The 238,805-nt window shown below is 41.1% G+C and overlaps 2 protein-coding genes across 2 annotated transcripts; both read right to left on the minus strand.

Moving 5' to 3' along the window:
- Positions 1–3,110: 3,110 nt before the first annotated feature.
- LOC308138142 (chloride channel protein 2-like) lies at positions 3,111–142,074 on the minus strand (the record flags this gene model as incomplete). The annotated part of the gene is made up of 28 exons (XM_080507129.1): positions 3,111–3,305; positions 5,211–5,297; positions 10,849–10,953; positions 14,172–14,210; positions 22,026–22,058; positions 24,263–24,337; positions 24,712–24,782; positions 26,887–26,998; positions 28,600–28,790; positions 30,542–30,675; positions 34,999–35,212; positions 40,741–40,851; positions 42,299–42,368; positions 56,621–56,776; positions 60,108–60,192; positions 60,730–60,831; positions 63,351–63,435; positions 64,095–64,220; positions 64,361–64,439; positions 65,591–65,614; positions 66,334–66,357; positions 69,868–69,945; positions 71,740–71,873; positions 72,471–72,599; positions 74,049–74,180; positions 85,296–85,346; positions 102,443–102,593; positions 142,024–142,074. The coding sequence occupies 28 exons, from the start codon at positions 142,072–142,074 to the stop codon at positions 3,111–3,113; spliced, it is 2,844 nt and encodes a 947-aa protein (XP_080363255.1).
- A 41,174-nt stretch (positions 142,075–183,248) lies between these two features.
- On the minus strand, positions 183,249–208,261 carry chrd (chordin). Its single transcript, XM_080507116.1, has 21 exons — positions 207,845–208,261; positions 202,547–202,650; positions 202,344–202,470; positions 198,917–199,069; positions 197,373–197,475; positions 197,047–197,134; positions 196,109–196,250; positions 195,738–195,869; positions 194,183–194,265; positions 191,563–191,710; positions 190,227–190,333; positions 189,587–189,866; positions 189,277–189,518; positions 189,081–189,194; positions 187,854–188,045; positions 187,277–187,370; positions 187,073–187,129; positions 186,806–186,909; positions 186,349–186,612; positions 185,121–185,214; positions 183,249–184,090 (listed from the first exon to the last, which is right to left on the minus strand). Exons 1-21 carry the CDS (start codon positions 207,993–207,995, stop codon positions 184,026–184,028), a joined length of 2,844 nt encoding a protein of 947 aa, XP_080363242.1. The 5' UTR covers positions 207,996–208,261; the 3' UTR covers positions 183,249–184,025.
- Positions 208,262–238,805: the final 30,544 nt, after the last annotated feature.

Consider the following 238,805-nt stretch of genomic DNA (forward strand, 5'->3'; position numbering starts at 1 on the left):
TTCCCAATATCACTATTCACATCAGAAGGCCCTTGCAAGCCTGGCATATTCCATTAACCAACGTCCATAATCACAGAAATGTTTCAGTCAGCATGTTAAGATATTAAAAAAAATACACAAAATGACAGGAGAATCAACTTCTAAATAATCAAAATTACAACAAATAAACGAAACTCATATCTCAAGAAGAGAACAGTCAACAAAGGAAGAATTGGAAAAAACATGATTTCATATTATAGAAATGATATTAAATATATTAATATGTTAACCCATCTTCCCCAGGTCCAAATCAGCCAATGGATAAAGCTTGCTAGATAAGTGGAAGCGATATTAAATATGAAAAATACAGGCACGGTATGGTCTAACACAAGACGACGTCATTCACTCGTCTCGTACTTGTTCCCGCTGAGTGATTGTTTTTTTTGGTACATTGTGATCATACAAAACAAATCCTGCATGCGCTCTCTCTCTCATGCAAAGCCATGCTGGTTCTCTGGGCGCATCCCAAACCGTACGAAAACTGAATCCATGCAATGCGCCGCACACAGAAGAGAGGCCGGGAGTGCATATTTAAGGCATCCAAACTATGGAGATGTGCAGGAAGTGGTCGTCCCCAAAGCAAGATGGCAAGAGAACAAAAGGCAAAAGGACTGGTTCTTAAAAAAAAAAAAAAAAAAAAAAAAAAAGGATCATCCAATGAACTTAGTAGTCCACCCTGATCAAAACGAAACTATATAGGTTTGTGCTTAAGGACTAAGAAAATAAATGTTTCAATCGATAAACGAAAAAGTCACAAGTTAAAGGCAACATTCTAATTAGTTCAGTGGTTTTTGTTGGTTCCAGCTGTTTTCAAGAGTCTTTCTACGATATGTGCAACATCAGCCAACAACATGGGAGAGTCGTGATGATTTATGCACGTGGCAAGACACTTTATATTCGACTAGATTCTTCTGAAAGCTGAAGAGGACACGTCACGAGCTCCAGAGACGAGTTGGTGTCCGACAGTCACGGTTTACTTGCTACACAGTCGTTACTTAGTGTTTAGTAGTCCTTAAAAATGTGCTTAGAGAAAATAAACATTAGGAAACAAAGTGAATGAGAAATCAGGTGTGTTAAAACTAAAGTGGAGGTTGTGATGCAGAAAGCCACTCGTACCATGTTGCCCCTGGAGCTCAAGAGAAACATTTTAAGGTTGGAAACTCGACTCCACCTTGGTGAAAACACAGAACCAGAAGTTGTTACCAGTAAGCTTCTCCCAGTGATCCATTAGAGAGGATGACCAGCTTAGACATCAAATATGAGGTAAATATTATGCAATTTAGACTCTGGAAGTATCTGGAACATTTAAAATGCACACATTTTGAGGCCCGGTTGTTCGGGTTTTCTTTCTATTGTCAGAAGTTAGGATGCAGTGTGAAAGAAAAAAAGATGAGGACAAGATGAGCAGGTGGGCTGAAGAACAGAGAAAACAAATCAATGTTTCTCAGAGTGTGCCGACCAGCCTGCAGCATCTTCATCAATTATTAAAAAGAAAGTACTTTAAGTTATCTGTCATACCAGAAATCAGAAAGCATTAAAACATTAATGCCAGTTGCAGGTTAGATGTGAGCAGCTGGTCCCCTGTAACGTGAACTGAACGAGGTCCATCGGACTTATGGATTTCCTCTGGCGGATTTATTTACACCACGTACAACACGTCTTAGCTCTGCACGGTGACGATGACTGGTTCACGTGCAATCGCAGAGCGCTGCAAACCTTAGGAAACAGCATTAGGAAACAGCGTGCACCGCTCCCCGCCCCCCCGGGACCGTGACATCAACCGTCAGAGGTTGTGTCTCGCATGCAGCGGAGGGACGGAGGTTTGGGCGATCAAAGGCCGATTGATGAGAGGGCCCGGAGCAGCTGGTTAGGTAATGATGTCTTCATTCTTTCAGGCATCCATTTACTCCCCCCCCACCCCTCCGGCTTCCTGCCCTCTCCATCCGCCCCAACCTCCTCGGGAACACTTATTAGGAGCTATATTTAGATAAGCAGAAAGACCTCGACTGTGCATCGCTGTACTCTGTTTGTGTGCATCCTCATGAAGTAGGAATGGAGTGTGAGGTTGTGAAAATGGGCTACAGGTGCTTCCGTTGCTGCCAACTTGCATAGGATGGATCATTAACAGGCAGATGTAGAGAGGAGAAGAGGGGCGATGGAAAACTGGTGAATGCAGAGAACTAAAGCATCTCTTCCTGTGGGGTGGAGCATCTTCCAGCCAAGACAAACATTCCAGTCGAACAGATATGAAAGCAGGAACACAATTGATCCTATAAGAAATAGTCGTTGGCTAACACACACACGCGCGCGCGCGCACACACACACACGCACGCACGCACGCACGCACGCACGCACGCACGCACGCACGCACGCACGCACGCACGCACGCACGCACGCACGCACGCACGCACGCACGCACGCACGCACGCACGCACGCACACACACACACACACACACACACACACACACACACACACACACACACACACACACACACACACACACACACACACACACACACACACACACACACACACACACACTATTCTTCTAACTCATCGCTGCTGAATTCCTCTACTCGAGTGGAAGACATGTTTAAAAGAAAGCGCTCAAATTTGAAAACACACAAGCAAAACAAAATCTGCTAAAAAAAACAAAAACAAACAAAAGATCCCTTTTTTAAAACATTTGTACCCAGGCCCACACAGACAGCTGTCCTTTGTTTCCTGGTTGGCTCTGCTGTGGGGAAATGGAGAGTCGAGTGCAGGTAGAGAACCGTGTTCCTCTCGCCCTGTTGGAGTGTGTGGTTGGATCAGTGCAAGACTCCTGGAGAAAGAAAGCACTGTGGGAGGCCCGTGGAGCAAAATCATTGGCGGAGGAGGGGGAAGAGGAGCAGAGGAGGAGGAAGAGGAGCGGGAGGAGGAGGCTGGCGTAGCAGTAGATCTCTTTCCAGAATTAAATATTGATCCTGAGCCCTGAGGATTTTTGCACGTTTGTGGCTTTGGAAGATGAAAAACTTTCCCTTCTCTTCACCTTCCTCCACCTTTTCTTCTTCCCTCCTTGTCGACTCCTCACTGGGACTTCTCGTCGGACTCGGACGGAGTGTGCTCGCGAGGCAGCGACATGCTCTTGTGGCGGTCCCAAAGCTTGTGGAGCTCGGTGGCCTCGTTCTCGCTGCTGCTCGTGCCGCTGTCCCGGAAGCTGGCCAGAGGCGGACGCACCTTCACCCCTTTCACCGTCACGGAGCCCTCGATGGCTTTACGAAGCTACGAGGAAAAAGACGACAAAGACAGAAAGAGTCAAACACGGAACTGAAAATGAAAATAGATCATTTTTGAAAATGAAAATAGATCGTTTTTGAAAATGACGTTTGTTTACAAGGAAACAGTGCTGAAAACGATGTAGTTAGGACAAAAGGCAACGAGTTGGAGTTTTTGATTGTTTTTGTAATGAAACCACACACGGGCACGGAGAACAATACACTACGACATTCGTAGGCACAGAGCATTTTCGAAAAGTTCTACCTTGACAGCTGCATTTTCGGTGGCTCTGAGCACCGTTGTCATGTAAACAGAAGCCCAAAACGGAACACAAGGCTTCCATTTTCACTTGAAAATATTTGTTTAAATGAGTACATATGTGAGTGGTTTTACTACCAAATATACACAACCAATATGTGGCTTGCTGTGAAAACGACATTGGTGATCATTTTACCAATGGTTCTAAACGGACTCCAATAAAATGATGTTTTCAGTCATTGCTGCTCAGTGTTTTCATTTTTATGTTTTCATTACCTGAAGGGGGAAAAAAAAAAGTGTGTATGTAATCATCTTGAGTGTACACATTGAAGTTTGTGCTTCTCTTTCATAACTCTCTGTGAGATCGAGTTTGTGTTTGTCTGGCCAGGCCAAGTTAGTCATTTGGCTGATGGGGTGAAGGATTTGAGGGCTATGATCCTGTGGCTGCGCTTAGAAAGACAAACTGTGGCATTGGAGAAAATGCAGTACAAAAAAAAACAAAGAGAAAAAAAAAACAAAGCACACAAACAGCCCTGTGATTCCTCTTTCCAATACGGACCAGAGAGGCAGTGATATAACAGCGTGTCTCTGTGACAGACAGGCAGACTTTGCATGGCTGAGCTTTATCTGCTTTGGCTGGGTAATTTTTTTGTCTGCTGGTGGAACACAGAACAAAAAAGCCTAAATGCCAGGCAGTGCCGCACTTAGCAACAATCCTCTCCCCACTTCCTGGCGGATTCACAAAGAGCGGAGGGGCTTTCAGTTGTTTGTGAGGGAGGGGAGAGGGAAAGAAAATAGAACAAATCACGAGAGGAGAACAGACAGAGAGACAATGGACAGAGACGGCAATATTAAGCAGCCTTTTGTCTGTCACAGTGCATAACAGGCACAGAGAGGAGGAACCATTAATGACTGGTGTGTGTGTATGTGTGTGTGTCACGGTAAAAGCACTCCAGTTCATTCTGACAGTCACGACTCGTCACGCTCCGGTGTTGAAGAAACCGACAACAAGTTAATTAAAATCCACAAAACACCTACAAGCGATTAACGGTGTGGCATCATAGGGTTGGAGTCTTTTTATCGCCCCGTTTACATAACAGTGTTTCAGGTGAAAACACATCCTTTTAGTGTTTTTGGCTTCAGAAAAATTTATTTGCACGGATTGAAAATGTTTGTTTACACTGAAACAGTGGAATCGTGGAAAATCCTGTTGGCCTGCAGGGCCACTACTGGGTACTGTTGGTAGGTGAGGCCACCGTTGTTGCCATTGTTCCGGTACCCACGCATGTGCCGAAGAAGTATCTACTACGGCCGTGGTGTGCATTTCCAGTAGCACACCCCAAAATGTGGTTTTCCCCGTTTCCCCGTTTCCCCGTAGCCTGAATCAAAACATTTCCAAAAAGCTGCACTTGTCCCCGCTTACACAGAGACAAAGCCTGAATCTTCTTGAAAAGTTTCCTTTTGCCTCATTTATTGATCTTGGGAGTTGTTTTCAAAAAGTTGTACTTTCAGTGGATCCGAACACCGTTGCCATGTGAACAAATGCCCAAAAAAGCAGCAAAAGTTTTTCCATTTTCACTTGAAAACGTTGGAACGGTCATGTAAATAGGCCGAAAAAAATGTCAGTGCAGTGACCTGAAATGAGCCGCTTACCTCTTTGAGAGAAACTACCCCGATGAGGCGCCCGATGCTGGTGACGTAGGCGTGGTCGAGGCCCAGCAGGGAAAAGATGGTGTGGGTCTGTGGGAAAGTAGGTTGGAAATCATCAGTACCCCGCTGCAGTCTTCTGCTATTTGAACATAACACTGGAGAAACACACTTTCCTCAGCCGAAAAACCAACAACTTCATCAACGATTCTGCAAATCAAATATTTCGCTGAGGTGGAAATGAGTGCTTTGGGAAATGTGGCACAGGGTCATTCAGAGTGTAAGAGGATGACATAACAAGCTGTATTAAATATGTTCTGATTAAAGTCAGATAAAAGGAAATGGAGATTCTAGATCGAATTTCTGTGGTGCATTTCTATTTCCAATGTGTTATGGCCATCATCTAATCAGCTGGGCTCATTCACTGTGAATGCAGACAGTTAGAATGGTGCATTTCCTACAAAAAAAATGTACATATTTAGTTTAAACCAACTGGACCACATTGACATGTATGACAGGAAAGCACATAAAAATGATGAAGTTCTGTTACATCGTGCCGCTTTTCAACAAAGCTCCAGAATTTCCCCAGGAACAAGCGATGGTGTTATAAAAATGCAGCTCGAATCACGAGGAGCTTTTAGACAGAACAACAGAAGTCAGTGAAACATTGGAACTAAGCAACTCTTAAGTGTGCAGATGTTTTAGGGAAAACAGCAGAAGTACAAAAACGTTCAGCTAAAACATTAAAAGAATGAAAGAAAATGATGAAAACAGCTGAGGCTGCAGAAATTTCAATCACAACAATTTTAGGTAGGAGACATTTTAGTATAGATATCTGTAGGTAGTGGATAAAATACTGAAAGGTTGTGTATTGCTAAAAAAGACAAAACAAAATCACCCCAGTGTTAAACTCACCACGGTGCAGCAACAATTTAAGAAAATTAAAGCAGCAGATGTCAGGCGCTGACTCAAAACTCAAATCTCAAAACTGCATCTTCAAACTGTGTGAAACTCTATAAGGCCGTAAAGTAAAGACAATTGGAAAGTAGTCTGTGGTTTTGTGGTGTGCTTCCATTTTTAGCAGTAGACTGAATTCTCTAAACGGTGGTGACACAAATTAACCTGTGACAGCTGTCTCATCAATGGGCTCGGGCAGAAGGTTGTTGAAGCTAGAAGGGACAAGAATAACACTAATAATAGTAGAACTGTTGTTTAGTGACATTCTCAGCTATAACTTTGTAAAAAAACCCAAACTATTTTAAGATAACACATTTGAAATCCCTCATTGAGAAAACTTAAAAGACCAAAATCAAACAAGCTTCTGTGAGTGATATTAAAGTTACTCAACCCTTCATTGTTCAGTTTTCTACTTGAGTTATCAAATTTATACTGTTCGAAATATTGGTCCCATGTTTGTTCAGCACTCTTACAGTATTTACATTATATGCCCAATTAGAGCTCCTATCTACTCACGCAGGGGCTCAATGTCCCCACGGAGATCATTAAAGTTTAATTTAATATCACCTTGAGGTACAGCATTCCTGTGTGCAAGTAACAAAGAGTAAGAGGTCAAAAAACTTCAGTGGGTAAATGGGAATGATTGCAGCTTCACCTGACTGTTGGACCTGCTTTTTTTATTTGTAAGTCCTTTTAGTGTTTAATGGGACTCCCTCCTGGGCCTAAAATGGATGTTTGGGACGCATGAAATTGATCCGACGGCGCAAAGAAAACCCGAAACTGTGCCAAAGAGAAGACTATTATGGGGCTGCTGTGGGCTGTAATGCAATCTGTCAAAGAGTTTCCCCAGTGGAGGATGTTACAGGTTCACCAGGGACAGAATTATCTCACCTCCTCTGCTGAGCGTTCACATCTATCTGAAGCACTGTTCACGGATAAAAGCCACTGCGTGCAGCGTTTCACAATACAGAAAGGTCGCAACTGGTGATCATTGTTGTTGATCACAGAGTGTAACAACTGGCACAGACGGGGTGGAGGCATCATGGGAAACGTGGCATGGAAGTGGAGGAATGGTGCCAGTAAAAGAGCCAGTAAACATTTTTAAATATCCACCCATACCGATAAAAAAAGAAAAGAGGATTGAGTAAAAATTCTACTGTTGGTTAATTGTGTCGGGGATCACAAGAAAATAATTAATGTTGTGTGAAAGCTTTTCTACACTCCAGGCACAACTGTTGACAGAGAAACTGTCACATTTGTATTTTAGTAAGAAGCCGCCTTCGCCATGGTGCCTTGCCAATGTCAGCCCTGTTTACATGACAGCACTTTCAAATGAAAAGGAAAACTTTAATGTTTAATATTTTGATTTTTTAACGTGTGAACATTATAATTAAAATTTGTTGCCTGTTTAATTAACAAATACGCTAGTAAAACATGTATTTATTTTTAATTTTTTACTATAAAGCAGTCTGGTCTCATTCAGCCAATGAGTGCCTTTGGTTTGAACCACAACAACCGACGTATGGTTTCATCATGACATCCAATGGTAAGTGCATGACGATTGCCTATTTAGTGGTTGAGATCCAAATTCTGTCTGCTTCTGGTTATCTCTATGCAAGTGTTTATTAATCATCATTAGATCCTGCGAACTGAATATCTTTCTTTCAGTGCAGGTTTAGGTGACTGGCAGCAGGAGTTATTGTCTTTGTTTGAGGCCAACATTGAAACTTGCTGTGTGTTTCGCTTCCTGCTGCCGTTGAGGCTCCATCAGTAACATACTTGTGGAGAAGTTTACATTCAGTGGTGTGTGTAAGTTGCAGGATTTGTAAACCTTTCACCTTAATCCCTTTAGTTTATTTTCTACTCTTGCATCGACAATATGCACGTAAAAGCTCCACAATTTAGGATGTTATTATGCGACACTATTCGCAACATGTTTAGCCAGAGACTTCTAAATTCCCCAGCATCCTCACTGAAAGATCAATCTCCGCCATAGCACCAGTAAAACTGACAAAACTGTCACAGTTTTCAAAATGTTTAATATATTATTGAGAAAATGCATCTAGTTTTATGTTCCTTTCTATGCAAGAACTGAGGTAAAACATATACTGCTAAAAGTTAAGAGAAAATCTGTAATTTCATTATGTCACCCTGGACACTTTTTCAGAACTTTAACAGATGAAATACCAACAACCGAAAAAGTTTGACTGATCCCAAGAGCAGAAACAACCTTCACACAATAAAACATTCTCTGCATTCAATTTGTAGCCAAGAGTGGTCGTGAATTATCCAGTGTCAGGGAAAACTACTTCCAAGAAAGTTGGCTCAGACAGTCCCCTTTTAAAGTTTAATTTAAACTCTTTGTGGGGAAGAGTGCCAGGAAATTATACACACTGTGTTGACATCAAGGCAAAACAATACAGACATCAACTGCAGTGATTTGGATTTCTGTATCCAAGATGTGGACAAACCTTGGTCCAATCGCTGTGTTATTGTGGTTTGTTGTTGAAATGTAGGTTCCATTTAAACCAATGCATCCCAGTCAAATCATGAGAAACATAACCATAGTGTGAGGGTGGCTTCATGATAGCATGATGGTTGAAAAAGTTCCAATACAGTAAATCCTCAACATTAGAAACACTGATTACATATAAGTTAGAATACTATGCCATTAGTTAGCCATTAGTTGCTGTTTGTTTTTGTAACTTAAGAGAAGAGTATGCAATAAACATTAACAATGGGAGTACACTGATCTTTGAATGGACAGACGATGAAGTTGGATTGCTATTATGGTGAGCTTAACTAATCACCCTAAATTGCCTGTAGATATGACTGCGAGTGTGTGTGATTGTCCGTCTCTGTGTGTTTTCCCTGCTTTGATTGAGTCACGGTGGCATGAATTCTTCCCTGATCCATGCAAGCATATGTTGCTTTGATCCTTGTTTGCACGACTCGAAATAAATCAGGGAGCTCACGTGGGCCAAAACCCCAGACCGCAGTGATTCAAGCAACTTCATCATTTAGGAAAAAAATCTGAGGGAATTACTCTGCACACATACAGACTCATACCTGTGTGAAGGCAGGCGGTGTGTTTAATATGCTGAGGGAGATTGTGCGTGGTATTGGCTTTTGGCAGTGTGCGTTGAAAGGAGGGGAGCGAGATGGATTGGTGCAGGATCCTTCTCTTAAATGTTTAAAGAGTATTCGCAAAGAGCCTTGAGCACGAGGAAGAGGGGGATGAAGAGAGGAGGAAAGGGAGGTGTGGAGAAGGTAGGATTATGAATGGAGGACATTAGGTGCAGCCACAGGCAAGGTACAGTTTGTTTGTGTGTAGGAAGTGAGTGTTTCAACACTTTGGTTGTGTGGGTGTGCAGATGCTACACCAAGGTGTGTGTGTTGCAGACAGCCTGTTCCTGGCTGAATGAGGGTGCTGCAGTAAGAAAAGTAAATCAAGTTGTGAGGAACTAAAGCTCATTTCTTTAAGCTGCACTTTCACTCAGCAGGGAGGAAACTTGACTTAAGTGTGTCTGAGTGTTCTTGTTTCACGCTCACTGTTGGACCAGGGAACACTTTTGGGGTAAAATTGATCTTTTGAGAACCAAGATGCTGGAGCCCCAAGTTGTATTTGCATACTTAATCAGGGTTAAGATGTGGTACCAGGTCTGAAGTTACAGTGATGTTAAATCAGAGGTGTCGAGCACATTTGAGTTAAGGGACAGATACATTTTAACTTTCAAGTTTTTCTTTGACGTGGTACAGAGCATACGTGATGAAAATATCTAGATTTTCACAGAACTAAACAATTACTACAGAAAATGACTGCAATATCAACATAAAACCAATTTTAATGAAACCTTCTGGTGCAACATTCACGTAAGTTGTTGAATCGTGCATGTTTTTACAGACTCACACTGACATCATGGCTTTAAGGCTGGGAGGCTAGTTTGATTGTAACGAGGTGAGGAGCATTCATGGCAGCATCACTAATGTCTCAACTCAGGTCTCAGGGTATTGTTGTGTCTTCTACATTCATAAAATTACTTCAGTAAATACATGTTTTATTTGAAAATGTCCTTGGTAGATTGGAGGTTCTTGCAGGTCAGTTTTGGCCCACAGACCGTATGTTTGAAGGGCAATATTACTTTATGTCACGCAGGAAGACAATATATGAGTTTGTGGGTGGAAATGTCTGTGTATGGTCTTTAAATGTGTTATTCAGAGTTCATATTGGAGTGCTTATTTACCGTCAATCGTGCTTTTGTTTTTTTATGAGCAATAAAGTTTCCCTGAGATTGATTTCTCAATAACACCAAGCCTTGGTTATTGGTAACACCAAATCATTAGATGCTATTTCTGGCCTCCCAAGTGGCTCAACCCTTAGTTAATCTTTTACAAGCCACCCACTTGCCCAAAGGACACAAGGGGTCTGGTGTACTGATTCTACCAGCTGCTGATATAAAAATCCCACTTTTAGTGGTAAAATAAACAATAAAGCTATTTTGAATAAAAAGTCAAGCACAATGTTTATAATGTAGAAGTTTCATCTCTATGCATTCCCTCATCGCCGCTATGGTCTCGCAGCCCTGACAGATGTGCGCCTTGAACACTTCAGTAAGACATTCGTATTTCCGCTTCAGTGTGACGGACCCAATAAAGCTGAAACGGGCAGCTGTATTTGCAATCAGACCTTATGCAGTGACGTGCGCTCCACCAGCTGGAACGGGGCCGGGTCGATCTTGCAGTTGTTGAAGTTGACCTGCTCATCAAGCTGCTTCTCCTCCCACTCAGCAATCTGCAAATCACACACATTTCCTGAATTTACAGAAGATTCGCAGACAAAAGAGGCAAGATCTATAAGGTATTTCAAGCCTTGTAACAGCACTTGCACAAGACTGAGCAGATAATGAGTAAGTAATCATGAAATCCAGTTAAAACCTTGTATTAGAGCTTCCTTTTATCGCCTTAACTTGTTAATTTTGACCGTCGGAGACAAACACTCGGGTTTAACAGGAGATGCTGGTGACAGACGATGTCTTTATGTGCGGTGTCAGTCACTAAACAGGAGGCAAAGGCATCAAAGAAAGCCATACCTCCACCTGACAAATCACACCCCTCTGATAGACAATCAGTCTACCAGGCGCCGCTCTGAATGGCTCTATAAATCATACAAGACCCATGGATAGTGGGCGAGGTGAATGGGGAACAGGGGAGGAGAGACTCGGACAGAAGCGATGACACGGCAGATGTATGAGGGGTGAACCATGAGTGATTCTGATGGAAGGCGAAGTAAAGGTGGAGGGAAATGTGAGGCTGACAGAGAGGAAATGAAAGGTGCTGTTGATGGATGAATTATGAATGATGTCATATCCAAAAATATAAGACTCCGGGGTGATTGGCCTGTCCAGGGATATTGAGAAATCCGGAAAGCTGAAAAGATCCAAAAGAGCAAGCGAAAGAATCCACTTAGACGAATGGAGGTTTCTGAGAAATGATTTCATCTGATATATGTGTCAGCTTTACGAGTCTACTAAAATACTCTCTGCTTATCCAAAGCATGATATAACTTCTGTGTCGCAGAGCTTTGCTGGCAAAGAGATGATTATCAGCACATCAAGGCTCATCCATCCAGCCATCGCCTATTTTCACATTGTCCACCTACAGGCAAACTGGATTCACCGATGACGGACAGGCAAACTAAGTACTATATGCTATCAAACAAAAGTGGTTTATGCAAACTCCTAATGGCCTCTCTTGATTCTCATTTCATATAAATAACGCCAAAGTTACCCAAACAGTGTGGTGTAAACTTTTAAGCTCGCCTTTCTTCTTACTTCCAACATATAGAGGCTCTAAAAATGTGTTGCTAAATAAAGAAAGAAAAATGTTCCCCAAGTAATTACTTTTGATCTGTGACCATTCTGCCTACACTATTAGATGCCTTCATCTTTTAAAATAAATGGCATACAGTTGTACATTTGCCAAGTATGACGTGTACAAAAAATTACAAAAAGAAGCAATTACTTCACATTTTGGAGCTGTAATTTCTCACACTGAACCACAGCAGATATAAGAAATATTCACATTTCACCTTGAAGCTTTGGTACTTTGTGAGAAATGAGTCGCAGGCCTAAAAACCCAAAGAGCATTATAAATCAGAAAATAATTGCAGTCGCATTATAAGTACTTGTGGCTCATGCATGAACAGAGAGAACCAAACCTTTGGAAAGTAGCAAGTTCCATTGAGTAAAAACTAAAAATCTTAAGTTGGTCCCCTGAACCCAACATTGCCAAACAATAACAACTTTGAAGCAATAGAGGTGCTCTTTTCCATTCGTCATACATGAGATGTGCTGCTGTTGAGCCTTGTTTTCTGCCATCAAACTTTAAATGTCAAAATCATGTACTTATGTATCCGCTGTTGTTTTCACGTTTCTTTCTGAACCGGTCTGCCTAATAAGTAATTTATGTTTGTATTTGGAGAGTGCTGTTCAGGTTCATTGAGTTTCACAATGGTTGCTTGTTGGAAGGTGTTTGGATCGATGTGGTAACTGTAAATGGGATATGTCATATCAACAACAAGGATATTTTTTGTTGTTGTCTCTTCTCGTCTCTGAGCGCTTCCACACCGGTCTTGTTGCAAGAGTAAAAACTGTTGTGACACTGAAAGGCTCTCAATCATATATTATTGTCTGCCTTAGCTGCCAAACAGGACAAGGGCAAAAAAAAGTAAATAGAGGAGATTTTAATAGTTTTTGTAAGACCAACAAGCGATGCCTCTTTGACATCAAAAACAGACATGAACAACTAAGAATAAATACTAATACTAAATACTTTGAAGTTATTGAAGAAACCATTAAACTCTTGGAATCAGACTGGATAAAAAAACAACAACAAAAAAACGACTTTACCAACTGGACAAGAATAGATTTATAAGTGGTTATCAATTTTATAGTTTCTTGTGTAGAGGCTTTTTCGTATGTGAAGCTCAAAATCAACTATTTACTTTTGCATTCGTTCATGGACTCTGTAACAACCAATACTGCAATGATGGACAATAATGTAATGACTGTCAATAACATAATAATTTTGGAGAACTTAAATATTGTAATAATGTGCCAGGGTGTATTGAAATATTTGAGGTAGTTTATCATTGAAGAAGCATAAAAAAATTTCTTTAATAATTCCAGTCAATAACATTGAATTAATTTCTTGGAAAAATATTTTTTTTGCAGTTGTTGTACAGTTTGGTCATCAATACATGGTGTAGTAGTGGTGTTGAGATTTGAGTGGTGGTCTTCATAAATTGAGGATACATAATATGCAGCACTCTCAGTTATGGCAGATTAAAGTTTCTACAATTTTATGACAATATTAGCAAGTTTGCTATTTTATTGCTTTTAGTACATTTAAAATGGTAAACATTATGACATTGATGGCAAGTATTACAGTACATTATTGATAGGCATCTACATGGACCATGTATTTATTTATACTCATTCAAAACAATGGAAATAACAGTGATAACCGATGATGATTTTGGACTGTTACCATGGAAACTGTCAATTTCACCCATTTCCATATGATGACACACTGCAGAGTCCACAACAACTGAGCAGCACAGAAACTCAATTAAAAACATTGTCCACAAAAATTCCAATGACTTTCACCACATCTATTGGCGCGTTTGTTAGCGGAGGATACATTTACCTGCACCCCCTTTTGCTATTTACTTGTTGCTCTAGGCGTTAGGCAAACCTGCTTTATGGCACCATCTGTTCACCTCATCCTCCACCTGAGCCGATTCCATCAATATGAGATCATGGGACTTGTTGAAGCTCAGGCAGAAGACATGATCCTTCTGCTGTTGCAAGTTAAGTAGTACTCCCAAATGATAAGTGATCTTGACACTAGTAGAGTGCCTCCATTTTCAGACCACTTGTGCTGCACTCTCATTGGATGTAGCCTGCATGTTGATGGTACATCTGTGGTGCAGATGGCTGGAACTCTTACCTCCCTGATGGTCATGTCGTCCTCCACGTCCCCGTCATCCTGCAAAGCCACAAAGAGCAGTGAGCACAAAGAACAAAAGTCTTCGGTACACATTCATACGAGCTCCAAGAGGAAACCCCCACTGCGTACACTACAGGTAATGGTAAACACATGGCAGACAAGCAGAGACATCTAGCGGGCTATTAACTTGATAAACATTTAGTTGTACTTTTCAACTGCAGAGCTGTTCGTTATGCCTGTGCACAGAAGGCATAATGACAGATAATTGCCCATGCATCACATGAGAAGTGTTATATTGCGCCGTTGTCTCCAGACAGATGGACAGAGATGGGATGAGTGACTAAAGGAGCGACTACAGTACATTTAATGAGTGCGGGGGCTGTGATGTATGAGATGTCAGAGCAGATGATCATTATAATGATGGATCCGCGGCACGCTCCGAGTGCGCCAATTGTAACTGACAGGCTGATGTTGCCGGCGCTTTCCACGAGCAGGAGTTGAACCAGCACCCATCGCACTGCGAGTGCCAGACAGGCCCCCGAAAGATGGAAATGCAGAGTGGGCGAGAGCGTTGCCGCAGGGGTGTATTCGTCTGGGTAATGGACTGTGAAATACAATTTCAAAGTGTTTAGCCATGTGCTTGAGCACAGGTAGTTACTTTACCAGGGCTGGACGCCACAAAACGTACGTGTGTGTGAGTGACAGAGAACCAGAAAAGGCAGGGTGACAGTGACCCAGGGGCTGATGGGAGCCCTGAGCTCATTTATCCTCATCACTGCTGTGTACGACCTGTCGGTAACCCTGGAAACTGTGGCCGTGGGGCAGGGGAGAGGTGCCCTACTGTAGCATTATGCAAGCAAAGGCCAGAAGTGCCTGGAGTTTATGAGAGCAAACATGTAGACACTCACACAGGTACGGGTACACACCAAAACACACATCACTCTGCTTGTCACACAACAGAAGGACACTGTAAATGCCAGTTCTTTCAGGAATGAAATCAAAAATCAAGACAGAGAGAGTGAGAGCGAGAGCGAGAGCGAGAGCGAGAGCGAGAGCGAGAGCGAGAGCGAGAGCGAGAGCGAGAGCGAGAGCAAGAGAGAGAGAGATGGGACTGTGCATTCAAAATAGGTGTTTTGATAACGATTTTCTGCTTAATAGAGTAATCTCTGCTTTTGGAAATGCAAGTCCCACATAAATGGATAGGTGTGTGTGTGTGTGTGTGTGTGTGTGTGTGTGTGTGTGTGAGTGTGTGAGTGGTGACAGAACAAACTATGCGAGTCCGCATGCGACTGACAGTAAAATCAGAAAAACTGTGTTGGCATATTGAAATGAGACTTGAATGGGTACATAAGTGTGTGTGTGTGTGTGTGTGTGTGTGTGTGTGTAGCCGCATGTGACAGGCAGATTGCTGACAGTGGCCCGATGAAGCTGTACGACTTGCTCTGCAGCATTGTGAGACCAGACAAAGATTAGAAAAGGCCATTAGTTGTCCTGGCCCTCCCGGTCCTGCCACAGCCATCAGTCTGTAATCGCACCTCCTGATTAGAGTAAATCATCTCCTGCAGCAGTTCAGTGGAGGAATGAAACGGAGTGCATTTCCTCAAGAAGCACAGTTGGTCTCTCTCGGTCACAGATTTCTATCTGACAAGGTCTCCCCAAACAACAGACGCTGAAGGAGCGACTGAAAAGTTCTAGGATTGGCTCCCAAATGAGTCCTGACGGAGTTACAAGGATCCACCTGGAGCAATGGGAACTGTAATGAGTCGGTCTAATTTCAAACATACGACTTCATGGAAGTGGCAGTAATAGGACGTCGGTGTTAGGACTTGGTTGAACCACTTTCTGATCACACTTTAAATAGACCTAACCATCCTTATGGGCACTTTAAATTACCAGCAGTAAGATGCAATGTACTGAAAATAAGTTACATTACACCCAACCCAGGTCACAATCTCTCCACGTCTTTTACATGTACATCTATATACAACAGCATTTACTGTATATCCCTTCCTGAACCTGTGTTTGAATCCCTCTCCACAATGATCATGTAAATAGACACCCAAAAGGCAACGAAGGTCTTCAGCTGACACTTGAAAACGTGTAAACGGGGTCTTAGTATCATTTCTTAGTAATAATTCTCGCTTAAATGTCTCTAACCCATGCCTGTTATATTAAGTAAACTCATGGCACGAGCTTCTCTCTCTTTCTGTGTTTTCAGATTGTTCATCAGTTGACATCACCAACACTAAAGCACCTTTTAGGGAGACATTGCATCAATGATCACTTATCGCTTACATACATTCAATTAACTGCTTCCTTCTTGCCTTTAAATTCCATTACTGCATTCACAGTGCATCTGATTAAATGCACCGAGAGGCTTCAACGTAATTATCAGTGACACCGTTCATGACTTCATTGGGACTACAGTTGGTGTGACGCTGACCCAGAACTTTGGGTAAATTTGTCGCGTCGCTGATGAGCTGGGTCATGACCACTCTAACAGTTGGGGAAGTGCGCTCAGATTCTTCCTAATCAAATGATCTGATATCAAACCGCAAATTGGCCCATGCACAAAACACATTACAGCCAGAGTGTCACACTCATTGTCTCGAGATAATCTCGCCCTTGTCTCCTCTGTGTTGTCGGAAAATTTCCAGGAAATGAAAACTTTGTCTGATCCCTTGGCTATTCTTCCTCTCTGATACCTGAAGGACAACTTTAATGGAGACCCCTTCCTTTGTGATAGAACTCCGCATTTGCTTCTATTGAAGTTCTTCTGACCCTGATGGCATGAATAATTGCTGCCCCGTTTTGGTCGTCATAAAATGGCAACCCTAAATCTTAGTGCACTAAAAGTTTTCAAGACAGATTTTCTCCTGATTGTCAGACTGTCTGAGAGTCATTGTTACTTTTCTTGTTAGAACCAAGGAAGCGTTTAATATGCTGCTATTAATCACTCCATCTTCTTGAACCGTTTTTAAGATTTTGGCCTGTGGCCAATCAACAGGACTCCGAGACTTCTCTTTGGAAACTAAACTTCTCACTTTTTCCAATTGATAAAGTGAGTATCTTTCAATACAAAGTACATACATGACAAATTGTACGATTCACTTAATGATTCATTAAATTAATTAGCCTTAAAACCAAGAAAATATAGATCAAAATCCATTTGACAATCTAATCTGACACTTTCAGTCTAAAATTATTGCTCTAATGTTTGGTAGTTACGTTCAGGCAAGTATCAATTTATCAAGCGGACATTAGGCTTGTCTCAGCTACCAACAGTTGCCACGAAACATTCACTCAGCTCAAATAATTTTCTAAACTGCCTTAGTCTCTTGAATGGTCCTTCACATCATACCAGGTTTGTAATTGTACCATTGTATTTGTCCTATAAAACATTGCTTGCTCTATCTAAAGGGGTAATTTGACACCAGTATCATTGTCTTGTGTGTTTTGACGAGAGCTGATAACACTATCTAGAAGTTTATGATGAACTGCACAGTCCAGATTGAACATTAACAGCAGTTTGAAAACTGATTTACTTGTTTATGCCATTCATTTCTTAACTACAACATTTTGGCCGCTATACACACACAATAGAATATGTGGTATAACTGAGTTATGCTACAATTGTTTTACACAATTCTCCTCATAAAACTTTATGAGGAGTTCTCCTAAAATGTTTGTTGTTATGATCTGCTTACAGAATAGAAAGTCATTCATAGTTGATGAAGGCCCAAAGTTTAGCAACCTGGAAACTAATTCTGCGAGGAGTACTGAGCTTACTAGATCCCGATAGATTGCAATTTCACATCGTTCTGTTGTTGGCTGCCACTTCAGCGGGGGTTGATGACATTTTAAAGGCGTTCAGAGCATTCACAGATGTCTGAGGGCTGAGCTGCTCCCCACAACTTATTGACCGACTCCATAAAACTTTGATGAATTTCACATGGATTCCAAATACTATGAGCTATATTACATTAATTAGATGAATAAAAAACTACAATCTCATTAATGTCACATTTCTCACATCATAAACACAACAAAATCAAAAGAAATCTGAACTATTGAAGACCAATAGCTTACTATAATGAAGAACTTGTACACAAACAGCGTCAAGTGATATATTAAGAAAAGTAACTGGTACAACTGCTCGAACTGTGTTGGTGTGTGTGTGTGTGTGTGTGTGTGTGTGTGTGTGTGTGTGTGTGTGTGGGTGTGTGGTGGAGCCACAAACAGCAAGGTTTTCCAGATCGGCCTTAAGTTGGATGCATCTGGATGCCTGAAACACAACAGATGTGTATAACAGGCATCAACATTTGGAAGCTCATCATGTGTCTGATCATGAAATCTTGCTGTTATTTTTCATCTTAACATATAAACACGATAGCTGTTGTAAAACCCAGATTGATTTTTGTTTGTTTGTTTTTTTTCAGCCTGCTTACGTTTTCCTCATTATAATCATGAATTTTGCATTGCTACTGTAACCCGGTTCGACGACAGAAACAGAATGTCACATTATTAACCAGCAAAACATTTCAGACACTTTATCCATTTCTTTCCCGGGGCCTTGCTTTCTCGATCTCCCCTCACACTGACGCAGTGAAGTGGGAAGAACCAAACAGCTATTCAGAATTCAATTGAAGGTGGGCTTGGCTGGAGGGGGCTCATTACACACATGAATCAAGGCTGAGGAATGAAGCGGAGACGACTCATGTCTCTCTATCGACACCCACAGCGAAATGTAGGGTTTGATGGGCACACAAGTAAATTTATAATTTTACTGAGGGGTTGTCTTTTAATGTGCAATTTTTATTGCTAACTGAGACATTAGTTATTGAATGAAATCTGCCGTTATTTGATTGTTATCCACATCTGGTAGAAACCAAATTACATGGCCCAGCAGAAAGGTGTGCCTCAGGTTTCTGTATTGGAATCACCTCTTTTTTTTTCCCATCGACATTAACAATTTCCCACTTTGGTTTTTTTTAACATTATCTAATGATGATATAAATGATCTTCAAATTCAAGCCGACTTTCAATCTGGTTTTAACATTTTACAAAAAATAGTTGTTAAACAACTGATTAGAAAGTGCTTAATAAACAATAAAACCAATAAAAAAGCTACAATCTGAAAAAAAGGTGTGTGAGGTTTGTGGAAGTAATTACCCGATCTCGCTTCTGCAGCAAGGAACAAAGCAGTAAGAAAATGTGTCAGTCCCTATTTTTAAACGGCATGTAAAGCATGGCGGCACACAAAGTTTAGACATGGTTACACGTTGGTACCAACTCCTGAAGGCTGCAGATGCAAACCCACAGGCTGAATTTACTGTAAAAGCAACATTGCCTGTGTACGCTGGAGGGGTTCATTACTAATTAACTTACTGCAAGGCAATAATGACCAACATGCCTCCAGGCCCACTTAACACTTCCTAAAATTCTCAGTGCTAATAATGTACCATCTGTCTCAGCACTGACCAGACAATATGCTCCTCATGGGGACACTTAACAAATCACTATACTTTATTAAATCAGAAGCAGCAGTGGCAGATGAGGACCCACAGAGGAAATGTATAGATAGGGTTTATATATGAATGGTAAATGTGGAAACTTGTGATCAAACATCTTCCTTGAGTTTATTGTTGTATTTATTATTTACATAAATACATACCAAGACATACTAGCCTTATTTATTGATTTTTTGTAGAAACTCGGAACAAAAACTGATTGCAAGAAAACAATGGAGGTAAAGTATGAAGGACAAAACTTTCCGAGGCTCTTCAGACAGGGAACAAGTACATCAGCCATCAGCAACAGAGTCAATACTGGTATGGAAAGTATAATGGACACAACATACTTGATTGCAATCAGCACCCTCTGGGCTTCCTTAAGTTCCGTTTACACGGGAACCGTTGTTTTGGGTTTCTGTTTACACAGTGTCATGACTCCAAGCCCATATTCTTTTTAGATTTTTTTGACTGTTTTCATACCAAACTGAGCCATCTCTTATGTATGAGCATCCACTTTAAACAAAAGATCACCCTGTGTGAATCTGCGGTCTCCGGCCCGCCACACAGCTCAGCTTGGGCACTGCTGTGTCAAAATGTGAAATACACGCCTCGGGCTTCGCGCTTTACGCAGACGAATGAAGAAGAAGAATAAAAAAAAAAAAAACAGCCTCAGCACGTCTCACCTGTCGCTAATTTTGTATTTTTCATTAGACTCCCTAAGGCAAGTGAGACTTCTGCTGTGTGAATGTGCAGCAGGAACCGAAGCCTCGAAAATTTCCAATTTCTTTACAGATGACATTTCATCACTGAGAAAAATAATTTCAGTACCGCGCTGAATATTAGGAAATTTACTCCGGATGTGGCGCTCCACTCCAACGCCCCATGAGGGGGACCGGTGTATTTCGATGGGAAGCAGAGCATGATTCAAGAACACAACGCTGTCAGTGTTTGTCTCCTTACTCACTAACTAAACTGTTGGCAGTGTCATTCATCAGCTGTACGCCATGGGTTTACACACAGACCCCGCAGCTCCACATGAAAAATGATCCGACAACGCTCGCTGCTTTTGAATGATTGAAAATGTGTACCGACTTCGATAATTGTCACTGACATGTGAAACTAATGGCGGCCTTTCAGCACCTCAAGTCTAAATCATTAATAGTGCTAATAGAGTTACACTAACAGAGTAATGACACAGAGTCTGAAGAAAGAATAGATCAACCTTGTATTATAAACACAATTATATGACGCCAGTGACAAATCAAGAGTTCCGATAAATTCTTCAATTCGCTTGTATCGCTTTCAAGAGTAACCGTCTGTTAAGAAGCTTATTGTTCCCTTTAAAACCAAGATTCATAGTTCAGCCAATCATTTGCAACATGTATTCAGACAAAACGGGAGTACAGATCAAACGCCTTCCAGATCCAATCTAACAAACTTTCTCACTCAACTGTTGAATATGAAATGACTTCTTAATGACTTAAAACCCAAACTATCATTAAAATAAAGCCTAAAATAAATATGCCAAGCCGATTCAACTTATGTGAAAACCTGTAAATGATTTTCATTTTGTTATCACAAAGATTTATTAAAACATTTTTAACAAACCACCAGGGGGCAAATACTACATGTTAACATGCAATGACAGTACGTGCATGATATCGAGCAAACATGCAATATTCTTGTTAAATATTGCGATACAGATATGATGTATGTATGTTGCACAACTTGATATTGTGATAACAATAGACTTGCAGCCCAACTTAAGATATATTGATCCCATAAGGCTTAAGATTGTACAAAGATCTTCAGCTTGAAGTTGCTGCGTAGTTCAATTTACAAACATACTTGCAAACATGCATTGGTGGTTTCATTATATTGTTTAACTGTTGGATCAAGGTGATTTTATTGGATTCAGCATCTACATCGTTTTACTTTTGTGAAGGTGTCTCAAAAGTGAAGCAACTTTTTTTTTTTTTTTAAACACATGGCGTGACAGAAGTTACAATGCATTTTAATTAAGACCAGTTTCTGTAGAAAAACTAAATCTGTGAGGAAAGTCCACAAACTGTGCACAGGCTTGCAGAATTCAAATAATTTTTCAATTTGCCAATGTCAGACAGGTGAATTGTCACACAAAAACAGCTTATGCTTCAGAAACAGAGCATCCTCAAATTGTCACTGTCTTCAGTCTTCATGATTAAGTCGCATCAAATTATTAAAAAAAATCGGGACATTTACAAAAGGGAACATGACAAAACAACAGTGGAAATCTCAAATTTCTCAAAGGGACGAGAAGACAAAAATCTGATCAAAGGAAAAGTGTGGACAACATGCTCACCCCAAGTAAACTCTTTAGGTTGGGTGGTGGCTCCTGATGAATGAAATGACATCATATGTGATGAGTGAGAAACATTCGGCTGATTTATGTCATGTGGTCATGTCTGATCATCTGACATGCAGTGCTGGCGAATCCAGAATGATTTCCCTCCATTCATAATCAGACACTGTTCATTGATTGGCATGCATCGCTGCCGGAGAGGTCGGACACCTACATCCCGGTTAGCAGCAATATTCCTTTACACTTGCTGCGACGTCCCAATGCGTCATCATTTCCACCCGCACCGTGGCTGAGGTGCCATAGTAGATACCTGCCTGGTGTTAATGAAGAGCTATGACGCTTCTGCGCTGATTTTTCACGCTGCATGCACAGATGAATGCACACCAGCTCGATTCCTCTCACAAGCACGGAGGGGGAGGGGGGGGGGCTACGGCTACGGCTACGGCTACGGCTACGGCTACGGCGAATGAGACAGGATTTTGAGGTCACACCAGAAACGGGGCGCCTGGGGCCCGCTCTGGGAGGCGGTCACTGATTGGACGCCTCGGGTGACACAACTGATGATGGACAGCACAGCATGCTCGATTTGACAAGGTCGTGTTGGGAGAACGCTTGACCACAACTCCACCGCATCCGGGCTGTAATCTGAGACTGATGCGAGCAGTTTTCTTTCGGGAAAAGAAAAATCCACAATAGTAAACTCCATGACATTTCATGAGGATGTGGGGATACTCTTATTTAAATAAATAAATAAATGAATAAACAAATTTCAAACAGCCCAACGCTCAAATCTATGATTGCTTTTATGATTCGCTTAATTTAAGTGGTTTAAAATATCATAACAGAGTCAAATAGAAGTATTATGTGCACTGCATGATCGCAAGTGGCTTATTTTATCTTTTCGCTCTAAAAGTGCCTAAAAGTGAAATGACTTGAATTTAATTCAATCATATTTTCTGATCATGTGACGCATCCAAACAAGAAACGAGTCAAATTTGGCCGCAGTGGATAAAAACCGTTCTGTTTAACAACAAAAAAAAAACATTTGTTTACATAGGAAATGTATATTCATTTTAAAATGTATTTTCTTTTAAAACAGATTTGACATTTTCATCTTGAACGCTGCATATTAAAAGTAGCCAACTATTTAAACTCTTTCAGATGTTTCAAGTGAAAAATCTAGCTTTTACAACACCAGTTTCTAAATATTTGGGACACTGCGTTAAATGCAAATGAAAACATGTCATACATTTTACAGTAACACATTTGACCATTTATTGGAATTGGTGCGTCATTTTGAATGTGATGCCAGAAATATTTCAAAACTTAGGATGGGGAGGGCAAGGAATGAAAACCACTTAATAATATTATGAAGACTAATTCAGTTAATTGGCAACAGGATTATGAGATTATTGAAAATGAAAGAGGCATGGCTTTTTTTTGATAGATACATTCTTTATGTTCCACGAGTAAAGAATGTTTTTCCTTTAGATTTGGAACTTGTTTTTATTCACACATAACAGAGCCTCCCAGTTTTTTGGGATTATAATTTATGCAACATGGAGATTTTTGAGGTTGTAGGTTGCAGAGGCATTGAAATACTGGATGTCACATATTTAGAGGTGTTTGTAATGTTTTGGTGGGATCATTAAATTGTAAATGAAAAGTGCAGAACCTTCATAAAGGCAGAGCTGTTGTACTAGATTTAGAGTTCAGTACGTTTCTTAAGAGAGCTTACTGCCAACAAAAAAAAATTATTAAAAACATCAAGTCAAGAACATTTAAAGCTTGCTTGGAAACCCGAGGCTAGTTTGGTAAAACTGCAAGTCTTCAACTTTTTTATAGTTTGGAACATCTGAAAAAAATTGCTTTAACACTCTTATGAAAGCACACGTTGCGTCCAGCATTAGCAATCAGCAGCCAGTGTCTCGGTGGTCAAGTGTTCTACTTAATGACCGACAGAGCGATGGACTCTGGTTATACTGAATGTGGTTCATAACATCTAGAGGTGAAAGGCGAGGAGACGAGAGGCTACGGATCGACCACGAAAATGGATGAACGACACGCTTTAGGCACGATGGCACTGACGGGCTGGACCCAGATCACGGTCCATCGGCGGATGGGATTAGCCCTGGGATGAAATGGCGGGGGTGGAGGTTGACAGTCGGTCGATTGGCGAACGAACCGGATGCGGGCGGACTCCAGGCATGCGGGCAGCCCGCATCGGTGGCTCTTACCACAACGGATATCCGGACCCGTTTGGACGGCCTCCTGAGCTCAGGAGACGTGGGGCTCTCCACATTGTTGTTTTTCTTCCAGCGGCGACCAAGAACAAGCACACAGCGTTAACGACAACCTCAGGGAACAGAAGCTAAAACACCCTCCTCGTAACGGCACTTTGCAAAAGGAAAATAAACTCCTGCACAAAATGTGGTACAGGAATTGTTTTTAAGGCTTTGAAACAAAGTGAGGGAGGTTTTATTCTGAGGCTGCCAGTGTGTGTGTGTGTGTGTGTGTGTGTGTGTGTGTGGGAGGTACTGTAGAGCGTGAAGGACTGTATGTGAGAGATAGCATAGGACTGAGTGTGGGTGGACAGAAAGTGTGAGCGACAGGATGCGAGCCAGTGTGTGTGTCCGTGTGAGGCTGCTGGTGTTGCTGGGTGTATTCGAGGACATGCCTCTCTCACCTCCAGGCCCTCGGCGTCCGGACTGGCGCAGAACAGGTTCTTCAGTGCAATGCCGGAATTATCATTTGGGCCTGTAAGAGAGACGGAAACAGATTAAGAGCCAGACATGAATTCTGAATCCTGAATTGTGTCCATTTGTACAAAGTCAAACCTCAGTGGAGGAGAGTTTCGATCCAACATCCATCTACAACTTGCTCTCAGGCCCCATTCACACAACAACATTGTAGTGTTTTGGGGGGTCTGTATACATGGCAACAGTGCTCAGGACCACTTAAAACACAACTTTTTCAAAAGGCTCTGACTTAATCTCCATGGAAATGGGGGGATAATGCAAGTTACAGTGTTTTCAAAATGTTGCCATGGAAATGTAAAACATTTCTGAAACTATAATATGAAAACGATGCAATTTAATTTGAAAAATCATGTAAATAGAAACTGAAAGCTCTTCGTTAAATTCTTTGTTTAGAACTTTAGTGCAATACTTTCTTAAACCAAGGAAAGTACATAACAATCGTTCCACTATTGCCACGTGTAGAAATGTGATCTGGTCCCAAACAAAAAGTAAGCGTTCTACCAATGTGCCTGGTTACACCTTAAGACAGATGTGCACAAACAGCAGCTATTAAAACAGTTGCTCAATGGTTAAAGTGACTTTGCCCATTCAGGAAAGAGAACGACACTCCCTTTTATGTTGCTTTGGGCTACATGTAAGTTACAGCTTCTCATCTTCCTGGCGAGAACTGGAGGGAAGCTTTACCCACAATAACACAAAGCTGTCAACAGTCTGCAGTAAGAAAAGCCCCCGCACTATTTGTTTAACATATGCCGCAGTAAAAAGGCTTTGATGGGAAGAAATCAGCAGCATTCTGCTTCAAGTGACCTGGCTCCAAACATCGTAAAGCTGTGTTGGTGAGCAAACAAAAGCCCACAGCCAGCTGGCTGCATCTCTTCTCTTAGACTGTATGGCAAACTGCTATCTCAGCCTTTTTTTTTTTTTTACATTCCCTCTCTTTGGAGTATGTCCAGAAGCAAACTTTCCCACTGCTCAGGAGGTGACACTCAGCTTCTGCTGTGTTTTCAGGTGCTGACAGGAGTACTCCAGGAGAGAACCGTGTTCAAAGCTGAGCCACAGATACAAACCAAACAATGACCAGAAAACGGAGCTTCTGCGGGGAGAGGCCTATAAAACACATGAGCAGCAAACTTTCTTCTATTATTCCACAAACGATATAGCAAGAACATTTGAGGACATTACATTTTTCATTAGGGAAGAGTAATTTAGTTTAAGCATTTTGTCATTCATAGAGGTTTTTTTTTAATTTTTTTTTACCACCATTAAACTTAATAATGCATTCAGCAATCATGGACATGACTGTTTTCTGCAGTCAAATAAAGATACTGACACCTCAGATTCAAACAACTAAACAAAAATGTAACTTTCTGAACTTTTATAATGTTAATGCCACTAAACAATGCTGAGAAATATTACATGTAAATGTACATGTCAAGATACTTGTCAAAAAGGCAGAATTTAACATGTTGGATAACATCTGATTATACAAGTGTCTGGTGAAAGAATATTTTCACCTTTCATGTGTGTATGTGTTTGTATGTATATATCAAACCTCTTTTGGATATTTAAGTGATATAAAACAGCAGGAGTGACAGTCAGCCTGATCAGATGCATGAAAACAGCAACAGAACTGAGCGGTAATTCACAGGAGGTGGCAGCCGTCTTTGCAGAACCCCTCTAACGCCTCCATGAGGCCTCCATGAGAACATCATTTCCTGACAAAACCTGAGGATTCCCGTTACTGATTCACTCATTAAATGAACATCAACCCAAGTTTCAATCAGCAAATTGGAAACTAAAGAACAAACCTCAGAGGTTAAAAAAAATGGTGTGATGAGATGAAAGAGAGAGAGAGAGGGAACGAGCAAAAGAGAGAGAGAAAGAGAGCAAAGGAGACAAAGAGACCTGAGAGAGCAAGCAGGAGAGGGAGGGAAAGGATTGATAGAGAGATGAAGATGATCTCTTATTGTTATGAATTTAGAGGCAGAGAGGCCATTCCCCCCACTCCGTCCACATCTATTAAATCTCCTTTTCCTCCTCGTTTCGATAGCCTCGTCTATTCATCATGTGGAAACCGTGTGTGTGTTTCTCTCATCTCTTACTGGTGGGGAGCTCAGCGGGTCGCTCCATGACTGAGGGTCTCTTCAGAGCAGGTTTGAGGGGCTTCTGAGGGACGGTACGAGTTGGACTGAAGGAGGACTCCTCGGTAGATATCTGGGGAGAGAGGGGGGGGGGGGGGGGTATGTCACAGCTCTCCAAAATTCCAAATCCTCAGAAAGCTGCTCTTCCTTCAACTCATCATCATTTCTTTTTGTGCTGACTCATTAGACAAATGGATGCACTTCTACTGAGTGATGAGATGGGGACAAATCAAAAACCGGGGTGAGGAGGGGGGAGAAGAAGTATGCTAACAAAGAAAAAAAAAAAAGAATGACAAAAAAAAATCTTTAGGCCTTGGTGCAAAGTCTCATGACTTCAGATGCAGCAATTTCTGTGACCTAAAAAAAGCCTGCTTTATTATTCGCTTGCTTCTGTTTATGAGTTTGTGAAACGTGGAGGACAAAAAAAAAAACCAGGAGAGAAAACAACGGGCTGTGATTCTGTGTTTGTACAAATCATCTATATTCTTAATCCACTGAGCTGATATCAGGTCCTAATGTGACGGAGGAGTGCTTCTTTTGTTACTGTGTATTATTTCACAATGCTGTTTTTTTTGGAGCAATTATAGAGCATTTCTTACATTCTCACAAATGTGGATTTAATGTGGTGAGTCAATGCAATGAAAAATCCCTATTTTGTTTAAGAAATTGGCTCATTGACAAATCAAGAACAAACAAGGGCAAACAATTATTCATAGGACCAGATAAAGTCCATGACGACTTCACAATCAAAACACATGGTGCAACTCTGACCACAGGGCTGGATCAGGATTATAGATGCAGATTCCATTTAATAAACAACAAGAACAAAGCTATTAAATTAGGTCTTCAAATTAATCTGTTGGTTCCACTGCTGGTTGTTTATGTAATGAAACATGCACATAAAGAACAATATGCTGCAAACATTGACAATGAGTGTACACAGGCATCCGTAAGGATTATTATTAAAGGGGACTGTCAACTATAAAACTACAAAGTCCCTGGTGATTGTTGTTATTGTCCATCTATTTGTGCACGTGTAGTACTAATTCAGCTATGATGAACATGCACAACAGCAGCATTTCAGAAATCTTGGAAGCAATTTTCAAAAAGTTGTGTTTTCAGTGGCTGCCGGCAGTATTTTCGTGCAGCCGGACACTCCAAAAAAACCCACAAAAGTTTTCACTTGTTATGGGGCCTCAAATTTATGGTAATTTCTGGACTATTCTTGTTCATGAATCATATGTGGTAAAAAAAAAAACAACAACAAAAAAACTTGATTGATTTTTGACTTGCGGCTGTGAGTTTGTGCAACTTCAACCTTCAGCATGTTGCTCAGAGCTTAATTCAGGTTTGGATCGTCATCCGGCAGCTTCTGCACGTCTTTTTATTTGGGGGGGGGGGGGCAATTATAAAATTATAGAGGGAAGAGATCCCATATCTCTAAGACTTCTCAGTTGTCATTGAATGGTGCACACAATTTGAATGCCAGTTGCCAGAACCACAAATTTGTCATTTAATTTCACACAATATGTCACATCACGTGAACTTTGAACCAGGTTTTGCTGAAATATTTGATGGTTTCTTTTGTTTTTGACAACTTTGTCGCGTGTTGTTGCAGCCCGGTCGGATAAGAAGACCAGTCAGACTGCTCACAGGCTGTGGCAGTCCCCTCACCTGGAAGCGAACCTCCTGACTGGCCCGCTGGCTGCCATCGTCGCTGCCTGGGTTGGACACCACCGACAGGCGCTTCTTCTCGGCCATGGCACGCTCCTTGATGTACTCCATCCTGCGGGGCCGGCCGAGCTGCTGCGAGAGCAGCGACTGCAGCTGAGCGCGCTCGATAGAGCCCAGCAGGATCATCGACTCTGGGAGAGGAAGACACAGAAAAGGCGAGGGCGGGAGGGAGAATAATGGAAAATCAGTAGGTGGAGGGCAGTTTTTGTGGAGGAGAGAGAATGAATAACCAGCGGGGGAGAGGAGAAAGTACGAGAAAAGACAGTGGAATTTATTTTTGGGGAGGGGTGAGTGAGCAGACTGCAGGAGTTTCCAAACACATGTTGCAGTGCTGCAGAGCCCAGTTATGTAACAAAAGCCCAGAATGCAGTAAATGTATGAGACTGTGTGTGTGTGTGTGTGTGTGTGTGTGTGTGTGTGTGTGTGTGTGTGTGTGTGTGTGTGTGTGTGTGTGTGTGTGTGTGTGTGTGTGTGTGTGTGTGTGTGTGTGTGTGTGTGTGTGTGTGTGTGTGTGTGTGTGTGTGTGTGTGTGTGTGTGTGTCAGCTTGCTTGCTTTAAGTAATTGCCTTTGTGACAGTACGTGCTGATTATGTATTTGGTTAAATGCCGCAGCTAATTGCTCCTGCACGATTGCGTAATTGAGACAATGCTGGAATACCAAATCTGCACTTGACTGAGGCGGGAGCTGCAGCGGGACCACGGCTGTCAATCAGTCACTCTAATGAGCACATCAGCAAGGTCGCTGAACTTTGTTTTCCTCCTTTTATCTGGATGGAGTGGAGGGGATAGTCGGCCGTCCAGCTCAACTAATGTCCAGCAAGGATTTCAGAGAAGTATCAGATTTTGGGATTAGCACACTTGCATTCACACAGGATTTACAATGGTAAAAAACAGATTTAGTTTTTTGTCGTGTCTTCTCGCCAGTGGGCGTTCAGAACATCTCACTTTTGTGGGGGGGTTCCTCCCTCCACACTAACGCTTCAGTTTTAGGCACACAGTTGGCAGACAAAAAACAACTGTTGTGAATGACATTAAATATCAGATGGAACCTCAACTATGGGGGAAATCACTATTTATTAAAGCAGTGATTTCTGTAGCCAAGTTACTTTCTTATCCCAGATGCTATTGGGATCAGATACAGCATATGTGCAGCTTAAATGACAACCAGGACCTGTTTATATTTATGTGCTATATTGCTGTCATTTAAAGTGAGAGCGCTCTTTACAAGTTAAAATCAGGTCTTAGGTCAAACTGCTCGAAATACTAAAGAGATAATGCAAATGTAGATTCAAGAAAACTGAAGTAAATGAGTGTCTATGATGCATCACAGCTCTGTTGCATCTAACGTATTTATAATTTCTGCTTGAAAATGTTTGCCCTAAAGTTGCAGCAAATAAATAAAAAAAAAAATCATGTTAGCTGTGAAGTAGTGAGAGATGTCGAGAAGCAGTGTTGTTTACATCGTCTGCACCCAGCAGGCCATGCTTATGATGTCGGAGATGAATGAAACCAGTGATGAATTGTACAGGTTATGATGGATATGATAGTGATGGATGAAGCATTTGGGTACTAGTCATGTGAGGGAAGAGGCTGATTGGGTTGGATATAAGGTGCAGCAAATAAAGGTACAGTAATATGAGCACATCATAGGAATTTGTATTTCACACACACACACACACACACACACACACACACACACACACACACACACACACACACACACACACACACACACACACACACACACACACACACACACACACACACACACACACACACACACACACACACACACACACACACACACACACACACACACACACACACACACACACACACACACACCATGTACAGTATGTGGGTGAGTGTTCGGGTGACTCACCCGCTGATTCCACCAATGCCAGAGTCTTGAGGTGACCCGTCAGGAGCACGTTGTGCAGGTCTCGGTAGCAGCAGTTGAGTGTGATGTACCGCACGTCCCGAACCATGATGTCCTCCACACGGATGTTGTACTTCCTGCAATGAGGTCAGCAAAAACATTTACATCAGAGGAAATACGACAAGCAAAAATATTTCCCGAATAGAATAAACAACAATGCTTTAAAAAGCATTGGTTTCTGCCTGGTTAAAATTGAGACCATGAGAGGGCACAACATCACGACGAAAGGGAACTTTCCTGAAAGCTGAAGGGACACTGGTCCATATCCATGGAAGTTTTACGGACACTCTTTATATAAATAGTGTCTGCAATAATTGAAATATGTTAAGAATCTTCTTGTAGAGAACGATATTGTATTGATTACCTGTGATGCCTGCGTTATGGGGTTTAACAGATGACAACTTGTGTATCAATGAGATTATCTGCATATAAAGGAGTGGAAAATACGAAACCCACCCACCTACATACCCACCCCATACAGCAAAAAACTTATACAAGCATATTTTTTAAACACGTTTTCCTGTTTTGGGAGTATTTCTCAACATTGTCGGTGCATCGACAAGATTATTTTGAGAGTTTCTCGACATTGATCCCATCCAGACACGTGTGAGGACGTCTTTCAGCTGACCGCTCAATTCAACAATCTGTTACAATGACGGTGTGCCGTGCCGTTCGGATGTCAGCGTCAGCGACAGAACAACTGTGTGTATGGTGAAGGAGGGGGGGTGACATTGTGTGAGCAGGTCTTGCCTCAGCAGAATCACCCCCCTCCCCCCTCCCTTCTGACTCCGCTTCCTGCCCACGCTTGCCAAAACCTGCGAACACGACAGCTCTATAGCTTCCGCTGCCAAGCCCCCGTGAGCAGAGCCAGGACACGGGGTCCGGCCAAGGCTCCACGACAACTCAAAAAAGTGCCGACCTCGCTTCAGAGTCCAAGTTGAATTGATGGCCATCCTCCTCAAGCGCCATTTCAATACAATAATGCACTGAATTGATGCCATCTTCAGAGATGAATGACACCGATAGGCGGTAACAAATCACCGGATCAGGCGCTAAATCCTTCAGAGCTACCGGGTTGAAGGATTGGACCCTTAACGTCGTCGCAGGAGGGGAAACGGAGCAGCAAGTCATGTTGCAGCTTCCACTTGGGAACAATTCTAAAAGTTAGCATTTATTCACAAACCGTTGAAAATGCAGGAAACTCAATGATTATAACAGGGTTAGTGTTTTGTTTGGGGTTTTTTTCAAGATGCTTATTGACACACTTGGTTGACCTATCAGGAAGTTGCGCTGCAGTATTAATGAGGCTGAAGATGGTCCGACAGAGAGGAACAAGATGCTGTAATTATACATCTGTTGATAATGCCATGGCAAGATGTATCAGATATAGAGATGAGAGGCAACAGGTACTTTTTAAAGAACGCACATCTGATTATTAAAGTGTGCTGGCAATTTAATTTTACTTCAGTAGTGGATTCAAACTTCAAACTGCTCGATGTTTACAGGTGTATTTGTGTTTGAGGTATTTGTTTCCTGCACACCATAGAGGAAAACTGAGCCGTGGTTGTGGCGCTCTCAGCATTGAAAGAGGGGCAACAGCGTTAATATTTTAGTGGAATTACTTTTGACACAGGAAGTAGTTTCTATGTGGCGAGGTATGTGGGCTTCTCACTCTAACAAGAACCTGAGCTGAATATTTTCAACATCATTTTTGGATGTTGGGATAAAAAAATAAAAAACAAATCACTCAAAAGAACAATGTCATTATTGAGCCAAAGGTGTCACAGGGTCTGAAACTAAAAAGTTTCACTTCCCTCTACAAAAGAAACAAACTTTTATACATGTATGAAACATTTTGCTTTCTGAAGCGGCTCTGGTGAAATAACTCGCCTTAATATTCTCTCTTATTAAAATGCACTGCTATGAAAATGAAATATTTACATTTTGTAATAAACTCTGTGTTTAGTACACTTTCAGCAGCTGTTGAGAAATCATTAGTAGGTTCAGTTTATGACTCGAGGCACTGCAGATTTCATTTGCCAATAACTGCAGCTGAAATTGTACGTTTGTCACTTTACAATTTTAATTATACCATTTAGTTTGCGCTGATCCCTCAAAATAACTGCAATCTCATGGAACTAAGTAAATGCGAGAGCGCAAACACCCATTTTCTTCACATCTGTCGTAATTATTATTGACTATTATTAAATCATTGTTTATGCCAAAGAGGTATTTGCTACTAGTGCATTTTAAAGGTCACAAGAAACCATGGTTTCCTTAAAAAACTAAATGTGACAAATGTCAAAATATAATTGTTCACCTTAAAACCTTTATGTTAAATGCTCAGAACATGGACTCTGCTGTCAGAGAAATGTTATACGTTGTTATTGAACATTCACAATAACACATACCGTACCTATCAATTGCAGGACTTTCTTTTTTTAAAGTGGGGTGAAATTTAAAAAAAATACCCATAACTGGGGGAAAAAAAATACAATTGTTCACAAATTTTCTGTACTTTTAACAGAATAGAATAGAAATACTTGATTACAACCAGAGGGAAATTGTTCAACCTTATCCCAGCTCAGCTTTTGTTCCAATTTGGCTTTAAAGTTTAATTAACAGAATACCTGTCAAAAAGTGGTGACTAAAATACCTTAATAGGTATGAAAACAGTATTTTATTGATATATTTTTTCATGTTCTTACTAGAAAGTACATCATTTGTGAGGAAACATCAGCAAGGTTGCAGCAAACACATTTTTTTTCTAAGGTTGAATTGTGTGCTTTTTAATCTGCATAAAATGTACAAAAGTGAAAAAAAGCAAACAGACTTTACAAGAAGCAAGAAAATGTTCCTTCTTCTGGTAGATTTGTAGCCTTTTTTAAATTTGCTGGTGGATCTAAGGGAATATTCTAATGGCCGCCTCTGAACTGACTACAACCGCTGCCAACACCAATTCCTCTCGAGATATTAAAGGCAGCTGTTGAAATTTGATTGTTTTTCTCTTTCTCCTAATTGAACAGCCTCCTTTCCCGTGCATGGACTGGGTGTCTGATGAGTATGAGTTCTCGTCTGCTAATCCTGGGCTTATAGATTTTAACCAAGACAAACAGATTTATAAAGGTTGGAAATCCAGCCTTCATGGACCATACATCTTGTTTGGACTGGAGTGGAGAGGCTTTTCATGTGTGGATGTTCGGCAGGTGTGTGTGTGTGTGTGTGTGTGTTCAATATGTGAGAGGAAGGCGCGGGAGACGACGAAAGCAAGGCAGTAATGATCCGGAGAAAACATGATCATCTCCCGCAGACTCGCTTCCCGTCAGACGAGCACAGACAACAGTGGACCGTAGACAAAACTATAATTGGCCATTATGAAATGCTAAGAAACACAATGTGACAGATGGGAAACAAACGACTGCACGCACGCACACCCCCAGACGCACGCACGCACACACAAACACACACGAGAAGCAATGTTATGTAATTGTTCCCACACTTTTTGTTTCAAATGCCACTCCAGCAGCAGAGAGAAGATGTGGAAAAGGTTTTTTTATGAGCCACTGGGCATGATTAGAGAAGGTCCATTGCATCTAGAGTGGAAACATATCTGTGATCTGTGTGCGTGTGCGTGTGTGTGTGTGCGCGTGTGCGTGTGTCCATATCTGCAAAAGGTGTGCTGAAATAAAAGATAAGAAATCCAATTCTCTCCGTGTCTGTGTGGGTGTGAGCAAATGTGCATGGCATCATATGTGCATGTCGCACGGCAGGTGTTACACAAGTGTTCCTGCATAAGTGCGCAATCTGTGTGTGTGTGTGTGTGTGTGTGGGTGTGAGATGGCTAAGTTCCAGTGTAAATCAAAAACATGCTCAGATTGGAGGGGGCTGCTCTACCTGAAGAGATGTGCATACATGCACACACACGTATACGGAACAGTTACGTGGAAATGGAAGGAAGAAACTCCAATGTACATTTGATGCTCAGCTTCAGAGGAAATTATACCAGCCAATAAACCTCCAGAATTAACTATTTTAAAGGTGCAGCAAGTAAAGATTAAAAATGAGTTTAATGACTCATTGCACCATCTGGTGGTTCGAAGAGGTATTACAAGACTAAATCTGCAGAGGCGACTGGATTAGCTGGATAATTTAATAATTGCAGCAAAATACAAGGATAGATGAGATTATGTTGATCAATCCATCAGTTGCAGAGCACTGTACCCAATCACAACTATTTAAATTTGTAAACGTAAGCCAGCAATATTGTAAACTGTACCTTAAAAGTAAATGTGCAGATCTTGAGTCTCAGAATGTGTCCGATCTACTGTTAACATACACGACTGCAATTGTTTTGCGCAGCAGCGAAAGCCATCGTGTTTGTGTTTGAGTGTGTCACGTACTCATGGTGACCCCAGCCAAGCTCGGGTAGGTAGGGCAGCTTCTTGATCCTGATGATGGAGTCATAGAGAGAGGGCTGCAGGGACTGGGCCACGGCGTTGGCCAGGATCACCGCTATCATCACCGGCAGGATATGAGAGATCTGGCCAGTCAGCTCGAACACTATGACCGCTGTGGAAACCGTGTGGGTGACCGCTCCCGACAAGGCCGCAGCACCTATGGGTGGGGGAGAGGACGGGGAAGTGAACAAAAAAATTAAAAATAGAGAGTTCAGTACAGAGACTATCCAGATCAGTGGTTTACAAAATGGAGCCTTGGACGGTCAAGAAGGTCACTTTGGGAGACTCTGGGGATCGACATATCAAAATGAGAGGATATTCAATCAGATTTCAAAAAAGCTTTTTACTTTCTTCTGTATAAATACCACAATTCAAGCATTTGTAAACTGACTGGCACAGAATGAAAGCTGCTGCTGTTAGCAGTGCTGACCACACTCTATCATTTACCCAGAGACGCTCTAATCCTGGTCCACCTGTGAAGATAAAACAGCTCAATAACTTCACAAGGTGTTTTCCCATATAACTCAGCTGAAGGTAAAGTCTTTGTTAAGTTAATAGAATACATTTAGTCTGACTACACAGTGCTACATTATTTAGGACAGTGAAAAAGTGTTTGTGAAAGTAAGAAAAAAAAGTCAACATTTGTTTTATGAACTACCATGATGATGTAGCGCAGTTAGCATTGGGAATTCACCCTGCCTCTGAAGACATGTTTGAAATTAAATTTGTTCAGAGAAAAAAAAAAGATTCAATAATTGAACAGATGTTGGTCTAAAAAGAAAAAAAGACAATGTGGTAGAGAATGATTTAGACCTTGGACCCATCCAATGACTTCCCATTAAGCCATTCTGTAGAACCATTATGGCCGCGACACCACAATGGGCAATGATTATGTGCCTTCTTCACCATTGTGGCTCAATAATAATAGTTTTCATACTGGTCCCCTGAGCATTGTGGGAGGAGGAACTCTGTGGTACTTGGTTGGTAAAAACTACCCCATTATTGATTCTTCTGCTTTTCAGACGATTCGAACTTCTTCTTATCCATGGCTTGTAACGTACAAGTAAAACGGAGCACTTAGGTGCCGTTTACAAGAAACGTCACTGACAATGACAATACAACTTTTTGAAAATGGTTTCAAAAGGTGAAACTTCTTGAAAACACTTCTAACTCTGTATCAGTGGCAATGGGGGGGAAAAAAACAACTTTTTGAAAATAAATTGCTCGGGCTCCTATACGGCGGTATAGGAGACGGTAACAGTGTTGCTGTAGTGAATAGTTTTTCTGCACATGCATAACTACTGTCGATGGACAGTAACAGCGATGGCAGCCTCCAGAGTGTCATGACTCCCAATCCATATTCTTCCTGGACTTGGTAGTTTTATAACTGAGAGTCACTCATGATAGTCTGTCCATACAAATGCCTGAGTAATCGCCATTGTTAATGTTTAGAATGTACTGTTCTATGTGCATGTGTGTTATTATTAAAAAAACAAAACAGCACCCACTGCTGGCCGTGCATGAAAATGTAGTTTTTAGCATTTGTGTCGTTTGGATGCAAACAGACATCATTTTCAAAACCTTTCTGAAACAAAAATGATGCATTTTCAGTTGAAATGTTGAGTAAACAGGGCCTTAATCTACTAAAAGTTTGGCATTCTTTGTTGTAGGTACTTCTGACATTTTCTTACATTTCTATTGTGGTAATACGATGTGCTATGTAATTTGCAGCTGTGATTCTTAATGTGCACCAATTTAAAATGTTACATCAGAACAAACTCTTGTCCTCTTTATGAGCGTGCACGCTGCATGTGGTCATGCTGGTTTCAACGCACTGTAAACAAATGCAGGACATCAATATTACTGAAGCTGCATTCTAGAACATTTCTATTATCCCTATAGATGATAGGGATGACAGTCCAGTGTTATCGATCGAGTGTACAGGGCAAAACTTCGGGATTAGAGATGAATTTGCTCCAAGGGTCTGAGTCACGTTCCTCTTATCGTTTTTTTTTTATTTCTCTCGCTCTCCTTCGCACTCTCAACTTGCCAAACCAAATTCACACACTTCTCCACACATCTTCTCTCATATGTCCGTGAGGCAAGAAAAAAAAAATCCACTCATTCAACTAATTCAATACAAAAGGGAACTTCAATATTTTCTAATCTTCTTTCCCCCCTTTCTATAAAGGTGTTGTGAAAGTGATGTGATGTGACAGCAGACTAAAGCAGCATGAGAAGGAATGAGACTTCACACTAACGGGGAAAAACTGATGAGTCCAATCACACGGACGGGAGAAAGAAACAAAACAAACGAAAGCTGCAAAATAAAAGCAAAGGCGGTTCTGATGAAGTCTGTGTGCGCCATCAAAAATCTGACTCTCTGCCAATGCTAAAGTTTGCTTTCTACTGGCAGATCAAGGAGGCTCACAACAGTGTCAGGACTTTAAAAAAGGTTGAGTCATCTGCCCCAGTGTGGCAAAACATCATCATCATCCTCATCATCAGAAAAACAGCAGCAGCACAGACAGAATCAGCAGGGCCATCAACAGGTATCACTGTAACACCGTCACGAACGTCTCCACTGTCATCACGCGGGGCGTGTAATGAAAATGAAACAGTAGATCCAAGCAGAGCAATAAGTTTGAAGCTGAAAAGATACAAGTTATACAAAAATGTAAAATATTTAGAACTCTACTGTACAGCCAGTACATACCATATTTCATGAGCTAGAGCTTTTAGTTGCTTGGCTAGTCACGCAACCTAAATTAGGACGCAAAATATCATAATATAGTGGTACATAGCATCTTGGACCTCTAGAATCCTGATACTATGCCGTTATTACTGGTTTGTTTGACTGACAAGTATAGAAAATGTTGCCCAAACATAAATAATTTCACTAAAACTTAAATATGCAGCAGGAAATGGAAACAAAGTATTAAAAAACGACTTCAGCGTGTACAAGAACCTTGTGATAGAAAAAAATCGATTAGTGTTTTCTTGACTATAAGTTGCTCAGTTTCTCAAGTGTTTGAATGGCACAACTTATTTCAAGAAGTGACGTCTTCTGGAGGTATGGAAATAACATCTTAATTGAGATGAGGGCCACTGTGTCTCAGTGAGCTATGGTGTGGGAATACATGCAGCATTATGTACCTGAGTTGAAGAGGACCTTTCCTGAAGAAGACATGGTCTGAATTAGGGCTGTACAATATATTTCAAATTTACCATAATTGCAACATGTATTGCAAAAAACTAACCGAGATACATATAATCATGGTAGCTTATGTCAGAGCATATGTCAACTGATAACTTAAAAGGAAAAAAAAAAATGTTGTAAAAGGACAGGTTTGAAGCCATTTCCCAAAAAATATCACGCATTTCTATTTGCTTTCACACTTGTGAAGTGACCAATTTCATGTTTTGCTTGTTCAGCCAAGAAGAATTTGGCCAAACACAGATTTACCAACATTATCAAACACAGTTATTCATAATCCTCAATTACAAAAGAATTGGAAAAAAATGCAGACTTCATCCTGATTTACTCAGGTAACTAATAGGACTGATTCATTAAACATGTTGCCTGAAGAAAAACTGATCCCAATGAACAATTTTCATCCTTCGATGAACCTGCATGTACGGTACTTCTTCTCTCGGGTCAAAAGCTTCTTTTTTCCTCTGGTTTCCTGGCTGTCCATAAGCAACACTGAGCCAGTGTCCTTGGAGCTCATAAAACATTTCAGATTGTGTTTCTCTGACAATACAGCATTCAGGATGAAGTCTCAGAAACGTGGCGTTCGCAAACTACTAATGCTTTTGCGATTGGCTTTATCTGGAAGTGCAGTAGCTTGTATCTCACTTTACCTAACTACCAACAAGCTGCTCTTGTTTGAGCCTTGGTTTCCTGGCTGTTGTGTAAACACTCTCCAGCATGTAGTCAGTACAGAGTTTCTGGGTATTTATGGTATATTACAAATCAAAAATACAGGTTAATGCAGGTTTTTTTTGTCATTGCTGAAGTTAAGTATATATATATACGTATGTCATTTGAGGCAATTTTTTTTTGCTCTAAGTGACAAAAACCTGTATATCAGGATACCACCGAATACTTTTTTTTACTTTATTGTTTGCATAAAGTGATCCATTTATGCACTTTGTATATTAACAACCACGCAACATCCTATAGGGGTAAAAAAAAAGAAGAAAAACACTGAAATTCTCAGCGCCAGCTATATGCTGGTCTGAAAGTGTCTTCTGCTTGTGCTTGATTGTTGCACCCAGGCTGAATAGTTTCCCCACCTCCAATTTGTTCAAAACATGAGGAAACTGTTTTGCGAGCATTTTTTTTCCCTTTCTGTAATACCATTTTGTGTGTTCCTTGGACACTTTAGAAGCCCTTGCATATGCAACGACTTTTACTCAAGCTCTATTGGGTCGGAATAAATCTAACAACTTTTCAGAGAAAAATTTGGAGGAAAAAAAAAAACTAAAAAACAACCATCTGCAAATAAAGTGAAACTGTTATTACTGTGATCGTTAGCCTGCGAAAAACCGAACAGTGCCAGTTATGTAATTTTGTTGGTGAGAGGACCCCCGACGCCTCTTCGCACCATCTATTTTCGCAGAGGACTGCATGCCTCACATGGAAATCACACTCTACCCTGAACGTGTACAACAGAAGTACGAGATCCTGGTCCCGCAGGGTCAGTGCAGCGTTATTTCAATGTACTGTTGCTCCACAATACCTGAATCTAGTGGATGTGTCATCACCCATCTCTTCAGAAAGCCTGATAACAAACCGCAGATTACAATCAGGTGTGCTGAAGAAGATACGTCTTTAACACGTACTGCAGGATTGGATGAAGTGGAAACTTTCCAGACACATTTGCATTATATAAGTAGTTAGTGTTTCATCATCCTGATTCATAGGTTTTTACAACACGGTCAAAGTCGCTGATTTGGCTGTAGCATTATTATGATTTATATGTTTGAGAAGTTTTGAAACTGGAGTTGGAGAGATTCCTGATTCCAGATTGAGTAAAGAAGACAGGCCCTCGATTTGATCTGATTAGCGACAAGAGAAAGAGGCCGTGTAGGAAAATGGAAAATACATGAGTGGTGGATATAAAATGCAGCAGTGCAGTGAGTGAAAAACTGACTGATACAACATTCCAGGTCGTATTTAATGATCAGTTTAAAGATGATTACATAAGGAACATGAATCTGTGTGCATGTGAAAAGTTTTTTGTTTCATGAGGCAACAACACAATGTCCCTGTCTCAGCAGGAGTTACTGATTACACAACAACTGGCACTTTCAATTTCCAGACTTCTTCGGAGGACAACAGCACATAACAACGGCACCATGAGCTGTGAAAGTAGCCGGTTTTGTCAGCGGATGTCTGAACTGTGGTGAAGGCTTTTCTCATGCTCTGGAAATTTCTTCCCGTCTACAGTGTGAAGAGTCAGATTTCCTCAATTAATCCGTTCATAGGAAGTATTAACATGAACTCTTAGGAGACTGTGGAGAATACTCAATTTGACTCATTCGCTCTTGTAAGAACAGAGTAAAACGCACAGAAACCTGAAAATGTTTCACATCGAATGGCACATAGCGATTGGAAACACCTGAGCAATCAGGAGAATGATCAGTCAGTGGCTGAACAGAAACATGTCTTCAGCTTACCCACGACGGCGTAGCCTCCCGGTACAATGGGGTAAATGGTGCCATCTGTATTAATGCCATCTGGGAACCAGGCTGCCATGCTTTCTCCGACCAGACGACCAAAAGCTGCCCCTGAAATACACGCACAAACACCACCCAAGAAAACATTTTTAAATGGCTGGGAGCAGGAAATGTGTAACTTTTTTTAAAAGTGAATACTAAATACTTTTTACAGGCTTCAGTGTGACCGTTTTGACGACATGTAGGCTAACATGGCTTGAAAGTGACACCGTGACCACGAAATGACATGTTCAGCTTTGGTTCACAAAATAAATCCTTAGCTACTAAAACATTTGATGGTGGGCCAGTAGGTGGTGATACACGCTACACAGTGCTAAGTGATGCAATTAGAACTGCTATTGCTGACCAATCATACATAAACGTCAATCTATAATAATTGAATGTGGCACATTTCCATATAAACATGTGCACAAAAAGAAACAATAGGACTTTATATAGCAAATAACTTATATAGGATTTGCTTCTAAATGATTTTTTTGAATGATTTTACCATGCAAGTTGCATATTCCATCTACTGGGAGCAATCTGGGTTCTAATGTCTTGCTCAATTACACTTTAACACATGGAGAGATGGGGGATCAAACCTGCAACCTCAAATTCAGATACGACTACTCTACAAACCGAGCCAAAGCCACCGTGAGTTATTACATACTGGAAAAGTTATCCCCATAATCATTGAAAAAAATATGTATTTTGCTGAATATGTGCCGATTCTGACTTTAATCAAGCGTGCACGTGAAATACAGTCAGTCGGTCGAGCCCAGGAAGTAGTGTTGGGTACTTATGGGAATTCCATACTACAAAGTTGGACTTGTCTGTTCTGATCAATTCCGCGGCAACATTCATATTGCAGTTAAAAGTGAATCAAATTCAGCATTTTTGGCCATATGTAACCCGTATCTGATATTTGATAATGTACTAACCAAGAAAAACGGGATTTTTTCGGTTGTGACCCAGGGTTTCATTAGTGGTTGCTAAACTGGACACAAATCCAACATTTTCTGAATCCAAATGATTCAGCAGAAGACTTGTACATGTCACGAGAGAGAAGATCTCAAATTATAAGCTGGCTATTCCAGATTGGCCTCATTTTCCACTGGATGGAAATCGTCATGAGTCCCCATTCGTTGCAATGGTGGATAAAATATTGGCATATTTTGCTTCTCTCACCTTAACAAACATTTCTTATCAGGGACGGCAGAGGACCGTATACTAGATTTGGATAGATTGAGGAATGTTTTGTTTTCAGCTTTTTGCACATCGTTTTTCAGATGCTCCTCGACTCTTCAGAGATTCCGTTCAGGTATTATGATCCCAATGTAATCCCATTGAATCTGGCTTCAAGTCTTATAAAATACGTTTTTGGGTTTTTTTTTTTGTCTTTTTCCTCAAGCGGGCAGTGTAAGAATCTATTTTCTCTCTGGCAGACATTTCTTGCCTTGCTGCTCTGATACACACACACACAAATACACACAAACAAAGGCTATTTGTTCCTTACCGATGACAAATACTGGCATGAAGGCTCCGCAGGGCACCGGGATGGTGGTGGCCAGGGCAGACATCCAGAACTAGAACAGAAGAAAGAAGCAGATGAAGAAAGACAGCAAGATAAAAGAACAGGGTGGCATTTCAATTAGCTTCTGAGAGCCATCCCACATGCTCTCAGACGATAACCTGAATCTGCTACCAACGCCGCGGCGGTGGCCATGCAAGGCTTATTGCTCAGGTTAGATTGAGCTGTCACTTTCACTCTTCATTTGACAAAGACCCCGGAGAAAAAAAAAAAAACCAACCTCCGGCTAATGAGCACTCTCAACCGATTGGCCGACACCTTGCCCGGCAAGCCAATTAGGGAAAACGGAACAAAAAAAAGAAGGAAATGTCAGCGCTGACACTGTGCGAGTATTATAGTCAGGTGTGTGGTACAACCACGTTGGACGAGAGAAATCCAACAGATATTAAAATAATGGTGAGAATACATATAAGGAATAAAGTGGAGCTCTGACACCAGGCACAGAGTTAAAATGGCAATGATCAGAAATAACATCCGTGCTTACTTATCTGGACTCATAGTAGACACCTCATTAAAATAAAATTCCGGCTCAACACAACCAGTAAGTTTGATCAGATGTAAATTAAACAATAAAGAGCCATCTTTGGCCCAGTTTATAGGTTATAGAGGTTTTGAAAACAATATACAGCAGAAATGCCACAAACAATGTAGTTTTCCTATAGGCTTTTAGTTGATTAGGTAATAAAACCACACACACATGCATGCAGACAATACTTTATAAACATTAACAATGCTGAGTAGGCGGACATTCATGTGGACTGACACTGAAGTTTGAACTTCTGTTGCATTTTAGCATCCGTTTTACGTGAGCGCGGTGGTTGGAACAACTGAAAAACAACAAACGTTTTGAAAATGGCTCCCAAGATGGAACTTTTGAAAAACACCACTCATTATTCTCCTGGGACTTGGTAGTTTTCTAATGAAGAATCCAACCCAACCGGGTCTTCTGTCCATACAAATGGCAAAAATTATGCCTTTTCACCTGAAAGGTTGTAATGTATTCACCATTTTTTAATATCCAAGTCATTTAAAAGAAAAGACCAAAGAGTATCATTCAGCAGCTGAAAAGCCAATGATTCGTTGGATGTACTGGATGGATTGGATGACTTTTTTTTGAGAAAGTTTAGCTGAATGAGATTAAACACATCAAATAGATATACACGGTTTGATTTTGACTGGTTATTTTTCTTAATAAAGGTGGGCGCAGCCTTGGATGCAGTGTGAACACACAAAGCCGAAGACGTTACACAAACGCTGTAATAAACTCACGGTTTCAAATATACTTTTTAATTACTCTGATCATTGCGTTTCTCTATCGCTCTCTCTTTCTCCTTCTCTCTCTCACCCTCTGCTTTGTCTGTAGTTGGCTGTAATTAAGGCCGGTTGCCATGGTGACGTAACGGATCTCCTTCTGTAACCCTCTGCTGCCGCCGGCTTCACACTTCTGCACAAACACACATAATGTGCGGAGGTGTTCGCACACACCTCCGAACGCACAGCTAACACCCAATTGGTGAAGAGAATCAGAAGCCAGATATGCAACCTGTTGAATACGCAAAAAAAAAAAAAAGATTTTTTTTTTTTTTTTTTTACAATAAATAGGAGTAAGAACAATTCTCTACACTCCTCTTCCTCTGATGGTTTTTTCCTCCACCTCACCTTCATTAGAGTCATTAGTTGGGTTTTTTTTTTTCTTTTTACAGGATTTGGGAACTAACAAAATAGGGTTGACATTAATTGAGTCCATGAACTCTGGCTGGAGCTCTGCAGAAGCGTGCGAGTGGTTAACTGGGTGCATTTTCTCCTGAATAGAGGCCAAAGAAGAAAGAAACACCCTGAAATGTACAGGGAGCCGTTATTTAGTGAGTCGACCCAAGTGTAACATAAAGTAAAGACCCCAACAGCAGGGGTAAAAGTTAAAAGCAGAAAGTGGCATTTCAAGGTCAAGGTGGCTTTATTAATACCCTGAGATAGATTTGTTGTACAGTAGCAGGATCTGCACACACGCGGACATTAAAAAAGACAAGACGACTGCAGAGATGGCGAACAAAGACGTCGAACAAGAGTTCAGGGTTTCTCATCATTGGAGCGCACAAAGAGTGTGTGAGAAGCAGAGAAACCGTTAACGTGATGAAGAAAAAGAAGGGTAACCGTGGGCTAAAAGCATAATGGAGAGAGCCGAGGAACAAATCCACAGTAGGTGATTGACGATTATCAACGATGCAGTAGAAGAATAAACAGCTTATATTATGCACTAGTGCAACTTCTAGGTTTTCTTTACTCCTCATGATGCATTTTTGACTTTTTGTGACTTATATTTTGTGACATATAAATGAAAAAAATCTATTAAAAAAAATAGAAATACCATATTTTCTGAACTTTTCTGCACTATGAGTCACACACTGGTTATGTGACTTGTATTAAGAAGTGACTTGAAAATTTAAATATACTAGTAGATACCACCTGGGACCACATAATGTCAAAGTATGACAACAAATGCTATAGCATCACTGTAAAACCATACATTTGAGATGCATTTTAAACAATAGGGTGTGATCTATTCCCTGGAAAGTACTGTATATAAAAGATCCAAACATATGTCCTACATTTGGACAAGGAGTGGAAGACATTGGCTAAAAATTCAATAAACAATAAGCTGAAAACATTTAACTGTTTAAAAAAATATGATAAATGTAAAGATGCTTTGCAGGCAAAATAAGGTTTTAGATGCATCGGTTACAGAGACTAACCAAACCTATTACTTTAAAATCCTCGATTGGAACTTTGAGATCAGCTGTTGATATTGTTAAAATAACTTACTTTCATATTGTTGGCTCACTGACTCTGCAGATTGAACTCAACGAATATCCCATTACAGAACGCAGGAAACGCCTCAGCTTCGGAGGTGCTGCATTCGGTGATGGTAAAACAGGTTGTGTGAGTTCAATCATGAGAGCTAAGACGTGACCAAAAAATAGAAAAGGAAGTTATCCCTGGGAATAGCGTCAATATTTAGAAAACGGCAAAAGCGTAGATTGCCCGACAATTTGTCATGCTGCTTGACTTGCATGTAAAAATACATTAATTTGATGTTTTTGGCCTGTTTGCAGGTAAATAGATTTGATCGGTCATCAGCAGGAATAATTATTCAACAGATGCGAGTGGAGAGAGCCCACAGGTGGGGTTATATCATGTCTTCTCCTCACTGCTTACAGTCACAGTTCAAATGATGGCAGAACTGTTGTGTTAATCGGCTTATAGTCTTGCTCATGAGTGGAATCCACTAAACTCGACTTTCATCTTGATCCCACAAAGGCATTAACCCATGTGAGAGGAAACTGCAAGTATGCCCCAAAGTTCCAAATTCTTTTCAAGAAAACCAACATATCACAATTTCTATTATTTTCTTTTTTGTGCTGTTTTCCTGTGATACAATATTGCTCATAAGGATACGAGGGAATCATTTATTATATCACTTGTGGGAAACATAAGATATTTGCTCAGAGTTGACCAAATACATCGACTTTGATTTATTTTCACCTTCACATATAATCCAGGGAGCTCCATATTTCAGGCAGTGAAAGAAAATGAATGGGAACATACAGTCTGAAGCTCTCTCTCTCTCGCTCTCTCTCTCTCTCTCTCCACAGGAGACGAGCTTTAACCATGGAAACTGTGCTGATGAGGGCAAAGTTACAGTCGCCCCTTAAGGTGGCCTGTGGTTGCTACAGAGGTGGGCTAATGACACAGCCCCTTCCGGCTGTGAATCACTATACAGGACTATGAGCTGTGGAGAAGTACTCAGTGGTGAGGGAAGGATTTTACTGCAAGTTATGGTTAAAGGTTTGACATTTAGGAGCAAAATGTGGCAAAAATAAGAGAAGTTAGTCAACCTGTAGAAGTTAAATCAAAATGTGACCGAATTTTCGTTGAGGCAATCACAGATAAGTCACATTTATATGATGAAGCTGCACGTGAAGCCACTTCAATTTTCGAAAAATGGTGAGGAAAAATAAAAGTACTATAAATCAAGATGTCAGATACTACTTTAACTGTATACAATGACACAAGATCACTCAAACTCTACAAACTTACAGTGTAGCTTGGGCCTCCTCTTGTGGGCATTGCCTTTTCTCAAACTGCTGTGAATCACGCTTTAAATGTTGCAATCAATCATTCTCTTCTTTCCCATTGACGTCCCTTGGAATCGTTGCGTGTCTCACTACTACGACGATGCCTACATGTTTAGTCATTACTAAACTCCTGGTCTGTATCTGGGAATTCATATAAGAGAGCACATTCAACCTTCCAATTCATGAGATGACCAACAAAAGCCTGTCCGTTACACAATTTCATTCACTTCCATGCACTATACAACAGTCCACATCAAAATGAAGCTGAGACACTGTCACCTTGACACTGCTGCTTGCGGCATTCCAGGAAGTCTTCATTCATCGTCTATAAATAGATATGTAATATACATATATAACCATTTATTGCATAAGGGTCAGGCACAAATATGGTTTGGCCCGGAAGAAATCACTCCTTTTTTTTTTTTTTTTTATAAAAATGAAAACTGAGTCTATTTGTAAACATTACATGCGCAGCCTTGAAATCCAGAAGTACACAAAATACTTTTTCATCTTGCAGCACTCATTTGTTCTTTTTCAAAAAAAAAAAAAAAAAAGAAGTGGAGTGATTACTTTGACCTAATTGTAGTGACACATAAGACAACAAGTCTAATGTGTTAAGAAAACAGTGGGGTATACATGGCAATGGAAGACACGCTGAAAACAATATTGTTGGAATGACAGGCCACCAGTTCATGCTGTGGTTGCTTTTGTCATGAAACCACACAGAGAGAAAATTTTATATTAGAAACATTACAACAATGGCGAGTATACGGACATTCATGTAGACAGACAACCGATTTGAATTGCTATTACAGGTGACTCTCTACTATAAATATCCCAGGATGGTATGGACTGGAAGTAATGACACTGTTATTGTCCATCAACTCATACATGTGCAGAGGAACTATTTACGAAGTAGCAGAAATCTTTCACTTTGCTCCGTTTACATGGAGACGGAATATGCACATTTTTAAAAAGTCCCACTTTGGGAGTCATTTTTAAAAAGTTGCGTTCTCAGCGACTCCGAGTACCGTCGCTGTGTAAAAGGACCCTCAAAACACAATCTGAGTTTTCTGTCATCACTTGAAATCATTGTGGTGTAAACGGGGTCCACGGCAGTGACTCTCAACTGGTGGGTCACAAACAGTTTTGCAGGCCTGTTTTGTCCGTTCACCATTTGTAACAGGAATTATTTGTAGTGAGAAATGACAACTGCCGTTTAGAAGTTGGTTTACATATGCTAACAGCATGGAGATACGCAGGTAACAAGCAGTATATGGGATATCAATCCCTGGTTCTGTTTTGCCTAACAAACTTTTGGTACAGAAAAGTATGCAACTCGTTGAACTTAAGCAACACTTGGAACGAGATTTTAAATATACAATGAGATCTTTCATTGTTGGTGCTTGAGAACATGGTGAATTCCGTCATAGAAAGAGTTTTGTCTTGTTGATTTGGGTTGTAAATACAGACCAATGGTTTCATTACTTACAGTTGAAGAGGTTTCATGTAACGATCGGGAGGACTGGGTTCTTTCAAAATGTATAAGCTAAGCTCGTCCTCCAACAAATAAGTTTTATTCAGCAGATAAATAACATTTGTATGATGCTAATGCAAAGCCAACTCAGAGAAACAACAGCTCTACAGCTTCATATCTGATTTGAAGGGGTTTTTCCATCACCTATGTCATGACGTGCTGGATTAAAATAACCAGAAGCTACATCAGCATCACGTCATCTCAATCCCCTTGCCTGTTCCAATGTACAATTTAAGAGGCGTGTCGTTTTACAAGGTTACAACCCTTGTCCTGCCTGGAGCCACAGCCCGGGGCAGTTAAAACCCTATGAATGGCCTTCGTGTTTAATTCTTTAGGAGCCTTCCAAATTGACATAGTGCGACTGTATAATTGGGAGCTTATTGCTTTCGAGGAGACATATTACCATTTCCGAACACATTTCTTTGCCCTTTATTTGTTCTGTTGCTATTTATGTCCCGTTATCTATTGCTTTGTCTGCTTCTTTGCAGAAGCAGCGACTTGTCGCCCGGAGGGGGTCATTAATTTTTCATCTAATCTAATTGAATGTAATCTACTAAGTGTACCCCTCACAAAGGTGGTGCACGGCAATCAAATTTTATGAGGTTCTCTGACCTCGCACTGAAGTGAGGCTTTCGATAAACCGGTTTGATGGAGAAGCACCAAGGCAACAGAATCAAATTGGGAATTGATCGGACTGCTGGTCTTAAATGTTGGTAGTGCTTCTTAAAGTGATTTGAAGGAGAGAAGTAAGCAAAAATATACTCTTCTTGTGAATCCTCCTGCATGAAAATCTAATTAGAGAATTCTTAATGAAGCACATGACTTTTGACGGCGGCTGTAATGAGACTTATAAGTTATTAGGTGCTGCAGGGTGATGCTATTTTTGAAGAAGAGGTAATTAGTTAATGTATTTTACTCCCGTTTCATTATTGGGTCTGATTACTCATGTGTTTGTGCAACAAAAATGCTTACAGATGATTTTGTGGAAATTTGGCAATGCAGAAATGTAAGCATCAGAAATGAGTAACACAAGTCACACAAACAAGAAGCTTTTCCTAAAGACTGTGACCAGATATTTATAGAACTTCATTAATAGGAGAACTGAGGTCCAATGAGAGCCAACTTATTCAGCTAAAGGCACCCTTTCACATTTTGGCATTTGAAAACAATGCCCATGTAAACAGAAACAGGAGTAATCATGAAAACAATTTAAATTAGCATTAGCACGCATAAGTTCATTTCAAATTCAAAAAAGTTCTGCATTTACACAGCAATGTTTTGAAAACAATGGCATGTTAATAACCTGAACTTAAGTGCTCTGAACACTAAAAAAACTGGCACTTGAAGAACACTGTAGATGCAAAGAGGTTGAGCGCTTCGCATTCAAAGGAGAAGGCCGAGCCAACCAGTTGACCCTCAAAAAACACAAAACCTGTTCACAAGACTGGGGCTCCATCTACATGAGCCAAAACGATCTTTTTTGTACCCGGCATTCTCGGAAGAAAAAAAAAAAAAAATCCGTCCACACGTCTGTAACGAGGCACATGTACGAGCAGACAGAAAATTAGGACAATGATTCCTCGTCTATATTCTGGCCTAACTTTGTTTTGTTCATTGTTTGATTCCAGCTGAAGTGGCTTACAGCTTTTTCATTGCAAGTGATAGTAGAATGTCCAATTCTGGTAGGTTGTTTTAAATCCATTAAAGTCTGATTTATACGGTCAAAAACTTTGCAATGCGACGATACAACTGACTAAAATCGTTCGGAAAAAAACGTATAACTACTTATGATGCTGTTCAATCAAGCAACAATATGACAGTAATTTTATACATTTGCAAGGACCTGACAATCAAGCGAAAGCTGGACAATTTGTTTTTGAACTTCAGAATAATGGTTGGATTGGCAGTAGATGCAAGAATATTAGCAGATTGTTCAGCTCATAAGAGTGGTAAATTACAGTCACTCAAAGGGGTTTTTTGGTGTCTTGTACAATCAAATCAACTACAATTGTTCCCGTTCTATAGCCACACACATCTCATAGGACAATCTCGACGAGAGACTGGCAAATCATCCACTCCTTAAACACCGGTTTATTCATTGAAAATGTAAAATGAGCAGAAAAGGACTTTCCTCTGTTCAATCTTAGATCTTAACCAGTGCTTTATTCCCAGGGGCTTATCCGCAGTGTTTCATATGCAGAGAACAAGAACCGAATTAAATCTTCCTGAAAAAGAAGTACACTGCAACACCGGCATTATGAGATTTCTGTATATCGTCTACAGGTGAAGGAAACAACACCAGTTTCTCCAGAGTTTTGCAGTTGATTTTGTAATTTTAATATGCAATGACATGAACTGCACATTAGCAGAGAGCCGCTGCTAATGGCACCTTGAGAAATTGAGCGGTAAGCAGAGTTAAAGCTGCAGCTTTAGCTCAGGCGAGTATATAACAGAAAACAAGAAAATGTGCAATTGGTCCACCAGCATCATATAATTAATCAATATTCTACTGATTACACGGGAGAAGCCACGACTTAACATGCACTTTACCTCAAACGAGCCTCATCATGGCTCTGGGGAGTGATCGTCTTTCATATGGTGTTTTTTTCCCCTACAAAATATAAAGAAATACCTTTATTGTTTGATTTATCACTCACACTGGGGCAGACATTTTAGGAGTCTTTATTATAAGTCTAAGCTCTGTACAACTAATCTGGAGAATTTTTTATTTTTTTTTAAGCTGAATCACCTTACCTTCTTAATATTCTCTAAATTAAAGGTGTCAAACATAAGGGGCCGAAACCAGTCCGCAAGAGACTCAAATCTGGCCCGCCAAACCACCAAGTAAATTGTGAATATTTAAACCAATTATTTCAACCAATTTTCCAGCCATCAGTGAGTTTGACCCTCGTCAAACTTGCTCAAATCTTTATTCCTTTCCATTTTCCTGTTAACACATCAACATTCAGCCTAATAAAACCCTGAAGAGATCTGAAGCTCTGAGCTGAAGAGATTAACACTTCACACACCTCTGAATCATACACCCTATCACAATGGCATGGCTGATCACTTTGTGGTATATAGTTGTTTTCTTATTTTGGTTAACTGCTCTGTGAATTATTAAACAGAAATTGAGTTATGTGGCCAAGACCTGACCAATCTCTTGATTCAAGATTAAAATTAATAAAATAAATTATTCTACAAAACAAATTCTTCACCAATGTAATTGCGTTCCAACTTTATAAAGTACTATAGTTTTACTACTGGAGAGTTTGAGCGAAGTCCAGGCACTTTTTCTCTCTCTCATGCTTCCAGTAAAAAACTGGATTTCCAAATAAATATATAAACTTCCCAAGAAACCTCTGCCACCTTCTGTCATCATTCGTTGCACCTTATTTTTTAAGAGGGGGGAAAAACAGGAACCAAGAAGTGAAGCAGAAAGGAAGTGAACGGTACTCATGCCAGGGGTAGCAGTTATGACGCAGTATCCAGGACATATATATACTCTATTTAATTTGTCAGTCATCTGGGAGGCCGCTGTGCTTGTGTGTGTGTGTGTGTGTATGTGTCACATTCAGAGGACAGTCTATCACCCGGGGCCCTCAGGGGACCCTCGGGGGCCCTTCTCCTATTCCCACTCCAATTACAGTCCCGCCAGCTCCCTGTCACTTTGACGCACTCACAACATCCAACACACACACACACACACACACACACACACACATACATGCAGATAACACAAGGCTCAATCAGGTGGCTGGAGGACACGCATCCGCAAACACACACACACATACACCTGATTTCATAAAGCCGTTGATGTGCTTAATTGCACACCACCAAAAATAGCATTTAAGTCCAACGCCAAGGCAGTTTGCAGGGTTGTGCGTGTCCGTGTGTGCGTGCTGCAGAGCGACCCACAACTTTTACCCAAACTTACCAAAGGACAACATTTCACTCCTTTTAATTCTGCGTGTTTCAGTAAAAATAACTTTGCCAACTCGCCCGGTTTCTCGAGACGCCCCGCTCGCATCTTATCCCTCTTCGATAGTTCAGCAGCTGGGTCGAGACTCTACGCTGAAGGGGATTTGCTGGAAATGAGGAAGATGAAAAGATGGCTGCTGAAAAAGAGATGTTATGAAGCAGGAGAGGAAGGGAGAGAGAGAGAGAGAGAGCAGCCTTGTCTTTGAAAACCACCAGGCTGAGAACCCGGAAAAACCAAAGGCTGTAATTATACAGAGTCATTACAGCCTCACTTTGAATAGTGTGTGTGTGTGTGTGTGTGTGTGTGTGTGTGTGTGTGTGTGTGTGTGTGTGTGTGTGTGTGTGTGTGTGTGTGTGTGTGTGTGTGTGTGTGTGTGTGTGTGTGTGTGTGTGTGTGTGTGTGTGTGTGTGTGTGTGTACAAACATAATTTCCAATGAGGGTTAAAATATTTGATTGGCTTTACGGTGAAATTAAAGTAAAGTCTTTCAAACTTATCAAAATACAAGCTGTGTGTTTTAACTACATTGTGAGAACCTAAACCTGTGAACTGAACCACACATGTTTTTGTAGGTACGCAAGCAAGGCTCAGTGATGAAAATCATCAAACTTTAGGTTATGGTTTTTCCTTGAGGCTTTGAAGGTACAGTGAATGTAAAAAAGAAGAAGTTTATATTGGATGCAGTAGGGGATGAAGGGTCTTTGGAGGTCCAGGAGGATGGGGGTGAGGATGTAGTCATTACAATAGGTTTAGGTGAGGAGACGGGCAGCAGAGTTTTGAGCATATTGAAGCTTCCTCGAAGGTTCAGAGGTGGAACCAATGACAATGTTGTTACACTAGTAGAGGTAAGGAGGGACTGAGGTGTTGCAGCCGAGATGGAAGGGCAAAAACGGGCAGTGCTAGGGATGTGAAAGAAAGTTGGTTCATGTGGGGTGCAAAAGTGAAGTTGCTATTAAAGGTTGTGGATGAGTGGGCCAGAAGACCTGGATATTTGAACATTTCTAGGTGATGTTATGTGCCAAGTTTAGACGGAGGTCAAAAAGCTGGGCTAAAAGATAAACGCTGTGGATGTGTCATTCCTTTGGACTCATGTTTGTGTGGAGAAATTCAGGACCGAGTTGGAGTTAAGGTTATAGAAAGTCTGTAGGAAAGTATTGTAATCCCCTCCAAGGGTTGAGCGTGTGGAGAAATCAAGGTCTTCATCATGAAAATGACGAATTTTTAGGTGAAGACATGATTGACGGTCTGACTGGAGTCAGATTCAGGAAATCAATTTTATTGTATGATTGAAGCAATGTCCCTGGAAGGCATTAAAACGGAAGTGTGTGTGTGTGTGTGTGTGTGTGTGTGTGTGTGTGTGTGTGTGTGTGTGTGTGTGTGTGTGTGTGTGTGTGTGTGTGTGTGTGTGTGTGTGTGTGTGTGTGTGTGGAGAAGCAGACATGAGTCAGTGCATGCCCAAAGATAGAGAGAGAGAGGGAGAGGCTCTATCAAATTTGTGCAGATGGTTGATTCACATTGGGGGAAAAAAATAAGAGTGCTTTTGTGTGCCTGGCTTACTGTAAATGTCACTTAAAGAAAGATGCACACATGCACACAGTATGGACGTCACGGTATGACGCTGTAAAAGACACGAGGCTGGTTTGCTAAAAGGATAGGAGCACTTGTACAGAAATACCACACGTGGAAATGGTGGCTCAGGTAACGGATGCTCATTAAAAAAAAAAAAAAATAGTTGAATCAGCCAGATGGGCTTTGTGAAACAATCAGAGCTGGTCTCTGAGGGTGTGGAGAGGGACCGGCAGACAAAAGGTTGAGAGAGATGTTTTCTGTCTGTGGCGTACCGGTAGGAAGCAATGACACTGAGTCAGGTTCGGTCGTCACTGCAAGTACAGTGGCGTCAGTCGTCTGCTCGCTTACATAACTTTAACGCTGGAGCCGGTGGTCAGAGTTGGATACCTTTGTGATGATTGCTTGCTTCTGGTGACGACTTACACAGCATGCGTAGAGTGTATTCTGCTTCGGGCATAATGTAAGTTGGAGACAGATCCTACTCTGTGATCCTGTGCCTGAGATAAAATGGTTGTACACCTGCAGTTCCCAAACTTTTTTTTCTTTTAGCTCCTCAAATAAAAAACACTGTGGATCCCATCTACAATATTGCTACACAAACATTAGAGTGAAGCCACACTTTCCACCAGCGTACTCAGTCAATGTCGGCAGTACCACGGTTTGTTTATTTTCTTAAATCAGTCCAGTTCTTGTGCATTTCTAAAAGAGTATTGAGAGGCCAGCATTTTAGCAGGCTAACTTTAGTTTCTATATTCAGTAGGAGCTTAATAGAACGACAATCATGGTTGTTTTATTTCTTTAGCCTGTTTAAATGAAATAACAGCACTGACAATGTTTCTAAAACTCCATATTTTGCCCCCTGCTAATTGCCTGTGCATTCTCCAACACACACAAGTATATCACACAACCCAGCTCCACTCCATTCTGCACCCACTCGCACTTCTGCAGGACTTCACAAGCTCACACTCACTCAGCCCTCAGCACAGTAAGGGGAGATTTATAACCTCTATTTTTGTTGCATTGTTAAAGGACATTTCATTTCAGCTGAACAGTGCAGTGCAGAATGAATAAAGGTTACATAAAAAAAAGGCGATGTAATCACAACACAAGCAGCACAAACCTTTAACACAAAGCACAACAGCAGCAGAAGGATAGGACTGTGTACACAGGAACTGTTCGGCTTGTTTTTTCCACGGAGGTCAGGAGTGCAGAAATTAAAGTACTTTCTATCACGCGCTTCCCTCATTCATGCCATATCATCATGACTCCCACTGCAGCACAACAGCTGGAATGCAAAGATTATATACAGCAGCTGCATAACTGAACCTCACAGGTGCCAACATTCACATTTTTTTTTTATTCTTCCTGAGGTGAGCTGCGATGTCAAAGCACAGTCATACTTGTGTGTTGCGAGTGTCACTGACCAGCCATGATTCGCCTGGATGATTATTACTGCAGGAGGGCATAGAGCTTACATTCCGTGATTTGATTTTATATAGTCCACCATGATCGGACAAAACGCATCGGTCGAATAACTCCATCCATCCATCCATCCATCACTAGATTATTGGTTGTGTTAATTCTTGACTAAATATAGCTGTCTGTTCAATTGTTGACAGGTGAGAACTGTAACCTGCAACATTCATACAGAGCATTATTTTTCTAATTTGTCCGCAGGGCATTATTATAACATGTAAAACATGTTTTTACCCAAACAAGCTTAATTTTTTAAGAAAATACATGTTTTACAACCCATTGCTGTATTGACTGGTTTCCTTTCACTTTTACCTGGTACCAGTGATGTAGATACTTCGGTGCATTTTGGAAAAGTTCAACACCACAATTTTAGGTGGTTGCAGCATTTACAGGAGATTGTTTGTGACAATTCACAGAATCAAATGTTATGAGTGTTTGTGATCTTTATTTGTAAAGGACCTTAATAACCGGAGGTACCAAAAACATAAAAAAATATATATATATAAAGACAGAAGAAGCGGGCATGAAATGATCAGTAAGACTTAGTCCTGGAAGTGAAGCATGACTTTCAGGACTCTCACAGTGTTTGAAATAACAAGTTGATTCAGGCCCTTTAATCCAAAACTGTTCGAGCGACTTTTATAGACAGAACAAATAGAGCCGCAGTCTTTTCCTGATGTATGAAAATGGGCTCCGTTTCTGAAGTTTCACGGGGACCCCATCAGCTCCTCCACTCTGCGATACCACATCAAAGTGGACCTAAACTTTAAATGGCCTCCTGGGAGCAGGGCTTTGTAATGCAGTTGGGAGGAGATCAGCCACTTCCCGATGTGATTCTCCCTTTGTTCGGTCTCGGTGACGAGGAGAGATGGGCCGGGTGCCAAGAATTTCCCATTAGTTCAGGTCCAGTGCTGAATGAAAGGGGCAGAACCTCTCCCATCTATAACGCCACCCTGTTCAATTTGCAAACTCTTTTGTGACCTTCGTGTATCTTTAGCGCTACTTGAACCACAAGCCACCGCATTAGGAGGGCTTTATATTGCGACTGTAAATTACTCATTTTTCTTAATGATTTACACTTAAAATGATGACGGCACTTGCAAATAACAAGGGCATGAGTTTAAGATAAACACTTTTTACGTTTCATTGGTAATTGCTTTCTTTACCCTGGAATTATTGAGATAATAATTGTAATATGTGATGTGAAACAAAGCTTGAGTCAAAGTGCATCGATTTAATAAATCATCAAGTGCAGTTCCGAGAGAAACTAAGGGCAATTTAATAATATACCAGGAAAGAAAGATGATAATAAACGAGAATAGTTGGAAGATAAATTGTTGAAACACCTTTTACAATGCTAATCCAAATTTGTCTGGATTCATGTAAATGTGCCAAAAAAGATTTTTTTTTTTTTTAAACTACATTTGCAAATTTATTTTTAATTATGTACAACACAAGATCAATCACTACTTACTATGATAACTGGTATGCCTTTAGCAGCTTGAATAAGCCTTCAAGCGTACGGTAAACTTTTTTTGTTTTCCTTTCCTACCTTCATGACGATGAACAGAACCAGCGTGACGAAGACGTTGACTTGCGGGTGTTTCCAGGCTTGAGAGTGTCCGATGTAATCAAACTCCTCGGCGATCCCCTGTTTAGCCCACGTCCGGTTGTCCAATAACGTGACCAGAGACTCCTTCTGGGTTAGCTGCAAAACACACGGGGAGTGACATCATCACCATCTGCAGCATTAAACCTGGTTGTTCCCAAATAAACACACGTCAGTTTTTGCAGAAGTAAATAAGAAAGTTCAGCCAGGGTCTGCAAAAAGTTTGTTCTCTCTACATTTCGCCAGGTGATCTCTAAAGCCCGACTAGACCCTTGGCTCTGCTGGTTGCATGTTTGAAACCCCACAGATCATTTTACCAACAGTAGATGTGAAAAGAGAATATGTGCTTTGCAGTTTAGCAATACACCATGCACAATGGTACATTTGTGTTGAGAAATCGCCAATTCCAAGGTTTTCAGAGATGAAAGTAAAGGGTCTCATGTCACTTCATCTTGTACTGGAATGAAGAGACAGTCGGTGGCATAATCATTTTGTTCATCCTACAACTGTGACGATTTTCTTCAGATCATTTTTGGACTCATGGATTACATTTTTCAAACTTTCCTCTGACATTTGGCTCCATCCGGCAAGTGAGACCTAAGTTACCCTTCCTCCACAATTAGATGTTCAGTTGGATCTTCTGTGATTCTTTTTGGCCGTGTGTACATGTCTGGATGCATCCAGTTGCTGCATGTGATTAACCGCTTGATGTGGAAGTATAACGATAACAAGAATTGAAGAGACATTAAAAGGCACTCAATTCCAAGTGTATCGAAGAAAAAAGACGAACTGCAAGGCTGTTTCTGCTTCTGGTGGGATGTCAATCTTTTTTCAAACCTTCAGTGACTTCAAACCAAGCGTGCATCTGACCCCGGGCATGAATGTAAACGTTACAACCAACCACCCATTTCCCACAGCGTGTTAAGCAGGGGAGCTGACGCACTCTTAAGGCATAAGGATATTTACCAAGCAGGGAGCAGAGCAAGTCAAATTTATGTGCAGCTGTTTAAAGTGCAGGCTCTCTGCGGACCCGGGTCACGATAATGATGCCCGCTGCCAAAGAGATGAGTGAAGAGTGCATGATGCAGACACACAGAGGGATCCGAGATACAGGACTGCGGAAGTGCACTTCGAAGAGGAGGGGGGCTCGCGTGGGCAGATTCAGAGCTTCAGAAGCCTGAGTCACCCTCTCATTAGGAGCCAGGACCGAGCAAGCACATGTGTGTGTGTACGTGTGTCTGTGTACTGTATGTGCATAGAGACTCAAGATGTGCACACTTATCCCTCTTCTAATTCTCATAATTAGACGGATGAAGCGGGTGAAATTGAAAAAGAGCTTCATGCACATGCTGGCTTATGAGTCATACCGAGAACAAAAGGACAAAATGCTATGACTGGTTCACAGTGTACGCCGACAACTCGCACGCACACACGCGAACCTGCACCGTGATCAGGGAAGAAAAAAAACAAAAAAACAATTGCATTTTGACGTGATTAGCAATGAGATTGTTATGTTAACACCATAATGATCTGAAATGGCTCCGCTGCTCCCTGATGAAAGGACCTGGACAACTTCGTGCAACATGTACAACATGGAAATCCGACTCGGAAGCCCTGTCGTCAGGTTAATTAGTCACAGTCGAGATGCTAAAATGAGTCAGATGAACACGCTCAGTTGATGGGGAAGGTGTGAACTACAGTCATCTGGCCAGTGTGACAAATCAAGAAATCCCTTTTTTATTCTGTTCATTCAAATCCGTTTCAGATTTAGTTCAGAAAACGACAGCATAAGAATATTATATATATTATATTCTCTGCACTGGCTCCCCATCAAATTTCGAATTGATTTCAAGATTTTAGTTTTGACTTTTAGAGCGTTGCAAGGTCAGGCTCCTAAATATGTGTCTGACTTGTTGTGCCCCTACTCCCCCGGTCGCTCCCTTAGGTTCTCGGGCCAGAACCTCCTCACTGTTCCCCGGACCCACTTTTAAACCAGAGGAGACTTGGCCTTTGAAGCTGTTGCTCCTAGATTATGGAACGACCTTCCTTTGTCACTGCGTGTAGCCGACTCTGTTGATTCTTTTAAGAAGCAGCTGAAAACACGGCTGTTCAGACAAGCTTTTAGTTGACATGGCTGTGATTGGTTTTATCTTTATTCCATCCGTACTATTTTATTATGTCCATACTATTTTACTGTGTCCGTACTATTTTATTGTGAACGTGCTATTTTATTGTTGTCCGTACTATTTTTATTATTTTTATGCCTCTGTGAAGCACCTTGTGATTTTATCTGTGAAAAGTGCTATATAAATAAAGTTTCTTCTTCTTCTTCTAGAGACAAAAAAAGTAGAAATTTCTTGTTTTGTTAAGGTTTATTAGCTTTTGACTGTCATCTTTAAATTGACTTTGCACCGTAAAATCTCCTACTGCAGCAACAATACAGGACTAATTAGATTTGTGCATTTTGAAAAACGTTATTGATCAGATGTGATTTGAGTTAAAAGTTCAGGCCCCGTTTACGCAACACGGCTTTCAAGCGAAAACGCAATGCTTTCGTAGCATTTTGAGTATCCATTTATACTGATGCTCGCCATGAAAATGTGGCCATATAAACGAAAAACCTTTATAAAACAAAATCTGTGTGTTTACAATTGAAATGATGACATTTAAACAACAACTTAGAAGTTCAACAAACACGAGAGGAGGTGAGGAAACCATGGTTGTCTCAAAGATGCGAAACAAACTGGCCTTGTGACGTCTCGTCCCATAAGACCACATTATAACACAAGATGGCGGCCCTTAGGCATTACAGATATCCAAATTAGATTTTGGATAAAACATATAAATGCTTTTCAACCAATCCCCACAAATTGTTTTCCCCAAGAAAAAAAATCTTTAAAAACGCAACAATTTGTCTGGCATTCAGGCGTAAAAGTGTTGAAAATGGACCATTTTAATGAAAACTAAAAAGTACCCGTCATGTATATGTGTAGGGGTTTTGTAAAAACATTTTAATTGCCGTAAATAGAGTGCAACGTTTAAATGTCATTAACTTTTCCATTTAATGAGAGCACAAACTCTGCAGTTTGAATTACCGTCTGCATACTAACAGAAAGGTCATAAAACTCAAGTCTGCAAGTTTAGACTATAACCAGATTGGATATTTCTTCTGCAGAGGGAGCCAGATTTCCCAATTTCCATTAAAGGCAGCAACCTTTTTTGTGGATTTTTAAAACATTTTAAAAATCAAATGTGCTTTTCAGTAGCTTCCAAAGCATTTATCAAGTCAAGCAAGGTTCACAAACATACTGTAAAGAGCATAAAATATACTGTAAATACATTACATTGGCAGGATTTAATAAGCCACAGACTCTCTTTCACTTCCCCCTCCACCAGCAGTCGAGCGATGTGTATAAATAATAAATACTACCTTTCCAGCCATAAACTGTCCAAAACCAGGCGGAAACGTCAGGGTGGAAATGAGTAAAGTGACCAGTGCTGGATACAGTAACCGCCTGAGAGAGGAGAGGAACAATAATGAGGTAGGAAGAAGAAAAATAGAAGCAATCGATGGGAGTCTGACAGAGTTAAATGAGCTGACTGACAAAGAAGTGTTTTCTTCCTCATGAGACAACATCATTCAAGCCCATTGGATGAGGAGCATGTTAACATTGATGCAGAACGTGTAAATGAGTTCAGTGACAGAGTTCATTGTGGCAAATGGGACATGGGCAAAAGTGTTAAGTTGTTAATGTAGACTTTATTTCTGAACAGCGGACTGATTTAGACCAAAGAGCACGAGGATACACAGTTAAAACAATGTGCAATTGCAATGTGTTGGTACTGTGACCGCTACCTATGTGTGTAATTTAGCTCCGTCAATTTTTTAATTGGCTAAACACACATTTATTTTTCGGTATATTTCAACAATTTAGAGTCCAAAGTAAACCAGTTGTTTTAGTAAATGTATCAAAAGATAAAATCATGACAGTTCCATTGGCTGAGAACCTCTTATCTATCTAAACATACTTTCCACAGCTACTTTTACTTACTTTTTCATGAGGAATCTATTGATGGCCTTCTGTTTCCTGATGAACTGGACAATCAGTCGGTTCAGGTAGACAAACAAAGCCCCACCAAAACCACTGGCAATACTGTGGAGACAAACAGGGAAGAGGTCAAATATGTTGCTGTTCAAACAACTAAAAGAACTTTAAGTAGAAGTACTTTCATTTGAACTTCTGTTTTTTGGCTTTTAAGAGAACAAGACATTGAGCATCCACTAGTGTCAGGAGATGCAAAGTAAAATTCTCTCCAACTAACGATTTAAAGTCTAATAACTAACAACCCATGTCTTTTGACTGCACGGTCCCAATGTTGAGGATTCACTACCCCATCTCGCCTTGTATCTTTCAGAAAAGCACTGAACACCAAATCCTGCATGGCAATAATCATCATCAGTGTGTGAGTTTCCGCATGAGTGGATGAACGTGTTTAACAATGGAGATCAGCTAAGAATGAGGTTTGAGTGCGTGGAGGAATTTTCAAAGAAAAACAAAGCATCTTGTACCGGATATGGGACTACAAATCAAAGAAACAACTATAATGGCTTTTTGAACCATCTCCAAAAGCTCTGTCCTCTTGTGCGTTTGATGTCGGCGAGGTTATCAGCAACAGGTGCATGTGCAAAATGGCGAACTCACCAGCAAATTGCAGTAAAACGAAAAAAATGAGAATAGAAATGTAGGGGGAAAAAGAGATAGTTGCTGGAACATGTGGGCACAAAGTGTAGCTAGAAAGAAGACAAACAAAGGCACACACTTACAAGAGGAAACACACGAGAATGGAAAGAAAAAAAGAAGAAGAATGCCACGAAGATCAAAAGAAAGCGAGGGCCTTGTCTGATGAGGATGTGTGGGGGAGTCAGCGACAAATCAGGAGAAGAGGTTTATGTAAGCGTGCATTTAAAAGCTCTGTGGGAGTCCTCTTCGAAGCAGCAAGAGGGAAAGAAAGAGGAGAGAGAGAATAGCCTCAGACAGCTGCACAGACAACGTAATGCTTATAAATTTATCGTGCTGCAATATTAATTCCATCAAATATCTTTGAATAAATAATGAACCGGGTGATGAGGTAGTCTTGGCTCCTGCGGTGCTGCTGGGGATGTTCGGATTTCTTTGCAGTAGTAAACTAGAACAGGCACTTGGTAGAGGGTAATACCTTCACCAACGTCACATTGTTTTGCTGAAATGAGTTAGTTAACACTGCGAAAATGCTAACCAGTAACTCATATCAATGCTAACTGGCCTGTCAGGTATTAACATCACTGTGTGAAACACTGAGCTGTTAATATCCCAAAATTTAATCGATTGGTCCTTGGATGAAGACATCCCGTGAGGTTTCATGCAATTCAGCTGAATAGTGTTTGCAAAAAGTTGGTCAAATACAAACCAACAAAACAAACAAACAAATATATAAATAAATAAATACAGACAGACAAAACATAACATTCCCCCAGTTTTCATTGGTGAAGGTAAAAACACAAAGGCTGGGCCTGGAGTTCGGCTTTAAGGTGATCAACATAATGAAGGTTAGGTGGTCGTTATATATATATATATATATATATATATATATATAAATTCACAGGACACCTTTATGTTCAGTGATTTCAGCTGAATGCAACAGGATCTAATGAGAGGTTGATTTGAGTTGTATGAAGGCAATTGTAGACTGGCCGAGTCTGTAGAGAGGTTTAAAAGCTGGTGTAAACGTATTAGATCATCCCTTCTGTGTGTAATTATTGTACTCCATGCGTGTCGGAATCAGGTCGTATTCCTGCCTTCTCGTGTCCCACTGACGCTCTCGCTTCCGAAGCCCGAAGGTGAAAACAGTAAGCGAGATACTGTGCGACTCTTCAAAGACGTGCCCTTGGCAGCACGCAACACAGAACAAACTCGATCTGGCCTAGTTGACTGAGACGCTGACCGACTTTCCCTGCTTGACAGCTATTGGCAGGGGAAGATGGAAACTGCACGGACATGCTGGCCTGTTGTCTTCGACTGTGTGGACGCCTACACACAGGCACAACCCAAAACTGGGTCTGCTCCCTTCTGTGGAGGTGTTTGGTGTAATATATGACCAATGAGTGAGTGTATCGGTGGGCGCAACACCTCAGGACAAAGAGGGGAAAAAAAAGATAAAAAAAAAAAAAAAAAAGCCAAAAGATGACGATTTTCTTCTCTCTGGGAGCTGGTGCACTGCACAATGAACGCATGCCAACTTTCACAGAAGAGCCCTCAGGCTGCAGCGGGATAAAATAAGACAACTCTCAGTGCGCAAGCAACTGTTGCCGTCTGAATTATCTATGTTACTCATGCAGGCCACTTGGAGAGAGCATCCTCACCAGCTTTAGTGAACAGTGCTTTAAATTATAAATCCAGCCTGCCAATTATAATCGGAATCCATTAAAAGGTTTTTGACCGAGAGACACAGAGGAAAAGTAGATCAGTTTTGATCATTTTTCTGTCTGTTTGTTTGTTTCTTGACTACGTGTTATTTGGTGGATAATTTCTTTGTTTCCATGCACGTTGAGATCGACCATGGAGTGGACCATGAATTCAGTTGACCGATCCAGTTATATAACTTTCAAAACTTTACTCTTTCATTTAGAACTCACCCTATTACAGCAAAGGCAGGAAGCTCTTGGAGGTCGAAGGGAAAGTCGAGCCGGAAACGGGTTTTAAACAGAGCTGTGATGGTCTCTGACAAAAGGAAAGAACACATGTAGAAAACCATTAAAAAAAAATTGGTCAGTAAATTAGTGATTGCTGAACAAAATACTTTCACTGAGAAAGACAGCAGTAGATTGACGGCAGGAGAAATCAATGTCATGAAAAACAAGACACTGGAAGTCCCAAAGAAGCCATTCAATTTATGTCTTACTGTTGATAGTTTTCTGCTTCGAGGGGTCCAAATGTCTCTTGTGACCCCTGAAACAAGACTGATTACGAGTCATTGCTCTGAATCAAATGTTTTGAATGAGTAAGGGATCGAAAGCATTAAAAGCATTGACAAAAACAAAAAATGCATCCCTGGCTTTGAAGCAATGCAGTTCAATCAATAATTCATCCCATTAGCACTATGTAGCGGATATTGTGATGTTCCTTTTTCCACTTTTGAACCACAGGAACTCAATGTTGGGTTAAACTACCCGGTGCGAATCCCATGTCCCATCTACCAAAAGGTGCCATGACAGTCAACGTGCTTCACCTATCAGTGGTCATGTCATGACTGACTGGTTTATAAATTAGAAGACACCTCTACAAACTGATGCAACCAAATAAGGTAATCGTTATACTTATTAACTGATCTCGACAGAAATGTGCTTAATATTCAGTTGTGGCTCATCGACTCTCCTCACCTTCATCTTTGTTCCACACAGCAAGAACTCTGAAGATGAAGGCACTGAAGGTAGCGGCGAAGAAACCTCTCCAATAGTTCCTCACCGCAAAGAAGGTGGACGTTACCTCAATACTGAACAGCACACCTAACAAACACACAAGGTGGATTTCATCAACATGTAGTTCATGTTACATGATCTGAACTCATATCGTACTGCTTTTTTTTTTAAACAGAACATGACAAAATTTTCTTGAGGTCCCCCCCCCCCCCCTACTGGACACTCACCTCCTATGGGGGCAGCGAAGCAGCAGCCCACCCCAACAGCACAGGCTGCAGCCAGCATCTCAATGTTCCTCGACTCATTCTGAAATACACACAAGTAAACAATCCTGACAATTGATTACACAGTCTTGGTCTCACCTCCTTGGTATTTGTTTGGGATTCAACCAGGGTGCATTTAGAATTCAAAGGCAAAACCTTCAGTGTAACAGGTGGGTATATAAACATAATCACTTCCAGTTGTTAATTCAGCCCATTTTTTCATCTGCGAAAAAAGATCATTGCATTTCGAAAATTATACAAGTTACAACACCGAATAAATTACACTAGGCCGGAGCTTCACTCATGAAATGTGGGCATTTCTGCACATAAATGGTTTCTAACCAACTAAACTAATTATTTTATGAATTTATTATTGTGAACGTGTGTGAATGTGATTTATGATGGAAAGTGCCATATAAGTGAAATACATTTACCATTAATACTTTTGGCGAAATGTATCTGACCAAATTAACCCTTTCCATGAGCGACCACAGTGTGGTGCTGTGGGGAGATGGTGAGATGGTGAAACTACTAAAACAAAGATTCTTAGAAAAATATGAGAATAGCTTGTTTTTTTTGTTTGTTTTTCTGCAAATGAATTTCAAATATCTTTTAAATTGAACACACAAATAGGAACACAAAGTCTTTGTGGTGAATTTCTATTAAGTAAATTAATAAAAAAAATCAAAAATATGGCGGTCTTAGTTGGCTTTAGGCTTTGTAGGCATCTAAAATACAGAAGATCAGAGATTGGTCAAATAATTTAAAAAATTATACACACACAAGTTTATATAGTTTATAATAGAACACGTTCATTATTGCCATTTTCTCCTGAATCCATAGTGAAGGTCAAAATGTAACAAATTCCACTCCTTTGATTGCAGGAGGCCTTAAAAGTAAGCAACTAACCAATATAAGTTTTGAAAAACCAAGGTAAGCAAAGACTAAATCAAGTTAATTAAAGAATAAAATAAAATATTTTAGAATAAGCTGAGATAGAAAAAGCTAAGTTAAGATGCGAAGATATTTTAAGACAAGCCAGGATTAATTTTCCTACAATTCTGTCTCACATCAGATGTAACATGGTAACAAAATATAAACATGAAAAGTGAATGACAAGACTGCAAAGTCTGCATACAGATTGTGGTGCATAAAGGGGAGTTAGGCTTTTTTGGGGGGGGGTGCATTACTTACCTCCACTCCAATGAGACTGATGTCCTTCAAGCAGCATGCAGTGGTAAAGAGGGGTTAGTGTGCGTTTCCTTTACACTGTACAGTGTATTGCTTATTATAGAATAAATAAATAAATACATAAATAAATAAATACAAACCTGCAGTTCTAACAATTCATGAAGTTGCTACAGATGGATGTGAATCCCAATGCTAATTCAACAAAATTGGCTTGAGAAAAGAAACCAACTTTTTACTGAAAATTCAGCAAAGAAAGCCATCAAACTGATCCTACAGCAAATTCTATATTTCAACGGGTTGGTGAGAGTTGCACGTAGGAAATATGGTATTTGTGACACCATCAGACAATTGTCGCAAGCAGTCTGTCATCGCATGTGTCACTGTACAACCCAAGACCTCAGCCTTTAATCTACGGCGACAGACATCGTAACGATACTCTACGTTCAATCTGAGGTTACCTTATTACTTGGTGGAGGTTTGAGACATTGTCGCATATCGTTTGTGTATAGAGTTTAAACAGATATAACACCTGCTCATGTTTTGTTTAAGACAACTTAAATCAGAGTGTGTAGCCACGTCTATGCAGGCTTCCCTCTAACTCAATAAAACCATCCCTACACACACAGGTCGAAAAAGGAAGGAATGGTTAAAACCACGATTCTGAGACTCGATATTGTGGAGCGTCTGCAGTGTGGGAGACGGGACCTTTATAGAGCTGCATGCTGGGAATTGTGTAATTCAATTACCTTAATCCCTATAAGACCGGGATCCTTCGGGTGGCATGGGAGTAAGACAGAGTTAAGGAAAACACGGTGAAACAGTACCGCTCGTGCGCTGCACTGCAAGTCTCCCGCAACAACATTTATACTCGATCCACTCGACATTCAGAGAGCTGATGAAAAACATGCTCAGCAATTATATCTGATCCGATGTCAGTCCTCTTCAAAACAATGCCACGCTCTATGGACACGCAAAGTGCTCATCCGTGCTTTTTGAAACAAAGAGCTGTGGGTTGGTTTTTTTTGTTGTTTTTTTTATTCCTCTCCACACAGCTGACAGGCTACATAGTGTTCTGTACTTGAAACTCCAGAGAGGACCAGATACTGCTGCACAGGGACACTTCACACACTCCCCAACATTAATATGCCAGAAAATAAAGCCCAGCGGGTAGCAGTAGATGGGTTTACATGGAGACAATGTGCCGAGGACGACAATGGTAGGGTGGACTGGAAATGTAACTGGCACATTAAAGAGCGAGATGAGAGGAACAAATGGTGGAGGTGGAGGGCCAGGACACATTTGATGATAATTGTAAACTCATCATTCGTGCAGAATTTGTCGCAGTTTGATGTGAAAGCCAAAACCGGCCGAAACTATTTAGCACTTTTATGTGGTGCACAAAACACCGCAAGACTGAAGCAGGGTTCGGTATCCCGTCATCTCGTCACAGCCGAGTGAAATCCAGAGATGATGTGTGAATTTAAAATAGATATTTCATGCTTTCACATATGATGACCTTTTAACATGGACCTGGTTTCAAAAGGTTTTCATACATTGTTTTCTCTTTTGGGTGAGCGAACACTCAAACATCCAAAATTACGAATTGTTCAAGGTTCAACAATGTTTTCAAGTGAAAACTCTGGTTATTTACACAACAGCAGAGCTTGGAGCCACTTAAAAGGCAGTTTATTTGAAAACGCTCTGTGTCTCCATGGAAACGGGAGAAGCAGCAAGTTTTCTGAAATACTTTTGCTACTTTTGCTGTACCACAGTCATCGCAAATTGTTCTTCTGCACATGCACGAGCTGAAGGACAATAACAACAATGGCGGCCTCTAAAGTGTCATGACTCACATTTGCATTCTGTAAAATATGGAGCAGACAGAAAACTACTCATCGCTTATATTTTGAAGGCTCTTGCTTTTGTAGGTTGGCGAGGGTGTCCACCAGTTGGTCTTCACGGCTATGTAAAATTAAAGAATTGAAATTGAGCCTCTCTGTTAGACAATGTAGGGGTTTTCCAAGAACAAAAGGCTTCCAGGACCTATAACTGCTGTCAAGTGGTGTTCCAGATAGATTGATGGGCCATTAAAACATTTCATTACGTTAATAGATCCATTTTCTGTTAAAGTAATCTGGTATACCTAATAACTGTTGCATAAAGATCTCTGTTGGGATGTTGCGGTTGATAGCGTCAACGCAGGGCCATATTGTGGATGCGGTGAAGAGGCCCTTCAGTCGGTCCCACTGCCCTCTGTAGTCTCTTCAAACCCTGCCGTCTTCCCACCACTTCACCCCCTGGAGAGGAACTCGCATCTCATCATAAGAGATGAGAGTCAAGACTCTTCCTGCTTTCCTCTAGCTCCCGACAGGCAGATCGGATGAGAAGGGCAGCAAAAAGCAGAAGATGATGAAAAAGAAAAAAAAAAAATGTTTTTGCTTTCCCCTAATCGACTCAACATGCATCTTTTCTGTTTCATTTTCCTCTGCCCGAATCCTCACATGCTGCTCTGAAATGTGTTTCCGTCACGGCAAACGGGGGTAAAGTTAGAAGATAAGAACTCTTGTTGGTTGACAGTTGTTAGTAATGATCTGTTATTACAAATTGGTAATTTCCCTCGGGATGAAAGTGATCTCTTCTCAAGGCGAATAATATAAAAAAACTTGCGGTGGTTGAATAAATCAGAGGACAGATAGTGGGAAAGCCATTCTTGAAAAGAACAGAAAATGTCCCTGTTTGGAGATACTTCCTGCACTCATCTGTGTTTTCATGTTCTCGTTTTGTTCCTTTTCCTCCCCGCCTTCATTTTCTTAGGTCTTCCACTCTCTCTGCAGCACTTCACTCTCCAACAACTCCAAAAATGTCAGCCCCACTTTTCCAGCCCACCCCAACTGGCCTTTAAATTGAAAACAAACAAACAAAAAAAAAAACTATCACCACTCATTTGTTATAATAAATTTCCTCTACATTTCCGGTAAACTGATCAATTTGTGAGTGCAGAGGTAACATTTGTCGATGCAGATACTGGGATGTAACGATACTAACATAAGATGATTGGAAGTAGACAATATTTGCAGTACAAAACAAGCATTATTTGTATAATTTCTTCAGCTGTATGCATCCATTCTGCTGATACCTTTTAAGGGAACCACATTGCAACTTGCAGCAGATATAACTCAATTCTAGAGTGGAGTTATTTAGGATTACTTTTTTTTTTTTTTTTTTTTTTTTAAAGGATAGGTTCTACCATTTTTCGCTGGTAATGTGACTTACATTATTAAGCAATTTGTATATTAATATTTTGTGGTAAATACTGTCTGGGACCACTCGATGTCACTGTATGAAAACAGAATGCGAATACGCCATAGAAAAATGTTGCCAAAATGAAACAAAAAACATTTCAAAATATGACCGTACATACCACACATATCTGTGATCTGCATTTCTGAGTTCTCTCAAATTTAGGCTGAAGACCTTTCAATTTTTCTTACATTTTTTTTTTGGAGTAGGGACATGAAAGTTTCCCTGCTGATGGATGGATGAATAACAGACATATTTGCATGTTTACTGCAAATAACTTAAATCCAAGCCTCTGCCTGATGAACAATTATATGGGAAAACAAACTATCATGCATCTTTTTTGGCCCGCTGCCATTTTGGGTAGGATAATACCATCATCTACATCACTCGCCAATCAGCTCATTCACTGCAATTGATGCTTGATAGTCGCAGTAAAAGGAGTAGAGTTGGTTTGAATAAAATATTTAGATTCCACAGAAGAATGGTTATGGGGATTGTTACACAAACTCAGCGGTATGACAAGTGGAAAGAATTGCAGACGGTATATGTGAGGCATGGGTGGTGCCTGTGGTGATGGTGTTTATGTCCTCCAGTGTTTGTCTTTATGGAAAGTTTTGTGAATTTACAAATATGATAAGGAGGTCAGCAGACTTTTTCAGAGAGCCAGTGGGGATTTTTGAGGGATATAAGATTGAGAACAACTGGTGTTATATAAAGACAATTCAACCTCTTGACAAGCTGTAAAGGTAAAATGTCATTTTCTTATGAAGCTTTTTGCTTAAAACCGGCAGCCAGCGCAGTATCGAGTCACATTAAAGTGCCTTGATAGAGGTACAATTACATCTGAAAATGATGGCTGAAAATGAAACATGCGTAAGAATTATGGAAACACAAACAGCCTCCATTCACACGATCACCATGCAGCAGTAAAACAATTAAAGCAGGAAGAGAGAAAGAATAAAAGGCGACAGATGACTCACCTCGTAGATTCCCCCAAACAGAGACATGAACTTGCTGAGGAGAGCGGCGCACAGGCTGGCGATGTGAACAAACGGACCCTGACAGCGGGCAAAACATGAAGACACACAAGAAAGACAGGCGCAAATTACTACAAGGGGAGGGAGATGTCTGGCCTCGTGTTTGTTGTCAACCACAGCAGATAGAAACCCACAGAAAATACATCAAACTCTGCAGGATTATTAAAATTCTGAAGATTGGTGTTCAAAGCGGAACTAACACGATTAAAATGGGGGGGGGCAGCCAAACTGTGGCTGCTGCAGTGGTGCACGTCCAGGACAGCCTGTGTGTGTGTGTGTGTGTGTGTGTGTGTGTGTGTGTGTGTGTGTGTGTGTGTGTGTGTGTGTGTGTGTGTGTGTGTGTGTGTGTGTGTGTGTGTGTGTGTGTGCGTGTGTGTGAGTGAGACAATATTGTCCTGCAAGGCAGCCTTTAAGGGAATGCTGTCCTTACCTGAATTGTTTTTATTGTTCAAAAAATAAAAATAAGTTTTCTTCTGCAGCACTCGGAAAAACCGGACCAAACGATATGAACCTGCACGACGATGTCTGGAATCCCGAAAACTCCCCCCAAAAAACATTCCCGCCCCTCCCACCGGGATTAGAAAAAGCTCTAACGCTGCACATCCCTCCATTTTTTTGTTTTATATTTCTTTGCTTGAGATTTCTTCTGCTCTGCATGTGAACACGAGCACATTGGCCCCTAGTGCAATTATTTGTAATTGACACTGCAGGGGTTTAGGGGCGAGGAATGTGAGCGACTGTCATTCCATGTATAGAGTGGAATATTGAATCTCAACTAGTGCTCTTGTTTTTCTGACTGCTGATGGTGATATGAATGGAAGCTGATATTGTGCAAAGTTGGAGGAGGCTCGTTATGAAGGTTATGTAACCCGACAACAGCCTGTTACCAGTGTGACTGGCCTCTATCCTACCGGGCAGCAACAACATGTGACTGGTTGAAGAAAAAAAAAAAAACCTAAACAAAACTGAAATTAACAACAATTTTCAAATGGACTTTAACTGAATGCAACTTTCCATGTTATAACTATTGATAACAAAATAGAATTCTCTGCCGTACAGATACAGGATTTCTTCCGACTCCTCACATTTTACACTTGTTAAAAAAAAACCAAAACAAACAAGTCACGTACAAACTGCTGAATGAGAATCCCAACCTGGATTGAGACTAGAAAAACACGCTGCACAGTCATGGCAAGTTCGGCTCAAAACTCAAGCTGCACTTTAATGCAGACCTCAGGACACTCATACGAGACATTCACAAGTTAACTACAAGTTTGAAAATCTTAAAATCTACACGGCACAGATGTAGTATAGTACACATGTTGATCTGCACAGGCGCAAGTAGATGGACAACAACAACAATGGCGGCCTCCAAAGTGTCATGCCTCTCAGTCCATATTATATTAGTACTTAGTAGTCTGATAGTCGAGTCACCTGTCCATTGTCTCAATACAAAAACAAACAACACTGCCAAATCATGGCCCCAACATGCTTCGCTCCATCATTTATAGCATTTCTGCTGCTTCTGGATCAACATAATTTGTTTTCAAAGACATTGCTGTCCAAAATACGGAACTTTTCAGAAACGAAAATGCAAAAATGTTTGCTTTTCTGTGTAAACGGGTCCTAAACATGTAGCAACAAATAATGTTACACTGAACCATTCCAACTACTGTTAGTAAGTTGCATTTAATTTCAATCGGTTAAGTCCTGTATTAAAATGTGACCACCCTGACATCTCACCAGCTTGTTTAGTAGTAATATTAGTAGTAGTAGTAGTAGTAGTAGTAGCAATAGTGGTAGTGAGGCAATTACCTCCTTGCCCAGAGGCATGCCGCTGCCCAGAGCGCAGGTGAGGCCGATGACTTTGGCCACAAATGTTTTGAAGGTGAGGTACTCCTTCAGCACCACTCCTCGCAGAATGGTCTTCATCTCTGGGATTCCTGAACCTGTGAGGGGAGAACAGCCAATACATTATACCTGTCAAACTGTGAAACAGCATCACATCACTTGCTCATTCAGATAGATGTCTGGCTGGAAAATGTATGAAACAAAAGGAGGTATATGTAGACCAGAGGGTGGGCACCGTATATCCCACCGATGATTGCGGTATCTGTGATTATTCTTTGATTCCTTGTGTTTTACTCCCGCTGAAATTTTCAGTCCTTTTGCACAAGTTTGTCTGTGTTTTAACAGCCAGACCAGGAGAAATGTCTTAAGCATGCCTCCCTGCTGGTGTCCCATTTCTCTCTTTACCCTCCATCAGTGAGAGTCAGACCTCACCTTTCCTTAGATGTAAGTTTGTGTGTGTGGTTTTCTCTCTGTGTGTTTGTCCTGTGATGAACTGGAGACCTGTTCAAAATGTTTCCTGCCTTCGCCCATACTTAGCTGGGATTTGCTTCCTGCGAGTCCGTACAGGATTAAGTGGCATAGAAAATGGCTAAATGGAAATAGCAAAATTGTCTCTAAAAGGCCAATTTTAATCACATCAAAATTGTCTAACGCAACTAAGTGTGTATGTGTGTGCGTGTGTGTATTAGCCATACCAACAGCCTGCGGGGCAAGGATCTGGGTGAAGCCGGCTGAGAAGGTGATGAGGACCACAGGGTAGGTGACCCAGGCCAGATACTGCAGGAACACGTTACTGTCCAGACCTCCGTACATCCACTTCTGTGCTGTGGACACAGAAACAGACACAGACAGACACACACACACACAAGTCAGCAGCAGTTCATCACCTGGCTGATCCCATAATGTTGCTTCAACCAACAAGCTTTGCCGTCTCTAAGATACTGAAGCTGACAAAGCGGCCCAGATCGGAGGACACTTACTGTTGCAGATCCTGATGGCTCCACGTGCCAGCAGGGCAGCTGATATTAATCCTTCCACGCTGATACTTTTTAGAATATGTCACCCACAATTATGTTTCGTTCTGTTCATCGGGGTAACAGTGTCCTATCTTTTCACAAGTCCTTCAATAGCTTTTCACAAATGCTGCACTTCATCTTCTGCTTTGTATTCATTTACAAAATCTAGTTTAATTATGCTCGATACTTTTTCTCCTTGGCGATAATAAGCTTGCAGTGTCTGTGAAATACAGAAGTAATGAAAGGTTTTCAGTGGTTCTGCTGTCATACAGTGCCATCTAGTGGTTTCGGGTGGTATGAACACTTTTTAATACATATATAATAGCATATAAAGGTCACAACAACTCAACTAATTTACTGCACCATTTGTGGCAAAAAGTGGAATCACAAGACTTTTATAAGATAAACTGCGACTAGCTTGGTTGTCAAGTTTGGTAGATTTCCCTGCAACATTCTGAAAATCATAATTATTTGGTCTTTAGAACTTCAAATGTTACAAAATCTACCTAAATGTCCCGCTCACATAAATATTATATGCTACTCTAATGCAAGCTTTGTTGCTCTGATTTCATGACTTTTGATGTCTGTGATTACATTTTATAAATTTTCATATTTAGTAATGTAATAAATTGTTGCTTTTAGGCTTGAACACCATTATTAAACTCATCCGTCATCATGTGAAAACATGTGTTGGTGTGTTCTGAAAGGCTTTTTGATGCCTTGAAATTACAAGTGACTTAAAATCATGTTGCATTTGTGGTAAATTTTGCAATTACAGCACTATAGATCCTTCACATAGGTTTTAGAGTGACATCGTCCTACAATCTCTCTCTTATCTCTGCTTTCACATTTCTCCATAACCACAAGAAACACATTCTTATCTTTGGAGTGGATTTCAAACCGTTGTCTCTGGGGCTCAATCTGTATTACAATCTCCCTCTATTAGCTCGCTCCTTTTGGGCCAGATCAATCAAATATATATCCCAGTTAATTGCAGTGCTATGCAGACATCTTGATGAAGCTGAGTAAACAGTTTAAGTGCCCAGCAGAACCTTCACTCCATCCATCCGACCAACACTTTTCTCTTTCTATGCGTGCAAAAGGCCAGTTTCTTTGATATGCAGTCTCTATTTTTGCGTATCGTCCTTTGATATTTAGAGTTTTACAGTTCTCATGAGTATATCTTTGCCTCTGATTATTGCTCAACGGTCTCTGGCCTGCAGGTGCAATCCCTCCATCCCTCGTCCCCCCCCTCACCTTGTAGACAGATGGCGATGCAGAAGTCCACCACCCAGCTGACCAGGGCCATGACGAGTCCCAGCAGGATGAGGAAGATCCAGTCCTCCCCGACCCGCGAGATCAGGAACTTCTGGCAGCGGACCGTGCAAACTAGAGGGAAGGCAGGAGGACAACAACACACGTCAGACACTACAGAAACTACAGAATGCACTGAAAAATGGAAAATGTAAGCCGTATTGACTCTAAACTAAGTAGTGATGGCTGTGTTTCCATCTGAAAGCCTTAGAAATATTGAGTGGTGTCAGAAGTGTCTGCTACGTAATCTGCTCAATCCTTAACATTTTATAATGCATATTATACACAGTTGTATTTTCATGTGTGACATGTGCTTGTATTATTTCAAATGTTTCGTCTCGTATCACATCATTAACTTAATAATTTGAAGTTGGGAAATTATGGTGAAACAGAGACTGTGAAATTTGTTTCAATGGAATTAAATTGACAGTGAAGAAAATTTTAAATGCATTGAATCGATGATATAAAAACAGACTACAAGTACATTTATTTCATAAAACTTTAAGGCAGTTGAGGCTTCTCCTGTCCTGATGTGACAATATCTATAAATCTCTCAAACAGAAGAAAAATCAGACCAAATGATTCAAGAGAAATTGATTGTCTGTGGATATTAGTGTTTGTGGAAACTTAGAAATTATTTAAAATGACGTGTTAATAGAGTGGACATATCAAAAAAAGTACTTCACTTTTACAAAGTAATTTATTATGAACAGAAACTTGAGCATCATCAGCATGTAGGTTTAGAAGCTCATAAGCTTGGATGGAGTTCCCAATTGGTGGCATATCGGGTAAAGTCTTGATCTTGACTCGGATGGAAACTGAGCCAGATGCTCAATGCTGGCAACATTACATGAAAAACCATTGTGGTTACTTTGACCAGTGACGAGGGTATGCAGCAGAGGTTACGGCAACAACACAAGAGGAATAAGAGAAAGTGAAAGATTGCGACGAGGGTATCAACAAGAGGCTGAAGACAAAGCGCTGATCGATGAGGATTAGCTGCACAACCATCGCAGCAAAAGGATGCGCTACAAAGCGAAACACATAAACACACTACAAGGTCCATTAATACTCACCAAGAAGCAAAAGGAAAATCTAATACACGGCATAACACATATATGTACACATTACTGATAATGACTTTTCAGACAATGTCTGGAACAGAAAAATGGTTCTAATAGCGGTTGTTCATTAGAGCACACACGCACACGCACACGCACACACACACACACACACACACACACACACACACACACACACACACACACACACACACACACACACACACACACACACACACACACAGACACAGACACACACACACACGATGCCTCATGTTCACACAACAGGCTTGTCCTCAATTCCCCTTCTCTCCTCTGCAGGGAAAGAAATGACACTTGGGAGCAGCGGGGTGCCCCTCACACTGATGATACTCACACACTCAATTTGTTTCCGTCTCCCTGCTTCCCCTTTAATCTGCTGCGTGTGGAACAAATGTTTTCGTAACACTCCCAAGTACTTTGTAAAGCTCCGTGGCTGACTTTCATCCGATTGTGTTTCATGAACACCATTCATACTATTTTTTTTTTCCTTCTTTTGGTCCAAACTTGATGAGGAGTTTTTCTTCAAATGAACAGTTACACTCTGACACACAGCAAAAGAAGTGAATAACACCGATAGTATTGGGTGATGGAATGCAGAAATTAGTGAAGATTATCATGTTATGTTCATGTATCAGTCAGGCCCAGATCTAGCTTTTGACTGTAGGTGCAAACAGTTAATAATAATCATATAATCATCAATAATAATAATCACCTATAAATGTGTTCTGGACTTTTTGGTTATTTGAGCAAAATTGCCCAATCAATCTAAAAACATACCAGGTACACAAGTACTTTTTCTGGAGGGTCCGTTTCCCCAACATAATGAATCATGGTTGTATGTGGGGGGGGTTTTTTGTTTGTTTTTTTTAAGAATTAGTATGTGAATTTGCATCATTGTTAAAAAAAAAAAAAGAAAGAAAGAAAAAAGAAAAAGACTTTGGACAACAGGTTTTCCTGTGTTAAAACTCTGCCAAAGTATTTTTTTTTTCTAAATTTGTCCATTGATCAGCAACATGTCAAGCATTGTAGCTCATTAAAAAATTACTTTCAGTGTCTAAAAACAAACATGGCAAGATTTATTGGAATGACGAGTCCAGGGAGACTGAAAAAGCATTGTGAGAGTCAGGAGGTGAACCAGAGAAACCGTGATGACAGCAGGAAAAAGAAACGCACACCGAGACGAGGCACTGAGAAGGTGCACCCGTTCATCTAATCAACACCTTCGGAGGAGCCGTCTAACACACATGTGCTGGCAGAAAACTGTGACAAAGACACACACAAATCTAAAAATACACATGTACAAAGGCTGCATATTAGAATTGTCACATAGGTGTGTGTGTGTGTGTGTGTGTGTGTGTGTGTGTGTGTGTGTGTGTGTGTGTGTGTGTGTGTGTGTGTGTGTGTGTGTGTGTGTGTGTGTGTGTGTGTGTGTGTGTGTGTGTGTGTGTGTGTGTGTGTGTGTGGTCACCCACCAGCCGTCTGTGTTCTTAGAAACTTGTCAATGTAAAACTGTGTGTATTCTTACATTTCTGCAAAACTGGTATAACACCACACTTTGTAGGCTCCAAACTAACTTTAACGCGTCAAGATTTGATCTACAAGTAGGTTAAAGTTATGCAAGGCAAAAGTTAATAACTGTTTCTAATGGTTTAGGTGCTGGGAGATTTATTACCCCAATGGAAAAAGCCCCACAAGTTTCTGTGTGTGCTGACGTGGTTTCTCTGCAGTCCTAATCAGTGTGTGTGTGTGTGTGTGTGTGTGCGCGTGTGTGTGTGTGCGTGTGTGTGTGTGTGTGCCCTGCATTTGGCATATGTAATCCTGTCATTTTGGAAGTGTAATTTGGTTAGCGCCCGCTGCACTGGTATTGCCTGATAGCTTTTTTTTTTCTTCTCTAGTGCACATAAATCCTGCAGGCTGGTTGCTGACTTCATTCCTCGTGGCGCGCAATAAGCAGTATACTCACTCCCAATCACTCTTATTGTGCCCCTCCTAATCACATTCAACTTCTGCTTCTCATCTCCTCCTCTTGCTCGCAGGCCTCATCAACTGCCGTTGCACGCCTCCTTCCCAAGCACCTTCACCTCTCTCACTCTTTGCTTTTTGTTCTCGCTCGCTCCCTCTCTCCTCAGCGAGAGACGTAATGCCCACATACCTGCAGAGACTAATTGAGGTTGCCTTGGAGACATGGTGCATTCGCTTCCTTGGCATTAAGACCATGTACAAGTGTGCATGTGGATTCAAGCTTGATTAATACATTAAGGAGACTATTTTTGGACTGAAGAGATATTTACAGCTGAGGTCTTTCTAAACCATCTGTGACAATGACCTTGCATTCGGAGTCAAGCCCAGCTCACACGCTTAAGTTAAAACTGAAGACTTTTGTTGCAATTTGGATGTTTGTTCGCATAACGAAAATCGGAGCCACTGAAAATGAAACTTTCCGAAAACAGTCCACATGATGGCAATTTTCTGAAAATGCTTCAACTCCCATCTCCATGGAAACGGTGTAAAGCGCCAACTCGTGGTCTAGCACGGTCACTGCATTGTTCTCACTGGTTCTGCCGTTTCCATGGGAACAGACACCGTTTTCATAAATGTGAAACATTTATGAAACAGAAACATAAAAATAATGTGTATTCACATGAAACATTGTGGAATCGGAACCTTAGATTTGCTCTCAATGCATTTTCTCACCGAGTTCCACTTTGCTGTGCCACTTTCTCAGATTTAAGGTGGACTCTTTTTGCAGGTAATAAAAGTTTTCTTCCCACGTAGAGTACACAGCACCTTTTACTGAGTCGAACTCGAAGTAATGTGGGTATTTTCCAGCATTAAATGCTGCAGGCCCTGTTCTTTTCTGCACTCCATGTCTCCTGCTGAATTCTGTTGTTTACACTGTAATCCAATTACTGCTTTTGCAAAAGTAATCCCTTACTTTACTTGTCACTTGAAAAAAAGTAATTACTTACTGCCCACGAGTGCTGCAGAAGATTTCACATCGTAACTGTACTACGTGGACTTATTCTGATTAATGAGTTGAAAATGTGCCTTGCATCCTTTGCTGTTAGACGACCGACAGACTAACATCACATTTGTAATCAAATTTTGCACAGAAAGAATAAAGGACTTTTTGGAGGCGGGGCAGTTCACTTACACATGAAAGTATAATCAATCAAATCAAATCCATCATCTCAGCTGGAACCAAAGTGTTGGATACACATATATGTTTAACGATTATGTAACATTTAACGAGACGGCATTATCAGAAAACCAAGAGATTGGTTTAACTTGCGTGATTGTGCTGAAAATGAGGTCAGGAAGTAATGAACGTGTGAACACACACACACACGCACACGCACACGCACGCGCACACACACACACACACACACACACACACACACACACGCACGCACGCGCACACGCACACGCACATCACTGTGGGTGCAGATACGTAGCCACCGCTTCCACATAAAACCCAATTATTCAAATCACCCCCTCATTTGTTATGCAAGGTGACAGCTATATATGGGTGTAAAGGGTAAGAAGAGACTACCATTAAAGCCTTAATTTTGCACAGTCATGCCAATATAAGGCCTGTACTGGTTTTGGGTGGGTGTGCCGCCACATTCATTATGTAGCTTCGTGCATAACGGAGAGATTAGATTAGAAATGCCTGGCTGTGTTTAAGACCAGAGGCTTAATTAGATTAAAATTAACATAAGATAGACAATTCTGACCATTCAGCTCTTTTTCTTCTGCTGGGACGCAACTCTGGAAGACAGAGACCCCTTCCCATGTGCACAATAGAGAGTGAAAGAGTAACAACGTGCACTTGAACGGGTTAATTATGCAACCTTTACATCAAATGTATGACCCTATTGTTCAGAAATGTTTGTACCTTGCAATGAAATGTGAATACAAAAGAAACTCATATATCCTCCACTGTGGGCACTATTTGCCTTCAATTTGTTCACGAATCCGGATGCGGAAAAGCCACTCCATTAATATTTGACTACTTTTCAACAGTTCCTGTTGATTTTTCAGTCTCACCATTAGATCAACTGACTTCTCAGCAAAATTTTGAATCTGCTGTGAGTGTTCGAGAAGCTCCGAGACAAAGGTAGAATGGAGATGTTATATCACATCAGCAAAGTGAAATGAGCCCTTATTACCTGTTGCCATAGCAAGTGGTTTGAAATATGGGAACGAGCCAGAGGATATTTCTGCCAGGTCTCCACAGAGATGTTTTTAGTTGATATAACTTAACAGTAATGACAGTGACACTCAAACAGACCAGGAGAGGAAAGTGGTTTCATGCTGCGCCTGCTGCAGCACAGGTTGCTCATAACACAAACATCTAACTCTGTACATATTGACTTCTGCGAACCCTTTTGAATTCAGTTTGATTCACACAGTGCCAAACCACAAGTTACTGAAGGAAGCTTTGCAAAGTAAAAGCAGGACATCACTGAGAGATGCTCATGAATTGTTCACCTGAGCGGGCACTTGGTGACCACAGAGCAGAACAACTTCCTTTTAACATGATGAAAATCTTTGAGTAAAGGTCGACTTGACATCCATCAAACTCCATGAGACATGTAAATGTAGGAACAAAGGATATTTAAACCTTTAAGTTCTGGAGTGGCACTGACTGGAAGTGCTTTACCTTTGACATATCACCTCACCAATGGTCTCGAGTTGGGTGTACCAACTATAACTGCACTGTATTCCGGATGGAAATTCATCAGGAGGTTGGCTGCTTGACAGGTGAACATTTCCAATGGCAAGAGCTAAATCGATATGTTCAACCAAGTAAAACAAACAAACAAACAGAAAATCCAGTACGTTTCATGATCAGAAGTGGTTGGGTAATTGGATAATGGCAGTCTGTTGAGTGAGATCTCAGTCTCACTGGTGTTGCAAGTAAACATGACCACAGACCTCAGATATGTAAACATCACAGCCTTTATACTTGCATGCGTTTAACTGTAAGTGCAGCTTCAACCCACCAGAAGGCGATGATCTAAATCAACATACAGAGGAAATACAAGTATAGTTGTTGTTTTTTTACGAAGAGGATAAAGAAAGAAAACCATAGCTATGATGGTACAGGGAAGTGCTCACAATGATAATGAGTAGGGAGGCATGATCCGTAGTGGTGTTGAAGGTAGCAGGGTCTTTTTTTTTGAGGCTGTGAAGTCACAAAAATGCTCTTCGAACACTTCCACCATTTGGTATTCACATTCAATGGAAACACTACCACCACAGCTTTTAGTGGTCCTTCTCCATTGGCAGCTCTCAGTGCAACATCTTCATTCGAATCACTTGAAAGCTTCCAGGAGCTGGACAGCATACAGACAAACAGACCTGTGAAAACCCAACATGAAGCCGAAAAGGACAAGCTTTGGAGTTTTGATCGAGTTAAGTTAAAGCAAGAATACTCTACGAGTCCTGACACTCAAAAAACATTCAGGGGTTATATAAAGTTCTTTCCTCGACAGGTCTTAAAGCTTTTGCTTTTCAAAATATGGATCCTTTGGTGAAGTTCGTATTTCGGTTGGCCAGGCTCATAAATGGACAGATAATGAGATAGTTTCCTCTGTTTTTGGTCTCACAGGCTCTTAATTTCCTCAAAGCTCCCAGAGGAATCACTTTGCCTCGAGTAAATCAACTGATCTCTGCGAAACCAATGGAATTAACTGGTTTTGCAAATGAGCTGATTGTGCTGCAGCAGAATCAGGGAAAACAAAAAGCTGCACGGGGATGAAGGAAGCTAAGTGCGAAAAGGAAAAGAGCAAAGAATAACAACAAATTGGCCCCTCAAGACACAAAGGAAACATTGTTAGAGGAATAAAAACCAACATTGCATCTGTAAATGTTTCCTCTGGTACTTAATACGACCATCTTCTTCTGTCAGGGAACCCAGTGGAACATCTTTTTTTTTTGCTGCTCTCCACTCCTTTCCCACTTCTTTCCCCATTCATTAATCTATCTATCTACCCATCCCTTTGCCTCTCCCTTCTTCATGTTGATGTGTTTTCTATGCTAATGAGATGTAAAAAGAGGTGATGTTTATGTAAATGTTCTGCAACAGCCTCGGCGTCAGTCCCGGGCGAGCAGGCAAAGCGTCTCGTCTCGCACTCAATCACTCGCCGAGTAACGACGGTTGTGGCACCCGTCTTATGGCTGCAGTACAATGTCTCCTTAATGAGGTGTGATGGAGTGTCCACGCACACACACATCGACACACACGCAAACTGGCGCCAATCATCAAAGTTGTTTGGCAAAAACAGCTTTGGTATCCCCGTTTGTGAATTTCGGCGTTTCTCCGTCGACGACAAACTTTCTGGAAGCAATTCAAAGTTTGTGATGATGTTTTTCTTCATTTTGAAATCAGGAAAAATGTGGAATGTCATGAAACATCAGCGAGTGAGTTTGCTCTGAGATGTTACACTTACTTTCAAGGAATCAAAGAGGCCTTTGTTTAAAGGTCGCAATTCTTGGGGAGGACATGTGTTAAGACCAGTGAGGTGTAATCAAAAAGTTCAGTTCCAGCAGTGCACAAATTACCTTCAGCCAACAACTGTCGTTTCGAAAATGACCGTCAGAAACACTGAAAATAATAGAATTTTCATGTAGTGAGTGGTGTTGTTTGTTTTAGTAATGAAACCACACACGCATGTACACAAAGAACAATTTGCCATAAACATTAACAATGTTCGGACATTCGTGTCATCTGCAAGGAGACAGAGTGTTTTTATAAACTTCCGCCTTGGGAGCAATTTTCAAAAAGTTGCATTTTCAGTGAATCGTCATGTGAACGGAAACCCAAACCACCAAGGAAGTTTTGATTATTTACTTGAAAACGGTATTGTATAAACGGGACGGATTAGAATTTTCTACACCAACATTATATCACATCTGAGAGAAGAATTAGCCGGAACCTACCGAGACTTCAATGAGCGCCACACTATTTGGTTGGTCCATCATCTCGCAAGTCTGCTAAATTCTTTCTGACTTAACAATACCCTCATCTCAATAATAATAATAATAATAATAACAGTAGCTTTTTGATTTGGCTCTTTGTAATTTTGAAGTAAAGGCTGACAAATTTGAGTGACCTTCAGAATACTTGACTTCCAGTGTGTAAACGTTGCTGAGCAAAACAAAAACCCAATCGTTCTTCATGAACAACAGCGTATTAATCAGAGGTGACACTTCCATGCAATGTTATTCAGCCCACAGCTTTGCTTTATCCTCAGATGGCAACTATGAAAATACGGTGTCAGGTTTGTTTTTTTTAATGCTTGGCCTTTTCTTCAGAATTAAAAACTTGTCAATCAACAGCACTTTCCAACGTCAGTCCTAACATTCTCCTAATGAATGCAAAAGGTCCAATGTGGACCAAGTTTCTGTCTTTGTTTTCTTTCATTCCCGGGAAGTCGCTCCGATTCCACCCACTCAAAGGTTTAAGCTTCTCAAAAGCAGGGAGCTTCACCCTGCCCTCCTTGTTTCTCACACTGTGACCCTCGGCTTTGATGCTATGCTGATCTCCTGTCCTGAAGGCAAAGATTTGAAAAGAAACAATAATGGCAAAGGAAGTGAGAAGTCCAAACGGACAGAGTGCAATGCCCTCTGTGACGGCAGGCTTTTGATTAATACGTGTGCGTCTGCACTGACGCAATTCCAAAGTCTGGTGAGCTGCAGAGCCGTTTTAATATTAGATTTAACATCATTCAGAGAAGCGTCCTTTTTTTTTTTTTTGGTTCGTTTGTTATTGAAAAGGTTGAAAAGAAAGATTCACAGACTCAGTTTGTATCCAGATGCATCAAACCCCGATACAGCTTGAACTTTGCTGTTGATCACTGCTGTGGGTATTTATTTGATCCTGATCAGGAAGCTGGTCAACTTGTGCCTCCGCTCTCTCACACATGCCGCGATAAAGTCCAGCCCACCAAGACAACATCATCGTCAAATTTGATGACACAACCCAAGAAACATCAGCAACGGTGGGTACACAGACATTCGTAGGAATAGACGACCGAGTTAGTTTGCCGTTACGGGTGACTAAACTATAAAACCACATCTACCACGACATCTAACAAGTAGCTCACGGTTCTGTGTCGGTTTTCTATTAAATAAGACATGTCTCATCATTCTTAACTGAATTCTCCAGAAAATAGAAGCCTTGCTGCACCCTCATGTTTCGTACAAAGTATATTGTAAGCTATTTTGTTCTTGGTACAAGAATCTTGCCATCCAGACATTTCTTTTCCAGGGCCCCAGAAAATGCTCTTATTGGTCCAGCTTAGACTGCCAAAAGAATCATTGAATTTGTCTTGTGATACATTTATATTTATTTTTACATTTGGTTTTTGTTTAAGTGCAAGGCCAGTGAAACGTTTTTCTAAACATAAACTCCTACAACAAAGAAAAACTTTAAAGGTTTGAATTAATTAAGGTTAAAATAACTTTTTTACAAAATGAACCCCCCAAAAATGTCCGTTTATGGAACATCTGATTTCAAACAATCACCACACTTAAAAAGGAAGCCAACCAATGGAGAGAGCACAGGCGTGACTTCTCCAGAGGCGATGCACGCCTCGGAGGACGCTCACACACAGGGTGAAGACAGGTGTCACGCATGATCACGCCAACAGCCCGTCAACATGAGAGAGCATGAGTATGTTTGTGAGCGTGTGGGTTTAATGCGCTCACAGGGGGGTTGTGATGTGTAGTGGGATCACACGGGAGAGAAGTTGTTTCATTTCCTGGATGAAAGCCCAGCGAAAGCCAAAGCCAGAGGGACCGGCTGCTGAGTATCTACCTGTTCTTTCACTGTTATTCCTCCGTCCACCCTGCAAACCTTTGGCCACCAAGTCCTTCCCCTCCTGCATATTTTGGCAAATTTTTCTTCCCCCCTCCCTCTCCCACTTTACATCATCTCTTCTCTGCATTGCATCCATTCATTCCTTTTACGCTATAGTGTGCAACCCCCCCTGACACACACACACACACACACACACACACACACACACACACACACACACACACACACACACACACACACACACACACACACACACACACACACACACACACACACACACACACACACACACACACACACACACACACACACACACACACACACACACGCTGAATCAGCACTTCCGTTCTGCAGTCCTCTGCAGACTCACAAGCGCGCTCATTTACACATTTATGCCTCGCTGTAGCCAATTTTCGGCATTTCCCATGCATGCGCGGTACCTTTCACCATCTTTCTGACTTAACTGACATCAACACACACACGTGTATACGAATGTGTGAATTCATACATATGGAAGTGGGGTGAAAATGAAGCAAAAAGACCTTCAATTTCAGAGGTAAGTATTGAAATGTGTGTGCGTGTGTGTCTCCACACATCCGTCTGCTCCTAAGCAGCAGAAAGATGGGACACATTGATCATTGTGCTTGTCTGCAGCTTTGCGGTGCCTAATCAGAGCCATTCATCACACACACACGCACACGCGCACACGCACACACGCACACACACACACACATCGCTCGGCCGCATGCACTAAAACACACACACACACACTCACCCAAACCCAAACCGAGATGTTCACAGCTCTTTATTATTTTCCATTAGAGGGCTCCAGGCGAGCTGTAATGAGGGCCAAGCTGGGGGAGTTAGTCTTTTTTGGCAGAGACACACAGCCGAGTAGGAATAATGTGCGTACAGAGAGAGGTTCTTCATGTGGGCTGTTGAATAATATGAAGTCATAAGGTGAGGGGGTGTGATTTTATGTGTGTGTGTGTGTGTGTGTGTGTGTGGGGGGGGGGGGGGGTGAATACACACACAGAGAGACACACACACACACAGGGTGAGAGCTGGGGACTGCACCAAGCGAGTGTTTTTTCTTTTATTATTCATTTCTTTTAATGGATGGTTAATATGACTAAAAGCGACAGCCAGACTGGTCACAACACTTAATGGCCACTTATTAATGATGGAGGGGTAGTTGGTAGTCGAAGGGGCAGACTGGGAAGGATGCAACTTTATCTTTCCGTGTTGATTGTTTACCAGACATAAAGTCGTGAGCCGGGGCCTCCAGAACATACGGGTACCCTGACCCTAGGAGGAGGACAAACAGACCACAGCACAGTTAAATACAAGCAGTGTCCCATTTCAAACAGTTTTCCCCTTCTCTTCAGCGGTGAGGGGGAAAAAAAATGTCTCGCCTTATCCATTTTTCTGCATAACATCATTAGTTTGTGATTGATGTGGGCCCTGTGCAAACTCAGCAGCATGGCAAATGAACAAGCAGCCCAGGACTGGGGGGTGGGGGGTAGATGGCAGAGAGAAGAGGGGTGGGGAATGAGATGAGGAAGAGGAGATATAGATGCAAAGAAAGATGAAAAAGAAAGAAAAGTTAAAAGAGGCCAGTTCAATATGTAATGAGGGATTTTAGCTTCACGGGCTGGAACACATGTCACAAATAATGCATATATGAAGAATTACTATTAAAAACAACAAGTGTAATGATTACCTTATTCAATAATCCATATATTAAGATGTGTAATTTATCCATATACACTGTATGTAATGATAAATAACATAAAAAGCCCCTTAAAGTGAATTTATCTTAATCGCCCCCGTGTGGCTAATTATGATATATGCAATAAAGCCCCCCTCCTCCTCCAGCTCTGTTAAAAAAAAGAAAAAAAGTGCACAATAAATAAATCAGTAGAGACATAAAAAAAAAATACATGAAAGTGTAAATCAGACAATTAGCAGACTGGCTTTGTCAGCTAGCTATTTGTAACCTGCAAACTAATGAGGCTTGTTTTACTTTCTTGCCTCGATGACATTGTATGTGCTGAATACAGCTACAACTAAAAAGGAGGTCAATTACAACAAAAGCAAAACCATGTTAATGATGTGATCCAGTAACAAAATACCCAGCACTATTGGCGGGGGGGATGCCTGAGTTTCCACTAAACATTTTTTTGTGTAGGGTTTCATTCGAATACGTTTTAAAGGGCCCATGGCTTTATAAATGGGATTTAGTTCAATTGAAGAGACCAATGAATCTTTGACCACTTAAATGCTTATTTGTTTGAAGAATTGCTCGATAACATTAGATTTAAATTTGAAATATGAACTGATATATTACTTTTCATCAAACTACTGATCAGTTGGATTGAAGTCAGCAGTCGGTATCACATTCATCTTAACATCTCACTCGTTGCAAACTCATACTGTATACTTCTGGCGTAGTAAACTCAGAACTGGCAAAGACGAATAACAGTAACTGCATTTTTAAAAAGTTGATGCCATGAGGAACCCCCTACAGGAATCCCATCTTTCAATAAGATGATGAAATTATGAAGACAAAGTTTTGCACCGTCATCCAAGTATAGATCCAAACCTGCAATGTATGGAGAAAATATGGGCCTATTGTGGATTGAGTCTGGGCTCACCCATGATTAGAGGGTAATAACTCAGAGACCTGGGCACAGATGGATGGGGGAGAGCGGGGTAGACCAACACACACACTTGCACTTCAGATTATACCCAATAGTGCAGAAGGCGGAGGAGGTGATGGATTGCCGACAAAGAGGGAAGTGAAGACGGCTGAGTGGCAAGAAAGAATTAAGGAGAGGTCAGGGAAGAGGAGCGGGGATGAAGGATCGCAAGAGCGGGAAGGAGCTGTACAAAATATGGGATCAGAGGAGAGGAGAAGTCATGGGAAGAACAAGAAAGCAAGGGATGATGGATTAGACTATAACTGAGAAGTAAAGGAGAAAGGTTGGAGAAGGATGGGGAGGGTTCTTGAAACCAGCAGAGCCGAAAAGATCAAGCTGGATGGAATAACACAAAAAAGATGCAAAGTAACCAAAAAAATAGGACGCCTCCTTCTGTGTGGACTCTGGAGTCTTAACAACCATCGAGCCGCTTCTACAAATCAAATGCAAAGAAACTATTGAAGGCGTTAGTAAAACTTTGGCCTGCACCATGAGAGCTGCAGTAAAGCCCATCAACAACACACAGATGATTCATACACTTGTGCTCCAACAGTGTAGGTCCTACAAACAAATTATTCTCAAACTCCAGATAATTATGAAATACATTGGCTTTTACCCGGTCGAGATCAAGTGAAAGTTGTTAACCATTATTCATTACTTTCTTATAAAGCCAGATGAATAACCCATGTTCTACTCCCTTTATCCAGAATGAAACAGCCAACTTCTTCTCTTCTCTCTTGCTCCTTAACCATTCTTTAACCTCATCGTCTTGCATTTTTTTCTAAATCTTTCAGCAGGCTGAGGAGAACTCGAACTGGATACCACATTGTTCTTTAAAAGTGTTCCTCACAGATTTAGAAACTTGATGACTTTGGCAACCTTGTGAGTCCGTCAGTGGTAGCATCGTTGTTGGATGTGACAAGTTGCCAACTCTCAGGTTCATGTCTAAAGGAGAAGTGACACGCAGCTAGCATCATGGACAATGAATAATGTACCTAAAATAGGTTTCCTGTCACATAGATGGTGACATTTAATCTCTTAATGTTGTTGGCCACACTCACCAATGGCTCAAGCACTGTGACTGCAGTCAAGGATTATTTAGAGGGCCTGTGATGTGAGGAGTAGGGTTTTTTTTAGGGGTCCTGACATGATTAGAAAGAGTTTCAAAGGTTAGGGTTAGAATATATAGTGGAGGTCCAAGAAGTGGATATGGTTGGGCGTTGAGTTTAAGGTTTCTGACAGTCAGGAATACTTTCAATATTTTAGTTGAGATCAGAGGGTTGATGTTCACAGTTTACTTAAATACTTGGGAAAATGATGCCAGATAGCAGAGGTCATTAATGAGAGGATGTGTAAAAGGACCAGGCTGCTACACTGACAAATTTAGAAATAGATCCCAGAGTTGGCGGGCTTGTTTTGAGAACCATGAAGTAGGTTAGGAGTTGGAATGCCTCAAACCGTTTCTGCAATGACAAGAAATTGATTGCAGTTGTAATATAAGGTTGGTATTAAAGGCTCACCAAGTGGTTGAGGATTAGAAAGGGATTTTGGTTTGGTACAAGCAGCACAAGACTAAAAACAGGCAATTGAAGAAATTATTAAATAAAGAAAACTTTGACCGAATGAATTTAAAGCAAATACAAACTTCAAATCCAGCGCCATCTCACAAAGTGACCTCGAAAGCCCTTTTCTCCTTACACTGAATTCAACATCTCTGACTGGCAAAGTTCCCGTCGTGGCTGGATGCTAAAATTACTACTGGAGCCCGGCTGTAGATCTTTGGCCCCACGAGACAGGTTTATGAACATTGCCGATGATGTCACCATCTCACTGGACGCAGCCAATGGAGTTCTGGGTGCCATCTCGGCTCAACTTGCCGTGCCTGAGATGACTAAATCGATGCAAGCCGATGAACAGCGGCCATTCCTCCACTTCACTGCTTACAGAAATGTTGGACCTGTGCCACAACACCTATAGTAAGAAAAAACAACATTGGCAGTTTGGGATCAAAAAACTATGCACACAAATACTTTTGTATGCAAAACATAAATCATACAAATTCTTAGCCTAAAAGATTAGAACCTCCATATGAATGTTGAAGCCTGTATTCTGTTTCTATTGTGTGTGGGGCCCCCAAAACGACAAGGTATTCATGGCACTATATCCTTACTCTAAAATGTAAGTGTAACTTCAGCCCTAAAACCATAATCCAAACCTGCATTTACCAATTCACCAAAGGGGCCTCTATAAGTCTGGTGTGCTTTAGAGTATTATGCCTTACAATGATAGTAAGGACAGCATTACATATGGAGGTTAACATTACAAAACCTTGACCATCACAACCCAGTTCCCACCTCTTATGTGGAAGGATAGCTCTCAAAGCATAATCCTCCGAAAGACATAATCCGGAAAAGATATGTAAAACTTTCTGGGGTCCAAATTTTGGTTCTGACAAAAAAAAAAAAATAAGTTAATTAAAAAAAAGGCTGGAAACTACACCTGTGACATGCTTTCAGACTACTGACCCTACAAAGACGGTGAAATAAGGACCCACACACACACATTCAGCTCGAGTGACTCTGAATCAAATATTGATCAGTGGCCCAAGTCTCCTTGGTTACTTGATATATTGAAGTGAAAGTTGGATTGCTCCTTTTCGATTTACCACACACTTGGCCATCTAACACAGTGTATGTCCACTAGTGTACACATGTTTGTCAGTGGTGTTACTTTCAGGACTTGTCTTGTGGCTAAATCTGAGTGACGTCTGACCATCCCCAGAGTGCGTCACCATGGCAGCCGCACAAACTAATGAGACGGGAACTAGACTGGTGTTTACATTCTAAAAGCTTATGTTCCATGCATGCGTACATTCATCAGTGCGAATGGTGGGAAGGCATGTGTTCCGTAATCACTGTTCAAGCTAATGTCTCCCATTCAATGCACAAGCTGCTGATTTGATAAATGCAGCTAGCGCTGAAGTGAAGAGTATCTGAGACCATAATCCAATCACAGCCTGTCGGGTACATTACCTTGATCACATCTAGAATGGTGGAAACTTTCAAGTGTTTGAAGTGGCTCAAAAACTGTGAGAGAGTTATGAGATTATTGTGAATAGTTTTAATATTGGGCGAGTGTGTAAAGTGCACGTAAAGTGTGATCAGATGGAGCGAAAGGTCTTCACTCACAGGGTCATGTTGTGTGGCCAGCAAGCCTTTTGTGTCCTTGTGAAACAGATTGTGTGCAGGACTCACAAAAGCTGCACAATTTTACATGAGCGGGAAATGGCTTCTTTTTTTTTGGGTCGTTTTTGGAGCGAGCTCCAGTCCCCAGCAGCTCAACTGTGCATTGAGCACCATTGGAGAGGGATGAACTTTCCACCTGCATAACCATCAAAACAGGACGAGAGTTCATTCTGTCCATTTTTCTCTTTTTAAAGCTTAAAAAAAAATAACACAAGGGAAAAAAACTAAAACAATAGCAAACGCTATATGTCACTGATGACGGTTTTGTGTGTGTCACAAAATCCTGGTAAGTTTTGAATTTGTGATGGGTACATTAACTTGAAATACCCTATAAATTCAGTTACATGTTGAAAATACATTTTGTCTAAAGACAGGAGAACAATGTAAACTACTCAGAAAAAATGTTTTCGCAAGCAATTACAACAAATCATGAAAAAATTTATAAAAAGCAAAAATGTGTCTTTTATTGGAAGTGGTAAGGGTAATACTTCTGCTAGGGTACCCTTACCAATTGCTGTAAAAGTATCAAAATATTATATATATATATATATATATATATATATATATATATATATATATTGTTGAAACCCAATCCTTTTATTTCCATTCATTAATACTACTAATATGTTGGTGTTGATAATTCTCCTTCATCACAAGCTTTACTATACAATGAAGGAAACTCATATAACACCCAAGTGACACCATGTCGGAGAGCAATAACGCACAAGTAACTGTCTTTTCCAGAGTACAAATCGCTCGAGTATTAGATAACTTTAGTTCATCATGGATTAAGGGGTTTTTTTTCTCCACAAGTATTTTATCATTCTCCCAGGAAACTATGTGTTTAAAACCTACCTTTGGCAGGTTTCAACAACGCACATCACCAGATGACGTTTCCAATGAAGACGAAAGCATACCGATGAAACAAGTCAAAGGTGTGTTTTAAAAAAACCTACTTGCCTGAAAAGACGAGAGTGATAATACATATGCTCCTGAGTATAAGGTGCAGATGTTGCAAAAATAAGTCTTGTGGAGGAAAAACAAAAATATTGTTGATATTGTTTGCCGTCTGTAAAATACAGTCGTTACGGAGGCTTTTCTGTGGTAGTGTAGGAGCAGCCCGTTGACATACAGTGACACCTATTGGTCCCAGTTGGTATTGACCAGGTATATTTTGATATACAAGTTGCATCCTAAAATAAGTTGCATGAAAAGTCTGGAAAATATGGTAAGCCAGCATAGGCAACAATTCTACTTTGTTAGTGTGAGCCAAATTGATCGGAAGAGTCGACAGTAAATGTGTCTCTGATATGTACATGTGGAAAAAACAGAGTCTGCTTTATCAGGTGGCTTTTTTCTTTAATCTTCTCTGACAAAAAAAAAACAAAAACAAATTGTTCTGGCCCTAATGAAGGAAAAGATTGTAGGCATTGAGAGGAGAGAGGGCGAAGTGTAGAAAAGAAAGAGAAATAAGACGAAGAGCATATGAGAGCAACTGTTGGTCGCGAGGCGCCCGCCGGTCACCATAGCAACGTGTGGCGCCACGCTGAGTGCCTGCTGACATCACACCTGTTGGAGCGAAACGTGTGTGTGTGTGTGTGTGTGTGTGTGTGTGTGTGTGTGTGTGTGTTAGAACCAATTAAAAGACATAGGAGTACAGGTGGGCTGAGGGACAGAAACACAAGGATGGAGCAGGAGGAGGTGAAGAAGAAAAAAGAAAACGCGACAGCTGTGGAGATTTCATCATCTTGTGGACACAGCTGGTGAGACCGTGTGTGTGTGTGTCCCATGTGGGAGTCTGCGACATCAGCAATGAGGGTGGATGACAGTAGCCTGAGGATTGACAGTTCCTATAGACAAAAGATAAAGGTAACCACCCGCCTTTTCCGCCGCTTGCAGAGCGAAAGAAGCAGATTCAGAATGAGATCAAGAGATAAAAATAGATCCGTTATCACTTCATTGTTCAGCCACGTCTCCCTACTGCGGCAAGTAAACACAACCTGGCCTCCAGAAGATAACCATTGGCAATGGACAATTCCATGCATGGTGAAAAAGTTACACATTCCGTAAGTCTTTATAGTCCTTTATACAAAAATAATCCATAAGGGATTTCCTGATCAATAACCGCTGTTCCCGATATTATTTCAATCTGATACTTTATTTCCGAATTAGATCATCATGGAGGTCCTGAATGAGAGCTGAGAGTATGCTAATATGAAATCAAACATCTGAAAGCATGGATTGTTGTGCAGGTTTTCATAAAGTGTGGAGCATTTAAAGTCCCATCTGATCAGAACTGTTTAATTAGAATTAGAGACCAAAACCTCTTTATATTCCTGGGATGTAGGAGTAAACTACCCAATGACCCTAAGGACACAACATTTTCAAGTCAAAACGTTTTGGGGCCTGTTTACTCAACAATGGTGTTCAGAGCTACTGAAAACACTATTTTTTGAAAATGCTGTGATGCTGCCTCAGTGGAAACGGTGGGGTGTTGACTTTTCTGGAACACTGATACTGTGCAACAAAAATACACAACATAAAGAAGCTTGTTGACATCATATTGTATTGTTCTGTGCACATTTTCTTTGTGTTTTTGTTCACAGAAAAACAACATCCACTCATGGCCCCACAAGAAAACTACACCATTTTCAGCATTTACATGTAAACAGACATGATTTTCAAAACAATACCATGTAAACTAACAATTTTTTTCAAAACAGTGCCGTCCAAACAAGAAATCTTTCTGAAACAAAAATGCAAAAATTATGCGTTTTCACTTGAAACGCGTCTTTAGTTGCTAAAGGTTCAGGATCAAAATAGGTTTAGTTGAGGTTCGGTACCAAAACCCCTTCTGGAGGTTAAATAACAAGTTAGGCAACACGCCTACTCACGTTCAACAAAAAGGTCGAATTTGGCACCAAATATGTGCAAATATCATTTAGGCACCAAAACTACTCCACCTATAACAAAACAATAAAGTCCTAAGCAGTCCATATTATCGGTATGCCAAAATGTACCAAGCCAATAAAAGACAAAAATAAAATTAACTTTCATATAAGCATCTGCTCCATCCAGCCCCTTTTCAAACCATGACCTTGTTTATGTTAAGCTACGTTATGTAAGCTGTATTGTGTGCAGGTTTGAAATAGAATTATTTACTTACTTTACCAATACATAGAAAAGGCCCAAATATTGAGATTGATTCTATTAAAACAGGAAAAATTTAAATTAAAAAAATAGAGTGGGGGAATAAGGGCCAAAGAGAGGAAAAAGGAGACAATTGGGTTGATGTAGATTTGTTTTGTCAAGTCCCATCAGATCACCGCGCCACATCTGGTTGACTGGGATTTGGATCAGCACATCACTGCGAGTTACCTTCTACTGTTGTGTGTGTGTGTGTGTGTGTGTGTGTGTGTGTGTGTGTGTGTGTGTGTGTGTGTGTGTGTGTGTGTGTGTGTGTGTGTGTGTGTGTGTGTGTGTGTGTGTGTGTGTGTGTGCAACAGGCCAAGTTCCTCTTGTCAGCTGAATATTTCATGTCTGTTCTCATGGCTGAGCTCTTTTAACAGAAGAGCTCAGCCAGAGCTTCGTTTCTCCGCATACTGGTACAATACACACGCACGCACCCACACAGCCGCACACGCATAGAAATACTGTAATGTAATCACGCCGCTTGTGTAATCCTTACCTTTTAACCCCGCCTGCTGTGGGGATTCAATTTGAAATGGTCAGCCTCAAATTAGACGCAGTATCCTTATGCCATCAACCTTTAGAGCGAAATAAGACATGCTGAAAATCCAATTGTTGCACCCGCGATTATCAAATAAATCCACTTTGGTGGTTACATACAGAAATCAGATTGACCTCATGCTGATATTCGATTTGCAGGTGGAATTTGGAGGTATACAAGAAAAAGAACGAGTGAACAAACATGTAAAATAGGCTACGCACATTACCAAATGTTGCAGACGGAAATCGAAAAGATGCTTACGATTACACACCTGAGCACAAAAACACACACACACACACACACACACCCGCATAGGAAGTAAAGACTGCCAGGATTCCTTTCCGTTTTATGCTCCCATCCCTCTACTTCCCCATCACCAACACTGTATAGCTCAACGTTGCACCCTGCTGGTCAGTTGCCCCAACAACAGGCTGCTTCCACCACCTCCCCAGAGACTGCTCTGGCTGGTTGAACAGCCAACAGTCAGTGAAAACACCGTATGTTCACTCTTGTGGCACTTGTTTTCCACTTTGCAGTTTGATGGCGGGTCTGCGAACCAGTTGGCTTTGGGTGCTCTTGGTTGCCACTTTTCCTAATGATGGTTTTACTTCCAGTATTAACTTAAATAAACTGCTGTGAACCCATATGTACAGCAGGCTTTTATTAATTATGTGAAATTTAAAACCGAGACGATAAACCCTTTAACTTTTATTCACACTGATGAGGCACAATATAGACATGTAAAAACAACTTTGGTTTGAGAAAAACGACACATTTAAACAACTCCACCACTTCAGAGGAATAGTCAGTATTTTACTTTAACACTATTGTGAGACTATACTAAACAGAATATTTTCTTAACAGAAATCAATTTCTAAATCTGACAAATTGTAGAGGTCCAACGGATTTGACATTTTGGGCAAATTCAAAATCTCCGACATATTGTCAGGCTGTGATCAATTCTAGATCTATGACCCATTGATATTTCTAACAATTTTAAGATCATTTACAGACTCGATATCTTGGGACCAGCATAGAGCTCTGACAAAATCTGGATCTCTGACCCCTTGTAGAGTTTTAACAAATCGTGAAGAGGCGTTGTTGATGTCAGAACTCAGAGGACAATGACCAGACTGGTTGAGTTGATGGAGAGGAAATGGGAAAACCACTGGTTAGAACCAAAAGATCATCCAGAAAGTAAATATTAAAGGAGCTGAGGCTGAAAATCTAACAGACTCACCAAAATTGACAATTGGGGACAATGAGACATGGTAGGCTAAACATCTGGTATAAAAATAAGAGGACCACACTGAACCATCGTTTCATCAACCATCCAAAAATCCCAAAAAGTAACATATTATGATGTGGCAGGATTTTGTTTACCATCTCTCCTGTCCCAATAATTTTGTCAAGACTCAGCAAAAAAACAGCAATGCAGGGGCACAATAGACTCAACAACCTTTTACAGGGCATGCCTCCTCAGTGTAGTAACAAAGGTCACACTAATCAAGAGTGTATGAAGTAGTTTGGATATTAAAAGCCTAGTTTCCCTTTCCCATAATGTCAACTGCAACATCTTTACTTGTAATTTTTTTTTTTTTTTTAATGCGGCTACTTCTTCAACTGTTGACCTGACTCAGTAGGTCCCAAGTTTCCTCTTTCAAAGTATATTTTCCTGAAGAGTGGACATATTGACCACTTGAAATAGCTGGCAGACTTTTGATGAATTCGGGTTATTTTCAGCGTGAACACGGCGCTCTCCAGATCGTGGTGTCAAGTGGTCACTCACTCCGTCGGTCTGTTCAAACCACTTTGTTCTGACCCGGTGAAATGAGAAGCATAAGGGATGCCAAGATAAATTAATTACTCCTCAACACAGCAAACTACAGGGGGCCTGTATTAATAGCACTACACATTACGAGAGCCAGTGGATGCCATTGACGACCGGCTTTGAAGGATGAATTAATGCTGGCAAATTCCCCTTTCGACAACAAAAAGTAATTCAGCAAAAAGTTTGTCAACCTTCAGGAAATATTCCATCAGATTGTTGAAAAAAAAACAACAGTTCAATGTAAATAAATGTGAGATGGTAATAAAGACTGAAATATGAAGTCAATTAAACTTACTTTATTTTACTTAATTTAACTACCTTCAAATTCAATATAATTGTTGAAAGAGTCAAGAGTCAAAGATTGGTCACCGAAATACCATTTCTGAACAAGCAAAATTAGTTAGTTAGTATTAGAGTTGTGGATCACACGGAGATGCCACAAAGTGAACAACTGACGATGTGTCGTATTGGAGGCCGACCATCTGCAGGACACTGCCATCAACATCTGATTCATCAAGGTGATTCGTTTTCAGCATTTGTGTGTAAACGGACATCATTTTCAAAACGTTGCTGAGTAAACTGGCAAGGAAAACACAAAAGCCGGGCCTGACAGACAACAATGAAGACCCTGGGCTTTTAAACCGTATGGAAAATTGTCTAACAGCAGCGTGTGAGATAGTGTACGAAGGACTAAACATTGCACAGGTTTGACATATCTGTGGACATACAAACTAAGTTGCTATCAAAGACTTTTGGGCAAGGCCTGAATAGATAAAGGTGTTTGCGACTACAATCATTTGTGAATAGAACAGCAACATGCTTCATTGATTTGCCAGCAACGTCATACTAATGAAGACCATAATTGCATTAGTTATTTAGCTGTATAGCCTTAACCTCAGACTCTGGGAACCACATAAACCATTACACATATTGAAGCTCTTTTTTTAGATTTTAAGTGCTTTTTCTGTGGTGCAGGGAGGCATATATCTGTTTAAAAGCTGCACAGTCCAACTCTAATTTTTAAAAAAGAGAGAGAAATGACTTCATAACAGCCCATTTAAAACATAATAAGTCTACCAGAAACCCTATTTTCTTTAATAGTGATTAAGAGCATGTTCCTCTGATTGTTTAATCTTGAGCAAATGTACAGTTCTTCGAAAACGATCCACTCAGCTTTTTTCGCAGCCTCTGAAAGGGCAAGGGTGCCGCTGCTGATCATGCAAGAGCGATTTCTGTCTCATCAGGGAGTGATAGATGCAGTAGATTGTCGCTGGGGCAGAAGCAGTCGAGCCTTAAAAGTCACCGGCTACAGGGGAAGACTCAGACGAATACATTCTCAAAGTACTGCAAGTATTTAGTACCCTCACCATTTTTTCCCCCCTTTTTAAGGCAAACATTACCAAGTAACAGCTGAAGCTGTCCAAACTCTTGCTCTGCTCCATTGTGTTACACCGAGTGAGGATAGTCTCTCAGTTTCGATTCTGTGCATCTTCAAATCAATCATTTACTACCATGTTGAGAGCCTGAATTACATTAGAGATCCATGCCAAAACAAGGCACTGATACCACTTTTTTAACGGGTAAGTAAAAGTATGAGTACTAACCTTTAGTGACTTGCTGATACAGAGTACCGATACGAGTACTTAATAAATAACTAATTTATGATAAATGCCTAATTTCAACTCCCTAAGCAAACAATACTCGAAGGCAAATCACCTTTGCACAGCTTACAACAGGCTGGACTCAACTGAACTGGCAGCAGCAACTCTATCAAGCAGCATCATTTTATTATCATCATTATTATTATTATTCTTAGCCCCTTATTAGGCCCCAGAGGGGAAACCTGCTGAGCGATTGTACCGGCAGATCATATGAACACACACAAACACACACACCTGAAAAGATGGCAGCTCCTGCGGGGCCAAAGAATGCAGATGATGGGCCAGGGACTGCTGCTGCTGGCTGAACCATTCAGCATCATTAAAGAGCAGAAAATGAAGAGGAAGGTGTGTTTGTTGCAGTGTGGCCAACATAAATAATTAAACAGCCTCCCAAAGCAGCTGCAGTCATAATCCATTGCAATGTGTGCAGGTTTTATATTTGTATGCATCCCGAGCCAGTCATTTCTTTCATTTACGCCGTACCTCACAACAAATCTCAACCTCTGAACTACCTGTTGGGGTACTTTTGGGTCCAATCTTGGGGCCTTGATTTGGGGCTGTAAACAGCAACACCCATCACAGGCATGAGAGGAGAGGATGTACACACAAATCAGATGATTTGGGCACAAAACTGTTGTGCGTGTGTGAGATGGTCACTCAGTGTGATGACTGCCTCCCAACAGCAGAGGGCGATCCATTTACACTATAAGGATGTGCAGTGTGCGACAAGAAGTGGCATTCAAACAGAAGTGGCTCAGGATATTGCTGCAACATGATGCATGAGTGACAGACAAAGCAGATCCGGTGAACAGAAATTGCAAGGTAGAGATGAAAGCAAAGACAGTAACACGAGGAAAGAAAGAACAGATGATCAGAATGAGGGGAGGAAATAAAAGACAGAAAGTAGTAATGGATGGGAAAAAAACAAGTAAAAGAAGTTAAACAAGTCGAGGTAGTGAAGGGAAAAGTAGAAAAAGAAGTCAAAGTAGACAAGTAGTCAAAGAAAAAAGATAAACTAAAAAGATTAAGAACTAAAATAGTGAAATTAATATCATTAAAATAATTAGCAAAATCAAGATAAGATGTATTTGTATTCTGAAAATAAAAAGGTAGGAGGCAGACTGACCTTAAAAGCTACTCGAGATAACATAAATAAGCTATAAATATTTATACATGAAAACAGTTCAAGTAAAAACAGAGAATAATATGAAAAGTTCTTGTACATGAAAAAGTTAAGGAACTAAAAGTAGAAGGGGTGAAATAATTAAACGATACAATTAATTTTACAGGAGTCAAAGGAATAGAACAGATGTACTGAACAAGGTAAAAGAGGTAGAATGGTATAAGATAATTAAAAGAACAAAAAAAAAATTCAAGAAGTCAAAGGTGAAGTTACAGACTCCTGGTTTAAAACATTCGTTATGTTTCCATAGCAGAGCACTGGACTAAAACCTGACAGCTCATCAATCTACTGGATGTCTTCTTGTTTCCACATGTGCAGGGTTTTTAAGAGCAGATTTTATCACCTTGCAAAAACGATCAACAGCATTTGAATTCAGGAGAACAGCACGAGTGCAGCTATGTGACATAATTTGCTGATGATTCTGTTGCATTCATCTAACAGTGTCTCTTTAAATTTCTCCTACCCAGAATTTACAAGAACAGTTGATATCTTGAAGGCTGGCAGCAAAGAACGAGAACAGGTACTCCCAAGAGTGTTGGGGGGGGGGGGGGGGGGGGGTGAATGGATAAAGCTGAACTGGCTGTTTGTACAGGCCCCACATGCATTTCCACCACAGGAACTCTCCCCAGGGGAACATCTTAAAGAAATCTGTCCCCTCTAACCGTGAGGAATCACAGTCTAATTTAAGCTTTGGGGAGACACCGTCTATCTGCCAGAAAAGATCCCCCCCCCCACCGTCTCCCCCCTCAAAAAAAACATTTGTTAAATGTGGATATGTCCAAGCGATATACCAATAAGTCAAATGCTTTAACGGTATATGCTAACTCAAGAGCCTTCTCTGCTGCGTTCTTCAGTAGGTAGATTATCGTCACCTGCAGGGTAGAAAACTTAAACATCTGCATAAATCGACACTGCCAAAGCCTTGTAGCACCAATAGCATACTGGATTTTGTTTTCATCGACAGTAGGAGTGTAGTAAGGCTATTCTATATAAAATTGCATTCGCTCTGCAGCTAACTTTTCTTTTCTCGACCCTTTTCAGTTTTATAAATCGATATTCTTGAGTCATCGTCACCTAGTAGCTACGTATATAATTGTATTGCAAAGGGACTGAACCAGGTCGAAAACCAATTATAGACAATAAACAGTAAGCAATACAGAATATTATTGTGAGAGCGTCACTTCCAAAGCCACATTAACCTGGTTGGCCTCAAATTTAAAACCTGTGTTCTGGCTGGTTACAGTTGTTCACAGACCAATTAAAGTTTAATCATATAAGACAACTTGCCAGTGTTGACAAAAAGACAGCATTATCAGTCTGAACAACAGCCAAAAAGTCAAAAGTCAAAAAACAACAGAGTTTGAGCGCAGTCTAGGGGGAAATTCAACAGTGGAAATACTCTGACATTCAAGACCTTTGGACATATGAAGCTTCGCCAGGATCTGAACTGGCACAACCTGGAGTTGTGCTGTGTTGTATTGTATCTGTGTGTGCCTCAAAGGTAAGAGGGAACGGGAAGGTAGGATAAAAGAGAATGTGCGTGATGTGAAGTAAAATATCTTCCACAAGAATTTTAATAACATGCCACACTGCTGTTTACAACCCCTTATGCCGTGTCGAGTTCCATGCACAGTCTTATCTAATCTCATTACCATTTGAATTCTCACTCTCAAACACATATGTAATTGTTATCATTGCTAAAAGAACCAGAGAGACAGAGGGATGCTGACACGAATCCATCTGTGTATAATGATACTGCATACATTCGCACACCATCCACAACAAAGGCTTGTGATTGTGAAGATTGTCTGGTGCTCTTCTCTGATCTATTCTGCTGTCTGACATGATGAATGCCTCCCCAGCAAATAACACTGAGGCAACGAGTTTATTTTCCATCCATCACAGGGCCAACAGTTACACGTACATTCCTGACACTCAACTTACGTTGATATACATACACCAGGTCAACTGGATTTCTGCTGTATACGAGAGTCGGCATGAGCATCAACGGCTATGAACAGTGCAGAGCGGACCAGAATTGGAAGACACTATAGATGGTCAAACCTTTAGACCTCAACATCAGCAGTATCTAGACTTGGTGTGAGGGATGAGGAGCAAATAACTGCTGAGAACAAGCCAGGTCGTTAAAGGGTATCAAGCCTATGACTTCCAAACACGTCCTCTCCATGGCCTGGCTTCACAAATAAAGATCCCGAAGGTGATGATCTACGTTGACTGCAAGCATACTCGTGACCAACAGATCCCAATGTGGGATCGGCAAGAAGGTACGGTCAGTGTCTGTTGCGGCTGCGACACGATTCTTCCTTCTCCAACATTTTTTTTTTTTTTTTTGAGGATGGCCAAATACAGAAACAGCCCTGTTTGTAGTGTGTGGCCAGGTCTAACAGTCTCAGGGTAGACCACCGGCAATGGATGATATGATAGGCACTGAAGGACTTCTTGAGATAGTTCTTGAAATGCTTGGTGGGCGTGGATGCGGATGTGTCCTTCAGCCTTCTTAGGTGAAGCGCAGTGTGTACCAAACCCTTTACACACCGGGTTCGTCTGCCACGGCCTCGCAAGCTGGGACTGCGGCAGCAAGATCTGTGGCCAATTCTACACATGGCAGATATTTAGTGCTTGGCCTTCAACTGCTGAGGCAGCTGTTTGTCCGATTGCCGCGCTTATTTTGGCTGTCTGTTCATTTCTGAAATAAATTTGATGACTTTTTGGAGTTGTGCCATGTTTTATTTTGTTGCTGTTGTCTACCAACTCCAGATAAAGCTGCAAAGGATGTACCAGCACAAACAGCCAATAATTTGATTCTAAGTGAGATTATTTTGTCTATCATCCAAGTCCTTGACATGTCTAGACCTTTAATAATTCAGTGAAACCGCCAAACTGCCTTTGAAAGCCTCTCTGATCAAAGTGATTTAGTGGTAATGTCGCCAATGCACACCAGAACTTTCTGTAGTTTTTCAGTCCATTAGAAGCATTCTGAAGAGAGAGTCATAAACAGCTGCCCAATCAGCAGACTGATGGTCAGACTACAGTAATAAATAGTACTCAATGACCTTTTCCTCACCACAGAACACTCACCTCAAGCACAAAGCTTGTTACTGACCACTCAGAAATCTGACAGACAAGTCTGCTCTAGCATACTCTGAAGTTAAAGTGAACATGGTTGAATTGATGGTTTGTTTGTTTTTTTGTTTTTTTGATTTTGGACAAAACACAATTTAGTCCTTGTTTCACATTCATGCTTGTCAATTATGTGGTAGGAAGCCATTCTGAGTGGATTCTCAATTTGTTGAAATTTAACTTTCATTGTACCCAGTTATATAAACGTTATGTGATGCAATCGTTGTGGCTTTGCCTGAAGTGACACATTGATCTGCTTCAGATATCTGTGTGGCTAAAATATTACTGTATGTTACTGGAGTGGTACAACTGCATTTAGTGAGGGTCACTTGGTTTTTCTGAAGGCTGAGACTAAATATTCACTGTTTATTAGCTGCAGCTTATCCTACCTGGACAACTATCTTCAATGTAGACGAACAAATGCAGGACTCAGAGCTGCTGCTACAGTAAAAAAAACCATACATAAAGAATGGGAAAAAAACCCTCATTAAGATAATTTACAAATCAAAATCTACACTTTATCAACACATACTGGAAAAAAACTGCTCTATCCTGCTGCTACTATGCAAAAAAAGAAAATCGGAAAATACTCGTTTGCTAAAATTATCAACAAAGGAAGAAATTGGTTTGTCTGACGTTGTAGTCCAGTTAAGGTACTCAAAACGTTTCATAACATATTAGGATGCTACACACAATTCCCATCTACATTTTTTTTAAACAGCATTAGACAAGCATTTTCAGTCACTGCAGAACAATGTAGCCCATTATGAGACCTTTACCACAACAACATCATCAGCAGCACAGAAGTGGTGAACTGTAATCACCACAGAGGAACCCTGAATAGGGGAAAAAGGAAGCGTGATCGCAGCAGAGTCTGATTGTCTGTTAGATCCCTTGTGTCATGCACTTACTGCGACACTTGGCACAGCGCCCCTTGTCATACTCCAGTAGGTCAAGGGTCCGGCTTCGCTCGGCCGCTGATCTCCTCTGCCCGCTCTCCCTCAGCCGAGCGGCCTCCTCCTTGGCGTACACCCCGAGCTCCTGGGTGTAGCGCCCATACATCTGGAAACAAACACAAAAACACATTTAGAAGAGGAAGAGGAGCGAGATGATGGGTTTGATATGTGCAAGAGGCCAATGTCCAGTAAATTGGAAGTGATGGCCACGAACGTCTCAGGCACTCAGTCAGTATCACTGTTGGTGTACATAGATGCTATACAGAATGACGTCAACAGATGAAAAAATGCACCCAAGAAGAATTAAGCCGTAGTTTATTTGGCAGTGAACAATAAGACAAGGCGTATGTGGCCCCGCAATGCAAAACGCATTGCGGGGCCACATACGCCTTGCCTTATTGTTCTTATTGCCATCAAATGCTTTCTACCTCCACATTAAGTGCACCATTCCGCGCTGCATTTCTCTTGGTTGGTAAAAGCAGCGAGAAATGCCGTGTGATGCATTGAGTTGCACGTCAGGCTTCCTTTGGTTCATACACCCCGATAAAAGCTGTAAGTAAATCTCTCTGGCTGTGCCACAACAGAAGATATCTCCGCATCGTTCCTTTGGGACAGCCGAAAATCACATGTGTCCATCTTAAAGTGCAAGACTGAACTTCCTCCTTTGTGTCATCAGTTGTGGCTTTTTAATTTAGTGGGACAATTCAGGAATGGGACTTGTAAACATCCCAGAAATTTACCACAACCATAATGTTCTCTCTCAGAGGGGGCCGGTTGTTTTGGTTAATGGTTTTAACAAAATATTCAAAAGTCTTTCAACGAGGTGGCTGGTTTCCAATTTTAGACACTAAATTCAGAGGTCACTCAGAGTCACAAACACCTTGTATGATGTAAGTTTGAGGGGTTTAAACCAATGTTTCCTAACAAAATTGCATATATTCATCACTATTTCAACTTTCTTTTGGCTACACTTGCTTAAATGTGGCTGAGGACATTGGTTTAACCTGTGACATAACTCCATTATGTTCCTAGATTAAATTTAAGCTCCTGAACTATCTGGAGAAAAAAAGTTCTAATCTTGTAGTAGTTAAATAAAATGTTGGTGCAGCAAAAAATCTTTTGAAAATGTATATCTTTTAAAAATGACAGGTCTTATGACAGACTTTGTATGACCCTGTCTGGTAAAGTGACAGTAGGAAGTTTGCAGCCTCTTGATGTCCTGCTAACATCAGTGTTCTCTTCAAAACCTCCCTTGTGTAAATGCCTGAATCACAATCTCAGCAATAAACGGGCTCTCTTCTCAGCGGCTCCAAAGTGACCAAACCTCGGCCTTAAACTGTGACCCAAATATGTTCACACTGATACACGCAGGCACTTAAAAAATGCCAAGTCGGCAACATACAAGACAGGAAATGTTGATCCTCTAGCCCAGGCCCAGACAGCAGCCCCTACTTCCGCAATGCTGTCAGGTTGTGGGGAAGGAGAGCAAGGAAAAAAAAAAAAAAGGTAACACTTGCATCCACTCAAAAAGATCAATTTCGGCTGAAAACTGTAGCAGGATTTTTTTTATCAAATGACAAAAGTTACACATTAACAGTTTATCAAAAGTTAACAGCACTCATCAAAACTACACTCAATTTCTGCAGTAACAAGATTGAAATTTGCAGTCATTCAGAAACTGATTGGGTGCAAGATATCAAGCCTTTTTGAAAATCAGGCAACACAGACTATTAAAATCAGGGCAACAAAGACAATTTGTGACAAAATTCTGCACACTCTACCTTCATATATTACTGCTCGCCTGCATGTGCTTGCCATGGAGGTTCCCTTTCAGCTGGAGGCACGTCCCTTTTTTATGCAACTTGTGTTATCTTCAGATTTAAAACATCTTTGCATGATTTTCCGTATTTCCACAAACTGAGCCGGTTTTCAAAATACTAAAAATGACGTGACCGACTTTGGTATAAATCTGCAATATTCTTGTCAGTTTGTCAGACACATAAAAATTGCAGGCAGAGAAGTTTTTAGAAAGTAGTCAAGCTGGAAAAGTCTGGTTGTTCCAAAATGTGACAATAGACTAGAATCAGCTTGTTTAAAAAGATCGAACACATTTCCCTCCTCTGTGAATCCCACATAACCACAAATTGTCTTTCTACTCATCTCATTTGATCTGTTATCTGCTGTAAACCTTTAATAGCATGCATTATCAATCAAACGGTGCATTCCAATGTCAATCTCCCTGACTTTCTGGATCAAACCACAATTAGATCCAGGTTCACATTTACTGGCGTCGACCAGGTATAGACCATTGGGCTGAATGTGGCCCATGAACTGACCCTAACCCCCCTGGTTTAGATGATATACACACTGGTATGCACATACACAAGCACATTGCTGAAGCGTACCACACAGTACTCTTTGCACACACCTGAGGCCTGCTGCCTATGTTCGGAGAATTCTTGTGACAAGGTTTGTGAGCTATTAAGTCCAGACGGCATTTACTGCCAGTTTATTGGGGTCAATGATCACAGACTGCAGTACACATTGTTAAACTGAAGAATGAACAATCAAAGCATGTCATAATGTATTTAAAGTTAAATTAAACCCACAATTAAAACAAGGATGGTACATGTGAAGCCCTCGTCACACACTTATCCAAAGGAAAAGATACTTTGTGGCACTGTAGTCAGATGTTGAGTAAGACATATAAAAAGAATGTTTGGCATTTGTCAATTGTGTCAGTGAGGTCAATAAAACTCCTTCAGTTTCTGTTCCTGGTGTGAAAGCTGATAGCAGTACTTGTACTGACTTTGTGAAATGGATACTGTATTGACCAGACCGTATCGTTCTAGATTATTTTTGCAACGATATTGAGAAACAGTAAAACTGCAAAATCCTGCAACAATGTTACTGTGAATGTATTCAAGACGTGTCTTAATCTTCACAAATATTTCTTATTTGGGTGAGAAATGCTGTGTGCATTCTGACCAACAGTACAAAGTTTGAACATTGTTTCTAAACTCCACGTAACACAACGTCCGCTGCTTGTATCATCTTGGCTTAAAGCGATTTGATCCTTCTGAAAAGCAACCGTTCTGCTCCAGTAGTGTCGCCCTCCAGCGTTGGAACAAGTCGAAACATTTTGTTGATTAGTCACAGTTGAACAAACTGTTGCTGGGATTGTTTGACCTTAGACAACTGGTTCTAATCACCACGAGACAATTTAGATGACTGAGGAACAAAAAACAGGAAATTGGCACGTTCCTGCCAAACCAGATAAGTTACAAAGTGCTTTTGAAAATCTGACCTTAAGACTGGGAGTGACCCAACTCTTCTTTCTATTAGTTATTTTATGCTTTCTGCATTCAACAACATTCCAGACCCTCGAACAGCATGAAGCGTTGCATGCTTCTCTGTTCAGGAACAGTCAAAAACCAGTCAATGATGTCCTGATGTTTGCAAAAACACTGAGCCAAACAAATACTTTTATGGAGATAAACTCAGGTACTCATGCAGTTTTCCAGATGTAGAATCATTAACAAGCCCAATATGAGCCAATACTTTTTTGCTATTTTAAGTAATCTTATGGATATTTGATGAAGAAACCTTTGCATGGTTGCATTTGTACTGGCTGGGTGTTTCAGTTCAGTACTTTCATAGTCCTGCTCGAGCTCTAAATGATACAATTAGAGAATTGCCTTAACAAATCCAAATGAATTGATTCTTCCCATCTGCGACACTGAAGGAAATTGCCTTGCAGATCGCTACTACCTCACCTAAGGATCAATCCTTGAAAAAGCTGCCTGAACCCAACCAGGATGGTTAACCCTCGTGAAGTGTGCTGCAGTATCTTCTGGACCTTAAGAGAAAACAAGCGCTCGACACCAAAGAGATGGCAAATTATTTGGGTGTATGACAATTGAATTTTCAATAGATTCTGATTTCTAAAGGTCCGAGTAAATGAGTGAGTGAAAGATGTGTCAACATTATCTATTCAATTGAAGTCATCAACAGACCACCATTCTTGTTTCCATAAAATTAAAATGAAAAAGCATGCAACAATTCATCAAAGCATTTGTTGACATTTGTTCATGGGAGAACATGCTGCAGTGCAGCAAAGCTGAGCTTCATTTATGAGAGAGCAGATAAACATAAAGAAACAAATGTTTGTTAATGAATCCATTTGTGACCCATGTGGAGCTGGTTTCAATTCAAAACCACGTCTTAATAGCAAACCCTCCTCGGCAGAATGGATTAATAGACTGAGGAGCCTCAAAATACCTCATGAGGTCCATGAGAATGTCCAATCTTGGGAGTAAGAAAGGAATGTACACAAACAGTGGGAAATGCAGAAAAAAAAATTCAGGAAGGGAAACATTTGGGTAACGATTTGGGGTTTCCAACATCAAATGCCAACCACTGTTCAAACCAAGATGCCATTCTGCGTGGCATTCCCGGCCGCATTCATGATCGCCAACCCCTAAGTTTTAATTAAGTAAGGAAGCTTCAAACGCGACAGAAAGTCAAAGAAACCCGAAAACAAGAAGGCAGAAATAGACCTACTTAGATGTAACCCCTTGAAACTAGCATCTGACCATAGGAAGAAAACAAACAGACCCATCTAGAACAAAGGCATTACTGCTTGAAAGCCTATCATTATGTTTGCCATAGTTACAAACGGGCTCTTGGCAAGAGCCACCCTGGGTTAATTGATCCCAGATGAACGGGGTGCCCAGAACTCATTGTCTTGGTCCCAAAGGCAAAGGAAAGGGCACTGGTGAATAATCACACCGGCAATAGGTTTTTTGGTTGCACTTCAGCATCCTAGTACACTACAGAATAGGATCCTTGCATGTGCTGCACGGTTTTTAGCTCTTCTATAACTGAGAATTCTAAAAAGTTCAAAGAGTAAATGACAAACCAAATGGGCTTCGCCAAGATGAGAAACAAGCAAACAAACCAACAAACAAAAAAAACACCCTCAGGCTAATTGCCTTGTTCAATGACTCTCAAAACAGTTGAGATAACGGGTGAAATAGAGATGGGAGATAAGCTCTCAACTCCACCCTCAGTTTATATGATGCAGTGGAGGACAAGTTAAGGTAGAACATGTATGACCTCTTTCAGTTTCAAAAAATTCAGAAGTATCAGGTAATAAACTTTATTTGAATTGGAAAGGCCACTTCTATTAAGAATTTTGATGGACTCTTGAGAAAACATCAGTGAACCGTGACGATCGGCTATTGCATATATAACCATGAAAGAGTCCCCCCACACTCATGGGCCGTGAACTATAGGACTCTAAAAGATTTCAAGTACTGCAGCAGCCAAAACTGTCTCCATCAAAACCTTGGACATGGTTGTTCATAATGCAGGTGACAAGTGAAGCACAAGGACAAAAAAAACGATGGGGGTTAAAGAAGGGAGGTCATGTTTTATTGATCATGTAAGCAACGTCTAGAGAGGAGAAACCAGTCAAGGAAGCAACAACAATGTTTAAAAAAAAAAAAAAACCTGGGGGAAAAAAGATTTTGATTAATGATTAAAGATGAATTTTGATTCATTCTGAAACTTTGATTAATGCCAAAAGCCTACCAAGCTTGTACAGAGCTACTCAGGGGTTAATGAGTAAACAAGCCTCTGCAGTTTGATCGGTCTGATAAAACACTATGACACAAACAGGCAGACCGAGGAACCACACTGGTTTGGGAAAGTATAGGGAAAAGAAAAGGCGTGCATTCAAAGTACAATATTTTCCAGACTTTCTTTATGCCAAGATGTAACAACAACACTGACAATCTGCAAAACACAGTAGTTGTATGTACTCCCAACTTAGAATTTTTGATATGAAAATATAATGTTCTTGAATGCAAGGGTAGCTACTTACAATACTGAACCCGTCAGGTCCTCATCTAGCTTTGCCTGGACATTCATGACTTACAGCCAGAAAGCTAAACCCGCTTTTGTTTTACAAAGATGAAGTAAACCAAAATAGAGTTTACTGGAAGTGCAATATTACAACATGACCAACACTCCATTGATACTTCATGGCAATATTTCTCTTCCCAACCAGTAAAGAAGAAGCTGACGTCTGTCTCGTTTCAGACTTGGGGCCCCTTTTACACGGCAACATTTTCAAGAGAATACACAAAATATTTGTTCCATTTAGGGTGTCAGTTTACACGATACCACCGGTCCAATGTAAATGCAATTTTTTTTTAATGGCCCCCAAAGGAGGAACTTTTTGAAAATGCTCATTTTAAAAAATGCTGCTGTGTGCAAAGCTTTCGTGAAACAAAAATGTAAAAACAAGGATTTTTCACTTGAAAGGTTGTGTAAATGAGACCTGAGATAGTGTTGTGAAAAATAGTAACATGTAACATCTGATACATGGCGCTATTTCCTATACAATAGTAGTACAAAGGTCCATCTGACATTCTTCACTGAGAATGAGCATACGTCCCCCCACTAAAGTATTTGACAAAATTCAAGAAACATTTCATTTAAATATTTAAGTGTTATTTTGGGAGGAATCTATAGACATTAGGAAGCTACCAAATATGCCCACTTGCTCACGAAAGGGTTAACAAGACTTTATCAGGAGGCTGTAACATTCAACTGGAATTATTGGCCAACAATCTAGCCAGTTAATCTGCCTATGTCTTCAAGGCAGTTGTAAAAAAAAGAAAAGAAAAAAAAAGAAGCTGTATTTACCAGAATATCACATGAGATTATGACAGTTTGTGATAAATATGAGAACATTTCAGAGGGAAGCCAAATGAACTGAACTGATTGGAGGACAAATGCTGTGAGGCTTTAGTTAAAGTAATGCAATCACAATTATTGGACATCAAGTCGTAATTCTGATAGACACTCACCGATGTTCTATACATCTTTGCTTTATGTACCGATTGTGTTGTGACAATGCTTCCTCAGCTTTAGCGAATACGTCTTTAACACAAATCAACATGCATTCAATCCCTCATTCACAGGAATATTTTGCTGTTACAATCAGCTAAAATGAAAAAAACAATAAATAAGGACCTAAAAAATTCGCCATACTAAATCAAGAAATTTTCTTTTCATTTTCTTTGATAGGAATGCCTGCACTTGCTGCTGATAAGTAAAAGCAATACTAAGGAGATTCAGTAACACAAAGACGAGCAAAGTCAATATTTGTCGCAAGATAACATTGGGGCCATGGAGACACTGAAAAAGGCCGCAGCCTGCAGGAGTGTGAGTGCCCGTGTTGGCTACCTTGTGTGGCATTGCGTGTGGTACCATGCCAACTACACACAAGTAAGGGCCAGCATAGCGAGGGACCCTGAATGAGGACTGAAATATACATGAATGGGAGCTGGGAGAGCCGTGGAAACACAGCTGGCTTCGTTCCAAGCAGTCAACCCTAAATGACCAGGAACCTTCAATATTGGAACGCAGCATGCCACCACTTACTGCAGCTAATGAGCTCCTTGACAGAGTGTGTGCATGTGTGTCTACTCCTTGGAAGTGTGTGTGTGTGTGTGTGTGTGTGTGTGTGTGTGTGTGTGTGTGTGTGTGTGTGTGTGTGTGTGTGTGTGTGTGTGTGTGTGTGTGTGTGTGTGTGTGTGTGTGTGTGTGTGTGTGTGTGACGAGGGGGGTGGGGGGGCATCGCTTCAGCTCCCTCACAGTAAAAACAGATAAGCCCGTCCTCGTTCTTCTCGGGCAACCTTCCTTTTAAAAACATCTCACCATACAATAACAGGTAGAGGATCCATGGACGCACACACACACACCTTTTCCTGCTGTTGTCTGTGCACCACAGGGCAAGTGCACACTTTTTTTTGTGAGAAGGAAGGAAGGGGAGCATTCTGAAAGAATCATTGTGCAATTAATCTAGAGGAGGGACCGTGTGAAGGGACTGAAGGAAGAAAAGGGTGAGGAGTGCGAGTGTGTGGGAGAGGAGGAGGAATCCGACGGTTTTCGAGATTCTTCGCCCTGACCAGGATGAAACTGTGGGGCTAAACACTGCACCTTTGTGCCAGTTTAATGTTCACAGAGTGTTTTTCCAACACAGCGGCAGCTTTGTCTTGCATGACTGGCAGACTCTTCCACTTTGCATGTGGCGAAAGTTTGTGGTCGATATATTTTAACTTTACATCAACACTGATTTTCCAGGCTGCAAGTTGCACTTTATCAGCGGTTCTCTGTTCATAAAACTTAAACATATTACTTATTTACCAATATATACAGTTGTCAACCGTCTGGAACCAATAGATGTCACTGTATGACAAGAGAATGCTGCTACAGTACAAAAACCCTCCATTAGTATCACATAGGGCTGGGGGGGAAAAAAGCAAAATATTGGCAAAATCTGAACGCTATAGAGTAGAATGTAAACTAAAATATCAAAAATATATATCAATTAGAAAACAGAAAAAGAGCAGCATAAAGTGTGTGTTCCTCCACTTTTCTCTGGAATGTTTCCAAGACCAAAGAAGGGTAATGGTGATCTTAAAACATGATGGAAGGAGCTGCAGAACAAATTCACAGAAGGTTATGGAACAAAAACTGCTGGACCAGGTATATCAAATGGGCAGTTACATCTGCATATGGAAAAAACTAAATTGAGCATTTGTCTTTTTCTTCTACTGGATTATCATTTGGATAGAGAGGAGTTATAGTCCAGAAAATGTGGCTGTTATCCAGCCAAAATAAAGGGAAAACATTAAGAAAACAGAGTTTGGCATAACTTGTAGTCAAGTATTTCAAACATTTAACTCAACATTTAGTTGAGCCCTTTGAAGCCTATCAAACCATGGAACTATCGAACCACTATCCTCCAGAACTTCAGTCGGCAGATTAGCATTTGGCATCCCTGCATGATTTCCATTCTCAGTGTGTTCAATTAACATCTCAACTAATTTAAAACTAATTTAAACAGAATCAGATCATGTTAAATATTAGCTTGAACAATGTCACACTTTCTTGAGTACCGTTGACAGCAGGTTCTCTACTAATGGTTGGGTTTTTGTGGTTTTGCATTCCTCTAGTGGTGAAGTGACTTTATAGAGGTTTATGTCTTGTCACAGATTACATGTTTTTATCTTGATAGACATCAAGTCAAACATGAACCCCAACATCTCTACCAGTTAGAGGCATTGGCTGTGCACTGTTGTTGTAAATTAATTTATAATAATTAAAGTACTATATAATTTAATAGTAAATAGGCCCAGGACCTGGCAAGGAAAAGTGTAAAAATTTTAAAAATCTCATTGGTAAGTACCCCCATATCTCACCCATGTTGCTCCATGACTTCATAAGTTAAGGCACCATCACAACAAACCTCAAACTTTGGAACCCTAGTGTGACCATTTCCTAATACAAACTGTCCTACATGGTTTTGTTGGGTTCTAAAGTTCACATTATATTCCTCAAAAGGCAATTAAATAGTAACTATTTACATCTTTACTTCGGCAAGAAAAATTGGCTCTTAATTTTTGCAATGAGGTTCTTGCTTTCTGGTCTCTTCCAACTTGAGCCTTCGTGCAAGTAATTCCTACAAGTTTGATAGGAGGAAGGGATTTTACTGATTTAGTGAACAACAAACATCCCTTGTGGGGGCTTGGGGAGGGGGGGGGGGGCGTGCACGAAAGAAGGGGATGAAAAGGATTTACAGTAAATAAAGGCTTTCCAATCCTCCTGCGAGGAAACCCAAGGGCGGTGGGGCTACTAGGGAGTTTTGTATGCTTGTGCCAGGGTGCCATGCCAACCATCCGGGCCTCTCGCACACTGACCCCAGAGCTGGACAAACACGGGGAAGAAAAGAGGCAAGGCAATGGACAGACAGACAGATGGCAGCGAAATAAGAGGCAGGAAAAGCTGCAGGAGGTGGATGGCGGTGATGGACAGACTGCGACGAAAGGTAAAAGGAAAGTGAAAGAATGGGTTAATGTACATGTGTGAAGGGAGGTGAGTGGAGGGGGCTGCTTAGAAGTTTGGCCCCGTGTACAAAATCCATTCAAGAGTGTGAGTTGAATTTAGATGCTAAATGAGAGATGGAAGGAGGGGAGCGGGCAGGACGGATGAAAGAGTGCAGCTGTGAACACCAGAGGAACCACTGGTGATTAATGATGGGAGCTCTACACCTGTCCGAAGAAAAAGAGTCCACAGCAAACACACACAACTCGTATCTATCGTATGTATCAGTCAAAAGATGATTTCTACTCTTTTCTGCTCAATTATGCAGTTCAATCTAATATACACTGTCCCAGCATACAAATTAAAACACACACAAACTCTCTCGCTCTCCTCTCTATTAGTTGTGTGTAGACAGATGAGCACTGATGTCTCACTACAGAGGCACCGTCTCTTCTTCTGTCCGTTCATTCTCGTCTCAGTTATTCGGTTCCAAGATCAGCGTGGCAGCTGCACATTGATAGTAATTCCACGTCTTGAGTGCCGAAACGAGAATGAACGGTGGGTGCAGCAAAAGTGCCGACGCTCACCTGTGGACTTGAGTGCAGCAACAGCAGCAGGTGGATGCTCCGGTTGCCTCATTAGGAAAAAGGCAGTTTTGCTTGGGTGCATTCAGCACTGCTGCTGGTTTCAAACACTTCGCATCGGTTTTTATAGCACCCTTCAAGATTTAGAAAACAGATACCGAGTGAGTTTGAATTTGTTTTTTCAAACTTGACTTCCTCTGATAATTCAATAATAATATCCAATACTGCATAAATCTGTCTCCGTCTCTGAGTTTCTGGTGTCAATCGAGGAAAATCACTGAAAAGGCCTCGTTCATACGGATGAAACCCGCCCCGAAGACAGACTTACATTTATGTTCCTGGAGCTTTCCAGCCAATTATTTTGTTTTTCTCAAATGCCATTGACCACATATCCAGTATATAGGGATTCTGACGTTCTTTGGAATCAATCAAGTATATATTTACTTCCCATATGGAAGTCAAACAATGAACAAATTCAGAGAAGACTCCCTCTAAATCTGGTTTGCACCACCAAAAGGCAGGTTGAGAAATAAATAACACTTTGGGATCGATGTGAAATTTCTGCTCAGACATTTGATATCAAAATAAACAGCAGAGCCAAGTCGCTCGATAAGTGTGGTTCCTCACAGTGGAGACTTCTAAACATACACCGCCATGATCCTGTTCTTCACAGCATGTTCCCTTTCCTTCAACCATCCACCCATCCTTCCATCCATCCCCCCCACACACACAGACACAGACAGAAAGAGGCAGCGAGGCCGTTGCATCAGTGCAGAGGAAGTTCTGCTTGACAGATTCCCATTAGGCGAGTGCTTGCAGGTGACGAGAGACAGCAGAGCAAGAAATAAATGGGGAGGAAAAATCCTTCTCATGCACTTTCGCCTTCATTGGACATATAAAGCATTGTGTGAGCAATGCACAGACATTGAGGCATCATTAAAGATACACACTCCAACAGGAATATTCTAGGTGGTTGTGTGCAACAGGTGATCCCTCCAGCTCATCAGATGCTACCAGAGCATTTGTATTAAGCTGAGAACTGACAGCAAAAGATATTGTATTGTATGAATGGCAAATCTGCTTGCTTTCACCGCTTCAGCAACCAACGTAGGAGTTGCAGTAATTTATACACATTCCTAAATACCCGCTCATACCAAAGGTAAGAGCTGCAGGCCGAGGCGCTTGTCCCCCATTTAGATAACCTTTCTTAGGGACACTTCAACAATGGCCCCGCAACAGACAGAATAGAATGGAAACACTTTATCGATCCCAGAGGGAAATTCTTTTAACTAATGGATTGTTGCCATACAAGGCGTTCGATTCATCCACTGCAGTTGGGGGTTCAGTGTCTTGCTCAAGGACACTTCAATATGTGGACAGGGAGAGCTCATGAATGAAACCAAGAACACTCAGATTGACTTTGGGTTTTTTGGGGGGGCAAATTAATGGAATTGTTAGAAAGTGGTGAAAAGTCGTGAGACTTATTTTGCATTATGAATCAAATTATTAAGGTCATTTGGGTCATTTTGAGTATTGCGATAACGCCATGATTTACAATAAACACAAGCACTAAAGTAAACAACGCAAATGTCTTTATGCTTTTTTGTTATCCAAAATGGTATGAACAAATGACAACACTGCCACCTCGTGGCTGTTGGGAGAAAGCAGGTTGATGAAGGCAGACGATTTCCTTAGTTTTTGCAGCAAAACAATAACTAAATACTGTTTGGTGAGTGTCTCAATTTTGGAAAAAAATTGCTCATTTGTTGCTTTGAAATTCACACTTGGAACTACTTTTAACATAAGTATCATCAGTTGCAATAAAACATTGCACAATGCATTAATTTGTAAGAAGTTGTAGAATAATAAAATTATATTATCCCACTTGGCAGGTTTGTTTTTTATTAAAGCCAACTCTGGTGTGACTGCTTACACACACTTTAAATGTCAGTGATGCCACTGGGTTCCATTCGCACTATGTTCATAATTATGACACTGGGGTAATGCCGGCGGTGCAAATGATAATTTGCTAATTGAGTAAATTAACTTTGTAAACAAGCCAATGAATTTTTGTAAAATGGCATCAGATGAACGTGACATGAGAAATGACAGTAAGAGAAGGGACAATGCAGTCCCAGTGTGAGGCAGAGGGAGGAAAGACATGTACGCACAATGACTCCCTGTGTTCCTCGCTCGCCCCCCCCTTCTGTTTGTCACACGTGCTCCGACGGGACGTGGGAAGACACCACCGTGGCACTGCCCTGTACCGGCCTACTCTCTCTCTCACACACACACAACGGCTAGGGACGTACTGTCCAGCAAACTCATCAGTGACATCTGACTGGGAAAACACAGCTGTGACAATAACTGGCCCCAACCGGTGGGACTCAATAACACTGTTGAACAGACCCAAAGTAGAAAGAAAGTAATGAAATGGAGGGATGAGAAGAAGAAAAACGAAGGCAAGACTTTGTGCAACAATAGGTGAGAACCCTCCGGAGGTGGAGGTGGCTAGAGCCTGAGAAAACATTATGCAGCAATGGAGAGGTGGGGAGAGAGGCTGAGAGAGAGAACGAGAGAGGGGCCGAAATATGAGAGTCATAACAGCAACAACAGGAGTCCACAGAGTGTGAGAACTGAAGGGGGGGGGGGGGGGGGGGCAGAACGAAGTGCCAGGTTTTGTATCAATATCTGTAATGAAGTAAAGGCTGCCCAGGACAATAACCAATTAACCTGAGTGTGCTTTACTTGTGGCACTTTTTCTCCTTCCTGGCATCCTTTACCAGAGTAGCAACTCTCCGAGCAGGGTTCATCATACTTCATGGTTACACAAATGAAATATGCCTAATTTATAAAGGTTTTAAGGTCATGAAAAGAGGCTCATCAATGCAATTTGTCAATTGGTGGGCCCAAAACATGATGATGTTAAATTATGTGTGTGTGTGTTTGAGTGAAACCTGCAATAATTAGCATAGAGCCGCATTGCATACATGACAACCAAGCATCAGCTATATCTGATTACCAGTCATTTTCATAAGAGCCCTTTCTCATCATTTATTTAAAGTGAGTAATGTGATAAGATTGCAAGTATTAGATTAGTTTCCCCATTTGACCACAGTTATTGTATTTAATAAGCCAGTATTTCAATTTATTTATTTTTTTTTATAAATCAAGCCCTGTTCCTTGATTGAGAAGGACTTCATAACTTAGTCTGTCAGTAACGCTAACTATGGAGGAAAAGGAACAAAAAGCGAGAGCTCAGAAAGGGTGAAATAAAAAGACAAGAAAGAGGAGCAAGTGAAGAAAAGGAGAGGAAGGAAGCAGAATGCGATAACAGAAAGGAGAAGGCAAAGAAAGACAAAGGAGGAGGGGCTGGAGTTGAAAACGATGGCAAACTAGCAGTGGAAAAGAAGAATGGAGAGAACAATAAGGGAATAGAGGGAAGAAGGACAAAAAAATAAAAAGATGCAAGAAGACAATGCAAGAAAAACTAGATGGCCCAAGAACAAGAAAACACAAGAAGACAACGAAACAAGAGAGCAAAAGAGAACAAGAAGAGGATGAAGATGCAAGAAAGACATAATGAAAAGACGAGTGGACCCTAGATTGAAAAGATGGTGGTGGTAGTGAGAAAAGTAAAGCAAGAAGAAACAGGATGAGAGGAAGAAAAATAATGCAATGAAAAATAAGGAAGAGGCAGAGAAGATAAAACAGAAGCAAAGGAAAGTAAAAATAGAAAAAAAAGCATGAGAACAAAGTGTAAAACAAGAAACAGGAGGAGGAAAGAGAAGGAAGTCTTACAGGAAACAACAAGAAATACAGGCAGCAGAAAATAAAGCAAACCAAATCCAATTAAATGAGAATTGTTCCTTCAAGAAAAGATGGAAAACAAAGACAAGACACAAAACGCAAACACATGAACACAAGGAAAGGAGAGAAGGTGACGAGAAGGTAAACTACGTAGAAGAAACAAGCGAGCCGCACTCTCACTGTGAAAAATCACACAACTGTTTAATTGAATTTTAAATGAAGGTGGCTGCTTTAGTGATGAACAGCACAAACACTGGAAGCGCACGTGCACACATAAATGACTCTACCCCGTTTTAACGGATTAACTTCCTGAGCTTTATCACGCGAGCTCAGATTAGCTCGATCAAGTTTACATACGCGCACACACACAGGAAACAAAGGAAGCATTTACCAACACGAGCCTGGAACAAATGGAAGACTGGGGAAAGACCTGAGATGGTGCAGCAACTATTAGCACATCTGTTTGGTCTGTATTTCGCCTCCTGTAATTTCACATCCACTGAAGTCCCAAAACAAAACTCAAATAATCCCATTTCATAACCCGGCCAATCGGCACATATTGATTTGGCATCGGTATCCTTGTGGAAATCATTGCGGGAGTCTTCGTCTCCCAAGTAATCACTGAGCTGAAGCTCCTGGACAGGTGATGCCAATATTGCTCTGCATCGGCACTTCAGTAAATCCACTTAGCTGGCCGGTTACGTCAGATGACTATAAGAGATTAATGTAAAAAAGTTAGGACATTGTGTGTCTTAGTATTACATGGAACATCCCCAGTCGATGCCCAGTTAGGACATTGTGTGTCTTAGTATTACATGGAACATCCCCAGTCGATGCCCACAGTAAACAACAAAAAGCTCTTACTAAAAGGACAAAAGGGTAAGACCAGGATCCAAACATCCCTTTTCCACAACCTTTTCATCTGATGAGAATCGCAGGAAGTGGAACACTGTAGCAGTGTATCACACAAATCGGTGTAAACACTGGACCGGTCACTAGTCCATCACAGGAGTATATCTCACTCACTCGCTCGCTCACTCGCTCGCTCGCTCGCTCACTCACTCACTCACTCACTCACTCACTCACTCACTCACTCACTCACTCACTCACTCACTCACTCACTCACTCACTCACTCACTCACTCACTCACTCACTCACTCACTCACTCACTCACTCACTCACTCACTCACTCACTCACTCACTCACTCACTCACTCACTCACTCACTCACTCACTCACTCACTCACTCACTCACACACTCACACACTCACACACTCACACACTCACACACTCTCACACACACAACTCACTGCTCACTAACCGAGCAGGACTTGGTAAGACAATTGATATTTATATTGATAAGCACTATTAATAATCAAGAATTTCTGATAGATTACAATCCCTAGCGTATTCATCCCTAGTCTAGATGAATACGCGGGCTGATTCTGAAGAAATTATAATAATAATAATGATCCAAGTGTGTTATGGACTTCAATGAGAGTCATCCCCAACTGAGTCTTCACAACTGGATGCTGTGGAATGACTGATTTCACTTTCATATCATGTTCAGTCTTCAGTAGAAGTCAGCTTTCCCACGAGGTCACTGCAGAGTTGGGCCACTTCGGGAGGGGGGGGTACTCCTGCGATGGTGCAAGTGGAGTCAGAGACGTGACTGAACTGGTCCCGGACCACAGGCTGAGGTCGGCGGCTGCTTAAGTGAGAGGTCAGAGTGCTGCAGCTGTCTTTTGTCGAGGGGTGTGCAGGGACAATAACACAACCGCACACTTTGTTTTTGTGTAACAGAGTCACTCTGCATTCAGGGGTTCAACCCTTAAACCAACAGTGACCTCACTAAAATTCCCAAAAGCAACAAATACTTCTGAGAAGTACTTGCTGTAGTTATTTGTGAAACAAAAAGGTCTTGGTGTGAAACCTCGAGTGTTAAGCTAACGTTAGGGATGACTGCCAAAATATCACCTCAATCTCGATTAAAGCCATTTGGGGTTAATGGGGTCTGGCCCAGACACCCTTTCTCACATGTACAAACAATTACCAAATGTTAGGTTTGGTAAAGAATAAAGAGTTGATTCTGGCAAGGTACAGGTTTTGGGTGTTTATGGTGTCAAATAGATTTTTGATTGATGAATGTTGTATAAGTGTCACTGTAGATACGTGGGTATAATTATGTAATGATATTGAAGTTAAATCACGATGAACCAGAAGTGACCTTTTAAAATTCAATGCATCCAATGTCATATCCTGTTATTACCTTTGTTAACGAAAGCGAGAGCGAAGGATATGTTTTTGTCCACGTGTATGTATGTAACCAACTTTTTCGCAAAAATTATACCTTGAACACCTTGGCTGTGTATTCAACAAAGCTCCAACCATGATGACTTTTCCACAACAGTGGGCAAGCTGTTATCTTGAGGTTAATGTGTTAGCCTATGTTTTCATATCTATGTGTGGCTCAGATAAAGTGAAGCACTGTGTGTGCATACCATGAAGCCGTCTCCATGCTTACATAACAAAGTATATGCTCAAACATGCCCTTGACATACATGCAGATCACAAGCAGCCCAAGATTCTTTTTATTGCCATCGGCTTAGCTAAAAACTAACATGTTCACAGGTAGAGTGTCATCAGTCTAGAACTGAGGCATGTATTCACCTTCATAGACATCATGGTGATTAAAGGATCTTTGTATAATTTAGTGGCCGTCAATTAAAGGTTTTTCTCCTCCATCATACAAGAGAACCTATGGCATCCTTGGAAATCGTAAAAAAAGCTCTCCCCAGAGGCTTTGGTTTGTCTTTCCAGGTCACCAGGAGAAACACAGTAATACCACAGCATGTGCTCCAATACATTTAACGCACTCAAAGATTGTAAGGTGAATTGAGCTGAAATAAGACTGTGGATCTCAAAGTCAGGTGATCCTTCTCTCAGGAAATTGTCAGAAAGTGGATGAGATCCCATTTCTGCAAACACAAATACACTGAATCCTAAACAACCAACCATGGAAAATAGGAGACTGTTCTATGAATCTGACGTCTTATTGGAGTAATAACAGCAGCTTGCCAACGTTATTAAAAGTTGAAACACGGGAACTGAAACTGTTCTGACTTCATGTTTTGATGAAGACTGCAAAGCTTTCAAATCCTCACTAGTGCCAAACACAATGAAGGTATTTGATCTAAATGCAAGTGGATTGGAAGTCTTTCTTTTTTTCCTCCTTTCTATGAGGCCACAACCCTCCAACCTGTCTATCATCAGAACCAGGAGCTGCAAAGCTTCTCAAGACTCTTATCTGTTCGGCCTCAACCTGCTTTTCGCTGCCTTCCGACCTGAACTTGTTAACTTTAAAATGACTTCCTGCTGGAGCTTGGAAGGTAGCCTTCCACAACACACTATTCAAGTGTCTTTAAACGGCGTGTGGTTACCTCACAATACATCTTAACTAGAAAAAAAAAAAAAAAGAAAGCAGAGTGCTTTGGAGGGAGGTGTGTGTTGTAATTAATTTAAGGTTAATGATGCTCATCTATCTCAAGGCAATTGGGTGTCGGTGAGAAACGCTCAGACACACCAGACTGATTAAATCAATCTTGTTTGATTGAAGCGCAGTGACTTGTGCTCCTGATTATTACTGTTGATACCACTGATAAGTGTGTGCCAGAGAGACTCCTGCATCATGGAGAAGACTATAAATCAGGAATGTACTTAGAAAGAAAGGAAATTGTAACTGTCTCCGGCGTATTATGAATTTACCTTAAGTTGTACGTGCATGTGTCGTGGCCGCTGTGTGTTTGTGGTACAGACTCAGCCGCTCTAACAGGTGCAGGAGACGATTAATGAAATTAACAACTTGCAGCACACACCTTTGCATGTCTATTGTGGACACGGGGTCCATTTACATGACAACAGCGCTCAGAGCAACTGAAAATGGAAAACGGCTCACAAAGAAACCTTCTGAGAATGCTTCGACTCTCTGTTGAAATGAGTGAAAACACAACCTTTTCTGAGACGCCGTTACTGTGCAGTCACACAACAACCACAGAAAATAGTTCTTCTGCACGTGCGTCAGTTGGTTTCATCACTAAACCAAACACTCACATGTGGCCCTCCATGCCAACTGCATCACCGAACATTGTTTTCAAAATGTACCAAACACAAAATTTTTCTGAAATAAAAACACAAAAAACGTCACGTTTTCACTTGAAACATTATGTAAACGGGGCCTTCGATTTTCTTCATGGGTACTTCATATGTAGTAGCGAGGACATTTCACAGCTCGACTTATTTCCCGTGTTTTCGCATCAATTAACACGTCCACTTCAAATGTCACAACACACAGTCATCAACTATCTGCCTCTGGGCAATTTCACTGAGGTGACGAGATGTTTTGATCTCATCTAAACTCTCTCCGTCCTGCCAGCACATCAGTTCTCTCTCTGTGATCCGACTGCGGCGACCTGCAGATAGCCTGCTGGGCAAGTGGATTAACCGGCGTGTGTGCCAATATCAAATTTAACAGCTGCTTTGCCGATTAATAATCTGCGGGAAGTATGGTGCCACACGGACGTAGAGAAAGCCCTGCATGCTGGAGGTATAGGCTGCGTCCCCCAGCCTTCCTGTTCAGAGTGTGGACTGAGCTGCCGCATGATCAGTGGGGCCAATAAAAACGTGACTGTGGCTCTTCAGATGCGACTCTACAAACAGTTCACAACCCCTGGTTATTAATGATAAAAACAAACACTATAAAACACTCATCTATAATGAGATGCAATAAATATCCCAGCTTCAGGCTACTTAAGCATGCATATGGGAACCATAAAATAAATTAACACTGTGTTATTGTAATGCAAAGTGTCCTTGGGTATTGCAAAGCAGGGGCCACTATTAACATTTATCAGCATTATTATCATTAAAGACACATACCTGCAACTTTTAATGCCACAGAGGTTAGCAAAAACAATGGAGTGGTAATGATATGAGCTCAAAAACATTTCATAGCAACAACACTGTGTATTTCCCAATGAGCCAATTAAAATAAGAGTCAGCAGTGGTCATAACACAGTATTTGAAACACATCCAGCAGGTTCCAGGACAGACTTTGTAACGTCAGTTTGCAGGCAAGTAGAAAATGACAGGATACACTCATGTATAATGCATTACTACCAGCTTGGAAAAACACAATATTAAAACACCTTATTTCATTGGTATTCAAACACACTTTTAGGAATATTACAACAAAGTGGCTTGTCTGTGTGCAGCAGCTTCAGTAATGTTAACAACTCGTACAAGGTCATTAGGTTGGTAAGCAGTAGTTTCAACAAAGAAATCTATGAATACCCTGTAAGCATTGAAAACTGTTGGTATGGGTAAATGTAGACATAGTGTATGTGTGTATATATTTATATATAAATTCAAATTATTATATATAGATTTTCATTTTGCATCTTTGTTGACGTGTCTGAATTGAATTAACAGTAAATAAATTCTTACACAGGTACATCCTGCTCCTTTCACGAGCAGAACACATTGATCTAAAAAACAAATGAGCCACAGTGAAAGTTCATTTCCAACAATGATCTGCATGGTTTGGAAATTCATTAATGTTTTTCACTGCAATACAGACACACACACACACACACACACATACTGCAGGGTGTGAGGTATCACATGACAGCAGCCCTCATCGTGGTTGCATAACTTCAGTTTCTGCAAGCAGATTTTACAACCCGAAACATACGATTATGGATCATAACTTCCTTCTTGGAAGTGAATGCAGGGTGCATCTGTGCATGGGGGTAATCCATTTGACAATGCAAAACAGTGAAACGGGGTGATAGCGGAGTCACAGGCCTTTTGCAAAACCTCCCAACTGAAGCACATGTTGACAGTATTTTTGTCATTCAATGCGCTGACTGAAGGGGGAGACAAATATCCCCTACTGAATGTTCAACACAACTTTCTTTTATATTGTCAACGCATCTCTAGCCAGGGACAAAGAACTCTTTAGTGCCAACACCAAGTGAAAGCAGCTTTAAAATCCTATTGTTCGACCATCAGCTACTGTCTGTCTAAAACTATACAACTAAACTAAACTAAAAAAAATAAAAAAATATTTATTGTGAGGGACCATTAAACTCAAGCCTGTTGGCAGTGGTACAGTATGCATGGTTTCTTTCATTCCCCAACCTGAACCCATCTCACATTTTGAGGAACTTTCTGCCCACTGTCCACTGCACAACTGGACATTCTGATCTGGAAACGGCTCATTACAACCAGTCTGACCGTTTCCACCACTAAAACAGGAAAAGCAGAACGGCATCACATCATGAGTGGTACAGTGAATGGCATACAGTGTGTTTGTGCAGGGTTTTTTTTTTTCTTTTAATTATTATTTATTTATTCAAACCGCACACTTTGTTCCTCTTGATGCCCAATTGAGAAAAGTGCGACGGTAACGCAGAGTCATCGCTATTGTTCAACAGGATACAGTGACCAATGACAAAATTCATATCTGTGTGTGTGTATGTACACAAAAATATTGTGTCATCAGCAAGGTCCGTTAAAGGTTGCAGATCATCAGCAAGTGTATGTGTGTGATAATATACCTCATATCATAGCTTTCATTGCTCCATGTGCCCCAAAAGAAACGAGACAGTTGCAGCAAGCATTAGGTGTGTGTGTGTGTGTGTGTGTGTGTGTGTGTGTGTGTGTGTGTGTGTGTGTGTGTGTGTGTGTGTGTGTGTGTGTGTGTGTGTGTGTGTGTGTGTGTGTGTGTGTGTGTGTGTGTGTGTGTGTGTGTGTGTGTGTGTGTGTGTGTGTGTGTGTGTGTGTGTGTGTGTGTGTGTTCCATGCGATTGTTGTTGTGCATCGGTCACAGCTCAGACCTGCTCCTAATACAATGCACCGCACCGATGCCCTGCAGCATTTTATCGAAGCCGAGTCCCAACAGGTTACTCGTCACCCTTTCCTTCTCGTTGGCCCTCCTTTTCAGCCCCCCCCCCAACACACACACTTCGCTTCCCTCAGCAAAAAAGGTAGGGAGAGGTTGTGAAGCGAGTTGCAGAACCGCTGAGGCTCAGGCCAACTTATTAGGTGCAGATCGATGGGCGTGTGCTCTCAAGACAAGCGGCAGGCTTTGGAAGGACAAGCTAGCACGCACAAACGAACGGATGAAAGAAAGGATGGAAGCAAGAGGTTGGGTTGGGCTAAAAATAGGATATTGATCCGACTTTAACATGAATGTAGTTGACCCAACACTCTAAACTTAATCAAGCATCCCCACAGCCTGGTAGGCATTTTATAACTAATAAATCACGCATGCTACATGAGGCTGTAGGATAACACACACACAGACGCACCCTAATTACTACTGAATAAAATAGTTAAACACATCAGGGACCAGTGGCAATGCTATCAGCCAGCACGAAACTAATAGCTTAATATCGAACCTTGGTCTCATTCTTGGCACAGAGTGCACATCATCACTTCAGTCTCAGCCAAGCTGAGCGGGAGCGAGAAGCATTCAGGGTAACGATCATTTTAAACGCCTTCGCCACTCGCACATCTGTCCCGACTCAGAGATTTGGAAACCGAACACGAGCAGAAATGGGGAATGGTGGTATAGAAGAGCAGCAGTTGGGAAATGGCTTTGTAAGTACTTACAAAATACAGATAAATAAATAAACAAACACCCACTTGTGATAAAAATAAAATGAGTATATATTTCTGCCACAGTACGAGCATGGAGAGACTGCAGCAGAAAGTGCAGTGGAGTGGACAATGAGGACTGGGACTGTGATCAGCTCTGTACTGTTCTGTACTGGAACTCACACCATGTAACTACTGTATAAGATATAGTATGTTTTAATAGTTTCAGTCATCAAAGAATGCAATGAGAATTATTTTCATATAAATTACTACTGGTCATGGGCCTCCACCAGCTAGCCAACAATAAAGTTGAAATGGCAATTTGTAAATTCTGAGCTAAAACATCCCCAAAAATCATTTTCATTTCCAGTGTTCCTGTTTTGAAGCTTAGACAACATTAATGCGACAAAGTTTCAAGTGAAAATGCATCATTTGTCACATAACCTGAACCCCAAATTACAATGAACATTTTATGTTTTCACTTGAAAACCTTCTTGTGTAAACGGGGGCCTTAATGGGGCATCTGATGTGAAATTAATCAACTGCTTTACTGTGGTTAAACAGAATTTCCTGTCTCTCAAAATGACTGGTAATAGCTTATTAATGAACAGAAAGTTTTTGTTCAGTGAAACAAATGATTATTGTTCCTCTGTAATAATCCACTCATATCTCTTCCTCCAACTTGAACTGTGTCTCTCAGCCTCACCTCGCCAATCGCTGTCTTTTGTTAAGCGTCTCAGCCCAGTCACCCCAGGGTGGCATCGAGTGGCCCCGCAGCCCGACGAGCACAATGGTCTTCAGTCTCCTGTACAGCAGCCTCTCCCACGTGAAACCCAGAGAACGTTACGTCAACCTGCCAGCCTCTCTTACAGGTGGCATTCAACACCTGTAGGGCGCAAGCACCTCCCAAGTACCTGTGTGACTGACTGGTGCCTCTTTCTCTCCGTGACTTTCAGGTTGTGAAGGATGTGGAAAGACCTGCAATCATCATTCATTGTAACCCAATCAAAAGTGCCATTGTTCCTGGGCTGCATATGGCAATGAGAAATACAACAAAAGCTTTACGTTGTAAGAAACTTCTCACAGGATCAGCCCCAATTACCTTTTTTGTCAACGCACTGAAAAAAAATGAAATTTGTTTAATGGTCCTCATGACCAACATGCGGTTCTTTCAGGTTCTTGTTATTATTCTAAAGGTTGAACTGAGACCAGGTGATTGGAAACACTTGGAAGTCCACTTTACACATCGTCATGTTCAAAAAAATGCAGTTTCAGATGGTTTGAACTTTGTGGCAAAGCAAGGTATTCTGATGAAAGCGTCACAAGATGCTACAGTAGTCATAATGGGACAGGACTGTTCGCAAATATTACTCAAGTTGGCTGTGTTTATACGAAAGAGCAAAAAATATACTTACAAAAAATACAAAATATAAATTACATGGTAAAAATGGCTACCCGATACTGCAAAAGGTGCTCTGGCCGCTGTGACTGGAATCGAAAAAACTCCTGGCCCTGCTGGGCCAAACAACTTTTCTGGCAGAAGCCGTGAAGATGTCAGAGGGGAGAAGACATTTGAGATGTAGCTGTTGATAGTCCAGTAGAGGACTCTGCCTCATTCAGTATGCCTTCCACAGGGCTGACCTGTGTAAAAACACACCGCCTGAGAGGAAATGAATAGGCCAGAGTGGGGATTTTTCGAGGGTTTTTGAAAAGAGCGTCACAAGATAGGGTTCAATACGAGATAAGAGACGTCTTGAAATAAATAGGACACAGACACACACCCTTCTTTGAATCTGAGCAAATCTGAATGCAAAATGCATCACAACCTTGTATCACAAGTCGATTCGGATCCTGGAAGCCAAATCTACAGACGCAGGGAGGTCAAAGATGGGTGCAGTACGAGTAGCACCAATCAGCTGACAAATACTGCTGCCAGTGTCTGCAGCCAGGCACGCCACAGTCATCAGCGACATATTATGATATATGCAAAATCCGGCTGCAGAATTTTCCCCCCTGAACACAACCCTGACGTCGTGTATTGATGCAACTGATGTGGATCTTTGCCATTTCATGCACTGAATCTGCTGAATCTGATCAAAGGGAGAAGGAAAATCAATGCTTTCCAGTGCATGACAAGAGCAGGGTTCATCTCAGTAAATATATCGGCATCAGAGAGGCTCTGTGGGGATTCTGACGCGGTGAGATGTGGAACTGGCAAAGAAAATGTTAATTTGTAATGATCAGATGAGTGAACTTTTTCTTTTGTGGTTCATCCTCTCATTCAGTATGATTAAAAAGAGAAAAAAAAAGTTAAGGACTAGCTAACCTACCATTCTGGAAAGAAGCCTGTGAATATATGGAAGGAAAAATAAAAGTAAATACATAAGGTTTGCAGTATTATCAGGCCCTAACCAACAGCTTGTAAAGTTTTACTGTTAACCACAGTAAATTTCGCAATTGTCAATATCAACCAGCTACATTGATTAGTCACAGCTTAGAGTTCAATCAAGAAGAAAAAAGTGCAATTATTGTTCAACTATACATTTTCAACATTTGATCCAAAAAAAAAAAAAAAAAAAAAGATGTTATCGTTCGTGAAGTGAAAACAATTCTAGTTTCACACTTATATATGCACATAAGAGACCGTATTAAGACCCTGTAGGAATGGTTTACAAAACAAGAGACATGAGATGAGCCTTTTATGACCTACAGTAAGATTTGTACACTGGTTCCTTAAAAGGCCCAACAAGTCCCTTTGAAACGTTGAATTCTTCAGATGTAACTGTGACTTGGCTATACTACAAGGCTTGTCGGATATTTACAATTGGGATTGGGTGCAGCAGGTTCTTAAACAACAGCTCTGTCCTGCAGATTAAAAATAAACAAACATGAACAAGCAAGTCTCAGACTTTTTGTGGATTTCATTCTGGTTTTAATTCACTGTTCCAAAAATATGTGGCTTCCCAGCACAGGGAGAATGAAGGAAAACTGACTATCTCAATCCTTACACTTAATCTTCGTGGGCATGAAGATAAAACATCAATCATTTGATAAGAAATCAAAGGACGGCGCTTGCAGTTTGACCACCCGGTTCCCCCACCAAAGTGGGCGAAACTAGGCCAGAGCAAAAAAAAAAAATATATATATATATATATATTATTGAAAAGATAGTGGAAGAAGTGGCACAAACTTGAAAAAAAAAATAAAAACATAAAAGAAAGTGACGGAGGGAAGCAGGAGGAGGAGATTGATGGCTGAAAAGTGGGACCGGCTCCAGGAAGGACCAGTTTACAATCCGGTCACACACTCTCACTGCAAACTGGGACCCAGTGGGCAGCCCTTCAAACATGGCGATGGTGGCTGTGAGGGGAATTCTGTTGTGTGTTTAACGTGTTGCATGTTGAGCGATTTGTGCCCGCCCCCATTTACTGCGTGTGGGAGAACTAATTGTACGTTGGGGCAAGAGCGCGAGAGGGGCACTCAAAGGCAGGCAGTTTGTCTTTTCCACCAGGTTGGCGGAGGGAAAGAAGGGTATTTAGGCATAAACGCAAAGAAAACTGTCACAACTGTTGAGGAAAATCTACAAATTCTATGAAATTAGGTTGAAAAGGCAAGGTGGATAGTTTACCAAACTCGAGGCATATTCCTTATTTGAGGCCTCTGTTTACATGACGACGTCAAAATAGAAAATGTTGTTGCGTTTTAGGTCTATTTTACACAACAATGGTCAAATAAACTGAAATTGGCCCCCGAGGTAGAACTTTTTGTCAATGCTTTGACACCATCTCCATGAAAATAAGGGAAAACAGAACTTGAATTAAAACGTGGCTGCTGCACATGCATACCAAAGCCAGATGAAATAGTTCTTCTTCACGTGCGTGAGTAGATGAACAATAACAACAATGTACAATAACAACAAATGATGCACCTTCATTTGAAATGCCGTCATGTAAACGGGGCCCAAGCATGAATTTTACTTGTAACCCATTTAAACTCAATTTCACTCTACATACTCCAAATGTCTGAGTCAATTCTTATCAAAAACAGCCATCTGATCCAAAATAATCCTGTGAATTATACCTGCAAATTTTTAATGTTCATGTGCATCTATATTCATTTGTTAATGTTTCCATTGATTCACTTTTTTCAGTGATGTACATGTATATTCAAATCCTGCTGGTTCAGTGTGGAACCTTGTTTTTATTCATCAATATATACATTTTATATTTTTTATCTTATAAATGTATCTTTTTTTTCTTCATCAAAATGCATTTATATATTTATTTGTAATGGACTGATACTTACGGAAGAGGATTAGAGCAACTGTGGAAAAAAGCCCTGAGTTCTGACTTATTTTCTCAGAATTCTGACTTTAAACTCAGAATTCTGACTTTATTCTCAGAATTTTGACTTTTAAAGTCAGAATTCTGACTTTATTCTCAGAATTCTGACTTTAAAGTATCGCAGGTCTTTGTTCACAACTGCATTAGTAATTCATACAACTTGTAATGTGATATTGCTGAAGAACACCAAGCATACAAAACTATTCTGTCAGCCATTTCTAACCCTCAATTTATTATTCAAAAGCTACAAAATGGAAACATTTGGTTAGAAAGGTACAAAAAATGTACACATTATTATTATTATCATGATATAATCTCAAAAGTCGTAAAATGGTCCAAATTCGTTTGGTCTTGCAATACTACTTCCTTCCAGTAGTCTGTGTGATGAGTCACACATCTTCAACAGAAGGTCAGAATTACACAAACTTCCCCTTCTTGACAAATACATGCAGGAAAGTCAATCACTCCTTCCACCTAATGGACCGAAATGGCATTACCAACTCTGCTGACAAATATTTAGTTTTTATAGCATTGAGGAGTAAAAAAAAAAAACCCAAAACAAAAAGTTTCAAGTTTTCCTGTTATAATGTGATGCTTATTTACAAATGAACATATGGCCTAATGTTTTAGTTTTAATGAGTTTTAACTGCATACTGACACAAACCGATACATGCATTAGTCACACAAACCCGGACAACAAACTTGTACACAAGACAGTGCTTGTTCGGCGAATAAAGAGGGAAATTGTGTGTGTGATGATGTGTGTTAGAGGGGTCTTTCAACTCCCAGAGCTGTTGAAGTGAGCAAGCCAACTCCTGAACTCAATCTCTCCTTTTCCTCCCCGCTGTCAGATCAAATGGCACAATCCATCCATTTTACACACATGCACATACCTGCATGTGCAATTCCAGACACAGTTGCCAATACGACAGCTCTCCTGAAAGCTCAATTACGGACGTGTTGCGGATCTGGTTCCCGGAATGACTACTTGGGCCTTACGAAGGAAATTAAAGAGAGCAGCGATGGGATTGGTAAGCACATCAACACAATCACCAGGTTTGTTCACTGAACATTTAAAAGCATGTCCGTCAGCTGTTGGCCACGTAAATCACTGAAATGATTGAAAATTAGCTAAGAAACATTCCATCATCTCTTCCCACCCGGCTCCAGAGAAGAGGAATCTCAGACAGAGTTATAGGTTCGGCACTCCTGATGGAAGGCTTGCATTGGTATGCATTCGGTTCAAATATTAGCAGATAAATGCTGTATTGATAAAATGTAAGTATCCAGATGGGAACCCAAGACCATGCTGTGGAACTGAAGTCAAAACTATTATTAGCATCAAAAGTAAAATCAGCAGTCTTCTTAGACTGAGAATAAATAAGTAATCTCTGACCAATTGGGTTTTTGTAATTGTGGGGCGCTGTACCTGGAGAAATCTACCTCACATATCACAGTATATCAGAATCCTTTTTTAAATATCATAAACAATGATATTTTAACGTTTGATTTCAAACATTTGATCCTGCCAGTTTTTTTGTTATTCAACAGGAAACTAATTGATTTTAGCATTTTTTATTTTAATGAAACACCATTTGCTGTATCCATCTGAGGTACACTGTGATAATGTTAACATCATTTGTTGATATCATATCCTGCACAACTTCTCAGGCTTACAAATATGTTGTTGCTTTAATATCTGTTTTAATAGTGGGAAAGAAGTGAAGAAGAGGAGGAGACAAGACAGGGAAGGAATAAAGCATGGAGAGAGGGAGCCACAGCTGAGAGAGAAAGGAGAAGATTGAAGTGATCTGTTGATCTCTTGTATGAATGGGACAATGTAAGACCTAGAAGTTTGGCTCATGCAAATTCAATCGGCATCATTGTCAGCGTTTCTGCCATTTCCTTGTAAATAAAGGCGGTTTTCAGAATGCTGCTGTGTAAACACAAAACTTTTCTGAAACAAAAATGATGAGTTCTCAGTGGAAATGTTGTCCTGGTGTTGGGTTAAGTCAGATCTACACATTGAACTTGGTTATTATAGAGGAGGTTTATAAGAGCTATAGTTACATGGTAAATGGTGATTTTCTTTACAACCTGTTTAAAGACTTTTGGAAAGGAAAAAAATCAATAAATGCAATGCTAATGCAGCAGCATATGTATGTGTGTGTTGGGATATTCTCTTCATCTATGGTTTAAAAGCTTCCACCATCCAAAGCACACGTCCAAACACAAACCATGGGTTTCACAGAATATGTTAGGATCGTAACCATTATAAACACATGTGAACAAATTGAAAGGATTCCATTACTTAGGTTATTTCAGTATAAATAATATCAAATACTTGTATATTGTTTAAAACTAAAGACAGTCAGGTTTTTCGGTAAACTAGCTTCCACAATCACCACAAGTCCTTGCGGTAGAGGTACTTAGTCACACTGATGAAAAGGTCCCAATCACTGACTCCCAATCACTCAACACAGTATCACCTATTCAACAAGCAAAGAACAGCCTCCTAAACAATCAAGAAACACAGTAAGCGAACAAGCATGACTCAGTGTGCAAAATGTGTGAAAGAAGGAACATGTGACCACAAGGGAGGTGAGGAGTTTTAAAAGGAGGATAGGATCTCGTACAAAAGTCCGACATTGCAATGAAATCCACAAAATACGCAGACTGCATGAGTCAGACGCGAGAGAGGAGGAGTTCATCTGCAGTACTCCAATTGGCTGTTCCGTGCGTGGGAAGTGGGATGTGCAACAAGTCAGAAGCATTTAAGATGACTTCACTTCTCAAGGAAAATATTTGTGGGGCGTGAGTGTGAAGCGTTGCCCGTTGAAAACTTGCACATTAAAGCCCAATTTACATGTTTTGAAAGAAAACACATCGTTTTTTTGATTTTTCATTACGAAAAACCTTTGCGCTTACAATAGGAGCATTTAAAAAAAATGCTGTCCATATAAAGAGAAACTGCAGAAATACTGAAGACAATGTCGCCAACATGTCAGGCTACAAGCAGGCACTGTTGGCTATTTTATAAAAACATTTTTTATGAAACCACACAAATGCACGCAGATGTCAATTGTCATCAAACTTGCCATTGTACAAACACGAACAATGGCAAGGACTCGGACACTCGTATGGACAGAAGAAGCTGGACTGCCATTAAGGGTGAATCAACTCTAAATCTACCAAGCGGGACCTTAAACAATCTCAGCTTCCAGCGTGCCAGGGAGGGGACTGCAGGGTCTGGGGCAGAACTCTGCCAGACTTTGGCTAACCTGCACTCAAGTCGATGGCAAACTGACAGCAATTAGCGCTGCAAAGGAGGAGAGCCACTGTAATTCTGAGTTGATGAACTGAGGACAGAGCTGGGGATCAATCAGTGATTTCACAGAGGAGCCTTGTGTTTGTGGCACAGCACCGGTAATGAATCCGCTCAACTGAAATCTCGGCAAATTGAGGTGCTATGGCTTGCCGGTCGCTCATTTTGCACTCCTCTGTGGTGTCGTACCGTTAGAAACACATTAGAGGTTCATTAGAAGCACAGCAGCTGAACAGTCTTTATCACCAAGCACGCTTGAGGTCTGTTCTGGCACCATGAAAACTTTAAAGTAGTCACTTCACGTTGCCCGCCGGCCCTCTCTTTAGAGAGCTCATTGTTCAATAAAGTCTTCAATTGATGAGCGATGAACAAACAAGCGATGTTGTTGAAATTTCTCACGAGTTACTCAGCGTCAGGTGAAGACGGACCGTGACAGAGCCAGTCCAGACAGCCCATCTCTTCTTGGAGACACGAGGCTGATGAATATCTATCGAGGAGATGTTGAAAGTAAAAGCAGCTCCAGACGGGCAAAATCTCCGAGCAGACGGTCAAACGTGCGTCGCTGATAGTGAACGGAACATCCGCTGATGTGTCAACTGAGACTTTCCTACGGTCGCGTCAACTGAAGATCAAAACATTGGAGTTACTCTGGGAAAGTAAATCAATCTGAGGCTCTTTATCCAGATGTAATTTTTGCGTTTAGTTTCTTTTAGGGATGCACCAACAACTTCACCAGTATCTGGGAAAGGGCCCGATGATGCTCAGAGTACTTGTACTCATGAAAGATCCCAGATACAGCCCAGCGAGTATTACATCATCCATGCCTGCAGCTCCTACCAGCAGGAGGACAACACTTTGGTGACATTTTAGTATTTTTCTTTTGTGGTTTTGTACTTTTGACACCTTATCCTGTTTTCACCAGGTATGTTGCAAGTCTCGAAAAATGAAGTGAAATATGAACAGTTGCATTCAGGCTCCATTTAAATAGGATGACATGCACAATAAATAGACCGTCCATGGAAACATAGTTTATTACAGTTTAGCTTGTTTTGTTTGAGGTTTTTTTTGCAGTATGCATATTGCAAACTGTGAGCTACTAATGATAAATTAAATTTCACAAACACATTTTTTTTTTTACCAAAGAAAACACTATCACTTCTCAAAAGTAAGATCTTCCAGGTTTCAGGCACATCTGCAAATATTCTCTGGGGGTGGACAAACTCACCACCCTCAAAGCTTACTGACCTACAGACCCAAAGGTAGAGCAAACAGTATATTCATTTAAAGAGCAAACCTAAAGGCGTTCAGATGGCCTGGAGAATGGGGGGTGGGGGGGGTGGGGAGGTCGTTCGTGTTGCCACACTTCACTTCGTTTCTGCCGCAAAACAGAAGACAAGATTTCTGTGTCCTCGGCCAGGCGGCTTCCTCGCAGGAAAAGCTCATATAAATGGAAATGCATCCGCATCTTAAACTTTATGCGCTTGTGCAGCGAAGGTGGAGAGCCAAGCGGAGGTGTTAATACGGGTGGTGATGGCCACCGTTGCTCCTCCTGATGTTATTGGTGGAGACAGACCAGAGAGAATCAGATTTCTAACGTGCTGATTTTCCTCTTCTCTTTCCTCTCGGGAGACAGAGGAGGAATCCGAGACGTCATTTAGCATAATGCAACTTTCATCCTGTTAGTCCTCTTGCTGGCAATACATTCCTTTTTTTTTTAAAGCTTATCTGCCCACGATTGCAATTTCTACCTTGTTTGAAATTGCAATGGATGTCTGGCATTACATTCAGGAGGATACTATTCTTGAACGGTTATAAATCATGCAACAATTCAAAGAAATCTCAGTCTTTTATTACAGTTCATTTATGGCAGCTGTAAAGATGCACAATTTACAAACATCAGATCACTTCCTCTACAAACAAATGTGGAAAGTCACTCTAATTCTTAATTAATTCGAAGTAAATAGTAATGCATTTCCTAGTGATTCACCAGGGTGAGCGTGAACAGACTCATTCATGAAAATGTGCACCAGAAAATACAGCAGAAATGAAGTCTGGGAACATTTAAGTGAAAACTGAAGTTTTTTGGGGGCTTTTTGGGTGGCGACAATAGGACACTGGCTCCCAAAGGCCTGATGTCCCTTTAGATTTGTAATGTAACTTGTCAGATTATCAGAAACAATCATATTTTATCAATTCAAAAATATCTAAATCTTTTTACAAAATTCAAATGGTAAGTAAAACTAATCATAGCTCTGAATTTAAACTAAATAATTCCAATAATTGAAACAAGTTTCACAGATTTTCTTTTTTCTTTTTCCTATATAGGCGTGATGATTTATGTCGGTATTGATGTGTGTAGGAATGTGTTTGAGGTACATCTACAAAAGAACCACAGATTAGAAGTTTGCCAATCAGAACAAGTCTGTGATTGGCTGGGGGTTTTCTTTGGCATATGCAGAGTGTAGAACTTGAGATCTACAAGAGAGCAAACAACAAAATTGAGTGAAAAAGGCCATGATAGTTGTAATCATAAAATAAATAAATATAAGGTTGTTTCTTGTTTTTTTTCATTTTCATGCAGTCTCCCAAAATGCAACAAAAGTTTTGCATTTTTACTTGACAATGTTGTCGGCGTTAGTCTTACAGAACTTGAAGCTTTGCATTGACCTTGACTTGTCAAGTGATAATCTTTTAAAACAAATCTGGTCCTCCCATCTTGGATCTCTCCACTCTCCTACACTGCAATTATTACTTAACACAAAGACAGTGTGGAAATCCGAAAGGCCCCGGACCTATAACTCCCTCGTGTGTTAATCTCCCTCCCTTTCACTGCCGAATGTGATTAATCATCAACAATCTGATCAATGCTTCCAAGAACAAAGAACAAGTCACACCTTCGAGGTCTTTTTAAGAAGACAGCAGAGTCAACATTTGCTTGGTTTGGTTAAGTGTTTAACAAACATATTACAAGCAGCTCCACATTGAAAGGCAGAGGGATCCATCACAGCTTTTTGTGTTGGGAGTAAATAGAGGCAATTTTAAGTCATGAAAGGAAAAAGCAAAAGTCAATACTTTTTTTTTTCGCCCAAAAGGAGAAAGAAAAGAGAAAAAAGCCATTAAAGGCTTTTGATTGTTATCTTCAGTGAGAGCCGGCCTGCGTTATACAAACACTTCTCTCTCCATGTTCCAAGGGTCAAGGAGCTGTTGACCCGTCTTGCAAAACTGAAATAAAGACTTTTACCAACAAGGCAAGATGAAGTGGAGGGACTCCGCAAAAGGGAAATTTCCACTCCGGACACAATAAGAGCCGACATCAAAGCGGGCAAGGTGGTAACAATCCTAAATACCACTGCATGTGGGAGAGTCATGCAGGGTTACACATTAAACCAATGGACACAAACACACGGAGGCAAATTTGAATGTTTTCTCCTGGAACATAGAGTTTCACTTCCCCACTGCTTCAAGTTTTCATTCTGTATTAGGATGTTACCACATTGCTAAATGCAAAAACTTTACTGAACTTCCTCTCCATTAAAGCACAAAGAACCACGACACATCTCATCGAGCTCTGTAAGGGAAAAAAAACAACACTATAGGCTCTGGAGGCCTGGAATGCTTTTCTGTGATTCTAGGATAACTGGTCCACGGACAACTTGTCCACAAAACTGCAACGCCAGACAACTCATCCAAAGATGAGATTTTAGAATTTTGGGGAGAAAATAAATCCTGCACAATGTAGTTTTACATATTATTTCGAACTGATATGTTGCATATGTTTTATATATCTAGTATATGTGCATATATATTTAGCATGATATCTTATGACGCTTTATTCTCGTGACGAATGGTCTTCTTTGCGCACATGACATGAAGCAATATCCCAGCAAGCTGCGATGCAGGTATCAACATTTAAACCACAGAAGGAAGAAATGTCTTAATGTTGGAACACAGACCGCCATCTGTGACGTGACGCAAAACGTATTTTTATTTAAGAATCTGCTCAGGAAAATTAGCTCTCTGCACTCAGCCCATCTTCTTCAAGGTTATTTTAACTGTACACACTCGAAACTAGTGTGCTGCCATGGTGCAGTGCACAGGTTCTTTACTCGGGAACAAAGTGGTTTTGAGACATGGGTTTTGAACCAGCAACCATCTAAACACACACAAGCTTGCTTTTCTAACCTCTAGGCCACCTTTTTCTGTCTTTTGACTACTACTAAGGTATTGAGAGGCCAATTGTGAATTAAAAAAGAAGCTTTATTGAACCTTCTCAACAGGATGACAACTCATAAAATAAAGCATTTAAAAATGTCTCCTTCAAAAAAAAAAATCCTTCCAGCTTAAGAGTCGCAATACAGTATAAACACATTCCGATCAGTGGTTATCCTTGGACTCTGTGTTTACCGGTCACCTTATCTCTGTTCTTATGACTCTTATCTGAGCGTCTGAATATCAACAAGCAACAAAAGACACAGGCTCTGGAATACTTGGTTGTATTCCTTCAGGCAGAACCTGTTGCACACAAACACACCATCACCCAGCACATTCAAGCGCCTGAGTAATAACAGCGAGGTGAGACGGGAGAGAGAGGGGTGGGAAGGGGTGATCGACACACAAAATAAAATGCAACAGGCTGGGACTCTCAAATGCGGGAGAATTAAATGCAGTACAATCCCAGAGGTCACCGCCTGCTCAGGAGCTACTTCAGTTAACGCCCTCACAAACATTTCCAGGAATAATTCGGTACCAGACAACTGGTGCCGCCTTGCACTCGTTTCAGCATTTTTAATACACCTCAAAGAGATTAATGACAGTCGCCGAATACTTATGAGCCCCACCCACACAGTGCTTTGTCACAGCTGTGATAGCTGAATCACACTGATCAAGTTAGGCCGGCTTCTTCAGCCACGAGGCTTCAGGTATTAAAAACATGAATTTAAATTCCAGGAGAGTCATCAGACTGAGTTTGTTGTCATGTTATGCCAAAATGTAAAATATTACCACCATGTAAAGAGACACTGCCGGCTATAGTCTGGCAAACACAGCAATGTGCTCGTTATCGTCGCGACGATAAGGCTGGATGTTGTAATATAAAAACAGATTATTGGTTCGGCAGTATTGGAATTGGTTCAACTTGTAAAACTCCTGGGAAATGAGAGAAGCAGTATGGATTGACCAACATATTAATTTTGGGAAAAAATAAATGCCAAAAAAAAAAAAAAGCATGTGTTAGGATTTCAAAACGCTTATGACAAAAATGTTTAATGGCCCAATGAGCAACATTCAAAGGGACCGCATCAGACATCAGGAATGCGGCATTCAATAATCTGTCCACATTGACAATAAATACCATTAAATCCATAGCAGTGTCCTATTTAATAAAAAAAAAAGCAGTTTGTACCCGGCTGCAGGTGGTGCAAGGTAACAAGCACGGGGCTTTTATCACAGTCACAGTTGAGAAACGGCACGTTATTACCAGGTTAAATATTACATACATAAATAGATTTGCCAATTATAATCAAAAGAATACAGAGATATTGTGCCACCTTTTATTGCTTAAGCAAACTGCAGTTGTGCTCGACCGGGCATAATAAATAAAACCTGTCAAGTTCGATAAGATCGCCTTCGATGGCATTGTTCAAAGCACCCAATAAAACCTCACCTTTGATCGGATGAAAACATAAACAGCCGATGATTATTGCCATCAAGCACGTGTTGGTTCAGACGTTTACCATTTTCAACGTTTTGAAAAAGAAAGAGGTTTCATTTGCCACCGTTGCAAACATTTAGGTAAATTACATGGGTCACGATTTAAAGAAAAAGGCTATATAAACTAGCAATTACTTTAAAATACAAAGGCCTGTTACAATTTGGGATTTTAATGAAGCATTAATGGAAACCAGCAGATTTTTTTTTCTCCAAAATGTATCAGTGTTGCATGCAATACACACTCCCTCCTTTTGTCTTGTATGATGCAGAAAACCCATGAAAGCAGAGCGACTCACTACACCACCTAATGGTTCAAAATAGTATTGCATGGTATATTGTCTTCAAGCTGCTTAATTTTCTGAAGTTAAAAAAAAATAAAAATGATGCATTTCATGTCAAACGCAAACAAAGACGAGTTGCATGCCCGCACAAAAATATATCTCAAATCAACTTCATCCGAACAAAACTGAGTCGCCAGTGTGACCGTGACCGAAAACACTCCGAAGAAGCTTTCGCTTTACGGGTGCTTCATCCACCCGACCCATGCAGCCTCTCCGTACAGCCGGCCCTTCAAGCCTCTTACACAGCCAAACTACACTGGTCTCTTTGAGCATCCACTGCCCACAACAAAACCCACACAACCACCATGACTGCCAATATCACACAAAGACACCATGTTACTACAACCCACGGCTGGGAGATGGTAAAGGGGACGGACAGAGAGGGAGGGGAGGGGATAGAGGAAAGGACTCATTTGTGTTAAATGAGGGGCTATTCTCACACTTAAGCTATTTTAGTTTGATTCTATTTACATGCTTTCACAATCCCCCTCCAAGAACAATCATCCGAGCCCAGCGGTGGCTAGGTGGGATTAACAGCAAAAAGGTGGCGTGGAGGGAGGGATTTTTTTTTCTTTCCCTTTTCATAGAGCCGGTCGGCCGAGCACGAGACCCCGCCAGGGTGACGGAGTGTCCAGCGCTGAATCAGCGGGTCGCAAGTTGTGTAATCTCTCACACAAACACACACAGATTAACAGCGCGCAGAGAGGCGGGGTGGAGGGAGAGAGAACGAGGGGGATAGGGCAGTTCTTTACAAAGAAACTGTTCAAGAAAAGGAAATAGAGACCCAGAGAAGTGTTACAGTCGTGACTCCTCTTAATTTAAAGCTTCGATGCCAATGAATGGGCAACCCCCCCCCCCCCGACCCCCACGGCCTATAAAAACAGCAGATTCTTTGGGCTTGACACACGTTTTGTTAGTAAAAGTTCAACTGGACACACAAAACAGCACAGGGGAGCTCAGTCCAATCCCCACCTTCAGGCATTCTGGGTGGGGGCCTACAAATCAGCACTTCTTGAATGGGGGGTTGAGTAAAATTCAGGAGGCCCCTTGAAACTACACTGTAAACTTAAATGTTTTCAAAGGAATCAAAGGCAAAAGAAAAACCTGTGAAGGAATGATTGCTGTGTAAAAGGCAAACGGCTTCCATATTCACATTTTCTCACAGTGATAAAATAGAGATTTAGTCAGGAGCCGTGTCGATGTAGAATAGCTATACCTGCCTGGATTACGTTATACTGGATCATACTAATGACTTTGACTACAAATATTAATGGATTTTCTCCATTTTTAAAACACATTGTAGTTTAGGGGCCCAATTTCATCTCGAGTGGGACAGACCAGTAAAATAGCGCCATAATAACCTAACTTTTTCTTTGCTGTGGTGCAGAGGATACATGATGAAAATGTCTATGTTTCCACAAACAATTATTACTATAAAGGAATACAATCTCAACACGAAGTCAATTAAAATGAAACCTTCTCCGGCAAAACCCAGTGAAATGTCCAAAGAGCTTCTGTAGCTGTTGCATTCTGCATGTTTTTACAAAGTGACCCTAGCAGCGCGGCTTTGAGGCAAGTTTGATACCCATGAGGTCGATAGCTTTCATGGCATTCTGTCATTGTCATCTGCTCTCACATGTGCAGAAGAACTACTTATTAAGGCTGTCGTGCACATGTGTGATAGCAGGGTTCCGCTAGCAACCCAGGAGCAGAGTCCAAGCATTTCCAGAAAGTGTCGTTTTCACCCATATAAACAATGGCGAAGCCCAAGTGTTTTCGTAAAGTTTTTACCTTGGCTGCCGATTTCAAAAAAGTTGCCCTTTCAGTGGAACCGGTATTGCATTTGCAGACACCCTAATTGTCACACAACCTTTGCGTTTCACTTCATACTGTTGCCATGAAAGTGGGCCATCAGAGACGTGTTAAAAAAAAAAAAGAAAAAAAAAGAAGAAATTTGTTCTCAAAAAAAAATCTATGTTTTCTTTTCAATTTTTACAATTTGCTTGGTGGTTTGGCGGTGTGGATTGAAGCCACTTGCAGACAGTTTTGTCTGACAACAGACAACAGGTTAACATCCTCCAGGCTACAATCTTCTCCTTGAGCTACAAAGTGAAGGTCAGTCTGTTAAGTTGGAGGCCTCGTCGTAAACTGACCCTGAACTGGAAGTCTTTTGTGTTTTCCACAGCAACATCTCTGCATCATACAAGGCCCAACAAACAAACTAGGAAAAGTGTCAGCGGTTAGTTCATACATCAGCAGGAGGAACAAAAACTCTTGTTGTGCTGGTAGAGAACTGCAAAACTAAATGTGTGAGAGCCCCCTGCTGTATGTATAAAGTCTAATATTAATCAGGCAGATTTCACAGCTATTCTGCACGCAAAATATAAGACGACTGCAATGCGATCGTACGAAGCCTAAACGGTAGAAAATGACCTCATGATCCACATGACCCCAGTCCAAAGCCAGCCTCAAACAATCACTGCTCACACGTGAGGGCCCCGATGGCCAGCATCACATCAGACACCAGCATCACTTGTCAGTCGCATGCACTTCACCCGCCTGCACTTCAGGCACGTGTATGACAAGCTTTTCTCAGTGTGCTGGTGCAGGTGGGCAACAGTGAAGTGATACATCATCACATGGCTGCAGCCAGATCCAGGCACACAGGGTGGCGAACATACGACCCGCAGGCCCGAAACTGCCTGTCGGAGGGTCAAATCAGGAACGAGGGGTATGCAAATAGAAAACATGATTTTTGGACATTCTCTCATATTTTACAAAAGATGAAATGATAAAAACAGTGTTGTTTTTGAAAATGCACTTAATTTAACTTGTTCTAAATACATAATTAAAGGGAGATGCTTGTCTGACACTTGTTCACATTATAGCAATTGTAACATTTTGAGTTATTTATAAGGTTGTTGGGTTTTTTTTTACTTTCTGATTTTACCATTTATCAAACTGGGCGGCATGTTTTCCCCTAACCTGAACTGACAGACATCCCTGAATGAACTGCTGTTAAAACAGTGCAGATTAAACAAACTCAAGCATGCAAGAAAAATCTACTAAATAATGCTGTTGAGACAATCTGTTGAGGCTACTGAACAATGCTGCAGACAGAACGTGTTCATACAAAGCAAACCCTGCACGTTAAAACCTTGAACAGAACTAAGACAGGATGCAAAAGTAATTGTGTTTTCATTTACGAAACCACTGTTTAATAACATTGGCCTTATTTGTAAACACAAAAGTTATAAACACAAAACATACTTGCAAACATGTTACACCATGTTTCAGAAACAATAAACACGGTGTTTTGGCCGATTTGTCAATGGAGCCTGGGCGAAACCTTGCCAACGGTGAAAAACCACCTGTACAGGTAAATCCAGATTTATTCACAATAAACTCCGATACGCTCGCATCCCTTGAGGCTGAATATAGTCATTGTGTATTTTGTGTTATTCAAACTAATAACTTAGGAAAATGTTTTTCTTTTTATAAAAAAAAAAAAAAAAAAGTGGGAATGTTAAGAAGTTTCGCCGGAGCGCGCGGAGGTGCGCAGCCGCTTCAGACAACTAAAACTCCAGTCACACTCACGTGAAAGCGCTCGGAGTTGAACCTCGTTTAAAAACTCACATATTTCGCTCGTATTTGAGTTCACGACAAATACACACACTGAAGTGGAAGTTTCTACAATCACATGGTCGTGTTGTGTAATTCGGCATGTAACTGTCACCCACTGGATCGCTATTTTCCGTTATATTGGGACTTTTTGGGAGAGGTTTGTGTTAGCCTCCACCAGATGTTGAGCTACACAGAGCGCCGGCCGGGGCGAGACTCCCCGCGGGGTAAAAGTTCACACTCACCAGGGTTTGCTCATACTGCAGCGCCCGCTGGTCCGAGCCGTCCCCTGCCATGGTTCCACTCGGTGTCCCGGACCCGGCGACTCACAGGTGGTTGAGGAGGGGGGGGGGCTCGGAAGTGGGAAGGAAAGCGCGACAGCAACACGTCTCCGCGAGCTGTCCAACTTCAACACATCAGACTGGCTGGAGTTTGAGCAAAGGAGCTCACACAGTGAACTCCGGCTAAAGAATGCGTCCCGATTACTGTAGGTTGCTTCATTTTATAGCCTCAAGTCCCATGTCACACACACACACACTCACTCACACACACACTCTCACACACACACACACAGTCTCTCTCTCTTTCTCTCACACACACGGAGCGAGGCGGGACTTGTGCGGTTCGAAGTGAATCGACCCTCCCATTGGGAAGTCGGAAGGAGCCGTCACTCTGCCGGAGATCCAGAGATCACTCTCTCACGTTCAGGCTTTGACTGTTCACAAGTGCCACAGCAGCCCAAATGAAACAAAAACAGACTGTATGATGTCCTCTTTTTTTTTGCCATAGCAATGAAAGACTAAAAAGGATTCTCATGTATGAGTAAACACATTTGCCAAAACGTTCAAGTAAAGCCAAACTATCAGGCAGTCAGCCTAAGTTCAGCTTCTGTTAGTTAGAATTGGATTTGTTGAGGTTCTCTCAGTTGAAAGCACCTAGAAATCACTGTGTTGTATGTGGCGCTATATAAATAACATTGAATTGAATTGAATTGAATTGAATTGAATTGAATAAACCAACAGAAAAATAAGTTAAGTGGGAATGGCTCGTTTACAAAGCAATGTGCGAAACGCATTGTTTTTCATATTTTCACTGCAACCTTATGAAAAGGATGTCTGTTTACATGGCAAAGGCAGAGACACTAAAAGATCATGTAGATTTCATGCAGGGCCACTAGTGGTTGCTGTTGATTGTTTTTATTAATATAACCACACATGCAGATAACAATACACCATGTGTCCATAAGAGCAGAAACAAGTGTTTTTCTCTCCTGCGTTCTCAAAGAAATTCTGTTGACACGTCATACGCCTTGGAAGTGAGGGAAAATGTTACTTTTCTGAAAGGCTGCTGCTGTGCATGCTCAACGGCATACAAAGATGCTGCATGATGAATCCAGGAGTTCTACTTTTGATTTATCCGTTCCTAATACCTTCCTCCAGTCTCCAGTAGTCCAATGGTGGTATTTCATGGCTCAGTCTAACCTCTTTGTCTAACTTCTCTCATCAAACCTGCAGCTCCAAATAGCCTCTTCACAGTTTCACTATGACCAATATCCGTGCAGTCGTGCTTGACACTGTTGTCCTGTGAGTCACCCATCGCACAAGCTGTTAACTCTCATGTTACAGCTACACAACAGGTTTAAAGTCAAAAGGCATTCTATCGGCAACTGTGTTACAGAAAGGTTTACACAGCATCATGATGAAAACGATGTCTGTTTACACAGAAATGACAGAAACACTGGAAAATATGTTGGGGTTTTTTCTGTATTGCCAAGAATGCTGTAAATATAGAAGCCCCTTCATCGTTTCAGTCCACTCGGTAAGTAAGAAATATAATGTGTCTCCACATGAAATCCAGAAGGGGATGTAGGGATTCACGTTATTAGAGAAATGTTGTTAAATTCAAGACTGAACGGTGCACGTTGCATTCATTGCTATGAATGAATCCTTCTTGTGCATGCATCAGACTGTTTACCACAACTGTAGCGCGCATGTGCAGTATCAGCGTTTCACAAAAAATTGTGTTTTCCGCCGGCTCTAAGGAGACCGAGTTGGATTTAAAAAAAGTTCCCCCTTGGGAGCCGTTTTAAACTGATGCTCACGGGGTGGTTGGAAGTAATCCTAAAAAGTTGTAACACCTGTCAGAATAAGTACCACAGACTTTCAAGGTTTGATTGACTTCTGTTCTTGTGGAACAGCTTAAAAAATTTTATCCATTTCTTCTTCCTTGAATTTGTAAAATTATGAAAAGTACATCACTTCTCATTTGGCAGTTGACTACTTAACCTTTGTGCCATCTCAAACTTTTCATTGGAGTTCAATGACCTGGATAAAAGGAAAACTGTTCAACTTTGAATTGGTAGTGTAACTGTAGATTTTCAGTTTTTTTGACAGGCATGATACTACTTTAGATTGAACATAGTCATATACGTGATTTAGCTTTTTCTGATCATAAAACTGAAAATATTAACCGCTGATCCTTTGAGCCAAGGATACGTCTTCTCTGGGTCAAACACGTGCTTGATTTAATTTGTCTTTAGAAACCTGACACTGAGTGACTGAAGTGTTTGATGTACTTTTGCAATGATGTGCAACAAACACGGGGAGTCTATTCATAGCAGCCAGCAGGGAGTTCAACCCGAGATGGAACACTGCAAAAAATACACACTTGAGCCCACATGCAAACAAAACCAATGTGTGTGTATGTTGCAGGACAGAGTGGGTTAATAAGCAGCACTTTTTAAAATTCATCTGACAGCGGCAACCTTTTGTAGTTCAAGTCAGCATTTTGCAGAGCGGCTCTTTTGAAGTTTACGTTTGTCGTCTTCTTGAACTCAGTGGAAGGTGGCTGGAGGTCTGATATACAGAGAGATTCATCTGCATTAGCAGTTAGCATGTGTAGCAGTGTGAGCTAATCTAGCAACTAGTGGTTCTTCCTTGGAGAAGAAGATTTGGGGAGTTTGTTAGTCTTGTTTGGGTTTACCTTATTTGAAGAGTGTATCCTTTTCAGTGTTTCTGCTATTTCTTTGTAAATGGACATTGCTTTCAAAACACGGCCATGTCAATGTAAAACGTTTCTGAAATGAAAAAGCAAAGGGAATGTGTTTTTACTTGAAGGGTTGTTGTGGAAATGGGGCCTTCTTCCTGTTGACGACAAACAAAATACATTGATTTTTGCAGTGGTGCCTCTATTTGCACCAACTAATGTGGCTAATGGCTCCCCACAACATGAGGAAGGCGGGATTAGACTGGGAGAGAACAAGTGAGTAATAATGATAGATTATTAGTTTTGGGTGGTAACGCTTCACACTTCATTATTGTTTCCAGATTAATCATACGAAACACGAGGCCAGCACAGTTGCTGGTGGCCGAAGCCAAAAATGGCAGGTTTTGATTTTTTCCACCAAAAAAAACAAAAACAAACTGCAGAAATGATGAAAGGCCAAGACAAAATATCAAGACAGCTACATTGGGGGTAGTTTGCGGCCCAGTGTAGTTTTGCATCCGCAGCTGAGCTGTGTTCTTCATTCAAACAATATCTCCCTTGTTCTCTTATCCCAATTAAGCGCTCACTGCCAAAAGTATTTTAGACATGAAATACGATCGGGTAAGCAAGGAAGGAAATCAATTTTCTACCAAACATGAACATTGGCCTCGTGTTTCTTGTCATTTTATTTTGTTTTGAATTTGCTCAAAACAATGTCGTGCCAAATTTGGAGCGTACACTCAATCTCTTCTATTGCTCTCCTTTTATCCACAGATTTCTTTTTTTCCCCAAAATTTAGAATAGAAGTACCTGGACAAACACATCTATGGTGTCACATTTCCTTCTGAGCCAATGGGGCTCATTGCTCCATGCAGTCACTCCACGGTTGAACCCAAGCAAAAGAAAATAAAACAAAACAATTTCCAAGAAGATCATTATCATATTGACATGGTCTAATGGACATAAAACCCTTATTTAAACATTCCTGTTTGCACAGTATGTCCCTCATGGTATTATTCTTAGTTAATCACTCACAAATCATCATCCTAATGAGATGCCTCAATGGGCTCCTCTAAAAAAAACCTGACTCCATATACTAGAATACGATGGAAAATCCTACAAACCAAGTCGAGTCAAGTTGGGTGGAGGTGAGTAGGGGCAAGTGGAAAAGCCCCATTAGTAATTAAGATCCTTTATAATTCATGTTTACTCAACCTTCTTTGAAAATGAGTACAAGCACGGTGGCTTTTCAATGAGGTTTAAAAGACCTCTGTTTCAGTCTTCTAGTCAATATCTCAAGGCTACGGCACACAAATGTGATCCTGTAAAACATTTCAAGTACAGAAAAGGATGAAGGAAGTTTTAAAAACATTTTAAAGGAAGCAAACATTGAATCCCACAGCAACTGAACACAAGAGATGGAAAAATACTTCACAAATGTTCCCAGTACAAAACCAGAGTGCTTTACCAATGAGACAAATAAGCACAATGACAATTTCTTATCAGATTAATGCATGAAAACTGTGCCTGTCGCATCCAAATTCCCTGTAATGGCGTCACTCAGCGGCCCAAATACAAAAGCTAATCACTTTTATTTGACTGTGTGACAGCTTGTTTGCCAGAGGCCTCCAAGTGTGACGGATGGGTGAACACACCTACAGAATAGTAAACAAAACACCTGAGATGACAATGAAGAAGTTGTACGGACGGAAAATCATTAGTCTTTCATGATCTTTGTATAAGACACTATATCATTGTAAGTGATCAATTCAAGTTCTGTGCTTTGTGCATAACAGACACATCCCACGGTTTACCAAGGTTCCCGCAAGCATTCCAGAGTCAATAAACTAATAGTTAAATCAAACAGAGGGTAACTGATGAGGTGGGCGTCACAACAGGATGGCGACTTTCCTGGAATAGTAACAGGAGAATGGAGGTCTGGACGGGAGGCTCACATGTGCGTGAGGCACTCAGGTAAGCACCCGCTGAAGCTGCTCAGTTGTGACCAATCAGCCTCTGGGCCTCGTTTCACTCCTTTTCACATGTTCTGTGTGGGTGAGTCCGATCATAAAGACAGCGTGAAAGAAAAACACAACAGTTCACTGTTCCTGGTCCCCGGCTGATTTCTGCGGAAAACTCATCCGACATCCTCCGGCAGCTACGACACGTGTCAAGACTCCTCAAGCACATTCAATTTCAGGTAGTTGTACACTTCTTATTTCATGCCGATTTAATCTTCTACTTTGTTCATACTTTTTCTAAATTCGTTGTGAGACACATTAAGCATTGAGTTTTAAATGTGATGTTTTCTCAAGACAAATTAATCGGGATAACTGGATGTTTTTTTGGGGGGGTTTTTTTGGTCATTTGTCCAGTTGACCAGATTATTTGCTTGATGATGCCACCTACTGACTCTCCTTCTGACATTGTGGGTTTTAAGCAGGAGGTGTCAGAAAAGTTACCACGGGGAGAACTGGCTCGTGGCGGCCAAGCATTTATAGCGACGTCACTTTTTGATCTTTCAAAGTCGGCTCCTCCTGTCATTGTGAAGCAGAAAACCAGTAAAACCAGTTGACAAATTGACTTGATTCAATTACTTTTAAATGCATCCTGCATAGATAAAGGCGATAATGCTTTGGAAATGTAAACATGATAACAGCCAAATCACATCAAAAGTTTGCAAGTTATTCCCATTTTGTGGTGGGAAAAACAAGTGTTTGTCATTAAAAGAAATGTTGCACCCGTTGTGTAAGAGAGCTTTGATCATTTCTGGTAAAAATTGTTTTGTGTGCAGGATTTGGTCCAATCATGGAGGGAGTTTCCATTCGGCCAATATTTAATATAATGGCTGCTGTGGGTTTCTCTTTACAAACTCTCCTGTTGTTATTCACCTGCGTGTCATTAAGTCCTCCCTCCTTCTGCGCAGAGCAGTGGACTGAAAATATTAGGAGCATAATCATTTAAATATTGGATTTGTACACAAAACTACAATTAAAAATCGGGATAGATAGTATAGTAGTGCCAGGACAATGTGCAGTATTAGACCCAATACCCGATACTGCTATCAGTATTCCAATCGGCGCATCCCTATTTGTAAATACTATATCTACGTTTCCAAGAAATACTGCCCCAAAATACCCCAAAGCAGACACACAGAAAGGAAAAACAAGCTGCAAAGCTTTGATCACAATTATAGTTGATTTTATAATGACTGGCTGTTCCTGGAGCTTTCCACCCGTATCAACGCCTAATTCAAGGATTAGAATCGCCTGGCTTGAGGTTGGTGAATATTTCCCTCTTTTCTCCGGGCTGAAATTTATTTTTATGCTGAATAATAATTGACTGAGCTGGACTGAGCAAATCTTCTTTGTGCACTGAAGTTCCCACTTTTAATGACAGAGCTCAGTGCACTGCAGTGATGTGTGGTCTTATGAAGCAGTTTCCAGTGTCAGTGCCTTCAAACATTCTTCAAAACGCTACAGCAGAAATCTCTGTTGGCCTGCGTGTGGGTTGGCGAGTGGAAAGGTCACGGACTGATTAACTTGACTGAGTAAACTCCCTCCCCCTTGAACTGCAACCTTATCGTGGTGGGGGAGTTTGAGCACCCGAATGACCCTCGGAGCTATGTTGTCGGGGGGCTTGCCCCCCCAGTAGGGTCTCCCAAGGCAAACAGGTCCGAGGCGACGGGTCAGACTAAAAGCAGTTCACAAAACCCCCATGAATACACGCAAGAGGAGCAAGGTGACGTCGCCCGGTTTGGCGCAGCCGGGGCCACACCCTGGAGCCAGGCCCGGGGTGGAGGGGAAGCAGTTCTCCACCAACACTGTTTACAGTGGAAGTGGGGAGCTGTTGACCTCAACTGGGGACATTGTTGGGCGGTGGAAGGAATACTTCGAGGACCTCCTCAATCCCACCACCACGTCTTCCATTGAGGAAGCAGAGACTGGGTTCTCAGAGGTGGACTCGTCCATCTCCCAAGCTGAAGTCACCGAGGTTGTTGTGAAGCTCCTCAGTGGCAAGGCACCGGGAGTGGATGAGATTCGCCCAGAGTTCCTTAAGTCTCTGGATGTGCAGGGACTGTCGTGGCTGACTCGTCTCTGCAACATCGCGTGGCGGGCGGGGACAGTACCTCTGGACTGGCAGACCGGGGTGGTGGTCCCTCTCTTTAAGAAGGGGGATCGGAGGGTGTGTTCCAACTACAGAGGGATCACACTCCTCAGCCTCCCCGGAAAAGTCTATTCCAGGGTACTAGAGAGGAGGGTCCGGCCGTTAGTCGAACCTCGGATCCAAGAGGAACAATGCAGTTTTCGTCCTGGTCGTGGAACACTGGACCAGCTCTATACCCTCCACCAGGTGCTTGAGGGTTCGTGGGAGTTCGCCCAACCAGTCCACATGTGTTTTGTGGATCTGGAGAAGGCGTTCGACCGCGTCCCCCGAGATGTCCTGTGGGGGGTGCTCCGGGAGTACGGAGTCCGGGGTCCCTTGTTGAGGGCTGTTCGGTCCTTGTATTCCCGGAGCAGGAGTCTGGTTCGCATTGCCGGCAGTAAGTCGGACCTGTTCCCTGTGCACGTTGGCCTCCGGCAGGGGTGTCCTTTGTCACCGGTTCTGTTCATCATATATATGGACAGAATTTCTAGGCACAGCCGGGGGCCGGAGGGGGTCCGGCTTGGGGACCACAGAATCTCATCTCTGCTATTTGCGGATGATGTGGTTCTGTTGGCCCCATCAAGCCTGGATCTCCAGCGTGCACTGACACGGTTCGCAGCCGAGTGTGAAGCAGCTGGGATGAGGATCAGCACCTCTAAATCCGAGGCCATGGTTCTCGACCGGAAAAAGGTGGCTTGCCCCCTCCAGGTCGGTGGAGTGCCCTTGTCCCAAGTGGAGGAGTTTAAGTATCTTGGGGTCTTGTTCACGAGTGGGGGAAAGATGGAGCGTGAGATCGACAGGCGGATCGGTGCAGCGTCTGCAGTTATGCGGACGTTGTATCGGTCCGTCGTGGTGAAGAAGGAGCTGAGCCAAAAAGCGAAGCTCTCGATTTACCGGTCGATCTTCGTTCCTACCCTCACCTATGGTCATGAACTATGGGTCATGGCCGAAAGAACGAGATCCCGGATACAAGCGGCTGAAATGAGCTTCCTCCGTAGGGTGGCTGGGCGTACCCTTAGAGATAGGGTGAGGAGCTCAGTCACCAGGGAGGAGCTCGGAGTAGAGCCGCTGCTCCTCCACATCGAGAGGAGCCAGCTGAGGTGGCTCGGGCATCTATTTCGGATGCCCCCCGGACGCCTCCCGAGGGAGGTGTTTCGGGCATGTCCCTCCGGTAGGAGGCCTCGGGGCAGACCCAGGACACGCTGGAGGGACTATGTCTCTCGGCTGGCCTGGGAACGCCTTGGGGTGCCACCGGAGGAGCTGGAGGAAGTGTCTGGGGTGAGGGAAGTCTGGGCAACTCTGCTCAGACTGCTGCCTCCGCGACCCGGCCCCAGATAAAGCGGTAGCCAATGGATGGATGGAGTAAACTTCATCAGAGGTGCAGTGCAGTGACCGATTTTGTTTTCACACTTGAATCGACTGTTTGATCTTCATCTAAATGCATAAAATTGAAGCCGCTTCCCCTTAGTGTCCACCTGCAGTCCGGCGGAGGGCAAAAACCAATCCCCACCAAGACAGCAAGAAAATAAACTGATACTTCACTTTAATGAGAGCAGACACCACAGGCTGACAATTCTCAGGCAGACAGTAATAGAAGTTGTAATGTTCCAATATTTCTACTCGTCACTTTCGCTCTTTTTCTAATGACATACCAGACCAGTCAAAGATAAGCTTTCCATTTTATTGGAACAAATCAAGCTTATCAAAACACTTTCCAGAAATTATGCCTGCAAATCTTTCTCCTTTTTTTTACTCCATTCATGTCACACAAGTTGGAACACAGGTGTGGTTTGCAGAATTTTCTAAAATATACATTACACCCACAATGCCATTAAAGGCAAAAACAAAAACAAATCTGCTGTTTAAGAAATGTTAACTAGCAAATCTAACAGTGTCAACTTACTCTGATGGAAGAAGTTACTGGAATTATTTTGATCATTATTATTTTATCACAACAATGGAGGCCTCCACAGTGTCATGACTCCATTCTATATTCTCCTGGGTCTTGGTGGTTATATTGTTGAGAGTCTAACAATAATTGGCTTTAACACAATATTGAATGAGCCATTGATTTAAAAAAAAAATGTATGTGTTACTGAACAACCTGAGTCCCCAGTTAACAATATGCTGCTAAACATAATGCTAATGCAACAGAAAGACAGCAACTACCGTTTTTATTTTGACTGACAAATATCTATTGACTTGTAGAGTAAAGCTTTTTATTCTGTGGTTTGAAGTTTATTTGCCAACTTAAAAAAAAAAAGAAGAAAAAAAAGAGGGTCTTCGTTAGTTTTAAAAGCTTTGTCCTTGTATCACATCAGCCCAGTGGTTGATGTGTGGCAAACCAATTAAAAGAGATATATTTTAAAATGTAACCACATGTTCCACAGCTGAGGGTGCTGCTGTTTTTAGCTGAGTTTGATTCATATCATTGCACGTAGTCGTCGATAGTCGGTTTTCTTTTTCATGTTTGTTCGGCCAAAAACCCTCAAGCGTATACATTTTGCTATTGTCCAGTAAAAGTAGTCTTGAACCTCTGTTAGTCCTCATTTTACATTTCACGTTTCCTGAGTTAAACAGCTCATCATACCCCACGACCTGAATCGTTTGTTTCTGGCAGGTTCATGCCGTGCAATTTGCATGTGCGCTGTTTGTGCCGGTTTCATGCGAGGCCGCTCTCTGCCGAGGCATGTGATGTTGTTTATTTGTTTTGGGTTTTTTTATATCTCTACACATTTTAATATGCAGAAAAATCAAGCTTGCAATCTCTGAGTCTTCCTCCTCCTTCTCACCATGTGGACGGCTCGCAAATATCCCACAGCCGCAGGCCACTTTTGGTGGTGCATCAAAGTTCACAAAGCTGCTCAGAACACTATTAGACAAGCGGATCATTTGCAGTACGGGATTCTCCATGAGCGTAACAATTTGAGCCATTCATACTGTGGTACTGTGCAACACAACCACACTGACTTCTTTTGTTCCGTATTTAACAGTTAGACCTGAGACTTCTATGTTGATTTATTCAAGCATATTGATCCAGTGCCACCCAGATCAACCCCACACCAGGTCTGATCTTTTCTTCTTCTTTTTTTTTTACGTCTGGCAAAAGGATGCTGCCACTGTATATTGGTAAACTGGAGTTTCTGTTGCTCATTATAATTGTTGTAGATTAAAAAAAAAAAAAAAGGTGCTCTGAAACTGTTAGTACGAGCTGAAACTATTCAAGGTTTACTGTTTTTAGACCTCTTGTTTACTTGAGAAGAAATGCCTCATTAACCCTAAAATAAGTACCTCATCAGCAAAATGTTCAAACTTCAAATAACTTCGGCTTCAGCCTCTATTTACATCATTTGATAATAAATGTTTGCTTTCCCTTTTAAGACCTTCCTGCACATTGACAATTTGTCTCAGCTGTTTTACACCTGCTGATATTTGTTCATGTTTAATTTTCTTTAAAAAAAACAAAAAACAATAAGTTATACATACAGTAGCGTTGCATAACTGCTGAGTTCAACGAGAACGTTTGCAGTTAAAAATGCCACGATTATCACCACTGATGAACTCAAACAAACCAAAATAACACGTGTAAAAGCCAAATTTGACCCCCCCCCCAAACATTATGAGGAATGTACATTTTAAAAATAAGCGCCAAGTAAAGTCATCTTGAAAGCTTCTAATGCGCCCGCCTGCGAAGGATTCTCAAAATATGATCGGTAGATCGTATCACCAACAAAGAGATAAGGAGAATGACTAGTTGCAACAAGCTTAGCAATGAAATCCAGCTCAACCGGCTCCGCTATTTCGAGTATGTCTCCCGTATGGAATCCACTGGACTCCCTAGTAGGGTAGGAGGCTGGACTCCCTCTCATGGGCACTGAAGACTCAGTCGCCCACGTATCAGCATCCTCCAAACTCTTGCTGCAGATGTAGGAATTCTCCTTGGCAGCAGCTGCAACATCTGAGCAGTCAAGCAGCTTGTCGAAGACAGAAAAACTTGGAGACTGGCGTCACCGCAAAGCAAGCAAGCAGACCCACCCTTGGGCAGAATGACCTTATCAAGTACCAAGTACTAAGAAGTCACACACTTCCGTTGTAATATATCAAAATGGGTGTATTGCATGGGACTCCATAAAAGTGTTTACTTGAACTAAACTGACCACAACATCTAGGAGAATTGGATTTCTTCCATGATTCATTTTCTTGGAAATGAATCAAGCAAGATTATTTCCCTGTTAAATTATGCTATATTTGCTTCTTTTTTTTAAATCTCTATATATTTCTATGGCATGAGCAGCAAAACACAGCAGAACAGTATTCTTTTTTTTTGCTGTTGACTCTATAGTTTGGTGGATTGGATAACTGAAGTCTGAAGAAACAGAAATCCATTCAATAGACCAGATCCTTGCAGTGCGCACACTGTAAACCCGAACAAGCTCACAGAACTCCAAACTTTTTGTGAAACAGATTATGAATATTTAAGTGATGTTGTTAAATGTTTAAAGATAATATTTAAATCACTTATTTTATATTAACTTAAAACATTTCACAATAACACTTAAATATTCTTGTGTAATCTGTTACACACTCCAGAGGCCGCCATTGTTTTTAATGTCCACATGTGCAGAACAACTATTTACTATGGCCGTGGTGCGATTGCACAGTAGCAGCATTTCAGAAAAGTAAACGGGGCCTTAGTAATCGTCTGAAAATTTTCTAGATTTGTATTTCATAAAATACCATGCCAGTTTCTAGCTGCGGTAAGTGTCCCATAAGCTTTGATAGAATGAAGCTGAGCCAGCATGACAATTAAAATGCCATTGTGAGATCATTTTAATGTGATATCCTCAGTTTCCCTTGAGAATAATAATAAAAAAAAAAAAAAACACACACACAATTATATATATATATGCAAATGCAAAGGAGCTCTGAAGGCAACTCGTGTCAGAACTTTAATAAAGATGATTTTTATGGTTTTGACATATGACCTATACATTCCCCATTAGTTTCAATCGAGACAAGTATATATACATTGTTAAAGTTATTGAATAATTGCTTGTTGGTTTGGTTTATTTCCAGAAAAAATACTTGGTTGGCTTTCAGAGAAGATTGCGCATAACGTTACGTTGACATCTATGGAAAGCCCCTTGACCATTTATTTTATATCCTTGATATCGAGCTTAAAGTCCATGTACTAGTAAGCTCTTTGTCCCCACGACTAATACAATTTTGCACACTAGTAGAACTACTCGCATTGGTTTTTCCACTAGGAGTGCCACTTTTGACCTACTTGTGTGCAATCGAACCTTACTAGTAAACTACTGTGCTGCACTAGTAACACTACGAGGCCCAACGAGTAGGCATGTGTCACTCACTAGTAGCCTCCTGGACCCTACTTGTAGCGCTAAAATGCAAACTAGTAGCACAAGCAAGGCATTTTTTATTTAACTCATTAGTACTACTCATGAGTGCCAAGGTGTCCATTAGTGGTACTAGTAGGGTGTGTTTTATTTTACTATTACTACTAGTACCTCCAAGGATGCCTACTAGTACTACTAGTAAGGCATAAAATGTCCACTAGTAGCACCAGTGAGGTCAGAAGCACCTTACTAAAGCTACTAGTGAGGTGTTTAGGATCACTAGTGAGGTCCACAATGTCTACTAATGTTACTAGTGGACATTTTCAGCTTCACTGGTAGTACGAGAGGGCATCCTTGCTGTTCTTCTATCCTTGTACAAAATGGTGCAGTCGGGTCCACACACAGATGTGTAAAAGGTGTTTGCCATGAGAATGACATCAAATATTGAATCTGGTAAAAAAAAAAAAAAAGAAAAGAAAAAAGACTCAATCGGCTTTTAACCTCTGAAATGATTGAGAACTGTGTTTCGGTGGTCCAAGTCTGCAGGGCGAATGGATGAAGAATAGTCCAAATCCAGATGGGATCAGAAAACATCGATCTAACTTGAGCACTGCATGCTGAAGCCATTACATATTAACAGCCTGATCATTAATTATGGATCAGAAACATTCCTCGCTTTCCTTTCGGCAAATATTCCTGTACATAGTGTGCATTTTTGCGCCTTTTGACCACTTGTGTTTGTATTCACACAGTGATGGAAACTGAAGCAAAATAATGTACGATTCTCTCAGAGGAAGCTTGAATTTTATCGGTAAATCCCTTCTAACGCCGAGCTGCTCAGGTTGACTGGCAGAGCCTGGGGGAAAGAGATGAAACACACACACACATGCACACACGTTTTTCTGACCTCAATCACATAGTGTCCACTGCTGCATCTGTCGAGCTGTTTTACTGCAGTGACTTGTATCTGGATGACTCCACAGACCTACTGCGAATCATTCAGGTGTATGTCAAGTCCACTGTGTACAGATTGATGCTCTCTCAATAACCCATTGTAACAAAGCAAGAAGTTACAAAGTCATCACAAAGACTTTGTCCACAAAATGGGACCATTTGATTTTGTTTATATTTGAATAGAAAACTTGAATTTCCAGCCAAGTTCACTTGAAATTCCCAAAACAAAATGCTCAGTGGGTAAAAAAATCCATGTCAAAAAGAATTGAAGGTTTCACATTGAAAAGCCTCGTACAGCCGAGTGGTGGGAAACAGTGTAGATAGGTAGAACCAGCAGATGGCGGTAATACAACATTTTGGATGCAAACTGCCATTAAACCCAAAAGAAAAAGAAGAAGGTTGGAAGGTGATGGCCTTGAGGTTGGAGAGGCAGACTTGGAGTTGTGAATTCGCAGGTTCTGAACCCTCAACTCACATCACATGTCACTATGAGTCCCTGAGTAAGACCCTTGACCCAAATATTGACTCAACTCCTCACAGCTAACAAATGCTTTCAGAACGCTGTTGATGCAACACAAAGGAGCGTGCGCTCCTGTCTCGGCTTTTTGTGTGCGTTTGTTTGCAGCATGTTGAAAATATTTTCCCAAATCGGCAATGATTGCATTTCACCTCTCTTAAAGTTACAGCGGGTCATGGAAAGTTAGAAGTGGAGAGTGGATAAGAATGGGAGATTTCTCAAAAAGCTCCACCTCGGGAGCCGTTTTCAAAAAGATGTGTTTTCAATTGCTCTGAGCAATGCTGTTGTGTAAGCCCACACTCAGAATGCAACCAAGGTTTTGCACTACCATTTTCTGTTTGAAAGAGGTCGTGTGAGAACCAGTGTTAAATATACTGTAGATGTGTTTCCTCCTGGGAGTCATTTTATGGAATGGACTTAGTGATGATTTTAAATTGTGTAAATGCTAGCTGCGCTTCAAAAAAACTCACTGTAAAGTGAAATAATGTATGGGTATAATGAAAAAAGGATTTCTGTTACTTTTGTTTTGTTTTGTTTTTTTGTTTTGTTTTGTTCTATTTGTCTGTATTTTTGACGGTCTTCTGTATTACTTCTGTTACGGTTATTTTTTTTATTTTTTATTATTATCTTGTATCACTGGTATCCTGGGTAACTTCATGAGTTTTTTAAGAGGGAGGAAAAATAAGCCTTGGCTTCTGCTTAGAGCCATTTCAGCTACACATAATGTGAAACCAACAAAAAAAAACATGCATGTGGGAACTTCAAAACAATGTGAACTGAATGCAAAATTTTTTACTTTTGCACCGAAACTGTAACCGAAATAAACTATTTATTCAGTCGATTCACTCAGTGCTCTGGTTTCTTCCCTTCTAGCCCCTGATGGGAATCAGGTTGGCTGCCTCACCTCTCTGCCCATAAAGGAGGAGCCGCCCGGACACAGGCAGAGTCTGCATGTCAGAGTTTGAGGATTTTTGTTTATTTAAATAAATAAAAAAAACTTGCTTATATTTAAATGTAATGTGCAAAGTTGTAATTTGTGTTATGAGTAAAACTGAATCTGTCCATCTGTAATCTGAACTGAGCTGACTGGGCAGTCACACCTTCTCACCTAGTAATAATTTAGAGGCATCATATCACATCACCCACCTGTCTAGATAGTTGAGGAGAACCAGAACCTAGAAAAAAAGCAAACTCAAGAAAAAGGGAGATGTGCAAATTTCCACATAAAAAAACCTGAAGCCTGAAACGTGGTTGTCTGCCCAGCAACAAAAACTCACTTTACGTATCACAACAGCCAGCAACACCTTTATTCAAACAAAGCATGCAACACCTTTTGGGAAGTTATTGTGTGTGTGTGTGTGTGTGTGTGTGTGTGTGTGTGTGTGTGTGTGTGTGTGTGTGTGTGTGTGTGTGTGTGTGTGTGTGTGTGTGTGTGTGTGTGTGTGTGTGTGTGTGTGTGTGTGTGTCACAGATCTCCCAACATACTGGCAAAATGAATAATGCAGACTGACCATCTGGAGGACTTAAGGAGCTCTGCTCGGTCCAATCAGCTCTGGACACAAAATGAGGGCACAATTAGTTTTATTTTTGGAACATGAAACACTGATGACTTATCAGTTTTTTTCTTGTATTTTGACATTTAAGTCTTTGGAAAGTTGATGTTTACAAAAAAATAAAAGATACTGGAGATTTATTGCAAATCAAGCAAAAAGGAAGATATATTTTTCATTTGGTTTAAACGCGTCAGCGTAATTAAAACCAAATATTGCTATAGAGGAATCTTGGTGAACAATAAGAATTCTGCCTTGAATGTAAAACTAGGTAATTACTTCTGAGTTTCTCAGTTTGGCCGGGTGTTTATGTAACTGCGGGGCAAATAGAGAGACCATCAACTTGAGGATAAGTTATATATATAACAGGTACAAATCCATACCCAGGATTCCCAGATTCACCTGGTAAACCACCACTGTGCTATGACTCATGAGTTTAAACAAAGAATCTGTGACTCAGTCCACAAAGTAGCGAGGAAGTGAGGGTCTTATACAATATTCCCCCGGCAGAAGTTCCAACCTAATGTACAGCATCTCACATACTTACGGGAAACTATCCAAAAATAAGAGAAGTGGTTTTTAATGTTGAGAGAACGATAGAAGGAACAATCTTTTAACTATTCTTCAAACAAATATCAAGAGACTCTAAATAGGTTTTAAATGAGGGGGCACATCAAACTCTGCTCAACAACTATTCCATTAAGAGCCCACGTATCGACTAAAAACTTAGTATTCATCCAAAGAAACTGGCCCTCGTTTAAATAAGCTCTGTGCCTCAGATCTCATCAGATTGAAGGAGCATTCTCAGTTAATACAGACTAAATCAAATGGTCTTCACTTATGGATGATAATTAGTTTCAACGTGAATCGTGACCTGAGAGGACATGGCAAATGTTGTTGAATACCCTCAAAACAATCCACATCTCTGCCACAAAGCTTGAAGGTACCGTAATCCGAACTGTATCCAGGCTGTATCTAGATGTTTGTAGCAGAGTAAAACCGTGTTGATTGCTCGGACAAAGATGTGGCTGATGAATAAAAAGAGTTTGGAAAAGAGTTTGGCTGAGTAACAAACTCCAGACGTTTGATGAATGAGGGTCACTGTCCTTCCAAGAACCTTGAAAATCAATTGCCTGCTTAGAGATAGGAACAATGCTGTCTTTCTTTGCATCACGATTGTGCTCATGCTGACTTACACATCACTCCACATACCTGACCCCGAACCTTTTGCTCGAAACGTAACCTTGCGTACTTTTCTCACCGTAGTTCAACCAGGGACCAAGTTTCACAGAAACGACTCATTCATTTCTGATTGTTTAAGACAAAAACCAACGTTCCATCGAGTGGAACGTACCAAGTGTGGCAGATATTAGAAGTAAAAAAAAAAATTTTGTTAAGCATTGTAAGTTCCTTGATTTTCATTATTGTAGGACCGTAGTGACACTGTAAGATGGTGATGAGTAGCTGTTGTGGGTGAACTTGAGCGTATATGTAGCACCTCAAAGTAAAGGAAATTGATTCAGTTGATGGTTAGGTTGCATGGGACAGGAACATATAATACAAGGTTGCCTGCCTGAGGAAAGCTGACAGTTAGTTTTTTTCTCAGAGTTTCGTTCTATCGTCAAGGGCTGAGTTTCCTTTATACCTTTCTGAGTCGTTATCCTTTAGTTATTTCTTTCCTCTTTATTATTTTTCTGTTTTTTCTTCCTTCAATACAGCCTGAATTCTTATTGTAACCTCTAGGGAGCACTGTAAATAAAAATGCCTGGGAAAGAACACTCATGCATCGCCATGTGCTTCCTCTAGTACTCAGCCAACCGTCACAGTGGCCGTGTTTTATAAATATGGACCTATATTAAATTGTCTGTCACAAACATTTTTCTAAAACCTTGGGATTGTAACATTCATTTTATATATTGCTTTATGCAATCGAGAGGCGCTGGAGCCTCTGGTAGCTAACAATAGGTGATGGCTGGTCACACACACTCACTTCCAAACAATTTCAGGCTCACCGATTAAAAACCAAATGTATATTTTTGGACTGTGGGAGAAGACCCATGCATACACAGGGAGAACATGGAGGCTCCGCAACGAAAAGCCCAGTCTATTATCAAACCCACATCCTTCTTATGTTGTGGCAAGAGCACAAATAATTACATCGCCATGAGATATTTACAACTGTAAAAATATTGATGAACTTCAGAGGCAACTGTTGTTTCACATAAAATTCTGAGACACTCATAACAGAAATAATAAAAATCCGGGGAAGTGAGACTAAAAATGTACGCTGAATGGTTGTAAACTGTGAGCCCTCGGGCAGCACTGCGGGAAAAAAAACAGACGCAACTGTAGTGGAGATGGCTCTGTGCTTCAGAAAACCATCTGAGAAAACGACCTTTTACTGCAGTCACAGATGAAAACAAAACCACATACTGAGATGATGCAGATGAACAGATACAGAAAAGTGTCTGGAGCCCACATTTTATGCAAGAGTTGAATCTGAATGGCAAGCTTTCTCACACGCACAAGGAAATCTCCAAACTTAACTTCTGTACGTTTAATCAGGAAGTTCCTTCAAGGCTTTTTCAGTTTTACCATTAAAACATTCAGTTGGTTGAGTGGTAATTTCTCAACTGGAATGGTGCAGGTTTGATTCCTCATCTCCACTTGACCATGTGTTGAAGACTAATTCTTCTTCTTTTGGGTTTAACGGCAGGTTGCATTGCCGCCATCTGCTGCTTCTATGTCTCTACATTGATTCCCACCGCTCTCATCGTCCCTGATGACTGTCTCTCTCTCTCTCTCTCTCGCTCTCATCAGCAGCATTTTTGTCCCTGATGACTGTTTCCATTCTTCTTTGGTTCAATGTCAATTGGCATCCATAAAGTCCCACTACCGCCATCTGCTGGTTCCATTCGCACCACTCAAAAACAGAGAGACAAAAGAGGGAGAAAGAAAGAACCCCAAAATGCTCCTAATAGATGGACTTGCATGGCTGTCGCCTCCATTGGTGTGTGAACGTGTGTTAATGGGTAAATGTGATTAACAATGTAAACTGCTTTGGGGACTGCTCAAGCTCTGGAAAAGCACTATAAGTAAAATCGATTCGTCATTTCCCATTCCTGTTTGTGACAACAATAACAAATAATGAGAAAGTTCGAGGCCTTTTTCCACAATCACAGTAACATTTGCCTTTTTATTTCACAGACTCACATAAGTATCCAACAATAAATGTCCAATGGGAAACCTTTCTGAAATTAAGACACAGAAACAATGCATGAAACATTTGTCTAGTATGAAACTTGAAATACAGTCTGTAAAAGGGGCCTTAAAGTCCCCTAATCATGGAGCCATTTATTCATGTCAACTGCTGTCATGATGCATAGATTTCTTTGATCTTCACTGATCCAAGATTTTCCTCATCAGACCACAATGACCATGTGAGGTCAAAGGTGAATGTGAATGGTCTGTTGATGTGGCCCCTCGCCAACATGAGCAACAGGTGGATTCATGCAGCAGCCGAGACAAACTGCTTTAAAAAGATATTAAATATAAAAATGATCAGCGCTCAAAACCTGTTGTTTTCATCAAAAAGCTGTTCGACTGGAGTAATACATAAACCAATGTGATCTGAACACATTCATAATGAATTGTGAGTAAAGTTGGAAACTTTTACTATTTATGAAGGTGACAAAAAGACTACGGAATGTAATTTTGAAACCTAATACACGTTTCATGCATATTTTAACGCCTGCAGCACACGGGGAAATATTGAAACCCAACAATTGCTTGCATCACCTTCTTTTCTGTTTGCATATTAATCATAAGGGGGCATGAACATGAATTCCTGTTTTTTTGTTGTTTTGTTTTTACAGTTTTGCTTGAGGATTTCTTGCACAATATTGTTTGATAAAGCACCACTGTCCGATTTCACTCATTCTGTATATCTACAATAAGAGATGCAGATGCAGATTGTAGGCAATGGAGGTTTTCACACTCGTATCACCCAAACTGCTGCTACGTGCAGATTGTGTAGCAGAGACTAATCCAGACAGTTATATCAACATAACAAGTCAGTATGGTGGCGACATAGTCATCCACAGTTCTTACAAATGCCCACATGGACAAAAAAATCTGCAGCTGATTAGAAATTGCAAGTCAACCAAACATGAAGGGTCTTGGGTTGTTGGGGCGACACTGATTTAATTTATGCGAGCTCATGCTGTGCAACCAGTTGTTCCAAATGTACAAATCTCTGGCTGTGATGACACAGTACCACCATATCTCATTGTAGTGTAGTAATAAATCACTCCTTAAATGGTTTTTCCTCATTCATATTTGAAAAGATAGTCGTGTCAGTGGGGCCTTAGTCACTCCAGTCTGTAAAGTCCATTTTCTATTGGCAAAGAAATGTCAAGGCCTCCAACTCTGTCAATATTTAACAGGAACTGATCTGACACTTTAACCCTGCTTGTCCTGCCATCTTAAATGAGCATCATTTCCACACATCTAGAAAGCAGGCATGGAATCAGTACATTATGTAATTCAGCGTACTCTGCTGCTGTCGTTTTGTGAATCGCTGCTCAATTCATGTGACTACATTAATCACCGACACATGATGAACTCTGAAGTAGTCGGACGACTTAAATGTCACAATGATTCAACAGGAGTCATGAGGATTTCCCAACATTTTCACACTATTGGGCCATCTTGATGCTTTGGAACATGTTTTCTCTCAACCATTCTCTCAATGATTTGGATACCAAATGATGAGCTGCAACCTACCGTCGACAGATCTTCAAAACTAGCTTTATGTTAAATGTCAACAGATATTCAAAATGTGTCTATATGTACACATCTCAGTTGAATTAAGGTTCAAGAAGAAATAAAACGACAACAAAAAAATTTGATGCACTGTCTGGCAACGTGTACTCACTCACAAAGGCATTTCTTGTTTTGGCTGTATTTTGTTATTCATCTCAATTGGTCCGGAAATGGGGTTTGTATCTAATTTTATGTAGAATCATCATCTGTCCTTAAATCTACTTGTACGTTATAGAACAAAGCTGCTCCTTGTAGCTCAAGATTATGACACTTTTATGTGTTCCTCCAGTATTAAAAGAGAAACAAAGAGAACGACTGTGCAGTCGAGGATTCACTGCCGACAAGAAGTGCTACGAGCTATTGTGGTGTACTTTTAAGCCAAATTAGCAGAGAGGATGTGTAAACTAATAATAAATGAATTTTGTCTATTCTTAGTTCACAAAAAAAATTACAAACAATGGGCCCAGTTATACTGTTTGGTGCAGTGCATTTCCATTTATAACTATTTTGAGTTTGTAATGTTTTTTTTTTTTTTTAAAGGAGTTTCCAAGAACTATAGGTTTTAACCCTGAAAGATGTTTGTGTGCTGGAGCTGAAGATCCATTGAAGAGCTTGTGGAACTGCTCAGGGTGTAGTTTTTAGAGGTACACTTTTGATTTCTTTTGAGCCTTGTTTCATTAAAAATCAATTGGTTTGGACAGATTAACCCTAAAAAAAAGTCAGAATTCTCTCAGTCCTAAATTAGGGACCTTGAAACATCTAACAGATTAGATACAGAAGACCTTTTCACCAAGTAACATTATAAAACAAATATGCTTCATTTAATAAAAAAATGGCTTCTTTTATGGACAAACAGAAAAAAAATTGGTTGCATAATTTAAAAAGATAGACAGCATACTTCATTACTCTCCTTGAGAAAAGCTTATGTGGCCATAACCAGTGTGGTTATTATTAAAGTTTCTCCTAAACTGCTTTTATACATTAAATCTTATTTTTCCCCATTTTGTTTTTGTCTCATTGTACATTAGATTGACTCAAATAAATGTTAAGATGTTATTAGCCTTCTTCTCGCTCTAAAACTCTGATTCATGACTCTCATTCACCTGCTTCTGACCGTCATGGGGCCACTCAGTCATGTAACACTTTTGCTGTTTGATGAGTGTTGATGTTGAGGTGAGAGAAAAGTACACATTCCTCTCGCCATCACGTCAATGCTTTTCCTCATTTACATGAAATGCTATTGGGTTTATTTGGGGTGAAAAAAGAAATGATGTTGCTGGAATGTTTTGCCTTGTTTGTGCTTAACAGTTGAGGCATAAATGGACAATGTGCAAATGTTTGAGATGAGTCTTTATATTTTTTTTGTGTTTGCACAGCCTCTTAGAAGAGGCCAGTAGTTGATTTGTAACCTTGAGCACTGCTGTTGCACAAAATAAAAAATTTATGTTGTTTTCCTACTACTGAGGTATCCAGGATCTGGTCGTCACAAATCAGATGATCTGAAGTCTAACATTGATTATGGTTTTATTTGACATGTTCAAAACCACTTTTAACAAGATCAGTGCAGACAAAGTCCATCAACCGCTCAGTGATCGATCTGTAACATGGATCTGGACTCCAGATTTGGATGCACTCCTATAGAGGGCACTTAGTAGGGTGTAAATGGAACTGTTGTGCTTTGCAATACTATTTCCTTTGTTATGGACCTTTTTCTCTTAAGATCTGCTTATTTTCAGACCTTAGACAGAGCTGCGAATGAGGGAAGGATAGCAGTTTGAGAAGTGTATGGCAATCACGCATGTTTTTTATGTGGCTTATGAGTCAAGTAGAGGGATCTTAAGAGGAGGATGACAAATTCCATACTGTAAACTTTAGTGATTGCGTTTTTGACGGTCTGTTTATAGCCCAATGGTTCTCGGAGCCACTGAAAACAGACATTTTTGAAAAAGAGTCCCAATGTTGAAGTTCTTCAGACTACAAACATTTTACATGTTGTGTAAATGGGGCCAGTTTGCTCATCAAACCCTTTCACACTTTCACATTCACACCTACAATCAATTTATGGTTACCAAGTACCATTACATTCATGTTTTTGAGTTGTGCGACTATGATGGAGAAAAACTCTGCATTCACAAGGTAAACTCGAGGCCAGATCATTATGTGGAAACTTAGGACATTCTTCTCTGTACCCTGTACAATCTTACTATAACACAAGAGTGTCGACACTAAGCTGCCGGCTGAGGTTGCGCGCCTTTCATGGGACCTGTAATACTTTGGTGCAAGTCAAGTTTGATGACATACATGCTTAAAGCAACTTAATTTTGACCTTCTCTTTCAGACATTGCCAGCATCAAAAGCAGTGATGTGATTTTTTTATTTTTTTTTTCCGAATTACACAGCAGGGTGTTTTTCTCTCCTTTCACTGTTGATTTTGGGGGTAAATTTGCTTAAGCTTTTTATTCAGTCAAACAGCTGAAAGTGGGTGTCAGCGGAAATCTCCCGTCTAAAAGTCCTCCGCAAAGGCAAAAGACAGAAACAAAGGCTTTGGTGACAAGCTCACGATGAGGAGTGCGTCTTGTCACCGGTTTTAGTTCGTCTGGTGTATTATGCGTCGCAGACAGGTGCCTGCAGAGCAACGTGTGCACGTGGTGACGCGGGGGTTCTCCGTATTTTGGAGCATTCGGCGGTGACCTTGGGTTTACGTGCTGACTGGGCTCTGCTGGGATTAAAAGCCTTGAGATGATTTAATTACAAGAAAATAAAGATTCTGCAATCTATAACAATGTGTGTGTTTGTGTGTGTGTGTGTGTGTGTGTGTGTGTGTGTGTGTGTGTGTGTGTGTGTGTGTGTGTGTGTGTGTGTGTGTGTGTGTGTGTGTGTGTGTGTGTGTGTGTGTGTGTGTGTGTGTGTGTGTTCACCTCAGTATCTGCGATGTGTGCACGTCTACCTGCTAATGTTCTGCTTATGAAAAGCTTCCTCTCCACACAAAAGGAGCTTAATTTCTCTTCACCTTCATTGACGTTGATGAAAAAGCCATTTATATTCAGGACGTAGCGCTCTTTGTTTTTATCCATAAATCCTTGCACTAGGCCCTGGAAACCCTACCTGAGCAATGACTCTTGTACTTAACTTACAGTGTAAGGATTGATAAATTCAAACAGGAAAGAAAAGCCAACTAAGCCTTAACCAACAATGTGAGCAATCCTTAATTAAAAGCATTTTGTGTGAGCGGCTGCGGGTGGAATTAAAAGTGATTGAGGAGTCAGAGGGGTTTAAATATTAAACACACTCCTTAAAATATGGAAAGCAAGGCCATTTTTTAAAGCAACTTCTACTGTGGGGCAGACAGAGAGCTACAGGCGTTCAAGCTCTCCATCAACCTGCCAACTTTATAGAAAATGGATGGGGTCTTGGGTGGTAATGATGAAAAGCCACAGGTCTGCAGAGGCCAATGGGGACATTTAGGAGAGGGATTCAGGTTTTTACTAAATGTCACCATAGCTCTGGACTTCTCCATCTGGCTGCTTTACCATTTGTCTACTTCCTCAGTGTTCTGATGGCTCAGGCAAAAATCCCCACATCCTGAAATTTTACCACAGTGGAATGGATGGAATATAGATGTAATGACATTGGAGATGTTTCGGTCAATCAACCTATTGCTGTTAAAAGAAGCTAAATGTCAACTCTTTCTTTTCTTTTCTTCTTTTCCCTTTTTCTAAGGATGAATCAAGAGGCTCATTTGTTATGTTCTATTTTCTCTATTTTGAATCGATTAGTTTGGCTCATTTGGAAGCAGAATAATTCAGAAAAACAAAATTGACATGTTGTTCTGCTGTGTTGGCTAACAAGCTCACTAACTGTCTACTTGTGCAGCCCGTGGGGTCAGAGGGAATAAAGATGTCAATTTCTTTAAAGTTTTTTCTGTCTTACCCACAAAGTTATGTCCGTGGACTTCGGGATGAACAACTTTATCGAGTCAAACAGCAATGATTGATTTGGCAGTTCCTATCTGTCGTATAGATATTGGTACTGCTGTCCACTCAAATTAGCACTGAAAAAGTTAAAGATGATACTGGATGGTTGCTTGAAAAATAACAGAGTTATTTGCATGTATAGTGAAAAAGTTTCAAGGTGTGCAAGTACTTTTACCGAGGAGCCATATGAAAAATAAGCACGACTATGGTTATTTTCGCTATGAGAGAAAGTAAGCTTTCATTCATATTTAATTTCACACAAAACTCAAAATTGATGAGTGAAAACTTCCCTTCCCTGTCCACCCTGTCCTCTTTTTCATCTCCTGTTCTTCTATACAGCTTCTACCTTAATTACTATGTGTTTCACCAAAAATATCTATTTCCAGTTGATGTAGTCATCCAGTCGACTGGGTAACTTTCAAATCCAACTGTGCAGAGAAAAAAGGCGCAGTCCTTTTGGTTTCTCTGTAATTCGTAGCATAGAAGAGTTCCGTTCATTTTTAAAACTAATGCATGTGTCATATGTTCTGATTCATGCTCATCATCTGTGACTGTAAACCTTTTCAAATGTGCTTATAACAATTATTATGTATATCCCTCCTATTACAGCTTTGTTTTATTAAAGCTTGAGCAGACATCTCATTAAAGTATTATTGTGGTTTTCCAAAAAAAGATATGGGATATATCATATTTTTGCTGATACTGTTTCATCTCCAGGGACTTTGTTGTTGTTTCTTCTCTCTGGTCAAGGCATGGATGTTATCGGTTGATTCAGTAAGTATCTTTATAGAAACTTTACACTTTAGAAAGACTAACCAGTTGGACAGTGTGATCTCAATAAACCTCGTATATATTTGGCTCAGATCTGACTTTTAGGTCCATGATCTCTCGGCTTCACTCAGTCATGATCTGGTCGTGATTTAACATGACTCAGCGTTTCGCCGATGAGTCATTGAGCCCTCAACATACACTCTGCATTTCTACAAAAGTGACTAAAAGCTTAAGATCAGAACTGCTGGTTGGACTCTTGTAGTGAAATAGGTGTTTGTAGCACAAAGTGATTACACAAGGGAACATTTGGAAGCTTATGGTTTTTCTGTGTGCTAACTGAGCCAACGAATAAAGGGATCGTTGTTGCTGTGGTTTTGGTATCTTTAAATGGCCTACACTGTTCAAATTGTGAGGCTTTTGGTTTTCACATGCTATGATGTTTGCCAAATCTACGTCCGATAGCACTGAAAAACACAGTAAGGGAACTTTCTAGTCATGTTGACGTACTGAAGTAATGCCTTTGAAGGGATGATAATAAACGATCATCTTTGCATGACAGAAGTGTCATCCTCATACTGAAGAGTTAGTCGGATCGATATGAATACTTTTGTGATCCAATATTGACATTTTCTTAGTCTATTGACCTGCAAAGTGGTTTACTGGTACAGAAAATTACTTGTTCTTTGTTAATCCCTAATTGTTCATCATCTCCTGCATATTCTCCTGTACAAGACCCATGAAACTTTATGAAAATCTGCTGGATTTAACTGAAAAATGTCAGAATTACTCCAGTCGTAGTGCACATGCACAGGAAAAAGTTGCGTTTTTCTTCGTTTGCGTGGAGACGGAGTTCAAAGCATTTTCAATAACTCCACCTTTGGCAGCCGTTTTCAAAACGTTTGCGATTCAGAGGTTCCAAGGACCGTTGTCCCTGTAAACAGGCACTCAATACACTACCAATGTTTTCCGTTTTCTTTGAAAAAGTTGTCTTGACATGGCCTCAATCTATTTAAAAATAATTTAAAAAAATGCTCCCAATATGCTCAATCTTTAAAAGATTTCGGGTAAAGTGTTACAGGTATGTGAGGTAAAGTATAATTGTGTCACTGAGGGTTAAAGGGTTAAAGGTAAAGTATCATATCATTAAAGTATTTAAAATGCCATTGAAGGCTTTATTTAAGTTACATGTTTTCATTATGCCATCCACTACTTTGGAGCTTTGGTTCATTCATGTCAGCTTTTTTCCCCCTAACTGTTCCCAGTAAAAGGACTGTATGTTATTTACACTGTCACAATTCACAACCACAGCTAAGCTAAGGCAGTGCAGTGCATCCAATTGTTTCACATTTAACTGATGTTTGATATGACGTCACATTCGTCCTTGGGTGTAAAAATATCGGAAAGATTTTCTATCAGTTGTCTCTCTGCTTCACCTCGTTACAACGTACGCGACTCCTAACTACAAATAAACGCACCACTCGACCCTACAGCCAATCCAAGCTGAGTCCCGAACATCGTACAAGTAATGAAGGGGAAATGATTGTCCTGCACAAATGAGACGATTATGGTACAGCGCAGACATACGTGCAAATGCACAAACACACGGGTGCCGCGTGTGCAGCTCCTTTGAGAGGGACTGTAGATGTAAAGCGATCTCAATTAGGCCTCGGTTCCCAGAGCTCCAGCACTCAAGATGAAATCATGCAAAAAAAAAAGACTTTCTTCTTTGTGGAGAAACAACAAACTTCTACATCCGTCTCACGTCCTCGCAGCTTTGCAGCAGCCGTTCACACTTTCAGGCCATCAAAGCGGAAGCCAAATCCAGAGATCAATATTTAACGCTGAGAGCAATCCAGCTGCTGGCTGACAGGCTGACCCCAGCCTCGCTCCTCCAACCGCCACCTCACACCTTTCCCGCTTCCTGTCTGGACCAATCCCACACCTTCCCCTGAGCTGTGAACTTTAAAGAAAAATCCATGGCACACCCCGGGCTCCTGATAGTCTCGCTGTTCATTTGACAGCAGACCACTCTATTCGGGTCGGCGCTACACCGTCTGAACGGGGTGGAACTGTGGCTCTTTGCTCGTATGCTGCCTGAACAAATTGTTTCACACTTAAGGGTCAGAATGAAAGGTGTCTAAAAGGCTCAAAAGAAGTGAAAAGTGAGGAAAAGTTTCACATTCAAGTGAAGAAAGAGCCTCAGATGACTGTTCAGCTGACGAGTGAGGTTCTTCCAGAATGAATGAAACATTATACGTTTATAACACCACTGAAGGAACTCTGCAGCCTTCTAATAAGAAGAAGAACAATGACTTCACAAACATTTCAGCACTCAATGGCCTGAGCATTCTGCCGTCAACCATCTACAATGAGTGGATTTATGTCTGTTGAATTGAATAGAGAATCCCGACCCCGGAACAGAACCAGGTTTTGAATCCCTTCCCACAATCTCAGTCTCTCCGATCAGTTTCTCTCTCTCTATCCACTTTCAAAAGGAACAGCAGCAAGTCTCCACCTCTGAGTGTTAAAAGAGAGTTCTCCCTATCCACTGTCACTTATCCTTGCTCATGTGGGCTTTTATTTCCCAGTAAAAGTTCCTTGAAATGACTGTGTTGAATTTGGTGGTATATAAAACAAATTTAATTGAATTCATGTTTTCAGATGAGAGCGTCAGCGCTGCTTGGAACGTGAACATATTTATCTTAAGCGAGGCACATCTGAGACTTCACACGCCTCAAGGTTAAACTTCGGATCATTCTTTGTAGATTTATGGATCTGAAGCCATTCCAGCTGAACCTCCTGGACAAATCGCCAGTCCCAGGTCCCCCCTAAAATTGTTTTAGAGTCGCCAATTAACTTAACCTAGTCAAAAGTGGACCAGTAGAGAACGTGCACATACAGAGACCATGCAAATCCCACACTGGACTTGAACCTGGAATAATCCCACTGAGGAATAAATGTCCATTTAGTGTTAACCACTAAAGTGTTTTTTTTTTCCTTCTTTATACTAGAGAAGAGATAATCTCCTGACTGCACAAAGAAAAACAAAAACAGTTTGTGTATATTTTTCCAGACCCAGTTGTCCCTGTGGTAATTACCACACAGCTTGAAATGATTTAAAGTATATCCTCACCATGGAGGTGGAAGGGTCGGGAGTTGTGAGGCCAGATTTTGTAGTCAGCCCATCAAAAATCACAGAGCAGAAGCTGAGCGACCTGCAGCATGAGCAAGCAAAACACCCACCTGGTTAAAGGTGGATAACGGTTTACGCGTTCTTTCTTTAGCAGAGCGTGATGATGCACCAGGCATGACATGTGAGGTTGACAGAGGAAGATGCTGGTACCTCATTGCTAACAAACTCACCTGAAGGAGATGCTGCCAGGGTGAGTTGGTAAAAGCATGCATAATGCAACATGCTATTAGAGTTTTTTGGGGGGGACATTTCACTGTTGCAAGATGGTAGTCGTTTTCCATAGAAATAATGTAGAAAATATAGACATTTTCTTGCGATTACTAATGGTTGAATGTGTAAGGTCACCCAGTGGTTGCTCTGGGCCCCCTATTGGACCACTTGCGAAGTGTTTCAGGTCAACCAGTGGAGAAAGCATCACGTCTGAATGGAAGCCACAGCTTCTACATGTGTCCTCAGCTTCTGGGGCAAACCCGTGAGGGGTCAGATTGGAATAGTACCAATACCTGTGTGGGTGTGCATGACTGAAGGCGCAGAGCCTCACGAAGGATGAAGCGCATGACAAACATGCCCCCGAGCCTGCAGCTGGAGCGTAGCGCGGATAAGCGGCTCATCTTGTGACGGGAGGGAGAACAAGCGTGGCCACCGCGCCCACAGCGAACCCAAACACTGCGTGTGTGGAGGAGGAGGAGGAGGAGGAGGAGGAGGAGGGAGGGGAGGACAATGTGATGCTGCTGCTGGTCAGAGGCGGACATCACGTCCCTCAACCACGACCCTCCTCATATTCAATGCGTGGAGAAAACCTGAGACATTTGCGATAAAATTATGCGTAATTCTCCAACAGCTGATTTATGGGGGAACCCATGTAAAATATACTCTTTTTGAGAACTTCTGTGATGTGACACACCCCCCCCCCCCCCCCCCCTTAACCCCTCTTTAGCAATTGACATGTGATTCCCACCATTGGACACCCTCCTCCACAGTCGTGAACACGCGCACGCGGCCCGTACTCACCGTCCTTCCCCGGGGCCCCTGGGTGTCCCCAGTGCGTCCAGTGAAGCGTCTCGGAGCGACTCGGAGCGGTCAGTCACCTGCGGCTCTCCATCTCCTCAGCCTCCGGGGCGCCAGAGGTCCGGTGTTGCGGGCCAAATCCCGACAAGTTCAATCAGAAACTTTGACTCAAGGCAACAGTTTCCTCCTCCAACAAAAACTTCACTGCTGCTGCTGCTGCTGCTGCTGCTGCTGCTGCTGCTGCTGCAAGGACTGGCAGCAAGCCCGGGCCAGACGCCGCTGCTGGAGGCTGCCAGCGGTACCACGCTGGAGAGACAAACCCTGCTGCCTGCAACTGCATCAACTTCCAACATGCATTTAAATCCCACAGAAGACACCCGCTTCCAGTTGTATGATCCAGTTGTAAATTACGGTTTGGACGTGGGGGTGCAGCTGTGGGTATATCTGTCAGTTCACCCCCGCGCAGCCCCCCAAAAAAACAAAACACACACACACAAAGTCAAAAAAAACGCGAGGGACGCTCCTTCACACATTCAACAGCCTGGTCCTCCGCGTGCAGCTCTTGTGCAGCAATGCGGGTGCTGCCGCGGCAGAATAACCGCCTGATCTAATCAAACTCACGCACGGCACGCACGCAGCCACACACTAGCACACTGGCGCGCGCATACTGTTTCTTCTCCAGATGTGCAAAGCCGATCCGGGCTCCCAACGGCGGGAGAGACTTGGATGCTGAGGAGAGAGAGAAGAGCAGGGCTGGGAAGCAGAGGGGTGCGCACTGCTGGGACACACACACACACACACACACACACACACACACACACACACACACACACACACACACACACACACACACACACACACACTCACCACGTTGGGAGAGGGTTGTGTGTGTGTGTGTGTGTGGGGGGGGGGGGGGGGGGGGGGGGTGCTACCTGTGGGAGGTGGATTGTTCAGATGAGATGCGGACAAATGAGGGGAACGTCTCTCTGCTGCGCGTCAGAACGCAGCAGCCAACACCTCTCACACCATGACCTGGACAAACGTTTCCTCCAATTCAGGTGTTACACCTGGAACAGTGCGAAAAAGTTTAGGAGTTTATGATATTTGAATATGCGGTTTCGGTGGACAGGCACTCCCCAAGTGTGCAATTTAATAGGTATTATCCATATACGCCTCCATGCCATGATATAGTATGTCGCTGAGTTCAAACAATAAGTAAAAGAGTGGTACAAGAGGGATAATTTGTATTAATAACCCTTTTTTCCTGTCAAATCGAGCTTCATCTGTGAAAAATTTAGTTAATTTGAGACAGTAACTTTATTGACACAAAAATGATTCAAACACACAAAATAAATATGATCATTTATTTAAGTTTTGATTCAATTTAATTGTGTACACTCTCGTGGGATGGGGGAGTTATGAGGGGTTTGTGTTTAACATGTAAAGCATTTTGTTGCTGTGTCAAAAGACCTTTGCAAACATAGACTTATTGATATGTATTTTGATGCCTTGCTCACAGTTAGTGGTGTGGCAGCGCAAGGTCAGGATGATTTATTATACGTGAGGCTCTCGATTCTATAATTGCTCAACACACTAGTGAGAACTACAGGAAACTGACAGGTGAGGTGATAAGAGGAAGAGCTGCAGTCTGAGTGGAACCAAGATATGTAAAGACAAACCTGGCGTGCCATGAATGCAATGTCCTGGTGCAAGAAACAAGCAACAATCTATATTTTGAACAAACATGTGCATGTTGTTGCATATTTATTGCAAATATGAAGGCGAAAAAACAACATTGAAGTGCACATGCATGTTTAGAAGCCTGCTGATAAACACCCCATAGCCTGAACATTTTAATTTTGTATTTTCTGTTGGTTTTTTAATGTATTAAAACACTGACCTTGCAACATTGCTAAATCCTTAGCAATGTTACTGTTTAAATAAGATTATTGTTGTTAAATTGAACCCATTTTAGTCTGCAATACACTATATACTAACTTTCATCGGATTGTTTCTCATACTTAAAATTTTAAATTATGTTTTTGAAAATGAAGTAAGAGCTATTCATACTCAATTAAATTTGATTTCTATAGAGCCAAATACAAAGCAGTCATCTCAAGACATTTTTAACAGAAAAAAACAACAATTCAATATTGCAAGTGGTGACGTTGGGAAGGAAAAATTCCCTTTTAACAGGACAAAACCTGAAAATGAAAACAGACAGATTTATGAGGTAATCTGTCAAAAGTAGAAGTTGAGTTGATGAAAAAACATTGAATATAGTCTATAAAGCACAATGTTCAGGAACCTAATGAGGGGGAAAGTTTCTCAAGCAGTAAAGTAACACAACAGGTTGTGCAGTGATTTATCCAAGCAAGAAACTGTGAGGGTGCTGAAGAGACCTGGCCACACTAAAACATTCCAAATTACCTGCTGCTGGATCAATAAAGTATTTAGAGATGTGATAAGAGACTAGAGATAAAGTCACAGTTTTTATTTAATGATGCCAGGGCTGAGACAGATCCATATTCCTTAAATCAGCACTGTGCAGGGGTTTTATTTTTTGTAAAAGTGATAAAAGTAATACCTCAGCAGACTGTTTGGAGACTGAAAAAAAAAAAACCCTGCAAAAATAATACGATGGAAATAAATCAACCCTTCCCTATTTATCTCTGAGGAGGAAATGCAGAATCGCATTTGAGATTACCATAAATTATGAAAAGAATGTAGAAACTCTTGTCTTTTTGTGAAACCCTGATTAACACTGCATCAGGAAACCTTTGCAGTTATGATCTGTCTGTGTCGTTGTGAAGTCAGAGGTGAAGTCAGAACCATTAACAATGGCGAGACCACGGTCATTCGTATGGGCAGAAGACCAAGTTAGAGTACTGTTACAGTGACTCTCAACTATAAAACACTGTTTTCTTATAAACCGACACGCAAAAGGCAGACGTTTTCAATTTTCACTTTTAAACATTGTCTAAATGGTGCCTTATTTTAGTAACTCATATTATGTCTTAAAAAAAAACCCAACTTGATAGTCTTGTATCTTTATTGTTGAAGTGTTAACATTTGCTATAAAGTTAGATTTTTTTTATGTTAATCAGTTTCACTTACCTTGAATGTATGACAGATTCTTATTAGGTTTTCAAGAATAACAACTGCTTTTAAGAAGTATTTAGAGATAGAAAACGTTCATTTATTTGCTGTGCGAGTGACTCTGGTTAGAGAAGGTTGGATGTGAGGAGTTCCTTATAAGGAGAAACAGATTCATCTTCTATGTAGTTTTATAGCTAAATCGTGGCATATAAGTGTGAAGTGTGAGGAAGAATCAATATTTATTTGTAGTTAATCAGGAACTGAGTGCTAAAAGAGTTAAAACAATACTTTTTTTATATTGAAAGAAAGGAAGATTTACATCTTCACTAATTGAGCTCCATTGGGAAATAAAAAGTCAGTTATACAAATGTGTGTTTTAATGACATTATGTATAGTTTTATCCTTTAAATGTCTTTTCATTAGAGATTTTTTTAGAACTTGCCTTTTCTAACCCTTCTTCCTGACCCCCAGATTTCTCCCGCCATTTTGAGAATTAGCATCCGAAGCTAAGTGTTCCTTCACAAAATGCTTTTAAGTTATATCTTCCTAAATAATGCCTGCGATAACAGCAAATCATTTCAACATTCAGTTATAATCAAGCGTTCATGTAAAATAATATAAACTTGTTTATTGGTTCAATTAGCTTAATTCTCAGTTAAATAGTTTGTACAAGGCACAATGTTCACATAGAAATTAGATTTTAAAACCAGTTTAACTTCTGCATGAGCAGGAGCTAATCTGAGCATGCTAATAATAAGCTAAAGCCAGTGAAGTTGGCTAGAAATTAAAAGTTTGTTTTGTGGGCCTGAACTGCTAATAAAAATAAATAATATAGACATGCAAATTTAACAGCATTACCTCTGTAACCAATTTTTCATCTATTTCAAACTAGCTAGCCTCTTGATCGGCAATTTAATTTACCCGGCTGCCGCATTTTTATCCAATAAACAAGTGAAGCCGAGGCAATATTTGCGATACCAGGCTCTTCTTCTGCGGTACACTCCCCAGACCTCTGAGTCAATAAAGCAGTTTGTGGTTCTCGGCGCGTATTGTCCCGACTGAATCTAACTCCATTAGTGCTGGGATCCGGGAGCCAGCTGTTGCCGCCCGGCAGCAGAACCATCGAGGATGTTTACAATTTCTGTATTGGAGGATATAAGAGGGCAGAAGGGTTTGCTGGAGCCGGGGATCTACAGGCTCTAAATAGAGCTGGAATACCTGGGACTGAGCCACCTTCGTAATTATGGCAAATAAGGTAATACCCAGCCAATAATGCATTGATCTGGGCCATTTTAAATGTAATTAAGCCAATTATGCAACTCATTTTCACCTATTTTAAATCTAATAACTTGAAGATATTGTCAAAGAATTTTTAGACCAATATTATGTTTCACCAATAATGTATTTATGTGTCACACAATTGTCTGATAATTACAGACAGGAAGTACCTTTTTACTTGCATAAAAATATTAATGATCGATTAAAGAAATTGAGTACACACACACACACACACACACACACACACACACACACACACACACACACACACACACACACACACACACACACACACACACACACACACACACACACACACACACACACACACACACTATTACTGTTATTATGCTAATATATGTGTATATTACAATTAGAATGGTGTTAGTACATTACTAGTTGTTCTTATGTTCCTGGTTGCTATACTGTTCTGAAAGTGCAGCCCGCAGTCCACAATAAATTACAGTTGGTAGTTTTAATCCAACTGAGCATTACTTTGAAAGACTGAATCTCTGTTTCATGGTTTTTGACAACACAAGCTCGGTCTAGGGGTGAACAGTAATTACAAGTGTGAAAAATCACCTCTCCACCTCTTTCACAAAGTTAACTCCATCCAAACTGTTCACTGATATGCATGTTAGCCCAAATATATTTCGGCTCTTCCTCTGCCAGAGGGAGATATGAGCCAGTTTCATCTGTCTGCACAGCTTCGCGGGCACAGTGGAAATGAAACAGAGGCTCCCCAAAGATATATAGAGTCAAATCTTCTGGGATTCTAGCTTGATATTGAGGTATTACACTGGCTCAAGAATAAATTTGTCTTGGGGAATGTTTGGAGGTGGCAGAGCTGCTTGATAAATATTTCTTATACGGGCAAGAATACTAAAAAAGCAACTTTGAAAAAAAACAAAAAAAACAACTGTAATTAGCATTCAACTGCACTTGTTCGGTTACACAATGTGTCTGTTTGTGAACAGCCTGCCATTGTTGAATTCTGCTAAATCAGGTTTAAGGAGCTTGTGTGTTCGTCTGTTTCTTCGTCTGACACAATGTGGTAAGAAGCTGTACTGAGTTACATTTAGAACCATTTTATTCAATTTAGGTTGGAATTGACTGCATTTGACATTTGAGATGGTTAAAAATATTTCAAATATAATTTTTTCACCTTAAAATTTGCTAAAATCATTCTAAAGTATGTATACGTATTTGGTGTGTGTGTGTGTGTGTGTGTGTGTGTGTGTGTGTGTGTGTGTGTGTGTGTGGTTTTCGTGTTGTAAAACCCAATAAACTGGCAATGAAATCAAACTGGTTATTCATTCACTCGATAGATACAAAACATACATAAGTAGCTACTATATGAGTATATAATCATGTATACTGTGATTTTTATTTAAAGATTTTAATTAAGGTTTTTCCTCTCACAAAATATGATTATATTTGTGCAGGTTCCCATGTTGTGAGGTGTCAGTGTCAACACCTGTGTGTCTCACCTCATGTTAGCAATTAACCAATTAACCCTCTCCCTCTTTGTGCACCCTTCATTGAGTTCCACCTGTGTCTACTCCTTCCCAGTGTATTTAAGCCTCCTGTTCTCTCTTGTCTGTGTCAGTTCCTTTTGTCAACTTGTCTCGTCCACGTCCCGGTCCCCCCTGTGTTATATGTTATGTTATGCAAATATAGCGTGTCAGAATTAACATATTAGTCAGCAAAAGTGGGATCTAACGCAAATCAAAAAGTTGAAAACCTATTTGGAAGCAGTCATTAGAGTTCCCAAACTCTTTTAAATGAGGTCTACGTGGTGCAGGCACTATGACAGCATACAGAGCTCTGGAAACTCGTGTTTGTCTGCCCCTGCCCTGCCTGAGCATCACACATTCATTAAAAGGTTGAACACACACACTCAGAGCCTGTCATTTCATCTGGAGTTTCAGCACCACAGACAGCGCTGGTTCCGCTGCGTGTGCAGGTGGGACAGGAGGTGTGTGTGTCTGTGTGTGTGTGTGTGTGTGTGTGTGTGTGTGTGTGTGTGTGTGTGTGTGTGTGTGTGTGTGTGTGTGTGTGTGTGTGTGTGTGTGTGTGTGTGTGTGTGTGTGTGTGTGTGTGTGTGTGTGTGTGTGAGAGAGAGAGAGAGAGAGAAAGAGAAATAGATGAATTATAAATTACAGAGTCTAGAAGTCAACATGGGATTAAGGATTTGCAGCTTTGAAACTCGCTGTGACTCCCTGAGCGTGACCCTTGACCCCCGGTTAAGCCACAGCTTTTAGCACCTGTATCTACAGTTAATTATGGACAGAATGTGTTGATGCAGAGAAATACGCTCCTCAAGAGAGATCAATGTTTAATTGTAATGACATTCCAAGATGATCAATTTAATCATTTGTAAAACTTTCTCCTTTTAGTTTCAATTATGTTTGATTTCATGTTTGTAAGCTCACAAAATAAACGTGACATTGATAAAAAAAAATTAATACAGTACAGTCTATAACATAACATAATAACAAAGCCCACTTTAGGATTTTATACTGTTACCCTGTCATTCAAATTAAATAAATAATAATAACTTGTTCTTGCATCATGTAAAACAAAAATCACATAAGTTAAATCTACCTTTGGGTTGTTATTCCACATTGATAAAGCACTTTGTTGAAACCCTGAAAAACCTGTACCTTTAGAATAAAGTCTTAAGTGCTCAGTGATTTTAAACCCTTTACTGCGTCAGTGTCTCACATTTCATTATCTCCATCAATGCATGAAAAATTATTGGCTCACTTATTTTTCAGACTCCCTTTGCCAAACCTGAGGGTCTTTTTATTCTTTATTTCTTGCTTTTTCTGTAAAAAGATTGAATGCTTTATGTGTTCATAATGATTAAAAAGAGGGAAATGATGGAGATGAGGTAAGAGATGAATAGAAATATATGAAATTAGCTGATGATGAACATTTAATATGATGTTTTTTTCGAATGAAACCAACATCAGAGACGACAACCTTCAACATCATTGGGGCAAAAAAAAACCTGTTACAGGTCCATCAGACGGCTGGGTTGATGTAACCGTGTTAACGCTGGATGATGTGAAGAGCATAAATCTCACCCCCAAGGCCCCTGGGAAGAAAATCTCACAACCAAGAGCCTGAAGTTTGAGCTCTGCATCTCTGCTGCCTGGATTGAAAGTGAACATTTAGCTTCTTTCTTTCACTCGAAACAGGTCCATCCATCAAAAAGACTCAATTGATGAATAGTTCCAATGATTTTGGAAGGCTGTGAAGAGTTAGATCCATTTTTACCCATTTCTGTATTGGATTATGAGGATTTTGCAGTATAAGGTGAACAAGTTATCAAGTATGGCAAAATCATGATCGATAGATGGATTCCTGGTGCAGCGAGGTAAATATCTGTGAGAACCCCTGCCAGTTGGTCGGCACATTACCTGAGCACCTCTCCCTGGTGAGTTCTGGAGGTAACGAAGTCGTTGCAAATACTGAGCAGGCAGAGGGCCGTGTGGTTACGCTCCAGACAAAACATGGACACTTAAACACAGTGGTTAAGAAACTAAAAAGGACTATAGATGCCATATGTTTTTCCATGTAAAATCCAACTTGTTTGATAAAATAATACTGAATTTGCACCATTAAAAAAAAGAGAAATATTTTTGATTTGATCAAACAAATGTATTATAAAAGTGTTTTTATGCTGTTACTGTCCTGATCAGTTCACTTGGAGGCAGAACGATGCTGTTTCTGGCCCTTGGAGTGATTCAGGGTGACCATCCATCAGCACTTACCACTTATTACCACTTGGGGTCACTAAAGTGTAAAGTTTCTAGTTAAATCTTTACCTTCAAATATGTAAACAAAATACTTGTTTCATGAGTTTTACAGCCTGGAAGCAGCATAGTGCTTAGACCAGCCTTGCTACGATCTTTAATTACTTGTCACGGAATATCTGTTTTGTGTGCATCTTTTCCCTATAGAGACAATAAAGTCTATTTTATTGACTTGTTCAAGCGTTCTGACAAAGTGTTTCATCATGTTTGCATCAGTTGGTGGCATTAAAATGATACTGGGAGGTTATGAACTGTATTGAGGTTTCTGTCTTTGTTGTTTTATAAGAAAAACTGTGTCAATGCAGTGCAGGAGACGGTCCCATGCAAAAGCTCCAAAATGTCAGCGAACACTGAGAGGAGATGAGGGGTGTGTGGAAGTGACCTCTTCTCTCACATTCAAGAACAACTTCTACAAAGGAAGAAAGTGGAAAAAGTCAACTTTTGCCCTCCATAATATCAAGTGTTTTATGAGCTATTTGGCCCTGTAGAATGCATCAAGTGTCTTTCTTTCATCCATCACCCAGAGGCTGTTTCTCTGCTTTCATTGCTCCAGGCGCCACATTTATTTTAAAAGGGGCACAATTCCAAGAAAATTACAGTCAAAAGCCTTTTGATGTGATAACATGGGGGATCCTTTTCCAGCATCACTCCCGGATACAGCTGGACCTGAGCGTGTGCAGCCTGAAGGCTGAAACAGTCAGGAGAGCAGAATCACAAAGAGCTTTTTGAAACTTTTACTCGCTAAGCTGCAGCTGCCAAATTGCCCTTGAGCAAGGCATTTTAACCCATCAGTAGCGTAGTGAATTTGAGCGGTACTGGTAAAAAAAACCCACAACACATTTTTACACCCAAAAAGGCCGCTGAGGATAGCTGAGTGTGTGTGTGTGTGTGTGTGTGTGTGTGTGTGTGTGTGTGTGTGTGTGTGTGTGTGTGTGTGTGTGTGTGTGTGTGTGTGTGTGTGTGTGTGTGTGTGTGTGTGTGTGTGTGTGTGTGTGTGTGTGTGTGTGTGTGTGTGTGTGTAAAGCCACGTACTGTATTGAAGAGCTTCTCAGCTTCTCTCAATAGAGGGCAGCACTGCAAAATTTTTGAAAAGGCTTCTGTTTCATGCGCTCCAGTCTTCAGTTAGTTTTTGTACGGACAGAAATCCATCTTTGACAGTCATTAGAAATATAGTACATGCATTCTTTTTTTTAATGATCAAAGCTTTCTGTATTTGTGTTTGAGTTGGGTGGAACTCGCAATGCTGGTTACAAGAGCTCGTGTGTGAATGAATGTCTTGATGTGGTTGATTCTGCTACAGTCAGCTGAGATAGAGAAATGAAAGAAAACACAGTAATGATCAGAAGAGGCAACATCTTTCACAGCCTCCAGAAAACCTTTGGAAATAACCAAGTTAAAATCAATATCTATATGAGAGACGTTTTCATTACATTGTGTCGCTCTGTAGAATCTACAGTATGATTTATAATGTTTTACAGCAGCGAGAGCTGAACTGAAGTGTGTCCAAAAGAGTGAAAGTGTAGTGTATGGTGAACATTACTGAATTTACACTGATTCTGACAACTGAAGTCAGATTAGAAAAAGAAAACGTCATTGTTTTTTTTTAACCAATTTCAACCTACTGACTTACCAATTGTCAGTTCTCTGTTTGTCACCTGTTTCTTTGACATGCAATCAGCATACTTGTTCCTATCTTGTTTGTGTGTGCATTTTCTAGTGGAGCTGCTGTAGGTTGCGTTAAACTTGAAATTCATAAAGCAGAGTGATGTAAAGGCAATGTATGAACACTTTTTCTTCTCATCATCATACTACTTTGTACAAGTATTTTATGGGTAGATTTTTGTTGTTGTTGCTTTGTGCTTGTGTCTCTGATCTATTCCTTTTCTCTCTTTCTATCACTTAAACCCCAACCAGACCATCAGAAAATCTCTTTCTTTCCACTGTCTCTTATGCCTACTTATGTGGAATTGTGTGACATGCAAGGTGCTGCCTCACTGTTCCTCTTCCTGGTGCACCTGGTTTGTATATGTGCAAAGCTGAAGGAGATCTGATCTAAAAAGTCTAGAATTAGCTTTGCATTTTAGGTAAGAAGAACATCTGTATTAAAAAGCTTTTGAATGAACCAGATCTGTTAAATGAACACATCAACAGAAGACAAAACATAAAAGGGAGAAACTGTTTGTTTTGATGATGACGATATTGTGAAATGTTAAACCCTCCTTTGTCTATTCGAGTAAGTGTGAGAAGAAATATGGTGGTAATGTGTGTTTGTGACTACAGCTTCCCCTTCGGTGCATAAAACAGCCACAATCATAAAGTTGTACTTTGGTTGTGACAATGAAAAGTGCACAAAGCCAGCAGGACATATGTGGTGAATAAAACAGGTCCTGGCCATCACATGTGGCTTTGATTCCAGTGGAGTTGCGGCGATAAAAAGGATGAATAACTCCTCAGTCATCACCAGATGACCAGTGTTGCAATTTTTCCGGTATTTCAAGGATGTCCAACAGAAGAGTTCTGCAGGCTGATGTGCACACAGAGCACCCGGGTTCTACCTTATTGGGTGGGGTGGGTGGGTTTCTGCTGGAAAATCGGAGATAAAGTTGAATAATTCATGATGGTGGCTGATCATTGGCACATGTGCAGGTGCAGGACTCGGGCTTCCTCACAGCTCGCCATGCTTAACCTTTGACCTCGGCCATCCGGCCCTGACAACAAGACCTCCCCCCGCAGCTACCCCCGAGGGCCAGATGATGACTTTTCAACATGCTTTTACAATGTGTACACACACACACACACACACACACAGACAAGGTCAGCAGGTGTCGTCAGGGGTGATGGCTGCCAGCTGGAGCGAGAACGTCTGCTGTAATAATGTGTGCTGGCCAGCAGAGTGCAGTGATACGTGTGTGTGTGTGTGCGTGCGTGTGCGTGTGTGTATGTATGTATGTATGTAGACACAGGGGAGGTATGTAAGGCACCACATGTGGTGCCTGTCGAAGCAGTGAAAGAAAGGACAGAAAATCAAGGAAAAAAGGTGGAATTACAGAAAGTAAAGACCGTGGATGACAGAAAAGAATGGAAAAGTATTTAGAGGAAAGAAGGACAAGTAAGAAAAGGAAATAATGGTAAAGGACAAAAAATAAAGGAATAAAAGGAAGCGGAAGGATGGAAAGGAAATTAATGAAGAGGAAGTTACAAAAGAAGGGAGAAAGAGGAAGTGCAATGACATAAAGGAAATTAAATAAATATATAGGAAAGAAAAAGTGAGGACAGAATACATAGGAAATTAAATAAAAAGGAAAAAAAGTGTGAAACAGAAAATGACATATTACATAAATTTAGAGGATGGATATGGAAAGGAAGAAAAAGCAGAAAAGAGCAGAAAAATAAAGGAAAAGCTTGATGGAAAAGGAAAGGAAGGAAAGGAAAGCAAAAGAAAGGGAGGGGGAAAGGAAAAGTAGTAAAGTGAGAAAAAGCAAAGACAAAAGATGAGAAGGAGAGGAGAAGAAACGGAGCGTGGAAAAGAAGAAAAGAGGACATGAGAGAAAAGAAAGACAAAGAAAGAACAGGAAAACTAAAATCAAAATGGGAGCAGAAAACTGAACAGAAAAGCAAATAAATAATAAAAAATAAAGAACAGACAACAGCAGCGCGAGCAAGAGGAAAAGGAAAAGGAATAAAGTTGAAGTAGTAAAAGCCACAGAAAGTAGAGAGTGAAAGACAAAAGGACTGCAACAAATGGAACAAGTGGTATGAATAATAATAAAATATAAGAAAGGTGATGTGGAAAAAGAAGGACTGGGTTAAATGAGACAGAGCTACACGGGAGAAAGACTGTGATGAGAAAAGCCTTTAAATAGAAGAAAAAGTACAATGGAAAACACAATAAAAATAGAGAGAGTTAACAAAAGAAGGAGTCAGGTCAGAGTGGCCGGTCACGTCTCTGATCACAGCTTCATGTGGAAAAGAAGAATCACGGGAATCCCCTGCTTTCCCAGCAAGTGTCCTCTTTTATTTACTTCCCACACCGTTTAATAAATACAAAATACAAACCAGCTTCATGTTCACAAATGGCCCATCAAAGTCAATACAAAACCAGGAAGAACCGACATGGAAGACAGGCTCACACCTCTGCAGACCGGACAAGACATAAACTCCCCTTGAGGTTTACTGGATATCTCTGCACTGCTCGTATAAAAAACAAAACCCAAAATACAAATATTCACACACACACACACACACACACACACACACACACACACACACACACACACACACACACACACACACACACACACACACACACACACACACACACACACACACACCTGCACTCGCGCACATTCGCACAGCGATGCGTCCCGCAGTAGCTCTGGCTGCGCTTCCGTGAGAAGCCCTGTCGTAAGGCACGCTGACCTGCGCTACCTCGCCCACACGCAGCGCAGTGAAATCCGCCCGGATTTCAAATTAAGAGTCCCGTCGAGGAGCGGCTCGAAGTCGCCGTGACGGCTCCATCGGGCCCGCGTGGGCCTCCCGGTCTCTGCTCTTCTGTCCTCGGTACAATCCTGAAGCTGATAACGGGGTGAGTGAAAAAGGATGGAGATGGAGGAGGAGGAGGAGGAGGAGGAGGAGGAGGAGGAGGAGGAGGAGGAGGAGGAGGAGGAGGAGGAGGAGGAGGAGGAAGACCCTAGTGTGCAGCTCTGGGTTCAGGTCCCTCAGGAAGGAGGAAGAGGTGGGAGGGGCAGGAGGAAGGAGCTCTGTGGTTCAGTGCCTCCAGGTTCGCTTTTTGTCCGGAGCCTTCACCGTCAGCTCGTCGGCCGCTGTCACGTCTGCACAGAGGAGAGACGTCGTCATTAAAGACGCGAAGGTTTTATAGACACTAAAAAGCTCTTTTTGTCATGTCCAGCTGTAAAGGAACGTATGAATCATTGCAAGCTGGCAAAGTTTCCACTCAGAGTAAAAATCGTGTAGCACATGAATTAAAAGTAATACTGTTTCTGTGCTTCAGGCAGCAGTAGTGAGAAATTCCAAATTTCTTTTTTTTCCATTGCATAATAATAAAGAGCTAAAGCTTTTGTCCTTTAATCTGACATTGTAATGATTCTGAGGGTTCTTAAGTTAAAATACAAGATTTCTGTTGCATTTTGGAAGTCCTTTAACGGGACAACGGTGCTGGGAGGCCAATAAAATGCGACTTTTTGTAAATATTACACCTCCATCTGTAGAAACTGGGTAAAATACAACTTTTTGAGGGAAAAAAAAAAGTTGCTACTGTGCATGCGCACCGTGTCCATAGTAAATAGTTTGTCTGTACATGTACGAGTGGATGGACGATAACAATAATGTTTGCCTCCAGATTATTATGACTCCTAGTCCATATTGCCCTGGAACTCGGTGGTTTCCCCAAATGTGTTGTTCTTTAAAACTACCTGTTATAAGTGAAAAATAACAGAAAATATTACTGTTTGAATTAAAAAACAATCACCAGGATTTGAAAGCTTTTTGAGGACATCCAGTGAGAATTTCACAATATTTAGAATTTTTTTCTACTATAACTTGTGATATATCATGTGATTTTGGTCAGTTTAAGTAAAAAAAAAAAAGCAAAAAAAAAAAGCAAATACTTTAATACATACATACATCTCTGCTCTCCATACTGCCACCACAACCCCAAGCAGAAAAGATGGATGGACAAATTGCATTTATTTGCGTTTTTAGAGACTGACGCCAACAAAAGTCACCCTGTAGCTTCAAGCCCATGAATTTTTGAAACAGCAATCTCATGAAGGATTTTTACTGATTGCGATCACACAATTGTGCAGATTGTTGGATATAGTGTGTGTGTGTTTGACAGCTTACCGATGCATTCAGGACAGCAGGAGCCATCTGTACGCGTCATGTTGGAGCACGTCAGTGCGGGACACTGCTTCCTCTGACACTTGGTCACGCCATGCTGCAGAGACAAAGATGACGAATGAGTGAAAAAAAACATGCAAACTATGACACTTTGACTTCCAGGTCCTGGATCAAAGAAAGCAATATCATACCACCACGGTGTGGGTTGAAGTGATTATGAGTTTTCTCTGTATTGCACAAGTAATCATATGATGCGGGAGCAAACATGCATTGGATATCGGCTCAAATAATAAATTAAATAGTGTTCATTCTCATAAATGTGCACTAAATGTGGATCGTTACGGTTGTGCCTCACTGTCCAGTGTTTCGGTTCCGCTGGTGCCCCTGTTAACTGGTGACTTCTGCCACAAGTCATTAGCAGCAGCTTATGTTAGAATATTTAAAACTTTAATGAAAATGCAGTTTCACAGCCTTCGCCAGGACGGCTACGGTTTAATCCGAAACACCAGCTGTATCCGCGGTTCAGAATCCTCACCAATACTGGTAGCGGGTCGCTCTCTTTTCACTTGAAACGTTGTCGTGTGAATGAGGGCGACGCCACACCGTGATGATGAAGTTGTGAACATGTGCATGCTGAAGTCTGCGGAAACGAATGCAAACTGAGACATTATCCTGAAATACTTCAACTGAATGGATTTCACCTGTTTCAACTGGCTTTATGTTGAGATTGGTGTAACTGTAGGGTCTTTCAGTAGTTGTTTGGTTAAAGACGTCTCGTATAATCTGAGCCACAAAAACAAATTAAAAAAACTGAACTGAGCTAAAAGTGGCTTGATTCACCTGTAAAATCAGATCAATCCAAAACAAAGAGACCAAAACGCTGATTAGGGAATGAAAAGCTGCTTTTGAGTGACTCTGTTCTCGTTTGACCGTTGGGGTGGTTTGATTTCACATATGAGCGCAGGCTGTTTGCTGGCGTTCTGGCCCTGGGTCAGTCTTATCGAAGCAACTTGCATTGTGTTATCCTGAAAGAATTCAACTTGAACTCCCTCTGAACTATGAATCATTTCTTCAGTCTTGTAATACAAATATCACATTTCAGGATCTTTTTTTTTTTTTTTTTTTTTTTTTAGTTGGCCTCTATTTTTAATGGATTCCTTCAAGTGGACTCATATTGATGTTAGTGTCATAAACAATAGGAAGACTTGGGTTGTAATTTCTTGGTACTTACGTCACACCAGCAGTTGATGCATCTCATCTCGCCCACCACGGGCACCCAGGGGTGCCAGCTCTCGCTGTTCTGGTAGAAGTTCTTGCCAAATTTGCAGTGCCTGGGGCTGTCGGCCTGCATCATGTCGCCGTGCTCCAGGCCCGGGGCGCTGCGGTCCTCCTCCGGACACTCCTTACAGCAGTCGGAGGGATTGCGTCTCACCGGGTGACTGCAGGTCAACACTGGACACATCACCTTTTCGCAGTGAACCTCTCCTGTAGATCCCTGTGGGTGAGGTGAAGCAGGTCAGCAGCAAGTCAGCAGCTCCGTATTTTTCCACATAAAGGGTGAGAAATTTCAGTTTGAGAAGTTTTGGCATCCAGATTCTCCACAGTCCAATGTGCGATAAATGATCCATCTAAAGCATTTGGAAAGTGAATCCCACCATATGTGAGGAGGTTTACTGGCACGTGTTTACCTTGCAAGTGCAGATGGCACATTTAATGTAGCCAAAGGGAGGAACAAAGGGATGCCATGTGGTTCCCGGGGCGTGCATCTTCTGGTCTCCTTCAAAGTAACAACCTGGAAGAAGGGGGAAGAGGTCACTGAGGACAGGTAGCCACATTATCCATGAAGGATTCTGCTGAATTCCACGTCTGTGCGGAAATTCAATAAAATTGAGAAGTGGCAGGAGATGACAAAGGCCTTCAAAAGAAAAGAAAGAGACAGAAGAGCTAGACTCAACCTTCAGGATGCTCCTCCACCTTCTCTGGAGCTTTCATGTCCTTGGGCTCCTTCCTCTCTGTGTAGTAAAAAAGGGAAATGCAGTTTTAGCTTCTCGATAGACAAGAGGCTTTTAGTCCGAGGGGATAAAGTGTTCACAGGAGAGGAACTGGAATGGGCAGATCTTGATATTAGTCACATTAACAGATGTTAAAAAGTATCTCACCATCACAAACGGGGCAGCACTTATCCTCGGGCTGAATGGTTCGGGAGCAGGTCAACACGGGACAGATGACCGGGTCGCAGATAACTGTTCGCTTCTACAGTGAGACCAGAGTGAGTGAGTCCACAGGGGTTCTTTAATGTTGCTAACTGATCAGAGAGCCATTGACAGAGGTACGTGTGGACTGACTGACTGACTAACTGACTGACGAACTGCTCCTGGGACTTGGTAGATTGATTGTTGAGAGTCACTTATAAAAACAATACAAATTGGTCGCCTGTACTTACGAATGTCTGTGCACTCGCCACTGTTAATGTTTATAGGGTCTTGTTTTCTGTGCATGTGTGTGTGTTTTCGTTATAAAAACAAACAGCGCCAACTCGTTTTCAAAATGTTGCCATGTAAACGGGAAACTTCTCTGAAATGAAAACACATTTTCACTTGAAACATTGTGTAAACAGGGGCCTAAAGTTTATCATGCCACTATTTTACCGGTCCGGCCCACCCAACATGAAATTGGGATGGAACTAAAAAGATCTAAAGTCTCCTGCATGTTGCTGTCTTTTTCTCTTGTCCTCACCTGGCAGCTGCAGGAGAAACACTTGTCATAGTTGGGTGTCCAGCGCGTGCCATGGGCCTGGTGCTGGTTCTCAAAGAAGCACGTGTTGGGGTCTTTCTTCAGTTCCTCAGGGTCCTTCACCAAAAGATCGTCCAACTCGGCCTCCTCTGCCTCGTCTCTGGTCCCGGGGCCACAGCTGTTGGGGACGTGGATCTACAGGGACATGAGAGGAGATGAAGAAGATGTGAGCAATATGTTGGGCCCAACTGACGGCAGGCTGGTGTCAAGTTGACTAGTTAAGTATTCCTAAATGGAGCGTTTCTGTGCTCCCAAGCAGATGGCTGTTTATGTGCTGGACCTGTTTTCTATTAAAACAGCTGGATCCCTCCGTTCTCTGTTTGTTTTCCTCGTTAGTACCTGGCAGCTTAAAAAGCTTGTGAACAACTACACCTGCGAGGCTCAGTTTGTGTTTGTGAGTCTCCGAAGCCCAATAAAACTGACTTTAAACCAAAGCTCACACCTGAGCGTGAAAGTGTGCGGCCGTGATGGTAAATGGACCCGAAACTAATCACTGGGATCGATGACAACACGACTGCAGTGCTGCTGTGCTCTTGCTTTAATGCAATCGGAGACCTGGACATCCAGCAAATTAGAGGTTATATCAAAAGAATCCACCTCATATTTTTCTCTGCAACATATAAAATGCATGAAGAATTGGGCGTGAGATTGACAGGCGGTTCGGTGCGGTGTCTGCACTCCTTTGAGATGGAGTGAGGAGCTCAGTCACCACGGAGGAGCTCGGAGGAGAGCCGCGGCTCCTCCCCATCAAGAGGAGCCAGCTGAGGTGGCTCGGGCATCTGTTCAGATGTTTTATTTTATTTACTTAGCATTAACTGCTTGATTGAGAGCAGTTAGGGCACTTTCTGAGAGGCGTTTAAGGACAGCTCAGTGTGTCGGTGACCTGTAACTTGGATCAGTTGGAAGGACAAATATGAGTGTGAGTCACAAAAGAAGACAACAAGGGAAAGGATAAAATAGATACAAATATCTCGAAAGAAAACTGCTCAAAGAGATATTTTGATATTATTTGTACGACACCACAGCCCTACTCAGGAATACGAGGAGCTCAATTTAAGTATACAGACAGCTTGGGTACATTTATATACAAAAACCTAAATCAGTTCATTGCAGCAGATTTTCAGTGACGAAGGCACAACTTGGACGCTGCGTTGGATTTTTGTGACATACCCGTCCCCGGATCTCTCCTCGAGGGTTCAGCTTGGTGCTGACCTGGATGTAGGCCGTTCCCTGATCCAGGTGTGTCAGTAAGTCTCCGCTGATGTCCTTCAACACACCATGAGCCTGGAGGAGAGGCGAGGAGAAGCTATGAGTTTGTGCTCATGCACGGACGCTCATATTTTCCTGTGTGTGGATGCTAAAGCACCTGCGAGCCGTAGAAGCCGGTCAGCAGCCTCTTGTGTGGCGTGCTGCTGTCGTCCAGCTCTACAATCTCCGCCAGCCCGTGGAGGTGTGCGTTCACCGTGACGTCGTCGGTTTTACTCAGGCCTGAGACGACGATCTCATAGTGGAGGTGGCACTGTTTGTCCAGCGACACCCAGGCATGGCCGGAGGCACCGGTTCGTACCGGAGGGGACACGAAGTGGCCGGCGAGGGGGGTGGGCAGCTCTGAGGAAGGAAGACAAGCGTCACACAAGGGGTCTGTTTGATTGAATTCCGTGCAAATGTTTGCATACCGTGTCTGGGCGCCTCCAGGCCGCTGTAGGGCAGAGCCTTGATCTGTCCCCGCAACTCGCCGTCCAGACTGTGCATGGTGGCCACGTTGATAAAGAGCTCGTTCTGCAGCAGCATGTGGATATGTCGAGCCTCCAGGCGGCTCCAGCTGCCCACCGCCTGCCCGCTGGTCCTGCTGTACTCCGGAGTCAGGTCGTACAGGACGGAGCGCTTGTTTCGACGCCGCGGCTTCAGCTCGATGGTGACGCCCACGACGTCACTGCTGAGACCAGCCACCTGAATCTAGAGAGGGAGGATTTGTTTTTTAACCTCAGGATGTATTTGCCTTAAAGGGGAAGTGTTTTAAGATGAGCTTCAACATGACATTTCTGTTCAAGATTTTTATATGGACCAGTCATTGTTTGCATGATTGGGTGTTCAGTCAGTGAGTGATCGTTATGTAATTATTTTTGTTAATAATTACATATTATAAAATACTGCTTACAGACCCTCCCAATCTGATTGTAGTAAAGCTCAGGAAACTTGTTTTTGGACTTGAATTCCACAAAACAATCTTTCTATGTTCAGTTTAATTAATGAATTTAAAACAGAGGTGTCAAACATAAGGCCCGTGGGCTATAACTGGCCTGAGCAGATCCATACCTGAAAGTCCAGAGTCCCGTTATCGTGGAGGTTAAAGACGGCAGATCCCACACCCCCCGTCTTCCCCGGGGTCAATGCCTCGCCACTGGACATCACACTCTGGATGGCTGGGCCACACAGAAAACAATTCACATCACCGTCATGCTCACAGGACTTATCTGAAAGGATCGCTTCTCCCTGCGGACGCTCGCGAGTAAAAAACCCCGACAGCGTGCAAGATTAGAAAATGATTTCATGTCATGTTTGAGTTTTCTGCTCGGCTGGAGGAGGAGGGGAGTCTTGTCATCCACTCACTGGGAAAGAGCTGTGGAGGGGATTCAATCGAACTGCTAATCAGGAGGCGCTTGAGGCCTCTGTTTAAAAAAAAAAAAAGGAGCTAATCCCAATGGATGAGGTAACCCTCGGTTTAGAAAGCCAGAGCTGAGAAAAGTGCAGGCAGAAATTGCAGAAAGTGACACATAGGAGGAATGAGGCCAGGGCTGCACACAGAGACATGATGGGCTCGAGACATGAGGGGGAACGGAGACGAGGGGAGGGGAGAAGGAGAAGGAGAAGGAGAGGAGTGTGTCGGGCTTGAATTCTTCACACATAACGTCAAGCTGTTAATCATGGTGCTGGAACACCGGCACGTCGATTCCAGCAGACTGTGACCTTGGCAGGGAAACGAGGAGGGTGTGTAAACATTTTACACAACAAGACACTACTATTTCTTTTTTTTTTTTTTCCATATCTTCATGTGTGACAATTCGCTCTGGATTCTAAAGCACAGAGACTTTAGACCAGGGGTCCGCAAAACTGGTCCGCGAAAGGCTCCAATTTGCCCACCCACCAAGCAAATGGTAAAATTTTCAAAGCATACATATATTTAAATAGAACAATTTTCTTAAGAGTATTGGACTCAACACAACACTGAGGTCCTTAGGTTTTGTGAAAATACAGACATTATCATCATGTATATTCTGCACCACAAAAAGAAAACCTTTAAAGTATAAATTTAAAGGTTATTGTGGCACTATTTTACTGGTCAATCCCACTCAAGATGGGATGGGCTGTATGTGGCCCCTGAACTAAAATGTGTTTGACACCCCTGCCTCAGACTATTAGGTTGTCTGACATTCCTGAAACCACTTTCGTATGTTTCCTGCTGCACACACACACACACACACACACAGTGTTGGTGGGCCAGCGAGTCAAATGGAGGGTCTATAAATGTGCTTTCCCACCAGCGATAAGACTTGAAAGAACAGCGAGCAAGTATTTTTAAAGGAGAATGACAAAAACAGTCGCAGATGGAGTGAGGGTGAGGCGGCCTCCGCCGCGCGCTGCCATCACTTACTGTCGCAGGACTTTCTGCCGGTGATGAAGCCCGAGATCTTTTTTGGAGGCTGCCCTTCGGTTGCCACGGTGATCTCCAGCTGACCGCGTGACAGCCAGAAGAGCTCGCGGCTGTTCAGGTTGGTCAGCACCTCGGCGAAGTCGGGATTCTGCACAGATTGGAACAGATCCATTTACAAGTGGGAACAAACAGACAGAATTTTTTTTTTTTTTATTCTTTCGTCTGTAAGCTTAAGTTTGCTGGTGAAATACACCAGAGGGATTTTATACAAAGGGCCCTTCAATGGCAGGAATGAAATTGTCACATTCAGATCCTGTTGACTTGATGTTGGTACAACAATGACATGTTACTGGAGCAACCAAACCCCAGCTCATTTAAACCGAGGACAGACTGGCGATTTGTTTCCAGCAAAAATGGAAATTTTTTCAACGCTCTGCGCCAAACAGAGACCGACGGAGAGGAAAACAAATCCCGGCAGGACGCTGAAATGTCCTCCAAATAGAATAAATACAGCAGTCGCGAAGACTTCACCGAGTCAGTAAAAATCACAGAGGACGCCGATGCACAAAAACACATGCTGCTTGAAATGCTCCCCGCCTCCTCTCACGGCCGCGCACTTGAGCTCGGGGCAAGAAATATGGCTTGCATTGCTTTAACACGTTTCATACTGAGAAAAGTTTTTCATTTCAAGCTGGCCAGCCAGACTCCGGGAAGATGTTGAGAAACGTGGGATTAATAGGACAGATGTACGAGAGTGTTGAAGAAATGTTACTTTTATGACCCTGGGGCCGCGGTTCAATATAAATATACATGTACCATAAATCTACACAGCGAGGAGCCAAAGCAGAGCAGGAATGGACAGAGGAGGGGGGATTGGACTGAGGGATGGTGAATTTTAGAATTTAGCAGGATAATGAAGAGGGAGGGAAGGTGCGAAGGGATATACGAGGTCTTCAGAGGAACGACATCGCCGGGGTAACAAAAAAAAAAAGTTGAGACTCCTCTTCAGTGTCGGAATCCACCGGCGTCACATGTTCTCCTTTCATCCTCCCAAATCTGCCACTTTTTTTTTTTTCAAGGCATAAATAGTTCTGCAGCTCTGACAATATCTTGGCAAAAGTGCTGCTATTGTGCGTCCTCGGAGAGCGGAGTTGGTTGCAACTTCTGGCAGATGTTGAATAAAGACGGGAGTCTGCAGCCCCACGGGAGATCTTACACTCCCGACTCCCTAAAATAAAGATTATAAAAGCTTTAATGCTTTCAATTTCCTCTTCATCCGAGCAAACTGTGACTAAAAATGTGGAACATGTGCGAGGACTTTTTATTAAATCATGTCTGAGTGCCGAGCAAACCTCCAAAAAAGTCTCTCTCTCTCTCTCTCTCTCTCCTCTCTCTCTCTCTCTCTCTCTCTCTCTCTCTCTTCTGTGACATCACATCTCCCATGATGTGTCGGCTCCTTAAAGTCTTGGAGTTGCCTTGGTCTTGGTCTTGACTCAGTCTTGAATTCTTAAAGTCCTTGTCCTGTCTTGGTCTTGAGACGCTCCGGTCTAAGTCGTGACTCATTTTCAGCCCCTTTTAAGTCTTTGTTTTGTCTCGACTTGGTCTTGGATCCTCAAAGTCGTGGTCTCGTCTTGTTCTAGGGATGCCCTTGCCCTGGTCGTGACTCCATATCGGCCCCTTAAAGTCTTGGTCTTTTTCTTGACTCAGTCTCAGATTAGGTGGTCGTCACTCCAACGCGACTATTTATTTTATGTTTTATAACTATAGGTAAGAACTAAGATGTATGTACACCGAATTTTACAAGTTACCACCAATTTCTATTAGTTCTAAATTACATTTATACTATCTTTGTTGCGTGAAACAAAAGTCTACATTTCCAAATGCCCTGGTCAGGGTTAATGCCATGTTCTATGCATGTTTCTACCACACAGTGGCTTCAAGTGATATCAGGGTGTCTTTCCAGGTGACCGGTTGTGTCACCAAGCTCAAACTGCATTAACCTCTTGTTTTTGTACTCTCTCTCTCTCTCTCTCTCTCTCTCTCTCTCTCTCTCTCTCTCTCTCTCTCTCTCTCTCTCTCTCTCTCTCTGTCTCTCTGTCTCTGTCTCTCTCTCTCATTGGCCCTTCAACACGACTTCTGGCAGAATCAAAAACAGACCGGCCTTTCATCACCACTCACCCCTTCCTCCCCCCCCATCCCTCTGAGCCCACAGACCACTAACCACTGACATGTGTGTGGAGTGTGTGCACCCCCCCCCCCCCCCCCCCGCACCCTCTGTCCTCTGCGTCTCATCCCTCGCCCACATCTGTCTCCTGCGGGATGGCCCTCCGCTCGCACTCTTTCGTTTGCTTTTTGTCGCCTCTCTCCCACCCCGTCCACTTTTCTTGTCATGTATATGTGGCCAGTTGGCTGTGATCAGAGCGGCGGCGGCGACATGGCGAGGATGTGGCGACGGAACCACATCCGTCTCCCAGAGGAGGAAAAAAAAGGCGGCGGTGGGACGCACACGTGTGAGTGTGTCGTTACAAGCTGAAAACAACAAGGTTCCTCCTCCAGTCACCCGTTAAAGTTCAAGACGACCTTGAATGTCTCTTGACTCACTGCACTCTCTCTGACTCACGTGAGAAGTGATGTTGGCTCGGATCTCTCGCAGGACGTGGTGTCGGTACATGAGCTGGACTCGGATGGGCACCAGAAGAGGCTCTGAGAGACAATGAGAGAGTTTGGTTAACATCAACCCTTTACATTCTCTTGTGGCTTTTCTTCATTAGTCTGAACCACCAGTTTTCTTACACCCCTCCTTTAATTACGGAGGCTGTGGTCGCCCACCAGAGTTTAATTTCTCTCACCGGTTTCCTAATGAACCTTAAGTATCCCGACACCCCTCATCACAGGATAAACCAGTGCAACAGCTCCATTAATCAATGTAACTGAAAAATACACTGTTTAATGTGTTCATGATGTTGAAATATCTAAAAGAAAGCTTAAGGCACACATTTCTGACAAGACTTTTAGCAGATTTTAAGTGATTTTTAGTATATGTATTGCTATACTGGTACATCAATTTACCTACAAGTCCAGCTTTTAAACAATATACAAAATATACAATACATTGTAAAGTATTAATACAATTAATAAAGATTGTTCCTAAAATATCTCATCTTAATATTTTTGCCTCCATGTTATATTCCTTTTTTTGTTTCAATCTGTATCTTTCCCTCTTAAATGCGTTACTTGGAGTTCAATGAGATTGCTCCTCACTCACCTTCAAAACAAACAGGATAAGCTGGTTTTATACTAGACACTTTCAGTTTCTACCAGTTGTTTTAGGAGGCGTGAACATTTTATCTGGTTATATTGAATTAGAAGAGAATTCATCAGCGCAGATGGAGGGGGAGTTCAGTTGAGACAGTTGCAAGAAAATAGCTGCAGGCAATGATTCTGAAATTTGAAATGGTTTTCAAGTGAAGAAAACCTTCACAGTTTGTATTAACGAGGTGTGGTAATACCAAAAAAACAACCGACCAGTCGTCCCTACAGCCTCTCGGGACCACAAACCTCTAATGAAAACACACGATTTAACGTAAGTTGAGACACAAGTTGATATTTTGTGGGTAATAAAAGGTGTGGGTTCAGTCTTTCAAAACCAACACATAGAAAATGTATTGTACTTTGGGGTGGTTTGGGCATCTGATAACCCTGAGGGCCGGCGGTCGGGACAAGGATGCTTGGGCTTCTCTGCTCTATATGCTACCACCTCCACCCCAAACGGACTATGCAGGAATGAAGTTGGATGGATGGATGGGTGCATAGTACTTGATAACAATGCATTTTAATGGCATTGTTATGTGCAAAAATTCAACAATTTCAAAACTACTGCAATTATTAATTGGTGGGTTGGTTGGGAATGACAAGTTTGGCGAACCGAGAGCATCCCACGATGGTGCACTTTACTAAATGATTCCCACCACAGTTTTTACTCCTTTAAACAATTTGATGAGTGATCATGAGAAGTCAGGTGGTAAAAATGCCATCTCTGTAATCCCATGGGTGCTCTGAGCCTGATGCAAACCATTCAAGAACATTTCATTAAAGCATCATTCAGTTTGATGTGAAACAAACTTAAAAACAGACTTCCTTTACATTCAGTCTCTCCCCGCAGTGTGTTTTCTCACCTTTGCTTTTGATGAGGCCTTGCAGGAGGAGGATAAAGTGGAGGTTGTTCTCTGCGTCACTCATGGTCAACATGGCGATCCCGCCCATGCCCGACTTCTCCTCCTCCGACGTGAGGATGGAGCTGAACGTCTCTGCACAAACGACACATTAGTGTCATTAGTCTGCGTTTGCTTACAGGACTTCTGCCACGTAAACAAAGACTGCACGCTGTAGACGCATTAATCTAGACGGAGCCTTTCAGGATAACGCAAGAACGTACACAATTCTGCCTGCTTTGTAAATATTGAGTTTACTTTGTACTGCGTAAAGACAAAACCACATGTCCAGAAAGGCAAAGAAGAGCCACGAGGAAGCTACAATATGCACCCACCAGCAAACAGGGCCCTGTGCTTGATGATCTTCCCCCTGGTTTCTTCTCGCCGGCCCGCCGAAGTGCTCATGCCGACGTGCATCTGCTCGGCCTGCAGCTGCCGCAGGAGAGGCTTGGCCACGTTCTTCCACACCCCGCAGATCTGCACATGCGAGTAACAACCATGTGAGTCGCAGCCTACGAAAACCCAATTTTTTAACATGTGGCGAGAACAGGTTAAAAAAAAAAAAAAAAAGACATCTGCTGAAGGCATCACACGACTCCGGGGTAAAAACAAAAAAATATTCTCCCTGAGACTAATAATTCAAGAGTTCAGGTTAACCCCTGGAATAATTAGCAATACTCTCAATCCCTGATGCCGGGTGATACGTGTGAAAAATTCTTCTTTCCTAAACAACAGATGCCAGATTGTTTTCTCCAAAGTACCTCGACATTTATATAATAATAATAATAATAATAATAATAATAATAGGGCAATTTCAGGGCCCAGCAGTTAAGGGGCTCCTGTGTCTTTGCGCAGGAGTTCAGATCTGCTGTGGAAATGTGTGTGTGTTGTCAGGAAATGATCTGTAGCAATAGAGTGGGACCTCGGGGAGTATCTGGATGCACACATAACATATCAGCTTGCTGATTTATCTGGATAAAACTGAACCTTTTATTAAACCCCGCGTGGTGCGCCTCCGACCGGCCAGCAAGTCAGCAGCTGATTTTTTTTTTTTGGGGGGGAGGAAGTGTCGCCCCGTGTGTGTTTATCGTTTATTATTGCAGGGTGACTTATGGGAGAGGGAGTCGAGAGTGTGAGAGACGGAGTCAAAGGGTGAGAGCATTCATCATCTCGCTGCTTTAATTCCTCTCTCAGGAAACACGCAGGCGCGCATTCACGCTCAGCACCGACGGAAGCGTGTGGAGGTGGTTTTCCTCTCCTTGCAGCCTCTCACCATGTCAGATTGCCCCTTTGGGACTTTTTGCTCGAAAACTGCGTTTCCCTCCGAGTCCAGGAAGACGATCTTGTTGGGCCGGCTCATTCTGGAGAAGACGTAAACACAACTGTATTTCTTTTTGCAGTTATGATTCATTTCAATCCACTTTTCTCCTCTATTATACCCAAAGCCGCAAGCAAATTACAGTCCAACAATGGAAAAATCTCTAAACAAGTCTGAGTGTGTTTGGGGTAAACAGGAGAACGGCATAAGCAGGGGTGTCGGAGGAAATAGAGCAAACAAAGGAAGAGACGGCTTTTGCTGTGTCGCAATGAGCGTCTCACCTCTTGTACGTGATGGAGAAGGCCAGGCTGGTTCTGGTCAGAGCAAAACGGGCCCTGGCAACGCCGCTGGAGTCCGTGACTCCGGTCAACACAGCAACAAAATCTGTGGGACGAAAAGCGACGGGAAAAGAAACAGCAATGTGAGTCCTGGAAGCTTCGCTGAGCAGCGAGACGAAAGAGTTTAACATCAGAATGTTGCTCGGGATCAGTTATGTTGTTGCTTTTGTGACTAGAAATGAATCACTATAAACAAGAATTTCAGACAAATTGAAAAAAAACTGACAATAATCTGACGTGTCTCCGAAATTTAGACAATCCTGTTGACACAGCTGATTCATTTTTGACTCCGACGAGCCGGCGATTTCGTTAAACATGTAATTTGAGATAATGAGATAGCGGTGTATGAGCTGTGATACATATACACTCAAATATGAATCATTTGACATTAATGCCTTTGCGCTATGGGATTGGTACTTGTAAATGACAGTGTTCTTTCTGTTCTTTGACACAATTTTAATCAGACACAACTCTGCTTTATTTTGGCCTCTTCTTCTGAGATGTTGACTTTTTTTTTATTTCAGATATTATTTTTGAATATGTAGAATGTAAAATAATTTTTCCTTGTGAAATTGTTCAATATGTATTTGTATAGATATGTATGTCCATGAGTCTGTATGTGTATGTGTATGTGGAAATATTGTGGATATTTAATTTCCACATTTGTTTATTTTACATATTCAAAATAAATCTAAATCAATCAATCAATCAATCAATCAATCAATCAATCAATCAATCAATCAATCAATCAATCAATCAATACAATTGTTTGTCAACGCAATCTAGTCCAGAAAGGCTCCATCACAATCAAGAATAAATAGCTTTTATCCCAAACAACTAGCCAAATTCAATCCTTTAACTTTCAAAATGTGGAATCTAATGTAACGAGCATGATAGCACATTGGCTTTTAATTGCCTGTCGATCCTCACACACCCTGAAAACCACAGCTTCACAAGAAACAATAAGAAATGAGGAAGTCAACAAATACAGTGATTAAAGGGTTAAGTCTGTGCAAAGCAGTAATAAATCTGGGCACAACACAGGAAATTGCATTTTTAACCACCCGGCCAAATGTGAACGATCAAAAGAAATTGTCATGTAAACAGGCCTTGAAAGAGCCTTTAAGACCTAATTTTACATACTTGCCTATGTCTTCAAAAAATGGAAATTTGTGTCCATGGAAATTGAGAAAGAGCAACAGATGCAAGAGTACATGGACAATAACAATGATGGGGGCCTCCACGCATGAGTGTGTAGCACCCACTAGTGGCCCAACAGGAAAACGACATCATTTTCAATGTTTCTGCTGCTTCCATGTAAACGGAAGCTCGGTCACAATCCAAAATTTTATATAGAATGCCTGTTTGGCTCAGTAATTGGCCTGAAGGGTGTCATCAACCTGAGAAATTGCGATTAAAAAAGTATTCCAAAAGAGAAACTTCAGGATTCATAACCTTGGAGCAGTTTGTTGGCGCTCATCACCTACCAGTGCGGCTCTCTGTAGGGCCAAGGTCCTCAGAACTCAGATACGATCTGTCATTGTACGACTTGTGGAGGTCCCCCTCCTTCTCTTTACTCTTGTCGTGGAAATAGTCGAAGGTGTCCAGCATGGCGTCGGTCTGTTTTTTCTCAACTGCATCTGCAACAGAAAAGACGTAGTTCAACAAGATGAAATACCTGCAGAGCGCCTGCAGGTTATCATCTGGAAGAAAAACCCACGAGCAGTGGTATTGTTATGGTTTCTAATAAAGACTTTTACTATCTGTTGCTGAAATCGTGTCAGGACCCGGCGAGATAAACCGCACGATCCCGAACCTTTCAAAACACACGCCGCCTCAGTGTTTTCCTGGGTCTGGTGCACACATGGAGCCAAAGCTCGAACGTTTGTTTTCTCTGAGTGAGGGCGAGGAGAGTTTGTACAGACGTGAAGGATCAGACGAGATCTGTGACAAATTGATCTGAAAAGGTCGGATTTGTCTGACTTTTTAGATTCAAATGCTTGGTATAGCGATGACGAACAGAACATAAGGAGAAAAACAGTCATGATGTCATCTGACAAACATCTCTGTATTGTACTGTGCGGCTGTCTGCGGAGGACACGCAAACCAAACACACAAACATACAAACCGGATGTCTACTGTGAGTTCAAAGAAGAAACCGAACACTGAGAATGTCACTGACCTGTTAATGAAAGTTTACGCAAGATCATGAGCTCTAGCTAAACGCTAGCTTCAGGTGGGAGAAAATGCGAGTTTTAACTGATTTCTTCTGTTGGTGAGTACAGAAAGTTACTCTTGTGAAGTTGTTTTCATTGATTTGACTAAACAAGTCGTACAGTGAAGTACGTGAGTGTTAACATCTGAACGCTTTCAGACAAAAGGGTTATGTAATCAAGTAGGTTTGTTCAGGAAGATGGGATCTCTTAATTGGATCATCAGCGACGAACAAATGCACAGGAGTATTTTTATTGTTGGAAAAGTTTAAACGGTCTAAATGACAAGGGGGAAAAGCCCAAAACAAACAGTTTGCCAGTTCAGGTATTCTCTACATGTGTTTTGTGCTGTTGTGGGTGTGATCAAATCTTGGAGCCCCGTTTACACTGGAGTCCCAGGAAAACGATGCTCAGAGTCAAAATGTTCTTTTTGAAAATGCTCTGGTTCCGAGCCCGTCTCTGTGGAAGCAGAGGAAAACACAACTTTTCTGAAACGCTGTTGTTATTTACATCTACTCACACATGAGTAGAACAACTTTCAGAAATAATGCATTTTCCAGTGTTTTCAAAAAGTTCCACCTTGGGAGCCTCTTTTTCAGAAAGTTTTGTTTTCAGTGCCTCTGAGCACTGTTGTTGTATAAACAGACACCCGTTGTACATTTTATTTAACTGTGTATTAATATGAGCTTGGCTATGGCGTCTGTTCTGCAGCTGAAATAAGAGAACAATCAGATTAACTTGCATTACAATGTGAAAGCCAAAGTTGCACTTTTTCATTTTTTTTTTTCCTGCAGCGAGGGGCTCTTAATAAGACTTGGACCATCAGCCCACAATGTCAGACGCTTGTGAGAGAGTTCTCTGATTGCACAAAAGTAAACACTAACCAGCAAGAATTGCAAATAATGCACTGTGCTGTGCAGAGTCTTGCATCAATTCTAACTTTAAAGAGGAAAAAGGAAAAAGGAAGAAACAAAAGAAAGGCATTAACCAGCTCTCGGTTACTTCTTTCCATCTCTTTTTTTTCTTTCCCCTCCTCTCTTTTTCTCGGCCAGGGGTAAACTAACCGAGTCATCCCCGCGGCAGCTGAGAAGCTGGAGGAGAATTGAGAGCGACGCTGGCGTGCGATCCTAACAATGACCCGCTGTTCCACATAAACTGCAGCATGTCCTGATGTCATGAGCAGGCCTCAAACACACACACACATGCACGCACGCACACACACGCACGCACACGCACGCACACACACACACACACACACACACACACACACACACACTACGCAGTGACACAGGCAGCGGTGCTCACTCAGCCAAATTCAGCCCCTCTGACATGAAAACCACACAGCGCCTCTTAGTCACCCCAACATTATTTCTACGAGGCCGTTTCCTGAGGAGCTCTGCTGGACTGTCTGCTTTCCTTCTTTGTGCCTCATTCACTCACACACACATACACACGCACACGCACACGCGCACGCACACACACACACACACACACACACACACACACACACACACACACACACACACACACACACACACACACACACACACACACACACACACTCACAGAAATCTCAAATCGCACGGTCTACGCCTCACTCCTCTGCTCCACTGGGCACGCTGGAAGGCTTCTGGGTAGTGTCACTCTCACTTCTCCCCACTTGGCAAAGCTGTATCCTCAGGTGCTCCAGTCATTACACACATATAAACACACAAACACACACACAGACACACACACACACACACACACCGTTTTCCATCACTTACACAAACATACGAGCTGCAGCTGCGCCAACGCTAAGACAAACACACTCAACCTTTCTCTTAAAACTTGACCACAACACACACACACACACACACACACACATACACACACACACACACACACACATGCAAGCATGCGCACACGCACACACACATACACACACAGCATGGTGTTGTCCCTACAGTGCTTTACTTTTACTTTCCATTCCATTACCAGACACACAGTATTAAAAAAAAAAAAAACAGCCAATGTGCTGAATAACAGTGCAGCAAAAACCCGCCCTGTGCGCGTGCGTGTGAGAGAGTGTGATTGAGCTCGAGCTCCCCAATAAGGAGGAATTGTGCAAGCAGCAGTGCACGGACGAGCTTAGAGGCGATTTGAGAATGGGGCTAAATAGATCGGAGGTACACAGAGAAAATGCCCATTTGATGCGGATGAATGGAAAATCAATTGACCAGTTCATTGAATCCAACAGCTGCTTTGAAGGCTAACTAGTTGACCCACTGGGAAACTAAAGAAGAAAGACGTGGGAGCAACGGAGGAGGGAGACAGTGGCGGAAGGAGAGTAATAAGAGAGGAGGCATGAATCAGGCCCTGTTTACACGACGTTTCAAATGTTTTTTGTTTTTTTTTTAAATGAAAACACACAAATGCACGCAGAGAACAAAATGCTATGATTATCAACAATGGCAAGAGTATGAATGAACTCTTGTATGGACAGACCACCAAGCTGGATTATGGACTGGGAGCTATGCAACTCAGGAGGCCGTAATGCACGTGTGCAGTTACGACGTTTCAGAAAATTTGCGTTTTACCACCCTTCCACGCATTGGGAAGTTTTTCCATTTTCACTTGAAAACATTTGTTGTTTAAAACCAGGCTTCAAACAGAGGATAATCCAAAAGCTGGGAGAACCAGACGATGAGCAGACACTCACCTTTAGGGCAAGTCTTGCAGCAGTTCCCCGGCAGCAGGATGGGATCGTCACAGTCCAGATCGGGACAGTCCTGCTTGATGTTCCTGCAGTTCACCTTCCCGAGCACTTTCCCGCGACGGCCCCTTTGCTGCCAGTGAAACACAAAACTCAAGATTTGATCGGACCGGAGATGACGCGCACGCAAATGAACCGCTGAGACTTACCGACTCACAGAAGCACTGGACGCAGTGCATGACGCCGAATGGCTCCCCGAGGTCCGGGTGCCACGAGTCATCCAGGGAGTAGAATCGACCTCCGAACGAGCATCCTGCAGAGACCAAACAGCTGCTTATCCCTTCAGGGTCACACACTGGGGGGGGGGGTTGTTTGGCATTTATGATTACAGCTCTGCTCTCGCCAAAAACCAAGAAACTCAGCTAAAATTGCATAATTATAGGTGAGGCCCATTTTGATTTATACTTGAATTAATCTCGTGGAGCCAAGAAAATCCTCTTGAGGCAGATGGAGATATGAAGCCTGACTGTGTTTTTCGATGTTTAAGAGGAAGAGAGGGGGAAAAAAAGTGCGATTGACTGCAGTGAGGGACAACAAACTACATGAACTGCATCAGATTTAACAAGTAAATCCAGCTTGCACGGTGGCAGAGGCTGCGCTCCGAGAACGCTGAGATGATGCATGAGGAGAAACTCAGTTTTCCACCAAAGAGGTTCCAGAAATGTGCATAACGAAGGCCAAGCATCATAAAGGAATCTTCAGTAATTCACCAGAAGTTTTAAAACAAAAAATGCTACATGATGGCAAGCAAAAGGCAGAAAATTGTTGTGTTAAATGATGATTACCAGGGATACTCTAAATAAAGGGACAGTCTTATTTTGGCTCAGCAGATTGGAACCTGAAAGCTTTAGAACCTGAAAAGAACTCAATTACTGTCATCTCCTGCAGAAATATCTCTTTATAAACAAACACAACATTTTCTTTCTGATGATTAATACATTTATCAATATATATCAAATATCAAGAGGCTACAATGTTCGAGATATGAGCAGTGGAAACTCGGGATGCACCAGTACCGATACCAGTACCGGGTATCCGGTCGTACTCACAAACAATCCCGATACAACCTGCAGAGACTGTGTGGACATGTGCAGCAATGCAGAACCTTCGGATATCATTTGCATATGGAGTGTGATTTAAGCATTTAATACCGGTACTTGGTATCGGCAATGAGCTAAAAGTATCAGTGCATCAGTGCAACAAGTGGAAAAAAAATGCTTGTAGACAAATACAGTTCCCTAAGAATTGCATTTATTATGTCTCGTGCTGCACAGTCTGCTTTGAACTCAGACTATTTAGTAATCACTTGCTTACTCAGTCATGCAAATCTGCTCCAACTATCTGTGGAAAAGCTGCAGTATCAAGTAACATAGCTACCCAGGGTTCTGTGGGAGAGGAGCCACTTCACTTCTAATAAGCATGAACTGATATGGCTCCACCTGGAGTTTAAAAAAAAAGACTAAATATACATGATTTATTGGACAAAGTGGAACATTTCTCATGCATGGTGGAGTAGTGGAACTCTGGGTCAGGCCTTTCTGTGTGGAGTTTGCAAGTTCTCCCTCTGCATGTGTGGATTTCCTCTAAAAGTCCATTAACCTGCATTTGATGATTCTGAGAACCTGCTTAGACAATTTCAAATGAAAACGCAAAACTTTCGTTGCGTTCTGCGTGGAGGTTTACATGACAACAGTGCTCAGAGCCACTGAAGATTCAACATTTTTTCAGAAATTAAAGGAAAAAACTAGTTGGTTTTTTTTGTTTTTTTTACTGAAATGTTGTTATGTAAGTGGGGCCTAAATTAGCGTGTGAGTGTAAACGTGTGTGACTTTATGTCTCTCTGAGTTTGCCTTTGCCAATAGCTGTCTGGGATCAGTTCCTGCACCCCTGAACTGGATAAAGTGGTAAATAAGACAGGCGGCTTTCACATGTAGCTGACAACAACAGCAACCTAAAGTCCAACTCTATTAAGTCCGGTTCATTATAAGACATGTAAAACCATCCGATATTTACCCAAAGTGGCTGCAAACACCCTAAAAACACTCACTTAAATTAGTGTTTCACTTTAAATCTGGCACGCTGGAGTCAAGCCACAACTGTAAAAACACACATCCCTGTTTTAATATATAGGCACCGGGCCGTATGCTGATGTTAACAGGAGGTAAAAATAGCTTTCAGTGTTGTTATTATTACTATACTACTGTCATAATTGGGTGTTTGTCACACTGAGAGTTCCTGCAGCGGCATTATAGTTATTTTTGGCCAGGAGCAGCTGTGTGTGTGTGTGTGTGTGTGTGTGTGTGTGTGTGTGTGTGTGTGTGTGTGTGTGTGTGTGTGTGTGTGTGTGTGTGTGTGTGTGTGTGTGTGTGTGTGTATGTGCCAGCTTACCTAGAGCTGCCTTTGCCAACCTGGTTTGCATTATTGTTTTATTAAAGTGACTACACCACGTTAAAACAGCCCAGTCGGGTTTAACAGGAGCCAGCAAAGCTGCCTCCCCCCTCCACCACCCCACCCCACCCACCCCACTCCCACCGCACCCCCACTCGTGTCCCCGCTCAAATAAATCATCTCAGAGGAGCCAATGCTTGTAATGGAAAGTCGATTGATTACAGTTGCCAGCGCAGAATTACACGTTAGCAGCGAAGGCAGTGGTTAGACATGGAGTTCCCACTGTTTTGAACTCCGCAGCAGTTACCTTGTAAAAACCGCTTTTCACACATGAATCAAATGGCATCCAGCGCGGTTATGACTCACTTGTTTGACGCTGGTTTTACACATGAAACGACCTGGAGCTCAGGAGCATTTTAAGGCAACTGTGTGCCATTACAGGGGGGGGGGGGGTTCACCCTACATTTTTATGTCTTTATAGCTTTTTTTTTTTTTTTTAAAGCTTTGCCATCCACCCAGGTGTGCAGTGTGCAGTGTGTGGAGGTTGAACTGAGGTCACAGCCACTGATGGCGTGGATGAAACTGAACTGACAGACCTTGCACAGTGGACACAGAGCTCACAAAACAAGTAACAATGTTCAATATGTCAATGAAATATTTGATTTTGTGCAATGCATACATCTCCATCAGGGGTGTCAAACATAGCAGATAACCCAATTTTGCCTCGTGTGAGACGGACTGATAAAAATCATAAGAACTGTTAAATTCTTGGAACTTATAGAATAGAACTTAACAGTTTTTCTTTGTTATGGCGCAGAGTGTACAAATGCAAACACTTACTACTGAAAATTACTTTACTCTCAACATAACTTCACTTTTAATTTATGCAAAAAACATGGAAATGGCCCCAAAACTTTTTCTATAGCTTTTGCATTATGCTCTTTTTTTTACAAACTCACCCCAACAGCACAGCTTTGAGGCTGGTTTAAATAACAACGAGGTCACTGTCTTTCATGGAAGCATCACCGATATCCTTTACAATATTTGTTTGAAAGTCTGTCTTTTTTTTTTTTTTTTTTTTTTTTTACATTTGTACAATTTGTTTGGCAGTTTGACGGGCAGCATTTACAATTGGAGGCCGATTTTGGCCCACGGGTCTTATGTTTGACACTCCTGATCTAGACAGTAAAAATAAGGCATTTTTAAGCAGAGAAGACATAAAATTGTAGGTCTTTGGCTGTATTTGGCTCAAAATTCTGAAATAATAATTATATAGCCGTAAAACAACTATAGCTTTAAGTGAGTTTCACACTTCAAAAGTTATTTTAATAACATTAATGGTCTAAAGTAGCATCTTGAAATCACAATAACGAATCAACATGTACATCCTGCTCAGATTTCATGTTTTTAAAATATGGTGTCACTCATAATAGCCACATTTCAGATTTAGAATGTACACATAGCTGATGTGAAATGAATGACTCAATAATCAACAGTAAATAAATGATAGTAGAGATAGATCCAAATAATTTGTCAATATGCTGCACAACCACAGATAAAGGATATGGAAGTTACTTTAGCTCACTGGTTTGCAATGATATGACGTAAACTCCTTATCATTTATGCAAGCGCCATTGAAATGAAAAAGAAGTTGTCAAGAAGAAGTAGACTCACTTTGCAGGTGAGAAAGGTTTGGCTGTTGTTGTGGCGCAGAGAATATGAAAAATGTCAATATTACCAATACCTCAGCTCTGTGTTGCATTCTTTCAGCTGCTATTTGTGTTGTGCCCGCTACTCTTAAGAAATCTGTGTAAAACTGTGTTTTCTTTGAAATCTCCACAATTTGCTCGTCGGTTTGGTTAAGAGCGCCGGATTGGAGCCTCTTGTGGATTGGTTTTGGCCCACGCACGTTAGAGATCAGACCCGGGGTGTCCAACATGAGTCCAACAATAATTGCATGAGGCAAAAAAAATCAATTCGTGGTTTTTCCTCTCAAATTGCACCTATTATTGCAAAACAGCCTTTCTCATTATTCATGCCAGAGCCGAACACCTTGACAGTTTGTTGTCAATCTGCATTCAGAACTTGTTGTCAAAATGATAAAAAATAAACATTCATCAAACATTGCTACATCCATGAACACAAGTACGCATATTTGGGAACATATTAGGATAATGTTGATTATCAATAAACAAAGATTTGTAAATCTTATTTAATGTAATTGTAGCTCAATGCACACACAAAGGATAAACATGGTTAAATTAGGCATCTTTAGCTCAAAAAAGTCACTTAATCAACAACAACAAAATAAAAAAAACAAGGAACCATTTGGGTATAGAAAGAGTCGACTCTTTCAATGAACCGAGTCAAATGAAACGAGTCTCCTAAAATCAGAATTCCCATCACGTCAGTAGACTGAAGAATCTTTCTTGCTATTTTAAGCACACAGGTGCCCACAAATAAACTAATTTAAAAATCACTCAAGCACTAATCTTTTTCTTCCACCACAATTTGGCAGCTGTAAAACAAAACCAAAACAAATACCCACCTTATTACAGTGACAAGTGCATGGAATTCAAACACATTTTCATGAGACTGATGATTAAAATAGAGGTACGTCTTTAAAAAAACAAAAACAAATCATTCATCAAACCATATTTAGTAACTTGAATATCTTTTTTTCACTTTTCTGAAAAGACTATAAATGGAAAGGAATAGTGGAATAATGGACGAAAACACCTTCTGAACATATAAGTGAGCACTCGGATTGTTTACTTGAGTAAAGCATCTCCTACTCACAGTTTCTTGAATTCATCTTGAAAAGATAAGGAAAGCCATGTTCGATGATCTGAACTGCATACAGAAAACTATACTGCAAATAACTTTTAACATAGACAAAAAACAAGTATATTCAGTTGTTCCAGTTGCGTAATTGGCTCCTTTAAGCTTCAAAATTCCAAGTTCACCCACATTTTTTTTTTTTTTTTAAGCGAGTGCATTCTGAAGGGTTAAAGTACCGAGAGACTCACACGAGAGAGGAGAGGTGTGGTGGCAGTTACCTGACAGGCCCTTGGAGGGTAGCGGCTCCCGCTCGGACTGGATGGGCAGAGCGGGGCTCTTAAGGCGCTGCGCCGCGCCGGAGCGCAGCAGGAGCCACGACACGCAGCTCAGCGCGCACAGCGCCGAGCGCAGCGCGCACGGTCCCAGCATCACTCCAAAACTTTCACCAAAAGTAGTTCCCCTCACTAAAAAAGAATTTAAAGAAAAAAAAGAAAGAAAGGGGGGGGAAAAATGTCCAGTAACGAGTCCTTTGTCGTGTCGCTTGTGATTTAGTTACATAAAGTCGAAGTCAAACGAAAAAAAAAAACTAAAAACTTCTTTTCTGGTCTTTTTGTCTGAATGTCGGGAGAAAATGTGGAAGAAGTTTGTTGACGGCAGGACACAGACAGCTGAGCCTGAGTGTCTCCTCCTCACGAGCAGCAGCCTCCTCTGTCAGAGTCCCGTCCCTCTGCGTTTTATAGTCCGCTTCCATGACAGCTCCACGCAGAGAGAGAGAGAGAGAGAGAGCGAGAGAGGGGGGGGATGGCAGAGGGGGTGGGTGATGGAGGGACAAATCAACGCCCCTATCAATTCACCAGCCCTTAAGATATGGAAAGGAGGCTGCCTCTTCCTCTACCTCTGCCTCGTGTTGGACCCAAACTTTAATTACGCAGCCATAAAAAAGAGAGAATTTCCATGATGTGAAACCATTAATATCTTGGTTTAAATAGAAAAAAAAAAAAAAAAAACACTGAACGACTCCTAATTAGGTCTAGCTCCGCAAATGGTATTATTAAACTGAGAGTTCACACTCACATTTTCCTCCTTCATCATCTGCATTTTGTATTTACAATGAAACTTATGAAAGTTTGGTCATAAAGAAGCTTTATGAGATTTTTGACTGAGTTTTCATGGTGCGGTTTGCAGTGTGGTAAACCCAAATGCACAAAACTGATTAAATGAAAATAAGCAGAATAAATCTTCTGTTTTTGCCTTTTTTCTTTTTAATTAACATCATCTTTATCAATTGAACCAAGTTTAAGGTGATTGATTACTGCTGCTGGTTTCATATTGTGGTCAGTTATATTATTAAACTAATTGGGTCAAGTTGTTTTTGACATTTTCTTCAATTCTGGTCAGAATCAACACGTTTTAACCTGGAAGTGTAAAAGAAAACTGATTACTTTTTGCTTGTGTTAAGGATTGTAGAGTGTTTAGTTGTTTATTTGATTCATTTAAGTTGTTTAAAAAATATACCAAATGTCCAGATTTGTTTTAGATTAAGTCATCACAACAACACAAAAGCTCCAATTAAAGTATCCAGTTGAAAACTGGTTTCGATTGTGATTCTTTACTTACTTAAAATGTGTAATCTTTATTTTTAATTACTTGAATAACTTAACGCAACATTGCACTTATTTGAGTTCAATCAACTCAAGTCAGTTTCACAGACTTGTGTATTCGGTGAACAACAGTCAGAAGTAGAATAGTCAGTTGTGTTCAGAAATCTTGCTTTTTGTTGTTTGTAGTCATTTTACCAAAACAAATTTACACTATTTTGAATTTTTCAAACTAAGGACATACAACTGTTATTTCTACTTATAATTGAAAAAGTTGAATTACCTAATTACCATCACTGACATGATTATTTTCAACTTTATTCAATAAGTAAAGTTAAAAAAAAATTCTTTTTTGTTTTAATTAAGTTACAAGGGTTGACCAGAACTTAGAAGGGTTCTGCTCGAGTATTCACTGCCTGCAAAATCCTGAAGGTTGAACTTATAGATGGATTTTACTCTTCTGAAGGGAAAATCTCTGGTTTAGGAGAAAGTGTGAATCTCCACATCATGTACAGTCAGGAATGTGTGAGTGTCTGCTGCCGTGGCCACTCGTATTTTTTTCCAACTGCGATCATAGCTCTGACCTGAGTGACTTAACAGAAACAAATGAAAATATTTGGAATACCTCAAAGTGAATTTATGCTGCAGACCTCATGTCGTCTGTCTTTTGTTTCAAGGCCTCGGACTGTTTCCTTTGGCTGATTTCAAAGTCTACCTTGAGAAGACCTACTTAATATCCCATTTCTTAGGACTTTGTTCAATTGTCCCACTGCGCTCACACGAGCCAGAAGCTATTTAACTTCCAATCCTTTGAAGAAAAAAATATAAGGTCACTGCAGAACATCACAAATTCAACAAAAAGTCAAATTTATTAGGACGTTTTTTGATCTGGGAAATGTTCCCGTCGAACAAAAAGCGTGAGCGTTTGAGTAAGAGTCCAGTTGCTCACAGTGGTCCCACGGGGGATCCAGAACAAACCGCTCGCTGGCTCAAGTTTACTTTGCTGCAGAGGTGATTGATATCAGAGGGTTCAGGGGAGGTCAGGGCTTGTTATATGCCTGACATGTTTGGAGAATGAGAGTGATTGATTGGCGATTCTTCAGAATAATAAGCTGCGATGATTAGTCTGCCTCATGGTTGCCAATGTTGCTGCTAACTTCCTGTAGAGAGACGATCTCACTAAGTGGTTCACAACCTCTTTTCCCTGGACCCCCGTGATTTTAGGACAAGGAAAGGCTACGGACCCCTTTTATCTTGTCTAATTTACCAAAAACACAGCAGTCAAGTCAAATGCTGGTCGACACACCCGCATAACACCCCATTTACACGACAAAGTTTCAAGTGAAAACGATGCAGCCAGCATGTAGGGCCACTATCAAGAGAAATTTCTTTAGAGGGGGAATCCACTATCGTTATGTCAGTCAATACTATAGTCTCTTTAGTCCAGGGGAAGACTTGTCTAATAGACAATCGACTTCAGAGACATTCACACTGACTGGTTACAAAAATCCAGTGGCATTTATGTTCAATTTATACTGCATTTATATGGAACACTTGAGATTTAGGCTTTAACATTTGAATGGGTCCCTGTTCACCCATTCTGATCGACCACTTTTTCAAACATGATGCAGATTCATGATATTACTGAACTCTTAAAACTGCATCCAAATCCAAAGATATTAAAGTGTTGCAATATGTTGTAATTCTCGCCTCATGCCTCTAAACATTGGGCTCAGCAAGGACCATTTCCAACAATCAAACACTAAACACCCTGAAGATTGTTTAACACTATAAATGTGTTTATAGCATGTCTTAAATCAGCTTCATAAACTGCTGATATTGGATCAATCTGGCCTTCCTCAGCCTGCTTGTATTATATTTTAATATAAAACTGTACAAAAATCTATACTGAAACTTTGTAAATAATGTAGCAACACACTGAGTAAATATTTCAATGTGGATGTTTATGAAAGTATAACAATGTCAAAAATGTAAAAAGTACATTTCGATCAGCGGCATCAAACATGAAGCTAAATCCAGCCTGCAAGAGGCTCCAATTTGGTCAAACCACCAAGCAAAATGTAAAACCTGAGAAAACATCGGTTTTTGGAGAAATATCTTTCGAGTAGCGGACACAACACAACACAACACTGAGGCCAAACTACCACGAGCCTCAAAGTCATGATGTCAAGGGAAAGTAAGTTTGTTAAAACAGGCATAATTCAGCAGCTATTAGAGAATTTCTTTTCCTGAGACATTTCACTGTATTTTTTCACCAGAAGGTTTCATCAAAATTGGTTTTATATTGAAATTGTTGTCATTCTCTGTAGTTTTTTTTTTTTTTTTTTGGTTTCCTGAAAATATAGACATTTTCATCACATAAACTCTGCACCACAACAAAAAAAACTTTAAAGTTTAAATGTAAAGGTTATTATGACCTATTTTACCGGTCCGGCCCACTCGCAATGACATTGGGCTGGATGCGGGCCCCTGAACTAAAATGTGATTGACACCCTTGATTTATACAATATGCAATAAGGCTTTGGGTAAATGATATTATATTACTTCATGATATTCAACGTCCTGGACCTGGTGTCCACATATGTGGACATCATTATGGGTTGTATAGATCACAATATGAAAATAGTTTAGGTCTGATGAGGTTAGTTTGTTTTGAAGCAACATTAATTAAAATGCCAATGACATCCTCCTTGATTTCATGTAATCACATGTGTCTGGTGTTCTGAGATGTTGGATTTGATGATGTTGCACGATGTCACCATTTATCTCTCAACACTGGAAAACACACGAAACGCACCAGCGTCCCTCAATATACAAACGTGAAGCAGTTGTCTGGAGTGTGTTTGATTACATTCATCTCAACAGCCACTAAAGTGTCGTGTAAAAAAAGGTGTCAGCATGTGATGGGTTTCGTGTCTGAATTACAATCACAGGTGAGAGTGTGAGGTGTGTCCCAGTGTTTTTTCTTCAATGTGTGCGCTGGAGGCACTTCCATTCAGGTGCGATCGTTCACGGGGGTGTAATGGGGGAGTCACTCCAACAATGGGGCTCGATGATGGGACTAATGGCTGCTCTTTACTGGGTGATATGCGGGGGGCGCGTATTTACCCAGACCGGATGCTGATTTGCTTATTGGAATACACAACTTGCAGAGCTTCACAGGCAGATTCATGTGTATTGTTGGGAATCCGGTGCGTAAAAGGCGAGAGTTTCTCTGGTGTGATAACCAGTTTATCCCCAATGATATATGTTGCGATGAGTGTACTCAAATCCGCAATGCTTCAATCATTCATTCAAGTTTAAAATATAAGCTTTTGAGAAGCCAGGAGAGCAACTATACCTCAATGTGTAATTATCGATTGTGTACACCCACGCCGACAGATTGAAGCGTAGTTTTAATTCGGCGTCTCCTTCGGTTTAATGTAATCAATCAGCACATGTCCAAATAAAGTTGGTTTATTTGAACTGAAAAAAAAGAGGAAATTATCTGGAATTCAGACAGACTATTAATGAGCGATTTATCAGGAGACTCATTTAGGAAAATAAACACTCATACAGCTGATCAATTTATCACAATGCTGAGATCATCTGGAACGAGAGTTTAACTGGGGAGGAATCTCTATTTTCTTATTATTACTTTGAGTGTGTTTTGGCTTGAAACGTTTGCACTTGGCTCAACTAGTACACGTAATTGGAGGGTGAGTTGTGATCGTTATCCTGTAATGATTTCAGACGAAAGTCTTTAGTAAAATGTAGAATCGATGCGCGTTCCTGCTGGTGTTTTTTTTTTTTTTTTTTTGGGGGGGGGGGGGGTTTCTCGAGTGAAATGGGGCCACATCTCCTGTGCGCCACCACACGTTAGCACAAGCCCAATAAAATCGATTAGTTGTGGATATGGATGCTGGCAGCTGCGTAAATGTACCGATTTAGATTAGAGCTTGCTTAAAAGCAGACCAGACATCCCCCTCGACGCTTGATTTCTTTTTTCTTATTTTAAAACCCCTGCGCAACGGGAGAGAGGTCTCTCCAGGGGGAAGATGATCTGAAACTCAGCTGTCATGGGGGATGGAGGGGGTGGTTCATGGATTTGTTAATATGCAAGGCCGAAACGTGACTTCAAATGCACGTTATCCCATAGGAGGAGTCCTTGCGTTCCGATATTAGCTGTAAATCATGCGTAATGTCACCAGAGCGCAGCCGGATGGATACAAACTGGGATACTTGGCTCGCCATCAGCGCCCCGCTGCGTGTGTTTGCTCTCTGCTTTTACTGTCAGACGCCCCTGCTGGAGGGTCATAAATGTGTGTCGTATAACTGTATCACTCTCACCTCCTCCTCCTCCTCTGACTACAGGGGACCTCATCCTGTTTGCTGCTCCTCAGGACCGGGAGGTGTGAATATTCCACCGCTGATTCGCTGCTGCTTGCAGATATACAGTTGGCACAATGCACTCGCTCGTAAATAAAACTGCCCTATTAACATCAACCAGGAGCAGACCAAGGAGAGTTAAATTTGCTAAGGCTCAAAACTCAAGGCAGCCATTGACTTCTCTCTTAAATGATAAAGTTCTAAAGTATAAAGTGTTTCTCTTTGTAAAGAGAGTACATATGACTTTTTCATTTCCCACTGTCAACATTAATATCAGTTTGGACATTTCCCATTGGATACATTGTTCGTTTAAACATCTGGTTCTTCTGCTCAGTTATTGAACTATACCCAACATAATCAGAAGCAACTTCACTGGTGAAAAAACAAACAAACAAAATAAGACAAACTCAGAACAAATCAGCTTCTTCCATTCTACAGCATAATGACAGGTGGTAACAAAGTTTGATATCACTTTATTTGAAATGTAATCCAATATATTAGCAAATTGAATTTAAAAACCAAGATGTTAATTTTCTTTTTTTCCATGTTGCTCCATATTGTTTTCTCTACACAGCAGTTTGTAGGATCATTGCACGATGCTACATGGAGTTCACATATATAACATGTTTTTCACGTTGATCACATTCACCCAGGCACACAAGGAGTTCAGTCCATCCATCGGGAGAAGTTTGTGGTTCAGTGTTTTGCTCAAGGACCTGTAACCTTCAAATTGACCGTCATCAAACTCTACCAGCTGAGCTATAGCCACCTCATGTATGTTAACTGGTTAATCAAAGTGTTTGACTGGAGTGATTAAAAGGTTTTTTTTAAAACCTAACTAGACAAAAACACAGAGTCTCATCAGTGACTATCCAACAGTCAGTTCTCTTGAGATTTCCTTGAGCAGTTAATTAAATCAAGATTTTATTCTGTGTTGATAGAGAAATCTTATAATTGTGAGTTTCCATCTTTATTCTGAGCTCACGGTTTGACTCGCTCTGAGTCAGCAGAAGCCAGAGGAAAGCAGATTATAGCACTTCTTTTTTTTCCCGCCTGAGCATGAAGAGAAAGCCAAGACCTTCTCTTTTAATTGAATTTTCAGATAATTAGCGGTGTGATTTGACTGCTGTTCATACGGTGGTTTGGAAACATTCGAAGCAGGGCATTAAATACTGTTTTACTGCTGCAGTTATTTTTAGTATAGTAATAGCTTAAAACTGGATGTGGAGCTGCACCACTGAAGCAAACTGATTCAAACGGAGCAGCTTTTTAAAACAAGCACGTTAAAAGTTGAAAATGGTTACCGTCATTAAGACTGACTTACAGGAGTGTTAAAATACGTCATTTCACATTGAGATACACATGTAAAAGGTTTCTTTAACAACCCAGGTTTTCATTTAATATAGATTTTCTCTCTCTTCTTTTTTAAAGCCAAACATAGATAGTCTGCTGATGACCTGTGATGGTTGTGATCTATTACAAGACAATATTATGAACTAACGATGCATTTCAAAGTGAGATTATCATGAAAAAGTAAGAATCTCACTGTTACACCATGGATAGTCCATCACAGTGTAAACACACAGACAGACAGGCAACCCCACAAAAAGCAGCATTTTCCCTGCTCATTCTGAAATGGAGGGTTTTGAATACGTTGCAGTCTCGAAGCCGTTATCAAAAAGAGACTCTAAACTCTGATGTCGTGTTAAACAGACGGCCAAATTGCAAGGAAAGTTTTCAGTTTTCACTTGGAAAATCCATCCATTTTGTATATTGTTTAATCTGATTTAAGACCCCATTTACACAAGTGAAAATGCATAATTTTTTGCGTTTTTGTTTCAGGAAAGCATTTAGATGGCCACGGATTGGGAATAATATCTGTTTACATAGAAACTCCAGAAATGCTGTAAACAATGTAGTTCTCATGCCACACCATAAGGTGGTGCTGTTGGCTGTTCTTGTAATGAAGTCACAAACACATGTATACAGAGAGCCATATGCATTAAACATGTACAATGGAGAGTACATGGACATTTGTATGGACAGACAGCCAAGTTGGATTGCTATTCTGGGTGACTCAACTATGAAACCATCAAGTCATATCACTCTGGAGGCATTGTTGTTAATGTCCATCTATATGTGCATGTGCAGAGGAACTTTTTATTATGGCCATTGTGCTCATGTGCAGCAGTGTTTCTGAAAAGTTGCATTTTGCACGTGGAGAGTCGGACTGATTTTCAAAAGTTCCACTTTGGGAGCCGTTTTCAAAAAGTTGCATTTTCAGTAGCATCAATGTCATATAATGGCCACTCAAAATGCTACCAAATTTTTTTTTACTTTTCACTGAAAAACCTTGTGTAAACGAGGTCTAACAATACTGGCGTTAATTCCAAGACAAACTATAATTTAAATTGTATTCATGTTATTGGATTGTGGGAGGAAACAGGAGTAATGGGGGTAAAATGTATGTCCAGGAACAATTAGCAAACTACACACAGGACAGGAATGTATGCTTGATCACCACCCTCCCCTCCCTCCACCCCCAATTAGATTTGACATTGTTTTCGGGGCTGTTGTTTCGCAGCCCTGAATTATAATGCACTTCAGATTTGTGACTATGTAAGCCTGAGTCAAATGATAATTAAAAAACAAAAGCAAAAAAAAAACACGATTTGAAAACAAAATTACAGGCGGCCACACTTAAGGATCAGACTTTCTCAGAGTGTATGAAAGAGTGACTCCAATAAAGCTCACTGGGCAAATTCACTTTGAATTTTACGGTATGTGAGCTTCCCTTCATGTATTCATTTGCTGGAAATGCACCTTAAAGACCTAATTATTTGTGACGCATGTTTACATAAACAAACGGTTACACGAACTGCGGGTTTCCCGCTGCATTCCTGCATCATGAGCACGTCGAGGGGGTGGGGGGTGGGGTTGTTCTATCATGGCCAGACATCTAGAGAGGTCATTCAAAACCACACAGCGACTGCAGTCTTCGTTCTAAAGACGTTGTTTTGCCGCTCCTCGTTACAGCACTGATTAGAGTAATGAATGATTCTCTTGTTGTCTTTCAACAGCCACATGTAAATGAGTAGGGTTTATGTTGACAGTGGGAAGTGAATGAGTTACAGACACACGGGAACCCGGACCAGGAAAACGCCGACCGGCCCACCACCTTTGATATCTAAATGGATGTCTGCAATATAGGACGTGTGAAATCAACCACCACAGGCAATTAACTAACCGGAGCTACGTCCACATGAAGTACCAACATGGAAATTGTTTATTTTGACACTACAGAGAGAAGAGCTGTGGATTTACAATGAAATGCCCCCAGCATTTAGCCAGCACCAATAAATACCCACTCCCTTTTCTGTGTGGCAAGAAAATGTGATTGCTAACATGTTCTTTCACACTGAATGACCAAAATGAGATGTGAAAGAGACAAACTGTACTAAAGTTAACACACAACAGACCGTCAAAGACACAAAATGACAACAAGGTTGTGCATAATGACGAGACTCCAACCTACCAAAACGACCACAAAGACATGCAAAATGTCAACAGGAAGCTGTTTAATTATCAAAATAGGACAAAAAACAGGCAGACTGAAGAGATAGAGGAGCCACGTTAACCAGAAAAAAAACAAATAAACTGAGCACTAATTGAAAAAAGTAGGAACCAACAAAACAATCAAACCTACTGGCAGAAAACAATGATAAAAAGATATTAAATACATAATTAGATTAATTTTGGATAAACATTCAAACATTCAAGAAGGTAAAACGAGGTGTAGAATGGCCAGCGCCAATAGAGATTGAATGGAGAATATATGTAAAATTACAAAAACAAGAAAAAGAATGAGCAAATCCAACCTGAAGAAATCCAGAATATTGCAAATCCGACAATAAATATATACAAAAATCAACCAGAAAAGGACAAAAGAGACATGATCAACATCAGTTGTCTACAGACATACTCCTTCCTTTATTCGTTTGGCAAGAACACAACACAACAACGTGATTGCTAACATGTTCTGTTGCGACCAAAATGACAAAAGACACAAACTGTACCAAAGTTAACACACAACAGAACGTCAAAGACACAGGGGATGCAAAATGACAAGAGTCTAACTTACCAAAACGACCACAGAGACACAAGATGTCAACAGGAAGATAGACAACGATTAGACTGAAGATAAATATGAGCCATGTGAGCCAGAAAACAAACAAATAAAGTGTGACCGCTAAGTGAAACAAGCGGGAATCAACACAACAACCAAACCTATTGGAAAAACTATGTTTTGGGTTGTTTTTTTTTGAGAGATGCAACATTTCTCAAATGTAACAAACAATGTTCACAAAACCACCAGAAAATGACGAAAAAAGACAAATTGTCAGGAATCTCAACAGGAAGTACTCCACCATTTATTTATGTGGCGAGAAAATATGACGACATATGATTGCTAAGATGCTCTGTCACTAAATGACCAAAATGAAACCAAAAGAGACAAACTGTACCGAAGGCAACACACAGCAGACCGTCAAAGACACAACATAGCCACAAGGCAATTCATAATGACGTGGAGGAGACTCCAATCTACCAAAATGACCACAGAGAGACGCAGGATGTCGACAAGAATATGGTTAATTATCAAAACAAATAAAGTGTGAGCTCTAAATGAAATAAGCAGTATCCAACAAAACAACCAAACCAATTGGAAAAAGTAACGATAAAAAGACCCAAAATGACCCAAACGCAATAAAGATGAAAGCAAAAGGTGTATAAAATGACCACAATAGGTCACAAAATGACCAAATCAAAACTGAATCACTATTTTAGGCACAATAACTGACCAGAATCGTTTGACAACGGTAAACACTCCCTTCTTTAGTCGTGTGAAAAGAAAACGAGATGACACCACAGCCTCTGTCATGCTAAAATACCAGAATGGGAAGGAAGAGAGGCACGATTTGTCCCAAAGGTAACACAAAGCAGATGCAAAACAAACCACCAGAGACACAAAATGGCTACAAGGTGATGCCAAACGATCCAATCTGCCAAAAGGACCACAAGGAGACACAGAACGGCTGCAGGAAAAGACATAAATATTGAAATAGGAGAAATTACAGCCAGACTGAAGAGAAGGAGACAAAAGAAGGAACACACAAACAGAACAAATGAGACTCTGCACTTTGAACTAACCAGAAAACCAGCAAAAACAACCAAGCTTAAAAAAAGTACTCCTGACTGTTACGAGACATGGACGAGGGAAATCTGGTACGTTATCGTCTGAATGTGAAACTTGTCTGAAACTAAAACACAAGAACGAAGCTGTAGTCAGTCAGCCATTGTCATCTAAATGGAGCCTCAAAGTAGAGGTGGGAATAAACCAAGGAATGGCTCAGAACCCTTTCTTGTTTGAAGTGAGATAGATGGACTAACGGATGAACTCGCGACACAGACGTCGACGTGGACCATCATGTTTGCAGATGACGCAGTAATCTGTATTGGAGGAACAGGTGGAGAAACAATGGGGTTATAGAAGTTGGAGGTAAGAAAATGAGAAAAGAACTTAAGGGGACCTTAAATTAAGGTTGATTAAGTTAGTGCAACAATGACAATGATGTGTTGAGACTACAAGTTATTATAAAGCTGTGGAGCCTTCGAGTCACGTGTTTATGGACCAGAAAAAGAGGGTAATTTACTTATTTACATTTATTTAAGGTAATCATTATACAGAGGCATAAACCAAACAGAAAAGATAACAAACACAACAGAACCTCTGAAGTACCCCGAAGAGTTAGAGAGACTGCAGTCGTGATCAGCATGTTTGATTTGGCACAAGTTGACACAACTCTTACTCTTCTTTCTTTCTTCTTTCTTCTCTTAAGATCTTCACTCAAGGACCCACAGCAGTGATGATTAGACCAGGCAAAGTCTGGTGACAAACTTGTTTTCGTGACTTCTAAGGACTGCACAAATAGGGATGACAAAATGGAACAAGAACAACTATCGCGTGCCTCAGAGAGACAACAAAATAGGATGAAAAGGGCTAAAACGGACTTTTAGTCTACCAGAAAGATCTTTGAAATGACAGAACCTGGACAAAATCAGCAAGTATTTGACTTCAAAATTTCCGAAAAGAGATAGAATCAGAGGAGAATGGATGGGAAGTGACATTTAAACAACCACAAATATGTGAAGTGACAAAATGGTACAAAAACAGCACAACAGGTACAAACAAACAACAACAGTGTGACCATCAAATAATAGTGAATAGATGTTTTGACATGAAAATAGCTCCAATATGATCTCAAAACTTCAACACAAACAGTTAACATGACAAATGGGGGGAAAAAAAACAAACATAAAATGGGAGGACTTTAAATACCACAAATATACATTGAATGGCAAATGCATAGAGTAAAAACCAGAAAATTATCTCTAAATTGCCTTAAAGAAGTTAAAGTGACAAAAAAAGGGAAGATTAGTGAGATGTTAAATGAGAGATACCAAACCACCAGTTGGGAGGAAAAAATGTTTCAATTTCAGAAACAAAAGTGAAAATGTAAAAAACAGAACTGATTAGCCAGATGGACAAGCAGCACAATGCAAACAGTAAAACAACTGTAATCAGAAGCACAACAGACCTAAATGGAAAGTAAAAAGTACAAAATGCTTCTCATGGAACCCCCATAAAAATGCATAAAAACTCATAAAACTACAACAAAACAAGACATGAAATCAACTGAAAGTGATTCAACATGACAACAAAACAGGGCACAGTTGCGAGAAAATCCAACACCTCCCAAATGTGACACAAAAGGAACCCAAAACGGCCAAACTCCAGCCTCTGAACGACCACAAAAACGGAGCGAAACGACCGACCGAAAGCCACATCTGCATTATTCATGATTGTTTTGTGAGCGAGTCAGTGAGGGTGTGTGGTCCTCGGCGGGGCGCAGAGGACACTTCCATGTCTCTGCCCAGGACACCCAATGTCATTTATGACATTAATTATCATGTATTCTAAAATGCTAATCTACACAGCAACCCGTTCCTCTGTCTGTGAGGCAAATGGAAAGCTCTGTTATTCACCACCATCTGACGTGCCGCGGGTCTTCAAAGTCCACCGCATCCAATGCGAAATATACACAATTGCAAACCAACTTTACAGAACGGTTAAACCCGAAACGGTGTCGTTGATAACAGAAATGAGATTAGAGCAGGAAATTGTGCTTTTATATTGTTGTCATATTAGATTGAATTAAATGAATGCAATTAAATGAATGCGATTCTACAGGTTTATTTTGCCATATATTTACAAAAGTGGTATCTTCATCACAGTGTAACTCAGACAGTGATTATCAATTGTCCTTTTTAAAGAAAATAAGAAAATAGAGAATAAAGTAACTGTTTACGAATAATCAGACCTAATCATTAATGATTAAGTGAAATTAACCATTTATGGAGCAGAAACTTCCAGCTTATTCTTTTCTTTTTTTCCTCAGCAGTATATGTGAACTACAATTACTACTAGGTCCATGATTGATACTAGGCCCATGTGATAATTAAAATGAGACAACAGGATTGTGAATGCTTTATAATGAAGGGCAATTTAAACCTGTTACCTACAAGTTGTGAAGTATGATTGAAAGTCACAAATTAAAACAAAACAGCCAATGGCCTTCTAAGTAAACCTTACAAATTAATGGATGGATGGATGGATGGATGGATGGATGGATGGAATGAAGCTGGTACGTTGGTAAAATCTTCACATTTCAAAAAGCAGAAACTTGAAACACTAGAATTATGTCGTACGTCCTTCCACATGACTCCTGCTCAGATGAGGAAGCATGGAAGAAAGTACATGCTGCTAGAAGTGCACACGTGGTACGGCGGGTTCACCATCCTCCCTGGCAGAATCGCCCACGCCCCCACCCTCCCCCCCACCCCCCACCCCCACCTCATCGCCCTCTTCTCCTGTCGACCCTTTGATATCTGCATCACCCCGCTCCTATTTCTTGTTTACAAGAGTCAAATTGCTTCCACACACTTTATGTTGTGAAAACAGATAGATCTGCAAAGACTGAGAGAGAGAAGGGGTGGGGTGGGGTGGGGTGGGGGTGGGTTAAGGGGTTTGAGCCAGAAGCGGTCACGGCACGCGCATTTTTTATTCGCGCGGTAAATACCTCCCCGGTTAAACATCAACACACAGTCATCTTGATGAGTGGTCTAACAGGCGACAGTCTAACCAGCTTCTCTTTGACTCATCGGTTATTACCGAGTCTGAGCCGCTGCTGCGCTGATTTCATGCACAACGTGAACAACACACGATGGAAAATTGGCCCCGACTCGTCCCCAGAAAATTTCCCCGAGCTAGCTCCCTCTGATTGACGCTTGTTGTAATTAATTCAAAGTACTTCTCTTTGCCTTGTTCTTCTTCTTTCGACAACAAGAGTCAGACTCTGGGTGGTCCGGCTAAATATTTTCCAAACAGGCAAACAAGGTCACTAAAAAAAAAAAAGCAGCAAAAGACAAGATGGGTCCGGAGGGTGGATGTGGGGAAGGGCGGGGTTGTTCAAATGGATCTACATTACTTAATCATAAATCAAGCGGTCACAGGCAGAATGAAGGGGAAGTGTCAGGTCTGCCAAGCATAAATAGTCCCCGGCACCAGTGGTTCTTTGAATAGGGTCTTGGGAGCACCAAGGATCGAGGAGAAAATTAGGAAAAGTTTAGACTTTCATTATTTCCTTTGCCAGAATCACACAAAATTAAGCTGCATCCAACACCAGAATCCAGGAGTCTGTTTAGTGAAAGGCCAGCGAGGAAGCGACATGGACGAGAGCTGAGTAACCAGAGGCAATAAAACAGAACTTTTATGGAGCCTCTCACCAATAAAATGACACATACATGGCAGGAAAAGTGTTACTTTCATCATTGAATTTACCAGGACAGCTAATGCTTCTGCGTTATTACAGGTGGGAACAGAAGAGACCGAGGTGCTTGACATGTGGTTGGCCCCCAGAAAAGCAACATCTTTTATTTATTTATTTTAATTGGTATATTCAACTACACTATTCGAGTAAAAAAAAAAAAAAATCAGCTGAATCATATTTTGTAATTTCCATTAAGAAAATTCAATATAAGCATAAATTAGATGGATAACTTATATAATTTCCTTTGGTCTGGGGGTTAAATGTTTGACATGCCTACTTTAATACCTTGTCTGCAACTAACCGCAGTAAAACATAGCCTCCAGTTGTGGAGAGTTAATCTCAGTTGACTCTGCAACTCCTTCCAGCAAATCAAGAATCCTTGATATATTCACAATATACAGTCACTTACCTAAATGCGTCCTGTAAAGTTGCTTTTAACTACTTGATTGTGCACATTTGACAACAGTTTGCACTCATTGGCAAACTAACAAAACTGATCATGTCTATGCTGTGAAATATTTGAATTGTCTGTGTCGAATAAATCAAGAAAATTTGTCTCTGTTCATGCGTGAAACTTTAGTGGAAGTCAGACCACATTTTAGGACCGATTAATGCCAAAGTCCAGCATTTAAAAGGACATTACATACTTGATTTTGCACATGTGTTTTTGTAGGCGTCTTGAACGTTATAATATTGGACTGGATCGCTCGACAAAAATCCAGCGTGACTTTCCAGTTGGATCTGGTATTACTGCAGGGGAAAAAAAGCCTTCTGATGAAACAAACAAATTCATTTCTTCATTTCAGGACATATGCTTTGTTGATTTGACAACCAAACACCATATTATTTTCAGCTGTATTGAAATGCTTGTCCATTGTGGGTTTTTTTTTTTTTTTTTGCATTATTACCTAAAAATAAACTATAAACCAATAAAACTTGGGGCTTGAAAGTTTATAGGTTATTATTATTATTAAAGATAATTTTCTTCATAAACGCCAAGTTAAACCAATCTATGTTGGACATGACATAATATTGCCAATAACTACCCACTGCCAGCAATCAGTTTTTGTAAGACACAAATCCCTAAAAATGATATTATGGGTATTTATTGATTCATTCTATGTTACAGAATCAGCAGTGACAGTTTGCTGAGGTTAAGTTGAACAGACGTTCAGCGAGACCTGAATTCAAAAAGATAACTGACTCAATTTATGTAAAATGAAAGTGCAAATTAGCATGACACCACATAATTTTCTGCCCCTACTGGGCAACCACTAAATTGTATGTGCAATTTTTAAGTCCCAACGTTAACGTCTATAATGTGCATAGAAATGGTGGCTTCATCAGGACTACAACAAGCGAAATACAATAGCAAGTTTTATTCACTTTATGTTAAATATGCAAAAAAGTAACATTTATTTGTCATATTCAATGACAAAATAATGAAAACCAAGCTCAGTAAGTACATTAATTCAGATTCAGATTCAGATATTTATACAGGTATCACAACGGATGCAATAAAAGGGACCTATTGAGCTTCCCATTCCAAGTCTAAGGCTCAGTATTAGAACACTGTGCTCATCAGTGAAGGTGCTACTTTCAAACAATCCTCACATGGTGTGGCTGGAGCCAGATGATCCATTAGAACTCCGTGCCATGAAAGCTGTCGGGAATCCCTCTGCCAGCTCATTCCTTTTCTCCCCAATTCGTCACCTGCTGTCTTTAATTCATGCATGCTGTTTTCTCTTTCTCCCTCTCTGCTCTCCCACTCCCCGCCGCCCCTTTTGAAGTCTTCTGGAGTCCTGTGGTGTCCACAGGGGTCAGAGGAGGGCAGCTCCTACTGTCCTATCGAAAGCAGGCCGTGGGATAAACTCATGCTACCACCTGTCCACGCTGCTCTGCGTCAACACCGCGGGTGTTGCTGTACTCGCGCCTCGTCATCGTCTCACCCCCAGCTCCCATGTACATTGTTCCCTCCTGGACACACACACACACACACACACACACACACACACACACACACACACACACACACACACACACACACACCGAAACGCATGAGTGACTAAGCAAACCAAGGTAGAGCCTGTAAGCCACATACACACTTACAGAAAGGACCCCTACAGTCTGACAACCACCACCCCGAGACAAATCTAGGAGCCCTGCTGGTGAAAACCCACCCTTTCTTTAAACTTCACACGGCAAAGGACTCCTTCTGGCCCGAGCCCAGTCCGGCAGGGGGTTTTTCAGCCAAGTGAAAGGCCTGGGTCCTGGGGAGAGAGTAAATTGCCAGTCTGGGGTCATGCAGGGAAAGGAAAGAGGCAACCGGGAGTCCTTCAAGATTAAAAAAAAAAAAAAATTAGCCTTTCAAATGGCAGTCAAACATCAAGCCACACCGAGGAAGTGTGGCTGCTTTATCAAGGTTTTCCATTGAATAGAAACTTCTGGAGCTCTTCTCATTCAGACCGAGCTTCCTGCCCTCGTTGGCCACTGGGAAAAGTCGCTGGACTCCCAACATCTACAACGTAGTTGACGATCCAAAACTGGAAACAGAGTCCGAGTTTGTCAGCGAAAGGTCTTCAAACTTCTCTATCGCTTTCCTCACTGACCGGAAGGAAACCTCCCTGCGCCACTGACTTTCTCTGCCAGAGCAAGGCCCCCTGTAGGTCGAGTCCCTGCTAAAGAACACATAGGGAGGAGGAGGGAGGCCGCAGCGAAGACGAAGCTTGCCCTGGCCCAAACCCAGAGCTGGGATCACTCCGGCGGCGTGGAAGTGGGTGGGCAGTGTGACGAGATGCTCCTGGGTCACAGAGTTGTAAAAGCTCAGGGCCCCCCCTCCGATGTTGAGAAACACCCCGACCGTTTTGATCTGCGGCGGGACAGTGCGAAGTCGCTCGCACATCCCATCATAAACCACACAGTCAGACAAGTTGTGCCTCTGAAGCCACCAGCCACCGGAACCATCCAGTGAGATCACGCCTACATGTGAAGGAAAAGCAAAGTTTCTCATTAGTTACTTGCATCGCGTAGATGAGAATCGATGAAATCCCACCATAGCATTTGTCTATTTTAGAAGGTACCCTTTGTAAGATTATTACAGTAATCAAATTGTTTTTGACTTATATAAATGAAAACAAAACCCAGCACTTGCAACTCAGAGCTTACTGATTCCCAAAAGATATGAGATTGTCACACACGCAAAAAACCTTTGAAACATTACCTTGCGCAAAACAACATAACGCTTGTCGATTTGTTCTCTTTTTTCAGTGGATGGCAGGAGTGAGAGAAAGTCCAGCCTGGACTTTAAAGTCTTCAAAATGAACTTGTCTTTATTAGCACAGTAGTAGTGTTTTCAAAAAGTTTGCCTTTTCCTCTTACTTATTACTGTCTGTCGCAAGCCAAATGAGTAATTGCTTTAAAATGGAAAGTGCCTAAATGGGCCTAATTGCCAACAGTGGATCAAGGAGATGACAATCTGGAATTAGAAAAACTGATTGTGCAGGTTGTTGTGTTATGATTGTTGTTCAATGTAATGATGAAAATGACCAAAGTACCAAAATAAATTACATATGATACATTTAAACACATATATGGAGTCATTAGATTCTGTTCTATGATTGTCACTTTGGTCCAGATCCATTTCTCCCAGCAGGCACATTTTTGTCAGCATCATCAGTTTACCTTCTGCCCCTTTAACCAATTTTCAACGGTCTGTAAACAGTCCAACCTCTTGGTGGCACAATGAACTATGAAGTTCTCTGATGACGTCCGTTTACAAGCATGTGTGTATATTCAGTGTGAGTGTGCATTTTAAACAATCGGTGTCTTGCTGACTAATAGTGAAGGTTTCTGGAAGCAATAAACAAATGGGCAAGAAACCAATCAAAACAAGGAAAGAGGAGGGGTTATTTTTGTTTTTGTTTTTTACCAATCCTGTAGATGGGGCTGTTACAGACGTCCACTTCCCAGTAGTATTGCCCCTGCACAAGCACAACATCGACACACATGCTTGGCAAGGCATTCAGGTCATGGCACATTGTCAGGTGGTTTTTAGGTGAGGGAGCACATAGAGTCTCTTCAAGGTAAATGGCAGTGAGGGAAGAGTTGGAAAGATGGAGGGATGGATGACTGCTTGAAGTGTCCAAAGCAAAGCGGAGACCTACAGACCCAGATTGAGAACAGAAAAGAGAGGAGGGTTTAGGAAGCTATGCTGGGATCGGCATTAAACCCCTCTTAATAAGATTGCTGACCATAAACAGACTGCTCCATCTCCTCGTCCTGCAGGTCTATCACGCCATCCAATGGCGGCATCGAGGAACTTGCAGCACTGGAGCCTGACTTAGACAAGAATACAAAGATTTCTGTCATAACAATGGATATCATGCGGTTTGGAATATTCCTCAAAACGTGGAAGGCCATACTCACAATGGTGTGGCGTCTTTTCACATGTGACTCCCTGCATCCAGTTTGGTTGAGAAAAGTTAAATGGAGAAGGAAAGATATCATGTCAGGATTTGTAAGTGCAATCGGCAGAAGAAAATAATTGAAGGACTATGAAATGTATTTCCTCTTTGTCCACTTTGTTCATGAGCATTCAGTGATAATACATTGAGCTATAATCTGAATATGCAATATGGCATGTTGTGCTTAAAGTAGTTTCCAAGAAATAATAACATCACCTCTTCCAATTGTTGGTGTCAAGTCGAGTTTGTACAATAAGTGCCGCTATTCAGACTGGAGCTGTTAGACCTCAATTCCAAATAATGTTTGCAGATAATAATGATAAAAATAAAATGATTCATGAGATGGAACAGTAGCGGTATCTATCCTGCATCCCTGCAAATATGACTGATTGAAGGGAAGGTTGAGATGTTTTTTTGTGGGGAGTTTGCATATATTCCCTGTGCCAAAAATAGATTTGAAATATAGCAAAAATAAACTTTCTTTAGACTTTGAGAGTCAGTCAAAGTATGAAATATTTATATTTGTTTCCGTGGCCTGGGCAGTATTTCTTTAATTTATTTATGAATTAATTGTTGGGTGTCTGTATGTATAAGGTAATCATGGATGTCTGTATAATTTTAAAGACGTTTGTATGTATCTCTGTTGTACTCCATGTATATCCATTTATCCATGCGTCCATGTATATCGCGATAGATGGATTTAAGAATCAATAGATGGTTCGGTATGTGGTGTACATATGTCACTCACAAATATTCACAACCTGTCGCCTGAAAGTGTTTAAGAGGTCTTGAAAAATCCCTTAGGTTACAACAGGCGCTGTTTAAAAAAAAAAAAGATTGCTGATGACAACAAAGATCCTTGTGACTAAGTCATAGTAGTATGATTACATTTATATCTGGATGTCTCACCTGTACATATTGATCTCCTGGTGGCAATCCCCCCTCGATAGCTGCCTGCCTGTACATGTGCTCAGACCTCAGGGTGGGATGTTTTGGGAGACAAGAGACGGCGGACGACCACTTCCGGCATGGCAGCTCCACAGATTGCCGGCAGCAGGGGCAGTGCACGGCGCAGGGAAGCTGTGGACAACCACGACGGAAAGGCCAGCAGGATTTGGCCTCCTCTCCGGCCGACACGCAGCGAGCACACATCAGATGGGAGCACGGCAAGATCAGGGCAATGTTGTAATCTCGGTTACAAGCAGGACAGTGGAGGAACTGCCGCAAGCAGTCTTTCTCCTCCTCTTCTTCCCTTCGAGGAATTCCCCACATCCTTGAAATGTATTTAGAAGAGCTTTTTCATTGTCTGGATACACATTATATGTCACATTTGGCTTTAAAGCTAAGAGGACATTTAAGAGTGAAATATTTGTCTTGCTCATCTCAAAATCTGAGTCTCAGAAATTAGTCTCCACAGAAGCAGCATCAACTGCCCATTCTGACTTGAAGGCGACATATTATTGAAAGTGTCCTTAGGCCAGAAAATCGTAAAGATGCTCCACCGGGTAGAGAGTGGCCCCGCTGGGGCAAAAAGCGAACACCGTCTTAGACCACAGGGAATGAAGCCGTTCAAAAGATATGAAGAGATCCTGTTGTGCCATCCTTTCTGCGTCCTCTGTCTGACTGTGGTGGGTGCAATTTGCAGAGGGGTTTTACAGATAAAAGACAGCTGGAGAGTGGTTGACATGAAGGGGGTGGTGGCTTGCGAAAGGTACTCATGGCTGAGGTTGCCATGGTTATAGCTCCTCCTGCCGAGACGCACAGCCACAAGACAATGCTCGGAGAAGGACCCTTGCACACGCCTGCAAATATATGTAAATGTTGGCAAAGAGCTTGTTAATGCCAGGCACACGACCCACGCCACTTTGAAAAAAACTCCTTTAGCACTGGGGAACAAAAAGTGGTGCAAACACACATGTACTCTGACTCTTCTGCTTCTTCCTTCATCTGTGGAGATGTTACCAAAAAGCCTTTGTAACCCTCAAAAGTAATGGAGAATTGAGTAAGTTGGTCGATGAGCCACCCTTATAAAGTACTATCTGTACATAGTACATAAACAATGTAGGTTTTGTCACTCAGTCCATTTTGAATTTACACTCCATGGAACGACTGAAAGCCAAACCAGAAGGCAAAAAGAGAGTATTTTTACCCTGACAGCACCATTTATCATGTAAATGATAGGTCAGTGGCAAATAACCACATAAAATATTCATGTCTTTACCAAATAGAGTAATTTAACATTCACAGTCTGCTGGAAAAAGAAACTGCACCACAGATTAAATGACTGGTTGATCTTTTTTTTTTTTTTTTCTCCCAGCAACCACTCTGGAAAGCTCTTCCGGTAACTGTTGATCGGAGATTTTGAATTTAGGCCAAGACCAAGACTGGGTCAGGGCTTTAAGTAGATTTGCACACATTTTCCTGTTGCATCAGTAAACGTCCATTAAGTCACAGTCAATGACATTATCCTGCACGATACACTGATGAACTTGGCCATTGCTTTCTCTTCCATATGTAAAGTGTCAAGACCCTGAGGCGACAGCGCAGCAACAACTCATGATGCTCCCTCCACCATGCCTCACTGTGGGCAGTTGGCATGCGGGGCACTTCCTTTAACACATTGGGTTTCCAGCAAATGCTATTTTTTTCCTGAATGAAGTTTTGGAAACGATAAACTCATAATGAAGCTCCAGCAATTCCATTAATACATTATATTTTCCTATCATCTTCTGTTTGCCCAGCTGAACATTCTCTGTTGTGTCTTTTGAGCAACTTGACAGTGCACTACTATCAAGAGAGACGAGCGTCAATACTAAATGATCTCTACATATTTGTAGAGTTTCTGGACGGATGAGTATCTCATGTCCTTGAGAAGGATTTTGAACCATTTCTAGTTTAATGCAATTCAACCATTAAAAGGTTTTGATTGACAATAATTAAAAGCAGCTGCTGTGGGGTCCTGTGGTGGCTGGGGGTAAGGAGCTCCACAGACGTGCTGCAAAAGGCTCGATCTCCCATGATATGGAGTTTGGCTCTGGGGAGTTGGAGGAGGTGTTGATTTCTAACCCTAGTTGTGGTTTGGGGTTTGCAGTGAGAGGAGTTATTTGAGGTAAGGTGGGAAGTTTCCATAACGGCATTAGTGCGTAGCAGCACTGTTCTGAATCAGCCAGAATATTTGCTGGGTATTCCAATGAGGAGGGCGATGCAGTTTAGTCCAGCCTGGAGGAGATGAAGGATGAATCTCCAGGAAATGAGATGGTGGTTATGGTAGGATGATTATACCTGGTGAGGGGAGCCAATAAGCAGGGCTTTGGATTAAGTGCTGTTAAGATGAAGGAAATTATGACTCATCCACTTCTTTACCTGGAGACACTCATTGTTGACACTGATTGTTTTCGGTTGTTTCTCTACGTTGCTGTATAAACTGCAAAAAATTTCTTAAATCAAGAAGGCGTTAGCATTTGGAACATTGTGGTTTAAACCAGGTCTAATTGTAATGCGAGTTTGCTCGCTTTCATGGCAGCATCACCGATATCTCAGCTCAGGTTTCAGTGTTGTGCTGCATCTGCTATTCTAAAGAAACTGGCTTCAAAAAAAACCCCAGTGTTTTCTTTGAAAGCGTTATCCTTTCATTGGTCATTTCCTGGGCTGGATTGGAGCCTCTTGCCAGCTGGTTTTGGCCCACAGGTCTAAAGATTAACTTACATTACTTAACTTCTCAGAGAGCAAACATGCAATGACATGAAGTATAACAGCTGTTTGTTTAATATCAGGTGAAACACAGTGTGTTGTGTATAACTGAGTGATCCTTCCATTAAAAACTCCGGCAGTTTGAATACTCTTTCGGTCGGCTGTACTTTGAGAGGGTAGAAAGAAACTGTTAAGATCATAGAAGAAGTGACAGAACTGCAGTTATGAATACCATGTATAATTTTTTTTTGTCGTTTGCATAAGCAGCGATTAAAGATGGCAAGTGTGTGGGAAAATGAAAATGCACAAACGAGCACAGACACACACTTTGAGAGTGTAACTCCTCTCAGGCATGAGCTTGGCGAGACATCATGGGAAATCAAGTGAACCGTAACTGTGTGATTGCAGCATTGCACAATGCCACACTATAAACTTTTTCACAATCTGTCAACACTTTTTTTTTCTCCTTTGTTTGTTCAACACTCTAGTGGAGCAATCGAGAGCACAAATCAAGCTGAAAGAAAAGCTGTTTTGATGGTTTTCTTTTAATTCATGTTGTCGTTAGTTCATAATGAGATGTGGGCGTGTCGACCAAAGTATTTATCTGATCGCAATGGCGGTGGGAACTAAACAGGTATAATGTTGTGTTTCCTGTGGTCTTTATGTTTTATAATCAAATTCGAAGACAAACAACGAACAGAAAGACAAAACTAATTGCAAAGGAATACCGTGGTGTGAGCTACTGCACAGATGTGAAAGAATTTTATTTTAAGTCAGTGATTCCCAAACTTTTTTTTGCCCAGACACAAAAAAAATTACATTTCCTTCAATGAAGGCTACCAGTCTGGTATCATCCTCAAAACGTTTTTGGGAAGCCAAACAGTGGCATATGGACAGATGATGAAGTGTGCGCAGTAGTAAAGCTTCAGAAAAGCTGCCGTTTTCCCAACTTCCAAGGAGATGAAGTCGGAATGTTTTCGAAAAGTTCCAACTTGGGAGGTTTTTTTTTTCAGAAAGCTACATTTTCAGTGACTCTGAGCAACATTGTTGTGTAACCGGGCACACAAACCCTGGAACACTCAAAAGAAGTTGAGAGAAGTCTGTTCGAGATCGAGTTTGTTTGCTTATGTATGTATGTATGTATGTATGTATGTATGTATGTATGGATGGATGGATGGATGGATGGATGGATGGATGGATGGATGGATGAATGGATGGATGGATTGATTGATTGATTGACATCACATAGTTTTCCTCTTTTATGTGAGGTCAAAATTTAAGCATTTTATAGATTTGATGTAGATTTGAAAGCATCAGTACTGAACAAGTGCTAAGCACATATAAAGTCATCATTAAAAAAACAAACAAAACAAAACCAGGAAGTGAATCACAGCAAGATGCAACTGGAACAAATGGGGCTGAGGACAGAATCAAAAATGAGGGAGATGCCAATGTCTGCTTACGTTTTTCAAGTTTATATCAATTTCATTGAGGTATGACACAATTGAATTGTTGCAAATGAAGACACAAAGTATACAGACAGTTCATTCCCCATCTGTCAATAAAGATCAGCTCTGGACTTGCTCAAACACCAGACTAACAAGCAACCAAAAGCTGACAAATTGGAAAAACACAACTATTGTGATCAATCTATTTATTTTGGACAAATAAAAATGAAGTGCTGAACAGAAGTCCCCATTTGTTGGTTGAGATGACGAAAGTACATGAATATGGAGTGGCACATCCATTCTTTGTGAACAAATGTGTTTTCTTCATGATTCATGCATGCAAATTGTTTTCAGATGTAGCACAAGTAATGCAATACCGCTGATCTCATTACACAATCCAGCTGTAGCCTGTGAACATATGTGCCAACGAAATATTTTGTTTCCATGTGGTGACCAAATCTTCAGTATCATCAGTAATCTTTGCAAATCACCGCCAGAAACGTGTCAGAGGTACCAGTGGCAAGTCGCATGATTCGGTATTATACAGCATGGAACAGGCATGTAATTAAACCAAACAGTTCACATTGACAAGTATATTATCATTAGATTATCAAGGCAAATGTATTTGTACAGCATGATTCAATGACAAGGAAATTCACAGTGCTTTACAGGAAGATAAAGGTAATATATTATATAAATATAAATATAGTAATACATTAAAGCAAGGGAATGAATTAAATAATCAATATTGATTCAAGATGATTAAGAAAGTCATAAAAAGGAATAATATATTAATAGAGAACAAAGAAAGAATTTCAATATATCTCAGTTCAGCTTGGTTCATCCCCATCTATGGTGCTTACAATTGGCTTTTTTTTGTTGTTGTTGCCCCGTTTAAACAACATGTCCAAGTGAAAATGGAAAACTTTTGTTACATTTTGTGGGTCAGTTTATCAGGTCCCAAGGTGAAACTTAAAAAAAAAACAAAAAAAAAAACGTCCGAATCTCTCTCTATGGATAGGATACGAGGGAAAACGCAACTTTTCTGAAATGCTGATACTGGACATGTGTGCCACGGCCAAAGCGAATAGTTCTTTTTCCCACACAGGAGTAAGAGGGACAATAACGACAATGTTCGCCTGTAGAGCGTCATAACTCCCAGTCCATGTTCTCCTGGGACTTAGCGGTTTGATAGTTGCCATTATAGAAATCCATCAGGGTTTTAGGCATTTGATTAATCACTGCCTATCAGATATCATCAAGTAGAGCAGATTCCATTTCACTTTGAAATAATTAAATGGCTGATATGAGTTAGAGAAAACACCTTGTTGAATTCAAGTGTTTAAGTTTTTCAGTTATCATATGTTTTTTTTCCAACGTTACATTAAAGACTAGGAAATTGTTCATAACAATATGTATTCATCCTCCACGAAGTTACCTCAACTTTGTATTATTATTCTTATTATTATTATTATTATTATTATTATTATTATTATTATAGTTATTGTTGTTGTTTTGTTTTTTTTTTAAACCCTGATGAACCCTTTCTCCAAATATAGGACAGATCTGATCAGCACAATTCCCCCACTATATTCCATTACCTGGTTAACTCAGCCTGCCTCGACACGGCGCCTCTCTTTTCTTATTTGCATTGACAGTCATGAGTCAAACATTAACTTTTGGACTAAATCAAACATACGCCTGCTTACTCTGAAAGCTTGCAGCTCGGCCACACGTCACGCCTGACTCACCAGTTTATTAAACAACCCAAAGAGAAAGCAGCTGAATGGCGTCGCCACCGGAGCTTGTGCGTGTGTGTGTGATTTGGGACTTCACTCAAGGCTTTGATGGTTGGAATTAAGCGACTCTGATTGGACGCTGTACGATTTGAGAGTGCCAAAACTCTGCTCTTGTTTCCGGGAAATCCAATAGGAGAACGATGAAGGTTGAGAAACCAGAGCCGAGGGACAACATGCATCCAGGAAAGGGTTATGGCTTATAGCAGTAAGTTAACGGTCTCTTACTCTTATTCACAGAGAGGCAGATCTGACGTCGCCATGATTCATGCATACTTGTGGCGGTGCATAAACATGCGACATGTTACACAATACAACATACTGCGAGACCAAACTGAAGAAAACATTAAATAACTTTGCACAAATGTATGGTCTCCTTATCAGGCCTACTGCTTCAGGAGAAATCCTCAGTCTGACACACACAAAGCACCCTTTGCCTTTTTTTTAACGATCAACCCAAATTTAGAAATACAGAACTTGTCAGGGCCTGCCTTGAACCTTTGTTCAAGACAGGTGAAAGACAATGCAGCTCAAGAAGAAGAATTAAAATACAGTCATAAACGGGTAAAATTCTTCATCCTGCTGAGTAACGGAGCTCCGTCATCAGTGTGGCTGTTGATGCTCCTCCAGGACTCCTGCTGTTGCTGATGGGAGTGATTTCCACCCAAATGCCCAACGTCCAAACAAGAGCCATTGACTTTTGGTGCAAGAATGACACAAGGACAAATATGATGGAAATGATTAAGGACAAGGTGAGACAATAAAACTAAAACAACTGACTTCAGTAGTGAGAAGAGAAATGGTTATTTTCTTCCAATAGCTATCATCTCTTCATGGAAGTTTTCCTTAGAAAGGTCCTTGCCTTCGAATCTGTTGAAACGGAAGTACATTCTCTGTTGACTGAATAGTGACACCTTTCTGTGTATGACTCACTTTATTTGATTTCCTCAGACTGACTGCACGGCCTCAGAAGCCTTTTCCTCTCCTGTCCAGCTGCCCTGTGTTTGGATACAGGCAGCAGATTGGACAAATAAAACTGTGAGTACAACTGGACATCTACTGTCGCACGCACACATGAATTGTGGTTGTCAGGTAGTGAGAAGTTGTGGAGTTTGGCTTGGCTTTATCTTTTGTTGATTTACTTTTCCAACGCCTGCAAGGTTGTGTCTGAGCAGCGGAGCTTTTTCAATTCCATGGACGGGGGAAATTTGATTGGTACTTGTCAAACTGGTACTGATTGATGTCTCAAGCTTCATTCAGAGCATTAGCACAAGTATTTGTTAAGAAACAAGTTATGTGGCTATGGCATGTTTAAAAAAAAAAAAAGATTTTGGAAAGTTTTGAATAACCTTCCTGGAAAGTTGCATCATATTTGGCTTCATCAAAGCTCTTCTGCAACATGACCACTCTGACTGATGCAGTGCCCATAAAAAGTATTGCATGTTTTACTGCTTTTATAAACAGACCAATGTATTGCTTTAAATTCGCATTTTTGCCATAACAACAATAGGGAAGGAAACTATTGTAAAAGGGAATGTTTTAGTTTAATTTGGTTTACTTTATTATTAATTTATTAGAAAAATAAACAAACAAACAAAAAACTAACAATTCAATCATCATAATGCAGGACAAAGGTTTACAGTACAGAGAACGTGCTCGTGACGTGTAATTGTGAAACATCACTGTATGGAGAGTGAGAAAGGCAAGAAGGTCAGTGTAGGTCTCTTAGCAATCAAAACCTATAGCAGCTTCTAAGAAAATGGTGGATAGAATAATGGATGGAATAATTTCTCTCTGAGTCACTATACTCCTGATTTTAGAGACATTACAGGTCAAAGAAAGAAGTCCCAAGGAAAGCAAGAAATTAAAGCTCATCCAGGCTTTTGTGTCTTTAACACAAGCTTTGAGTTTGAGAAGTTGATCAGTATCATCAGGATTCATAGATAAATAGATTTATGTATCAACAATGGAAGTTAATTGACTATTTTTTTTTAACTAATATTCCATACGGGATGCAAGTTTAGTGTGAAAAGTATAAGTCCTAAGACAGAACCCCGGGGAACTCCATGTTTAACTGCAGTCTGAGCTGAACAGTCAATCGTTAACGTGAAGGAAGTGGAACCTGTCTGAATATATGATTGAAACCAGTATATTGATGTACCTTTAACCCAAATGACATGTTCCAGGCCCTTGTACTAGGATGTTATGATCAATAGTATCAAATGCAGTACTGAGATCTAACAAGGGAAGAACAGAAATCAGTCCTTTGTCTGAGGCCATGAGAAGATCATTAGTCATTTTGACCAGAGCTGTCCTTTTGCCATTGCCATTTTACATGGAATCTATGGAGTTTATTTATAAATAACATTGTAAGATTGTTGTGTTTGCTTCTCAAGCTCCATCGGAAACGTCTGGAGGTACTGGGGGACCTGCAATTGTTTAAAAGTGGAGTTCAAGATATAAGAACACAAGTCACGAGCCAATGTCACACTTCAATCTTAAAGAAACTGGAGCGCAGCATCATCAATCACCAGACTATTGTCGACAGCCTTCAAATACAGGTAAGAACTTCAAATTATGTCTGGTATCATAAGCAGGTAGCACAGTGTATATGTTTGTGCTGTTTTGCGTGGCAGCGGTGGTTATACCTCTGTACCTTCCAGTCTGTCCCCTCAGTACGACAGCTGGCCACGTCACTACATATCATGAACGTTCAGCCCCTATAAATGAGTGACATTTATATTTACGTCACCTGATCACGTATTTTGTTGATCGTTTTTAATATTTCCAAGACCTAAAATGATGAATATCCCACTTTTAGGGCAATCAAAATAAACCCTGTGTTATTTGATGTTTCGATAAATTCTTTCTCACACGTTTTGGGAGTCAAATATGTCTGATATCTGAGTTCAACTGCAGATTATTACAGCTCATCCAGGCTTTTATGTGTTTAAGACAAGTTGATCAGTGTCGTCTTGTTTCATTGATAAAATGACTTGTGTATCATCTGCACAACAAGTTAACACAACAAGTTAACGGAATGTTTTCTGAAAATGTTCCCAAGAGGAAGTACTGTATAATGTGAAAAGTATAGGTCTGATGACAGAACCCTGTGGAACTCCATGTTTAACTTCAGTCTGAGTTCAAGAGTGATGATTAACCTAAACAAGCCTGCCTAATAAATGTTAGTCTGTACCTTAAATAAACGTACATTTAAACTGAATCTCAGTGATATGTTCCAGTCTCCATAGGATAGTCGGATCAATAGTATCAAATGCAGCACTGTTATCTAACAGGAGAGGTTTTTTGCTATTTCTGATACTTTCTAATAATAACTATAGTACTTTTAGCTCAATTAAAATAAATAGGAGGTTCTTCCACACAACTAAAGACTATAACGAACCATCTAGTAATGCTTGCACCATTGGTAAGAATACAAAAAATGAGGGTTATATGACTTACTTTTCTGTTTTTGCACTACGTGCAATTTTTGAAAACAAAGATTAGGAGTTAAGAAGTATATGTCAGGTAAAGATTAGAGCATGATAAATTAAACAACAGACTCCTTGCCATGGCATGTCATACCCTGTCAATCCATTAGTTGAAAAATTGGGTTGGATGTAAAAAATATTTCAACCTCCAATCGTGATCCAAAGAGCTGGATATTTGTCGATTCATGGGGCGTGTATGCTGGTGTGGACTTGTATGCATGTATAGGCCCATTAAAACTTGGCTGATATCATGAAAACTTTTACTATTTATTGACCGTCACACAGCCAAAACTATAGCTAACGTGTACTTCGCAGCTACACTCTCTTTTGTTTGTCTGCTTGGCACAACAATGCATCATGTTTTTTTGGTTTTTTTTTTTTTGTGTATTTATTCTCGTATTTAATTCTTAATGTATTGTTTTAGCTTGTAAAGCACTTTGGATGTCACCGGGTGATTATAAAAGGGCTATAGAAATAAAGTTGATTTAGATTTTTTTGGGGGGATTTTGATGTTACCTTGAAAAAAAACTGATTTTCATTAATTTACTGGTGTTAGAACAAAACCATTATTCATTTAAGTAGAAGGGACAAAAATGAGAAGCAGAATGACAAATTCAACTTTTTGAAAATGTGAAACTTGTTCACTCATCTCACTTTTTGGTGTGTTTCTTGTAGTCTGTTTTATTAGTTATTTGCATTAACAAAAGGAACCATATTTCATGAGGCAGAAATTAGTCTTTTAATCAATTAAGGACAAACTGACTCTGATCCTCTTTGGACGTAATGGAATGCAGTTTTTTGAGGACAGTGTTTAACCAGTCATACCCACCAAATGTCACAAATATACATCTGAACCAACATATCTCACCAACCCTGCTTCATTTGACAGGACGGCGACACCACAGTGTCTCCTCCCGAAGTGCCCAGCTGCTCCAGCCAAACCGACCTGGCCCAAGTGCTGACGGAGTACCGACGCTTCCTCAGAGGAAAGCTGGATCGCCTCGCTGTTGACGTCCAACGCAGCGTCTGCTGAGAAGCACAGGGCTAGCAAAAACCCAACTTTGTGGCTATTTTATCGAATGGACATTTCGGGGGCCGTGATGCCAGATTGGACACAGAGAATGATGAGGAGACAATCCAGGGAAAAGGAATCGGCCACGGGGGAGAAGCATTGCTTTAAAGCTGGAAGTTGCGATCAGTACTTTAGTGTTTCACTTCGGTCGCCATTTCAACTGTGAGTATTTGGTCCGAAATGGATTCATTGGACAAGTTGGACCACGATGCCACACTCAAGAAAAACTCCTGTTCGTGCCACAGCCGTGTCCTCAGTGTCGTCTGTCGTCTGTCGTCTGTCATCAGGATCAAGTGTGTTAGGAAATGTCCAACTGGACTAGAGGGTTGGACTGACCGAGAAAC

This window comes from Blennius ocellaris, assembly GCF_963422515.1.
Source record: "Blennius ocellaris genome assembly, chromosome: 2".
NCBI classification, from domain to species: Eukaryota; Metazoa; Chordata; class Actinopteri; order Blenniiformes; family Blenniidae; genus Blennius; species Blennius ocellaris.

Coding starts and splice junctions, on each gene's coding strand:
- chrd (XM_080507116.1), bottom strand. CDS start 207,995: ATGCTGGGACCGTGCGCGCTGCGCTCGGCGCTGTGCGCGCTGAGCTGC. Junction 202,651..207,844: donor ACCCTCCAAGGGCCTGTCAG/GTAACTGCCACC, acceptor TGGTCTCTGCAG/GATGCTCGTTCGGAGGTCGA. Junction 187,130..187,276: donor GTGCTGCCCCGTTTGTGATG/GTGAGATACTTT, acceptor TTTACTACACAG/AGAGGAAGGAGCCCAAGGAC.